We start from the raw sequence: 247975 nt of genomic DNA on the forward strand, positions 1-247975 counted from the left end.
CATACTGGGCTCTTCTGAAGCACCTTCCACTTACATTGAGAAAGAGGAAAGCCAGGATTGGCTCTTTGCTTTGGGGGAGAAACTAGTGGGTTCCAGGAAAGCAACCAATGGTGAGTGCCAAGATGCCCACAGGCACCATGTTGGGGATCACTGTTCCATAGCATATCCAGAATAATTTCTCCTTTTGTTCAGAAGTGCCGCACATCCTCCTCCACTCCCCGTGCCCCATCTAGCAAAAGTACATCACTTCAGCCACCCATGCCTTATACCATAGCAACCAAGAAGACAAATTGGGAGCAATCTTTGTGACTGAATTGCAAGCGCTCTCTTTAATCTGCTGTCTAATTAGCTTTATGATGAATGAAATATAATTATCCCTGGCTGAGTATGATAATGCTCCCCTTTTCTCTTAACAGCCAAGAGTTCGCAGAGCTTTAAACAGGCAGTTGGAATTATGTGTTTAACAGTTTGCACCAGCAGTATGTACTCAAGTTCCATCAAGCTTAGCGTGAGGACAACGTCTGCTCCCTAGTGGCCACTTCCCTGTTCCAATCCCAAACAAAGTAACTTTTTAGTATTTGTGAAGAACAGATATGGCTGTTCTTGTTTCTTTCTGACTTCAAATCCTGTCCCAATTTCTTTTGTCTTGTCTCATTTCCACAGATGTCGTTGATTATTCTTCCGGTGTAGTGTTTAAGGTTTTGCTGATAGCTTCCTTGAGTGTCTGATACCAAGAATTGTCTCCCCAGTGGAGCATCCTTAATAGTCCACATTAGCCCAATCTTTTCAGAGTTTGACTGCTAAGCAGGGTCAATACTAGAGATGGGCATGAACCGAAACATGAACCAAAATTAAGCACGAACCAGGCTGGTTCGTGGTTCGTGAACCACGGTTCATCAGGTCCCATTTCTGATGAACCATCACGAACTTTTAGGCTGGTTCATTTGGTTCATTTTTTGATTCGTCACTGCAGACAGCCTGGTGCCAATCAATCAGTTTCCTAGGCAACAGGGGATAGACTTCCTGCAGACCTTTTGCTGACCTGGAAGTGATCTTCTGCTGGCCCGGAAGTGACCTTCTGCTGCCCTGGAAGTGACAATTTTCTGACCTGGGTGTGACGTTTACATGAACCAAATGAACCGGTTTGTGAACCAGGGGCAGGTTCGTGAAAGTTCGTCGTTCATGGTTCATGAAATTTGACGAACCACGAACCACATGGTTCAGTTTTTTTCCAGTCCATGCCCATCTCTAGTCAATACTTGGATGGGAGACAACCAAGGAAGACTCTGCAGAGGAAGACAATAACATACCACAGCTGCTTATCTCTTGCTCGAAACTTCCTGGGGTTGCCGTGATTCGGTTGCGACTCGATGGAATACTGGTTTTTTGTCTCTTCAATGGAGATCTAGAGCAGCTTACAATATCATTATCTCATCTTCCATTTTAGCCATAGAACAACAACCCTGCCTTGAAAAGCTTATAGGGTCTCCATAAATCAGCTGTGACTTGAGGGAACTTTATAGAATTTACCCTGACCTGGAGGTTCCCAGCTAGCCCTTTCTTGTCCAATCTTGAAAACTAAGCAGGGTCAGCTCTGGTTAATACTTGGATGGGAGTCCACCAAGGAAGTCCAGAGTTGATATGTAGAGTCAGGCAATGGCAAACCACCTCTGTTCATCTCTCGCCTTTACAATCTTATGGAGTCGCCATTTATTTATTTATTTATTTATTTATTTATTTATTTATTTATTTATTTATTTATTTATTTGTTTATTTATTTATTTATTTATTTAATTCAACTTATACCCTGCCCTTCCTGCAAGTGGGCTCAGGGCGGCTTCCAACAGAATATATTGCTAAAATACAATAAAACATTATAATAGCATAAAATCCAATATTAATACACATAAATGCAAACAGCAATTAATTAATTAATTAATGCAATTAATAATAGATGCAATTAATTAATTAATGCAAACAGCAATTAATACAAACACTCTAGTCACAGTCACGAGTCATCTGTGACTAGAGGGCACTTTACACACACACGGCTTATTGGAAGTACGGGTAACCATAGTGCAATGGGTTTTCAATGCCCAGATAGAGTCCCTCAACCCAATCTTAATTTTCCCACTCCCCCTTGCCAAAACAGGTCATTTAAAAAAAAATATTGAAAACTAGAACATCAGACATAGAGTGATGCAAAATAATTTCTTTTATTTGCAGACTTTGGGAAACCTTGGCTAACGATTTTGGCAGTTGAGAGCTGGGAGTAGCAGCCACACTTCTTTCTAACCTTGCAGGATGCTTATATTCAATGCCCAGGCCCCGCATAGTTAACTTTAACCTCCCATGTGTGCTTAACGTTCCAGACATTCACTTGCTTGCCTTTTAAGAATGGCCCAGAGTTATCTTGTCATCTGAGATGGAACATTTGGCAGGAAGATAAAACCTCTGCTCTGCTCCAGGAATCCTGTGGCAGGTTGTTTAATGCAAGGAGGAAGAATTCCCTGATTAAGCGGAGCCCAGTTCCACAGGCATCTTTCTTCCTATAAAATGCAACCCGCCTGCAGCCTAGAGTTCTGCCATTAACTACAAGAAAGGACTTAAGGGCAAGACAAAAGAGAAAATGTTTTAATGGATGGTGTTGACGTCTGCTATTATGATCCATTTTGGCAGCATGATACATTGTTGGGGAGAAGTATTTTCCTCAGCAGAAGTGGAGAAGTCATTGCTATTGAAAAGCTGTGCGCTCCCAGTATGAGATTTATCCCAGCAATTGCTAAAAGACACGCCCACCTAGTTTGTATAGCGCTGCCTGGCTACTGAATGAATAAGTTCTTCAGGAGGTCCTAAGTGAATATAGCAATTACAGATGAGTCACTATAGAAATGACTTCTCAGAAATCTTAACTCTAATAGCAGAGCCTAGGGGAGGGGGTGCATTCTCGCAGCCAATTTCCCCCCTACCCTGTTGGATGGAAGGTAGACAGGTTCGTCTTGCTTTAAATGTACATTATACTCCCAAGTGTTTGGGAAATGAGCTTAACTCAGCTGTAGGGGGAAATTGCCCATAAGGGACCTTGCAGAAATATTTTTTTTTGCATTCTCCAAGTGGATTATGGACAGCGCTCCCTTTGGAAGACAGAATCCTGGAGACTCAAGGCTGCTTTGTAATCATCTCTTTATTTAAGTACTGCTCTTCCACATAGCAACACTTTCCTTTGGAAACCCCATCATAGCTGCAGTTGTCAAAGCAGTGTAGTGGTAACAGGGCTTCCAAGCAGTGTATTTCCCCATCCCCAATAACAATAACAACAACAACAACATTTGATTTATATACTGCCCTTCAGGACAACTCGATGCTCAGTCAGAGCGGTTTATAAAGTGTGTTGTTATTATTCTCACAACAATCACCCTGTGAGGTGGGTGGGGCTGAGAGAGCTCTGAGAGAACTGTGACTAACTCAAGGTCACCCAGCCGGCTTCAAGCAGAGAACTGGGAAATCAAACCCCACTCCAAATTATTGGAGATTTGAGGGCAATGCCTGCGGAGGGAGGAACTTGGAGATGGATTTCACCTAGAATCTATGGTATACTGTAGAATCTATTCTCTGAAGGTGCCATTTTCTCCAGGGGAATTCATCCCTGTAGTCTGGAGATCAGTAGTCATTCTGGGAGAACTCCAGAAGTTGGCAACTCTGTGCGAGAATTCTGAGATAGTAGAATGGGCTGAGCCACTTCAGAGTACAGAAGAAGGAGATAAAGAGTCTCTCTACACAAGACATCTTAACGGGGACGCTCAAGTGTAGAGATGCAATGTTAGCAGAGAAGTGTAGTTTAAAAAGACAGAGCTGGTGAGGGTTTGTTAATTTCATCTTCACCTCCCCGAAGGCTCTGTCAATTTCACCTCTCTACAGACAATAGTGTTTTTTTGTTTTTAATTTTTAAGATTTTTATTAAATTGAAATAAAATACACAATCAATAAACATTCAAGTTGAAGAAATAGCATAAACTATATACATAAACTCTGCTATCTCAATTTTTATAGCCATAGCAAATACATATGATTGATATAAGTTTTAAAAGACATAACCAGTGGCTGGGCAAAGGTTTTGTTATACACTGGAGCTGTGTGAAGGGGCTGCGAAATGCCAGAAGGGAAACTTCAGCCCATTATAACCTCTTCAGGTCCAAGCTCAACTCTGGAAGTTAACTCCAGCCCATTTCCGATCCTAGCTGCCTTCTGGTTGCGATCCCACCCAGTTTCAGACTGGAAGGTGAAACTGACAGAGCCTTCCAGGAGGTGAAGATGAAATTAACAAAGCTTCTGAGGAGCGTTTTTAAATTATGCTTCCTGGCTAACATTGCGTCTCCCTACACTTGAGCGTCCCTGTGTAAGATGTCTTGTGTAGAGAGACTCAAAGTTGACAGTTGAGAAGGGAAAATAATATCCTGTTTCTTATGTGAAAATGGGCAGTTAAAATATTCCATGGCATGGCGCTAAACAACATCACTTGATAATTACTGCAGGTCAGATTAAGGTTTGGCAACCCGAATGGGTCATATTCTTAATGTTCCTCCATGTAAAAACTCGGTACAAATAAAATAGCACATCAGAAAGGTTATAGCCTAGTCCTGCTCATACTGTGCTAATTTTCCAATTACAGGGAATTATTAATGAAAGGGATTTTTTTAAAAAAATCCTTCACATGCAGTCTGAAGGGCTACAGTCCATTCCATTACCTCAGCACTGTGTTACCTCATTTGGTCACTAAATGATTTCTGCTCAGAAAAAAAACAATAATAAAGAAGCTCTGAAATGGAGTTCTACGTATCTTAGCTCATGTCATGAATTTTGCATGGCAAATAATAAAGTGAAACAATAGGGGCCGGGGTCCCATTCCACTCCTGTTTCCCACTGCTACTCAGAATGGCAATAGGAGAAGTTAAAAAAAAAACCACAATGTTATATGCAGTTTCATGTCAGTTTCAGTTAAAAAAAAACCACAAGTGAGATAATGTAGCTCTAGGAATTGCCAGAAACCAGAGAGTTTTCAGCGATCCCCAGAGCTACCTGTATCATTTTGGATTTTTACTGGAAGTAATGTGCCACCGCAGCCAGGATTGTGCCCCTCTCCATATCCCTGCCCAAAGTCCTCCCACGGGTTGCCAGGTGCTGCCATACTCTGCCTAGTATGATGGAAGCCCAACTTGCTCCCCCACTGTGAGGCAGATTTTCCCTCCAAAATGGTCAAGATTACTTGCTGGGGCTGGGCAGCCTCTGGTAGCATGTCTTTGGGTATAATTTAATGGTCTTTTTGTCCCACACTTTAACACATATATTTTGGGCTTAAATTCCAACCCAAATATTTGTTAGGGGAGAAGCAAGAGCCCGTTTCTTCATTAAATGAAATGGCCCTAGAGGCTGCGTATAGTTCAAATGGAAACAGCAGGTTTATTAAACAGTCAGGGTTGGTATCTAGGTATGCTGGAAAAGAAAAGCTGAGGTAAACTTTGATTGTAGAACAGAATATTTCGCAAGCATTAGGCACAATAATCTTAAAGCTTAGTTTCAGTAGTTACAAATCTAAAAAGTGAGAGGTTGGTAGTTTCAGACTTAGGTTGAATTAATGAGGTTCCTTCATAGATTTTACTTTACAGCTTAGGTGTTCTGACTTCAATACAGCACTTTTTACCTTTACACAAGACCCAGGGTCCTCCTCAGCACCAAAATCTTCTTTTTAGACACTGGGCAGGAATTACTCTTCTCTAAAAGATAACCCTGATCACTTGGCTGAAGGGAAGTCTCCTTTCACTTCCCACTTCTTCTGCCAACAACATACCCCCCCCCCCGGTTCTATCTTGTCTGTGTAAATTAGTGCTGGTTTTCACACTTAAGTACTTTAATTAAAAGTCTTCTTTAAACCTAAAACTGTCCCAGTTAGGGCAAACCTTCCCTCTTTCCTCACACAGAGAATTACTAGACTGACCCTCCTTGTCAGACTCTAAAACTTCAACTCCTCCAACAATTCTGTCATCTCCAATTTGTTACCTTCTCACTGGCCAATCACAGAGAGGGGGAGCAGCCTGTCAATATCAACAACAACATTTGATTTATATACCATCCTTCAGAACAACTTAACTCACATTCAGAGTGGTGAACAAAGTGTGTTAGTATTATCCTCACAACAAACACCCTGTGAGGTAGGTGGGGCTGTGAGAGCTCTGAGAGACTGACCCAAGGTCATCCAGCTGGCTTCCCTTCAGGCAGTTTTTAACCCTTTCCCTTCCACTCTTTGGTGTGCACTTAGTAAACCTTTCATTTGAAAGCCCATTCCGTCACACCTAGCAACCCTAAACAGGGTTACCAACCTCAAGATGAGGTTTGTAGTTCTCTCAGATTTACAACTGATCTCCAGATCACAGAGGTCAGTTCCCCTGGAGGAAATATCAGTTCTGGGGTGGGGGGTGAACTCTATGAGAAGAAGCTCTGTGAGGACTCTATTGAAGAGAAGTAACAAAGGTCCAATAAAGGCTACAGAGGGTAGATGCTCTAAGACTTCCTTTCTTTGTTTGATGGATCCATTTCTGCCTGTAAAAAATCTGAAGGCTAGAGGCTGATTGTTGGCATCTTCCTCTGATCTTTCAGAGTTGATTTTGCTTTTAACACTGAGGAAAACACAAAGAGGACTTGGAAAGTTTTTTTAAAAATTGTGCAGAACATAATTGGATAACAGCCAGTTATACCAGTACAGATATTTAGGATCAATCCTATGAAATGATGTGAAACAGATCCATAGATTTGCATACTGAGAGTCGTCATTCTTCCACATGGCTTCAGGCAAGGACAAATAACAAGTTCAGGGGGCTGGCACTGCTTTATTCAACCTTTTGCTAGTTCCATCTTCAGGTAGCAGTCAAAAAAACAGTGATTCTGAGAAGAAGGGGTGGATTTTCTCAGAGTTATCTGTGGAGAAAGTTGGGAAATTAGTTATTTTCTGTATAATCTATGCCCTTTGGGTATAGTAGATCCAATTTCTCCCCGCCCTTTAGCCTTTCTTCAAAATTATTGCTATCTGTTCAGTACAGAGCATTTCATTTGCATTAATCCAATCTTTACTGTCTCTCTGGTGTTCATAGGAAGGTCCCTGTCACATCTATGGTAAATTAACATGTATCATTCAAAATTACATTTCAGCAAAGTAAAACGGCCTAACTTTGGGAGGAAGTGTCCTTAATTTTGATGTGGCTGTTCTTCAATTTAATTCACCTAATGGAGGGGAAACAAACAAACCACTTACACTTTTCATATTGCTAGCTGTCTACCCCTGCTTGCATTTATTAATGAAAAATGCCTGGGTTTAAAATTAGCTGTTGAGAAACAGCGACAAGGGCAGGTTTCATCTGTTTTGTACAGAAGACTTTCAGAATACAGTCAATGTCACAGCGTATTAAAGGTGCTGTGATGAACACATTCGCTAGGTGAACATATTGTGTTCCACAACCACACTCCCCTGTGAGGTGGATGTCTGATTTGTTTGCCTGCCCCACTATCCACCTTGAATGGTCGTTGAACAGGCTTGCCTCTGTGCAGTAACAGTGGTGGCAGAGCTTTGTTTCTTTGTGGAGCTGTTATGTCGTGGCAGTTGTGTTTCATTACCTTGCCTTGTGGTGGCTTTTGTAGGTGAGATGGTGATACTGAGGGTCATGGATGTTAATTAAATGACATGGGAGGAACCAGGGCTGGGTTGAGGGGGGACCAGGGGGGGTAGTCTGCCCCCGGCGCCACCAGGGAGGGGGCGCCGGGAGCAGCTGCCAGACTGCGCAGCCGGCAGCATGGGCAGCCTCGCAGCCCCCTGCGCTGCCTTTCGCCTGCCCTGCAGGACAGGGAGTGGCCGGCTTGCCGTGCACCCCCTGTCCTGCAGGGCAGGCAAAGGGCAGCGTTGCCGCCCATGCCATTCGCCTGCCCCGCAGGAGAGGGGGCAGCTGGCTGCCCCGTCCTGCAGGGCAGGCGCATGGTGCGACCCCGCACGCTGCCTCCGCCGTCCTGCATGATGACGTCACCAAAATGACATCATCATGCCACGCTGGGAGCGTGCGTGCCCACTGCGCACACACGCGAGGCTGGACTAGGGTTGCCCTGGGCGCTGGCAACCCTAGATCTGGCTCTGTGAGGAACTACAACTCCCATGAGGCAGTGGAAAAATGCACATAGGTAAAATACAGGGGCAGTCTTACCCCCCAGGACAGCTGGGGTAGCTGATCCAGGTGCAAGGATGGAGGAGCTCAACCACCGATGGCTCCATCCTTTGATGGAAGCGAAAAGAAGGGGAAGAACTGGAAATGGCTGCATGTTCAGAGCCCTGCTCTTTCAGGGCTCAGGCAACAGCTAGACAGGTTGGCAGTCACCGCTCATGCCTGCTTGCTCTAGTTCTCAAACCATCAAGGGACCGTCCTGGGAATGCCAACATGGTGGTGTGTTTTTGAATGAAGCAGTTGCTATATTGCTATATATAGCAGTCAAGTCACCTCTGACCTATGGCGACCCTATGAATGAAAGACCTCCAAAATGTGCTAGCATTAACAGACACGCTCAGATCTTGCAAACTGGAGGACGTGGCTTCTTTTATTGAGTCCAGCCATCTCACTTTAGGTCTTCCTCTTTTCCTGCTGCCTCCCTCTTTTCCTAGCATTATTGATTTTTCCAGAGAATCTTGTCTTCTCATGATGTGACCAAAGTACGCTAGCCTCAGCTTTGTCATTTTAGCTTCTAGGGAGAATTCAGGCTTGATTTACTCGACACAAATGGGGAGCCAAATCTTTGACAGTCCGTTTGAATGCTCGCCTACCCATTCACAGCTCTTTGGCGGGTTTCTTTACTGCATTTCTTCCTCACAATGCAGTACAGTGCAATTGGTTTCTCATGCCAGTTCTCACATAGTCATGTTGAATTATAATGCTGCTTGACTGCCCCGCTCAACAGGCAATTATTTACATGTCCTTCCATCCAGCCCCTCATGACCCCCCCTTTCCCCCCTACACCACCAGAACTCTTTTTGAGAGCTTTAAAAGAATCGCTAAACGCTATGGCAGATGGGCAGACATCTGATCGACACCTTTGAACACAGTATGTTCAACTGTCAAAAACGTTTGTGGCAAACTTCACAGCATGTCTAGCTCATGGCTGCCTCTTTTTTTGCACATCTCTACTGCTAAGAAATCTGAGAGTAATCGTATAGATGTTTCCTTCCAGACTGCTTTTGTCCGTGCAGCATTTTATCCATGCACGTGTATTCATTGGTATTATAAAGGAGAAAAAAGCTATCAGTGGATGTAAGGAAGTGGTAGATTCGGCCAAATGCTCAGGTTCGTAGTCAGTTACAAAGAAGAGGAGGGGCAGAGTGCAAACCTGTCTGGACCCTTTAGGGCGACAACCTCAAGGTGATGACTGGAGATCTCCCAGAATTACAAATGATCTGCAAGCCACGGAGGTCAGTTCATTTGGAGAAAATGGCTGCTTTGGAGGGTGGATTCTGTGGCATTATACCTTGCTGGGATCCCTCCCCACGACTCCACCCTCTCTAGGCTCCATCCTCTAAATTTCCTGGAGCTGGCAACCCTGCTATGGATGTTGCCGCATTACTTTGTTCTATAGATTTAAACAGAAAGCAAAACCAAACAGGACTGATTCAGACATGACTAAGACGTGGCCACCTGGATCCATGCTATGGTAACATCGCTTGACTATTGTAATGAACTATACATAAGCCTCCCATCCAAATTAACTAGGAGACTCCAATTTGTGCAAAACGCTGCAGCGCAACTACTATCAGGAGTGAACAGGAGCATGAACATCACCCCCCATTCTGCAGTTACTCCATTGGCTACCTATCAGCTACAATGCTCAGTTCAAGGTATTGGTTATCATACACAAAGCTCTTCATGGCCATGGCCTGGCATACTTACAGGACCGCCTCTCTCCCTGTGTTCCTCCACAGCAGCTTCATCTGAACAGGGTCTCCTGCAGCTGCCACCCTGCATATGGGCAAAATCAACAGCAGCCTGTACATGGGCTTTCTCTGTGGTGGCCCCTACCCTGTGGAACGGCCTGCCTGAGGAGGTCAGGAGAGCCCCGACTCTCCTAGCTTTCCACAAACAATGCAAAGCTGAATTATTCAAAAAGGCTTTTGTATTGTAGGGAGGGACTCTCAGATGCTTCGCTAATGAGTTAAGGACCATAGACTTCACCGCTATGTTGCTTTACATACTACCCGTAGTATTAAATATGTGCTCCTATGAGCTACTTGTGCTTCATGTTGTCTAATGTCAGCCCTAGAATTGCTTATGTTCTGTTTCTATGTCTTTGTAAAATTGTGTTTATTTAACCCTATGGCATGGCTTATGGAAATGTCCTTGAAATTGTCTGTACTAATCTCACACTGGCTGAATCCACACGTCCCGGCGCGTACTGGCATTGTGCTAAACTTCTGGAAGTTTGCACTAAACTTCCAGAAGTATAGCGTCTTTCTAGTGTGATTTCTGACTCATCGCGCCACACGTCAGAAATTGCGCTAGAAAGACGCAATACTTCTGGAAGTTTAGTGCAATGCTGGGACGTGTGGATTCTGCCATTGTGTGATCTGCCTTGAGTCTCAGGGAGAAAGGCAGACTATAAATGAAATAAATAAATAAATAAAATTAAGTAAGTCCTAGTGGCCAACATGAGGGCTTATATAAACTCTGAGAAGTCCATGGTTCCCTGGTACATGCAGGCTCAATTCGGATTGGGACCATGGCTGGCAGGGAGATGGAGATTAAGCCTCCCTTATGCCATCTTCCTAACCCCAAACGAGGAGCTGCTATCGGCCGTAGTGCAGAAACAGGTATGTAGCGATGTCTAAATTTTACAAAATAGCAGTTCTCACGAGCTGTTTAGCTCAGGATCCGGGTGTAAGGGAGGGGGGAGCCAGTTTGGTATAGTGGCTAAGAGTGACGGGACTCTAATCTGGAGAACTGGGTTTGATTCCCCACTCCTGCGCTTGAAACCAGCTGGGCGACCTTCCAAAGCTCTCTCAGCCCCACCCACCTCACAGGGTGATTGTTTTGTTTTGTTTTTTAAGAATTTTTATTGGATGGGTTTACAAACATAAACACAATAATCATTATCATTTTCCATCCCATTACATTTCCCCCCCTCCCTTTTCTAGTGACTCCCAACAGTTTTCCATACCCAACTTAACCTAAAGAATATATACTATAAATTCTTAAAGTCTATAATAGTATATATAATATATAACTATATAATATATACTAATCTAATCTATATAATTGTATTAACTATCTTAATATAATACACACCTCACAGGGTGATTGTTGTGGGGATAATAACATCATACTTTATAAACAACTCTGAGTGGGTGTTAAGTTGCCCGCAAGGGTGGTATATAAATTGAATGTTGGTTGTTATTGATGTATTGTCGAAGGCTTTCACGGCCAGAGAACGATGGTTGTTGTGGGTTTTCCGGGCTGTATTGCCATGGTCTTGGCATTGTAGTTCCTGACGTTTCACCAGCAGCTGTGGCTGGCATCTTCAGAGGTGTAGCACTCTGTCTTTTGGTGCTACACCTCTGAAGATGCCAGCCACAGCTGCTGGCGAAACGTCAGAAACTACAATGCCAAGACCACGGCAATACAGCCCGGAAAACCCACAACAACCATTGGTTGTTATTGTTGTTGTTACTCTATTTTAGATTTAAGCGATAATAATGTTATGCGTACAGCCACCCTGCAGAGCCTTATGATTCTGTTCTTTAAAAAGAACTGGTCAACTATTCTTTTCTGCTCCTTAGTACTAGCTTTTGTGTTAAATATCAGTAAATCGGCTTGGGCAGGAAGCTTAATTGGAAATCACACAGCAGAAAGGCCAAAAACGACAAGGTGTTCAGCTTCTCGGACTTATTTGTCATGAAGATCTAACCAAGCATTTTGTGGAGAGGGCAGCCTGACAGATACCTCTATCCTTTGGCTTCCCTCCCACGCCTGCCCTTGATAAGACAGAAGATTTTTCCACTAATGACCTTGAAGACTTGCTGTCCCTTGTTCCTTAGAGGTCTGACAAGTTCAGCCTTACGGTTGCTGAAGTTCAGCTTAATCACTGTCTCCCTGGAATGAGGAATCCATAAATAAAAGGGGCAACCCTTCAGGAAAGCTTCACAAACATTTCATCACAGAGACTGCAACAGTCTAGTGAACTCTTGTAGCCTTTGCTCTTGAAGGATCGTCAGTCACAGCTTGATAAAACTGATTTTTTGTCCTTTTAAAAGCAGGGCCAGGGTCTCTTTTCTAGCTGTTTTGTTCCTTGCAGTGCACTGGGAACATACAGAAGAAGGCATTGTGCATTTTTCAAACCCCAGAGCCAATTATCTTTTTTTTTGAAGCTAAGAGAATGGGGCTGTGATCTGAGAAGTCTCTGGTTCAGATCTTGCCTCTCTTGAAAATTCGTTCAGTGGTGTTAGGCCAGTTTTACATGACACTTCCAGCATGATAATGTGTTTGAACATGCTGAGTGTTGCATTAAATGGTGTGTCATTTTTATACTGATAATTTATTATTTTAATTGGGAGCTGCCTTGAACAGAATTCTGGAGAGATGGTAGAGGAATTTCCTTAATAAATGCATACGTTGATACATGCATGAATTATAAGTATTATCACATATATCCAGAGGAGTTAGCCGTGTTAGTCTGCAGTAGCAAGTATCAAAGCTAGCTGTTTCCCAAACTCAATTTATACCCACTTCCTAGTAATGCCTTCAAAGTGGCTTAAAATTTAAAACCAAGTTTTTAAAAAGGACAAAAAAGCCAGTAAGTTTGAAAATGGTTGCAGAATACAAAACTTCGAATACTAGTATACTACTCGTATTACCAGTATAATACTAGGGGTCTTTTTTATCCTACTCTTTCTCCAAGGAACCTAGAACAGCATACATGGCCCTCCCATCCTTCATTTTATAATCACAATAATACTATTTAATAGATTAGGCTAAGAAGATCCACATTAAATTGCTAATTTTCAGCCATTCCCTTTCCCCACTGCACACTTGCCAGTTGTCCCTCAGGGCCCCCTATCCTCTGAGAACAGCATTTTGTGGAGATCAGTGGGCTGCAACAGAAGATGGGGAGGCAGGAATGATCCGCTTTTCTGATGGAAAATTTAGTCTAGGAGTTTTTAGGGGTGGGACTAGACTCTGTGCAACAATGCGACATCACTTCCAGTCGTCTAACCAGAAGTGACATCATGTGTCTCCGTGACACTCTAGCAATCTCCCAAACTTCCATAGTAAAACCATAGAGATTTGGGGGATTGATAGTGTTCTGGCAATGAATGGTTAGAGATGGGCACGAATCGAATTACGACCCAAAAAACCCACATGAACCTGGCTGGTTCGTGGTTCGCAAACCAGTGGTTCATGGAAGCTCATTTCTACGAACTTCCATGAACTGGTCACCTGGTTCGTTTGGGTCGTATTAAAGGGGCAGTTTAAATGGCCATTTCCCTGGCCATTTTCCTGCCTCTTGCAAGTGGCAGGGCCCTTTAAACTATCCGCTGGCAGGCGGTGGGGGGGAATCCTCCCTGCCGCCTGACAGCTGATAGTTTAAAGGGACCTGCCACTTGCAAGCGGCAGGGCCCTTTAAACAGCCCAAACTCCACCCCCACCACCCCAGCCCCAGCTGCCCTGCAGGCCCACAGTGTCCTCCCCCTCCTGCTGTGAGCGGCGGGAAGGCTGAAAATGGCCTTCCTTCCCCTCAAATGGCCACCACTGGATCCAACCCAGTTAGTGGCCCAGTCACCCAGTAGCTGATTGGGGGTGGATGAATTGAATCGAGCGGGGATTTGCGAGCTTGTGTGGTGCAATGAATAGGATACTGGACTAGGGAGAAGCAGGTTTAAATCACTCTTCACATGAAAACCAACCAAGTAAGAATTAGCTAGTCTCTCTCTTGCTTTCTAGCTTACCTCACAGCAGTGATACTCACTCACTGGTCCAGAAGCCACATGTGGCCTTTTGACATGTTTTCTAAGGCTCTTCTGAGCACCGTTTCCCAATGTAGCACCCGTCCCCATCTCGTGTTTCCTGACACTACTCCTGTAAAAAAAAAATAGCTGTTACTTTCAGTGAAACCCAGAAGTGACCTCAGTCCTCTCTAGGAGTACTGGAAACTCCATGATTTTACCATAGAGCTTCTAGTGATTCCTAGAGAGGTGTGATATCAGTTCTGAGTTTTCCCTAGAAGTGATTTCACACCATCATTGACAGCACCTACCACTTCCCCTCCCTATACGTAGGGTTTCCAGGTGCCCACCTATGGTGGGCAAACCCCTAGCAATTTTCCCCCTTGCCCACCAACCTCTGGTGATTGGTGGGAGGTGGCAAGCGGTGCACCACTTGGCCACCACCAGCAGGCAACCCAGGAAAATGCACGGGCATGACAACATCACTTTTGGATGTGAAGTCATCACTCTGCCTGCAGGAGTGCTCTTAATGATGTCACTGCTGGAAGTGATGTCATCACGCTTGGCTCGGAATGAGCACTCAAAGTAGAAGAAGCTCAGTAAGTAGTGGGAGCCCACATACACACACTGGTTGCCAGGGAAACCCGGCAATCCTACCTATAGGGCTTGTGTTTGGCAGGTGGTTCCCGCCTTGAAAAGCTGCTACTGCAGAGCCTGGAGGAAGGGTAAGCTGTGAACCTCCCTGAGCTGCAGGCCTCATGCCAGGGACTGAAGGAAAGGGCCCATTTGCTTCAACAAGCCCCTCCCACCATTCTTCGTAGAGCCTGTACTCCCATCCTACCACTTGGTCGGCTGCTAGGAGCATAAAAAGTTGGCTGCAGAGAAGAGGGAGTTCTATCACCACCACAGTAGACACCCAGGGAAAGATCATGTAGGCCTGGAGTTGGCACACCACACAGTCTACATGCTGACTCTCTGCGTTCCTGCATTCTTGATTCCTGGTCGATTGGCACACCACCCAGGAACCGGGAAAGCAGTGTCAATATGTTTCATCTGAGCATAATAAGTCTCTCATCCTTCTCAGAGCACAATATTCCCATACACTCTAAGTAATATTCTTACATGTCTTAAGGTTCACTGTGTTCCTCTCGCTATGCTTCATAGATAAGACAAAAGCGTGATCCGGCGTGTCTGCTTAGCTAGCTGTGACTGGTTTAGAATGTGTTGCTGTAGCTGTAACTGTTGCTATAGACATATTTGGTCATTGCTCTTTTCCGGGACTTCCTGAAAGCTTCTGAATAAAACTCTGGCCTCCATGCTGGAGGGACAGACTTTGCATCTGGATCTCGGTCTCGTGTCGTTACTACAGATCAAACTGGCCGCAGTGTGTGTGTAAGGGGTGTGTGTGATTTTACTCAACTTCCTCCACGACAACTTTGCTCTCCTCTGGGAGCTTTGGCAATCTTACTTTCTTGCTTGTGCTGATGTTCCTTGAAGGCAGAGAGGAAAGCCATCACCCTCGCTCGAGACAGCGTACGCAATGGCTGGCTAAAGTTCAATAGTGATGAGGAGAGACCGTCTTGCCTGCTCATAAGTAATTTGGCGATTTAAATGGTTCTATATTTGATGTGGTAGAAAGTGCTGTCAAGTCATAGCTGATTTATGGTGACTCCTGCTGGGGTTTTCAAGGCAGGAGACTTACAGATGTGTTTTGCCGTTGCCTGGCTCTGCATAGCAACCTTGGTCTTCCTTGGAGGTCTCCCATCCACTTACTAACCAAGGCTGACCCTGCTTATCTTCCAAGATCTGATATCTGGCTCACCTGGGCTATCCAGGTGGAGGCTGTATATTTAATATTAGTAGTTAAATCTTATATTATTGTATGTGTGTGTTTGGTTGGGTGACATACAGTAGTCAGGCGGCTCTTTTTTTTAAAATGGTAATTGCAGGTAAAGCTAAAGGGAGTCCCCTGTGCAAACACTAAGTCTTTACTGACCCATGGGGGGCATCGCATCACGGCGTTTTCTTGGCAGACTTTTTACGGGGTGATTTGCCATTGCCTTCCCCAGTCATCTACACTTTACCCCCAGGAAACTGGGTACTCGTTTTACCGACCTCGGAAGGATGGAAGGCTGAGCCAACCTTGAGCCGGCTACCTGAACCCGGCTTCTGCCAGGATCGAACTCAGGTCGTGAGCAGAGCTTGAGCTGCAGTACTGCAGCTTACCACTCTGTGCCACGGGGTAATTGCGATTGTGGGTTAAATATACCAGGGTTGTTTAGAGAATAAAACGGGGTAGGAATGTGGTGTTGGAGGAGAGTTTTTGTGGATGCCATGGGACTGCCAAAAAGACTAATAAGCGGGTTCTAGATCAAATTAAGCCTGAATTCTCCCTAGAAGCTAAAACTACTAAACGGAGGCTCTCATACTTTGGTCACATCATGAGAAGACAGGACTCGCTGGAAAAGACAATAATGTTAGGAAAAGAGGACGGCAGTAGAGAAATGAGGGAAACTAACATGAGATGGATTGACTCAATAAAGGAAGCCAAGTTCTCCAGTTTGCAAGACCTGAGCAAAACTGTCAATGAGAGGATATTCTGGAGCTCATTAATTCATAGAGTCACCATAAGTAGCAAGCAACTTGATGGCATATAACACAGAATTTTGCCTGTTGCCTTAGGCTCTTTAGAACAAAGGTGGGATGAAATTTGGGTCAAATCCACATTACTCATTCTAAGTCGCATGTTCCCCGCATTCCCCACGCAATCCCAAGTGCCAGTCACATTTCCTCATTAAACAGATGCATTTCATTTGCATTTCTCCCGAATATGTGGTCACAGGTTTTCAATGGGAGTTTCGCGGTGGCTGTGAATGGGCCAATGCGCAATTTACGCGGTTTTTTAAAAAACCACCCCCCTTCCTGTCTCTCCAGCCGTTCCGAGAGTTCCTATTGGCTGATTCAACTTGCAAGTGCTCCGTAGTCTGCAAAAGACTTTTTTTGACTTCATAGCATTGGGTTTATTGATTATGCTGTTTCTGAATCAAATCTGGTAGTTTGAAAAATCATTTTGGGGTGAATCCATCCTCAGAACGGACTTGCGAAACTTCCTTTTTAACTATTTTTTATTTTTTTTATTTTATATTACTGTAATATCGAAATTACGAAATATCGAAATAATGACACTCCAAGGAAGTGAAACTTCAGTAAAATTCAGGCACTGAACTGTCCTGCATAGGAAATGCCCACGAAAGCTTCCCACATGCTTCCAAATTTCCAAAAAAGAAACAGGAGAGAGCCATCAGTGCTGTCAGTGGGGGAAAGAGAGGCATCATTATCTTCAATGATGTTTCTTTATAAGGCAAGATCGAAATAACGGAAAAGTGCGCTAAAAAATTTTTTAAAAAATGGGCGGGAAAAAAAGGTCCTGCCCAAAATAGAGGTTTTCGAGCGGCCGTGTGACCAGAGGGACGCGCGAGAAAGACGGATTGGAAGCAGGAATGTGAACAAAGAGGAAAAAATCGCGGATTGGAGGCAAACGGAAGATATCCGATAAACATGCGGGTAATGGGTGAATGTGGATTCCACCTTGATATACTGGTAGGTCAGTAAGTAATTGGAATGGTACACTTCACAATTATGTACCAGCCCCATAAATTATTTCCTATGTTGTAGATTGATTTTTTTGCCCTACAGAATTTTTTAAGGGGAGGGGAGAACGTGCTAATTATAGAAGAGAAACCAGGCTTTCATGTAATGCTGGTTTTTCATAGTATCTTGTGATTGTGTCAGAAACTACTCCCAACATCACATTTTGCATAATTCTTGTTGCTCCAAAGCACAAAATGTTCCAAGGCTTTCTGGGGTGGATTTTAATTAGTTTGTTTTTTTAAAAATTGCCTTGACTGAGCCTGCCTTTCTGTGCATGAAGCATTTCAAATTTATATCAAAAAGCTTGAGAGCTTGGAAGGGGGAACATAAGAAGGCGAGAGAACATTTGTGCTCCTGTACAGCAAAGTCAAAGGTAATTATGACAATTAAGAAAAATTAAATGCAATCCTGACTCTTTATTCCAGGAAGTGCTGCCATCAATAATAAAATAGAATTCCAGCGGAGAAAGCTGGCAAAACACACATATTTAATGCATGCATCTTAAGTCAACTGGGCATTCCCAAGAGATAGTAAATGAAGGAAATATAATCTTTCCTTGGAGCAAAAAGGTGAGTTTCCAAATTAAATGAATGCCGTCAGAAAGCTCAGAGTTAATCACCCTGTAGTCTCTATTCTCCAAACTGAATCTGTCAAAATTTAGTGATATTGCTAATGTTCAGATTTATAAGGCTTGGTTGATGAATAATAATAATAATAACATTGCATTTATACACCACTCTTCAGGACAACTTAATGCCCATTCAGAGTGGTTTACAAAGTGTGTTATTATCCTTACGACAATCACCCTGTGAGGTGCATGAGGTTGAGAGAGCTCTGAGAGAGCTGTGACTGACCCAAAATCACCCATCTGGCTTCAAGTGGAGGAGTGGGGAATCAACCCTGGCTCTCCAGATTAGAGCCTCGCTGCTCTTACCACTACATCAAATTAGCTCTCTCCTGGGTGTCTTGGAATGCTCATCTCATTTTATCTTCAATCCAAGACGAACATTTCCACTCTGTGAGTTCTCTCTTGGTTTGAACTGTAATCTAACCCGAAGAAGAATTTGAAAACAAAGCTGACTTATGCTGAGTCAGATCTTTGGACTGTCAAGGTTAATCAGGGCGGGCTGGCCATTGAATTTACAGGGAAATTTCCCAATGGGTCTCTGGCACCCAGGAGCAAGCAGGGCCAAGGCTCTCAATTCTGCCTGTCCTTTGGCGCAGATCCTTCACTGGCAGTGACAATCAATGTCAGCTTACCAATAGCCTCCTCCTGTGCTGCTAGGACTGCCAGGTCCCTTGACTCTCCCAGCGGGAGATTGGTAGCCTGGCACCTTCCCTGCTGTGCCATGCTACTTTGTGCTACATGCATGCGCAGCGAGTGCGAGCATGCTCCCGGCTTGCATGATGACGTCACTTCTAGGAAGTGATGTCATCATGTGAGTTTAAAGGGCGGCTGGTAGCTCTCCTGTGAGCTGGATTGACCTGCTGCGGGGCATGATTTGGCCTGAAACAGGCCTGCTGCGGGCCACATTTTGGCCCGAATCAGGCCGCTGTGGTTGCAGGAGAGTGCGGCACCACCTGCGGGCATGCCGCACCACCTTGGGGGAGGAGCGCCCCAGGGAGCGTGCCCCCCCAGCAGCCAAGTAAGTGGGTGAAGTGAAGAAGGGTGGGAGCAGAAAATGCCCCACCCTGGTGGGGGAATGGCACCCCTATGCCCTGCTGCCAGTTTGCAGGAACAGATAAGCCAATGCCCACTGCTGCCACTGCTGGGCTTGCCCTTATAGTGTTGGCTTGTAGCACTGTAGTGGCTCCCCTGCCTTTTGGAGAAATGAAAGGGACTGCCAAGCAGAGCCCTTGTCAGGCACGCCGGTGGTTTGTTGCACTAGCAGCAGACGGGGGTTTGAACGAGGAGGAAGTGGCAGATCATTCCCTCCCCAGAATTACAGATTGTCCTCAAGGAGTCTGGCCCATGTCCCTCTGCTTCCAGTTGGCAACACGCATAAGGGAGAATGTTCTCCTGAATTTCTTAATGTGCCAGGCACTTAATGTGCCAGGCACTCCGATTGAAAGGCAGGTCTAACAAGCTGTCCAGACAGGGAGAGCACTTTGAAGCTTTATAGCAAGCACAGACCTGTGTGATTGGCTTTAGGGGCGCCACGTTGCTCCCATGTTGTGTGTTCTTGCTGCCATGGAGCAGCAAGAGCAAAAAATGGTGGTGGTGGTGAGGACCAACATCACACAACACCACGATGTCACTTCTGTCATGCAGCCAGAAGTGCTGTCACAATCTCATACTGTGTAATCTGCCTTGAGTCTCAGTGAGAAAGGCGGACTATAAATGAGAAATAAATAAACAAGTATCAGCAGCGCTAGTTTGCAGAGTCTCTACCCCCTCAAAATCTCCTGGGGATTTCCTAGGGATCTCAGGTCCCTCAGTGGGGGTGAGGGATCCCTCACTCCCATCCTCCACCCACCCCCACCACTCATTTAGCTGGTGGGTGGAAGGGCAGGGGAACAGACTTCCCAAGCATGCTCCCGGGGCGGCACAACAATTTGGGCCCATGTGTGAAGACATCCAAAAGGTGAGTGCTGGATCCCCCCCTTCCTGCTAGAGGGTAAGGGGACCTGGCTTCTCTAGGGTTGGTAAGCAAGAGTTGGCAAACCTAATTGGCTTTCTGATGTCATCATTTTACCATAGAGTTTCTGATGTCATGGAGTTTTACCATAGAATTCTGACTATTCCTAGAGCTACCCGCTATCACTTCTGGGTTGTACCCAGAAGTGACATAGTGACATTGGTGACATCACATCTGCCCCATGTCCCTGCGGAGACAGAGCAGTTTGGCATGATTCCCATCAGTTATCCTTGAAAGTTTTATGCCGGGATGCTCAACTGCCTCTTTGCCCACCTCATTTCCGTATTTTTCCCTTTAAAAAATGTGGAATATGATTTCCTCTTCATAGCAGCTGGAGAAAGGAGCTCTTTCTTTTGTTGTTAGTCTTTAATTACTGTTGTTAGTCTTTTGTATTTTCACTTGCGCTGGGTGATAATAAAGATGCCATTGGATGTTTGTTTTATGAAATGAGTTTGTGGCCAGTAAAGGAATTAGAGCTACGTCTTCTTGCAGAGTTTATTTGTTTGCTAATCTCCAAAATAGCATTAATGCTCCACAGCCGCCACGAATGCCGTTGATTAATTAGCTTTGTTCCACCTGGCAATTTGTTGATTGTCTCATGTCAGAAGGCTGTTGCAAACAACTGGGGAAATTAGATGAGAGACTATTCAAATGAAAAGTTTCAAGTAAAGAGAGGCTTTCTGGCACTTTTCCAGGGCAAATCAGGGATGTGCTTGTTATTTTTTAAAAATGCTTATTCTTTAATATAATTACAATTTGCTTTTGTTATTTTTTTGCCATTTAATTTCGTGTAGGAAAGATTTGAGGACTTTGGGTTTGGATTTTGATTGTTTACTAGTTTCTACTTGCGAACTTTACCACTGATTCAGATCAAGCAGCTGAACTCTTGTGCGCTGTTCTGTTTTATTTTTCTCTTGCAGTGTTTCTGTTTACCTTGGGAAAGTCTCTTTCTTTTGTACATGATTAGATTGAATGAGAATTTACATCTCTTAGATATGGCCGCCAGGAATAATACAGAATGGTTAAGGGAACTGGATAAAACTTGTACAGAAAACAAATTTTGATGCACCCTCTCATCTAACCCACCCCTTTCAAAATAAACTATTGTATTGATGTTCGTATTTGAAATGAATTCATTTTCAAGGCAAGAGATGAACAGAGGTGGTTTGTTATTGCCTACTTCTGCAACCCTGGTCTTTGTTGGAAATCTCCCATTGTTAGGCTCTGCCAGTTAGATCCCCAGTTACCGGGGCCCGGGACAACCCAAGTCTGGCCGCCCTTGCACACGTGTGCTCCCGGTGCTGGGTGATAACATCATTTTGTGATGCCATCACGCAGGGCAGGCGTGCCGCCGGCGGAGCACCAGCAATGCTGGCAGCTGGGAAGCCGCCTGCACCACTCGCCTGCCCCGCTGAAGGGGCAGCCAGCTTGCTGCACGCTCCCTGTCCTGTGGGGCAGGTGAATGGCGCGGGTGGCCTCTCAGCCCTCCGTGCCACTCGCTTGCCCAGCAGGACACGGAGCACATGGCAAGCCAGCCACCCCCTCAGTGGGGCAGGCAAGTGGCATGGGCAGCCTCCCAGCTCTCCATGCTGTTCACCTGCCTGGCTGAGGGGGCAGCCAGCTTGCCGTGTGCTCCCTGTCCTGCTGGGCAGGTGAATGGCATGGGTGGCTGCTCAGCCACCTGCACTGCCGCCAGCACGCTCCCAGCGGCTGGCAGCTGCACCTGGCGCCCCCTCTTTGGCGGCGCCGGGGACAGACTACCCCCTGCCCCCCCTGATCCGGCCCTGCCAGTTACTTCACTGAAGACACTTCAAGAGTCCAGTTAAAGTATCTTTATTAGAGATCCATCAGTATCAGTGAACTCAGACAGCAACATTGGCAGAAGTGACGTAAAGGAGGAAAGCAATGTTAGTTATAGGCAGGGTTCCTGCCTTGGGAGAAAGACCGTTAGAATTCAGGTGTGCAGGGCCTAGAAGGTTGGAGGGGATAAGGGAGGAGAAGACAAGGATGAACCCATTTCATATCTCAGGGAGATACGGCTCCAACCGGCACTCAAGTACATGTTCCCATGCCAGTTGAGAAAGTGAAAGCAGCCACCTACAAGATAAGCAGCTCATGGCTACACAATTAAACAGCTACACAGATAGTTCTTTGCACATTCTCAGAGGACCCATCTCCAGTGCAGAGAATAATAGGCACACAAGGCAGATAAGCAGGGTGCATCTGACACCCATCCAACTACTAACCAAGGCTGACCCTGCTTAGCTTCTGCGATCTGATGAGATCAGGCTCTCTTGGGCTTGCCAGATCATAAGTATGTCATTGTTTTAATCATTAATAGAAAAAATTTATAATGGATGCTGCAATTCAGTAGGTAATGTATCAGCTTTGATTGGGAAATTCCCCAATTCAGTCCATGGAATCTCCAGTTAATAGCAAGATTTGAGTCCAGGGACACCTTAGAGATCAACAAGATTTTTAGTGTATAAGCTTTCAAGAGTCAAAGCTTATACACTTAGGGCCATGCTAGAAGTGACGAATTACACTTGAATGGCAAGTGAACAGATTCACATGTATTCCTCCCTGTTCACTTGTGCTCCACGCAATTGCATGGAGCCCAAGTGGAGCGCAAGTGGAGAGCAAGTGAACAGGGAGGAATACATGTGAGTCTGTTCACTTGCCATTCAAGTGTAATTCGTTACTTCTAGCTTGGCTCTTAAAAATCTTGCTGGTTTCTCAGGTGCCTCCAGACACAAATCTTGCTGTTCTACTGCAGACTAGACATGGGCACGAACCAGAAAAAAACCGAATCATGGGGTTCGTAGTTCGTGGGGTTTCCACGAACCATGAAGCATGAACTGGCACAGAACTGGCCCAGTTACGAACCACTTCATGGTTCGTGGGGTGTAAATACCCCTTTCCAGCAAAGGGGCATTTAATCGTTTAAAGGACCCTTTCCTGCTGCTTGCAAGGGGCAGGACCCTTTAAACTATCAGCTGGCAGCTGCAGGGACCTGCAGTCATCACCCAGCTGTCTTCAAGTGGAGGAGTGGGGAATCAAACCTGGCTCTCCAGCTTAGAATCCTGCCACTCTTAACCACTATTTCAGACTGGTATGGTGACTTCCAAGGGGCATGCTATCTCCTGCCAATCACTGGTGGATCACAGGCAAGGGACAAACCTCCAGCGTTTGCTCATCACCGACGGGCAGATTTAGTTAAAAGCTGAAGTAAGTAAGAATGTTTCAGCCTGGCACCTAAAGGAAAGGAAAGTAGGCGCCAGAAGAGCCTCAAGGTGGAGGGTGATTTCAAAGGCGAGGTGCCATCACTAAAAAAGCCCTGCCTCTTGTTGCCACCCACCTCAGCTCTGCAGATGGGGGCACAGAGACCAGGGCTTCAGAAGAGGCTCTTAACTCATGGGCTGGGCAATACAGGTGGAAGCGGTTGCCTGAGCCAGACACACACAACCTATATGGGCATATGGGAGCTGTTTGGTGCCAATTGGAGAGGAGGGTCTCCAGTCGCATTAAAGTCATAGTATGGGAAATGGCTGATACCTAGTGATTACTTTCTGGAGAGTTGTGTGCCATATACCACAAGGGTCTGGGACGTATGGATATTCTTTTAGCCCTTGAAAAACTGTGGAATTTATGAAACAGGTTGTGTGAACTGGCTTCCCTGATGGGCTTTTGGGGGGCTTCACCCTCGGGATGCGATATCTAATCTGTAAAACAACACAGAGAAAGAACATTAGTAATCTGCCTTTTCGTTGAAGCTTGTGTACTTAGCAGATGACTTCCATAGGATGGCGCTTGTCACCTTAAGACCTCACTCCAGCAGCTCTGCAAAAGAAAGAGAAAATCTTCTTAAGTCCTGTATTGTATTGTGGAAGACTGGCCATGTGTACAGATACATGAATATGAACTTATATTTGTAATAGAGCTATTTTTGATATTGATTGAAGGTGATCACAGTTGGAATTATGGGGACACCTTTTGCTCCATTTAGATGGGTAGATTGTCTTTTATACAGTGTTGTAAAAAGATTGTATGAGACAGTGTACAACTTATTTATTTATTCACATATTGCTCTAGTCTCTTTAAATATAATTATATAATGCTAACACTGTAATTTATTGCATTTTGCCTCCAGTTTAGGGAGGGTCTTGTTTGTTTGCTGCATTAAAGTCATAAGCAAGAAGCCCTCGCAGCATCATGGGGCCCTGAGGTATCTGGGGTCAGGTTAAGACCAGGGAGAGCAGGCTCTGAATCTTCACTCAGCCATGAAGCTTATTGGCTTGTCTTGGGCCAATCGCTCAGTCTAGCCTGCTTCACTGGGTTGTTGTGTGAGGCTGAAACAGAGGAGGGGAATACCTAAATAAGCTGACGGGAGAAAGAGTGGGATAAAAGTTGTCCCCTCCTTTATATGGAAAAAGGCACCCAAATTTAGGCATGTTTGACCTGTTAACTGGCGTCTCATCTGAAATGTAATTAGGATTGTCAGGTCCCCTTGTGGAGTCAAACCAGGAGGGCAGGGGGGACTCAGGGAGGGTGGGCATTTACCTGCCATGCTGGAAATTGACATCATTTCCAGTGTGACACAGAAGCGATTGGTTGCAACAGGGGGCGGTTCTTTAAAGATAGACCCCCAAGTTTAGTGTTTGGGGCCGATTTTTAGAGAATTGGCCCCCAGCATGACACATTGCTTCCAAGTCACACCAGAAATGACATCATTTCCCAGTGCCATGGGTGGGCACATGTGAGCTTTCCATATGTGCCCGAGGCCTTCCTCCTCAGTTTCCCAATGCCTTTCCTCCCACCGGCCAGGTGAACTGCCACAGGGGGCAGAGGCTGACGGAGGCTCGGGTTGGGGAGTCCCCTGCTATGAGAGAGACTTGGTAAGCTTGTCTGCTAAGGATGTAAGCTTCATGCATCTGATGAAGTAGACCAGGAAATTTCAGGTTCAAATCCCCACGAACCATGGAAGTGACAGGGTGAGCTTGAACCAGTTACTCTCTTCCAACTTAACCTACCTCACAGGGCTGTTATGAGGATAAAATGGATCATGTTTGCCATTCGAGGTCCTTGGAGGGAAGGGCAGGATAAAAATGTAACAAATCAGTTGCATTTTATAATGAATCAGGGAGCTCTAACTCACAAAATCTCATGCTGGAAAAAACTGAAGGTGTGGCTGGACTTCTGTGTAATTTGGCTGCAACGGAGTCACACAGCTTACCCATCTGGAATTGGCATCTGAGCTGTGTGACACTTTTCACTCACTGAAGCTGCAATCCTACGCTCGCTTTCCTGGGGGAAAGCTCCTAGAATAACATGGAGTTTACTTCCAAGTAGAGTTGCTTAGGATTGCATCCCAAGAGTTCCTAGGAGTTAGAGCTACAAATTCATGGAACATTTGCAAATGGTTCCCTTCTTGCCAAACTTAAAGCTATCTTCGGAGACCAATTCCTAAAAAAGAAAACTTCCTCTTTATCAAGTGAACTTTGTTACACAAACATCTCCCACAATTTGGCACTTGTCTTTGGAAACCCAGCTCCTAGCCAGCTGAGAAATTAGAGCTCTTGTCTCGTTTATTACTTTGCCATCCTCAAGAGTTGCATTAATGCTCAACGCAACCACCACAAAAGCGATTGAACGGTTAATGCTATCAGCTTTGTTCTGCCTGGTAATTTGTTTATTACCTCTTTTCTGAAGGGCGCAGCGCAGGACTGGAGAAAATGACAGGAGATTATTCAAAGCAAAGCTTTCAAGAAGAGACTGGTTTGCTTGCAATCTTTAAGTGGTGCCGTGAGTTCAGTCGCTGAAAGGGAGGGAGAGGTTGAAGACTTGCGGCATCTTTATTAGTTTGGGAAATTACAGGTTTTTAAAAGAACTTTATATTACACTGGATGGTAAAGAGGCCTTTATCAACTAGGGCAAAAGAACAAGCAAATCTGCTCTGTCCAAACCTTTCCCTGTAACCCGCTGTTAGAGATATTCTTATTTTGATTTTGGCTGAATAATCTAGCTGGGTAGGGCAGCTGGTGAACAAGACGCAAATTACATAGGCTTAAGGGACTGGCCAGAGTTGGAAGTTCTACAGGAGGTGGTGAGATACTGTTGGTCCCTTGTGTCACCTGACCTTAGTTGGTCCAGTAGTTGCAATACCACTCTCTGCCTGCCAGTTGGGGTGGTGCTGAAGTGCGACAGAGAGCAGGACAAGAAGCTACATTTTCTTAAGTCTTGGTTGGTTAGTTGGTTGGTTGGTTGGTTGGATGGATGGATACACAAACAGCATCTTGGCTGTCCCGCAAACCTGAAGGGCCAGTTAAGATCCAAGAACTGGCAAAGGAGAAAATGTTTCAAAGCACAGGCTGCACCACTTTACTCCCTCTATCTTATTTGCTTTTCAAATTCCTAGTCATCCTAGTCTAGGAGAAAATCTGAGAAATACATAGGTTCTAACTAAGAGCCTTGCTACAAGTGACATTTTACACGTGAAGGATAAAGGATCATTTTCGCAAGTCTTTCTGGGAACTGAAGTTCCTCTCCCCCACCCCTTTTCCTTCTGTTCCTTCCCCTCGCTGCCTGAAGAGACAGAGAGAGCCTACGGCAACATCAGCTTTTGCAAATCGTCTTGCTTTGGGGGGGGGGGAATGCTCCAGAGAAAGCTGAGAAAGTTGCAGCTGCCTGCCCCAAAGATCATTGAGAGCAGGCTTGTGACTGGAGAAACAATTTGCAAAAGTTGCTGTTGCCACAGGCTTTCTCTGTCTCTTCAGGCAGCGAGGGGAAGGAACAAAAGGAAAAGGGGTAGGGGAGAGGAACTTCAGTTCCCAGAAAGACTTGCGAAAATGATCCTTTATCCTTCACGTGTAAAATGTCACTTGTAGCAAGGCTCTAAGAAAATTTGGGTTCAAATCCCTGCACACGGGAAGGAATGACATTCAACAAGACATCCTACCATTAACAGCTTTGTTCAGATCTTGGAGACTGGAGGCTGTGGTTTCCCTTTATTCAGTCAACCTGTCTAATTTGGGGTTTTCCTCTTTTCCTACTGCCTTCCACTTTCGTTAGCATTATTTTCTTTTTCAGTGAGTATTTTCTCATGAGGAGATCGAAGTATGATAGCCTCAGCTATAACCATATTTATAAAGAATGTAAACCATAAAGAAGATAAACTATAGTTATAAAGAAATATTTACAGCCAAACCAGGCGAGGCCCTGGAAGAACAAAGAAAAAAGAAGGGAGAGGAGAAAACCCCAAACTCAACCTGAAATATCCTGAAGATGCTACAAGGGTCAAGATATATCAAATAAATTATAATCAAAATAATTATTTATTATGCAGTGTGCACAATAATGCAATTAAAAACAAGGAACCTAAATGTCCATGAATGGATCTTATGTATAACTGGGTTTTACTGCTAAATAGCAGCTGCAAAGCAAAAGGGCTATTCTTGTTGGAGGTGTGACCTACACGAGGGGAGTTATCTTTTGTGTAATCTTCCCGTCCTCAAATTACTCCCAGGAGCTGCTATTTTCCCTATTGAGGGTAACATATGGATTACCTGTACATTTGTTCAATGGGGGAAATTGCAGTTACAGGGAGCCATTTGAGGTAGAATGCTATTTAGCAATAAAAAATGTGCTTAGGTAGCAATCACAGATTTTCTTGCACTTTGTCTCTTTTGATCCTTAGGTATAACCAAATACCAGAGAAAAGAGCAGTTTCAATGTGGTGATTATAGATTAGGACAGAATGGGAATTCAACAAACAAGATACCAGCTCTGAGAATTTTCTAGTCAATGTTAGTCTAATCTAAATCTAAATCTAAATCTAAATCTAAATCTAAATCTAAATCTAAATCTAAATCTAAATCTAAATCTAATGTTAGTCCTAGAATTGATTATGTTCTGTTTCAGTATTTTTTCTACTCTGTATTGGATTCTTGCTAATGCTATGTCTTTGTAAACTTGTATCTATTTACCCTATGGCACTGTCTATGGAAATGTCCTTGATACTGTATGGAAATTTACTTAATACAGATTGTACTAATCTCATACTATGTAATCCGCCCTGAGTCTCAGTGAGAAAGGTGGACTATAAATGACATACATACATAAATACATAAACACTCAGTTTAATTTAGGAAACCTCAACCATTCATTATGGAAATTAAAATTTTGTTCCACACAGTGGTAATGCTTGACAATTGATTCCTTTCTTCTTTTATATTAATCTATGATATGGGAGTAAGTGGAACTCAGACCCAAGTACATTTAAGTAAATGACTTAAAGACTTCTATAGGACTTGTTCCGTATAACCATGCTTAGAATCCTAAGTATCACTGATCTAACACCCTGTCATCACAGTTCTAAGAACTGAGGGCCAAACTACAAGTGACGAATGACACTTGAACGGCAAGTGTATTCCTCCCTGTTCACTTGCCCTCCGCTTGCTCGCCACACGATCCACTTGCCGTTCAAGTGTCATTTGTCACTTGTAGCTTGGCCCTGAGTATCAAACTAAAAGGGACAAACTAGGTTTTGGTTTTTTTTTTGCCAATTTAGCAAATTCTAATAATTAGAATATAGTTTCTTTTCAGTTACCAGGGGCTATAGAAAGTTATTTAGGTATAATCCATCAGTAATCAATTATACCAAAAGGACCATCATCAAAAATTGTTGTGCATTCAGAGCTCAATAATGAGATCCCCTATGCTGGAAAGGGCAAGGTGTGATCCGTCAGCATTGTGCAGGAGGTCGGACTAGATGACTCTTGAGGTCCCTTCCAACCCTATGATTCTATGAGTTACTGTATTTATTTTCCTCAATTGTACCCTAGTAGGCACTCAAAATAGTTTCCAACATTCTTCCTTTCTCAGTTTTATCTTCAGAACAAGCCAGTGAGGCAGTTTTAAAGTTGTTTAAAGCCATTTCTAATTTAATTCTGATGGCCTCTGTCTTTGGACCCAGAAACATGACAGGAGGGGGGAGAGAGAGAAAGAGATATTAATTAATTGCCATTTTGAACTGTGGAAAGACAGGCTATACATTTTCAAATAAATGAATAAAATCTAGGAAAATTATTTGACTGCTCTACTTATGGAAATTCAGAATTGCTACTGGAGATATGCAAGGAATATATTTTTGACTTCTTTAAAATACGGGGCAGAGAAACACTTTGGGCCTACAATAGTGAGGAAAAGCTAAATACAATAGCCAAGGAAACCAGCAGGAAGTCCGAGAGTGCAGAGAAAGAGAATTCCTAAAGCCTCGTATGCAGAAAGGGGTAGAACGTATGCATTCATACAGACAATACGGTCATTCAGGTATTCAGTGCGTGTGCATTCATTCCATAATGTGGAGTTCAGATTTGTTAAAAGAGAAAAAGAACACCAAACACCGCTAATAAGGGAAATAGAAGAAGGCGGAGGGATTAGAACAAAAGTGTTTCAACAAAGGGAAATTCAAGCACTGCTGCCAATTATACCGAAAGGACCGTCATCAAAAATTGTTGTGCATTCAGAGCTCAATAATGAGTTCCCCTATGTTGGAAAGGTCAAGGGGGAAAAATTGACTCTCAGCAATTATTAGAAAAGACTTTAAAAAAAAAAAAAGTATCTGATAGAGAAATGCTTAGAAAGCAGGAACTGAAAGAGTTCTGCTGTTATTGTGAATAATTTCTGTAAGCAGCAGGCTCACACCCAAAGTAGATGGGGGTGTCTCTGATTGGGTCGTGCTGAAAAGATTTGAGGGAAGGGGTAGAGTTCAAAGCAGCCAGCGGGGGCCTTGACTCAGATGAAAGCCAATGTGGGGAAGATTAATCCTTTTCTCGTGCCGTTTTCTTCTTTTCAATTGCTCTCCGTAGATGCCTGGAGGGGGCATATAGGTGCTATATGGGCACTGGCCTGTTTTACCTTGCTAGAAGAATAACAGCAGAGTAATAATTTAAAAATATCACCAGGGAAATTGTTGAGCATACACCTGCAGCCCCCCTAGCTCCCATCTGATTCCTTTTTTAAATTTATTTTTATTTATTTATATTCCATTTTTCCCATCGCAGCTTTCACTGTTTTGCAAAAGGACAGGAAATTTGATTGTGGATTTCTTATTGTAGTGGCTAGTTTTCCTTCAAGAGTTAATTGCACAGAGATCTTTAGGGTCCAAAGTGGATCCTAAAGCATCCTTATTATTATGTTTATGTCTAGAAAGGAAGGAACCTTGACCTGGATAGTGCAGGTGAGCCTAATCTTGTCAGATCTCAGAAGCTAAGCAGGGTCGGCCTTGGTTATTAATTGGATGGGAGACCTCCAGTGAAGACGAAGGCTGCAGAGGCAGGCAATGGCAAACCACCTCTGTTAGTCTCTTGCCATGAAAACCTCACAAGGGATCGCCATAAGTCAACTCTGACTTGAGGGCACTCTACACACACAGAAAGAAAGGATAGGTGAGATAGATCCCCAAATTCCCAGACGTTTATTGACAACAGCGAAGATATGTATAACAGTGAACTGGAAAAATAGGGAACAAACACCAACCAGACACTGTTTCTCTGATCTGGATTCCCTGTGCTGCTACAAAACCCTGGCGATACTCTGAGACCCTGAGGGAGCACATGCATATGACCATTCACACATGCACCCCACAACCCCGGGCCTTTTAGGACCTGAGTCTTTGTATACACAGATGGCTACCATACTTCCACATAAAATAATGAGACCTTTGTTTTAAAAAAGGTTAGCTTTTGTTAACCCCCAAAAGGAGAGACTGAAGGCGAGACAGAACATTTAAAAGTCAGTTGGCAATCAAACTGTTGACAAATCAATATAGACTTGGGTAAGTCCTAATTAAATGATTATTAATGTCTCCGATGATTAAGGTATGCAGTTATGTCTCATTTGTGGCCAGTCCATGAGAGAGTTGGGTGGAAGTGTGCCTATCTCTGAAGAACATGAGAGAAGGAAGACTAGATGAGAGAGGGAGAAGAAAGGTAATGCAGCGAGGAGGCTTGGAGATCAGAGCGAGAGAAAGAGATAGAGTTATGCTGGAGAGCTGGACAATACGGGAGGTCATCAGGAGCTAGAGAACCAGGGGATCTGAAGAGGAACGTTGGGAGGATCCATGGCAGGTACCAGAAGCAGGAGTGTGGGAGCAATGGAGAGAAAACATGTGGGAATTAAGGGCCATAGTGAGTGAAAGAGGAAGAGATTAGATCATAGCTACCAATCCTGAAGAGCGCGTGCTCTTTCCTTATTGGTGGAGGTTAGATAGGAACACTTGACCTGGAATGTATGGCTGAACCCCAGATTGTATATCCTTAAGTTCCTCTCTTGGGGTGGGAGGAATATGTCCTGTGATAATGGAGTCCAATTAAATTGTCTTATGCACTAATTCCAGGAACCCCTCGCCAGTATTTGTTTGGGACAAAGCTAATCATGACCCGAGATGGTGTTGATATCCTGATTCAGTCAAGAACAATGACTGAATATTTGCTTGGGAGATGAGTTTATGCCCTTATAATTAACTCAGGAAGGAGACTCTCTTGGATGTGTTATACATTTAACACTTAGGAAAATCCCTTTATGTCTTCTGTAATGTGGGTCCTTTGTTGTCACAGACACCAGCTGTTTCTTGGGGCTGGAGTCTGAAATGATCTTAGCAAGTCAGGGTTGTTTGCTTTTAGGATGAGATTTCCTGAAAAGGGTAACTAGAAACTTAGTTTTGTATTTTAAATTTTTTTTTGGCAATTATCTCTACTGAGTCTGATTAAGCTGCTTCTTATCCTTAGCCTTTTGTCATCTGTTCTCTGGGTATAAATGACAGCAGTGGGGTTTTAGCAGTCCTTTTTCCTATGTTCTGGAGTGGCATGAGACACAAGATCAAAAGTGCTGGGATAGCCATGGGAGCAGGAGGAAAAAGACAGGCAGACCTGTCTTTTTCTTCCTACCAAATCTTAAAGCAGCCCAGAGGAGACATTTCCAGTTTAAGATCCAGTGTAGGGGCAAAGATCTAACTCTCCTTCCCAAACATCCTCTGGTTTATCCATCATGGCCTCCCACCACTAAAATATACATCTGGGGATCCAGCACAGATCCAGCATGTTGGTTGGGTTTTGGAGCAATTCACACTGGACAGTAGCGCACTTTCATTAAGCGTAAGGCTGTTGTAGTGCTCACAGCCATAAAGCGCATGCATGGAGGTGTAATTGATGGTTCTTCATGGGAGTTGTGCTTGTGACTGTTGTGAGATGCACAATTGTGATGGCCCTTTTCGAAACAGTGTCTCTTTGTCTTGCAGGCAGTGCGTTGTCAGATGTTGCTTGGGCATTGTCAGCTGGAAACGAACAAAAGGTGAAAGCTGAAAAAGAGAATGCCAGGATTTGACACCAAGAAGATGGTCCGCTACGTTGCTATTAACTGCAGAACTATGAATAAAATAAGGCAAATAATTGGTTGCTCTCCTTGGTTCTGAACAGTCAAGCAGGGAGTCTCTGGGCTTAATTCCTTTGAGAGAAAAAGAGAATGGGGACATAATAAGAAAACGAGAGGGGAGTTATCTTCTAGTGATATTGGTAATGTGAGTCCTTCAAGGGAGCAGTGAAACACTTTCCCACTCAGCCAGAGAGCAACGGGCTAATTTGAGCAGGTTACAAAAGAAAATCTACGACAATGGTAGTTTGGTGTAGTGGTTAAGAGCATGGCACTCTAATCTGGAGAGCCGGGTTTGATTCCCCACTCCTCCGCTTGAAGCCAGCTGGGTGACCTTGGAACAGTCACAGCTCTCTCAGAGCTCTCTCAGCCCTGCCCACCTCACAGGGTGATTGTTGTTGTGGGGATAAGAATAACATAGCTTGTAAACCACTCTGAGTAGGCATTAAGTTGTCCTGAAGGGTGATATATAAATCAAATATTATTATTATTATTGATTAGAGATTAGAGTCTGAAGGAATAGGGGAGATACAGCCTTTGCATGGAAAACTACCCGTGGGCTAGGGTAACAACAGTAGAGAACACCGGCCATCTGTCCAAGATACCCGGGATGCTCTTCCATATAGACTATTATTTGAGACTCACCAGCCAAGCTGCTTCTCAAATTAGGGCTGACCCAGATGGGAGCTGGAAAATATCTGATTAGGATTGCTCACAATTTTTTAAAAATACTAAAATCAGCTCTCTTTCACGGGTAGTAGCCCCTGGGAACTTTATTGGCTAGTTAAAGGGTTCACCTGACCCTGCCTTTAGGTAAACATGACAGTCAGTGTTGCATTGTGGTTAGAGTGTCATATTGAGAGATTCAGAGACCCAGATTCAAATCCCCGCTCTGCCGTGGGAGCTGTTTGGATGGTCTTGAACCAGTCACTGTCTCTTGACACAGAGATGTTGTGAGGTTGAAATGGAAGAGTGGGGCAGGATGTTCTATGCTGCTCAGGGTCCCTATTGAGGAGAAAGGAGGGGTATAAATAAATGAATAGGTAAGAAACAAGAGCCCCATGGCGCAGAGTGGTAAGCTGCAGTACTGCAGTCCAAGCTCTGCTCACGACATGAGTTCGATCCTGGCGGAAGCCGGGTTCAAGTAGCCGGCTCAAGGTTGACTCAGCCTTCCAATCTTCTGAGGTCAGTAAAATGAGTACTCAGTTTCCTGGGGATAACGTGTAGATGACTGGGGAAGGCAATGGCAAACCACCCCGTAAAAAGTCTGCCAAGAAAACGTCGTGGTGCGACATCCCCCCATGGGTCAGTAATGACTTAGTGTTTGCACAGGGGGACTACTTTTACCTTTTTAAAGGTAAGAAACACATCATATGGGTACTTGTATGTTTTCCCCCATGGGGTAAATGGATCCCAAGAGAGAGGTATCAGGGTTAGTAGAATGGCAGACCAGGGACTTGAGATATCTCCTGTCCTAGATGGCATTTCACACCCCCATTGAAAAGCTAGGATCACAGCTTGGGAGTGTTGTTTGACACAGCAGACACCTTTGAAAACCAGGCTGCTGCGCTGGTTCAGAGTGCTTTCGTCCAGCTTTGGCTGATGTGTCAGTGGCACCCGTTCCTGGCTCGGTCACAATGACCCATTCCTTAGTTATATCTGTACTAGACTACTGCAATATGCTCTGCTTGGGTCTACTCTTGAAGAGTGTTCAGGAGCTACAGTAGTGCGGAATGGTGTGGCTAGACTGCTTGTCGGGGCTGGCTATTGGGGACATGTGACCCCGCTATTACAGCAATTACACTGGCTATGAATCTGCTCCTGAGCACAATTCAAGGTGTTGGTTTTGGCCTTTAAAGTCCTACAGAGGTTGGGATCAGGGAATCTGAAGGACTGTCTTTTCCTATCTGTTCCTGCCCAGGAGTTATCACAGGCCCTCCAGGCTATCCCATAAACCAAGGAAGCTTGTTTGTTGGGTACATGAGAGAGGGAGTCCAACAATTATGTTGGTGGCAGGCCAGCAATTATGGAACAACCTCCCCTGGGAGGCGCATCTTGACCCTTTGCCATCGATCTTTAGGAGGCCGCTGAAATTGGTGTTATTTAGGACTGCTTTTAATTAACTTAGTTTCCTATGGTTACTGACAATCTTAAACTGTTTTTTTTAATTGTAGGTTATTTTAATGTATTTTTATTGTTATTTTATTTATTTTGTAAGCTGCCTTGAGAACAGCAACTAATAAATGTTTTAAATAAATAAATAAAATATATCTCCCTTCTGAGAGGGGATTTACCTCAGGAAAATAGTGGGAGAGCATACCCTTCTCTAGTACCTCACTCCCAATAAGAATTGTCTTATTGGTTTATCTTTGTTATTTTTATTTACTTCATTTCTACCTGCCTTTCTGTCCCGAGCAGGCCCAAAGTGGCTTACGTTGTTCTCCGTTTTATTTTCACAACCACCCTGTGAGGTAGGTTAGGCTGAGAGTGTGTGGCTGGCCCCAGATCACCCAGCAAGCTGCCATGGCAGAGTGGGGATTCGAACTCCCAGCTCGTGGTCTGATGCTGTAATCACTGCGCAACGCTGACCCTTAGCATTCCACTGAGCAACCTCGAATCTTCATGTATTTTCTTTTGATCTGTGTAGCAAAAGACTTTGATTCTGTGTGTGTGTGTGTGTGTGTGAGTGTGAGTGAGTGAGTGAGTGAGTGAGTGAGTGAGTGAGTGAGTGAGTGAGTGAGTGAGTGAGGGGGGAGGGAGAGAGAGAGAGACAGGGAATCCTCAAACAGCTTTACTGACTGCCTTCAACCTCCAGCTGCCTTTCCATCCACACTTGCCGACAATCACAGAACACTAAACTCAGGCCTTGCCTTCAGTGCCGGTGTGTCCATGGAGGTGGGTCCGGCAGCTGCCTCATGCACTGAGCTGCCGGAGGGGGTGCTGGGGGCATGGGTGCGTGCCACGGAGCTGGTGGCAGCAGTGCTGGCGGCTGAGCACAAGGGCTGGGAAGCCACCCGCGCGCCATCCCGGCCGCTTGCCATGCCTGGCCCGCAGCTGCTGCATCCCTCTTGGAGTGCGGCAGTGCAGGGCAGTCTGAGCAGGCAGCCTCCCAGCCCTTCTGCTCAGTTGCCCCGTGCCACACAGCTGCAGGCCAGGCACAGCAGGGGGCCGGGACGGTGCGGGGCAACTGAGTTGGGAGGGCTGGGAGGCCATCTGTGTGCCGTCCCAGCTGCCTGCTGCGCCAATGGGGCTGGCTCGTAGCGGCATGCTGCGTGATGATGACATCACACAGTGACATCATCACGCAGTCCGGGTGTAAGTGCCCTGAAGCTGCCCCCCCCCCGGCCTCAGGCGCCAGAAACTCTGGCCCTGGCCCCGCTTGCCTTGTTGATAGATTGCCCATTCAAACAACATCTCCATCTATTAAGAACAAAAAAAACTTGTGAAGGGACTCTCTCCACACTTGACCACCACACAGTAGCATCCTAATATTGTGTTGGCTGCTTCCAGTACTTCCGTCCTCACTGCCCCCCCGACCATGAGTCATGATGAAAAATATGAAGCAAAATTGGCCTTCCTACCATTTCGACTTCAGGCACGCGCTTTCTATCTGATAGCTGCCAGTGGAACGTGCCTGCCGTTGCTGATAAACAGCCTCAACACTTACAAATTGCTAATGCGCTTTTGCTAAAGTGTGCAAAATAGACACGGTGAATTAGCAAGTAATTACAGAGAATGTCACCTTTTCAAGATAATTCTCACCACTGGCAGAACAGCACCACAAGAATTTTTTTTAAAGGAAAATGTAAGAATCTCAGGATATGTTTGGCAATAGGAAACCAGCTTCCAGTGGCAAAAATTTATAAACTGGGATGTGGTAAAATGGCAGAAGGGCACTTTCTTTCAAGGTAATAAGGTTCTAATTTAATTTGCCTGTGAAAATTTTAGACAGTTTCCTTTTCCTTCTGCTTTATAATGCATTATTCATTGAATATGTTTTATTGTCTTTATTGTTCACAAATTGAGAAATCAAATTTATTAGATGTATTATGCTGTTTTTATATTCATGGCCAAGTGGCACTGATCTGTGAATGTTTAAATCCAGAGACTGGCGCCATGAATGGACAAAACAGATCTTCCTACACACCTGAAAAGTGTGAACCAGAGTCGACAGTAACCTTGATGGAGCAATGGTTTGACTAGGCAGAAGGCAACTTCATGTGTTCATTGTATGTATTAGATGTGGACTTAGAAACATAAAAGCTCCATGGTGCAGAGTGGTAAACTGCAGTACTGCAGCCCAAGCTCTGCTCACACAACCTGAGTTCGATCCTGGCGGAAGCCGGGTTTAGATAGCTGACTCAAGGTTGACTCAGCCTTCCATCCTTCTGAGGTCAGTACCCAGTTTTCTGGGGGTAAACTGTAGATGACTGGGGAAGGCAATGGCAAAACCACCCCATAACAAAAAGTCTGCCAAGAAAACATCGTGTTGCGACGTCCCCCTATGACTCAGTGCTTGCACAGCGAACTACCTTTACCTTTACCTTAGAAACACAGAAACATAGAGCTAGAAGATACCTTAAGGGCCATCTAGTCCACAGGAAATTCACAGCTACGTACCTACCTCACTTCTCCCAGTGACCCCTGCTCTATGCCCAGAGGAAGTCAAAAATCCTCCAGGATTCCCAGTGAACCTGGCCTGGAGGAAAACTCCTTCGTGACCTCAAAGTGGCAATCAGCATTCCATTGTATTTATAATTGTAACCTGCCTTGATACTCTGTGAGGGAGGCAGACAATAAATGAAGTAAGTAAGTAAAGGACCCAGTTGAACTGAAAGCAACAACAGCCAACTCTAGACCTGGAATATCTAAATGGTATCCTAGTGGCCCTGAGGCCATATCCAACCTGCATTGAAGAAGCATTGAAGAAGCTTTCGAGCCTCCCCGACACAGAGCTAACTAATAAGCTCCTGTTAGGTGCCGCTCCCCAGATCACGTTGGCTAGTGCCAGATTTTTAGCCGCGGCTTGTAGAATCCGCAGGGAATGTGCAAAGGAGTAACATCTGCTTTTTTTTCTAACCCTGAAAGCCCACACTTTTGTATTTATATTGCCACGTTTTTATATAATTATATATTTATATAATTATTTTTACAAAGTGGTGTATTTTGTGTATGATACTCACTTACGTTTCTACAAGTCTGTACTGGTTATTAACTGTAAATAAATCTGATTGATTGATTGGCCCTGAGGGCAGTTATCATCATCTTCATCATCATCAATTTATATTCCACCCTTCAGGATGATTTAACACCCACTCAGAGCAGTTTACAAAGTATGTTATTATTATCCCCACAACAACAAACATCCTGTGAGGTGGGTGGAGCTGAGAGAGCTCTGAAAGAGCTGTGACTAGCCCAAGGTCACCCAGCTGGCTTCAAGCGGAGGAGTGGGGAATCAAATCTGGTTCTCCGGATTAGAGTCCCGTGCTCTTAACCACTATACCAAACTGGCTCTCCAGTTACAGGAACTGGAGTTAATACTGGAGAGAGTAACTGGAGGAAGTCAAATTTTCTGACCAGGGCCGAGCAGAAGGCTACATTCCTAGAACCTCTAGAGACATCCTACTGCCTGCCAATCAAAGGCTCCAGTGTTTTCACTCTTCTGGATTTGCTGAGAAAGTTTAGAAAGATAGAAGAAGAAAAACTTGGCACATTTTGTGACAAATTTTGTTGTTGACACTGTGGAAATGTCAGGGTTCCATCGTTGACATTTCACTTTGGCTTGGTTGGCAGTGTCAGAAATGCGAAAATGGACGTCAGCCCTGTCAAAAAATGTTCTCGGTTGCTGAATGATGTCCATGACCTTTAAAGACTCTAGAAAGCATGTTTGGGTATCATTCTTGGGGTCCCTGCCTTCCCTCCAAGGAGCTTAGAAGGGCATGTACAGGGTTACCTTTATTCTGAGACCAGGATAAGTGAGGCTGACAGAGAGTGACTTGGCAAAGTTCACTACGTGGACCACAGAACACCATGTTAAAAATATAGATATTTTCATTATTGCAAATAACATGCTTGAAAATTGAGCTTATTTTGCTTGCAATCCTCATTCTCTCATTTCAAGCCCCTTCCCCTCCAGTCTGTTCATACTGAGGATTTTTACACAGTTTAGATATTTGTATCTTTCTTTCCTGTGCAATTGGGGCCAAGACAGCTCACAATGTTCTTACCTCCCCTCCTCCACTTTATCATCACAACAAAACCCCTGTGAGGTAGGTTAGTAGGATTTGCTAACTCTGGGTTGGGAGATTCCTGGAGTTTTGGGGAGGGGGAAGGACCTCAGTCTGGTATAATAGAGTCCACAGTCATTTTCTCCAAGGGAACAAATCTCTGAAGTTTAGAGATCAGTAGTAATTCTGAGAGATCTCCAGGTCCCACCTGGAGGCTGGCAACCATATACAGTTAGGATGAGAGCTTGTCAACAGGCCCAAATCTCATCCAACATATATCCATTCAGAGTGGAGATTCGAACCTGGGTCTCTTGGGTCCTAGTCCAACATTCTAGAGCTAGTCCAATATTCTATACCATGCTCATCAATTCTGAAAAGTTGTATTTATTTATTTGGTAAATTTATATGCCATCTCTCCAGAGAGCTGCTTGAGGCGACTTACAAATTTTGTGCCTATTTATTCATTTTTAATTATTTATTTTACTTCATTTATAGCCCGCTTTTGTCCCCAGTGGGAACCCAAAGCAGCTCACATCATTCTCCTCTCCTGCATTTTCCCCTTTCAACAAACTCTATGTGGTAGGTTAGGCCGAGAGTGTGTGGTTGGCCCCAGGTTGCCCAAGGAGCTTCTATGGAAGAGTGAGGAACTGAAACTGGGTTACTAAGGGCGAAGCTACAAGTGACGAATGACACTTGAACGGCAAGTGTATTTCTCCCTGTTCACTTGCGCTCCACTCAATCCACTTGCTGTTCAAGTGTCATTTGTCACTTGTAGCTTGGCCCTCAGAGCCAAGCTACAAGAGACGAATTACACGTGGAGGAGCACGTGAAAGGAGTCGCAATGTTAGCTGGGAAGCTGAGTTTTAAAAGAGATCGGAAAGCTTTGTCAGTTTCCCCTCTCTACAGAGCCAGGGATATGGCTGCTCAGAAGGTTTGTTAATTTCCTCTTTGCCTCCAGAGGGCTCTGTCAGTTTCACCTCCCCTTCTAAGAGAGGACGAGGAAATAAACCTTCTGAGGAGCTATCTTTGCTGGTTCTGTAGAGAGGAGAAATTGACAAAGCCGTCCGGTCTTTTTAAAAACTCGTCTTCCTGGCTAACAGTGCAACTCCCTTCACGTGTTCCTCCTCCTAGTCAGTCACTCAAGTCACTACACCACATTGGCTTTCACTAGCCTATGCTGGCTCGTGCTCACAGTGTACTGCCTCGTTGCTTGGACTAAGTATGGTCTAGGGTAATCCATGGCAAATCATGCATGATTTAAAACCAGCTACATTTCAAGCATATGTACCACTCATAGGCATGCTTAGTGGGTGACTTTCCCGCTGCTCTTAACCACTGCTGAAACTGGGTAAGATTGACAGCTGCCTCTACTCAAGCATTCTCTGTTGTTCTGATTCTCTCTTTGTGGAATGGCCTGTCTGAGGCTGGGAGAGCTTTCACTCTCCTGGCACGTCACAAAGGATGCAAGAGGGCAATAAGTTTGGTGCCAGTTTGGTGTAGTGGTTAAGCACACGGGACTCTAATCTGGAGAGCCAGGTTTGATTCCCCACTCCTCCGCTTGAAGCCAGCTGGCTGACCTTGGGTCAGTCACAGCTCTCTCAGACATCTCTCAGGCCCACCCACCTCACAGGATGTTTTGTTGTGGAGATAGTTGGCGTTTCCACACACACTGGATAATACACTCTCAATGCACTTTAGCAATCCTTTGGAAGTGGATTTTTTGTTTCACACACAAAAACCCAGTTCCAAATGATCGCTAAAGCGCATTGAAACTTCTTTATCCAATGTGTGTGGAAGTAGCCAAGGCTGATTCCGCACACGTTGGATAATGCACTTTCAATGCACTTTAGCTATCGTTTGGAAGTGGATTTTTTGTTTCACACTCGAAAAATTCAGTTCCAAATGATCTCTAAAGAGGATTGGAAGTGCATTATCCAACGTGTGCGGAATAATAACATACTTTGTAAACCGCTCTGAGTGGGCGTTAAGTCATCCTAAAGGTGATATATAAATCGAATGTTGTTATAAAATGGTCACAAAGCAGAATTGGTAAGAATAGCACTTTTATAAAGGGAAGAGGGTCAGAAAAAGAAACAACCCCCTGCATTTTTCTCCAAGAACTTTGAAAAAACAGACCGTATACTTTGTGAAGCTGTGTTTTAAAGGAACACTCTTCCAGCCAAGCCGTGCCATTACAAAGGTCTTTAAAGAGGCAAAAATAGCTGATGAGGCAGCAGTCGCCTGACCTCTCCATCTCTCTGTCCTCCTTCCTATTTGCATGATTGAAGCTTCCGACTCTAAAAGGGAAGGCAGGAGCACACTGCAAATATTCTAATCACTTAGTGTCTGCTGGTACAGACTATTCTGCATGTTGATGCCTTTTTACAGCTGAAGAAGCCGACAGTTTCATTAGGGGTGTTTGACTCAGACATGGTGCGCTCTCTCTCTTTAACACCCTCGCATAATAATTTCCTAACCATCTGCAATCTGGCACCACGCCACACAAGCTTCCTCTTAGCTCCTGTCCCTGCTTCACTGGCTGTGCTCTCAGCTTGCCAGATGGCTGCTTTGCATTGCCAGCAAGTTTAAGTATTGCCCATAAGGTGCCCGTGCGGGATCTTCACACAAGTGGATGCCAAGACTGGACTTACATGCGGAGCGTAAGACTAACTTTAGTTGGATTTTGAGCCTGCAAAATCTATTCATCCACCCTGTTCCCGGTTTGGTGGGATGTCACCATTACAGGCTCCTTTGCCCTTGAAGCAACCCACTGATTTATATTGCATGCAGCCATCTATACAGGTTGAGCAGGTGTTATTGGGTGGGGCAAAGAAGCAAGCACTCTGATGGTTGTGTAAGTTGCCAATTCCTAGAGCATATGGATAAAAATTTCTAACTCACATCAATGGCTAAATCCCAAAACTGTTTCTTCTGATTTCATTCACATACATCCACAGTCACGCAAAACTAGTTCTGGCCGTATTCTGACTCAGCCACCCATTTACTCACCCCAGGCAGGAAATTGCCCACTCCCAGCCTCAGTTTTCAGCCCCCAAGGATACATGAACAGATGAAGCTGCCTTACACCAAATTGCTTTGTTTCACTGTATACACTTTTTCAGGACCTATACCACTTACATATGAAATCTCTTTCTTACCAGAAGTACCTGGATGGTCCAGGTACTTCCGGTGAAAAAGAGAAACAAAGACTGCTAGTGATTCATTAGGCTATTTTTGAGAAGCCACACCCTAATTCCAGGCAGGCAGGGCTGGATCAAGGGGGGGCAGGGGGTGTAGCCTTCCCCCGGCGCCACGAAAGAGGGAGGTGCCAGGTGTGGCTGCCAGCCCCCGGGAGAGCACCACAGCTTCCCGCGTGGGGGGATGAGTGCAGGATTGGGAGGCCCTCGCCAGCCCCGCCAATGGGGCAGCTGGCTTGCCACACGTGCAGGACCTCCCAGCCCTGCACTCAGCCACCCGCGCGGGAAGCCAGCTGCCCCATCAGCAGCGCACGCTCTTGCTGCTGCTGCCGCCAGCTCCAAGGCACTCTGTGTGCTGGGGTGGTCAGCTTGCCGCGTTGGTGGCATGGGGCAGCAGGGCAGGCGAACCTCGTGGAGGGCCTCCTAGCCCTGCATTCAGCCGCCCGCACGGCAAGCCAGCCGCCCCAGCGCACAGAGCGCCATGGAGCTGGCGGCGGTGAGGGCGTGCGCTGGGGCAGCTGGCTTCCCACGCAGGCGGCTAAGCGCAGGGCTAGGAGGCCCTCCGCATGCAAGCCAGCTGGCTGCCCCAGCACACACCCGTGCCACCGCCGCCAGCTCCGCAGCGCACCAGGCGCTGGAGCGGCCAGCTTGCCACGCGGGCGGCATGCCTCCCGCCCTGTGTGATGATGTCACGAAAGCACCGGGAGCACGTGCGTTCACACACACACACACAAACCCTGGCAGGGTTGCACCGGGTGCCTGCGCCCGTAGATCCGGCCCTGCAGGCAGGACATACCTAGGAATTCTAGCTGTCTTCTTTTGTGCGCAGTAGAGAGCTTTTGAAGTGAACCAATACATCATAGATCCAACACTGGGCTATTTAGCTTATTGAACTTACCTGAGACCACTGACTACATATGGAACGTACTATGGAGTTATTGTATAATATGCCTTTTAGGAGATGGAATGTTTCCTAGATATATGAACTGGAATACGATTGTTGTAATTCTACGACTATTTTTGGATTGATTGTATTTATTTATAGTATCATACTTATTAGAAGCACTATGCACTCTTTTCACTGTTAGCACTTCAGAGTAAATGGTGCTGAATAGTCCATTGGTTATTTTCATCACCTTTCATCCCTGGAAAGCCTCTCTGGTGTTTCTGCTATTATACCAAATCATGCCGTAGGTCCCATCAAAGTCAGAATTGTCTTCTCGGATCGGCTGCGAGGGTTGCCAGTCCCAGCTCAGGGTAGGGAATCCCCCACCCTTACCTGCACCCCCCTGCTTCCACTCACCTGGCCAGTGGGCGTGGGGAGTATCAGAAGGCTGGCTGGAGCAAAATGGTGCGTATGCACTCCGGGCGGAGGTCTTCTGCTGATGAAATTGCAGAGTGTTTGAGGTGAATTCAGTCCCACTTCTGTTTTAAACTATAAGTGAACTCAGCAGAAGGCCACTAGAGCGTGTGAGTGTGAAGAAAGAGAATCAGCACACACACACCACCAAGACGACATCCAGCCCCTGGTTTGAAGGTAAGAGGGGGTGGCCTACCGGTAGCAGCTCTCCAGGGTCTCAGGCAGAGGTCTTCCACACAATGTATTACTAGGTCTTTTACACTGGAGATACTGGAGGTTGAACCTGGGACCTTCTGCATGCCAAGTAGAGGCTCTGCCGCTGAGCCATGGCCCTTCCCAATTGACTGAGGAGTCAACTGAGAAGTGGGAAGAAAAAATGGCCTTCATAGAGTGATGCTCTAGGAATTCCCCCAAATCTCCATGGTAAAGACCACAGAGACTAGAGGAGGCAACCGAGAGCATCACCTGGACATCACATCACATCCTCTCCAAACTCCAGGCACTACCCTCCAAATCTGTCATTTGCCAAGGCGGTGTCGGGAACCCTCATTTGGTAACTCACAAAATATACACCAAAGTGACTCTAGACTCACTTAATTTACTCTTCAGCTTTAAAGTATACAAAATGCCAAGCAGAAAGGCATTTTATTTACCTTTGCATGACAGAAGAGCACATCACGGCAAACTGGTGACCCAGCAAGGCCTAAAAACAGGCATCTACTGTCAACAGTCTTTCTTCCCAGTTGTGCTGTAATGCACACATGCTTTGAGAAAGACGAATGCGGGTCTGACCTCTGGGCTTCTGATAAAGGAGAGCAGGAATAAGCTCCCCCGTTTCTCTCGGATGCCTTCCTCAAAGTGCTTCTGAATCAAAGTGCCTCGTTCAACAACAGGGGAGGTTGGTGTTTATGGATGTTGTTAGCTTTCGTAGCAATTATGTGGGCGGATGATGGCAGGCTGCAGAAGAGGTCAATGACAGTGCAACAACATTAAACACACTCTGCTTTTACATAAGAGCAGCCACATAGGATCGGACCAGTGGTTCCTTTTTTAAAAAAATTGAGAGTTTTAGAGCGTTAAAGAACAAACCAAAGAAAACTACAATTACACGCGTACTAATCTAACAAACAGAAACAACTAATCAACAAATAATAGCAGAACATACATAATACAGAAAAAGAAAAAAACAATAAAAAGAAGAAAAAAACTATCTAAACTTTTGCCATTGTTATGGTCTCTGACCGCAAATAAATGTATTCATTCACTATCTAAACTTCAAGGTTTCTGATTTTCTCCAAAGCAAATATTCATATCATGTCGACTTTACACTTTCTCTAGCTAAAGCTCTCTTTTTTCTAACATCAAAATCCCTCGGTTCCTGTACTCTAATTTCCACTTTCACACAGTGGCCAACCAGATGACCCTGTGTGGCCTAAAAACACGAAGACTAACATCTCCTTCTCCAATTGACATTGCCTCTCCAGCACACTTATTGAAAGGATAAATGCTTCTGGACCATGGAGGTTCTATTTACTAGTTTAGCTAATTGGTAAGGGGGAACTAGGGTTGCTGTTCCCCTGGTAGGGGCAGGGGATCCCCTACTCCCACCATCCACCCCCTGCCACCACTCACTACTCAATAGCCCCCGTTTGGGGCCTACATTGCCAACAACCTGGGATACCTTATCTTCCATCTTGTCTCCCGTGGGGTTACCACCGTCGTCTCCAATCGACGGCTTTTGCCTACAGGAAGAAGAAACAACAGATTCAGTATTGGACTTTGCATCATACTAATTCAGTATTTACCGGAGCAGACCCTTGGTGCTTATTATATAGGAATTGCAACATTGGACTGTTGAGCCTTGGTTCTGAATTTCTGGTAATACGTATGGAGTAGAATATACTTGATAGCTTCTTTGGAAAATCTGCACATTGCACTTGCACTTTGATTATTAAATTTATATATTGTTAGTTTGGTCTTTTTGACATGGGGTGGGGGAATTACAGAGGAGGGAACGGTGAAGATGGGTCAGACAAAGGTGGGTGGAAAGGAGAGAAGAAAGCAGGAAAAGAGGAGAAGGTATGGGGGTGGCCAGAAAATGGTGGGGGAGGGGGGAAATGAGATGCCCCCACTCGTCGGGACCCCCACTTGTAAAATACTAATAACAAAACAGAGAATTCACTTCCGTAGTGGCACCATGTGGAGGCTAAAATGCTACACTCCTGACACTCCCTCTCTTGCATGACCCTGGGACATCAACCTGCAATGTGCATAGATGGACAGAGATATATAGTCTCATCTGTTGTTACTCTGTTCACAATTAGAAAAATGCACTTTTAGCTCATTGTGGGTGATCACAGCTTTCTGTTCCTAAAAGCTCCTTCTTTCATTGCAGTCAATACAAACTGTCCTTGAGTTAACCACTAGATGTCACTATGGTGCCCCAAAGCTAAAGGGATCACTGCAGAATAGCACTGTGTGTACCCCACTGGACACAAAGATACAGACTTCGAAATGCTTTCTCAGAATGTATTCCTAGACATATTGTTGAAAGCTTTCACGGCTGGAGACTTTTGGTGCTACACCTCTGAAGATGCCAGCCACAGCTGCTGGCGAAACGTCAGGAACTACAATGCCAAGACCATGGCAATACAGCCTGGAAAACCCACAACAACCATTATTCCTAGACACTTTCAGCTCCCCCCCCCCCAGTTCCCCATCTCCCACCTTAGTAAAAAAGCTTATGGAATGGCTAAGCAGCCCCTGCAACTCGTATGCAAAATGCTGTCAAGTCAGAACTGACATGGTGATCCTAAAAGGTTTTCTAGGCAAGAGGCAAACAGAGGCGGTTTGCCAATTGTCTGCCTCTGTGTAGCCACATTGGACTTACTTGTTGGTCTCCTGTCCAAGAACTAAGCTAGGCCAATGCTGCTTAGCTTCCAATATGTGACAAGATCTGGCTGGCCATAGACAAACTCAGCTTCTCAGAATTTAACCCCCTCCCCTTTGTTAAAGCGTATCTGTATATCTGAGGAATTCTACTAAACTGGGTTTACCCATGGCCAGTCTCATCTTGTCAGATACTGGAAGCTAAACAGGGCTGTCCCTGGTTAGCTTTTGGACAGGAGCAGGGCTTTTTTTCTGGGAAAAGAAGTGGTGGAACTCAGTGGGTTGCCCTCAGAGAAAATGGTCACATGGCCGGTGGCCCCGCCCCCTGATCTCCAGACAGAGGGGAGTTTAGATTGCCCTCCTCGGCGCGGAGGGCAATCTAAACTCCCCTCTGTCTGGAGATCAGGGGGTGGGGCCACCAGCCATGTGACCATTTTCAAGAGGTTCCAGAACTCCATTCCACCGCGTTCCCGCTGAAAAAAAGCCCTGGACAGGAGACCACCAAGGATGTCAAGAATGTCTATATTGTTGCAAGACTCACCTCTATGAAAAATTGTTTTACTGGGAAAAGACGTTGAAATAGTGACATAACTTTTGACCACGGTACTAGTGACCCGATCAAGTTCCACCAAAAGAAAATGGCAGGAAAATGTGCTTTGAGCATTTTGGCTTTGAAAATGTGGGATAAGCGAGTGCCTATTATTAGCCCTGGTTCCTCACACACCAGTATATCAAATTGAGATTTGGGTGAAGAGGGGTGCCTGGGGAGGGTTGAGTTTGGGGCAGGGAGGGAGCTCAGGAGGGATGTAATGCCATAGAGTCTACCTTCTGAAGTTGCCACTTCCTCCAGGGGAACTGATCTCTTCAGCCTGGAGAGCAGTTGTAAATCTGAGAGAACTTCAGGACTCACCTTGAAGTTGGTAACCCTCTGCACTGATTTCAAAAACTCATTTTACAGCTGAAAAATGTATAGGAAAAGGCAATCTTTCTTCCAAGAAGATATATAGGTCAATTCTAAATTTGTCTACTCAGAACTAATTCCTACTGAGTTCAAGGGGGCTTACTTATCGGCAGGGCTTTTTTTCAGCTGGAACGCGGTGGAACGGAGTTCCGGAACCTGTTGAAAATGGTCACATGGCTGGTGGCCCCGCCCCCTGATCTCCAGACAGAGAAGAGTTTCGAAACTTCCCTCTGCCTGGAGTTCAGGGGGGCGGGGCCAGCAGCCATGTGACCATTTTCTCTGAGGGCAACCCACTGAGTTCCACCACCTCTTTTCCCAGAAAAAAGCCCTGCTTATCGGCAAGTATGCTTAAGAGTGTAGCCTCTGAGATATTGTCAGATATTGCCTACCAGCTTCCACTACCCCTTGCATCTATAGATGCTTGTTTTTTTTCCAAAACAAATCAACCCCCTGATTTTTTCAAGACAGAGTATCTCTCCACGAGATGTCTCAGCGCATGTTTGTTAAGTATAGGGAGATGCAATTTTAGTTGGGAAGCGTAGTTTAAAAAACAGCCCACAGAAATCGCTCCTCAGAGGGTTTGTTAATTTCATCTTCGCCTCCCTGAAGGCTCTGTCAATTTCACCTCTCCAGTCTAAAACTGTGTGGGATCACAACCAGAGGGCAGCGAGGAATGGAAATGGGCTGGAGCTGCCTTCCAGAACCGGGCTTGGACCTGGAGAGGTTATAATGGGCTGAAATTTCTCTTCTGGCATTTCACAGCCCCTTCACTCAGCTCCAGTGTATAGCAAACCCTTTGCCCTGTCTCCAGCTCTGTCTTTTAAAACTACCTTTCCTGGCCAACATTGCATCTCCCAACACGTGTTCTTCATGTGTCAGATATCTCGTGTTGAGAGACTCACAGAATTCTGTGTCCCCGTACCACCTTGAATTCTAGGAAATGCAAGGTATACATTTTTAAATCAAATAAAACATTTAAAATCCTCATTCTTTCCAGTGCCTCAAAGTACAGCAGCACATATCCACCTTGAATACAATCGATGAAATAGAGTTCACCTAGAGTTCACTTGACTCTTAATGCCTCCTGAAGGATCAAGCAAAATGGTGCTTTCTGATTCCACAACCTTCTGGTGCTGATATGTATCATAGGCAAATGTCACAGAATTATTTAAAGGGACAGCTCCAAGACAGAGAGGCTGAATTGAAGGTGATGAGTGGCAGGATTCTGAAAAATAAAATTTAAAAAATGGCACAGTACTAGCATAAAAGGAAGTGGGTCTGGGCAGAGCTCAAAAAACCCTAAGGGAAACAGTAATGACCTGAAGTTTCAGAAGAGAGGGGAATTTTTCTTTATTGTTCACACCACTTCATTCTGGATTTTTAAACAAAAAGAGATATAAGCCCTCTCTGTAACAAATTGCTTGCTGTGTGTACAAATGTTTCTCCCCTCCTATTCTTAAGCTTCATTTCCCCAGCAAATAAGAACTGGCTGATTAAACCTGATTTTTTTTTCTCCAGCCCACACCCTTGAGTGATTATCTCAAGCAACTGACTGGGAAGTGGCCATGACATCACACATCCCTTCTTCCCAGAAGGATGTTTTTTGACATTTTTTAAAAAGCCAGTATTTTATACATGGGTGTCTCACCAGCAATTATGTTCAGGGAGAGCAAGACTTGATAGGGAGGACTTTTGCTAGACTGCCTGAGAATCAGAAATGGTTGTCAATCAAATATTCTCACTTGACACGTTGCATTCAGCCCAGATGGAAAGAAAAGGGCTGGCTATTTATAGTTCATTATTAAGTTGTATGACCTAGGAGCCAATATTCCATGAGTGCTACATCACTTTTCAAATATTCCCAACTCTATGTTCTTTATATTTTTGGAAGGACGTGCTTTTCCCTAGTAGAACATTAATCTCTTGACATGGAGAAAAAAGTTTTAAAGGAGTTCTCAGGCTTTTCCCCTTAACGAGATTTGCCTCCTTAAGAGGAAGACTTCACTTCTGCTCTTCATAACATTTTCTTATAGAGTTAGAGATCCAGAGGAGTTAACTATGTTAGTCTGTAGTTGCACAACAGTAAAGATTCCAGTAGCACCTTTAAGACTAACCAATTTTATTGTAGCATAAGCTTTCGAGAACCACAGCTCTCTTGTATCTGATGAAGAGAGCTGTGATTCTTGAAAGCTTATGCTTACAATAAAGTTGGTCAGTCCTATAGAGTTGTTGGCATGCAGCTTTTTTCCTATACCGGGCTGCCCTTGGAAACAATTCAACAGGTTCAGCTGATAGAGAAATGCAATCCATCACCTTGATTGGTACTCATTGCTTGTGCACACAGTTCAAGGACAAGTTCACTGGCTTCCACTGTGCTTTCAGGTTCAATTCAAGGTGCTGGTTCTTCCTATCTTAAAATGCTTTCACAATAGGAGATCCAGAAACCTGAAGGGCAGCCTCTCCCTATATGAGCCCATATGAATGCTGCTGGCGGTACTTTCTATTTGAAAAGTTTGCACTAATGAGAATGGTGGATGCATTCATTCTACTCATTGGAATGGTCTGACTGAGAAGGTACTCATTAGCATTCTACAGTAGGGATGCTGTGAATTTCACAGCAAACATGTTCAGCTGTCAAGCATACTATGTTTGAAGGTGTGAGCTGATCACCAAGTCATTTCACTGTATTCCAAGCAGCCATGCATGCCTGCCAAACCAGTTTGCATTGAGTTTTTCCCAAATTGTGCATACACAACACACTGCTGAAGCAAACTGCTTGGCAGCTGTTAGTATCATAAAGGGCAACTTGGGCTGATTCCACACACGTTGGATAATGCACTTCCAATCCTCTTTAGAGATCATTTGGAACTGAATTTTTCGAGTGTGAAACAAAAAATCCACTTCCAAACAATAGCTAAAGTGCATTGAAAGTGCATTATCCAATGTGTGCAGAATCAACTTTAGAGGAATATCAAATGTTGGGATTTTATTGGAACACTGCTTTAATTGATGACTGATTTATAGGATTTGTGAGGGCCGTGGCACATGGTGGGGGTACAAAGCTGCCAATCATTTCTGTAGAGTTTCTGGCCATTTCATGAGCTACCCTTCTGTCCCTTCTGGGTTGTTAGATTTGATTTAGGTAAAGCAGGAATGTCGTGTGTGCTCTTTTATTTTTAAAAGCTTTAATACATGCTATGGTGATTTGTGTTTCTTTGCTTCTTTCATACTTTAGTTTAACACAATCAATTTTAGAATACTTTTAAATGAAGTTTTTAAGTAGATCACTCTGTGATTGCTGGCTGGGAGAAAACAGTTTTTCACAAAGGACTGGGAATAAAAAACTAAACTTCTGATTTTTCCTTAAAGAGAGGAGTAGATCTTGGAGAGGGATGAAGGCTAGAGGCAGAGTTCACTCACTACTCCGCATTGTGGCTCACTGCTTAGTGTGTTGCCAAAATTCAGCCAAAGAACCACCTTTCGTTTTTGTGTAATTATTTTTTGTAATACCCTTTCCCCCTCACAAGTGGGTCACTGCACACCACTGCAGCCCCAAATGCTACACCTGGTGGAAAAGGAACCTCAGATATCACATTTTGGGGGGTGGGATGAGATGGCTGCTGTAGGAGAGAAGAATCACCAAAAAATTGCCTGCCCCCACCTCCTGGTTCACAGAAATCCTCTTATAGATTCAAGCTATTTTTTATTATCCTTATTTCAGAATATAAGCTTTCAATAGTCAAAGCTTCCTTCTTCAGCATAAAAAAAAGGTATAAGTAGTCCCTTGTGCAAGCAGTGAGTCATTACTGACCCATGGGGGGACGTTGCATCATGACATTTTCTTGGCAGACTTTTTACGGGGTGGTTTGCCATTGCCTTTCCCAGTCATCTACACGTTATCCCCAGGAAACTGAGTACTCATCTTACTGACCTCGGAAGGATGGATGGCTGAGTCAACCTTGAGCCGGCTACCTGAACCCAGGTTCCGCCGGGATCGAACTCAGGTCGTGAGCAGAGCTTGGGCTGCAGTACTGCAGCTCACCACTCTTAGGTTCCACTGGACTCAAGTTCTGCTGTTCTACTGTAGACCACCAACATCCCTGAAACAACCTGGAGATTGCCCACCATAAGCAGGCAAACGGTAAGCCTATTGCATGCACATGTCCCTGGTCGATGATGTCACTTCTGGTGCAACCTGAAAGGGCCTGGGTGAATGTCCAAAAATTGGTCCTGTCACAGCACCATCACTTTTAGGGCATGCCAGAAGTGACATCAGCTGGGGACGCTCCTACTCACCAGTAAGTTTCCACCACCCCCTTCCCCCCCACACACACCAGTTGCCAGGGGGAACTGGCAACACTAAACCTCCTACGGCACCTAAAATATGAAGTCTTGTAGCTGTATCAGCCTCATGGTTAATCCATTCCTGGAGAAAGGAACAACAGTACTTGTTAGGTTTTGGCTGCTGTGATGTGTGTTGATACTCACAATAGTTCCTGCAGTTTGTATCCTAAAACTTAATTTCCCTGAGGTTAATTGCTGGGGACTTGAGCCTAAAGGCCAGCAGCCATGAAGTACTGACCATGAAAGGGTAGAATGCTATGGCTTCTAGTATCTGTACCTGACCTGGCCAATCCATATCACCTGCCAATCACAGCTGTTAATATTGCACAATATTGCACAGATGTTAATACTGCACAAGCTATTCCCTTCTGTGTCAAAAGAGGATTTTGGTGCCTGAGCAATCTCACTTTCAGGTAACCCACTTGGTTGGGATTCCATTCCCCTGGTAGGGGCAGGGGATCCCCCACTTTCAGCCTCTGCCCCCCGCCTCCACTTACCCGGCTGGTGGGGAGATGAAGGCATGAGAATGGACCTCCTGGGAACATCACCCTGAGAATGCTTCTGTGTTTTGCAGTGGGCTGATTTTAGCCCCAAATGGGCCCCAAACTGGCCCTCTATGAAGCCCCCACGTGATGACATCACTTCCTGCATGTGGGGGCACACAAGGAGCATCATTGGCCCAGCAAGAAGTAAGTGCCAGGTGAGTCTAAAGGGACCAGGTAATCCTACCACTAGGTGAGATCCTGGCTGTAGGTCAACAGGAACCTGATTCAACTCCTGGTGTCCTTCATATTGCCCTTCAAGCCATAGTCTAGTTTGAGCGAACTTTGAAATAAGTATCTTAGATGCTATCATGACTCCAGCAATTTGAGAGAGAAAACATCCAAGCCAATGGAGATTCTTAAATGAACCTCACATCTAAAAATAAGTATTAATCGACAAAGGGACTGCATTACACCCACAGCTAGCCAACTTGCTGACAATTCCTATCTCTCTTCTCCCCATTTCTCTCCCCCCCAAGAGGTTACTGATCTGTTGCCTATCGGAAAAAAAACAATAATCCAAGCCACAAGGGTTGACTTTCCTCCTCGAGTGTCATGTCATATTACCTGCCTCATGAGTCCATTAATGTTTCATGGCAATCTTTTGGTGCTCTATGGAACACAATTTAATGACATAGTTTTTGACAACAGATGCAACCTACTTACTTTTGGAGAGGGTGGTTAGGGTTAGATCTGAAGCCAAAGTTAGGGTTTTGGGAAGGAAGGAGAACTTCAGAAAGGACTGGTGGTATGCTAGGGGAGGGTACTTGAGAACCGGGACCTTCCACAACCTGGAGTTGTGACCAGGAAAGAGTGATATAGCTCATCCCAATAATTAAATACTCTGGAAAATTGGGCGGATAGGTTATTGATGATCCCAGGAGTCAACAACTTTCAAGAAATAGGGAAGAAACAATTGAGAATCTTTTTGTGTAAGACCAGGGCTTTTTTTCAGCTGGAATGCGGTGGAACAGAGGTCTGGCACCTCTTGCCCCGGGTGCAAAAGTCTGCAAATGTCTGAGTGTCTGTTTGGCACTGTGTGGAGATCTGGTGTGAGTTGCTGCTCAGGGAGGAGAGGCTGGATTATTGTGAGGAACGGGTCTCCCCAGTAGATATGAGGGACTCGCCTCGGCTCCCCTGGGGAAGGTATAGAGGCGGGGCTGGAGAAATTGTGTGCCCCTCAGAATTTTGCGCTCAGGGCAAGAGTTCATGCGACTATTGTGATAAGTAAGTCCGGCAGGACTTACTATCTTTTCGCCGGGCCTGCAAGACAGAGTTGTTCCGCCAGGCATATGGCTGAGGCTGGGCCTTCACTGGCCTGGAAAAAAGGGGTGTATAAAACCCTCCCTGTGAAGGCTGTCCACCATCTTGTTTTAAATGTGTTGTTTTTAATGAACATGAATTTTTAATTGTATTTTAATTGTATTTTTCATATGATGTTACCCGCCCTGAGCCCGCTCGCGGGGAGGGCGGAATACACATTTGAAATAAATAAATAATAAATAAATATGATCCTGTTGGGTAGTTCCTATGTCATTTAATACCACCCCCCACAAGGTAGGGGGGGGTTCTCTCTCACAGTTGATGTAAGTCCATGGCACATGAAAATAATATTATTATTATGTGTTTCTCCCTCATTTTCCTCTTGAGAGTTCCACCACCTCTTTTCCAAGAAAAAAAGCCCTCTGTAAGACCAGCGTTTCATCACAGTCTTTGCACCTGTTCGGGATGGGTTCTGCACCAGTTACTCCACCACCAATTGGCCACATACTTGACACCCCTCAGAATACATGCTCATCAGCATTAGCGGCTCCAGTCTTGCACAACAGGCTGCCAGTGGGTGGGAGGAAGTAACACTGGCTTTTTATTACTAACAGAAGTATGCACACATGTCCGGGACGTACATGAGTTCACTATAATATGTGAACAGGGCTCCAACGTTCAAGGTAATTTGTAATAAGAACAAAGGCTAGCTCAGTCAAACAATATTCTAAAAAAATCCAAATGCCAAGAAAAAAGCAACTAGAAAATTTGACACACACTGTTGGTCAGAAAAAGCTCTTCTCGAATGATTTTGTGAAATGCCAGCAGTGAACCGGCAGGAGGTTGGGGGCAGGAACATGGGGGCAGGATGTCACATGCACCGTTACATAAAACCAGAGTGTTTCCAACAATTCCTAGAGCTACCCTCCGTCACTTCCGGGTTTTCGCAGGAAGTGAAGTAACAACACACACAACGCCACTTGTGTTTTTTAAAAGAAATTTCTCCTGTTGCCGCTGGGAGCACAGAAACCCGGCCTGTTTGTAAGAAAGTGCCTATCTACATTCACTTTACAAATGAAACCAGGGACCAGTAGCTACATAAATGTAGGGTTTCAATCACGCATGCAGCTAGGGTAGCTAGAGATCTCCTTGAATTAAAACTGGTCTCCAGGCAACAGAGATCAATTCCCCTGGAGAAAATGGCTGCCTTTGAAGGCAAGCTCTATAGCATTGTACCTTCTGAGGTCTCTTCCCTCCCCAAACTCTGCTCTCTCCAGGCTCCACTCATCAAATCTCAAGGAATTTTCAAACCCAGACCTGGCAACCCTAAATTGAGAGCCAGTTTGGTGTAGTGGTTAAGAGCGGCAGTAATCTGGAGAGCCAGGTTTGATTCCCCACTCCTCCACTTGAAGCCAGCTGGGTGACCTTGGGTCAGTCACAGCTTCTAGCTCTCTCAGCCCCACCCACCTCACAGGGAGTTTTGTTGTGGGGATAATAATGGCATACTTTGTAAACCGCTCTGAGTGGGCATTAAGTTGTCCTGAAGGGCAGTATATAAATCAAATGTTATTATTATTATTAAATTCAGCCGTGCATGTGTTGAATGTAACATGAGAACTGCTCAATGCAAGTAAAATAAGGTATACACTGTACACAGACTATATGTGTGTTCACAGTAACTTGTGAGCAGAGCATGGATAAGTCAGGGCACACCATTTTAAATAAAATTCCATGATCAAAGATCGCCAGAACTCAAAAATAATACTTTCACTTCTGAAAATTGAGTTTTTATTTGTCTGGATAATGAACACCAGATTATAAATAACACAACCTTTCCCTTTCAAACATTTCTGAAAAATTAAATGATGCAATGAACATGTCACATCAGGCTGATTCAATATTCAGAAAACAAAATGACACAGGGATCTATAAAATATACATCCATTACGGTCTGCTTCCATGAACATTGTAAATAACCGAAGGCTCCTTGAGGCCAGAAGTGCCAGACATTTGTTTAAAAGAGAACTACACTCTATAAAGGAAGAAGTAAAAAAAACACAGACTTTTTTTATTGCCAAACAAACTAAGGTAAACAGTCTCATCCTAAGCAAGTCTACTCGGAATCCTACACAATGAGGTTACTCCTAGGAAAATTGCTTTAAAGTTCTTATAACAGTTGATACCATCAACCAATGGACACGATCCAGCCACTTCTACTGAATGGGAGAATGTCAGCGTGATCCTAATCAAGTCAACTCCTTCTTGAATGACTTCAACCGGGCTTACTCCCAGAAAAGGGTTCATAGAATTGCACTGTTAAGAACTTACACATATTGAAACTTGGATAAATTTATGACCAGGGCGGCTCTCTATTCACTGAGCAAACAGTCCAAATTCTGAAACTTGAATAAATTATGCAAATTAGGCCATTATTTTTCATAATTTTGTCTGGAATTCCCCTAAATTCATTCTTGACTTTGCTAGCAGAGTGGAGCAGGACACAAAAGCAATGGGAGTCTTATTCGGCGCATGTACTTTTGAGCAACTTTTTCCAATAGGCTTGCCACATGTCACTTGACAGAAGGCAAACCCCTGCCTCTACCCTCAATCCCCCGTAGAGTTTCCAGGTCCCCTGGAGACCAAAAGAGGGACAGGGGGTGGGGAGGCACATGCACCAGGACTCACCTTCACTCGCGTGCACTCCAGAGGCCTTCCTTGTTATGTCGAGAATGACATCATTCCTGGCACAACAAGGAGATCCTCCAGAGTGTGTGGGAGCACACTGTGGGGCTCCTGGGGCCATTCCCCACATCTTTACCCTTGCTGGCCAGGTGAGACATGGTAGGGGTTGGTAACCCTAATCCCCCACCCTCAAGGACTTGAGGAGCAGGAGAAAAATGAAGGGGAATTGCATTGATGGTGCCACTCTAGGAATTTCCCTGATCTTTATGATAAGTACCATAGAGATTGGGTAAATTCCTAGAATGTAACAAAGGTTGTAACAGCACATCTCCTGAAATGCCACGCTCTCCAGCTAGTGCTCCACAAATTTCCTGGCATTTGTCAGTGCGAGCCTGGTAACTCTACTGTGCACATACAAGAGCTAGAAATTTGTGAACCTTATTTTTTTTAAAAAAGCCAAGATCCTCAGGAAGTGGAATTCTGCCCCCAGCCTCCCAATAATCTGTGTTTTTTAAGCATCTCCAGTGGAAGCAAGGCATCCAACACAGCTCTCAAAGTGCCCAACATATTCACAAAGAGTTGATTTCAGCCTTCATTGTAAAACTTTCACAATACATTTTGTAGTGTTCACAAAATAAGCCATAGAGGCATTGCTGCGTGTCAAAGGACCTCTGAATCACAGACACTTCCACTCAAGAATTCACATCCGTTTGACACCACAGACAGTTTGCAAAGCTTCCATATATTATGAATGACACAGTAAGTACTCAACTGGAGAGGAACTGAATGCTCGGAACATTGCAGTGTCTCAAAACTTGCTTGCCTATTTGTGTGACATACAATCTGTACAGTACAAAATCCAGGGCTTACCTGATGTATCAAATTGTTCCAAGCAGCGTCTCCAATGTTCAGATAAGGAGGCATTCGAATACATAGAAATGAAGCCTAAGTCGGGTGGGAAGTGCGTATCATTTGGACGACACTGGTATGATAGCCGAGGCTAGGACATGGGGCTTTTCTGCAATATCTGGCTGTTTCATCTTTAAATATACATAGAAGTCAAGGTGTGAAGGAGTTCAGATTTATAAATGCATACACTTTAAGGCATAGGGTCGAAAGAGATGCTAAACCAAAGGGGTAGAAAGGCTAAAATAAAACATCCCTTGGATCCAAGCAGTGTGGCTTCTCTTTTTCTAATGCAGAGAATGTAGGAGCGACCATGCTGGATTAGACCCTCCAATCCACATGAAAGATAGAAACAGAGTTGGTAGAGAACCCAAGGGTCATCTAGTCCAGCCCCCTGCACATCATCTAGTCTCACCCCTTGCGCATGAGCTCATGAAGCGACATGATATTCAAACAGACCACTGGTCTATTACGGTCAGCATCGTCTACTCAGACTCGCAGTGGCCTTCCAGTCTTTCATGTCACCTCCAGGGACTTTCACGTCACTTCCTACCTGACCCTTTGAACTGGAGAAGCTGTTGACTGAAACTGGGGCCTTCTGCATGCCAAGAAGATGCACCTTTACTGAGCCACAGCTTCACCCCCAGCATCCTGTCGCAAGTCACGACACTTCCAGTAGGCTTATAAGAAGGGTGCAGAGGCCTTCCTTTGTGTTGTCCCAGAGCACCTGGTACCCAGAGATATACTGCCTCTGCACATAGAGGTTCCATTAAACCATCATGGCCAATAGCTATGAATGGACCTACCCTCCATGAATGGGTAGCACAGCATGCTATGACAAACTGAATTTCTGAAGCCTCCTAATACACCCATTGACAGTGAGTGCTATGCCCATCATGTTTTGCTCCAGCTTAGCTGCCTTCTAATCAGCCCCTGTTGACTGGGGATGATGGATATAACTGAGTGATGAGATCCCCTTTGAGGCAGGGGCACAGCGGCATCGACAACTCTCACAGAGGCTGCCTGTTGCATCTCTGTATGAGTCACTACTCCATGTGAGGCTCCTTCCGATTAGGGGACATAGAACGCAGACTCACAAAGAAACATGGTAAAGAGCATTCCCTTGGGGAGAAGCTGTTGCGCTTCATGCCCACGTGGACATTGTGGCGCTGAGCACAGGGGGGCGGGGTTCAGCTCCATTTATAAGCTTCAGAAAGAAATTCTTAGTAAAAAAAAATACCAACTAATTATTTTTAGTATGATTCAATTAGAATAGTCCAGCCTACCACAATCTCATCATCAAAAATATAGAACACTAATATTCTATTTACAATAGAAAAAAGCAAGAGTCCAGTAGCACCGATAAGCAGGGGTCATTTCATAGAAAAAGAGCTGGAGGAACTCATTAGCATACCTCATTAGCATATGCCATGCCCCTTGCCATGACCAGAAGTGTGTCATTAGCATAACTGATTTGCATATACCACACCCCCCTGACATCACCTATCCTGGCTGTTTTGGACACAATCCTGGCCATTCAGGGCCGAAATCGGGCCCAAAATGGCAAAAAGGGGCTGAAAATAGCCAAAAAGGGGCCCAAAATGGTCAGGATCAGGCTGCTGCTGAGTGGGAGAGTGACCCACCACCCCTCAGAGGCCTGATCCAGGCCGTTTCAGCCCCAATCCAGGCTGAAACGGGACCAAAATGGCTGAGAGTCAGTTGGTGGGGGCCACCTGACATGTGACCTCTTTGGGGAACTGCCGGAACTGTGTTCCTGTGTGTTACCCCTCGAAATGAGCCCTGCCTATAAGACTAACAAAATTTGTGGTACGGTATGAGCTTTCATGAGTCACAGCTCACTTCTTCAGATAACAGAAGTGAGCTGTGACTCACAAAAGCTCATACCCTACCACAAATTTTGTTAGTCTTACAGGTGCTACTGGACTCTTGCTCTTTTCTACAGCTACAGACAGACTAACATGGCTATTCTTTATCTATTCTATTTACAAGACTGTCTTTAGCAAGTGCATACCCTCACTTTGATTTGTTGTACATCATGTGCTATCATGTGCATCCTTTACATTAATGTGCTGGGGAAATGTAATATGTTAATATTTTATTTAATCAACTAACAGTGGCTGCTTCCACACACGTTGGATAATCCACTTTCAATACTCTTTAGTGAACATTTGAAACTGATTTTCCACGTGTGGAACAAAAAATCCACTTCAAAAGGATTTCGAAAGTGCATTGAAAGTGCATTATTCAACGTGTGTGGAAATGGCCAGTGTAATCCTATGCAAAGTTTCTCCATTCTAAGGCCAATTATTTGAATGGGCTTAGAATGGGCTTACATAGGATTGCACTGTAATTCATTTTATTTAACTACTAGTAAAAACTGGGGTCTTTCATCACAGCACATGAAAAGCTTCACATAAGACAACATTAGGTTCAGATCTTGACCAAAATCACCTATAATCTGATGAGCTATCCACGGATGCTCTCTGACAGGCAGATTCCAGTTGCCCATCAGAGGTTCTGATTGGCTCAGAGAACCTGAATGAATATAAGAAGAAACCATTTAGACCAAAATAAAAATCCATCTAGTCTTGCATTCTGTTCCCCACAGTGGTCAACCTGATGCCTCCAGGAAGCTCAGAAGTGGGGCATGAAGGCAACGGATCTCTCCCTCTGTCTGCCCCCACCAATTCTTATTTGGAGGTACACTGTTCCTGAAGAAGGACGTTCCATCTCCTACCTAGAAATCTGCTTCTGCGAAGGCATCACCACAACTGTGTCCATTTTGGCTCCCTGGTTTGTTTATGCTGCCCGCGTAAGCAAGCACGTCTTCTGATCAGGCCTTGTAAATTTTCTGACTGACTGCCATCTCCTCATAGGTGGCTTTCCCAGTGTCTATATCCAGCTTCAAAAGACGTGGCACAGTTTTCTTAATGTCCCATCTGGATTTGAGGTTTCTCAGAATTATGAATGTGTAGCAACACGGCCACATTTATGGCAACAGCAGCCATAGGGCCATAGTCAGTCTAGGCTGGCGTGCTGGAGAACTCCATGGAAAGGCATGTGCAGAGCTTCCCTTCCAGTAAAGAGCTGATCTCACAGACCTGGTTTTGAGGGAGGGGCTGTGGCTCAGTGGAAGAGCCTCTACTTTGCATGTAGAAGGTCTCAGGTTCGATTCCCAGTGTCTCCAGTTTAAAAGTACCAGGAAGTAGGTGATGTGAAAGACCTCAGCCTGAGACTCTGGAATCATATGTGCCAGTCTGAGTAGACAATACTGACTTTGGTTGTTGTGGATTTTCCGGGCTGTATCGCCATGGTCTTGGCATTGTAGTTCCTGATGTTTCGCCAGCAGCTGTGGCTGGCATCTTCAGAGGCGCTACACCTGCGAAACAACTGCTGGTGAAACATCAGGAACTACAATGCCAAGACCACGGCGATACAGCCCGGAAAATCCACAACAACCATCGTTCTCCAGCTGTGAAAGCCTTCAACAAAATACTGACTTTGATGGACCAGTGGTCTGAGGCAGGATAAGGTTCATGTGGGCAATTGCCAAAAAGAAATCAAGGGGCAAGGCTGGTAGCCTTCTCTGTATGCTCTGGGTGCAAAATAGATGCACCTAAGAGGTAAACTTCAGGAGGGCCAAAGGCTTAGTTCCTGTGGCTCCTTCTTACATGCCCAGGGTAATGCCAATTGCCACCTTGGGGTCAGGTAGCAATTTTCCCCAGGCCAGTTCAGCTAGGGATCCTGACAGTGTTTTGTCATCTTCTGGCAAGGGTCACTGGGTGTGTGGGGCAGAGGGGAAGGGGAGGTAGTTGTGAATTTCCTGCATTGTGCAGGGGATTGGGCTAGATGACCTTGGAGGTCCCTTCCAACCCTATGATTCTATGATTCATAGATTTTGCATTGGTCTCCACCACCAGACCTATCAAGTATCACTGGCTGCCACTTCCCAGACCTGTCAAAAAGTAGGTCAGTCCCAGACCTGCAAATGGAACTCTAGCTGTCCACCCCAAGCCCCACCCAAGTACCAGAATTTTTGATTTCAAGAGTTGGCAACCTTAGAGATGCACAGTGGAAATGAAGACATCTATATCATCTGACACTTTTGCATCTTAATGAGAAAATATGAGATGAGCAGAAGGAATACAAGTTTGAGAGGGCCCATTGGCCACTCTGAAATGAGTTCATAGCAATGTTAGGTTGAAGGGTATACATGTGTACAAGACCAACAGAAGCAGGCCAACATCAAGTGAGATGGTGGGCATAGAAATCTTATCAGTAGTTTATGAAAATAAGCAGGGTACAGGTGCACCTTTCTTTCCCATTCCAACCTTTGACAGGAGAAGAGGTCATGGCAGAGATAGTGGAGATGAACATGCAGTCTATTAATCCAACTATTATCTCTTGGGCACATCTTTTTTTCCCCTCTTTAACCAAGATCTATGAAAAATGCCACCAGACTGCCCACCTTTTCTGCCTTGTACTCTTCTTCCTCTCTGCATTGCTTCCATGTCATGTCAGCCATGTGAACAGTCTTGAGTGATGCAGAACACGAGCTAATATTGCTAAAATATTTGTCTGCATTGACAACTTGGGGTAGAGTGACATGGGCCCAAATGGATAATCAAGTAGTTCTTTTTAAGGTTGAATTGCAATTCCAGAAAACTTAAAAATCCAACCAGTTTTCCAATTGGGAAAGCTGGATTCTGATGTCTAATGCTGACCTCAGAGTTTTGTTATGATGTTGAGAAGGTTGGTAGTTCTAGCATGGTGGAAGATCTCTGCAGAGCCTCCAAGCAAAAGGGATCTCAGAAGACAGATGGTAGTGTTTGCATGAGAAAGCCTTATGCTGAGCCAAGTATATCAGGGTCAGACAGAGGTCTTTCCCATCTCCTACTATCCTGTCCTTTTACCAGGAGATGCTGGGGACTGAACCTGGGGCCTTCTGCATGCAAAGCAATTGACCCATGATCCTACCCTGTTTTAATGTGTTCAAGATTTTTTAAAAAAATTGAGACAAGCATTGCATTCCAAAACCCTTGTTTACAAAGGCTAGCTGAGCCACCAATCAGAGGTCTGAGAGCGGAACTACAAGTGACAAAAGGCATAGATTGGACACTTGTCAGCTTTCCTCAAGTTTTGATGGGAAATGTAGGCAGCTTGGCGGAATGTTGGACAAGTGACAGTTGAATAGTCCATTGGACAGCAGTCGAAGAGCCAAGCTGCAAGACCAGGATGCCTACATTTCCCATCAAAACTTGAGGGAAGCTGACAAGTATCCAACCTGTGCCTTTTGTCACTTGTAATTCCACTCTGGGTTAGTGCTTTAAATGAGGAAGTTGCAGAGAAGAAACAGCGTCTTCTGCCAAATCTGCTTCTGGCTCATTCCATCACTCTCTTCCTTAGTCTGCAGTATGTTGTTTTCTGCTTCCCCAAGGAATTGAAAGCGTACGACTTGGCAATCTTATTCCTACGTGGCCTCCAGGGTCACAATATGGTAGAACTTGACTTGCTGTCAAGTTCTGTTCCACAGAGGGAGGAGGGAGCTAGGACTTCTCCCCTTTGGTCTCTTTCTGAAGCACTTGGTCTTCAGCCCATTTTGGAATGCCTATTTTTGTCATAACGTTATGGCCGCTTAGTATACAGGAATCTTAGAGATCACTCGCCCATTTAAGACGGGAAATACATGTATTTACTTTCTGGAAGCATCCCCTGCTATTCTGGGTACACAACAAACATTGACATATACTGGTAATCTTTGACCTTTTTCAAGGAGATGCTTCAGATCTGCCAGTAAATGTTCACATTTCCCACTGGCCTTCTAAAATCTAAAGAATTATTGGGGAATGTGTACATTTAACAGGATTGTGACATGCATGGTAACTTATTTGTTCCCACAAGCACAGACCTGAGAAAAACATCCACAGCTTGTATATTTTGGTCATTTCTTTTCCAAATCGCAAAAAAAAAAAAAAAGGAGGGCAGGGTGGAGAGAGATGAAACATTCCCTCCTTTCATCTCTCCTCTCATTTCTTTGATTGATCCAACTAAATGATGGACAAAAGAATCCTTCCAGTCGGTAGCACTTGGACTTTAACTGGATGCACGCCCAAATATGAATCTGAATGCAAATGCAGTTTATCCACACCTATTTGCCTTGGATTGAATGCCATGCAAAGAGATCTTGGGGTAGACCTGAACTCTATCCTACCACTCAGTTGAGCGAAGTCTTCCTCCAGTCTAAGAAGCCTTCCTCCAATTTAAGTGTCTCTTCCTCCAAAGGAAGAGCCATTTAATTTGGAGGAGGGATTCCTCTGAGGATGGATGAAGGCTCCTTGGAGGAAAGATGAATCCACCCCAATATCTGTACTGTACTGTAGCCCAGGTGAGCCTGACCTCGTTAGATCTCAGAAGCTGTGCAGGGTCGGCCTTGGTTAGTAATCGGATGGGACAACTCCACCGAAGACCAGGGTCGCAGAGGCAGGCAATGGCAGACCACCTCTATTAGTCTCTGGCCATGGAAACCTCAACAGGGTCGCCATAAGTCAGCTATGGCTTGAGGGCACTCTCTACCACCACATTCTATTTATCCCATAAAATGCTCAGAGCACATTCTTGGAGGCCAATTCCTCTCTTTTATCATCAAGGGGTGCCGAGACCTCGCTCCCCACCCCCGGCTACAGAATGCAATGAGAGGATTTGAATTTGGAAAAAGCAGAGTCATGTGTTCTGAAACTAATCCCCCTCCCCAATGGTACCCCTCAATTTCCCCCTTCCTCAGCAATCCTTGGCTCTACAAACGAGCAACTGTGAAAGACTACTTGGACTCATATTTGCTCATAAAAGCCCCTTTATGCCTCTGCTTGAAGGGAAGCATGACGTTGGCCACTTCCTTTCCTTCAGCTCTGGTGAGGACTTGTACTGCCATGATATGTCTTTTGTCACCAATGTTGGCTGACAGCAAGACACCAGCTTTCATGCCCATAACTCAGTCTCTGCTAAGCTGAGGGCAGGGCCAAGGTGCATTCTTTAAATACAGGATTTTTCTCTATCGCTTGGGGTCATGTCTCATCTTTAGGTGCTAAAACTGCGCAGGACACCCCACTTACTAAAAACATACCAAGAGACAGACAAATAGGGAGCGTCACTACAAAGTTGAGTGTGAAACGAAATTCCAAACGAAGTTGGTGGTTCCTTCTCAAGCGAGAATCTGAAGAATTTTGAGAGAAAGCCAAAAGATTTAACAAAAAAGAGTTAAATTTCTCATTGGGGTTCCGTACAGTTGTCGCCGCCACAGTTGGTGTAAAGTTTTATTTAAAACAAATTCATTTGTTCCTCTGTAACAATTGATGAATTTCATGGGAAGCTTCGAGAGGAAGCAAAACACATGTGGAAGGAACAGTTCTTGTCTGTGTACTGGGAATTTGCTTTTAAAGAGGAGGGGGAGAAGTGAACAAGGAAAACAAAACACCGAGAGAAAGAGGGGATCATGTTGTCTGTACTGCCCTATGTAATGATCAGCCATAGCTCCTCAGGTCTAAACTCAGTGGCATTAAAACTGCATGCAATTGTATATATTCAGCATCCACATGCTATAATAAACACATCACCAGTTGCCCCTTGTCCCTCTGGCTTTTTGAAAAATAAGTATTTTATAACTAGGCACCTTTTCAAAATTTTGCCTGTTTGCTTTTCAGGACTCACTCTGATGAAATCACTTCCATGCTTGGGATAGCGCCCAGAATTTTGACAACTATGCATCATCACAGACTTCCAGAAGAATGGAAATAGGTTTGCCAGCTCCGAGTTGAGAAAATCCTGGAGATTTGGGTGTGGAGTCTGAGGAGGGCAGGCTTTGGTGAGGGTAGGGGCCTCATCAGGGTATAACACTAATTCCACCCTCCAAAGCAGCCATTTTCTCCAGGGGAACTGATCTCTGTTGCCAGGAGAATAGTTGTAATTCCTGGAAATCATCAGTCTCCAGGATATGTTAGACAAAGGATAGGCTGACTTTGGGCAGCAGAATGGACTACAGACCACGAAGTCTAATAAACGACATGTGAAGTTTTAATAAAGATCCTTTGGGGTGTTTTCCATTCCTTGATTTGGTGCCACCGGCCAAGAATTAGGGCTGGCCACCTCTAACTAACTACAACTGATTGGAGAGTGGGGCTCTATGGTATCACACCCCTGCTGAGCTCCCCTCTTCCCAAATCCACCCTCCCGGGTTGAATCCACATTCACCCATTACCCGCATGTTTATCGGATATCTTCCGTTTGCCTCCAATCCGTGATTTTTTCCTCTTCGTTCACATCCCTGCTTCCAATCCGCCTTTCTCGCGCGTCCCTCCAGTCACACGGCCGCTCGAAAACTGCTTTTTTGGGCGGGACCTTTTTTCCCCGCCCATTTTTTAAAAAAATTTTTGAGCTCACTTTTCCGTTATTTCGATCTTGTGTTATAAAGAAACATCATTGAAGATAATGATGCCTCTCTTTCCCCCACTGACAGCACTGATGGCTCTTCCGTTTCTTTTTTGGAAATTTTGAAGCATGCGGGAAGCTTTCGTGGGCATTTCCTATGCAGGACAGTTCAGTGCTCGAATTTTACTGAAGTTTCACAAAGCCAAGCTTTGGGAGGGTTCAGGCCGGTCAGTCACTTTGGATGAAGAGGCTGGTTTGAAAGGTGGTTTGAAAGGTGCAGTTTGAAAGGCTGGTATGAAAGGTGCGGGTTGCATGTCTGTGCGAGTGGAGCGTGCCAAGACGCCACCCAGCCGTCCGCTCCCCCTTCCCCCCTCTCCAAGACTGGAGCGGCAGCGCCTGCGGGGTCAAGCCGGCTTGGTGGCCAGAGGGCCGTTTACCCCAAGGGGGGAAGGCTGCGCCCCCTCCCCTCCCGCGGACCGCCGCGCTGATGGGCGACCTCGCAGGGGCAGGCACCCCACGAGCTGGGCCTCTGCGTGGCGAGCGCCTGAGCCGGAGCGCCCACAGTGGAGAGGGCGCCTCACAGCGCAGCGCATCCTCGCCCCCCGGCAGCGCAGCACTGGCTCACTGCAGAGAGAGGCTTGGAGGGACGCGGCTGTCTCCTCGGCCGGCATCCCCGGCCCGCCGCCGCCCGCTTCTCTCGGCAGCAGTTTTTAAAATCCCTGTTCGTCTTCAGCCCCCCTCCGCAGATGTGCCAGCCCACGGGCCAAGCCACCTTTGCTGTCCCGGCAGCCCCCGCAAGCCCTGCCATTCGGCTCAGCTGGGGATGCCTCAGCCAGTCCCTTCTCCGCTCTGAGCCGGGAGCCTCCAGCTGCGCCCGGGCTTCGACTCGGTCTGCCGGGCACCTTCTTGACCCCGGCGGGAGAGGAGGCGAGCGATGAGCCCGCCGGCTTCCCAGCGCCTCCAGCCCCGCCGCTGGGGCGGCCCTCGGCAGCGACTGTTTTCCTTATTTTGAATGATTGATTCACTGTAATTTCGATATTACAGTAATATAAAATAAAAAAATAAAAAACAGTTAAAAAGGAAGTTTTGCGAGTCCGTTCTGAGGATGGATTCACCCCAAAATGATTTTTCAAACTACCAGATTTGATTCAGAAACAGCATAATCAATAAATCCAATGCTATGAAGTCAAAAACAGTCTTTTGCAGACTACGGAGCACTTGCAAGTTGAATCAGCCAATAGGAACTCTCGGAACGGCCGGAGAGACAGGAAGGGGGGGTGGTTTTTAAAAAAACCGCGTAAATTGCGCATTGGACCGTTCACGGCCACCGTGAAACTCCCGTTGAAAAACTGTGACCACATATTCGGGAGAAATGCGAATGAAATGCGTCTGTTTAATGAGGTGATGTGACCGGCACTCGGGATTGCGGGGAGAATGCGGGGAAAACGCGGAAAAAAAGAAGTAATGTGGATTTGGCCCTGGTCTCTATCCCCAAATCTTAAGGCATTTCCCAACCTGGAGTTAGCAACCCTACCTAGTATTGGCCCAACTTGACATGTTATCTCCTACGAACTTCCAATCTTTTGTGAAGTCCCCTCTCTCTGAAAGGGCTTCTTCGTGGATTTAAGTTGAGGAAAGTTTCAGGTGGGTAGCTATGTTGGTCTGGAGTAGAAAAGCAAGATTCAGCACTACCAGACCTGGATCTTGCTCTTAAGATGAGGAAGTCAGTCTATGGGCACCTTCCTTTGACTGTCCATACTTTTTCTCTACTGAAATGGAATGTCTGCAAGTTATAGAAGCGCATATGAATCGCAGCAGGTATGGAACTCTGGATAAGAGCTCAATGGTGTGGAACCAGTAAAGATAGGAGAGAAATGGCATGCCAGAGCAGTCATTTCATTTGGTCCTGATTGTTCTAGAGTACACAAGACCTTTTGCCCATTCACCACCTCTTTGTAGATCAAGGAATCGGCCACTGTGAGCGCCACATTGGACTGATTCTATGCCAAGTTTGCCAAATGTAACAATAAGTTCATAGAACGAGGAGACAAAAAAAAAAAGAACTAGTGGATACAAGAGCCATGATCCAGAGACCCATGTGTATGCAAGTACATTGGTTCACCTGCACACATGGTGTACCTTGCCTTCTAGCAGCAAGGTACACCATGTGTACCTTGTGTCGTACTCAGTATCCAGCTTGAGAGGCTTCCAGCCTCCAAGACTGCCTTACAAGCCTCACTGTGTGTACATCCCACACCACACCGGGGGCCTCTGGATGCCGGCCAAGAACCACAACTGAAGTTAATTGTCCATTCAAGTCTCCCCATCCCATAACTTATTTATTTCTTAAAAGAAAAAAAAAGTGAAACATTTCCTTTATGAAGAGTCTAGGATCCTGTAATTCCTGAGTAATAGCCAAAAATAAAAAAAAGACTTTAGGGGGTGGGAAACCCAGAGCAGACATAAAAATGAGATCCTTATATAATTGGATGGTTGCAATGAAAATAACAGCATGATCTAAGCCTCCAACATTTCATTTTTATGTTTCATTTGCCCTGTAATTTCTTAAAAGCAACCCTCAGGGGCTGTTTTATGTTCCTAACAATTCCTTGGCCCAGAGATGATGAAAAAATTAAGTTGTGGATGACAATCCAGAAGGAAAACATATTAACTACTCTAATAAAAATATAGCCTCTCAAGTAGAAGGAGATTGGAAGATTTTTTCATGGTCATTTTGAAACATTTGGCCATTGTCCAAAACATCTACATTCAAAAACTTAACTTTTCTGTTCCACAAAGGGTGAAACCAATTTCACTCTCATTTTTTTGACATGGTGACATCAACTTGGATTACAGTTGCCATGGAGATTATGATATCAATGGGATCATATAATTCCGCCCCCCACCCCCACAAGTTCTCACTACTCTGGATTTTGGTTCAACAAGGGCTTTGAAGACACTGCAATACATGATCCAGAAATGGTGCTCCAAGAAAAACCACATGATGCGTTCTCCTTTTTGTTTTCTTTTTTGTCAACGTGGTTTCACTTCGGCACATCAGAACTGAACCATGAGTACATAACAACAGCCAGGCTGAATCAGACCAAGGGTCTATCAAATCTAGCATTCTATTTCCAAACGTGGCCAGTCAGATATCTAACAAGGAGGACCTGCTGGCAACAGCCCTCCCCAACTAAGTACTCTTGGATATGGAGGAAACCGGTCTAAAGTCTTCACTTAAAAAAAAGTAAAGGTAAGAGTAGTCCCCTGTGCAAGCACCGAGTCATTACTGACCCATGGGGGAACATCGCATCATGACGTATTCTTGGCAGACTTTTGTTATGGGGTGGTTTGCCATTGCCTTCTCCAGTCATCTACACTTTACCTCCAGAAAACTGGGTACTCATTTTACCAACCTTGGAAGGATGGAAGCCTGAGTCAACCTTGAGCCGGCTACCTGAACCCGGCTTCCGCCAGGATTGAACTCAGGTTGTGAGCAGAGCTTGGGCTGCAGTACTGCAGTTTACCACTCTGCCACTTAGTCTCCGCTTAGAATCATAGAATTGGAAGGGGTCTTACAGACCATGTAGTCCAACCCTCTGCCCAATGCAGGAACAGTCTAAAGCATCCCCAACAAAGATTTGTCCAGCTGCTCCTTGAAGACTGGCGATGAGGAGGAACCCACCACATCTCTAGGCAGCTGATTCCACTGCTGAATTACTCTTAACATGAAGACGTTTGGCCTAACATCCAGCCGGAACCTTCCCTCCTGTAGCTTAAACCCATTGCTTCAAATCCTGCTTGAGGAACACTGTTCCGCTTGAAGAAACAGTGTGCCCATGCAAAATAATTACATTCAATTTCATCTCAAGTCCTTTCACTGTATATTTAGCTATCTTGTGGGTTTCATTCATTGCTAACTGAGGACCAATTTTCGTATTTTTTTGTGCTCAAATATGAAACACACACCCCACTTCACATCGAAAGGCACAGGCATGGGCAATTATATGTGTAAATCTTTAAAAAAAAATTGTAAGAGATGGCAATGAAAAAATCAGGCCAGACTTAATTTTATACAAGTATTTTCCAATTAATGTGGTGTTCGTATATTTTGGAGGCATATCCAAGTACATAAAAGTGAAAATTGGTTCTCTGGCATTACACAAAACAAAGGGCAGGATTGCGACTGACGGCCAACCTGCACATTCAGAAAAAGGAGGCGGTACCGTCTTTCTTGGGGATGTACCACTTCACCATGTGGACAGGAGACTATAAGTGAAATCCTAAGCAGAGTTACTCGAGTCTAAGCCCACTGAAGTAAATGGGCTTATACTGGAGTAACTCTGCTTAGGATTTCACTGTATGCAGGGCTCATTTCGTAGAAAAAGAACTGGAGGAACTTATTAGCATAACTCATTAGCATAACTCATTAGCATATGCCACGCCCCTTGCCATCACCAGAAGTGTGTCATTAATATAACTGATTTGCTTATGCCACACCCCCTGACATCACCTATTCTGGCTGTTTTGGACCCAATCCTGGCCATTCAGGGCCGAAATTGGGCCCAAAATGGCAAAAGGGGCTGAAAATGGCTGAAAAGGGGCCCAAAATGGTCAGGATTGGGCCACTGATGAGCGGGAGAGTGATCTACCTCCCGTCAGAGGCCCGATCTGGGCCGTTTTGGCCCCAATCCAGGCAGAAACGGGCCCAAAATGGCCAAGAGTCAGGTGGGTGGGGCCACCTGACATGTGACCTCTTTGGGGAAGTGCCGGAACTGCGTTCCTGTGCATTCCCCCTTGAAATGAGCCCTGACTGTATGTGAATGAATGCTCCTCTATATTAAAAGAAACTGCTCTGCCCCTAGAAAGGAGCACGTCACGAGGAAACATTTTATCTTAGCAACGCTTTCCTGTATTCTGAAGTGATAAAAATATGCATGGATTTTTAGGGCCACTTCGGCTATGTTGGCTGCTGATAGTAAACTCACCAGTACTGTAACCACCCTTGGCTTTTTCAAACACCTGTTAGTTACATCCTCATGTGGCCTTTTTTTCTTTTTGTTGCCAGTTAAAAACCTTACGAGTATGCTAAAAACACAGTTTATGTGTCTGGTACTCAGATCTATATGCTTCTCCACAGTAATAACCTCCAAGGGACCCCTGAAGGCATCCTACACCCAAATTTCACTATTTCTAATATTTCAGGACATCAGCAATAAAAGTAATACATTCTGGCATACAGCAGAATATTTTCCAGTGACTTTTCCAGCATTAAAGAAGAGGATAAAAAGGGGTGAATTGTTTTTGTGCTGGCACTCACAGCCCCCAACAGCTAGGCAAGTACCAGTTTTCCCCATAACAGCCTCTTCTTGTTTCTGGACTACTGCCATAGGGACAGTCAGATCAGGCTATGTGGTCACGTTAGGAAGCCAATTCAGGGTGAGGACAGGTGGCGCTGCCCTCCCTCTGAATGGTTGCCCCATTGCAAGCACTTTCACCCCCTGTTCCCAGCCCCTGAAATCTGCTAAAAATGTCATGGGGGCAAAAATGTTTGCAGGCCACACACACAAAAAACACAGATGTGACCCTTTGGTTTAAAACTATCCTGGTGTTCTTACCTGGAGTTTTTTCTTACCAAGTTTGGCTCAGTTTGAAGTTTCTTGTCATTTTATTCCAAGCCTAACTGTAGTTTTAACTGGATAACTCGTATGCATAATACTGCCAGCATATAGTTATTGCATTTCAACATTCTATCTGTCAGAAAATAATACTACAGTGAGACTCCAACTTTGGAGGATCTCAGCCCATTTCACATTGGTCCCTGTAATTGAGTGTATTCAGAGCTCCAAACTAGAACAGCGGTGCACATTTGCAAAGATTTGAGATTCAGAATTTCCAGTTTTCCCATTCTGAATGCAATGCAGAGTTTCCAAACTGAATTTACATTCTGAATGTGAAAGTTGTCCCCTGACACTTAAAATGTGAATGCTTTAGGCATCATGTATCATCAGATGTCAAAGACAGAGATTAAATTTAACAAAACTTCAGCAAACACTGTGAATAATCAGATAATCTCTCTCTATATATATATACACAGGGCTTTTTTCAGCTGGAACGTGGTGGAACAGAGTTCTGGCACCTCTTGAAAATGGTCACATGGCCTGTGGCCCCGCCCCCTGATCTCCAGACAGAGGGGAGTTTAGATTGCCCTCCACGCCGCTGGCAACCTCAACTCCCCTCTGTCTGGAGATCAGGGGGCGGGGCCACCAGCCATGTGACCATTTTCACCGAGGGCAATTTAAACTTTAAAAAACTCCCCCCTTGTTCCAGCTGACCCAAAGTGATGTCATTGTGTGGTCCTGAGTTCCACCACTGAGTTCCACCAGCTCTTTTCCCAGAAAAAAAGCCCTGTATATATATAGGAGAGGAGAACTTTGAGAATAATTTCGAGGAAGGCAATTTCCCCCCACCTTCTACTCTTGTCTTCAGCACGTTTCAGTGAAATAAGCCCTTAGCACTCTCTTTGTGCTAGGGGGTCAAAAGAGAGGCGTTAGCATGACCCATTTAAGAAATTCTCCTGTGCAAGCTCCACTGAAATGAATGGTAGTTGTGCAAGAGCCTTTGCCACCCATTTTGACTAGAATTGTTGAGGGGATCAGGAAGACAGTCATCTTGGGCTCAGTACACGCACCACACTGTCCATTGTAGCTGGTTTAAAAAACTGATCTGTTGCTGGTTGCTAAAGAACTGAGATCAGTAAGAGTAGAATTAACTACAAAATATGTTCAAGATCAGGCAGCATTGACCTGGGTTAGAAAAAAGTTAATTCTAAAGAGACATTAACCACAAATGAAGTTGTCTCTGTTACTACAGCTCTCCAGGGTCTCAAGCAGAGGTTGCTTTTCTAACCCTGCTAATTTACTAGAGGCTCACTGAACTGCCTGAAGTAGGCTGAGCCTGGCAACTGGCAGGAGGTTTGGAGGTGGGGACATGGTGGAGGCATCATCGTGAGCGTGATGATGTCACTTCATGGGGAAACCTGTAAGTGATGATGGATAGCTCTAGGAATCACCGGAAACTCTATGATTTACCATAGAGTTTCTGGAGATTCCTAAAGCCACCCACCGTCACTTGAAGTGACATCGTCATGCTTGTGATGATACTCTTTTTAAAATTCCCTCCTCCTGCCACTGCTCCAAGCAATGACAGCTCAGGGCAGGGGATCCCCACCCCCATCGTTGGCTGACATATTGAACATATGAAGCTGTCGTATTGAATCAGATGATTGGTCCGTCTATTGTCTACTCTTGCTGGAAGTAGCTCCCCAAGGTTTCAGGCAGAAGTCTTTCTCAGTGCTTCTACCTGGGATCCTTCCTCTATGAGAACCAGCTGGTAAACTTAGGGCCTTTTCAATATAAAACACAAGGCCCCTTCCCAAAGGCTGAACATCAGTTCTTATTTCAAGTGCACAGCTGGCCCTTCTTGACGAGCCATGGAATGAGAAGGAATGTAGATGTGATCTGTACTGCAAACACTGCAGGCATGTTCTGACACAACAAAGCTCGTTCATGTTAGTTAGGACAAAAATCGAGGCCACTGCCCAGGGCCTACCACATAGGCAGATTCTGATTTAGTGACATATTATCATCACAAAACCAGCTTAGACCTCCACCCAAATCTGCATCGCAGGAGCAAACAGGGTTGATTTTCTGATCAAGAACAAACTCAACTACCAAACAGCAACTGCATTCGACAGCATGTGGAAAAATCGGGCTATACTTCTTAAAAAATAAAATATTTTTTTGCTAAAAAACATTCACATTTCTTAAAAAAAAACATTTTCCTGTTTTAAGTGCTACGAGGGTCCTGCTGTGAAATACCGCTATTGAAAGCGGTTCTCTGTTCTCTAAAAAAAGAGAGACAATTGGCACCATTTGACCACTTGTAACACTCGTTGAGGGAAAGCAAAAAGGGTGACACCAGGCACCTTCCAGAATCCAGCTTTAGAAACAAACAAACAAAAGAAACGTATACCCAACTGGACAGGTATCAAGTCCTAAATCTGAGCAAAATGAAGTATTCAGCATTGTCATTAAAAGCCCTTTTCATATTTCACTCCTTCTTCGACTCCTTTAATGCCCTTGGGATTCCAACCTTGGCAATGCCTCCTCAAATCCCACCGTTTTGCTGAACACCAAGAAGCTCACAGAATATGCTTGGAACAACGCTGCTTCCTTGATTCATGTTCAAGTTGTCAATGGCGCAATTATCAGAATGGTCCATGCAATCCATTCAAGGTTTCCCCCCCCCCACTCTTGTTCAGGCAATAATTTTTTCCCCTAGAATGTGAAGCAAGCATTTTCTTCAGACCTTCCCCAAGATTTTCAAGCAGCAGAATGAGATAAAGGGTCATCCTCGCAACGTTCCAGCTGCATTCGCAACACTCCATTTTTGTGAAGAAACCAAAGCTGTAAGAACTCCTCCGGCATAGCGTGGAATCCCGAATCCGGCAAGACGTTGTCATAGTAATGATGGCTGATAAATTTCCCATGCAGGTCCATTGAAAAAGGCCAAAACCCATAAATCGTTACTTCTTCACACAAGCCCAGGGCTGCACTGACTAAGAAGAGGCCAGTTGACAGTCGCTTAGCATGGATTCCTTTGCTTTTCCAAAACTTTCCAGTATCACGCAGAAAGTTGGGGTTAGCGAAGATCACGGTCTGCTTGGCACCAATATCTGCTAGGGTGTAATAAACCCGGAGTGATGGCTCAGTCCCCCCTTTCATGGAGAAGGCTGGCATATAGATGTAGCTCTGGTTGTAGACTTTAACGCTGTCCACAAAGGCCTTTCGAGACCACAGAAGGTTCTGAAACCTGATTAAAAAAAAGGAAAAAAAGATCAGAAAATATGTTGCCTAACTTGACATCTACTGTCACAACCCCCTTTCTGTCCTTAGATTTTGCCTGTAACCTTCTTCTTCTTACACCCTCTAGGTAGATTGCTACCACCAGGAATTATATTCCAAAATAGTTAATTTAAATTTCCCCTTTAATAACATGCCCAAGCATCAGGCTCCTTTGTGGGACTATGTGGGCCTGAGGACAGGAATTGGATATATAGGAAAAACATATACTCTGGGATGAACAAAACAACAAAATAATCTTTTATTTTTACAAGAAGCGTATCGGTTTCACACTATTACTTAAGCTTGATGGTTTCAAAGATAGTTATTGGTTCTTAAAGTTTCCTTACATAGACACAGATATATATATATATATATATATATATATATATATATATATATATAACGTTCTCAGGCGCGCACACAGTTTGCCTGATTCAGATAGATCAATCTCTCACTCAAATATACATAACGCAAGATCTTTTAAACAAAAGATGAAAATATGACAAATGCGAGCAGGAAACATTACCTCTACTATTCCCTAGCATAATTATGATACCGGTTGGCACATTAATATGATCATCACTAAGCAGTAACCAAACCTGGAAAAATTTTGTTTAACAGAGCTTTTCCTATATATCTTTGTCACACAACAGCCACTCAACTGAATAATGAATACTGAACCATGTAACAGGAGGTGTACTTTTCTGATTGTTGTATGTAATATTCTATGTTGTTAATGTTGTTTTCAGGGGTGATTTTGTAGAAAAAGAGCTGGAGGAACTTATTAGCATAACTCATCAGCATGTGCTACGCCCCTTGACATCGCTGGAAGTGTGTCATTAGCATAACTGATTTGCATATGCCGCACCCCCTGACATCACCCATCCTGGCTGTTTTGGACCCAATCCTGGCCATTCAGGGCCAAAATTGGGCCCAAAATGGCAAAAAGGGCTGAAAATAGCCCAAAAGGGGCTCAAAATGGTCAGGATCGGGCCGTGGGAAAGTGATCCACCACCCATCAGATGCCCGATCTGGGCCATTTCGGCCCCAATCCAGGCTGAAACAGGCCCAAAATGGCCGAGAGTCAGGTGGGCGGGGCCACCTGACGTGACCTCTTTGGGGAACTGCCAGAACTGTGTTCCTGTGCATTCCCCCTCGAAATGAGCCCTGGTTGTTTAAAAAAAATACTGAAAACGTTGAATAAAATGTAATTTAAAAAAAATATACATAGACTTTCTTTCTCAGGCAGACACACTTTGCCTGCTTTAGGTAGAATGAATGTTTTCTCTCAGACACACAGAGTTCAGGTTTCCACACAGGTTGCCTTTCTCTCAGAAATACATCAGCCTCTCAGGCTGCACACAGCTTGCCTGTCTAAACTGGAATGCCTCTTTTCCCCTCTGCTCAGTAACTAAGAACTGCAGTTTACTCCGCCCCTAGAGCACTGCTACTGTCCAATCGGATTTTATTCCAGTCACACCTCAACTCCACCCACACTTTCAGTCATCAACCAATCATCTCACTCACTCACCCCAATCTTTCACCCCTACTCTTCACCTGTATCACACCAATCATTTAAAGAAACACACACACACACTTAAAATCATTACACCTACTTGAGACATTTTTCCGGGGTTTGGGTTTCTGTGCTGGTAGTACACCTAGATAACTTTAGGCTCTGGACTCTCTGACCTTTAGAGGGCAATGTATTTTTCAAATGCAAAGCACAGAATGAGCATGCAGCAAACCTGTTGCATTCCACCACCTCGTCTCCACAGATAAACACACATGGTATAAGCTGATCCTACATATACTTGCTCAGAAGTAAGTCCAACAATGCACAGTAGGGATGTGCTAAGCTACAGCCTGTATTTAGCCTGGCTCTGTTGAACCAGCGACTCAGGGTCCCATCCTTCCACCTCAAAGCCAAGCTGTACAACATCATATTCCTCCATGACACTTTCCACTGCCTTCCCCTTTCACAGCTACAGTTACCAACCTCCAGGTGGGGACTGCAGATCTCCCAGAACTACAGCCGATCTCTCGACTACAGAGATCAGTTTCCCTGGAGAAAATGGCTGCTTTGGAGGGTGGACTTTGGGACCCACTCAGCTTGCCCAGATCCCAGGCATGTCAAGGCAGTGTCCCGGACCTGCTTAAAGAAGCAAAATACTTTGAGCTGCCACATTCCTGCTCTACGGCAGGAATAGCACTGCTGCCTCCCTTACAACAGAGATAACTGTTTTAAAGTGTTAACAGTTTTATACAGTTTTAATGGTTCTTTATCTAGGATGTCGGAGGCCATTTTATATATTTACTGCCCACACTGTTTCTCTTGTTGGCTCTCAATAAAGAAAGAACTCGGCGCTGTAGTCCAGCCTCCCTTCTCCATTAAGTAAGTTAATCTTACATGTAATTAATCGGCAAGGGGATTGAATACCAAACAATGAACTTTATGTTCAGCCAAGATGTCTCAATATCTCATTGATTCATTTATTTAAAAGCTTTATATCCTGCCTTTCAGCCGACTGTCAGCCTCCGATGTGGATTTGTCTTATCGCACGCTGATCGCTGGGTATCCAAACCGTGACTGTATGTTTGCAACGACAACCCCTTTGAGAAACAGCCAGAATACAGAATGTCCTACCAGGTACTACCAGTGTCAAACCTTTTAGGAGCTCATTTCCCCACCCACAGTAATTCACAGGTATTTTAAATAGGGCTGCCAGGTGTCCACTGATGGCGATGCTTCCCACCACTGCTCAGCTGGGCAGAGGGAGAAAAACGACTGAGAAATGGGAGCATGATTATCAGTGTCTTGATGTGCTGACATCATTCACCATGCACCTGGAAGTGATGTCAGTGTGTTACTGGAGTTGCTCTAGTATTCGGTCAAAAATAGAGTTTTGTCCAAATGCTAGAGCCTCCCCAGTGATGCAGTGACATCACTTCCAGGAGCATGGGAAGTGATGTCAGCTTGTTGCTGGTGATGTCATTATGTCACCAAGCAAAGTCATTATGTCATCAGCAAGCCTCCCACACATCTGGGTTAGTCTCCTGCTGGTTGCCAGCCTTGGGTTGGCAATGCTAATTTTAAAAAGAGAAACAAACATGGTCGGTCATAAGGGGAAGCAGGGAGGGCTGGGGATCCCTGCCTTTAAAGAGAGACCCTGTCTTAATATCAAGCTGGATGGATTTCATGGACTTCTGAAGGCCAAAGGAACTTGGGTACAAAAAGACACAGACCCTCGGGAGGGAGGAGGTCCACACAACAAATAAAGCTATTTCATACTGCAAGTTTAAAGAAGCGAGTATACTTACCCCCCACTCTAAGGCACAGTTTCACAGTAGCTAGCTGGAACGTCCACATTCTATAAGTCAAGCCTGCATTCATAACCACCTGTCTAATATGGGGAATCCAGGTTTCCATATGCTGCCGATGAGGACAATTCCTACATTTGGAGAGGTTGCCGACATCTGGTCCCCTCTTTAGTTATAGAGAAGCAGGGCTTTTTTTCAGCAGGATCTCCTAGGATCTGAAATCCGGCACCTCTGAAAAAAGATCATGTGACTGGTGGCCCCGCCTCCGGCGCCCAAATACCCCTGGGCCATTTAACTGGGTGGAGCTTCTCCCAGGCCGCCTGCTTCCCCAGCCTCTTCCCCGGACTTCACCTCCCTCCCTTTCTTTCTTTCCTTCTTTCTTTGCTCCCTTCTTTCTTTCCCTCCTTCCCTTTCTCTTTCCGTGTCTTTTCTTCTTCCCTTTCTTTATTTCCTTCCTGAGGCACTGCCACCACCTGGCTGGCTGAGAGGCAGACCGGGACAGAGAAGAAAGGAAGAGAAAACTGCCCTCCTGTGATGTCATTGTGTGTTTCCAGTGGCGTGCACATGTGACAATAGACAGGGCCGGCCCGCCCATTGAGGCCGGCCTGGCAGCCGCCTCAGGGTGCTAGGCGCCAGAGGGGCCCTGGCCCGGGGGCAGAAGCACGCCACAGAGCTGCCGGCAGCGGCGGCAAGGAGCATGTGCTAGCAGCGTGGGGCAGCTGAGCGGGCAGCATCCCGTTCAGTCGCTCTGCGGGCCAGGTGCAGCCGGCTGTGCCTGGCCCACGGAGCAACTGAAAAGGAGGGCTGGAAGGCTTCCCGCGTGCGCACCAGCCCTGCATGATGATGTCACATGCAGTGACATCATCACGCAGCCATTAAGCTGCCTCAGGTGCCGTCAACGCTGGAGCCGGCCCTGATAATAGAGAGATCCACCATCTCTTTTCCCAGAGAAAAAGCCCTGTAGACAAGTGCTGCAGTGGACTGCTGCATCTCAAACCCCTCATACTGGCAGCACCAAGAAATGCCCATCAAAGGGGATGCCTGAGCAGCCTACTTTCCCCTCCGTCCCCCTAAACAGGTATCAGTGGCATGAATGTGTGTTATATGCCATGAAATCGCCTCCAATCTATGACAACCCTATGAAGAAAAGACCTTCTAAATGTCTTTGCTCAGATCCTGCAAACTGGATGATTCAGCTTCTTTCATTTAGTCAAGCCATCTCGTTTTTGGTCTTCCTCTTTTCCTGCTGCCTTCCACTTTTCCTAGCATTATTGACTTTTCCGGAGAATCTTGTCTTCTCATGATGTGATCAAAGTATGATAGCCTGAATCTTGTCATTTTTGCTCCTAGGGAGAATTCAGGCTTAATTTGATCTAGAACCTGCTTACTTGTCTTTTTGGCCATTCATTGTATCTGCAAAACTCTGCCCCAGCACCACATTTCAAATGAACCCGTTTTCCAGCTATAACCATACTGTGGTTTCATGCCCACAGTCCCAGCTCCCTGATGGGACTTTTGAATATCAGGAGGTCAGGTAAAGAACCTATTTCTAAGTGTCCTCTCACTGACGCAGCTAGAGATGCCCAATCTTATTTCTGTCCACGTTGTCTCCTTAACTGGATTGCGAGGTTTACAAGGGAAACCTAGAAAGACGTGGCGTGGTTATATTTAGTTCAAATTTCACATGGTACCCAGTGATTGGCGTTACCCCCTCTAATTTAAAGCAGCCTGCCTGGCTGCGTCTGAGTGAACAAAGGTGGTTAGAGGAGAGGCTACTGAACTCTTTTCCCTCCAGTCATTTTTCAGCTAAGACTGGGTGGTGTTAACAGAGAGAGGGACCAGAGCGAAGAATAATGAAACTCCACCTTGTGTCCGGTGTGAGCCCCAGGAACAGTACATCTTCTTGCGACCCACAAGGGAAGTTTCTTAATCCAGTTCAGAGGGCAGGCAGGAAGGTTCTGTTTACATACAAAATCGGTTGATTTAGCAATAGTATTAATCTTGATCTCCTTGTAAACAGTTCTTGTTCTCCGCAAGCTTTGCAGAAATTGGAAACACGGACTACCCACAGTTCTTTTTCCCCTCCTAGCTTTGCACTTTATATTAGCTCCTCGTGTGACGGGCTTTGGCTTCGGAGAATGCCCACAGGATTTGCATGGAATCCACTCCCTGTGTCTTCAAATAATTTGCCAGTCTGGCACAGGAACCGAAACAGATGCAACCAAAGTAGTTTGTGGCGCCAAAAGGTCAATAACGCCGCACAGAAAGGAACGGTCTACAGAAACGGTGCCATTTGCAAGCCTCCTAGAAAAAAAAATCTGCAACTTTTCAGTGGGCACCAGGCCCAAGTCAAGAGATGAGCATAAGCATAGACAGCCAAGAGATCATGGATAAAGCCATTCATTTGGAATTCAAGTGAGAATATGGTCCATATGATGGTAAAATAAAACCCTAGTCCTGGCCCCACACTGTTGTAGACAATAAGTGAGTAAAATGGTGAATTTTCCACCTCTGTTTATCAATCTTGGATGAAAATAAACATACTTACTTGCAAATCGTGAGCCAATTCAGAACCTATCTACCCATTTGAAATAGGCAATAGACTAAAATGTCTCCTCATCCATGGCTAAAAGAATATCAAGACAATTTGTATAGGGTTTGTATGTGTTTCGGCAACAAATCATTAAGCAGCACAGGTAGTTTGCATTTATTTTCAGGATTTGCACTGCAGCCAATGAACACACGATGGCACTTCTCCTGAATATTTGAGGCTTGTGTGATTTGAATGCTATTTAATGTTTGGCTCTGAATAATAGTGATCAGCTTGATTAGAACAGCAGCTACAGGGTGAAGGCAAGGAGATCATGGAGGGATGGAACTTGTGGTTACCTGGGCCATAGTTCTGCCCTTCCGTAAGCCAGATGCAGTTAAATTGGTGATGCTCCAGCTACAGGAACTTGGAGGAGGGGAGGCTAGCAGTTCTCAAAGTCTACTACTAAGACCCAGTGCTTTAAATCCAGAAGCCACTGCCAAGAAGATCACCAAAGAGCAATCTCTAAGTATCTGGTTGCACTTGGACCATATGCTGTAGAAGGGGTACTGACAAAGAACTTAAGGGAAAGATGTAGGGATCCCCTTCCTCTGGTTGAGGAATTCTCATAGCAGTGGCAGGAAAATAATTTTTAAAAACCCTTCGGCCTCATGTGCAAGCATCTCAACACTTGCAATAAAAACCGGAAGTAACATAGAGTGGCTCTAGGAATCACCACAAACTCTATGGTAAAAGCACAGAGTTTCTAGTGATTCCTAGAACTACCTCTGTCACTTCCCTTTTTTTTTTTTACTGGGCCTGATATGATGCTGCAAATGGCATTGCACACAGTCCTCCCACTGGTTGCCAAGCAACACTAAGACAATGGTGAAGTTCTTTTCATGTTCTCCTTTTAATAGTGGAAGGTACTTGGATAGGCAAAAATCTGTTTTGGAAATCTTGATATCTGAAACAATCAGGAATGGTATTCCACATTGTGCTTGAATAAGTATCTACATTAATGGATTAATATGTTAAAAACTGAAATTTAAATATAGGCTGATCAAGTAAAGAAATGAACAAGTTGTTGAAGCTGAAGTTGACAAAATAGTTAACAAATGAATTATTAAACTGATCAATGAAATGGATTAACTGATTACGTTGCTTCCATCAAGCTGAAGAATGTCAAATTATTTTAAAAATGGAGGTCTTGCATTAGTTGATTAATTAGTTTAATAAGCCAATAAACCAAATGCAAAATTGGCATATTGATGAATTAAGAGATTGGACTGATAATTTGATTACTGAATGAATTCATAGTTTGCCTATTGTATTAAGGAAATATTTATGGGAAACTGATTTTGATGAAATAGTTATAAGGTATAGGGTTGTTTCCTGTCAATGAGAATTATTAATTGGATGTGAATTGACTGCACATATGGAGCCTTGTAATTATCTTAAATAAGAGCTTATGCAGATGGGCAGGTCACTATTTAGTCACTGTTACAGAAATCCTAAGCAATTAATTCTACTTGTAAGTCAGTCCCATTCAATGGGGTTTATTCCTAGGAAAAGATTACAGTTTATATGACCTAAAAAGATGAAAAGAAGGCTGATAAGAAGCAACTGAAATGGCACAATCCTAGACAGTTTTAAGTGCAGAAGAAATTAGTTTAATTATTACAGAGGAATAAAAAATACTAGAATAAATGAGAAAGCAGAAAGCAAAAGAACAAGAAGAAAAGATAGAAGAAAAGTCTTGCAATTAGATTTCCAGTTGCAACCTAGGGCTTTAGAAGATAAGCAGTCTACTTTGATTTTAAAAAAAAATCACTACAGCAACAGATAAAATAGATGAGATATAAAATAAACAGTTCTGAGATTTCACCTTCAAATCTTTTTATAACAAATGGCTTGATGTAAGGGATGTTTGATCTAATAATTCATTGGGAAACAAATTGGTTTTCACTAGAATAATGGATATTCTCAGTAGGGGTTGATTGACAGACCATGAAAGGAGATGTAGCTTGATGAGATAACACTGATTTGCCAGGTAAAAAGCTCCCAGCTTCAGTCCGTGGCATCTTCAGTTAAAGGAAATAGATAACAAAAACATCTCAGGTGTTGGAAAAGACCTTTCCCTATCAGAAAACGCAGAGGGCTACTACCAGTTACAGAAGACAATACTAAGTAGGGTGGACCGAAGAACATCATATGAAACCGTGATTTGCTTGAATTAACTATTGGTTAGTGTGACCATCTGAGTAACAGGCCATTCCATTAACCATGGTTAGGGTTCAGAACTCAGTGTCCGAAGCATGAATTTACCCGGGAGGGTCTACACGGCCAAAAAGATAACTACATGTTGGGTCGCCATGGGTCCACTCCAGTGTAGAGGCCTAGTGCTTTGTGCTGGCTGGTTACAGATACAACACCCATTTGTGAATGCTTGTCAGCAGGAAGTATGGCTGCAGCTGCTCCTGGGACCATCAAGGGTTTCTGCCTCCCCAATAGAGCCAGAGAAGCATAGAAACATAGAGCTGGAAGTGACCCTAAGGATCATCTAGTCCAACCCCTTGTACAATGGAGGAAATTCAAAGCTACCTCCTCCTCCCCCTACCCTAATGACCCCTGCTGAATGCCCAGAGGATGGCAAAAAACCCCTCAAGGATCCCCGGGCAATCTGGCCTGGAGGAAAAATTCCTTCCTGATACCAAAGTGGCAATTGGAGTTACCCCGGGCATATCAGAAAGGGCCACAAGAGCCTAGCACCAGTGCATCCCTTCATGCTCTCCCTCTCCCAATCGGCATACTTTCATATAGAGTCAGAGAATCATCCTTGCTTTCACTGTCCATCTAGCCTCTTTTTAAATATTTCCAAGGAAGGAGAGCCCACCACCTCCCAAGGAAGCCCATTCCACTGAGGAACCAGTTAAAAGGACCAGGCAGGAGGTGATGTGAAAGACCTCTGCCTGAGACCCTGGAGAGCTGCTGCCAGTCTGAGTAGACAATGGTCCTTGACAGACCAAGGGTCTGATTCACTATAAGGCAGCTTCATGTGTTCCACCCCTTGCCAGACTGCAGGCCAGGGTACCAGCTGGATCTCTGCAAAGGAGGAAGGAGAAAGAGCAAAGGTAATGAAACCTTCATTTGAGATGCCTGCAAGCCAAAGGCCAGTTTCACAAACTAACTGCAATCCTAAAGCCAGTTACCTCCTTCTAATATTCTGTCTACATGAGACATCTTACACAGGGATGTGCAAGCACGGGGAGATGCAATGTTAGCCAGGAAGCATAGTTTAAAAAGACAGAGCCAAAGGTTCTGTCAATTTCTCCTCTCTACACAGAGCTGGCAGAGATCCTTCCTCAAGAGGGTTTGTTCATTTTATCTTTGCCTCCCCGAAGAGGGGGTGAAATTGACAGAGCCTTCAGGGAGGCGAAGATGAAATTAACAAACCTTCTGAGGAGCAATCTCTGCAGGCTCTGTCTTTTAAAACTACCCTGATGCAGAGAGGTGAAATTGACAGAGCCTTTGGCTCTGTATTTTTAACCTATGCATCCCAGGTAACATTGTGTCTCCCTACACTTGAGTCTCCCGTGTAAGAGTGTTTTGTGTAGAGAGACTCCCAGTCCGCTGAAGTGAATGGGCTTGGACATGTATAACTCTCATTAGGGCTGCCCTGCAACTCTTGTTAGAATAAACCATGGTTTCTCATTAAGTTTGAATGATGGCTGATTCTGCACACATTGGATAATGCACTTCCAATCCTCTTTATAGATCACTTGGAACGGATTTTTTCGTTCGCAGAACAAAAAATCCACCTCAAACGATTGATAAAGTGCATTGAAAGTGCATTATCCAATGTGTGCGGAATCAGCCGATGTCTTCGTAGATTAGAAAGATACAGGTTTTTGTCAACATTTCCAAATAAATCACTTTCACTTAAATATTTCTTTGGAGTAAATAAGTGTTACACTAATTAGAAAAACTTCTGATAGCCCAAAACTATAGCCAAGAGCAAAGATTTATATGTTGAGGATGAAGCAATTAAGGGAAAGAGATTTGATCACTGTAATAACAGAAGGAATGTGGGAAGATATATTTACTAAAGGAATCTCTATCTCTATTCATCCACTGTAGCCATTTCTATAGTTCTATATCATTCAGCTTTGATGCCTGGGGAATTAGGCAAAACGAACATGATTAAATGTAGTTCCAGCTGGAAATATAGATGGCAGAATAGTGAATACAGTTCATTATCCCACATGGTAGGGATGTGAACAAATGAAAGATTATCGGAGGAAAGTTGCATCCTCTCAGGAATAATTTTGCCTCTTATTTCACTGATTTTCTTGTTCTGTTATATAAAAGATCACACAGATAAAGATGATCAAGAATTCAATTAGTACCTTAATGGTTACAGGGACAATAGAGCTTGAACTCAGATAGGAAATCACCAGAGGATCCAGCAATCCAAGATCGGATGAAAGAGATACAGCCCACATTGTACGTGTTTAATTTGATTAACTTGATTCAATTCAGGGAGGGTAGAGAAAAGAGAAATGTTAAGGGGTTTCGTGGATAATTGCGGCTGGCTTTCATTACACTGAAATATATGTTCAACATGGTCCTCAGGACTTACTGCTATTATTCAGCCGAGATTATCTTGTTTTACTATTCTGGAAAGTGTGGTATTATTTATTGTCTTAATTCAATGTGAAGTATAATAAAAAAAATTGCAAAACAAAATCCACCTGTTGCAGTAAACAATGATAAACATATATGGGAGGTGGCGTCTGTTAGTTAAAATTATGGAAGCTGTTTTGTACATTGTATGTGTACACTATATTCAATAGCATTAATAAGTATGACAGCCAATGCTTTGGCAGAGACCAGAGGAACTATGGCATGGTTGGTGGCCAGTAGCAGCCATGGGTATATAGGAATGACCATTTTTACCTAGAGGCAGGGCTTTTTTTCAGCGGGAATGCAGTGGAACGGAATTCCGGCACCTCTTAAAAATGGTCACATGGCCGGTGGCCCCACCCCCTGATCTCCAGACAGAGGGGAGTTTAGATTGCCCTCCGCACCGCTGAGCGCCGTGGAAGGGCGGGGCCATCGGCCATGTGACCATTTTCACCAAGAGCAATTTAAACTTTAACCCCCCCCTTGTTCCAGCTGACCCAAAGTGACATCATTGTGCGGTCTTGAGTTCCACCACTGAGTTCCACCACCTCTTTTCCTACAAAAAAAGCCCTGCCTAGAGGTAACCTATCAGAAAGCACGTGAAATTATTGGTTAAGCCAAGGATTTTACCACTTTTTCCAGCTTTCTGATGAGGGTCCAAAAGTGAGCACGAGATCTCCACATCACCTCTTCAGAATATAGATGAATAATTTATTAAATGCAGAACTAGACAGGAACCACATGGACCTGCCTTATAACATATTGAGTCAGTTTAGAATCAGTGATGCCCGGGTTCAAATCCCCTGTCAGCCATGAAATCCACTGGGTGACTTTAAACCAATCATTCTCTCTCAGTCTGTGTTACTGAGCCAGTCTGGAGCCAGTTTGGCGTAGTGGTTAAAAGCAGCAGGACTCTTAATCTGGAGAACCAGGTTTGATTCCCCGTTCCTCCGCTTGAAGCCAGCTGGGTGACCTTGGGCTAGTCACAGCTCTCTCTGAACTCTCTCAGCCCACCCACTTCACAGGGTGATTGTTGCAGGGATAATAATAACACACTTTGTAAACTACTCTGAGTGGGTGTTAAGTTGTCCTGAAGGGCGGTATAGAAATCAAATGTTATGATTATGATTATGATTAAAGGTAAAGGTAGTCCCCTGTGCAAGCACCGAGTCATTACTGACCCATGGAGGGACGTCGCGCTACGTTTTCTTGGCAGACTTTTTACGGGGTGGTTTGCCATTGCCTTCCCCAGTCATCTACACTTTACCCCCAGGAAACTGGGTACTCATTTTACCGACCTCGGAAGGATGGAAGGCTGAGTCAACCTTAGCCGGCTACCTGAACCCAACTTTCACCAGGATCAAACTCAGGTCGTGAGCAGAGCTTAGGCTGCAGTAGTGGCACTTACTACTCTGCGCCATGGGGCTCCTATATGATTATGATTATTTATTACCTCAGAAGGTTATTGTACATGCGACTCTGAGCTCCTTGAAGGAAAGATGGGATAAATAAATGTGATAGAGAAGAGATGATGAATGGATCCAGGGATAAACCGAGTATGACCTACTCTGAAATGAAATTATCTCACTTCCTTTTTCTTCCACACTGAACGTGGGGTGAAGTCTATGGGCCAGAGGTAACCCATCTTTGCTTTCACTAAAAATCTGGATGGCTTTCCACTATTCATTTTTAATTCAGTGAAGGAACTATAGTTTGCTTTGAGTCTGTTTCCAGCTGTTCTTGTTCTCCTGCAATACCTCAAGCTGCCCTGAACAATTTAGAGTGCTGAAATAGTAACTTTGAGGGCTGCACGAACAGAAAGAGCTTGGGCTGCTATCATTCGCACAGGAGAAGAATTTTCGAGGAAGTAGCTGAGATGAGCTACAATATTGGGGCAAATATTGCTGCAAATTGCCCCCCCCCCAATGAATCAGATTTAGAAACACAGCTGGCTTGGAGGGTATGACTAAGAATAAATCTCTATAAATATGGGAAATGGAGTACTAAAAGGCTAACAGAAGTGAATTAACAAAGACATTCAGAATGAATGATACGTATTTCTCTAGCACATTTACGTGGACACACACACATACATTTAAAATTAGTACTTGTATTTATTTAGCTATTGTTACATCCCTCAGTTCTCTCCAATGGGGATCCAAAGTGGCTTACAACTAAGGTTGCCAACCTCCAGGTGGTGGCTGGAGCTCTACCAGAATAACAACTGATCTCCAGGTGACCGAGATCAGTTCCCCTGGAGATAATGGCTGCTTTGGACAGTGGACTTGATGGGATTATAACCTGCTGAGCTCCAGCCCCTCCCCAAACCCTGCTCTCTCCAAGCTCTACCCACCCCTCCAAAATCTCCAGGTATTTTCCTACCTGGAGCTGGCAACCCTACTTACAACATTCTCCCCTCCTCCATTTTATCATCACAACGACCCTGTGAGGTAGGTTAGGTTGAAAAAGAGTGACTAACCCAAGTCACTCATCAAACTTCTACGACAGTGAGGGGATTCAAACCTTGGTCTCTCAGATCCTAGTCCAACCCTCTAACCACTACATCCTGCAGGATCTTTAAGTGAAGATATTGTATCTCGAAACCCAAAACTCAGTCTTGGGTTGTATCAAAAGGGCCATTGCATCAAAATCGCAGGAGGTCATAGCCCCTCTCTATGCTGCCTTGGTCAGGCCGCACCTGGAGTATTGTGTGCAGTTCTGGAGGCCTCACTTCAAAAAGGATGTGGACAAAATTGAGAGGGTGCAGAGGAGAGCAACGAGGATGATCAGGGGTCTGGAGACTGAGCCCTACGAGGAAAGGCTGAGGGCCTTGGGAATGTTTAGTTTGGAGAAAAGGAGATTGAGGGGGGACATGATTGCTCTCTTTAAGTATTTGAAAGGCTGTCATTTGGAGGAGGGTGGGGAGCTGTTCCAGTTGGCAGCAGAGGGTAGGACCCAAAACAATGGGCTTAAATTACATGCACAAAGGTATCGGCTGGATATTAGGAAGAACTTTTTCATGGTCAGAGTAGTTTAAAGGTGGAATCAGCTGCCTGGGGAGGTGGCGAGCTCCCCCTCACTGGCAGTTTTCAAGAAGAGGCTGGATGAATATATGTCAGCGATGCTTTAGGCTGATCCTGCACTGGGCAGGGGGTTGGACTAGATGGTTGGTATGGCCCCTTCCAACTCTGTGATTCTGTGAAATCATTTAGACCCTTCAAACATAACGATACAGGATTAGTCTAAGGCTCCGTCCAATCCAGCAGAGACTGATGGAGGATGCTGAGGTCTGTTGATGGCTCTTACCAATGATAGTTCAATGGAACCTCTGAATACCGGTTTTTGAAGGCCACTAAATGATATATGTGACCCCAGTTGGATTGGAGGTTATCTGATCTGACTTACAGACAAAAGTATGATCTGGGAACTCACCTTCCGAAGTGTTATATTGATGCATCTCAGGATAACTGTACAGAGAGACAAGGGGCATCTGGGAGAAGAAGGGCAAGGAGAGGACCCCTTGGTTGCCATTTTGACTTGTGAAAATGGTGCAGAAGGGAAATCTGATGCTCCACCTTCCCCTGCACAGCACCTCTGAGCCCTCGTCAAGCAATGCACTGTTTTGAAAGGGGACTTCCTTCGTCATACGTGTGACTGCAAGTCGAGTCTGGGAAGTCCTGACCTGACTCTCCTCGCATGTATTGTGTACTTTGGCCACGAGGGACAAAAGTGGGAGGGCGTTCGTCTCAATGGTTTATTTTCTGGGGCACCTGGTTGACCCCTTTGGAAAACAGGATCCTAAACTAGATAGGCCTTTGGTCTGATCCTCCTGATGTCCTTGCGTGTATCAGGATCTTGCTCACAACTGCTTTCCGCAGAGGCCCTTCTCATGTTCCAGCCACAAGATTCACTTTTTTGCCCGATACTAAATTGCGTACACGTATGCATCGGTCAAGAGTCTTGACTTCAGGGTATGTGACCTCATTCAGCAGTACAGCTTGGCATTCATCATACAACTCGCTCCCCCCTGATGCCAGCCCTGGTGTCCTTCTCAGGAGATATGATGCCACCGTCTGTTCAGGCAGGGCCAGGAGGATCGCAGCTGGAGGCACGTCATGATTACAGCAACTTGCAATCAATTAATTTTGCAACCTGGTTTGTAGCAAAGAAAACAACATTTCTTTTTATATCCCTTTCCTATGACATTGTGTCTAGTCTCATTTCTATAACAATCCCCCAGCTCTGACCTGGTTAGTTTAGGCTAAGCAGGATCTGCCCTGGTTAATACTTGGATGGGAGACCACCAAAGAAGTCCAGGGTTGCTACACAGAGGCAGGCAATGGCAAACCACTTCTGAATATCTCTTGCCTTGAAAAACCTATGAAGTTACCATTCGCTAGCTGCAATTTGACAGCAAAATAACAACAACTACACCCACAACAAAAATGGCCTGCATACATGCAAGCAACTTTCAGAGTCTGTCCAATGGCCAGTGGCCCCCTTTGCCATTCAGCTGGTCAAGAAACAAGGCATCTTATTGGCTAGAAGCATCCCCTTTTCCAGGTGATATTGTGACATCACCAGCAATGTGATGATATCACTTCCTTTATACCCAGAAGTGACATCATCACATTGCCATGTGCAGTGCTGATTTTTTGCCCAAATACCAGAGTGGTTCTAGCGTTATGACATCATCACCAGAGGCCAGCATGTCGCCAGAGCAGATACAGGCTGTGAGCTACCTCTAGCTCCCTTGGTATTGAATTGTGAGTCATCCAAGCTCTTTTCTTACCAATCCCTAAGAGAGGAGGCAGATGATGAGTGCCTGAACCACTTCCTGTTTCCTCCTTCCCCTTCTGACTTCAGCCCAATCTTGTGCATATTCATTTAGAAACCAGATAAGCTTGCATCCTCTGGACTAGTTTCTCATAGACAGGGGTCATTTCCTAGAAAAAGAGCTGGAGGAACTCATTAGGATAACTCATTAGCATAACCCATTAACATGTGTCACGCCCCTTGCCATCACCGGAAGTGTGTCATTAGCATAACGGATTTGCATATGCCACACACCCCTGACATCAGCTATCATGGCTGTTTTGGACCCAATCCTGGCCACTGAGGGCCGAAATTGGTCCCAAAATGGTAAAAAGGGGCTGAAAATGGCTGAAAAGGGGCCCAAAACAGTCAGGATTGGACCGCTGCTGAGTGGGAGAGTGACCCACCACCCGTCAGAGGCCCGATCCGGGCCGTTTTGGCCCCAATCCAGGCTGAAACGGGCCCAAAATGGCCAAGTCAGGTGGGCAGGGTCATTGATATGTGACCTCTTTGGGGAACTGCCGGAACTGCGTCCCCCCTTGAAATGAGCCCTGCTCATACAGAACCCCTCTGGCTAGGCGTGTCAGGTTGCTGTCAGCATCTCTAGCACAAGCACATCAGTTCAGTAAACATGGCAGAGCTCAGTTCTGCACTACAGATTAGTAAGATTTGGCAGCATCGATGTTCAGAAAGCCAAGAGTGGGGGGGAAGATTACGCATTGCAATTGGGAAGCCGCCCTTTTACTTTGGAAAGGGCTCACCTCCAGCAATGCCTCCTCCTCTTAGGAAAGGCGTTACGGGAAAGGCACTGTCAATATGGTTGTAGCTGAACTTCTGTTGCCCTTCATGTTTCTTGTATTTCTGCTTCTGGGTACGGCCAGAAACTTTCTAGCAGGGGAGGGAATCTTGGGAAGGTTTTGGGAATGGCATTCATCCACTCAACTTTAGCCATCTGGTTCCTCTTCCATCCCCACGGTTGGATGGCCATCTCTTCAGTGATGTCATACTGACATCTGGATTCACTAGCACATACTGGCAATAGCATCGTACTGTCCCAGACAATTCCAAATTCAAGTCAATCAGGAATGTATTAAAGCACTAAACTGGTGCCAAATTTTCTTATGCTTTGTTCTTGTCACTTTTTAAAAAAAATCTTCCCAGTGTTTCTGGCCTTAAGAGACCCTTCTCTGCAGTCTAATCTTTGCATATATTAAGGATAGGCAATGCAGGTGTCCAGTGTGCCTGAGCTAAAATGCAATTTGTTCTTGAGCTCTCAGCAGTTCTTTTCTTTAAAAAGTTGACCCACAAAAAAACCTCTCTACTTAACTGCGGCAATAAATGTTCAGTGGCCAAAGTTTAGCAGGGAAAGAAAGGCTTTTAATAATAACAACAACAACATTCGATTTATATACCGCCCTTCAGGACAATTTAACGCCCACTCAGAGCCGTTTACAAAGTATGTCATTATTATCCCCACAACAAAACACCCTGTGAGGTGGGTGGGGTTGAGAGAGCTCCAGAGAGCCGTGACTAGTCCAAGGTCACCCAGCTGGCTTCAAGTGGAGGAGTGGGGAATCAAACCCAGCTCTCCAGATTAGAGTCCCGTGCTCTTAACCACTACACCAAACTGGCTTTTGATGCATTGCTGGTTTCAGTCTGTTTTCTTTCTAAATTCCATTATTTCCAGTCACTCCATTCCTTCGCTTCCAAGCTGAAGCACGATTTCCTGGACATGTGTCCAGAAAAGGGAATTTCAAACATTCTTGTATGCCGATACTTAGAGATCAGGGGGCTGGTCATGTTAGTCTTTTGTAGCAAAATCTAACAGAGCATCTTAAAAACTAATGACATTTATTCCATCATGAGCTTTTTTGAGTCAGAGCTCACTTCCTCAGATACTTGTTGGAAAGAAATCATTTTGGAGAATTGTATAAGAGATTTTATAAAAGATTTTATAAGAAAATTTCATAGACAGTCACAGCATAGTGGTTAAGTGGTTGGGTTGCAAATCAGCACTCTGCTGGTTGGAATCCCACTACTGCCATGAGCTCAGCAGGGGCCTTGGGTAAGCCCTTCCTCTCAGCCCCAGATCCCCAGCTGTATTGTGGGGATAATAATAATACTGCATTCACCGCTCAGAGTGGAACACTGATCTGTCTAGAAGAGCGGTATAATCACACTGTTATTATTATTGTTGTTGTTATGAAAATCACAGAAGTGGGGGATGAAGTCCGCTCAGTTTGGAACAAACTTGAACGTTCATGTTTTGGTATATCATAAGATTATGATACTGGTTTATCATTTGGAAGGAAGGATTTCCAACCTAGCACATCAGCATGGCTGTGTAAACCACCTAGAAACTTCACAATAAACTTCCAGTTTACATTGTTGTGGACAGGAAGTGGCTCTCATGCCACCTAGGAACATAAGAAGCAGGTCAAGAAAAGAGGTGCTACTGCTTTTCCGCATGCTCAACTTGTTCCTGATTTTCTTAGTAGTCAATCCAAAAGCATTGAAATCAGTTTGGATACAGTACTTCTGCACATCTGCCCTCCTTTTGCAGTTTTACAGTTGTGAAGTCAGTTTATTTTTTTCCTCATATGCCTTATATAATCAGGATTTTCAAGCAAGGGTGCTGACCTCATCAGCAGAACCATTGGTGATGTCACACCTTTTTACTTTTTCCAATGCTTCTATTGCTATATCAATATAAGGGCTGATTTTTTAAAAAAAGATAGAAAATGAACACACTGCCAGTCTTTGCTTGGGGAAGCCTAAAAGGGGAGCTGCTCTGCCACCCATAATTGAGCCCCTTCCCCTCCCGTGGTCCAAACCAGAGATCTCCACCCAGGCTGACACAGGGAGGCACCAGCGGGGCAAACCAATCTCTGGGGGGGGGGAGGTGAAGCCCAGAGCAGCTACATCTATGTGCTTTTCAAACTGCACTGTTTTTTCTGGCCATCAGGACTTTTGCAATTTTTTTTGTTTAAAAACCCATCAATTCCATATAACTATATTGTCCTACCATTGTAATAATAGCTGTGGGACCGCCTGTCCCACTGCCACCCACTTTAAACCTCCCTCCTCAGGTTCTGGGTTATGTAGGTAGTTCAGGGCACAATTTAGTCACAGTTCACCACCTGTCTAGTCCCAAATCATTAGGCAGACAGCCCTGACCCAAACCCACACTGGGTTCCCTCTCTCCTCTTCTCATGGAGTACATCAGATAGGCAGCCAGATTCCTAAATGCACTAGTCCTCTTCCAGCTGAATATCCAGGTTGTTGGAGTAAGGGAACTCAATATGCATTTCCCTTATACTCTGCCACCATTTAGTTCGTCAGACATCTTGACAGTGACCAGATTGAATTAGAGTTATTCGTGTGTCATTTCCCTAAGCCAACAACTTCCAGCCAGCCTAGATCAAAACAGGGGAGGAAAAAACTTTTAGGAATGAGTGATTCAAACACTTGGATAGATTGTTCTTAAGCTGTGAATTCATCACCCCACAGTCTCTTAACAGTGGATGGTTACAATACAACAGGTGTCAGAAGGCCCCAAATTCTTCTTCCTCTCTCTAACTGTTCTAATGGGTCTCAACTGCCACCAGCCCCAGCATTCTGTTAGCTCTCATTGGCTGTTTATTGCTGAGAAACACAGTATTCAGCCTGTCCATCTCAAAGTGCAACAGTTTCTCTGAATTCCTATCTTTCATTTGGAAAAAAAAACACCTAAGTATCTAGCCCTTTCCCTTGCAGAGATATAAGGAAAAAGGCTTATCTTCTCAATGGATGGAGCTAGAGACTGAGAACAGACAACTTTCTGCACCTGTTATTACAATGGTAGGTTGATATATTGATATAAAATTGATGATTTTTTAAAAAGATCAACAACAAAACCAGGAGGGGGGAAGGAAGGCAAGGTGGGGAGAGGAGTGGTTCAATGATGATGAACGTCCAGTCACCAAAATGTTGGTTAGAGGTGGGTGGGAATGAGCAGAACAAACAAAAACAAAAGAAACATTATATACAAGGAAAAAATTGACTCAAAATCAACTACCAGAAAGATGGGGGTAAAAGTGGCCTCAAAAGAACTAGAAAAGAATAGGTGAAAAAAAAATGAAGTGAAAACAAAAGCCCCCCCCCCCCAAATGTATGCAGAAATCAGTGGCTAATCTGAAGCCATATGTGGGCAGAATCAATGAAAAACCCTATGCAGAAAACCCACTAAATTTCAGAAGAATCCAGTATCTTTCCGGTTACTGCCTGTGGGCTAACAAAGGAAGTCACTGTAGATTAGGCTCAAAGGGTATGTTTTGGTGATCGTGGTTACTTGAATAATCTCACGTCTCCTCCGGTGCCTCCCTAATAAACAGGACATGGGACGTGAGTTCATGGCACACAGTGGGTTGGATCCAGACTAAACTAACCATTTCCACCGACTCCTCCTTCCCAATGTAATGCCATTGCCCACGGGGCTTCTGGATGGCAGGTGATTTCCATCTTGAAGACACATGAAGAAATATTGTACTACCCTCTCTATCCTATATCTCCCATGTATTCCATCAAGAAAAATGGTTTCTTTCTCTCATTGTAACCCAATTTGATTACTCCAGTAAACCAAAACAGTACTTAATATGTTTACCCACCCACCTCTCCACTTCTGGTGCTCTTCCTTGCTCCATCTAAGGCTATTATCATGGCATTATTTACTACAGAAAATGAGAGCAACTCAGTATGTGGGCTTGGTTGCCACTTATTTTGTCTAACAGGAGGCACCCTTTTCTAAGAACCACCTCTTCATTTTTCTAACTCGTTTCTATTTCTTGGCTTTGTTAGGCACAGAAACACACTCTAGGGTATTCAACCCACTCACTGCTCTTTGCAGTAGAAAAACCCAGATCAGCTTTGCAGAATCTCAGAGCAACATTATTGTTTGGTAGGAAATACATTTATTTTTCCAAGTACACCAATAGGACAAAACACAGCACTGCAAAAGCCCATTATTTAGAAAAACAGTGTCTGAAGTAATATATATCTAATTCCAGATTGGGCTATAAGAGTATAGATCGATAGATCCATAAAAAGTAGCTAGGGACAGATAGGAGAAATTTCTCTACAAAACTGAAGGAAGTCTCAAGTTTGTAGAAATCTTTTTTTAAAATTGGGGGATTAAAACTCCCAAAAATAACAGAAATAATGCCTATAGCTTTAAGAAAAGAATACCCACTGAGCTTTCTACAGCCATTTTGAAGGTTGCTAAGCAACTACAACAATATTGCTTTCCAAGCTTCCAAGCCTTGGGTTTTATGAAGCAAACTACCTGAATGCCAAAACATCCCTGAAAAGGGTCCTGTCCCCCTCCCCTGTTATGTACTCTGATGGTGAAGAACTTGTTGGAGACAAACCTCAAGGACCACTGGAGACTCAGTCTGGCCCAGCAGCAGATACCATGCAACTGGGCCTGGCTCTGGTGATGGCCAGATTTTCCTGGGGAGAGGCTGCCAAGGGGGAGAAAAGGGGGGAAAGCAGAAGATAGGAGTGCAGATAAAGGTAGGCTGGCAGGTGGGTGGAAGGAAGAGAAGGGAGCAGGAAAAGGGGAGATGATATGGAGACTGCCATGGAACAGAAAGTAGAAATAGTGGAGGAGTGGGTATAATGGAAAATGAGATGCCCCTGGAAGGTCTTTGTGGGTGCATATATAAAAGTATATATCATTTTAAAAGAAGAGAGTCATAGCTCAGTAGCAGAGCTATGCAGACAGTTCCCGATCCGACCACTGCAGCTCCAGTTAAAGAGATCTCAAGTAATAAGGCTGGGAAAGATCTCTGCTTGAAACCCGAAAAAGCCACTCAAAGCTAGTGCTAAGCAAGACTGATCAATGCTCTAAGACAGAGGATTAACTCAAATATTGGTTAAAGATGCTTAATTGCAGGATTGGAGTCCAGTGGCACCTTAGAGACCAACAAGATTTTCAGGGTATAAGCTTTTGCAAGTCAAAGCTCAAAGTATCTGAAGAAGAAAGCTTTGAGTCTCAAAAGCTTATACCCCAAAAATCTTGTTGGTTTCTAAGGTGCCACTGGACTCAAATCCTGCTGTTCTACTGCAGCTATCTGCCTGAAAAGACGTTGCATTGTGATTTGATATCTGAATCATGAAATTCTAGTTTGCCCTTAGACATCAATTAGAAATTATGCTGTGAGCTGGGTTTGCAAACCATGAGGTAAGTATAGTTTGGCATGATGTACAGTTTGTTAAACTATAATTTAGGCCAATGGTCCACCTGCAAAGGCTGCTATACCACACAGAGGTTTTTTTTACTTCATTTATCTCCTCCCTTTCTCTGCAGAGAGGACCTCTCCTCACTTTATCTGCTCCTCATTTTATCCTCACAACAACCCTGTGAGGTAGGTTAGGCTGAGACTGCGTGGCCAGCCTAAGGTCATCCAACAAACTTGCACAGCAGAGTTAAGGGTTCAAACTTGCATCTCCCAGATCCTAACTCAACATCAACCACTACAGCACACTGGATCTGGGCGTGAACTGAGTTTAAATAATATTCGGCTTAGTATATGCCGAGTTAATATATTTCCCAGGCAGCCAGCAAATCAAACAGATTTAAAGAAATAAAACCAACTGGTAGCAATAACAGATGTAGACCGTATTTTAACAGCTGCAAAAACAAACCCGAAGTTACAAGCTTGAGAAACTACAACGACTTTAAACTGGTGCCTAAAAGACAATCAAGGTGGAGCCATATACGTGTCCCACAACTGCAGCACGGCCTCAGAAGCGGGCCTTGGGGGTCACCACCCATCTAACCTCTGACGGCAGAGGCATTTGGAGTCAGGCTGTTAGGTGGAAGTGAGCAGTTTCTAATCCCACAGGTAACAGATGGGACATATTGGCCGTTTTCACACTGCTCGCCTTCCCTCGCAACGACCCGGAACATCGCGCAAAAAACACAGAAGATCGCGTTTTCTCGTGTGATATTTGCACGACATCGTGCAAATCTCGCGCGAGAAAACACGATCTTCCGCGTTTTTTGCGCAATGTTCCGGGTCGTTGCGAGGGAAGGCGAGCAGTGTGAAAACGGCCATTCTTCTTTGTCCCGTTTTGTTTCCTTTGAAAATTTATCATGCATCTGGGCTTTTTAGACATTTTCTGCCTTACTTTTTATGGGGGCTGCACTTTGATTTCCTTCCACAATCTGCATCCTGTCAGTACTTCTGTTCTTTATGAGGTCTATTGTTCTCACTGCTATTTCCTCTTGCTCATCATGCCGCAGACAGCTGTGTCTTCCTTGCATCCCGGCACTTTGGGGAACTGCTACTCCAGCAGGGCTGCTTTCTCGTTTTAATTACCCTTTGTGAAATGCTGGATGCACAAAAAGATACCCACGTTCCACACAGGTGGGTCTCTCTCACGAGAGAGAAGGCACGCATCGCGTCTCTTTGATCGGCGAGCTACCAGGATTAGAACCTTGGATACATAAGCCCTTTCCAGACATTACCACTACACATACCCAGAGCCTACCAACCACGCATAGATCCGCCCTATGGATGCATATTTACTATGTGCATAATAACATTAAAACATTCGCTTTATATACTGCCCTTCAGGTTTTATTTCTGCAGATACTACTAAATATATTGCCGCTCCTGCAGCCTATTTTTACTTTCTTGAATCCAGTAACTCCAGAAGGGCATTTACTGTAGCTAGAAGTTCGACTCTACCCTCTGCCATTCTGGAAGGAAAGTTTAAAGCAGTCCCTTACTCTCTTAGGCTTTGCTCTTGTCCCCTAAGAGAAATTGACTCAATGGAGCACATCTTCTTTAACTGCCCAAGTCACAGTAAAATTAGAGTGGAAACCATCAGTCCATTAGTAGAAAGATTCCTTGGAAGTTCAAATAAAATCAAACTTGATTATCTTTTGTATGATCGGAATCACCAGACAACACGTCAAGTAGCAGGATTCTGTGCCCAGGTCTACAAGCAACGTAAATCACGTAAGGCAGACTGAATTTATTTTAACCTTTTAAACAACTAATTTATGATGGTCTTATTTTTCTACTCTTATATTTATTCATCGTCCTTCTCCTGTATCCAGTCTCAACTGTTTTTAAACTGATTTGCAAATGGTTTTATATGTGCTGGTCGCAGACTGTAATAATAAACGTGACTTGACTACTGCCCTTCAAGACAACTGCATACAGTCATCTGGTGCACAAAAAAACGGACTACTGAATTATTCGGGATTTGCCTTTATGTGCACTGAAGTTGTACAGGCATGGTAAATACTTGTATTATCCCTGTTCACACATGATAACTGAATGGTTCAGGAGGAACATGAATAGCTCGTGCAATAGTCACATCTGAAAAGGGTTATAGTCACCAATACATGAGAACAATGAATGAACACACTGAAATTCTATGGCAAGTAATGGTCGAATGACAACTTTGTTATCATGGGGAGGCATTCTTTCTCCTTTTTTTTTTTTTTTTACAGATTTAAGTTTTAGGTATATAAAAATGTATATATGCAGAGTGGGGTGTGTGTGTCACACTTGCTCATGTCAAACAACTATGCTTAATTTTTCCAAGCTTGTGTGCATGGGTGATTTTTAAGGGTATCCTTCGTCCTTTCAGGTAGAGAAACAAAACCCTATTTGAAAAGAATCAGACACAATTGTTGAACATTCTTAACTATTAATCTACTTTAGTGATGTACCAGGAATCAGTTCTGTGCCATCCTACTATATAAAAGGCGAACCGTGTTCTAGACAACTTACTTCCTACTCTGGTGCACCACCCAAGGGCAGTGCGGTAGAGGGAAGCCTGGAAGAGAGCATGTCATGGTGGGAAGCCCAGGCTGGGATCAGGCGTGGAGCAGGTGGCAATGCCCACCCCCCACCTTCATCCAGCTGGCATCAGGAGCGGAGCAGGTGGCCATGCCCACGCCTCCAATTTCACCCAGCTGGGATCAGGTGTGGAGCAGGGGGCAATGCCCGTCCCCCTTCACCCAGCCTGGATCATGAGCAGAGCAGGTGGCATTGCCTGCTCCTCCTTCAACCCACTGGACTCAGGTGCAGAGCAGATGGCAATGCCTGCCCCTTTCACCTGAACAGAATCAGGCACAGAGCAGGAGATAGTGCCCAACCCCCTTCACCCGACCGGGATCAGGCATGGAGCAGGTGGCAATGTCCACCCCCTCTTCATGCAGCCGGGAGCAGGCATGGAGCAGGCAGCAATGCCCATCCCTCTCCACCCAGCCAGGGTTAGGCGTGGAGCAGGAGGCAATGCCTGCCCTTCCTTCACCCACCCAAGATCAGGAGCGGAGCAGGTGGCAATGCCCACCCCTTCACCCAGTTGGAATCAGTTGTGGAGCAGGAGCTCCCCCCCTTCACCTGTCTAAGATCAGTAGCAGAGCAGGTGGCAATTCCTGCCCCTCTTTCACCCAGCTGGGATCAGGAGTGGAGCAGGTGGCAATATCTGCTGCCTTCACCTATCCGGGATCAGTCACAGAGGAGGAGGCAATGCCCGCCTGCCCACCCTTCCCTTTCTAGAGCCCATTGTATTTTTTCTCACAATGGGCTTTGTTACTAGTATGGAGTAAGTATAAACCAAGATTATCCTTGAAGACGCCATTGTGGATTTCACAAGAAGCCTTCCATAGGAAGGAAATGATAACTAAACAGGACTGGTTGACTTATGGAGACTTAGTAGCGTTTCTGGAAGAGGAGTGTAAATTGAAGATAAGGGAAGAATTATTAGCGAAAGGTTACAAATGTCAATGGTTCTTTTATGTGCAATTGTTAGAAAGGTTTAAACTGGACAAAAAAGAATGGGGATTTCAGCAAGAGAGGTCAGATTCTGAAAAAGAAATACATACAAGTGATGATCATATAATTAAGAAAATGTATAAACTGTTGCTGATATTTGATATGGAGGAAGAATCTGTCAAAGACTGTATGACAAAATGAGCAAAGAATTTTGGGTGTAATATACAAATGGATCGATGAGAAAATATGTGGGTTAAGGGCCTCAAATTTACTTGTTTCGACTCTCAAGGAGAATATTCTATCAGTTTTTCAATAAAGATTTTGATTTTATTCTGTCTTCTGCCTGCTTGTTTCTGGGTATCTCTGATATGAGGGCTAGGTCTGAGACCCTGGAATACATAGGCAGTATCCCATATTTCCCTCAGTTACATGTGCCTGTACTTGACAGGCTGAAAAGGGGAGGGATGCTCCAGTAGTCAAGGATCAGACTCTTTGAGTAACAATATGAGCAAAGAACTGGAAGCTTCATGCCTGCTGGAGCACTCAAGCATACAGCAATAAACTGTACCAAGAGTACAGAGTAAAAGCAGTGATGGAAAAAAGAACAGCTTGCAGGAGAAAAGAGAGGTAAGAGAACCTTCTCCTGGGACTCATCCATCCTTTTACGCCTTACAATGAATACTGAACACTGTCCCCTTAATTGGAACATACAGTTATGAGGATAGACAGTTACTGAGATAAACAGTCACAAGAGGCAACTTCCAAATTCCCTCCTGAAGCCTTCCTCCAAGCTGGACCTTGGGCTGTGCTTATGCCACAAAATGTCTCACATTAACTTGACTCATCAGCCAGGTCAACCTCACGTCTGGTCTCATTTCATGAGGTCAACACAGGTATAAAAACAACGTAGAAGTATGACCAGCAATCTCCCTTCTTACCGAGTCCGTAAGTTACAATTGTTTTGTTAGAAGACAGTTCAATTCCCTGCTTGGCAAATACCTCATTTTGTTATACAACCCAAACTTGGTCTCCATCCATCAATGTCCCTCTCAAGGATTTTTTTTTTGGCCTCTACTTGCTTATCATTCCAACCCAAACAAGGCATTATGGTGGCCATGAACCCATAGGCATCGCTTGTACAGATGTTCCGACAGAGGAACTTGTCGGAAGCCGCCGTTCTGTCTTTGCTCATTAATCTTTCATGTTTGACTTATTGAGAGGATTGCACTTGGTGTTTCATTGGTGAGATGTGTTCCCGCCCCTGAGGAGGTATTTTGAGGAAACAACAGGCAGTACTGCTGGCCCTGGTTGTTGGGCAGCCAGGCTCGTCCTCTGGACGTTTGCTTCTGCAACACTCCTCACATCTGCTCAAGATCAAATGGAAAGACAATTACTGGCTTGACTATACAGAATAACTTTTCACTTACGAGTTTACTCTTCTTTGTTTGACCTTCGTTGGAACCTATGTATTTGGTGGACTTTACTTGCTTCTGTAGAACAGCTTAATTTGGGTGATTGTATATTTTGATTCATGCTTTGACTATGCCTGGTGAATGTATGTTTTGATTTATGCTTTGATTATGCTTGTCTGAGTTCCACTTTTCATGGTGTTTAAAATATTATAGTTTAGTGATTTAATACATTTGACTGGCAACTTCATTATTTGTTTTCCCCTACATACAGTTTGTTCTGTTCTTTGTTTCTTGATAGGAAGAGGAGCCTCTATATATCTTGCTATCATTCCAAGCCAAACAAGGCATTATGGTGGCCACAAACCCGTACGCATCGCTTGTACAGATGTTCCGACAGAGGAGCTTGGGGGCCAAGAACAGTACACCCAGCCGCAATGCCCCCCCTCTCTCCATGCATTCATTCTGTGTCATCTGGACAGACCGGTTAGCCGCACATAGCAAGCAGTAGCAGCCTTGCGCCCATTGCAAGATTCCTCTTCCTGGTTTAGTAGGCTTCAGATGAACCTTGCAAATAGGGTCGCCAGTCGGCTTGAGACATTTCTGGAGATGGGGGGGGGGGGGTAGCTGGGCATGGTGGAGGTTGGGGAGGGAGATCAGCAGTGATGTGATGCTGTACAGCCCACGCTCCAAAGCTGCCATTTCCTTCATACTGTGTAGTACAGGGATCAGCTATAATTCTGGGACAACTCCAGGCTCCATTTTAAGACTGGTCACTCCAGTTGCAAAAGTCAAGAGTGTATCTACAGTGACATCAGCTACAGGCATGGAAGTTGCTTCCATGTGGAGTACTTCCTTGCTGGATCAGGACAGCTTTGTTGTCCAATAAAATTATAGCAAGAAGTAATTTTCTCTTACTTCCCCTTCATTCCCCACCACTTATAACTCATCAAGCTAGCATCAAGATAGAACATGGAGTTCTTCTGGAATATCTATTCAAAGAAATAAAGAGTCCAGTAGTACCTTTAAGACTAACCAACTTTATTGTAGCATAAGCCTTTGAGAACCACAACTCTCTTCATCAGATGCAACAAGAGAGCTGTGGTTTTCGAAAGCTCATACTACAATAAAGTTGGTTAGTCTTAAAGGTGCTACCGGACTCTTTACTATTTTGCAACTACAGACTAACATGGCTAACTCTACATTTTGCATCCACATCCAAAGAAGGGAGTTGTCACTCTTGAAAGCTTAAACACTGAAAATTCTGTTGGTCTCTAAGAGCTAAGCTACAAGAGATGAATTATACAAGGAGGAGCACGTGAAGGGAGTCTCAATGTTAGCTGGGAAGCTGAGTGTTAAAAGACATCAGAAAGCTTTGTCAATTTCCCTTCTTTACAGACCCAGGGAGATCACTACGCAGAAGGTTTATTTCCTCTTCACCTCTTAGAGGGGGAGGTGAAACTGACAGAGCCTTCTGGAGGCAAAGAGGAAACTAACAAACCCTCTGAGCAGTTCTCCCTGGCTCTGTAGAGAATGGGAAATTGATAAAACCGTCTGACCTCTTTTAAAACAGCTTCCCGGCTAACATTGCAACTCCTTTCACGTGCTCCTGCTCATGTAATTCGTCTCTTGTAGCTTGGCTCTAAGGTGCCACATGACTCAAATCCAACTGCTCTCCAGTCTACAAAGATCAGTCCCCCTGGAGGAAAGGGCAGCTTGGGCTCCGTAGTATCACATTCCCTCTCAGCTCCTTCCTCAAATCTGCAGCAACCTCCCGAGCCAAATTTGGAAACCCTATATCCCTGTGTCGGGCCAAAATCAAAAGCCATCCCAAACACAAAAACAAAGCGAAAGGGGGAAGAAAGGAAAGGGCAGAAAGAAGGAAATGCCATTGCCACCTTTCTCCAAATAATAAAGGAGATGAGACATGGTTGTATCTCTCTCTTTAGCCACAGCTGCAGAGGCACAGGGAACTAGAATGCGATATTCAGGGTCCCTGGTTGGAGGACTATGATGATCAATGCTTATTTTAACTGCATTAACTGTACACATTCGTGGTGTTTGGGGCAACTGAGGCCGGCAGCAAACTGAGGGCTGGGCTCCATTCAGACAGAGGCACCCTTTGCAGAATTGTTGTATGCGTAAAGTGCCATGAAGTTGCAGCCAGCTTATGGTGACCCCTGCTGGAGTCTCCAAAGCAAAAGTCTAGCAGAGGTGGGTTTGCCGTTGCTCCAGGGGTCAAAGCAGAGGGCTGGAGGAAGCAGGATATCTAATTCTCGTGTGCACGCTTTGCACGATGTGCATACACTCCTGAGCTCTCCCATCCCCCATCCCGAGCTGGTTTCAGTGTGCTCAGCATTTCCTCTGTTCTGCTAGAAAACAATGGCATTTCCAGCGCAATGGAGGAAACGCCAGGAGCACCGAAGCCAGTTCAGTGGGATGGGGAAGCGCGCGCACAGACTTCTCCCCCTGTGCCCTTCCCTCCGCTGGCCAGGTAAGCAGGTCTGGGGGGCAGCAGGTGGAGGCCCCCCACCCTGCGCTGGGGTATGGCAAGCCTAGCACGGCCTACCTCAGTGTACTGACTTCGGGCCAAGCTACAAGTGACGAATGACACTTGAATGGCAAGTGGATTGTGTGGAGGGCAAGTGAACAGGGAGGAATACACCTGCCGTTCAAGTGTCATTCGTCACTTGTAGCTTGGCCCTTCCTTGGAAGTCTCCCATCCAATTACGAAACCAAAGCCGAACCTGCTTAGCTTCTTAGATCTGATGAGACTGGGCTTTGTTGGCCTATCTAGGTCAGGTCCCATCTATACTATGGGGATAAAAATACTGGCTTATCTTAAAGGTCTGTATAAAGACTACAGCAAGATAACGTATACAAGAGCTTTCCTGGATCAAACCAATGGGGCTCTCTGATAAAGGATCCAGTTTCCCAACGTGGCCCACCAGATGTCCCTTAAGGCCCACAAATAGGGGCAACCGAGGCCAAAGACTTTCGCTGTTGTTCTCTAGCATCCCGCGTTCATCCTGTCCCCGAACACTGAGGTTCGGTTGGCTAATAGTCAATAGACCTCTTCTCCCTGAAGATGTCTGTTTCCCTTTTGTAGGGGTTGTGCAATCTCTCCTAATGAATCTGCTCCTTATCAACTTCATTGGATGCCTCGAGTTCCAGTTTTTGGAAGAAGGAGAAAAGTTTTCTGTTTGCTTTCTCAACCCCATGCATTGTTTTATAAATGTCTACCACAATCTCCCGTGAAACATTTTTTTCCTAATCCCCAAAGCCTCCACTTTCTTAATTATTTCTTATAGGGAACCCAAAGCGGTTTACATCACCCTCCCCTTCTCCACGGTATCCTCATAACAATAACCCTGTGAGGTAGGTCAGGCTGTGAAAAGAGTATCCAGCCCAAGGTCACCCAGCAAGCTTCTGTGTCAGGATGGGGATTTGAGAGCCAAGAGACAAGAGACAAGTTACACGAGGAGAAGCACGTGAAGGAAGTCGCAATGTTAGCCGGGAAGCTGAGTTTTAAAAGAGATGGGAAGGCTTTGTCAATGTCCCCTCTCCACAGAAGCAGGGAAGATTGGTTCTTAGAGGGTTTGTTAATTTCCTCTTTGCCTCCTGAAGGCTCTGTCAGTTTCACCTCCCCTTCTAAGAGGCAAAGAGGAAATTAACAAACCCTCTGAGCAGCACCTCCCTGCCTCTGTAGAGAGGGGAAATTGACAAAGCCTTCCAACCTCTTTTAAAACTCAGCTTCCCGGCTAACATTGCGACTCCCTTCACGTGCTCCTCCTCATGTAATTCATCTCTTGTAGCTTAGCTCTGAGTCTGGTCTCCGAGATTCTAGTCCGACACTCAAACCACTGCATCACACTGGTTTTCATGGAGGAGGAGGTATACAACTCCTGTTTATCTATTAATTTCAATATTATCATGCAATGTCATTTTTTCCCCCTCCTTTGAAAGGTTCTTTGTTAATTTAACACTCCAGGGAGCCTTTCTTTTTGAATGGAAAGCCTTCCCTGCAGACTTAGTTAAAGGGAATCCTTGGATGGGTCAGCCGAGGACACAATCGTTACTGAAAGTATATATCATTGCCAAGAGATGAGTGGATTTTTCATGATGAGCTAAGCTCTCTTTGATTACTGTCATTAGATGAGAGGGAAGAAAAAGAGCAGATCTTTAAAGTTTATAGGCTCTGCGTAAAGAGGTCCTTTGTTCTTCTTGCTTTCAAAGCCATGCAAGATATTTATTTATTTAATTGAATTTATATTCTGCTCTCCCCACAAGCAGGCTCAGAGCGAATCGCAACAATATAATGAATTCAATAATAAAACAACAACATTTTATTTATATACCACCCTTCAGGACAACTTAACACCCACTCAGAGCGGTTTACAAAGTGTGCTATTATTATCCTCACAACAATCACCCTGTAAGGTGGGTGGTACTGAGAGAGCTCTGAAAGAGCTGTGACTGACCCAAGGTCATCCAGCTTCAAGCAGAAGAGTGGGGAATCAAACCTGGTTTTCCAAATTAGAGTCCTGCTGCTCTTAACCACTATACCAAACTGGCTCTTCAAATATTACTATCACACATACTGGGAGCCTATCAGCTATGCTTATTAACTACTGTCAGCGCACTATCTGAGATGAATGGGAGAGCCCACTGCCCCATTTCAGAATGCAGGGGCAGGATAATAAACATAAACATTCGATTTATACACCGCCCTTCAGGACAACTTAACGGCCACTCAGAGCGGTTTACAAAGTGTGCTATTATTATCCTCACAACAATCACCCTGTGACGTGGGTGGGGCTGAGAGAGCTCTGAAAGAGATGTGACTGACCCAAGATCACCCAGATGGCTTCAAGTGAAGGAGTGGGGAATAAAACCCAGCTCTCCAGATTAGAGTCCTGCTGCTCTTAACCACCACACCAAACGGGCTCTTCAAAAATGTTTAGGAGGGAAAGGAAAATATATGAAAGATTTATGCAAGAATATGCTTTCCTTCAATTCTAGAATAGGATAACACCAAGTGAATGGAAAGCAAGATGTATCTGCTTAGATTTGATTCATTAAGGCTGACCAAGGCCTATATTGATGGTTGGCGCCTTGCTTTCTTCATATTTTAATTTATGTATTGTATTGAATTTATATCCCACTTTTCTTCCCAACAGGGATGCAAAGCAGCTTACAACTCCCCTTCTCCATTTTATCTTTACAACAACCTGGTGAGGTATGTTAGCCTGAAAATGTATGACCGGTCCAAGGTCACCCAGCAACCTTCCATGACAGAGTAGGTAGTATTCACACCAGGGTCTCCCGGATCCTAATCTGACTCTTCAACCGCTACAGAATGAGTTTGATTTTATTGTAAGGATATGATTGTTTGCATGTGCCTAATTTTAAAACAAAATCAGAAAGCCACCAAGGAAAGGGGAGTTAACAACAGAGAAGAGAGCTCTGGGGGTGCCATAGCTACACTGTGGAAAGTGAACCAAGCACCGACGACTGAGAATTGGTTTGATAAACTTTGGAACAACTTTATTCTTGAAAAGATAAATGATGATTTATATAGAGCTGAACATTTCCCTAAGGAAACAAACTTCACTGGCAAATGGTTTCCCTTTTTTACCTATATAGAAGAAAACAAGCTGCAACCAAAATCAAAGATTTTGCAAACAGTAACTAACTCTGGTTACTTCACAATATAGACACCTATATATCAGGTCTAACTATTAAAAGATTGTGGTGTATTGTTGTGTTCTCGCCACTATAACGGATAGTTTCAACTATGTTTGAAGAAGCACATATTTGTAGAATGGTTATTCGGTATAAATTGAATAGGTGGTTCCTCAAACAAACCAAATTTAAAGGCAATACATATTTTACTTCTCGTTGTAAGGTTAAACAATGACAGTATTTTGGAGTTAAAACATTTGTAAACAACTTTCTTGTTTCTATACAACATTACCTTCTGTATTCACTGTATACCTTTTAATGTCTAGTACTGTTTATTATTGTTTAAAATAAAAAATAATAATTAAAAAGAGAGAGAGAGAGAGCTCTGGGGTGGGAGGAGAACCAGTCCCATGGTTGCTTATCAATTTGCAATGCACAGTTAACGGGGATCCAGCAACACTCTCAAACTGCTTAGGTTGAACATCGGTAAAAACAGTACACAGGGAAAGAGCCCTTTTCCCCTTTCATAGGGAAACGTACCATCTAAGAGGGGCAGTATTCAAGTTCCCGTATTGCAATTCTCTAAACACAGTCAGAGGTCTGTTCATGGGACAAGCACTGAATACAAGGCATCTTTCATGCTTTTCTAAAATAAAGCCAAGACCGTTTAGTCCTTGATCTTTTCACTTCTTGCGTGGCTTTCCAGGGGAGGGAGGCGGGGATTTAGTGTGAATGAAATCTTTTACAGCATTTTGGAGATGCTTAGTTAAATAAATATAAAATGAGAAACACAAGACTGTTATTATGAATACAGCATGCCCAATGCCCACGATTAGAGGGAAATATAAAAGGGCACAACTGGGTATTTCCTAGGGAAGAAAAAAATGAATGGCTTATGAAACGTCACAGGGTTCTCCTAAGTTTATTTATTTATTCTATTTTTAGCCCACCTTCCCCTCGAATGGGCTTGGGATGGGGTACAATAAAATGCTCAGTACGCATTAAAACATGTAAATACATTTAAAATCCAAAAACCACAACATACATATGGAACAATATCTCAGATGGCGGCCCCCTCCAATTTCCCAGTCATAATGTAAACAAAAGAGGGGATGGGGGTCCATAGTTAATAATATTCCAGTGACTGTGCTTGTGGGGGGGGGGGCAGATGATTTCATCGCCCCCTCTGGCGGGAGACTGGTAGGACAGCTCCTAAAACAATCAAAGACTCACCTCAACCATACGTGTCAAATATGCCTCCTGCATATCTGCCATGAATGTATATGGGTGTTGCCTCTGGTCTCTGAGAGTATGGGAAGTCCTTTATTGCTGCAATGCCAGTAGGTTATCTCACAACCGTTTGCTTTCTCTTTCTCGCTCTGCTGAGCCAGTGTCCTTGACTGCCAGCTGAAAATGGCTCGAAGTGTATCCTTCTTGAGAACCAAGGATAAGTTCATCTTTCTCACTGTCTATTCTAAAACAATGTCTCACTCCAACCCCCCCCCCCCCAATAACGGTCCTCTTTCACAAGGCGGGAATATTCCCTATAACAAACCTTGCTAGCCCTACATACGTCACTTCTGCCAGTTCCACTGTCTAAGCACCTTGTACTGAATGGATCTCTAATAAAGTTAGTTCAACTGGAACACCTGTGTGTTAACTGTGGAGAACTTGGGGATTTAACTGCCAGGGACTGACAGTATGCCTGGTGGAACATCTCTGCCTTACAGGCCCGTCGAAAAAATATGAGGACTTGGCAGGCCCAGGTGTCCTCCAACAGAGAGTTCCACCAGGTTGGGACCAGGACTGAAAAATCCCTGGCCCTGGTCGAGGCCAGCTGGGCCTCCCTGGGGCCTGGGACCACCAGTAGGTTCTCACCAGTACTCTCCGGGGTACATACGGGGAGAGGCAGTCCTGCAGGCATGCTGGTCCCAGTCCACTTAGGGCTTTAAAGGTTAAAACCCAAACCTTGAACTTGATCCAGAACTCCACTGGGAGCCAGCGCAGCTGCTGCAGAATTGGAGTAATATGTGCCCTGCATGGTATGCCCATCAGGACATGTGCAGCAGCGTTCAAGTCAAGTCCAAGGGAAGCCCTGCATAGAGCAAGTTACAGTAGTCTATTCTGGAGGTGACTGTTGCATGGATCGCTGTAGTTAGGTCGTGGGTCAACAGATAGGGCGCAAGCTGCCTGGCCTGTCGAAGATGGAAGAACGCAGACTGGGCGACTGCCGTGACCTGGCCCTCCATTGATAGGAAGGAATCCAGTATCACTCTGAGACTCCAGACCAATGAGACAGGTGCTACCGACGCCCCATCAAAGGTTTGAGTTGTTTGCTATGAATATGATCACATATTTATTTTGTATTAGGCATTGTGACAATCAAGTGATAGTCCTAAGCCACCGATCCTGAACACAGAGTCTGTAGGTGCCATGGTCTTTCCTGGCACCTACATACGATTCTGTGGGTGCCATTTGGGGGTGGGTGCCTGTGGGTGGGTGCCTGTGGAAGGTGGGGTTTGGGGAGGGAGCTCAGGAGAGATATGATGTCAAAAAATCTGCCACCTGAAGCTGGTGTTTCTTCCAAAGGAACTGATCCCTGCGGCCTGGAGATGAGTTGTAATTTTGGGGGATCCCCAGTCCCCACCTGGAGATTGGCAACCCTAGGTGGGATCAAAAGTTCTAGATAAGTAGATTTCTATGTTATTTCTCAGGGGGGGAATACATTGATTTTGGTATTAACATTTCTGATTTTGGTATTAACATTTCTACCCTATTTTGCAACCATGACTGGGGGAAAAGGACAACTGCAGCATCATTCCAAGTGAGAAGAACCCATGTCAATAACTGGAAATTTCAAATCAGACACAGTTTCATTATCTCCCTAGATGAAAGTTGTGCATAAGTAAAGTTGTGTATAAAAGTTGTGTATAAGTGAAACCAGAACACAAGAGAGGTATCAAATCCTTGTTCTTCTGGGGAACTGAGATCTTTTTGGTCTAACCAAGCACATTTCAATTATATATTGAAGTCAGATGCAATGTTTTAAAACACGCAAATGTGACACAGTGCAATTTACATTCCTCCGAAGCTTCAACGTTGGATTTCTGGAAAAGCGAACAGCATTGTAACCTGTTCACTAAAAGCACTTTCTCGCTCAACGAGACACAAAGAAAATCTGCTATAATAAACTCTCCCTGGAATTTATCTGAACAAAACGGAAATCAGAGATCATGGAAAATGGACTGGAAGGGAAACTGACACACAGACGTAGCCTGAACAAGCACAGACGGTTAACTAAAAGCTTCTCTCAAATTACTAAATTATAGCTCTTCACTACAATCTGGTGTAGAAAATATAGAGAACTTCGTAAGAAAAAGAACGTTAGATATAGACAAAAAAATTATTAAAAGAGATGCTATTGCTGCTTAGAATGCCCTTATTAACTCCCCCAAGGCAAAATAAAAGAAATCCTAAACTCAGATTATGATAATTAATCATAGTTCTAGAAATTTACTACAAGAATGACGTCACAGGGCTTAAAGGAAATAGCCATAAATGATCATGATGCTCTGCTGGAGAGTGACCGATGAAGTTAAAAGAAGTTTAAAAACACACCTTGGTCAATGCATGTAATTCTAGGAGTTCCAGGCAAAATTTACATGTGACGGAATGGGAAAACTCTCCCTAAGGCCTGGCTCTTAGAGCTAAACTACACAAGATGCCTAACACGCGTCGGGTTCCCATAAGTTTACTTGCGAAGTGTAGTTGGGCTCTGCCCATGAGCTCCCAGAGGAAAACCCAAGTGGAACGGATTTTTGCAAATATAAACGAGAAGCACATCTCCAGGACCTTGGGAACGGGGGTGGGGTGGGGGGATGTCAGAGCTGCAGCAGCAGGGTCAGAAGGATGGGAGAGTCAGTGAGGGAAGCCCAAAGCTGATAAGTGGCTAGCAGCGGCAGAAGAAGTGGCTGAGGCTGCTGCTGCTGTTGCTGCCACAGCTGCTAAACTCAACCATCCCCTCTCACAGAGTTCCGAGATCAAGGGGCTCAAGTCTCCTTCCCCTCTCTGTGAGAAAGGATGGTTGAGTCTAGCAATGGCAGTAGTGGAGCAGCTTCTTCTGCCGCTGCTAGCTGCTTGTTAATTTCGGGCTCAGCTCTCTTTGGGCTCTCTTTGCTGACTCTTTCCCTCCTGTCCTTCTGGCCCTACTGCTGCTGATGCTCTGACATCCCCCCACCCAAGCTACTGGAGGAAAACCCAAACGGAGCAGATTTTTGCAAGAGACACTCTTACTTGCAAAAAATCTGCTCTGCTCAGATTTCCCTCAGGGAGCTCACAGGCGAGACCCAACTACACTTCCCACGTAAACTTGCGGGAACACGACACGTGTTGGACGTCTCATGTAGTTTAGCTCTCACACGGGATTTTAGGTAGGAGTTAGGTGGTAGATTAGAGGGGCCATTGCCCACTCCTGGTGATTTACTCAGTTTCCACCACTGCTTCATTGGCCAGCAAAGGGGAAATGAGGGGAAATTGGGGTCGTGGCACTTCTGAGGTCATCATGTCAGGGTGACGCTCCAGGACTTGCCCAGTTTTGGGCAAATTCTTGAGCTTTGCCCCAACATAATGACTTTACTTCTGGTTTTGCACTGGAAGAGATGTTACATGCTGGCATGATGCCAGAGCAGCTGCCCCGCCCCCCAATTCTTCCCTGTGGGTTGCCAGTTGTAGCTGGCAACCTTCCAGCAGAACGTTGAGGGGCTAGGTTGGATTGCACCAGTTCCAGCTTTTGGGGGGCTTTTTTAAAACATCAGTAATTTGTACAGTGCTAGAATAATTACCATTTTTTTTAAAAAGGTCCTACAGTGGCGAGGAGGGAAAAAAGAACAGGAAAATGGTGGCTGATGGAGGAAAGTGCACAAAAAATTCCCACGCTTAGATCCATTGAAAATGTTTTTGCATCGAGGTATATAAAATCCAGAATTTTTGCCATGCGGATGCAGTGGTGTCTTGCCACCATGCTCTAGCATCACAAGATGGAGTTCTAGTTCACTCATAATAGCCGCCGATGGGGACATGTTTCAGGATTGCCTGGGGTTTTAGTTACTCACCTGAGCTGCTTTCTTAAGCTGCTGTTATCATTCAAAATTATCACAGTCGCACAAACAGCCCCCATGAACATGTTACTGCGAGACTGCAAGCCTATGCCTAAGCCTACACATTCTCAAAATACTCACACGACGTCCACTGTTATATACAGGGCTTTTTTTCAGCTGGAACGCGGTGGAACGGAGTTCCGGAACCTCTTGAAAATGGTCACATGGCTGGTGGCCCCGCCCCCTGATCTCCAGACAGAGGGGAGTTTAGATTGCCCTCCACACCGGCATGGAGGGCAATCTAAACTCCCCTCTGTCTGGAGATCAGGGGGCAGGGCCACCGGCCATGTGACCATTTTCTCCAACTGAGTTCCACCACCTCTTTTCCCAGAAAAAAAGCCCTGGTTATATACAATCCAGAGCTACAAAACAGAACCCAGAGTGGACTCTGATGACCGATGTGGGCACCTGCTCTGAAATGTCCACTTCACAATTGCAAGCAGGATTTATTATTTTATTTATTTTATTCTATTTATGTCATTTATAGTCCACCTTTCTCACTGAGAATCAAGGCAGATTACACAGTGTGAGATTAGTACAATCAATTTCAAGGACATTTCCATAAACAATGCCATAGGGTAAATAAACACAATTTTACAAAGACATAGCATTAGCAAGAATCCAATACAGAGTTGAAGAAACGCTGAAACAGAACATAAGCAATTCTAGGGCTGACATTAGACAACATGAAGCACAAGTACTACCTGTTAATACAACAGGTAGTACATAAGGCAACATAGTGGTGAAGTCTATGGTCCTTAACTCATTAGCGAAGCATCTGAGAGCCCCTCCCTACAATACAAAAGCCTTTTTGAATAATTTGGCTTTGCATCATTTGCAGAAAGCTAGGAGACTGGGGGCGCGTCTGATCTCTTCAGGCTGACCGTTCCACAGGGTAGGGGCCACCACAGAGAAAGCCCCTGTATGGGCTGCTGTTGATCCTCAAATTATGAAAAGCAGTTTGAAATCAGATTGAAAATATTCTGCATTTTCTCCCTCATTCCTTATCCATCATCTTTGTTATGTGCTAAAAATCTGGAAAAGGGTGTTTCAGTCCTGCTGGGGAGGAGCGCAGCATTCTGGCCTTGGCCATCTGCCTCTCTGCCTGACTCTCAAAGGTGAACGTGTGTTTGTATTAATTAGATTTACACGTCCTTGCATTGCCATTTGGGAGTCAGTCAGTTCTGAGCATGTGCCGCACAATGTAAGCTGTTGGTTGAGGAATGCCACTGATCTCACAGGTACAAAAGCAGCACATAGACCAAGAGAGGACTGATTTTAAAAGGTGCATGACTGGCCCATGCTGACTTAGATGGCCCAGGCTAGTCTGATCTCACCAGATTCTGGAAGCTAAGCAGGGGCGGCCTTGATTAGGACCTGGATGGGAGACCATCAAAGAACTTCACGGTTGTTGAACAGAGACAGGCAATGGCAAATCACCTCTGTGTCTTGCCTTGAAAACCCAATGGCGTCACCCTAAGTCACCTGAGGCTTGATGGTATTTTCCACCACCACAACTGGCCCACTTTAAGAAACTGCCTTCCCCTTGCAATATTTCCCCCCTACAGAGGAAATGTGCTATTCTCAGACCATCAAGCCTACTCAAAGCAGAAAGTAAGCCAAACCTGAAAACTATTTAGAGGAAGTTTTGAAATGTCAGCAGACTCATGTTGACCTATTGGAGTGAAGAGACTTCCTTGTAGGCTTGCCAACCCCCAGGTAGTGGCTAGATATCTCCTAGAATTACAACGGATCTCCAGACAACAGAGATCAGTTCCCCTGGAGAAACTGTCTGCTTTGGAGGGTGGACTCTATGGCATTATACCATGCTGAAATCCCTCCCCTCCCCAAACCCCACCCTCTCCAGGTCCCCTCCCCAAAGCTCTGGGAATTCCTCAATCTGGAGATGGCAACACATATTCCTTGGAGGGTATTGTTTGGTCACCCTGAAGTTCTTCTTGTCCAGCCTACTGGATGGTGATATATAGATTGAATCTCCTCTACATGTCAACAGTTCAAGAGCTGTACTGACGGTAGCTATCAGTTACTCCACTATGCATGGACACAATCCCACGGCCTCCCTGAACACTGAATAGGACTTGATTTTCCTTTGCTGTGGCTCTGAATGAAACTGTCTGACTTTTAAAAATCTTATCTAGATGGTTGTAGAGCAGGGCTTTTTTTCAGTGGGAACACGGTGGAACGGAGTTCCTGAACTTCTTTAAAATGGTCACATGGCTGGTGGCCCCGCCCCCTGATCTCCAGACAGAGGAGAGTTTCGATTGCCCTCCACACCACCGAGCGGCGCAGAGGGCAATCTTAACTCCCCTCTGTCTGGAGATCAGGGTGTGGTGCCACCAGCCATGTGACCATTTTCTCCGAGGACAACCCACTGAGTTCCACCACCTCTTTTCCCAGAAAAAAGCCCTGTTGCAGAGTTACCAGTAACTTTTGAACAGCCCTGTAGTAATGCAAACCATCTATAATCTTTGGTCTGATGTAGACTCCAATCAAACACAGACCGCAAATTAAGCCACTCCAGTACCAAAGTAGATGATGGCTTTAGGATTTACAGTACAGCCTATATTTACCTTGCTAGCTGGTGCTTATAAAAGAATTGCAAGTTTCTGTTGTTGAAAGTGTATCCCAACATTTTGGAATGTAGTTCTTGCCCAAATAAAAGAGATTACAGGTTATGACCTTCAATTTGATCCCCAAATTATCTTCCTTGATTTCTGGCAAAATATAAATGTTCCAACAATCAGGAGTGAATTAATTGATAGCTTCCTGAGGGTGGCTAAAACACTAATAGCAGCAAGATGGAATCAGAGAAGTATCCCTAATGTAGATCAATGGTATGTTAAGGTCTGGGTTCAGTTCATATTAGAAAAATTAACATATGTTGTACGCAAAAACGAGAATCTCTCTCTCAATTCGTCTTTCTTTGAAAAGCGGTGGCCGTTCTTTGAATTTATTGCTAGTAAAGATATGTCTCCTCCAAATGACTTATACCAGACAATTCTTGATAGTTAATCACTCCATCTGTTAGTATATATGGGCTGATTCTGCACACATTGGATAATGCACTTTCAATGCACTTTATCAATCATTTGAGGTGGATTTTTTGTTCCGCACATGAAAAAATCTGTTCCAAATGATCTATAAAGAGGATTGGAAATGCATTATCCAACATGTGCGGAATCACTCCAAGTTAAGACTGTTCTAAGCGTATCTTATCTTTGCTGTTGTTACTCCATGATTTTACTCTTATTGTTCAACTTGTTATTGTTTCTTCTGTAGTTGTAGTTGTTTCTTAATAATAAAAAAAAATTAAAAAAGAAAAAAGTAAGTGTATCCCAAGATTTAAGTAATTAATTATTGTGTAATAAAAGTAGAAAACCGGGATATTTCAGGGATGAGTTTGTTTCTAGCTTTGTCCCATTCTTTCAGTATTGAAACCAAGAATATATTGTTATTGAGTTTTGACGGGCGGTTAATGGGTTTATCCCAAATTATTTCTGATATTGTTTTTTGGTTTAATAAGGGTGTGTACATTGACACCCAGATTATATTGTCCTACTGTGTAAGTAGTTGCCAAATGTTCATTAGTCTTGTTGCAGATTGGGTAATTAAACCTTCCATGTTCAACTGATGTTTTGTAAGCAATTTACCTGACATTTTCTGTATTATGCAAATTTTTAATCAATTTATTTATAAAAATATTTTTTAAAGTATTTAATTATTTATTGAAATATTGCTATACCGCTCTTCCAATGGTACTAAAACTTCCCCTTCAACTAAATTTCATTTGTGGGTATATTACTAATGGAAATCTCTGCTGGACTGGCTCCTTAGAATCATAGAGTACGACAATCCAAACTTTCAAACCAACTTCTTAGAAAAACGGTTTCCTTATTTTGACTACATCTCAAACGACACACCATCAGAGATCTCCATACCGGAAAAGTATTCTATTAACATCTGTAATACATCTATCCCTGGAAACAGGAGTATTTTTCACAATTAGTAAATAATGTCTTCGTTAAAATGTTGAAAGTTTAATTATGTTCTGTTGTATAAAATGTTTTTTTAAAATTTTTAAAATATTTTTTTTAAAAAAAGAATCATAGAATAGGAAGGTCCAAGCTGTTTCTCAGTGTAGGCAATCTAAAGCTACAACACCTCTAACAGATGGCAGCCCAGTCTCTGCTTAAATAGATTTAGTGCATTTTTATCCCCCCTCACCCCCCCCCCGGTCCTCCAAGGAACACAGGGGTAATCACATACCTCCCTCTTCCCCATTTTATCCTCCCAACATCCCCATGTGATAGGTGGGTCTGAAAGAGACTAGCTAGCCCAGGATCTCCCAGCAAGCACTCCTTGTATCTGATGAAGGGAGCTTTGACTCTCAAAAGCTCATACTTTGGAAATCTAGTAGGTCTTTAAGGTGCTACTGGACCCAAATCTTGCTCAGCAAGAGTTGTGGCAGAGTTGAGTGTTTTGACCCTGGTGCGCCCAGATTCTTGTCATATGCACAAAGCGTTACACCACACTGGCTCTCTATTTTTTTTATGTTCCATTCAATACCCTTTGGATTTTAACTCAAGAAGCAAGTGGGTGCCGGGAAACACAGTGGCGGGCATCTTTGGACACAATGACGGGTACCAACAGTAAATTCTCACTGGCTCTCCTCCCAGTTTGTGCCTGTAAGCCTGTATTTTTTTTGTAATTTACTGTTAAATATTTATATATACATTTTAAATGCCATTTTAATGTTTTAAACATTCTAGTGTCTTTTGTTCATTGCCTCGGGGAGCCAATTTGGACGTAAAGGCAGCATAAAAATGTTTTAAATAAATACAGAAGTAAGTAAGTACGTAAAAAATATCTCATCCTATTGTAGCCTAGGGGTACAGCCTGGTGTGTACCATGTTGTGCAATGCCACAACATCATTTTGGACTGGAAACCCAGAAATGAGATCACCAGAAACAGCATTGCTGCGTTGCTAGAAGCCATTTCCCCCTCTCTCTTTTCAGTTCTGCTGCTCATTTGTGCATTGGCAGGGAGGCAAAGGGTGTGAAGTAGGAGGCAGTCTTATCCCGTTGTCTCCACACATGGTGTAGCCTTCATCTATGCAGGTTTTTAAAAAGGTAAAGGTAGTCCCCTGTGCAAGCACCGAGTCATTACTGACCCATGGGGAGACATAGCATCATGACGTTTTCTTGGCAGACTTTTTACGGGGTGGTTTGCCATTGCCTTCCCCAGTCACCTACACTTTACCCCCAGGAAACTGGGTACTCATTTTACCGAACTTGGAAGGATGGAAGGCTGAGTCGACCTTGAGCCGGCTACCTGAACCCAGCTTTCGCCAGGATCGAACTCAGGTCGTGAGCAGAGCTTGGGCTGCAGTACTGCAGCTTACCACTCTGCACCACGGGGCTTATACCTATGCAGGGCCGTTTCCGCACGTCTTACCTCAACCTGGAAAGCTGCGCAACATGCCGAAAAAAACGCGGAAGATCGCGTTTTCTCACGCAAGTTTTGCGCGATGTTGCGCAACATCGCACAAAACTCGCGCGAGAAAATGAGATCTTCTGTGGGTTTTTTGGCACGTTGCACAGCGTTCCAGGTTGAGGTAAGCCGTGTGGAAACGGCCCAGGTTTACTCAGATTTAAATCCCACTATGCTGAAAGGTGCAGCTACTGAGATGGGGGAGCCTAGTATCCCAACCTGAGTGCCTATGGCTGATTAGTTTCCCTAAGTGGCACATCCATCCATCCATCCATCCATCCATCCATCCATCCATCCATCCATCCATCCATCCATCCATCCATCCATCCATCCATCCATCTATCTATCTATCTATCTATCTATCTATCTATCTATCTATCTATCTATCTATCTATCTATCTATCTATCTATCTATCTATCTATCTATCTATCTATCTATCTATCTATCTTGCCTGCCTGCCTGCCTGCCTGCCTGCCTGCCTGCCTGCCTGCCTGCCTGCCTGCCTGCCTGCTACTGCTACTGCTCATACAGCCTATGCCTTTAAGCAGAAATCAAAATGGGGAAAACCTTATTTAATATCATTTCTCTGATTTTTAATATTGCCCCCATATATTTTGACGTGGAAAGAGTAACGGAATCATTTATACCTGATAATAACCATGTCACCAGGGCTCTCATATTAGGTAGTTCCATATTTTTAAGCAAAGGGGTAATTAAGTTAGCTATGGGACACTCTGTAGCTGAAAGCCACTCTATAACTGAGATCCAGTTTAGTGTAATGGCTAAAATTGCGGGACTCTAATCTGGAGAACTGGGTTTGATTCCCCACTCCTCCACTTGAAGCCAGCTGGGTGACCTTGAGTAAGTCACAGTTCCTCCGAAGGACTCTCAGCCCCACCCACCTCACAGGGTTATTGTTGTGGGGATAATAATAACATACTTTGTAAACTGCTCTGAGTGGGCATTAAGTTGTCCTGAAGGGCAGTATATAAATCGAATGTTGTTGTTATTGTTGTTGTTATCATGTGTTCAATGGTTTCAACTTTATTATACGATCTAAGTATATGGTACTTTCTTGTATCTAACCTCCAAAACTGCCGAAGAAAGAGCATTCATTCTTGCCAGAGTCAAAACTCTTCTAAGCTTTGGTACTGTCAAATAATAAAAATACTTTGGCAGTTGCATCGGAAGGGCAATACCTAAATAAAAAGTCAAACATACTTTCCCTAAGTGGCATATGAGGACAATACCAGAAAATTAGTTTTAAACTGCTGTTGAATAGGTCATGCAAGGTTTAATGATCTAATTTTAATTTCCTGGTGATTCAGCATCAAAGTAGCCATATATAGGAGTGAGACATATTTTCTAAAGACAGTTTAAATTATGAGCATAAGCCAAGAATTTTCAGGTCATCTTTTGCAGAATGCCACAGCAAAGACAGACAGCGATGACACACTGTGACAAATTGCGCTTTGGGACTGATCAGATAATTTTCAAAGTGCAGAAAATGTAACAAAAGATTTTTTTTTAAGGCACTGACAAACGAGACAGAAGCCCCCTACGGGAGCCCAATCTTTTCCTTTATTTATTAGCTCATTTAACCAGAGATCTTAAGCTTATAGGTTTGTAAACACAACATGTCAACAATTTAAAACAACATGTGGCAATACATAGCAGCAGGTAAAACAAGGTTTAGACAATAGCGGTGTAATCCTAAGCAGTTACTCCATTCTAAGCCTACTGATTTCAATGGGCTTCGACTGGAGTAACTCCGCTTAGGATTGCACTGTTTATTACAAAATCATTACGAATCATCACCTGCGGGAAGTCTGAGACTGAGAATAATATATAATTAAAAATATATATATTCCCTATAAGCATTAGATACACATAAAATATATAAGATTCATAAATATAGAATATATAAGATATGTAAAACAGGACAAGGGAATAATAAGATACAGACTTCTACCATTCCAGAATCTCCATTTAAATTTAATTTTAATATGAATCTGAGAAACCTGTAATAGATCTTGTAAATAACCCATCATTTCTTATGCGGTTAATACAAAGGACATTTCAACATCATTTAATGGAAATTATTATTGTTAGATACTTTGCCACGAGACGTATTATTTCTGGATCTGAGTCTGCCAGCAATTGGGCTATTACCCAGGGTTCCAAGGGGAGTTGATACTTATGCAAAGGGGAATAATCCAAAGGGGGGGGGGGTGCCCACTGATGACAGAATAATAAAAGATGATCCCGCATCTCTACTGCACCGGATGTACACGCACGTAGGTGGTCCGAATATGGCATTTTGGCAAAACGTCCCTTTAATTCTGCAGTCAGAAAAGTATTTAACCTGGCAAGCATGAAGGATAGTTTATGATGAGGAGTTGTAAGGAAGCACACGTACGGAAGAAGGGTCATGGGAGGGGGGAATCCGAAGTGAAAGGGTGGAGCATATGCGTCTTGCATGAGAGCCAAGCTACAAGTGACGCCTGACACAGGTTGGACACTTGTCAGCTTCCCTCAAGTTTCGATGGGAAATGTAGGCATCCTGGTCTTGCAGCTGTAATGGAGAGCCAAGCTGTAAAACCAGTACACCTACATTTCCCATCAAACCTTGAGATAAGCTGACAAGTGTCCAACCTGTGTAAGGCGTCACTTGTAGCTTGGCTCCGAGTTAATGTGCTAGCCTGGTCAAGATTGGTCACTATGGTAGCCCAGTGTAGGCATGTACGAGAGCTTGTTTGGTGTAGTGGTTAAGAGTGGTGGGACTTTGATTTGGAGAACCGAGTTTGATTCCCCACTCCTCCACTTGAAGCCAGCTGGGTGACCTTGGGTCAGTCACAGCTTCTCAGAGCTCTCTCAGCCCCACCCACCTCACAGGGTGATTGTTGTGGGGATAATAATGACACAATTTGCAAATCTCTCTGCGTGGGCATTAAGTTGTCCTGAAGGGCGGTATATAAATCAAATGTTATTGTTATGATTATTCATCAAGAAGTGGGATTACTCAGAAAAAGGGGGTCAAATATTGATCAGATTAAATACAGATGTGCTATTTCAGTGTCCTGCTAAAAATAAAATGAGAAGGTAGAAAATGGATGGGGTTGCTGGGGTAACCCCCCATCTTGCTTGGGGTTCAGTCCCAACTGTGTGCCCACCCTCCAGTTGCAAGCAATGAGTCCATCAGAGGGTGGGTAGCGGTGGCCTGCCATTGTGAATGGCTCCAGATATAGTTAAGACTCACCCAACAGTCATTGTGGAGGCCAGAGGGAGGATTCACAGGGCTATCAGACAGAGACCAGGAACAGCCAGTGGAGACTTTCATCTCCCAGGGATGTTTTGTGGACTTATCATTTGCGTTTGTTGACTGCTGTCCTTTAGGAGCTGGTCATTGGTTGGGAAGTGAAATTCCCACTGCTGGCAGCTGGGCTCCCAATCTTCCACCCTGAAATCCAAGCCTAAAGCAGATTGTTGATTTCTGTGGAAAGCTGACATTCCGCAGAAACGGTATCATTTCAGATGAAATAAATATTGATTTGTGTGTGTAAAGTGCCCTCAAGTCACAAATGACTTATGGAGACCCCAGCAAGAGGCTTTCAAGGCAAGTAAGAAGCAGAAGTGGTTTGCCATTGCCTTCCTCTGCAGAGTCTTCCTTGGTGGTCTCCCATCCAAGTACCGACCCTGCTTAGCTTCTGAGATCTGACGAGATCAGGCCATACCATGCCGCCTTCCTTCCCACTCATTGATATATGCATAATTAAAAAAAAAATCAATTGTTGAATAGTTAAGTTTCATGGTGTCCACAATCGATGCTTTGTAAAATAATAGCATCCAGCAGAGTTTACATAGCGAAACAGGCTATCTTGAACAAAATATTCCACTATGCTAGGGCTGTATCCATAACCACCACTGTCTTCCTCAAGACCCCATTATTTTTCTATGAAACTTTTACTCTGAGGCAAAGATTTTCTGCTCATAGCTCAGGGCCCTCACAGTTGGTCCAAGAATACCCACTGGGTTACAAACCCAGATAAAGCTGCTAATTTTTAAATTGCTTTTTTGGAAGGCCCTATTGACAGTGCATATGGCTTCACGCCTTCTGCCTCTCTGCAGGGAAACTGAGAAGGCCAGCAGGAACTGGAGGTGAGGTCAATCCACGGTTTGTTTCCTCTCCACAGTACTCCTGGTGCTCAGCTCAGGTTTCTTGTTCTCAACTCCCAGCCTCTTCCTGTTCCATGCTATCCTGCCCCAGATTTGCAGTTCAGGGGGACCCTTGCTTCCTACCTGGTGTCTGAATGTGGGTTCTGTCTCTGGCGAGGTTGAAGACCACTGGTCTAGGAGTCTCTCAACACAAGACATCTGACACATGAAGGACACATGTCGGGAGATGCAATGGTAGCCGGCAGCAGGGCAAAGGCTTTGCTATACACTGGAGCTGTGCGAAGGGGCTGTGAAGTGCCAGAAGGGAAACTTCAGCCCATTATAACCTCTCCAGGTTCGAGCCCTGCTCTGGAAGGCAGTTCCAGCCCCTTTTCATTCTTCTCTGCCCTCTGGTTGTGATCCCACACAGTTTTACAGATGAAATTGACAGAGCGTCCAGGAGGTGAAGAGGAAATTAACAAACCCTCTAAGGTGTGATCTCCCCCAGCTCTGTCTTTTTAAACTACGCTTCCCAGCTAACATTGCATCTCCCTCCACTTGACAAACATGTGCTGAGGTGTCTCATGTAGATTGACTCTAAGATATGGGCCCAAGTGACAATTTAGCATCCAGTCTGTGCTATCCTTACAATACCCCTCTATTCAGCAGACTGTTAAATGGTAAATCTATGAGAGAGGGCTGGCATGTTTTCAGATGGAAGAAACTGTAACACATTTCATCCCTTTATTGATTTGAAATGCGGCTCCTACAGAGAGGCATAATTTCATTCATAGGAAAAGCTTGCCAGCGCCATCAGAAACAATAATTATTGCTCACAGAAAATAACAATCTATCACAGTGCTACAATGGAGACACTGAATTGTAAAATGGGTACATTTTCCTGAATAACTCGGCTGTGAGAGAAAATGTTTAAAAATATGGTAATACCTCTGAGTTAGATCTTCAATAGAAGCCCCGAGGCTACTTCAGCTTGTTTTAAAAATGAATTTCAGGTAGCAGGTGTTGGGAAAGAGATTTCATTGAAACCTAGAATGATGCTGCCACAGTTGGAGCAGAGCAATATCTATCTGTCTGTCTGAAACTCAATGCAGCATAAATAGTCTCTCTTCCCCATTTCCCTTCTTAACAATTCTGTGAGGTAGTTAGGCTAAGAATGGATGACTAGTCTAAGGTCACAAAACAAGCATTGTGGCAGAGTGACGTTTTTAACCCAGATCTTCCTAGATTCTAGCTTAACCACTATACCACACTGACTCTCTACTGCCATATTCTCCCATTGGAAAGGTAATGTGTGAACTAGCCTTATTTATTTATTTATGTCATTTATAGTCTGGCTTTCTCACTGACACTCAAGGCAGATTACACAGAATGAGATTAGTACAGTTTATATCAAGGACATTTCCATAAACAATGCCATAGGATAAATAACAACAACAACAACAACTGTGCTTATATACCGCTCTTCTAGACAGATTAGTGCCCTACCCAGAGCGGTGAACAAGTTAGTGTTATTATTATCCCCACAATACAGCTGGGGAGCTGGGGCTGAGAAGAGAGGCTTACCCAAGGCCACCTACTGAGCACAGGGCAGTACTGGTATTCAAACTAGCAGAGTGCTGATTCACAGCCAAACCACATAACCACTGTGCTAAGTTTACAAACACAAAGCATTAGCAAGAATCCAATATAGAGTTGAAAAATGCTGAAATAGAACACAAGCAATTCTAGGGCTGACATTAGCCAACATGAAGCACAGGTAGCTCATAGGAGCACATATTTAAGACAAAAGACATAAGGCAACATAGTGGTGAAGTCTATGGTCCTTAACTCATTAGCAAAGCATCTGAGACCCCCTCTCTACTACACAAGCCTTTCTGAATCATTTGGTTTTGCATCATTTGGGGAAAGCTAGGAGAGTGGGGGCTCTCCTGACCTCCTCAGGCAGGCCGTTCCACAGGGTAGGGGCCACCACAGACAAAGCCTGTGTATGGGCTACTATGGATTTCGCCCATGTGCACCTATACAGTTACATGAAATCAAATCCTCAGATTCTTCTCTAATCAGCATCCTTCACAAGCTCTCAGTTTCATCTGTCAATCTGAGAATGGATCGTGTCTCTTACTATTCAAACAGTCACATACAACCATGCGGTTAAGCTAATTAAGTCTGATAATAGAGGAAGAGAATATATTGCTTTGTTATTTGCTGGCAAATACTGGGAAGTAATTACCCATATTCCCCAGACCTTGTTGCCCTCAGAGAAAAAAGAGATTGCAAAAAAAAAATGAACTTTCAGAATGGAGCGTGGGAAGCGGAGGACACACTCTTACTATTTCTGAAAAGGAAACTAGGAATGCAATTCTCTCTTGAAAATAAGCCTCAACAGAGAGTCAGCGTAAGGCAGTGGTTAGAATGTTAGGCTAGGATCTGGGAGACCCCAAGTTCGAATCCCCACTCTGCCATGAAAATTCACACACAGCTTAACCTACCTCACAAGGCTGTCATAAGGATAAAATGGAGGTGGGGAGGATATTGTGAGCCACACCAGGTTCCCTATAGAGGAGAAAAGTGATGGAAACAAACGTTGCTGATCCATATGGTCATATCTCAGTTCATGAAGTACCAGTGAAAATGAAGGGGGGTGCTTTGTAGGCTGTACTTTGGACCGCTGATGTGCCAACACTGCACATTTTCAGGGAAATAAACTTTTCTGTTTTATAGCTCTGAATTGGGCCCAAAATGGCAGAAAGGGGCCCAAAACGGCCAGGATCAGGCAGCTGCTGGGTGGGGGAGTGTTCCCCCACTCAGCAGAAGCCCAATCCAGGCTATTTCGTCCCCAATCTGGGCTGTTTCTGCCCCAATTTGGGCTGTTTTGGGCCCTAAATGGGTCCAAAATGGCACTGAAATGGCCCGAATGGGGGCTGAACTGGCCTGGAACAGGCCACTGCTGGGTGGGGGAACCCTCCCCCACCCAGCACCGGCCTGATCCGGACTGTTTTGGCCCTGCTCCGGGCCATTTTGGGGGACCCTCCCCTGCCTGGCACTGGCCCAATCCTGGCTGGTTTGGCCCCAATCCGGGCCCTAAAAGGGCCCAAAATGTCCAAAACATCCAGGATCAGGGCCCAAATGACCTGGATCAGGACTGAAATGGGGGAACCCTCTCCATCCCAGCAGCAGCCCGATTCTGGCCATTTTGGCTCCAATTTGGGCCATTTCCGTGCCATTTGGGGCCTGTTTAGGGCCCCAAACGGCCCAGATCGGGGCTGAAACAGCCAGAATCATAGAATCATAGAGTTGATTGGGCTGGTGCTGGATGGGGGTACCCTCCCCAGCCCAGCAGTGGCCTGATCCAGGCTGTTTTGAGCCAATCCAGGCCCCAAATGTCCAAAACAGGCCATTTAAAAAATACCCACATGACACCAGTCACGTGGGTATTTTAAAGAGCTACTGGAATGCCAATCTGGGGCGTTCCAGCTCAAAAAAAGCCCTGGTGGCATTGCATCATTTCTGGGGAAAACTCAAATGATATATGGGGGAGTTGTTTTGCTCAGAACGCAACTATTTATTGAAATGTATTATGTACTGCCTATCTTGTTCAAGCCTTTAAGAAAATGTTAGGATTTATGTAATTTTTGTGAATCTCAATTGATTATGTTAATCCTAGCAGCTTTTGAGCAGCTAGGGGCCAAAACAGCCTCACAGGGTGTTTTGTTGTGAGGATAATAATGACATACTTTGTAAACCACTCTGAGTAGGTGTTATGTCATTCTGAAGGGCGGTATATAAATCGAATGTTATTATTATTACTATATTAGGAGAAGGCAATTTTGTATATTCACATAAAGAAGTATATAGACACAGTTGAATGTCACAAGAGAACTTTAATGAAATTGTAGTAGTAGTTAGATTATTGTGATGGTTGTCCCTTATTCTTCTTATCCTATCTAGAGGTTGGCAACCCAAATAAGACATTTTGGACCTGTTCTACAATTGGTCTACAGTCCACTACTATATCAACTTCAATCCCTAGTTGAAGAACCCGAGGTAGGAGGTGTGGGCAGGGGAAGACATTTCCCAGCAGAAACTCAGCAGAGTTTCTGCTAGTCAGAATAGACAGTACTGAACTTTAGTAGCAATATAAGGCAGTTCCATACACTTAAGACAGACAGACAGACAGACAGATATATTTTCAGTTGAGAGACAACTTTTTTTCTTACTCAATGGAACTAGAGGCCAATCAGACATCGAAGGCACCAATGTACATCTACTTGCCCGCCGGCATTCAGTAAAATTGCAATCTGAAACATCTCTTTTTCTCCCCCCCCCCGCCTCCACTTTTTAATTGAATATCCACCTTGAGGTGAATTCAAAAGCTTGCACACTGTTTCGTGTCATTGTAGCCTGGTTCTAATAAAATGTATTATGTGGATTGTGGTTTGTTTTTAAACTTTGTTTCTGGATCAGTACTGCTGCACGCTACTTTTGCCTTATACCGACTCAAGAATATTTCCCTCTGAAAATAGCAAGCTATCACTGAGTTCCTTTATCCTTGATGTAAGCTTTCCCCAGCAGGAGTAAATGCATTTTGAAATGTTTTTTCTGGAGAGAAAATGGCAAGGGAAGAAAGGGTTAAACTTTCCCTTGCTTTCACTTGACAAAGAAATCCCAGACAGCTGAATTTGGAAAAGAAAAGCAGTTGAGCAGACTGACAGTTGATCTCTAGGGTCCCAGCCAGAGAAAGATATTTCTCATCACCTCTTAGCAGAAATCCTTTATCTGGAGATTTCAGAGATTGATTCTGAAACTTGACGGTACGTAAAGCAGAGTCTTTACCACTGTGGCCCCCTCTCCAGTATTTGAGCCTCTTAGTTTTCAGGGCGAGCAGTAGTTTTTCTCTTACTCGAACTGCTTCTGTCAGAGCAACCTGTCAATCTAGAGCTATGGATTTCTGGAGAACCTTTCCGGTACCCCTTCAACTCTAAAAAAATCTGAAATTGTTGGTGTTTTGTTACCCTCTGTTATTCTGTCATCATTAGGAAGGGGTGCCATTCCCACTGCCCCCGCACTGACTTAACTGGCCAGCTGGGGGCGCCCTCCTACACCCACTGTGGCCCAAATCGTGCCCCGTAGCACCCTGTAGTGGGCCCGTTTTGGGCTGAATCATGCCCCTTGGTGAGTGCAGGAGCATCCTTTGACATGTGGGGCCACCCTTTGACCTGCATGATGACATCACTTCCCAGAAGTGATGTCATCACACAAGCTGGGAGTGTGCACGCACACAAAGAATCCAGAGATGCAGCAGGGTGCCAGGCTCCCAGGCTCCTGCTGAGGGAGTAAAGGGGCTTGTCGACCCCACTGTTAGCCTGATAAATTATTCTGTGGGTTCTAATCCGATTTGCCTCTTCATGAAACATAAAAGACCATTTTTTACTGATAAGCCAACCCACCAGCGCTCAGATTTGAGTGGGGGAACAATCCTACCTCCTTAGAAGAATCAAAGCCAAGGCCTCTGCTTGGTTCCTCTTTTCCCTCAAAAATAAATGGCTTATCCAGTGTTTCTGGAGGGCACCTTGCCTCACAAATAGTTGCAACCTCTCTGTGAGAAAATAGGTTCATAATAGTGGAAACTCTCTCATGGTAAAGCAAATGTGGCCTGATTTTCTCCATCTCCATCTGTGATAGTTTAGAATTGATTTTGGGGGGGGGGGGGTGTCCTCCGGTGGTAATTTCAAAAGCCAAAGAAAGTTGTTAAAAGGAAGAGCAATACCTTTGGCCTAATTGCAAATGGACTTTAATGGGAATAACTTCTTGGTTGGTTATTATAATGACTGGGGAGAAATTGCCTCGCACCTTTGAAATGGCCTGATTATACACAGAACTAAGATTGCCAGGTTCCAGTTGGTGGCTGGAGATCTCCTGGAATTACAGATGATTTCCAGGCCATAGAGATCAGTTCCCCTGGAGAAAATGGCTGCTTTGCAGGGTAGACTCTATGAATTTGCATAGAATTTGCATAGAACTATGAATTTGCATCTGCAGAGATCGCATGCCTCTTCTTCACAGCAAAAATGTGATAAAAATAAACGTACAGACTTGAGAAAAAGACCTTAATCCCATTGTTCTTTTGCAAATCTATGTATGCAGAATCAACCTCTTACCTCTGAAGTGCTAAATTGCCAGGTCCTCTTATCCTCCTGACGGGAGGGGAGGGACTTGGCAGTCACCTTTTTATGATGTATTTGTGTGCGTGCTTTGTGACCTCCCGGAGCGGTGTGATGACATCACTTCCAGGAAGTGAGATGGTCACACAGAGCTTTGGAGCACTCCTGTGCTTCATAGCGGTCTGATTTGGGCCCCAAACAGGAGTTCTCTGGGGCAGTGCGACGATGTCACTTCCGGGAGTGATGTCATAGTGCCACCTTGGGAGCATGCCCAAGAGGTCTGTTCCCCTGCCAGCCAGGTGAGTGGTGGTGGGGGAGGGTCAAGGGTGTGAATGGGGGATCTCCTACCAATACTGGGGTACTTGGAACCCCTAACTCTATAACATTACATCCAGCTGAGGTCCCTCCCCTCCCCAAACTTTGCTCTCTCCAGGCTCCACGCCTCCAAATCTCGAGGTATTTCTCAACTTGGAGCTGGCAACCCTTCTATGCACATACAGACTTCACATCTACCTTTACCTACATCTATGCAGACAAGGATGGCCTCTGCATTTTCAGGGTTTTCGATGACATCAGAGTATTGCCAGTTGATCACTCCGCTAAACGTCTACCATCTGGCTGTGCTGAAATATTTTCAAATACTCCCCCGAAGGTATTGTGTAGGCGACAGCTTTCCTTTTTATAGCACGGCAGGGCCATTTGTTAACAAAGCTGAATGAGAGCGGCTTGCCCTCTTGTTCCAGCGTTGCCTGCTACATCTGTAGACATCCCCCAGCAGGAAGAATGGGCCCGCTGCCTAATCAGCATACATGGCCTTTCAAAATGACTTCTGCGGGTTTCTTAATAGTTGGTTTATGTTTTTAATTTAATTCTTTTAAAAAGGAAACTGTTGATGGACCCTGTAGATTGAGTGGAGGCATCCTTGGGTAGGTCCATCAGCTTTCCTGACTTCCCCTCCCATTGCAGTCATTGATGTACAGGTTAAATAGTAGAGGGGCCAGCACACGACCCTGTTTCACGCCTCTACTAATAGGGATTCTGTGAGTTAATGATCCAGAGGTTCCCATCCTGATTTGAGCAAAAGTATCTTTGTGCAGCTCACGGAGCAGAAACAACAGTCGCTTATCGATGTTAAGTTTGGCAAGCTTGGACCATAAGCCGGACCTATTGACTGAATCGAATGCGGAAGCCAAGTCAACAAATACTACACAAAGTGCCTTTGTTGGCCCATTTATTCCAGAGTAAGCCAGTTGGTATAGCGTTTGACAGTGGTCTATAGTTCCAAGACCTTTCCAAAATCCCACTTATGTGGGATGAATTATTTTTTTGGTGGTCACCCGATCTTCCAATTTTGCCAGCAGATATTTGCTATACAGTTTTACTGCTGTGTCAAGTAGACTTATTGGTCTATACTGTGATCAGAGGACCAAAGGACCTTTGTAGGGGGCAAAGTGGGACTCTGCCCCAGGAGGAGGGGAAATCAGCCAGGGTGGATAAAAATCGTTTAAAAAAAATCGAATTTTTAAAATTTAAATATGATTTTTTAAAATTTAAATTGTGTTTTTTAATAAAATGTTTGTGAGGAGAAATCTATCTAAAGATCGTATTGTCAAAGGCTTTCACAGCCGGAGAACGATGGTTGTTGTGGATTTTCCGGGCTGTATAGCCGTGGTCTTGGCATTGTAGTTCCTGACGTTTTGCCAGCAGCTGGGGCTGGCATCTTCAGAGGTGTAGCACCAAAAGTCTTTTTGGTGCTACACCTCTGAAGATGCCAGTCACAGCTGCTGGCAAAACGTCAGGAACTACAATGCCAAGAACACGGCTATACAGCCCGGAAAATCCACAACAACTATCTAAAGATCATTTTCTATTTATGATACATTACAGTCCAAAGGTTATTCATCATGAAATAAGGATTAGTTTTTAATTATGTAGCATGAGGCTGTATATTCATGCAACGTTTAAATGTTTGAATGTAATGAATTCCATTAATCCATTCTCAATGTCATGCTCTTCCAGAGGTTTCTGTAAGATTTGGGGCAATTTTTCTGTCTAGAAAATATTATCACAGATGCTTGTTTTACAGTTCTCAAAACTGTGAATTTGCATCTGCAGAAATCACATGCCTCTTCTTCACAGCAAAGAAGTGATAAAATAATAGTACAGAGTTGAGAAAAAGACCTTAATCCCATTGTTCTTCTGCAAATCTATGTACACAGAATCAACCTCTTACCTCTGAAGTGCTAAGTTTCAAAAAAAACCAATGAATAGAAGATTGTTAGGAGTGGAATTGATCTCCCCATGTTCTTTCCCAATCCCCACCAATTTAACTAGAATCCGCTGCAGTTCAACCTGAGACCTTCCGTCCGCAAAGCTCACGCTTTACTATTTGAGCCACAGCAGTTGCAGTGAAATTTGCAACATCTAAATCCACCCAGACAAGATATTCTGCTTCAAACGCTACTGAGATCTTTACCGATGTCTAGTGTTGCCAACTCCAGGTTGGGAAACTGAGGGTAGATCCTGGGGAGGGTGTTTGAGACATCAGTGAGGAATGACGTTGTAGATTGTACCCTTCAAAGGCACTACTTTCTCCAGAGAAACCGATCTCTGCATTCTGGGGGCCAGCTGTGATTCCAGGAGGTTTCCAACCACCACCTGGCAGCTGGCAACTCTACCGATGTCCCATTACAGTCAGGTTGGCTCTCAGGAAATTAGGAGACTCGTCCTTGACTTCTTCTACTTGCCACTTCCTTGTGTTGGTTCCTTAAATTTTGGGACATGTTAAGGGCACATGTCCATTGGCCCTCTTCCCCAATGCTTGCGCTCACGACCAAACTCTCTCTCTCTCTGATCTTCCACTTACTTTTGGCACTAAGGCTGATCACGCTGGGCTGTCTCCCCCGGATGCCCCCTCCCCGTAAGTCCCCCTCTCCTGGAAAAGACATGATGCCTTTACAGTCCCTTTCCGCAAGCTGTTTTTGAAACTCTCCTCCGTTTCAAACAAAGGCTTCCCATGCGTCATAGACTGCTGTCTGAGAAGCACAAGTCCAAAAGCATTTCAGATGTTCCAAAATCATTATGCAGTTGTTTGGGTTCTGGTCCATCTTTCGTGATGCTGCACTGGCCAAGGAGCAAGTACCTGTCCCCTAACCAACCCCTAACCAACCCCACTCCTGTGATAAAACTGAATAAAACCTCCATGTTCCATAGCAGTGTACCTTTAATGAACAGATGTTTTGGGCACACAATTGAGGATGGACGCATCTTGCCCGAGAGCCTCACCGTGATATCTGGCTGGAAACTGGATGCCAATTTGTTCATATTTATTACTATTAATTTATAAAATGTTTACTCCACCTTTCTACTCCGTTGGGGTGACCAAGGCAGTGGATTAGCTGAACCCTGGTCTAATCCAGCACGGGCAGTTCTTGTTATTATTTTCTGGTGAAGGAAAGCTGCAAGATGAACCCCTAGGCACCTCTTTATTTTTGAAAAGGTTTCCTTTCCATGTGAGGTGCAGCACAGTTTGGTGTACTACAATCAGTACAGCCGATTTGGTTAGTGGTTAAGAGTGCGGGACTCTAATCTGGAGAGCTGGGTTTGATTCCCCACTCCTCCGCTTGAAGCCAGCTGGGTGACCTTGGGCTAGTCACAGCTCTCTGGAGCTCTCTCAGCCCCACCCACCTCATAGGGTGTTTTGTTGTGGGGATAATAACATCCTTTGTAAACCGCTCTGAGTGGGTGTTAAGTCATTCTGAAGGGCAGTATATAAATCAAATGTTGTTATTAGTATTGTTACAACTTTAGAACCATCTGCAGCAGGCCAGGCAATTTGTCCCTTACCTGTCAACCTGTGACTTAACTACAGTGATCCAAGCAGCAGTCATCTCTAGGCTAGACTACTGTAACTCGCTCTACGCGGGGCTGCCCTTGAGCCTGACCCAGAGATTACAGTTGGTACAAAATGCAGTGGCGCGTGTTATTACGAGAGTGCCAAAGAAGGTGCATATAACACCATTCTTACACGAGCTGCATTGGTTGCCAGAGGAGTACCAGATCAGATTCAAGGTTCTGGTATTGACCTATAAGGCCCTGTGCGATCTGGGACCAGCGTATCTATGGGACCATCTCTCCCCATATATTTCCCAGAGGACACTCTGATCAGGGGACAAACAGCTGTTGGTGGTCCCTGGCCCCAAGGAGGCCCACCTAGCCTCGACTAGAGCCAGGGCCTTTTCAGTCCTGGCTCCCACCTGGTGGAACGCTCTGTCTGCTGAAATCAAGGCCCGGCAGGACCTACAATCTTTTCGCTGGGCTTGCAATACAGAGTTGTTCCGCCAGGCATATGGCTGAGGCTGGGCCTCTGCCGGCCTGGAAAAAAGGGGTGTATAAATCTTAACCCTCCCTGTGAAGGCTGTCCACCATCCTGTTTTAAATGTGTTGTTTTTAATGAACATGAATTTTTAATTGTATTTTTAATATGTTGTTATCTGCCCTGAGCCAGCTCGCGGGGAGGGCAGAATACAAATTTGAAATAAATAAATAATAAATAAATAAAATAAATAAATAATAAATAAATAAAAGGCACCATATTAAAACTCCCCATTTTAAAACTCCCCATTCTTATACCATCTCACTGTGAAACGAACATAACACAACTCAGTTTAAAAATCTGTTCAAATCCACATTAGTATCAAAATCACATTATGAGCATTTTCAGTAAGAACATGTTTACGCCTGAAATGAGTGCAACTAGCTATAAATAGCAGTTTGGCACCTACAGTTCAGGAAACAAAGAGATAGGAAGGTGGTTTTTCAGATAAAGAGATGTATCGTGATATGATGGGAGGGACGTACTTGGGGTTGCAGAAGTGATAGACTTTTTATTAAAAAATTCAGATTTATTTGCAGCTAAATATAATAAGAAGCCAAAGCAAAATATACAAACTAATCTCTACTTTATCAGCAGCTGTTATTATTTTCAGCTCTGTCAGTCTGCAAGCCAAAATTTAAAAAAAGAAAGCAAGGAAAAGGAGAGAGACGGAGGAAGAAGCATTTTCCTAGCTCCGGTACCAAAGAAATGAAATGTGTGAGATGAGGGGGAATGCATAGGCTATGGATGACAGGATATGGTAGACGGGTCCCTGATACCATTGCAACAAGAAGTCCAAGCTCTTGGTTAAATGGTTTTATTCAGAAATCAAATCTTTCCGTATATATGTCCATAGAATTACTCAGAGGCAAGGAAGCATCTAAGCAGTACACGCTTCGATGGTTGTTGTGGGTTTTCCGGGCTGTATTGCTGTGGTCTTGGCATTGTAGTTCCTGACGTTTTGCCAGCAGCTGTGGCTGGCATCTTCAGAGGTGTAGCACCAAAAGACAGAGAGGTGTAGCACCAAAAGACACTGAGAGATCTCTGTCTTTTGGTGAGAGATCTCTGTCTTTTGGTGCTACACCTCTGAAGATGCCAGCCACAGCTGCTGGCGAAACGTCAGGAACTACAATGCCAAGACCACGGCAATACAGCCCGGAAAACCCACAACAACCATCGTTCTCCGGCCGTGAAAGCCTTCGACAATACATAGTACACGCTTCCTTGATAGGAACAGAAACTTGAAGAAAGTACATCTCTAAATGCTCAATCATTTCCCCCCTCCCACCTAGACCACAGGTTTGCGCGGGAAAGGGTCTGGGAACTTCTTCTGGAGTTTATACATCAGCCCAGACAGGACAAAGAAGCATAAGATTCAATGGCAACATTTTAGACAGCACACAGTCACTTTTGTGAGCTTCAAAGAAAGAAAAGATAAGACAGCTGCATTCTCAGGCTGCTAGAGGGAGAAACGTAAGTAACTATCATGGTTAGAGCATTTGCAAAATAAAATCAAGGAACAGTATTAGCAATGGTTCAACACCTAGAACAATGGCATGGATATAGGGGTACAGACATGATAGTGCAAATCAGGACTTACGGATCAAGGTAACGTCCCCCTCAAGGCAAATGTTTTAAATTTGTCAGAATCTGCAGGGAGCCTCCCAGTCTACATGATGCTGTATTTTGTGGTGAGCCTCTAGAGGCTGTGCCGTGGAGGAAGGATAGAACAGAAACGTGTAAATAGTTTTTAGGGAACTCATTGCCACAAGATGTAGCAAACAGCCCAAGCTTAGAGTCTTCCTAAACAGAGTTACTGCCTTCTACGTTCATTGACTTGAATAGACTTAGAAAGCAATAGACTGCTTAGGAGGGCACTGCTAGATGGTTTTAAAAGTTGATTAGGAACATTTATGAAGTACAGGCCCATCAAAGGATATTAGTCATTGGTACCTCCGTGTTTAGAGTCAATCGCTCTAGACTAGAGGTGGGCATGAACTGAAATACAAACTGAAGTTCATCACAAACTTCCTGGTTTGCGAACCAGCGGTTTGTTGCAGCTCATTTCTCATGAACCGTGATGAATTTTAGCCCAGTTTGTTTGGTTTTATATTTCAGTTCGTCACTGCAGACAGCCTGATGCCCATCAGTTTCCTAGGCAAGGGGGCGGGCGGGCGGATAGGCTCTCTGCAGACCTTCTGCTGACCTGGAAGTGACATTTACATGAACCGAACAAATTGGTTCGTGAACCAGGGCAAGTTCGTGAAAGTTCATAGTTCGTGAAATGCGAAGAACCACAAACTGCACAGTTTGGAATTTTCCCAATTCGTGCCAATCTCTGCTCTAGACACATGACCCCCTCCCCATGCATTCAATCAATGCACAAAGAAGGGAAGTGGTGACATTTCCCATCAAAACTTGGAAGCTGACAAGCGTCCAACCTGTGTCATTCGTCACTTGTAGTTTGGCCCTCAGTGTAAAGCAGCTTCATGTGTTCCTTTGTAAATAGGAGCTATAGGGAGCATCGGCTCAAACTGGGATGACGAGGGACAGGGGCTTTGGTCTCCACCAATGGTGACTAAAAGGAATCTCCACCTTCAGAGGCAGGACTGATGTAGTTACATCCTAATGAGTCCTGATTTTGACCTGTGCAAGGTGGCATGAGAAGAAATACAAGACAGTCCATACCATGACTGGTGCAACAGAATACCTTGTTTAAATCCAAACATCAAAACAAGGGCTACAGTATTTGATTTCTCATTGAGGGTTCTCACTGATAGCTTAGTAAACATCCATCTTGAGTAAACAATGTGCTTTTTTAAAAGATTGTAAGCTCTTTGGAGAAGGGACCTGTTTTGTATTCTACAAAGCACTGTGCAGCATGATACCTCTATACAGGGCTTTTTTTCTGGGAAAAGAGGTGGTGGAACTCAGTGGTAGAACTCAAGACTGCACAATGACATCATTTTGGGTCAGCTGGAGCAAGGGGGGAGTTTTTAAAAGTTTAAATCACCCTTGGTGAAAATGGTCACATGGCCGGTGGCCCTGCCCCCTGATCTCCAGATAGAGGGGCGTTTAGATTGCCCTCCGTGCCACTGGAGCCGTGCAGAGGGCAATCTAAACGCCCCTCTGTCTGGAGATCAGGGGGCGGGGTCACCGGCCATGTGACCATTTTCAAGAGGTGCCGGAACTCTGTTCCACCGTGTTCCCGCTGAAAAAAAGCCCTGCCTCTATACTTAATAATTGAAATAACATATTTTGAAAGCTAATATTAGACTTAATACTTAATGACAATGAGTCATCTTTGGCTAAACTAAGTAATTAATTTGTGGGGGGGGGGATTCACTCGGCAAATATGTTCCAAAGTTATCCTTGGAATAGGATTCAGCAAAAAAAATGATTAACTGGTGCTAAAAGAGAGGCCTAAACTGAAAAGAAAATCCAATCACACACACAGGAATCTGAAAGCTTCAAGCAAGTCAATTTTCATAGCTTTCTGAACCGTGCTCTATGTTGTCAGGGAAGAACAAATATTAAATAAAGATACACAATATATTCATAATAGTGGGGGAACTACAAGGAGTTCTAGGGAGCATCGCCTTTTCCCCTCCATAAGTCGTGTTCTAGTAAGCTGCCCAGTGGTTGCTGCCAAGTCTGGACCTAAAGTGTCCTCCCTCAAAGAACAAAATAGCCCTAGAAAGGGCCCACCCTTCCCTCTGCCTTTCACTGACAGAAATCAAGGCTTCAAATAGTGACACTGTTGTGGTTGCCTAGCAACAGCCACTGAGAGTATTCATTTCTTAAAGCTACAGGTACTGCATCTATTACTTGGAGGGGGGGGGGCTTAAATTTTTAATATTTTTAAAAAAGATTTCAGATTTTTCTACAAACTTGGAGATTTTCTCAAGTTTGTAAAAAGATCTACCTTGTCTGTCTATGGCTCCAGTCTCTGGTTTAAGTATCCATGGATGGGGGCCACACTGAGAATTAGATATATTGACTTCCTTTTGGGAAAAAGCAGAGACTTTTAAAAAATATTAATTTATTTACCATATAGATTATTTATTTATTTATTTGATTTATACCCCGCCCTCTCCACAAATGGGCTCAGGGCAGCTAACAACATTCAAAAAATACATTAAAAGTCAAAACCCATAAAATCAATATTAATTTTTAAAAAGTAATTAAAATAGTCCAGGAGCAGGCTATTTAAACAAATATTAGGCGTCCGTATATGGGCATAGCAGATGTAAGTAATTAAACATTAACTAAACAGGGATATAAGCTCTTTATTAATTACTACACCAAAGTAATTACTTTATTAATAAATATACCAAAGTAAAAAAAAAATTCAAACCATCAATACATGATTGCTTCACCATAATCTGTGAGAAAAGTAATAAAGAGAGCAAGTACCTCAGAATCAAATGGACCATAAACGAGTATCTCAAAAATCAGTGACTCAAACAGATCATAATGAACAAGTACCTCAACGATCAATAATCAAATGGACTATAAAACATATATAATGTTTCTTGTCTCCAAGAAACCAAAATAAAGTCTAGACTTCTACCCCCTCCCCCCCAAAATTCAAGGCATATTTATCTAAATCTACCCCAACTATATGATTTCATACCATTTAAAGAGAGTATATATAGTCCAAAAGAGAATTTTAGGGGGAGGAGGAAATAGGAAGAGGCGGTATGATGTAAGCTGCTTTGGGGCAAAAGGTGGGATATAAATGACACAAGTAAAATAAATAAATATAGAATTCAATGAACTTAGAAGACCGTAACTCTGTTTAGGAGAGCTCTGTCCGCTAGGGTCTTTGCTACATCTTGTGGCAGTGAGTTCCATAAACCACTTATACATTTCTGTCCCATTCTTCCTTCGCTCTGCAACTTCTAGAGGCTCCTTGCAAAAGGCACAATCACATATATGACGAGAGGTGAACAATATAAGCTGCTTTGGGTCCCCAACTGGGAACAAAGGTGGGGTATAAATGAAGCAAATAAAATTAAAATTAAGAATAAAAATAAACAACATTTAAGAGCACAGATCTGTGGTCGAGGAGCAACCGTCTGGGATCTTCCTTACTTTGCCACCTCTTGTCTGAAATTTCATACGCTTTCAAGTATGGATTTGGTCCCATGAAAGCCCTGGTCAGCAGGCCTCAGTCTCATACATTCCCCTCCTTCCCTCAAAGCCATCCACAGCCTTCTGCTACTTCCAAGCCCAGGGTTGTGCTAATTTTCAAGCTTTCCAGCAAGCACAGACCATCGGTTTCTTGATCCACGTGTAGTGTTAAATTACAGTTTGCCTCGAAACAGTGAATTACGGGGCAGAAGGGGTGCACATAGGGTTACCAGCCTCCAGGTGGTGGCTGGAGATCTCCCGGAATTTCAACTAATCTCCAGGCCACAAAGATCATTTCCCCTGGAGAAAATGGCTACTTTGGAGGGTGAATTCTACGGCAATATTTCCTGCTGAGCTCTGTTTCCTCCCCAAACTCCACCCTCTCCAGGCTCCACTCCCCCCGCCCCAAATCTCCAGGAATTTCTCAATGTGGAGCTGGCAACCCTAGGTGCACACAAGCCTCATGCACAAGTCCCACACGTAGTCAGACCCAAACCGTTCAAACTGATAGCTTCCCCAGATAGATTCTAATAGCCAATCAGTAGGGCAATCAAAAGGGGGGGAAGAAAGCAGACAAGCCCCTTCCATCAGGCCTAGATACTGCTCTACCGAAAATCTCTTTCCCAAAGAATAATGACTTCAGATTTTAATTGCTATTTGTACAGTGTGTGTTTATTTTTTAAATTCCCCCGAGCTGCCATGAAACACAAGATTAAAATATAATAAACAAGCACAAATGGAACGCCAAACCACAGCTTCGTTACAGCGGAACCAGCCCCATTATCTTTGTAGATGAAGGAGCTAAAAATAAAATTGCTGTCTTTTAAAAAAAGGGAAAGCCGAGACTCACAGGAAGGAGGATTTGGTGTTTCCCCTGGGACCCTGCAGAATGCAGAAATTACCCCACCTCGATCGCTGTATTCTTCTTCCATAAATGTATTACTCTCCCACACCAACACTCTACTGCAGACCAACACACATCTGCTGATATGTGGTTCAGCTTCACTAAGATTTATATGCTGTCGTTGACTTCACCCTGCTTCGCTGTTCCAGGTCTGCCTGCTAAGACTATAATTCTGCCATCCCAACACCGTGCCCATAAACAATGGCACCGTTTTCCAGTGCTTGGTGAGCCAGCCCATTTCCAAAGAAATATTTTCGGCTCCTTACCTTTTCTGAATGATGCTGGGATTGGCTGTTACCAACTGAGTCTTGGACCCAACATCTCTGCTGTATTGTCTGGACAGAGGAGGAAGGTTGCATCTGAAAGACAACGGACCGTGTGAGCTGTTTTAATGCCTGTTCTTCTTCTTCAGATCTAGCACAGTATTTTTTTAAAGAGCATTTACTGTCCATGTATGAGCACTCGCAAATGTGCAACAGCTCCTTTTCCTACCCACACACTCAGATTTCCCAGTAGAAGTTTGATATATGGGTATGTTGCTATAGCATTAGTGGTTAAGTAGTTAGGCTGTGAATCAGCATGCTGCTGGTTCAAATCCCACTACTGCCATGAGCTCAGCAGCAGACCTTGGCTAAGTGTTTTGGCTGAGAATCAGCACTCTGCTGGTTCGATTCCCACTGCTGCCATGAGCTCAGCAGGTGGCCTTGGGTAAGTGGTTGGGTTACAAATCAGCACTCTGCTGGTTCGACTCCCAGTACTGCCATGAGCTCAGCAGGTGGCCTTGGGTAAGTGGTTGGGTTACAAATCAGCACTCTGCTGGTTCGACTTCCACTCTGTCATGAGCTCAGCAAGTGGCCTTGGGTAACCACTCTCAGGCCCAGCTCCTCAGCTGTATTGTGAGATAATGATAACACTGATTTTATTCACTACTCTGAGTGGAGCACTAATCTGTCAAGAAGAGCGCTATATAAGCAAATTCTTTCTTTCTTACTCTACTCTTCTGACTTATAAGTCTTAAGTAGTAACTGGAAATATGAAGAAGAAAAGAAGAATTCAGGCCAGAGAAAGTTAGTCCATAAACTACAAAAAGGCTGATTTCTTATAAGTTGCCCGAATTACGCATATTGTTATTGTTATTATTGCCCGAATTAAGCATATTATCATTGTTATTATGGGACAGCGCCTTCTTGGTGGTGACTCTGGGACTGCAGAATCTCCTCCTCCATGAGAGGAATCTGACACCATCTATCTGGGTTTTCCTTTGTGTAAATGCATGTGAAGTTTGAACATCAAACAGGACCTGGGAGACTCAAGTTCAATTCTGCCAAGAAACTCATGTGAACTAGGAGGACCAGTAGTTTTCTTTCAAATAATGTACCTCACAGTGGTTTAGTGGCACCTTATTAACAGAATTTTATTTATTTACTTCATTTATACCAAGTTTTCATCTTCTCCATTTTATTCTCTCAACCATCATGTGAGGCAGGTTACGCTGAGAAGGTGTGATTGTCTCAATGTCTTCCAGCAAGTTATCAGAGCAGAGTGGAAGTTAAAACCTAGGTCCTCCCAGATCCTAGTTTGACACTCTAACCCCTGCACTACACTGCCTCTCTTCCAGCCTAATGTACCTCCCAGGAGTCTTCAGGCAGCTTAAAGGCTAACAATTTCATTCCAGTTTATGCTTTCATGATCTAGTCACCACGTCTCCAGATATCATGTGCGGCTCCTAGAGTAGTTTTAGGGGCAAAACGGAGGAGAGTTAATGGGACTGTGGGTTTCACAGAGGCCCAAATTAGAGCAGAAGGCTGGAAAAACTAATTCTCATTAGCTCCAGAAATCCAGCACGTTCTGAGCATGTGCCAACAGCAGTTATGAGCCCATGTAATAACCAGTGCTGCCACCTGCACAGTTGTCAATACACTCGAAAAATTGCTCATTTTCAATGGCAAACAAACCTTCAATGCAAGCTTAATTTTGCACTTAAATCAAAGCTCATTTAATAGCACAGCTCAGGATTTTTGCTTATTTAGGGCATTTTTGCGCTCCATCTGAGCAACTCGGAGTTCCTTATATCTGGCTCCCTAGTGCTCTCCCCCATCCAAGCTAGCTTACACAACCAGACCTGTGTCATCTGTCTTATGTCCAGTTTCTGGGCCAGAAGACGAACAACTGTTCTTCTCCTCTTCTATTTTATTTATTTGATTTGATTTCTACTCCGCTCTGCCTGCAAATGGGCTCAGAGCAGATCACAACATTTTAAAATATACAATAAACAGAATAAAATTTAGCATTATTGTTCCATTGAACGAACAAACAAGCAGAATTTAAAACTGGGCCTCAAGCGCTGCTATTAAAAGTATGCACATTTTTTCCCTTCCCCAGTAGGGAATTTCTACAGGCAGCACTGTGGAGAATGGAGAAACCAGTTGATCATCCAGATGGTAACTCAGCAAGAACTCAGAAGCGCAGCTGAAGCCCTTTTGCTTTCAGGCTTCCTGCTGACTGGTTGCCTGTATTTTAATGGCACCAAGCAAATTTTGCCCTTTCACAACTCTTCTGGCACTGGATTTGGGACTGGATGGCTCCTGACCTACACAGGACTCCATGTAAATACTGGAGTGGTGCTCATAAAATGGCGGGAGGGATGCCTGTTAAAATGAAGCCATAAAGCAGGGCTGCAGCTGGATAGGTGGGTGTCCATCATCCCTTCCCTGTTCTTGGCTAGCAGAGCATCTGTCTTCCTTAAGCACCTTTTGTTTTTGCTCCCTTCGGGGCTCTTGTGCTTTTAAAAACAATACCACACTCTAAACACTGTACAGTTACCAACAAAAAAAAAGTAATAGCGCAACTTATGCCATCTCTGCAATCTCTGTAACATCACCACAATAGCATGGTGTAGTGGTTATAGGGTTGCATCAGGAAGGCTAGGGTTCATCGTTGGTCAGCCACAACCAAAAAACGGGGCTTTTTTTCTGGGAAAAGAGGTGGTGGAACTCAGTGGTTTGCCCTCGGAGAAAATGGTCACATGGTTGGTGGCCCCGCCCCCTGATCTCCAGACAGAGGGGAGTTGAGATTGCCCTCCAGGGCAATCTCAACTCCCCTCTGTCTGGAGATCAGGGGGCGGGGCCACCAACCATGTGACCATTTTCAAGAGGTTCCGGAACTCCGTTCCACTGCATTCCTGCTGAAAAAAAGCCCTGGTCAGCCATAATTGGCCACAAGCCAGTCCCTCTCTCAGCTTAACCAGCTTCACAGAGTTATTGTGAGTGTAAAATGGAAGCGAGGAAAACAAGATAAGCCAGCCAGAGCTCCTTGGGAGAAAAGCAGGATAAAAATGTGATAGGGTTTGGCCTGTAAGTATTCCGTGACGATTGCCACAGTGGCCTCAGAGTAGGCTGTCAGGTCTGATTGTGCCCATTCATCCCTGCCACTATTAAGTTTGTGATCCCAAGTCATTTCAGTCTTAGAACTGATCTCATGTTTATTCCTTTGCTTTCAATAACTACTTTCGTTTTCTCCCAGCAGGTGGTCAGGCGGACATTCCTTTCCTTTGATATTGGTTAATCTGACCTTGAGTGTCTGGAGTGTTGTGTTGCTCAGTGTCTTGTCTGACTAGTGTGTGAATTTTGGAAATGTTTCCCAGGCTGCTTCGATACTTGTGGTTTGGGACGGGAGGAGACTGGATGAGTATATTGCACTGTAACAGCCTGAAGCTTTATTCCTTTCAATGGGAAGTTAACAGGCTCACCTGCTTTTTACTTCATGTACTCCTATGGACCTGTGTATATGTACAAGATTGAATTCCTGAATAAAGATCATTTAGCCAAGGACATGTGTTGTGCTGGAGTGGTCCAGGGATCTATCTGCCATAACCTGACATCTGTAGTCTGACATAGGTGAGGCTCCTTTAACAGTGAACTGCAGCCTCCCAGCTCATCTCCAGCCTAACTAGGGCGAATCCTGACTTCTAGTGTTTCCCATGCTCCCATCACCTGTGCTCCTCCTGAGCTCAGCACTGGATTGCTTATCCCACAGGAAGGCTGTAGTATCATTCAGGACAGGGAGTTCTGGGTTGTCTGACTGGGCTCCACACTGAGCAGCTCAGCTTCTGCTTCACAGGCTCACCGAGACCGGACCTCTGCCCCGGCTGTCCCATTTCAAGGCGCCGCTGGTCGCAGCTGCTTCGGCTTGGCGCCTTAGCCTCCTCGCTCCTTCCTGTCTCTCTCTCTCCACCTCCACCACTCCGCTCTCCAACACCCATCTCACCCCAGGCTGCGCATCCTTCTTTTGAAGCTCCTGCCCCACTGCCTTCGCCCCGCCCCTTCAACGTGGTGTCCAGTGCCAGTACATCACACATTCAAAGGTCTTTTTCTTACTGGGATTCCTAAGGATTTGGGCCATTGGTAAATGCTCTCTTCTAGGTTTCCCAGACATGGTCTGTTTCCTTTCTTTTCTGATAGTATGCACATGCTTGGAGGTATTGGAAATAGCATTTTCAAGCCGGGGGGGGATGCAAAACTTGCAGGGGGTGGAAATTTTATCCCTCTACGCTGCCCCCTACTCTTTCTTTTCAAGCCCCCTCCTCCCCATTTTCCTCTCTTTTCCCCTAGGCTCCCCATCCCATTTTCTACACTGTCTTCCTATCATTTCTGTCCTTTGGCCTACTCACCACCATCTCATCTTCCTGTCTGAGCTCTTACTCCCCTGAGTGCCTACACTGAGGCTTGAGTGCCTTGCAGTGCAATCCTAAACAGCATTACTCCGGTTACTGCAGTGGTAACTGTGGCCTTACAAGATTTCATGAGATCTCAGTTGTCATTCTCCATTTTGGGGAAATTACACACATCCATTTTTGTTTACTCTCTATATTTTTCTGCATAACTCTGTCTGTAGAAACATGTCCCTTCTCTGTCCATGGCCTCATTATATACATTTATTCATTCACATTTTGCAGCCATATTCAGAATTAGATATTAGATATGTTTTATTTAGTCATTGTGGCTAACAGTTCCAGATGGACCTATCCTCTATGAATTTGTCAATTCCTTTTTAAGACCACTGAAGCAAGTAGCCATCACTATATCAAGTGGCAGTGAGTTCTAGGACTGAATTATGCAAGTACCTTTTCGCCAGTCCTAAATCTACTGCCTCTCTCAAGTCAAGTCAAGTCAAGTTAGCCTTTATTGGCATATAGACTGCCTCTCTCTTAGTGCTCTGGAATCACGAGAAAGGGAATAATAACGTTATCAGTCCAATTTCTCCACTCCATGCATAATTTTATAAACCTCTATCACTCCCCCTTTTGGTAAACTTTAAAAGCCCCAAGGCACAAAGCATTCAACACATTTTGCACTGAGCTAAATCCCTTCTAGGAAGGAAGGGTTTGCCAAACACCACTTACAAAACCTTCATAATTTAGCGGGGATCTGATCTGCAATAACAACAACACCACAGCGACAATGATGGCAACAACAACAACAATAATACAAGCCTGCCCCTCCTCTATCTCCCCAGTCTCAATGTTGGCACCCATCTCTGAAGCAGAAAAGACGGGACTCCACAAAACAAAAAAAGTTACAGGCTTCCAAGCTGTGCTTTTGTTTCGAAAAGAAAAAAAAATCAATGAAGCACTCTGAGCAATTAGACGGCATCTAGTCTAAAACCAGTCTCCACTAATTAAATACAATTGGGGACCTGTTAACTGAAAACCGCCGTTCAGAAAATGACTCATACTTTGGTCTCTTCACCCAGCTGGGCATTTGGCCTGCGCATTAGGCATCCGGACAACATATGGACACACTGCAAATGTGAATACGTTCAGAGTGATTTACAACATGGAGAATGAGGTAATCCAATTCACACAGATGGAATGAAATTTACATGATTCGCTCTGCTTGGCAGCTAGTCCCAGTTGACCCAGGGTACCGGGAAGGTTTTAAATTGATTAGGGAAAGTGTGGGGGGATTGTGATTATGAAAAGTACCGAATGTCCAAAAGCCAAATTACACAAGATTTACATGATCAGGACCTTCCTAAGGTGTTTCATGGGGGTGGTATAAAACGGTTCTCCATGCCACACCATAATTTGTGGGCCTAGTGGTCTCTGTGATTTCTGCTAGTGGCCCTAGAGTTTGTTATTTCCTGATGCAGTCAGATATATAGCCAAGTGTGTGCATCATTATCCTGAACATGATTTGAACATCTCTCTTGTAGGCCAGTCTGTGTCACGCATCTGACGAAGAGAACTTTCGTGATTCTCGAAAACTTATGCTACAGTAAAGTTGGTTAGTCTTAAAGGTGCTACTGGACTCTTTTCGATTTAGTCTCTGAACTGATCCCTCTCTATCCACTTTCTCCACACCCTGCATAATTTTAAATCACAATCGTGTGTCTAGCCTGCCTCCCATTTTTCTAAACTGAAAATTTCCCAAACTCTTTAATCTTTCTGTGTAGAGAAGGTGTTCCATCTTCGTGATCGTGTCTGACGCTAGGATGCAGGATTGCGGCCTCTGGCACAAGTCTAAAAGTTGATTTAAACAGTCTCTGCTTGGATCTTAGGAACCATCATGGCCTATTTCCTTTATTTATTCCCACCTCCTTTCCCATCGACTCAAGACAGCTCAACAGATAAGACAGCAGCTACCGAACTTTCCACTGCTGTCAGCAGAACTGTCCATGGTATTTCTTGCAGCACGCCAGCCCTTTAAAGCTACTGATTGTTACAGATCAAGAGTTTATTCAAGATTGCGCACTTCATCTGAACTGCCCAAAGGCACTCGGCTGTTTTTGTTTTTTTTTAAATTGAGGAAGTATGCAAGTGTAGTCGTTCCTGGCTCGTCCATGCAGCTCACAGGATAGCTGTCGCTACGTCTCAACATCGCCTAACGTGCAAGGCTGCAGGAAGGACAAGCACGTTAAATCGCTGTGAATCATTTTGCCCTTTGAGCAACAAAGCAAGTTCCTTTAGCTGCGTTCGACAGTATTAAGGTCTACCATCCAGTTTCATGGCAATTTTCAACTGACATGTGGCCCAGGCTCTGCTCTAGCAAACTAATCCACAGCTAGAAGGCATTTGATCCTTTAACTAGGGGGGTCTGACGAAATGCCTCACTTTTTGAGCCACTGTGTTGGCTTACCAGAAGATGGAACTATCTAGCAAACACACTGTAACCTACCCTTTCTCCAAGGAGCCCAGGGTAGCATATGAGAGGCTGGTTAGGCTCAGAGAGTGTGAATGGCCCTATAATGCCGAGCAAGCTTCATGGCAGAGCAGCAACCTGAACCGAGGTCTCCCAAACTATAGCTTGACATTTTTACAAACCATACTGGCTGCTGTGCTCAAGCACCACCAATACAACAAGCCAGGGGTGGGACTGCAACTGCTGGTTCAGCAGTTGTCAGGTGATGGTGGTCCTCAAGAACTTGTCACTTGAGAGCCTGTGTGTAATACAGGAAAGGTGGAGAAGGAGAGAAAGCCCATTCTGATCTATGAAGTGCCACTGCATCTTTTGTCCTTGCTAGCCAGGAGGCTGTCGTGGTCCTTAGCCCTTACAGCAGCAAGTAGGCTGGAGCTTAAGTAACATGCTGTACTTATTTAGGGAGTTTCTATGCCACCTCTCCAGGGGACCTGCTTGAGGCAACTTATGGAGAAAAACATAATACAAACAAAATTGTCACTGTTTAGAAACCCAGCGTTAAAAATCCAACCAGTGTATTTATTTATATTATTATATAAAAGGCAAGCTATGTTCCTGACAACTCACCTCTTATCCTGGTGCACCTCCAGAGGGCGCTGCTGTGAAGGGAAGTTCAGGCCAGGATCAAGAAGGGAGTAGGTGGCAATGCCTGTCTCCCGCCTTCATCCAGCTGGGATCAGGACGGGAGCAGGTAGGAATGCCCGCCCCCCACCTTCACCCAGCCAGGATCAGAAGCAAAGGAGGTGGCAATGCCTACCCCCCCACACACACACCTTTACCTGCCCGGGATCAGCACATAGCAGAAGGCAATGCCCGCCCCTCCCTTCAACTGGCCAGGATCAGATGTGGAGCAGGTGGCAATGTCTATTCCCCTTCATCCAGCAGGGATCAGGCGTGGAGCAGGAGGCAATGCCTGCCCCCCTTCATCCAGCCGAGATCAGAAGCAAAGCAGGTGGTAATGCCCATCCCCCCTTTACCCGACCGGGATCAGGCACAGAGAGGGGAAAACAACGTCGTATCATCATAAGCATTATTGCATTGGCTCACAGCCTTAGCAATTAACACCAAAATTCCAACAACATCAAAATTATAATACAACAATCGCAATAACAACAAAACTCTAATATACATTACAATTTATAAACCATCACTAAAATCACACAAAAATTGAGTTAAAACCAACATCAGTTCAAGCAATTCAGCCAGATAGTCAACAAAATACATAGATTTCTGCATGCATCTGATGAAGAGAGCTGTGGTTCTCGAAAATTTATGCTACAATAAAGTTGGTTAGTCTTAAAGGTGCTACTGGACTCTTTACTATTATGCACATCAGCTCACTCATCGTGTTCTCTGTCATGCCTGCCAACTGGCAGGGTGTAGGAGGAGCCAGTGGGTAAAGCCGACACCTCTCATTGTTGCTGTTGAGAGGTATGAGCCAAGCGACCCCTGCAGAAATGGCAGAAATGTTGCAGCTCAGCTTTGCTGGTTCATGACCACCAGCAGGTGGCCCAAGGCCCCAGCCAAATGGCTGGACTAGCCCTACTTTTCCTCTTTAGCTTACCCAGCAATGGGAAAGAAAAGAGAGCCACAGAAAGGCAGCAGGACAGCAAGAATAAGTTGCTACTCCATGTAGGAAAGAAGAGGAGCGAAATGTCCAGTAAAGAGGAAATGAGGGCAGGGGAATGAGATACAGGATAGAAATAAATGGATGTGGTGGCAGAGGAACCCAGGAAGCAAATCGAATCACCCCAGCTTACTGAAAAAAAAGCCTAGAGTCGAATCTGGGACGTGCTGAAAGCAAAGCACAAGCTCTAATGTTTAAGTTGTACATGATGCAATGAATGAAACTTGTTGTGGAAAGTGCCATCTAGTCGCAGTTAACTTATGGTGGACCCCCATATGGTTTCAAGGCAAGAGATGAGCAGAGGTGGTTTGCCATTGCCTGCCTCTGTGTAGCAACCCCCAGACTTTCTTGGTGGTCTCTCATCCAAGTCCTAACCGTGGCTGACCCTGCTTAGCTTGGCAGCTCTGATGAGGTCAAGCTAATTTGGGATATTAGAGCTGCTAAATGAAGCTATACCTTTGGCATCTACCCAGACAAGGAATTCTGCTTCAAAGGCTACTTCGTTATCTTCACATTCTGACAATAATAATGAGGTTACTATCTCCCTTACGATACAGTTTAGTCAGTGCAAATACCAAGGGGGAACCTGATCAAGATGGATGATGATTTGATTTAACATTCTGTAACCTGTATATTTTCTTGGACAGCATTTACCCATTATTAGATATTGCACATCATCGGATATCTGCTATAGTGATCGTTCGCAATTGAATTTTCCTCTGAAGACAAGAGCAGCGAAGAGGTGAATTAATGCTATAGTTCAGAGGTGCTCATGCCTCTTTTGTAACTACCATCAACCGATAGAGACACATTTACTTCCATCTCTGGCATGAGACCCGCACCTCAGGGAGGCTTGCAGCTCTGTGGCAGCGGCTGTTTCAAGGTAGGAACCACCTACAAACCACAAGCCCTACACAGCCCACTCTCCTGAAATGTGGTACAGGTGTTACATTGTGAGACAGTGCTCAGAAGAGCCACAGGTGGCATGTCAAGGAGCGTGAATAAGTATCACTGCCAGGGCTTTTTTTCAGCAGGAACATGGTGGAATGGAGTTCTGGCACCTCTTGAAAATGGTCACATGGCCGGTGGCCACGCCCCCTGATCTCCAGACAGAGGGGAGTTTTGATTGCCCTCTGTCTGGAGATCAGGGGGCGGGGCCACCAGCCACGTGACCATTTTTGCCAAGGGCAATTTAAACTTTTAAAAACTCACCGCTTGTTCCAGGTGACCCAAAGTGACGTCATTGTGTGGTCCTGAGTTCCACCACTGAGTTCCACCACCTCTTTTCCCAGAAGAAAAGCCCTGATCACTGCTATAGCTGGATGATAACACAATATCTAACGTGGCATGGATACAGCCCCAAAGCCAACTGTCTTCTCTTTGTGCAATTGTCTCTGGAATGTCAGCCATGGTCTGCAGTGAAGGCTTCCATCTCAAGAACTGGCCCATTTTGCTGCCAGAAAACGGTGCACTGCTGTGAGCAGCAAGGACTAATTACACAGCCACATCCAGACATCTTTCAGAAGGAGGAAAGGAAGTCTTGGGAACACTGGTCCCAGCTGAGCTTCTGCCTCCTTCTTTGCTAGAGGTATTTAAGCTTGGCTGTGGCCAGAAGTGTGAGTAGCGTTGCCTGGCCTGGCAACCAGTGGGAGGTTTGGGGGTGGGGACATGGGGGTCATGTGACATCGTCAACATCACCAACATTGCTCCATCACTTCTGGAAAAAAACTGGAAGTGACAAAGGGTAGCTCTAGGAATTGCCAGAAACTCTATGGTGAAACCACAGAGTCTCCCGCAATCCCTAGAGCCATCCTATGTCTGTGTAAAATCCAGTTTTGATGTAGCAATGTCAGTGACATTGGCGTGTGTTTTTTGCTCTTGCTGCTGCTCAAAGCAGTCGTAGGTACTGGAGCTTGGTGGCGAGAGGCCTCCTGCCATAGTGGGAGATCTAGCAAGCCTGGGTTTGAGCCCGAGTGGCCCTGAGTGAGCTGGACCACTGGATCCAGGGCTAGTCGAAGGACATTGGTGCCAAGCATAAACAAACGGGAATCTTGGGTTTCCTTCAAGACTAACAAAACTATATTCTAACATAAGCTTTCATGGACCAGCAGCCCAAGTCTTTAGTGATTTTGCCCTGTGGTGTAGAGGTTAAAAAATATAAGACTAAGAGCTGGGAGATCCCCCATCCCAACTCTGCCATTCACTGGGTGACCATGGATCTGCCACACTCAGTGGTCATTTTGAGGATAAAGTGGAGGAGGGAGAATGATGTCATAAGGTGCTTTGGATCTCCACTGGGGAGAAAAGCAGAGTATAAATAAAAACATTTTGTGAGACTTCAAGATGACGCAAACCTCCTTCCTGATTATTTTCATAAAACAGACTAACATGCTTACCCCACTGCAACTATTATCTCAAGACCAAAGATGGCCTCTTGGATCACAAACTGCTTAAATGACAGACCCAAAACTACTGGCTCCACAGGTTGCTTGTATGTTCAGACTGACTCTGCCTCCTCTTCCTTGAAAAAAGATTGTGAGTTTCATAGAGATCAAGTGATAAACAAAGCTTGATAAAACAGGCTCATAACAGACTGTACAGATTCATCCATATCCTTCAGATATGCCCTCTAAGATACACTAAGAAATTTTACCTTCCGTTTCAGCATGATGTGGGAATCCACACTGTCCCTTTACGTGTACTCTTTTTTCTATACATGTCATACTGATATCCTTTCCAACATGGGAAACTGACAGAGAAGTAAATGCAAGTCCTTGCTCCAGGGCCTTTGAAATCAATGCAGAACCTCAAACTGACATTCATAGAGTAGGAACTGAGCTAAGAACACTTCTATCTCTTTCTATCGGTAGTTTTAGGGTGGGGGGCCTCTTTCATTTATGCTTGCTGCAGTGCTTAGTAGATCCTGGTGGATCCAAAAATCATTGCAACTAGAATTCATTGCAATGAATTATAGGGCAGTTCATTCTAGTTCTGGGCGTACGGAGAGAAAACTGAAGCTTGGTTACTAGAAGTAACAGCCATGATAATACACCTGATGGGAAGCTGGTGTGGCAAAACAACTAATAGAAGGAACCAGTATCTGGGAGGTTCACATCTCCCCTCTGCAAGGTAGGGTAGCCTGAGCCAAAGCTGTACTCTCCCCCAGCCTCAACCTCTCAACTGCAATATGATAACACTGGCCTATCTTAACGGCTGTCAGAATAGCAACACAATAATGTGCAAGAAGAACTTTGCACACTGAAAGCATGATACAAATGCTAAGTATTACTGGGGAGCAGTGTTCTTGGACAACTATTCCGAGATCTTAGTGCCGAGTAGTTCTGGGACACTGAAATGAATAGAATTTCTGCATGTCACACCAGGACAATGATTTGGGAAGCCGCAGGACGGTCTTTCACACGGACTTGTAACTTTACACGTTACAGCCGAATGTCTTTTGTGTTGTTTTTCTTTCTTTCCAGATGTGGTTTGTGGTGATGTTTTTAGTATATATCTGCAAAATTATTTTACTCTTTATTTACTTTTATTTTACTTCATTTATACCCTGCCTTTCGTCCCAACTGGAGGCTTTTTCTCCTCACCAAAACCCTGTGTGGTAGGAAAGGCTGGAAGTATGTGACTGTCTCAAAGTCACCCAGCAAGCTTCCATGGCAGAGCAGGAAACTGAACCTGTGTCTCCTAGATCCTAAGCCCCCTACTCTAACCACTACACCACACTGGCTCTCCATGTGTGGACTGATAAAAGGCTACTAAGGCTTTCCAGCCTTTACCTACCTTTTAAAACTTTTTTAGACTAATTGCTTCTTGTCATATTGCCCATTGGCCAAACCATGATACTCAAGGTCAATTTCATGATACTCAGTTTATCAATTTCTGTTTCCTAAGCTGGGGAGAAGAAAATTAAATACTGCATTTCATTTGGCAGTTAAAAAAACACTGTCATCCTTTAAAATTCTTTTATGGTTAAAAGTTTCGTAACACTACAATAATGATACCAGAGAATGTTAAAACAGAATGTAGCTTTGCCTACAAAGAAATATTTATTTTCCTCCCACAAACACAAAGGACAGATAATCAACAACCGATTCAGGAATGCTACCGCTCAATTACCTAGTGAAAAGAAGTACTTTAAAATTCACACACACACTTAAACAAAAACAAGGACACGTAATCAATAACTGATTCAGGAGTGCTCATGGTGGCCACAAAACAAAACAAAAAAGGAAAAGCCAAAATAGACACTTTGCAAATATTTGTGCTTCCAACTGTCGCCAAATTTCAGGCTTTGACAAATTCCGTTGCCTGCTGCGGTCAGCCCTCTCCATTCTGCACCCCCCGCACCTTTGCACAAGAAACTGCTGAGAGCTGGGAGAAGAGAAGAGTATTAGCCCAAGATCACCCAGTGAATTTCATGGCTGGAAGGATTTAAAAACTGCACTCTCTCAAAGCTACCAACTGTAGCTACTACCCCCAAAGGAGCAAGAGTGTAGAGATTCCGTAGCAAAAGTTGTAGGAGGTTGTAGAAAGGTTGCCGAATCTCCATCTTTGGAAACATTCAGAATAAAAGCATTTGTCGCCCAAACCTCCTTGAGAGAGGTACAAATGCAGTATTAGATGGAACATTTGGTCCTTTTATTATCCTGGCCTGAGAAAATACTCGGCAAAGTGTCTGCCACATAATAAAATTAGAAGCGGGCTGCCTCTGTCTCTCCTTAATCTTCGGTCTGATTAACTTCTAAAGTAATGTCACTCAGCCATCTCAGGCTCCCCTGGAAAGGCTAAATTTTGGCACCGTAAGAAAGCATCTACCCCAGCTCTCCCCGAGTCCTACAAATCATTCCAGGAAAGAAAAAAGGCCAGTGGCAAACAAAAACCCTGAGGAAGACCAGAGAGATGGAGGGGGAGGTAATGCCACTGCAGGGCAGCCGTCTTACCGCATGACAAAGTCCGCTTGATCTATCTGTCTGCCACAGCCACTCCTCTTCAGAATCCCACCGTTTCCCACCACGGAGCACTTCTTCAATGGCAGCTGGAATGGGGTTGCCTGGCAACAGAAAATAAAGCCCATTTTTTGTGGGTGAGCACACACACACAGGAGCTTTGTTTGGAGACCCAGAAACACTGTTCAGGAACCAGGAATTTAGGGAGAGTGCTTTTGGATAGCAGAGGGGAATGAGAAAGAGGGCCTTGTGTGGGTGAACAGCTTTTATTTTCCCACAGAAAACCATAAATCAATTCCCATTTCCTTAGGTCCCTTTATATAGGCTTTTACACCTGCTTTCGCTTCTGAAGGCAAATGGGTCTTTTGAAAGGTTTCATACATCTTAAGGATAACACTCTATCCTATCCTCAGTCACTTCCTGGATGAAAATATTTACCCATAATGACTCCACGATGTTGGTTAGAAATGTTGTAAGATGGAACTCGGTGAATAAAGGTCCGCCATCTTTGATTCAGGCTAGAACTTTATCCTCGTGCAGTTAAAGAAGCTTTAATCCAAAACCTGTTTTGCATTAATGTCTTTTTCGTTGAGTTTTATTCTTAAGGTTTGTGAAGCCTTTAAAAATTGTCCATTTGTCTTCAGAAGCCAACACAAGTTCTAGACAGTGTATGAATGGGACTGCAGGCTGTCCGGACTATACTCCCCTCCTTAAGATGAACCTGTAACAGCTTCTTCACCTTTCTACTGCCTCAGGATTTATGGTTCCCACAAAGTGAGCTCTTAACTCATGCAAGTTTATACTAGAATAAACTTTCTCCGTCTTTAAGGGCTGTATTGTAGGGATGGGGTCTCAGATGCTTCGCTAATGAGTAGAGATGGGCATGAACCAGAAAAAAACCGAACCACACGGTTTGTGGTTCATCAAATTTCATGAACCACAAAACTTTCATAAACCTGCCCCTGGTTTACGAACCAGTTCGTTTGGTTCATGAAAATGGCACATCCAAGTCAGAAAACCATCACTTCCGGGTCAGCAGAAGGTCACTTCCGGGGCATTAGAAAGTCACTTCTGGGTCAGCAGAAGGTCTGCAGGAAGTCCATCCCCTGTTGACTAGGAAACTAATTGATTACCACCAGGCTGTACACAGTCACAAACCAAAAAATGAACCAAACGAACCAGCCTAAACCACGGTTCATGAACCACGAACCGGCCTGGTTCATGCTTAATTTTGGTTCGTATCTCGGTTCATGCCCATCTCTACTAATGAATTAGGAACCGTTAACTTCACTACTATATTGCCTTAGATATTACCTGTTGCTTTAAATATGTATTCCTATGTACTACCTGTGCTTTATGTTTGCTTTATGTTGACTAATGTTAATCCTAGAAGTGATTAAGTTCTTTTTCAGTATTTCTTCTACTTTGTATTGGATTCTTGTTAATGCGATGTCTTTTAAAACTTGTATCTATTTATCCTATGGCATTGTTTATGGAAATGTCCTTGATACTGTATGGAAAAGTACTTGATACGGATTGTACTAATCTCACACTGTGTAATCTGCCTTGAGTCTCAGTGAGAAAGACGGACTATAAATGACATAAACAAACAAACAAATAAATAAATAGATTCTGCTTTAATTTTGCTGTAACAAACTATCATAGCTCCCCCTTTGGTATTTGTTTCTACTGCCTTGTCACTCTTTAGAAGCCAGTATTCCTCAAATCTTGCAATCAAATCATTAGAACTTTCAGTCATCGTTGCTGAGGCCAGCGACAGCAAGGCCACCAGGCACCCCATACCCAGCCTGGATCCAGTGCCAACAGAAAAGCCTCTTCCCTCTTGCCAGCTTTCAGCATCCAGAAGAAACCACTTGAGGCAGGGTTACCTACCAATCTCAAGGCAGGGCCTGTAGGTCTCCCAGAATTACAACTGATCTCCAGACTGTGGCAATCAATCCCCATGAAGAAAATGGCACACTCTATGGAATCACATCTCCTCTAAGTCCCCCCCCAAATGCCACCTTCCCGAGGTGCCACCCCCAAATCTCCAAGAATTTTCCAAACTGGAACTGACAACCCTAACTGGAGAGAAATCTCAAAGCAGTCAGTTACCCCTCCATCAAGCTCAGAAAGGACTGCAAACCCCATTGCTGGGGTGAGGATCTCCTGCCCCTACTTCCTGTTGCCTGCTAACACTCTAGCAGTGAAATTCTAAGTAGCAGCGAAATCCTGAGTAGAGTTACTCCAGTCTAAGCCCAATGGGTTTAGACTGGAGTAACTCTGCTTAGGATTTCACTGTAAGTGGCAGCAAGGGGGTATAAAAAACCTAGCGGCAATATGGGTGTGGAGGTGACTGTGGGTCCAGCTATAGATCCGCCCTTCCCTCCAGTGTCCAACTTCCACTGCTCAGAGGGAGGGAGGACAGAAATCAACCAGGAATACTCTAGCATGTCTGGATCCAACTGAGTTTATGCAGAACTTTTATTTTTTGCAGTGTTTTAATTGCATTACCTTTTAAAACAAACTGTGGAGTCACCAAATCTATGTTAAGAAATTCATGGAGATTTTGAATGTGAAGGGTGGCATTTGAGGAGGGAAGGGAACTCAGTAGGATATAGTGCCATAGAGCCCATCCTCTGAAGCTTCCATTTTTTTGAGGGAGACTGATCTCTACAACTGAGATCTCTACAACTGAGATCAGTTGTAATTGTGGGAGATATCCAGGCCACACCTGGAGGCTGTATGATTCACGACCAAACACTAGCAAAAGAAACCAAAACCATGAACACAAAGTTATTAAATGTCAATAACGTTATTAAATGTACAATATATTTAATAACTTTACAACGTGCAATACATTTAATAACTTTATTTATGTTTGCATTTACAGCCTATTGCATATATCTCTTTATTGGAGGTTCTTAGTATTCACGATTTTGGTTTCTTTTGCTCACCTGGAGGATGGCAACCCAAACTGCTCATGTTTGCAATTTATTCATCTTTTAATACATTTTCATCCTGCTTTGCCTTCAGGTAGCTCAGGGTGTCCCACATGGTTCTCCTTTCTCTATTTTATCTTCGTAAATACCCTGTGAGGTAGATTAGGCTGAGTGTGACTGGCCCAAGGTTAGCCAGCAAACTTCCATGGCAGAGCAAGATTCAAACCTGCTTTCCCAGATTCTAGCCCAACATGCTAACCTCCAACTCTAACCACTACACCATCACTGCTAGTGAACAATCAGTATCGAAATGTCTTAAATTGATGACTATGGGAGGTTTATGGCAGTCACTGTCTTGGCAGGCCACCATTCATAGACATGGATGTAAACCACTGCAAGCAGGTTTTGCAGTTGTGTATGTCTGTCTGACTGCTGGCAGCATGAATCGACCGGACAGCTTGCAAAATAACAGCTTTTGACTGTGACAAATGAGTCAGCCATCCAGAGATAGGTGAAGCGTGCTTAATTTTGACATTGATAACCCTTTGGAATGCATTTGCATGCTTAAAGCAATTGTACTGAAGTGCGCTCAGCGATCTGCAGATTGCTCCCCGTGACCATACAGATGAAGTACATGCCTGAATCTTGCAGCTCTCAAAGGCACACGCAGCCAGCTCCGTACTGAGTGGCCAGCATACATTAAGACTCCTAAGCTTGAGCAGGTGCGGAGTGTCCCGCTCCCAGGGACATTCTCCAAAGCCTGAGAAAGAGGAGTTGTGGCTCAGTGGTAGAGAATCTGCCTTGCATGCAAAAGGTCTCAGGTTCAATCCCCACATCTCCAGGAAAAAGGGTCAGGAAACAGGTGATGCAAAAGACCTCCACCCAAGACCCTGGACAGCTGCTGCCAGTTTGAGTAGACGATATTGCCTTTGCGGACTAAAGGTCTGATTTAGTATAGTCAGCTTCATGTGTACCAGGGAAATTTTTGGTTGACTGGACCTATACTGGAACTCCGCATGTGCAGTGGCGCACCTGGATTGGAGTGGAACAAACATGCATAGGCAGGGGTCATTTCGTAGAAAAAGAGCTGTAGGAGCTCATTAGCATAACTCATTAGCATAATTCATTAGCATATGCCATGCCCCTTGACAGCGCCCGAAGTGCGTCATTAGTATAACTGATTTGCATATGCCACACCCCCTGACATCACCTATTCTGGCTGTTTTGGACCCCATCCTGCCCATTCAGGGCCAAAATTGGGCCCAAAATGGCAAAAGGGGGCTGAAAATGGCTGAAAAGGGGCCCAAAATGGTCAGGATTGGGCCACTGATGAGCAGGAGAGCGATCCGCCACCCATCAGAGGTCCTATCTGGGTCATTTCAGCCCCAATCCAGGCAGAAACGGGCCCAAGGCCAAGAGTCAGGTGGGCGGGGCCACCTGTCATGTGACCTCTTTGGGGAACTACCAGAATTGTGTTCCTGTGCGTTCCCCCTCAAAATGGGCCCTGTGCATAGGCTTTATTGTCACTTACTATTATTCATTTCAGAGTTCAGGACAAGGAAGGAAGGAAGGATTACACTTAAAACATGACCCCAATCCAAATTGCTGTCCATGGCTGCTATTTACAGTACGGGTGCTCAAGAACCCATTGGTTCCATTCTCAAACTCTCACTGGCTGTGATCAGACACTAATTTTCGTTGAGCAGTTTGACTGTTCATGAGCAGGTTACTATCCACATATTCATACAGTACAGGGCATTACAACTGCCAGTGTTTGATGCATGCACATTTTCACAAAGCTTAATCATTATCCTAGCCGCCCCCACCCTACCCCAAGACGTTCGGTCAGTGAATGCTATTCTGCAGGCAATTGCCGAAATAAAAAGTGGGCCAACCAAACCACTGGTTATTTTAAAAAGATCTTGTGGTTTGCTGTTTTTTTTTAAGCCAAAGTTATCAACATTATTTTGTGCATGTGCATTTTTGCATAACCTTGTGAGAGTTGTCATTTCACCCCCATGAATCGTTGCATTGCATGACCTAACCCTGAAGATGATCAACTTCATCTACCGTGCAGACACAAACAGGGCAAGAAAGCAAAAGGAAACCACTCCAGCGCCACAACTGCTGTGCAGCCGCAAAGCTGGGACGCTGCTCGATTCACTTGGTGATGAGGCAAATAGCTTTGAGGCTTGGCTCGCCAGTGATTGCAGCTGTTGAGAACATTATGTCTTCCTGCCGAACATGCTTGCTGCAAAGTTCTCAGTGCCCCTAATTTGTAGTTCTTTAAAAATGTATCCCATTTATCCTATTTCTACCTTAGTGGCTTTTAACTGCCATTGGCAGGAATTGAACCTTGAATATTCAGCTTGCAAACCTGCTTCTCTTCTGAATGCTAGGGAGACATTGCACTAAAAGTAAAAAATCTTAGAAAGAAGCAACCTTCTTTTCAGTCCTTCCCCATCCAGCTTAAAAAATACGGAACCAAGTAATACGCAGAGAAGACACTTCCCTATTATTTCCTTTGGGGAATTTCTGTAGGGGGACTTAATATTTCCTTGTTTGACTTTCTCTGTTATCATAAAACCGCACCTTTCCTGCCGTGCTTTTAGCCGTCCTGCAGGCAACTTATGAAAGAGACCCACATGGCTTCCCTTTTTCCATTGCTGCAGATACAATTGAAAGTTAAGTCACAGTCAGAAACAAAGGTTTGTATTATCCTTTACCATCTGGAGCTGTCACAGTTCACCACCTCTGGGGTTCCACAAAGCCTGCCGAGTTTACTGCCAAGTCTGTCCACCAGCCTTACCATAAGTGGGCAGACATTCAAGATGTTTTGGATTTCATTCCCAAAACAAAAGAAGAAAGTGGGCTCCTGGAAACCGTTTAGCAAGTGTCATGGCACCTCTGGGTACCATGTTGGGAATTCCTCATTTGGGAGGCTCAGGTTACCCACTGCCTTCACTATGGGACGGCAGCCAAAAGAAATTGCAGCGGCATGTATAATTCCCCCTTTTCCTATCATACAGCCTAATAAATTTATCCATGTCCTGACATCATGGACAAGCAGTAGCATTCTCTCACTTCCTCTTTCAGACCTGTCTTCCTCTTTCAGACCTGTCCAGTGTGGCCTTGTCAATTTGCTTCTTCACTGGATTGGTAAGAATGCCTGGTATAAGCTCTCTAGTTGTGCGTCCCCGTTTAAGAAACTTAAGCTACTGTGGCTGTATCATATGGCTTGACGGCTTGCTACTGGTGTGGGGGGGGGCAGGTGTCCTGTTATAGCAGGAAACCTCTCATCAGGACTTTTTTCTGGGAAAAGTGGTGGTGGAACTCAGTGGGTTGCCCTCGGAGAAAATGGTCACATGGCCGGTGGCCCCGCCCCCTGATCTCCAGACAGAGGGGAGTTTAGATGGCCCTCCGTGCTGCTTTGCGGCGTGGAGGGCAATCTAAGCTCCCCTCTGTCTGGAGATCAGGGGGCGGGGCCACCGGCCATGTGACCATTTTCAAGAGGTTCCGGAACTCCGTTCCACCGTGTTCCTGCTGAAAAGAAGCCCTGCCTCTCATCCTCAGCCCCACATTCCCTGTTGAAGCTTGAAAGGCCAGTAGGAAGAAAACGTGACGATGTGGTTATGTGGGCACATATGGATCAGCTGGAAGCTTTGGGAGACCTGATGAAGTCTCTCAAGAGCTTCCTCCCCAAAGTCTTGATAATATTTTTTTTATTATTAAAATATTGCTATCTTGCCATTTACTTGTGGCTCAATTCCAAACTTAAAAACATACAAAATACACAATAGAAGTCCAACTAACCCGCTACCCAAGAAAATCACCTTGCAGTGCCCCCTAAAAAAATAAGTTGGTGTTCCATAAGATGGGAACTTCTATAGAAGAATTGCAGGCTCTAGTTTAGTGGTATTCTTTCCATGGCTTGCAGAGAAACACATTCACAATTACCTCGACCAAAAGAGCCACATTTACTTTCCTTCCACCTGGCATCAGCCTGCCATTCAGGAAAGCTCGCAGCTTCCCGATTCCTCCAGCAGCAGCTGTTACACTGTGGGAACCGTCTGCCAACAACAGTCCCCATCAAGCTTGGGCTTTGCCCTGCTTTCTGAGACATGGGGCAGGTGCCCCATTGGGCAACAGTGCTCAGAAGAGCCACAGAAGCCATGTCAAAGAGCCACGCATGGCTCCTGGGCCACGGAGGGAGTGACATTTTTATTTATTTATACATTTGTTTGTTTCAATTTATATTCCACCCTCCCCGCACCAGCAGGCTCAGGGCGGATTACACTTCATAAACGTTTCAATAAAAGTTACATTTCAAAAAGATTAAAACCACGAATGGATACAATATAAATATTTAAAATGACAGAATTACAAAATTACAACAGCAGCACGAAGGTCCATCCGTCTCTCACCCAACCGTCACCAAAGTACTTGAACAAATAAACAGATAGGCATATAAAAACACCATCTGGTGGTGGATACTGCCGATAGGAAGGGCCATGTTCTTCTCCAAATCGGCCGGTGGGGCCCAGCTCAGCCCCGAACGTATGCCTGATGGAATAGCTCCATCTTACAGGGCCAGCAGAAAGATAACAGATCCTGCCGGGCCCAGGTCTCATTAGATAGAGCATTCTTCCAGGTTGGAGCCAGGACCGAAAAGGCCCTGGCTCTGATCAAGGCCTCCCTGGGGCCACAGATCATCAATAGATGTTTATCACCAGACCGGAGCATCCTCTGGGGCACATATAGGGAAAGGTGGTCCCGAAGATACGTCAGTCCCAGTCCACATAGGGCTTTATAAGTCACTACCAAAACCTTGAATCTGATTCGGTACTCTACTGGCAGCTAATGCAGCTGGCTCAATACCGGTGTTACATACGCAGGGCTCAGCACCCCAGTGATAACACGTGCCACTGCACTAGCTGCCAGCAGAGTACCAAATCAGGGAACAACCTGACAACCACAGTTGGCTCAAGAGGACATATGGGGAAAGACAGTCCTTTAGATATGTGGGTCATAACCACCAGCACCTTGAACTGAACTTGGAAACAAACTAGTATCGAATGTACCTGTTTTAAAAAAGGCAAGATATGTTCCTCTTGGAAATGATGACAATAATCGGGAGGGTGTATTCTGAAATCGCTGCCGTTTCTGGGTTATCTTCAAGGGTAGCCCAACACAGAGCACATTCCACTAATCTAACATCATGGATATATCTCAGGTAAGGGTGGTGATAGAAACTAAAGAGATATTGTCAGCCATAAATATGTTAACATATCGTGCAGCCATGCAGACAGACAGTGTTTGGTTAAGGCAGTTTAACCATAAAGGTTATTTATTGGTAATCTACTTAACCTAACAATAATAAAATTAACCTTTTGGCTATTTCATGTAGTAATGTTTCTTTCTTCTTAAAATTCTTATTCTGTCATATTATTAAGATTGTTTTACCAAGATGATGAACGGGCAGATTTTACGTGCAACTGAATCATTTTGTGCTTCGAGTTTTCACAACCTGATCATTTAGAAGCAATAAAGCATTGGAAGATTTCTGCTCGGTTTGATCTTGTGGCTCAGAAGATCCTTAATGCAATTTAGGAGAAGAAAGTTTGAAGTGTCAGACTAGTATAACCTAGGTGTTGGAATCCAGTGTGAGCTCACACACCTTGGTATAAGCAAAACGGTATGTATTGTAAAAGATAAACAGAACCTGTGATGCTGGATATAGAACTCACCCCTGCCAAGAGCCCAGAGTCCCAGGATGATAGATGGCCTATCAGGCCAGGGCTTTATGCAGTCCCCTAATAGGGTTGCCAGCCTCCAGGTAGTGGCTGGAGATCTCCCGGAATTGCAACTGGTCTCCAGGCCACAGAGATCAGCTCACCTGGAGAAAATAGCTACTTTGGGGGGTAGATTCTATGGAATTATGCCATGCCAAGGTCCTTTCCCTCCCCAAACCCAAATTTCTCCAGGTTTCACCCCCCAGATCTCCAGGAATTTCCCAACTTGCAGCTGGCAACCCTATCCCCCAACAATGCAGATCTCAGATAATGTCTGCAGTTGTCCTGTAGCCAACGTCCTGGAGGCACTGTCTTCTGGTAGAATCTGAAGTGACTGCAGTTCTTGCTGCTTCTTCAGTCGAGGCCTTTCCTCATTTTGGTGTAGTGGGTAGGAATGTTGGGGGAGGGGATCCCTCACTTTCACCCTCCACCCCCTGCCTCCACTTACCTGGCCAGTGGGGGAGGAAGGCATGGGAACGGGCCTCCCAGGTGTGCTCTGGGATAGTCACTGACATCATTACACCAGCCCAAAAGCACTCCTGCGCTTTGCCGCAGGCCGCTTTGAACACCAAACAGGCTAAACTGGGCCTGTTTGAGGCCCAAATCAGCCCGCTGTGAAGTGTGTGTGTACTCCTGCGCCTGTGCGGTGACGTTGCTAAAAATGACATCACTGGAAATGACATCATTGTGGAGCTGTGAGCCCACACGCGCCATCTGAACGCATGAGTAAACCACAAAGAGGGGAAGAAGGATGTAAGAGCCAGGTCTCCAGCCCTCCCACCAGGAGCATAAGGGGACCTGGCAATCCTAGGCACAACTCTAATCTGGAGAGCCGGGTTTGATTCTCCACTCCTCCACTTGAAGCCAGCTGGGTAACCTTGGGTCAGTCACAGCTCTTTCAGAGCTCTCTCAGCCCCACCTACCTCACAGGATGATTGTCGTGAGGATAATAATAACACACTTTGTAAACTATTCTGAGTGGGCATTAAGTTGTCCTGAAGGGCAGTACACAAATCAAATATTATTATTATTATTCCAGGACTCTAACAGTTGCTGGGGCAAGCACAAGAGCTCCCCAAAGACTCTCCTCCTCCTTTCTTGCTTCAAAACAAACAGCCCTCGTACTCCACAGCCCACCAAGGTTGCAGTGAACAAAGGAGCTCCATACATACACTCCTCCCAGCATGCATATTAAGTAGTTGCTTTGCTTCACCCGATAGCCTACATTCTCAAAACTCTACACGCAGATGCAGGAGAAGCCATGTTAGTTCAAGGGGTGACCTTGGGCTGGTCATCCTCTCAGCCTAACCCACTTCGCAGGGTTGTTGTGAGAATAAAATAGAGGACGGGAGAACAATGTTGTAATTTGCCTTGGGTTCCCGTTGGGGAGAAAAATGGGGTATAATAAAAAAAAAAATTAAACCTAGAGAAGAAGTCCGTGAGGATGACTCAAGCTTCCCTTCCAACAAGAAATTCATTGCATTTCCCCTGCTCTAGACCCCCAGGAATAGGCACATTTTCTGCTCATACATGACCCATCATCACAAAAAAAAGGTGAGTTCTAATTAAGTTTCCAGTCTGAAGAGGGCAATACGATGGTGTTGCTCTGCTTAGCTTACAAAAGATTTGTAAAAAAAAACCTCTTGTCACGTGTCAATTATAACATGAGTGTCAAACCTTGAATGAGACACCGGCATGGGGAAAAAAACCTAACAAAAGGGAGTCATCACAAACATTTCAATGCAGATTTGTACTTGCAACCATCACCCTATTTTTTTTATTATTTCTCACGATTCCAGGCACGCTTTTGAAATGTATGGCCCAACGGTTCTCGCAAAATGTAACCTTGAACGCAAAGGATGGTTTTTAAAAGCTATTTTGTATTAGAAAAGTGTGTGGCTTGGGTTATGAGACCTTGCAGATTACGATCAACTGAAATGATATTGAAGTGATATTTATGATGGTGAAAGGTAGAATTTATTCCATTATAAGTGCATGTAGGGGGCTGGAAAAGGTAGCATCTGAATGCCCCCAAAGGGCATTGCTTGAATTCTCTGATTATTTTCCTGAAACCACTCAAGTAAATGGGATTTTTGCACTGACAACAGATTTGTTGAAGTGGTGGCTAAGCAGAGGGCTTATTTACGATGGCGGTGAGCTGGAGGCTGCTAAAAACCACTTTGGTTTGGTGGCCGTTCAAGGCATCTTCCTTGATACGCAGAGAAGAATTTCCATTTTGTTATCACGGCCAATGGCTATACACTGTCACACTTTATTTGTTTATTAAAATGATTTATTTCTTTATTCCAAGCAAGCATAAACTGCCTCTCCATGGTGGCGGCTTCTGTACAGTATGCAAACGATATTAGTAAAATCTAAAACTATATCCGTAAATCCAATAATGACAACCTAGGTCTTCCCCTTAGCAGAGCTTTTAAGACAGTGTTCAGGAGATGCAGCCTTCACCTTACCTCACAGTCGATCCTACAAAAATGGAGCCACCACCAAAAATGCTCTATCATTGGCCATTTCCACACGCTGTTAAAGAGACAGCCCACTCACTGAACTCTGGTGGGGGTTTTTCACTCGCTCCATACGTCTCCGATTTCAAAGCGGAAGCAGACAGTTTGGCTTCCGTTTGTTCAGCGTCTTTTCTGAGAACCGGATTTCCCACTCTTTCCTGTGCCAGCCAAAAGATGCCGAAAAAACAAAAGCCAAACTGCCTGCTTCCGCTTTGAAATTGTAGCTGTATGGAGTGAGTGAAAAAAAACCCACCAGAGTTCAGTGAGTGGGTCGTTTCTTTAACAGCGTGTGGAAACGGCCATTGGCTGTACTTGATTTAATACCCTACCGGAGGGAATAAAGAGAAGACATTGCAAAGAACAGAACTGGAGGACATAAACATAACCTCCATTAGGAAGGACTTCCTGTTAGAGCGATCCCTCAGTGGAACAGGCTTCCTTGGGAGGTGGTGGGCTCTCCTTCTTTGGAAGTTTTTAAGCAGAGACTAGATGGCCATCTGACAGCAATGCTGATTCTGTGAACCTGGGCAGATCATGCGAGGGAGGGCAGGAAGGGTTACATCAGTGCTTCGTTCTCGTGGCCCCTTCTTACACGCCCAGGGTAATGCCAATCGCCATTTTGGGGTGAGGAAGCAATTTTCCCCAGGCCAGTTTGACAAGGGATCCTGGAGGTGTTTTGCTTTCTTCTGGGCATGGAGTAGGGGTCACTGGGAGTGTGTGTGTGCCGGGGGGAGGCAGTTGTAAATTTCCTGCATTGTGCAGGGGGCTGGACTAGATGACCATGGAGATCTCTTTCAACCCTATGACTCTATGATCCACAGCTCATAAAGTTGTGGCAGATTCTTGCCAGCACTACAGGAGTACTGTAGTGTGGGGTTGAGAAAGCGTGCCCTGTCTGGACAATGGCATGTTTTTCCCATGGTGACGATTCATTTACTGGACAGCAAAGCTGGCGCACTGTTCTGCAAACTAACAGTAGTGCTTTTTTTAAAAAAAGGGGGAAAAAACCCTCAAGTCAATTCCATCCACTCAAAGGGACAGGCAGGTTCTCATTGGGACTATAGAAAGGGCGGGGGTCCTGAGCATAGAGCAACACTGGTTACTACAGTCAGCTTGTGATGGGACTCAGAAGTAAGAGCTTCAGGATATGGATGCTGGCCTCTTATTATGAGCAATGACCATTTTCGGTACGAGCCTACAAGGATGGGAGCGCTATGGGGGAGCAGCGCAGTACGAGGGTGGGAGCGCTGTAAGGCGTGAGCAAAAGGTGCTCAGAGCGGTGGATCTTGATTGCTTTTTTCCTTTGCCCAACAACCCATATAGACGAAAAGCGATGTGACCTGGAAGGGGCTGCAGCAAGGAAGGGAACTCAATGAAACCAATCCCACCTTGCTCTTGCATCGATAGAGGCAGGTGTGGTGATTTTGCCTGGTTCCCTCTCCAGGTACTGCAGACCCCCAAGCTACAAAGCTTTTCGTCCATGCAAGTCCCACAGTTTCTCACATCACCCTTTGCAGGTGGCTCAGGGAGATGCTAGGAGAGGGTAAGGGGTAGAAGAGAAGCGTGTCCACAAGTACCATTGCATTATCTGCAAACCTCATCAACACCAGTAATCCATATAGTGGCATGTAGGGTTGCCAGGTCCAGGCTGAGAAATTCCTGGAGACTTTGAGGGTGGAGTCTGGAGAGGGCAGGGCTTGGGGAAGGGAGGGGCCTCAGAATGGTATAATTCCATAGAGTCCACCCTCCAAAGCAGCCATTTTCTCCAGGAGAACTGATCTCTGTCACCTGGAGATCAGTTGTGAGTCCTGGAGATCTCCAGCCACCACCTGGAGACTGGCAACCCTAGTGTCATGTTTAGATTCAGCAACCTGTCAATATCATTTGGCTCTGTTCCCTGGAACAGCTGATGGAGGAATCTACTTAAGTCTAAACCACTCCCTACATGAAGTGCGCAGGCTTTTACGTGCCTTCTTTCCGTTTTGACTGGTGCTAGTTACAAATATAACCGAACCCTTTTTTAAAAATTTGACTTTAAAATTGAATTCCTGTTACTGAAGTGCAACAGGCACAGCAGCTGTCAGCTATCTTCCTTCCTTATCAAATCTAACAAAGCTTTTTTGTATTCCCAGGAGGAAAGGTACATAAAAAGGTACATAAAAAACTGATATTGGTTCAAAGAGTGTTTGAAGATATGACAATCAGAAATCGGCTTCAAAGGGTGCAAAGCTCCATTTTGAAATCCTATTCTTCTGACAAAGAAAGACCATTGTAATAAAGCGCCCATCAGCACAATGTAAAGCGCGTTGAACACAGAACTGCTGGAATGAGTTTAAAACATACCTCAACCTGACTTTGCCTTGAAATGTTTCTTCAAAAAATCATTGGAGAGCCAGTTTGGTGTAGTGGTTAAGAGCGCGGGACTCTAATCTGGAGAGCTGGGTTTGATTCCTCACCCCTCCACTTGAAGCCAGCTGGGTGACCTTGGGCTAGTCACAGTTCTCAGGAGCTCTCTCAGCCCCACCCACCTCACAGGGTGTTTTGTTGTGGGGATAATAATGACATACTTTGTAAACTGCTCTGAGTGGGCATTAAGTTGTCCTGAAGGGTGGTATATAAATTGAATGTTGTTGTTGTTATCCTGTACTTGGTATCTAAAAAGGTAAAGATAGTCCCCCTGTGCAAGCACCGAGCCATTACTGACCCATGGGGGGATGTCACATCACAATGTTTTCTTGGCAGACTTTTTGTTATGGGGTGGTTTGCCATTGCCTTCCCCAGTCATCTACACTTTACCCTCAGGAAACTGGGTACTCGTTTTAGTGACCTCGGAAGGATGGAAGGCTGAGAGTCAAGCTACAAGTGATGCCTGACACAGGTTGGACACTTGTCAGCTTCCCTCAAGTTTTGATGGGAAATGTAGGCAGCTTGGCGTAATGTTGGGCATGTGACAGTCAAAAAGTCCATTGGACAGCAGTCAGAGAGCCAAGCTGCAAGACCAGGATGACTGCATTTCCCATCAAAACTTGAGGGAAGCTGACAAGTGTCCAACCTGTGTCATTTGTCACTTGTAGTTTGGCCCTCAATCAACCTTGAGCTGGTTACCTGAACCCAGCTTTTTGGTATCTGGTATCTGATTGACAATTATTCACACACTTCCTTCCAAGACTGATCACTGCCTCACACTCCTTGATATCTCCTTCAGCCTTTCCAATCTTTCAGTTCTCCTTGGATTTCTCTCCTCTTGGTTTACATAGCTATTTATATCCTGCTTTTCCTTCCAATGGAGACCCAAAGCATCTTACAAAATCATTTCCCCTTCCTCCATTTTATTGTCACAAAAACCACCCTCTGTGTGAGACTGACTGGCCCAAGCTTCCATGGCAGAGTGGTGATTCGAACCTGGGTCTCCTAGATCCTGGTATGACATTCAAGGCCACTGGGTCTTTGTTAAGACTATTCTTGAACTGGAGTAGCTAGAACTGACCAGAAAACTAACCCATTACTCCTGTTTGGTTTCACTAATCAAAACCAGATTTCCCTGTACAGTTGTGATTGTTTTAAAGAGAAAAAAAAGACTTGCCATTTAAAACTAGAGGTGGGAGAATATTTTAAAATGCCAGCAGATGGGTGAAAAGCTGCTTTTGATTAACAAAACTGTGCAGGGGTTGAAGCATTCAATCACCTCTCGCCTTCCTGTGCGGCAAATTGTACAATTCTTTCTGTTTCTAGTCAGACAGAGCACAACTCATGACCTTTGTCAATTCTATTTTGGCTTTTATCCACACAGGCTTCTTTATTGTCTAAACTCCCAAAGCAGTTATATTCTCAATATTGAAAATCTAAGACAAAATAAAACACTAAAATGATCAAATAATAAAACTACTATGTCTGTGGTATAGGAACCTTCGAATGACCCTTACAATTGCTGCAGCTACGACCAAACATCCCCTTCTCACACACTGCAACAATAGAAGAGCCTTATCTCAACACAAGAAACAATATGAGATCTAACACACATCTTATAGTAACCATGTTTGACCAAACAGAAATGTGAAAGACAAAAAAACATGCAAAGAATGAAAAAATGGTGTTTGAGAAACATTGTTTTTGAGAATATTTCAGTCACAGGCAGGGCTCATTTTGAGGGGGAACGCACAGGAACGCAGTTCCAGCAGTTCCCCAAAGAGGTCACATGTCAGGTGGCCCCACCCATCTGACTCTTGGCCATTTTGGGCCCGTTTCTGCCTGGATTGGGGCTGAAACGGCCCGAATCGGGCCTCTGACAGGTAGTGGATCACTCTCCGGCTCAGCAGCGACTCAATCCTGACCATTTTGGGCCCCTTTTCAGCCATTTTCAGCCCCTTTTTGCCATTTTGGGCCCAATTTCGTCCCTCAATGGCCAGGATTGGGTCCAAAACAGCCAGGAGAGGTGAGGTCAAGGGGTGTGGCATGTACAAATCAATTATGCCAATGACACACTTCTGGTGATGGCAAGGGGTGTGGCATAAGCTAATGAGTTGTGCTAATGAGTTATGCTAATGAGTTTCTCCAGCTCTTATCTACGAAATGACCCCTATTTAAGAGCTACAATATTGGATAATTTCCATGTATACTGTGAACACATACAATATATTTTTAAAAACATGTCCAGTGTTAGTATGTAACTATTTTTGTCCACAATTAACATACTATAATGTATATGATGAAAATACATTATTAAAGAATTCATTGTTTTCAATGTTACAAAGTTTGACGGTGTCCTAATATGATACTATTCCTATTGTGAGCCTATTTCTGTTGAAACAGTACTTTTGCTTTCGTTTATTAATGATTGCTTTTTATTTTCAGCTATAGATTTCCTACTTCCCAGAGGGAAAAAACGAATATACAAATGTTAAAGCATCACTAGGTGCAGCGGTTTGCAGGTCTCTCTAATTATTGGGTATTTTCACCATTTTGGTTGTAGATAACTAAGAGAGCAATCCTATTCAGGTCTACTCAGAATCCTATTCAAGCCCATTTAATGGGGCTTACTCACCGGAAACCGTCCTCAGGATGGCAGTGTAAGGCATTTTCCAGTGTAATGGGCACCATTACATTGTGTTACAGATGCTTGCCAAAACTACTGAACTGTAGACAAGGGGGGAATTACCGGTAGGATGTCACTTCCTGGTCAAAGGTCAGCTCTACAAACTCCTCCACTTCCTGTCAGATCGCTTCCTAAGGTTGTCAGGTCCCCTAACCCTCCTGGTGGGAGGGGGAACCAACACTCACCTTTCTTGTCATCTTTGTAGTTTCAATTCAGCCCGTTTTGGGCCCAAAGCAGCCCACTGCAAAGCACGAAGTGACATCATCACACCATCTGGTAGTACGCATGAGAAGTCTGTTCCCCCGCCTTTCCCTCTCACCAGCCAGGTGAGTGGTGGGGGGCCGGAGGGTGGGATCAAGGGATCCCTCACCCCCACTGGGGGACCTGGGATCACTATCACTTCCTCCCACCCAAATTCAAATTTTGACTTTACATTTCCTGTCCAACACCACCTTCTCCTTCCCCACATCACTTCTTTTCCTCCTCCCTCTCATAGGGGGATTAGCGCACCCCTGCCACCATTATCTCTTACCAAGAATTCTTCCAATCGCCTTCTGTGCATCTGTAAAAATAAGTGATCGGTCTCCAGGACATCTCATGAAATATATTATTTCTCCCCCCACCTTTCAGTCTGAATATGTGTAAGGGTTTTCCCTGTCTTTGAATTTCACTTCAGGTGGGTAATTGTGTTGTAAAGGTAATTGTCAAACGAGAGGCTGGATTATGCTGTAGGGTTCTGGTGGTGGTTGTTTTGCCAGTCCTGCCAGGTATTGAGCTGAGGTTTGTATTTGAAACCCAGAATGTTTTGTTGAATGTACACACCAACTTCCCCTCCCCAACATCTGAGAGCCAAGCTACAAGTGACACCTGACACAGTTTGGACACCTGTCAGCTTCCTTCAAGTTTTGATGGGAAATGTAGGCATCCTGCTCTTGCAGCTTGGCTCTCCAACTGCTGAAAAGTCCATTGGACAGCAGTCGGAGAGCCAAGCTGCAAGACCAGGATGCCTATATTTCCCATCAAAACTTGAAGGAAGCTGACAGGTGTCCAACCTGTCACTAACCAAGAAAAAAGGAAGTATGCCAAAACCAACCACAATATACAATTGTATTGTGGAACATCAAAGATAACTGTTTTCAACAATAATTCACAATTTCCAATTTCATTTACAGTAATTAATACATATAGGGAGAGATATAATGTCCCGTATTTATGTCTATAGTATTATTTGAATCTGCTGGTAAATCTGCTAGGGAGCCGTTGCTTCTTGGCCTTTTTTGACCTTGAAATTGTTACAAAGTTTGAGATTGAATGTTTTGCGTCCCCTGCTATTAGCGAGAATTTTGATTAATTGGTGGCCTGATGAAGGAACTCTTTGAAACAAGCGAAGTGTGAGAAGGCCGGCATTGCTCGTTGCCACTCTACTTATTTACTGGCTTGTGTCAATTTCATCTTTGGCTTCATCCTCTGTATTCGCACGGCTTCGGGGTCAAGAAGCAACGGCTCCCTAGCAGATTTACCAGCAGCTTCAAATAATACTATAGACATAAATACGGGACATTATATCTCTCCCTATATGTATTAATTACTGTAAATCAAATTGGAAAGTGTGAATTATTGTTGAAAACAGTTATCTTTGATGTTCCACAATACAATTGTATATTGTGGTTGGTTTTGGCATACTTCCTTTTTTCTTGGTTAGTGAGAATCCTTGAGGAAGCCTCCCCCCCCCCTTCTTGCTCTTATAAAGTGTCCAACCTGTGTCAGGAGTCACTTGTAGCTTGGCTCAGAGAGTGATGAATTACACTTGCCTGGCAAGTGAACAGACTCACGTGTATTCCTCCCTGTCCTTGATCAAGTGGAGCGCAAGTGAACGGTAAGTGAACAGGGAGGAATACAGGTACTTGCCAGACAAGTTGTTCACTTGCCAGACAAGTGTAATTCATCACTTGTAGCTTGGCTCTCAATCTTAAAGGGAACAATGAGTCCGCTTTCCTTGTTTCTTTGAAAACTAGGTTGAGCTTGTCTAGGTAACAGCAATGCAAAGTATTTTCCTGAACATGTCCATTAACTGTAATTAGCCTTCAATGTGCAACAACATGCTTTGTCTTGAACCTAGACTTTTGGGACTAAAGTCAAGGTACATATTCAGGAAAATATTCTGCACTGGCCTTTTATTTCCCTCAGTTCGCAGAAATATATACATCAAATCAAGTAGGAATAGGTAGAAATGGCTAAGAACAAAGTAAATAAAAAATGAAGGAAGAAAGCCTAGCACTCAACGAGAACAGTGTGTTGTATATTGTGCAGAAAACATATTTTAAAAACCCACACAAACTTGTTTACTTTTCTTTGGATCTAGTTCTCTTTTGTTCTCTACATAGTACATTCCTGCATCTTGGATCGCTGGTTCTTCTGCATTATTTTGTAATAACTCCTCTCTCCTTCTATGGTATTTTAACAATTGACAGAAACAATTCATGCCTGTGAAAATGTGGGCTCTCGGAAACATGCCCAGTCATAAATTTGTCAATCGTTAAAGTGCTACAAGCTAAAATGACAAAATGTTCACTTTGAATTTGTCCACATGCAATGAAACTGTTGAATTCGTTTATTTACTTCATTCAAATCCTGTCTTTATTCCCAATGGGGAGTGGGGTGGCCAGCTCTGGTTTAGGAAATTCCAGGAGATTTCTGGGGTGGAGACTTGAGAGTGCACAGTTTGAGGAGGGGAGAGACCCCTGCCTAGGGTTGCCAGCCTCCAGATAGTGGCTGGAGATCTCCCAGAATTAAAACTGGTCTCCAGGCCACAGAGATCAGTTCACCTGGAGAAAATGGCTTCTTTTGGGGGTGGACTCTATGGAATTATGCCATGCCAAGGTTCTTTCCATCCCCAAACCCCACTTTCTCCAGGTTTCTCCAGGATTCACCCCCCAGATCTCCAGGAATTTCCTAACTTGGAGCTGGCAACCCTACCCCTGCCATAGAATCCACCTTCCAAGGCAACCATTTTCTCCAGGGGAGCTAATCTCTGTTGATTGGAGATCAATTGTAATTCTGGATCTCCAGCCACCACCTGGTGGTTGGCAGCCCTAATTGGGGAAACAAAGCAGCTTTCCTCGTTCTTCTCTCCTCCATTTTATCTTCACAACCACCTTGTGAGGTAGGTTAGGCTGAGAGGGTGTGACTGCCCCAGGGTCACCCAGTGAGCTCCCATGGCAGAATGAGGATTCGAACCTGGGTTTCCTAGATCCTAGTCTAACACTGTGACCACTACACCACATTGGCTTGGTAGTGCCATTGTATTTTTCTCCCTTTTAAAAACACTCTTCAAAGTTAAAATGTTGAATTGTCTCCTGAATGTTGCATCCAATTTCACAGTAATATTTCTATATTTAATAAAATTATTGCCTTAGAAACTATCCTGACCACCAACACCCCTTGAGGGTTTTACCATAGAGTTTTGAAAATTCCTAGAGTGCCATGACATCACTTCCTATTTTGAGACAATGCTGTTTCTCCACCCCATTTCCCCTCCACTAGTCCATTGAGCACCCTGACCTGGATAGCCCAGGTGAGCGTGATCTCATCAGATCTCGGAAGCTAAGCAGGATTGGCCTTGGTTAGTAATTGGATGGGAGACCACCAACGAAGACCAGGATTGCAGAGGCAGGCAAGGGCAAACCACCTCCATTAGTCTCTTGCCATGAAAACCCCACCAGGGGGGTCACTACATGTCAGCTATGACTTGAGGGCACCATATACACACTCTACTGAGCAAGGGTGGGAAAGGGAGCATCGCTAGGAGGTCATCTGTCAGAACCGGGTAAGTGGCAACCCTACAAACCTCCCCCCTCAAAAAAGCTTCCACACAGAATGCTCAATGGCTAGAAGTTGAAGAAAGCCTTGACTTCACTCAGACTACTAACTCTACACACAAACAATCCATAAATCAACACATTATATTTAACCTTGATGAAATTAGGTTAAACCGCGTGGGTGAGTATCTTTGTAAAAATATGTATTTTTTCATTAGTTAATTTAAATCCATGACTGGATCCCCCCGAGGACTTTAATCCTGTTCACAGCTGTAGTGTTGCCCATTCCATGTTGGAAAATTCCTGGAGATTTAGGGGTGGAACCTGGGGAGAACATTGTTTGGGGAGGAGAAGGACTACCATGGGGTATATGGCCAGAGAGTCCACCCTCCAAAGCAGCCCAGGGAACTGATAGAGATCTGGAGATCAGTGGTAATTCTGGGAGATCTCCAGACCCCACTGAAGGTTGGCAACTCTAATCAGTCAGTAGCAACCATGGTTCTCTCTACATGCCCAGAGGGGAAGCCCCACCATCTAAACTTTGGAACGAGCCTTGTCTCTGGAATGCCGTTCTCCCCGAGGCTCTCCTGACACCTACTTTACCTTCTTTTCAGTGCCAGGCTAAAACATTTCTTTTCACCCAGGCTTTTAGCTGGAGGAAGGGTTCATCTTTTAAATGTTTTGTAGTCTGTTTTTGGCCTGAGATTCATTTTAGCAACAACCTCTTAGGCTGCTCAGAGTGCATTTTATGCTACTGCTATGCCCCAGCGTGTTGTAATGGCATTGACCTGTTTCTTTTAATGGTTATATTGTAATGGGCTTGTATTATCTGAGCTATAAGCCATCTCAATTGGGTCACAAGAAGCCCGTTTGGTGTAGTGGTTAAGAGTGGCAGGACTCTAATCTGGAAAACGGGGTTTGATTCCCCCATTCCTTCACTTGAAGCCAGCTGGGTGACCTTGGGTCAGTCACAGCTTCTAGGAGCTCTCTCAGCCCCACCCACCTCACAGGGTGATTGTTGTGGGGATAATAATGACCGCTCTGAGTGGACATTAAGTTGTCCTGGTGGTATATAAATCGAATGTTATTGTTATCATCATCTCTGGGAAGGGAGCATATAAAATGTATAAATAAATATATAATTAATAAATAAACTTGATCCAAGGGCATAAGAAAGCAATGGGAGAAAGCATTCCTTCCTGCTTTTGTGGAAATCCTTCCCTAAGGAGGGTGATAAGTGGTTAAAGTGGAATACCGGATCAGATTCAAAGTTTTGGTACTGACCTATAAGACCCTATGCGGACTGGGACCAGCATATCTGCAGGACCATCTTTCCCCATATATTCCCCGGAGGACACTGTTGGTGGTCTCTGGCCCCAAGGAGGCCTGCTTAGCCTCAACCAGAGCCAGGGCCTTCTTGGTCATGGCTCCCACATGGTGGAACGCTCTGTCTACTGAGACCAGGGCCAGGCAAGATCTACTATCTTTTCTCCGGGCCTGTAAGACAGAGCTGTTCTGCTAGGCCCATGGCTGAGGTCTGGGCCTCTGCCGGCCTGAAACAACAAGGGGTGTATAAAATCTAACCCTCCCTGTGAAGGCTGTCCACCGTCCTGTTTTAGTTTATAAGGCTGACTGCATAATTAGAAATATGTTTTTATTTTAATGATGTTTTTAAATGTTTTATGGAAATGGAATTTTATTGTATTTTAATGGGTTGTGATCTGTCCTGAGCCCACTCACGGGGAAGGCAGAATAGAAATGTGAAATTAATAAATAAATAAAATTAAAGAGTGTTTGGTCTTTCTCTGGGCATGTTTTGGAGGATTGTGGTGCCTTAGTTGCCAACAGGATGGCATTCTTCACTGACATCACTGACCCACTTCCAAAGTTAAATGCCAGCTAAGTCTGAAGCACGATGTAAGTGCAACATACTATTGTTGTTGTTGCTGCCGCTAGCTAAACAACAGGAAACACTGAATTTGGGTTGCTTTGGTGTTTCCTGTACGAGAATTCTGATTCACAGAAGGGGGAAAAAAAACGTGACATGACCTAGAGATAAGAACACAGATAAGCAAGAAGAACAAAATGAGCACAAAGCACAAATAATCTTTTTTTCCAGGAAGAGAGAGTAGAGGAAAGCTTATTAATGGTTGCTGGGCAACACCAGAAGCAAGGAAGCACTTGGAGAATGGCTCAGCGATTGGGGCTGTTTTCACACGCACCCGTAAGATCGCGCGAAAGTCACAGAACGAAACGTCTTCCTAGACCAATTTCCCGGCACGATCCCCTTTAATGGCACGATGACGTCAAAAATTACGCCATTAAACGGGATTGTGCAGGGAAATAGCGCTAGGAAGATGCTTCATTCCGTGAGTTTCGCGCAATCTTCCAGAGACTTTGGCCGTGTGAAAACGGCCTAGGGTTCCTGAGGTAGGAAGATAAAGAGTAGCTGAGCTGCAGCACACCAAGGGCCCATCCTTTGCAACATCCCATTTCCAGAGGTCCCAGCTCTTTCTTACTGACTGCTCCCCAGCATCTGTACCTCTGAATATGGAGGTCCCACTCAGCTCCGGTGGCTAATACACAACAGTAGACCTATTCCCCCATATGTGTGTCCAATAGTCTTTAAAATCCATGTAAAGCAATGGCTGTTACTACACCTTGTGGCACCAAGTTTCCCAAGCCAACTACTTGTTGAGTGAAATAGGACTAACACATTCATCTTTTACTATGGTTGCCGGAAATTCCCTGCTCCCAGCCACTACCGCTCACCTTGCTGGCAGGGAGGAAATAGTGGGAACGGGCCTCCCGCAATAATGTCACATCCAGGAGTGACATCACCATGCAGGGCGCGGGGATGCTCCTGCACTTTGTGCTAGGCCAATTTGGGCCCCAAATGGGCCAATTCTTTAAGAATCAGCCCAGCTCAAATTTTATTGTTATCATCTTCCTCAGTGGGTTGTGCAAACCAGTATTCTGAATAATGCTTTTTATAGGGTGCAGTATGGGGCACTGGGGATGAGTTTATGGAACCAAGGAGGTGGCGGCCCAAAAAAGTTTGGGAACCACTGAGCTAGATGACCACTGGGCTAAATGATCTATGATTCCAACACACTATGATTCTATGAAAAAAATTATTTACATGGCCCCCACATTTTCTAGCAGATTCTTCCCTATTCTGAATGAACTTCCCTATTCCGAAATAGCTAATTTTATGTACACAGAGATCTCTCCCTCCCTCAACGTGGAAGTATTTAGTTCTCAAATTCTCCCACCTGCCTAAAATGGTACAGCCCAGGACTGGTTTAGCCACCTCATCTGCGATGTTTATGGACAAGGTTTGTCATGGATTTCAGTTGTGGGAAAACAACGTGATTTTGCAAGATCAGACTGGCTTGCCATATCGAAGTGATGGTGGCAGATGACAAGTTATCCACCTGGCAACGTTACTCTGATTTGATCAGTGTAACCGTTGTCCTTCTGCAGTCTTGCTCCATCCTCTGAGCAATTCAAAGTACAACTTACTTTTAGGCAAGGTTACAAAGCTTGCAAATGCTGTATTGTCGAAGGCTTTCACGGCCGGAGAACGATGGTTGTTGGGGGTTTTCCGGGCTGTATTGCCGTGGTCTTGGCATTGTAGTTCCTGACGTTTCGCCAGCAGCTGTGGCTGGCATCTTCAGAGGTGTAGCACCAAAAGACAGAGATCTCTCAGTGTCACAGTGTGGAAAAGATGTAGGTCATTTGTATCTATTAGCTAACCAGGCTAACAAAACATTCTATCCCTGACAATAGCCCTGCAGAGAAGATTAGCACATCAAGTACCAATCCATATGCAAAAGAACCTCCTCAGGATACAGTGAAGCCTCCCGCCATTAGCATTCCACACCCTGGGAAACTCTTACAGGATGACTCAGCTCAACCCCACCCCTCCTGAGTAGATACAAATGACCTGCCAACACCTTTTCCACACTGTGACACTGAGAGATCTCTGTCTTTTGGTGCTACACCTCTGAAGATGCCAGCCACAGCTGCTGGCGAAACGTCAGGAACTACAATGCCAAGACCACGGCAATACAGCCCGGAAAACCCACAACAACCACCCTTGCAAATGCTATTTGAATGGAATATTTATCCTCTCCAGTTGCTCACTTGTGCAGTACCAGGAATAAATGTCGTTCTTCAGGGTAGATCTTTGAAGTACCTAACCAACTTCTTAATTCTGAAATATAGAAGAAGAGCTACAAATAATATTTAGCTAGGAATTCATTCTGATTGAATGTTATTTTTATATCGAAGTGCATGGAAAGGCCTTATAAAGTATTATGACATTACTCCATGGTACGATACACAACAGATTTTTTTTTTAAAATCACATCCCTTTTTGTGGTGTGAGAGCCAGTTTGGTGTAGTGGTTAAGAGCGGCAGGAGTCTAATCTGGAGAGCTGGGTTTGATTCCCCACTCCTCCACTTGAAGCGACAGTCACAGCTTCTTGGCAGTCTCTCAGCCCCACCCACCTCACAGGGTGATTGTTGTGGGGATAATAACAACACACTTTGTAAACCACTCTGAGTGAGTGTTAAGTTGTCCTGAAGGGCAGTATATAAATCAAATGTTGTTGCTGTTGTTTTCTCCATTTGAATTTGCTACTTCTGTTCTCTTGGGGTCAGATCAGAAGAGATGCCAGAAAATTCACAAATGAATCTCTAGCACATTTTTCTAGAAACACAGCAACTGCATGGACAGGGGTATCATTCAGAATTCAGTTCAGGATTGGGTCAAAAGGAAAAGGGAGTTCATGTTTCCATATGTATCAAGCTCAGACACTACTCATTATCTAGTTGCCCAGAATCCTACAGGCAATCCTGGGTTTGGATCCTACAGATCCATTTTGTTTGCAAAGGAGCTCTCCACAGGTAGAAAGAGACTTCCTCTTTCATCGGGGAAGGCACCTTCCACCACAGAAAAGTACCTCTTCTAGCACAATGGCCACACAGGATCTCCACATCTTCCAGTATGCACATCAGTTATAGTCCTCAGACGGCCATCTTCTTGGGTGTTCTCTTAGGATTCGAGTCCAGTAGCATCTCCCAGAGTTTTAACTCTCAAAAGCTCATACTCTGGAAATCTAGTTGGTCTCCAAGGTGCTGCTGGAATTGAATCTTGCTCCTCTACTGCAGACCAACATGGCTACCCACCTGAATCTATCTCTTAGGACTGTCCATCAGAAAATGGGCTTTTCTGTGGTAGGTCCAAGTCCTCAAGATGGCTTACCAGAATAGGGTCAGAGAGCACGTTCACTCACTGCATTTCTAAGACGGTTTTATTTCAGAGGACACCTGGTGATAGGTAAGCTGTCTTGGCCAATCTGACTGTGCTTTTTATGGTTATTAGATTGTGTGCTGTTTTTTATCTAGCGAATGGACTGTTGTTTCTGTGTCCTTGTAATTTCTTGCTACACTTAGACATCTTGAGATAAGAAAGAGATAAGATGAATATTTTAACTAAATAAATCCTATACATTTCTTCTAACACAGCAAAGAGCTATGGGTGGTGTCTGTGTCAAAGATCTTCCAGCATCTCAACTGATCTGAAACACAACGAGCTCCTCTGCCACTGAAAGCAGCTACACTTTGCAGAGTATCTGAATTTAAACAACATCCTAAGGAGATCTGCTCAGAAGCAAATCCCATATTATTCAGTGGGGCTTATTCTCTAGGATAGCAGTCATGTTGCCATTTCCCAGGTACAGATGAAGGAACTTCCACCCTGGACCCACCTTCCCCACCACTGCTCAACTGGGCAGAGGGGGGGGAAATAGGGGGAGGGGGTTTGGCATCACTTCTGGCATGAACCAGAAGTGGCATCATCATGTTGCTGCAACATTGTTGGTTCACCCAAATTTCTATAGTTATACCATAGAGTTTGGGATGAATCCTAGAGTGTCATGCCGAAATGACATCACTTTGGGTTCACACCAGAAGTGACTTCTTGGCATCAGCATGAAGCTGATCAGGTGGATCCCTGCCCGCCCTCATCTCCCTCCAAAATCTCCTGCAAGATGCTGGTGCCTTTGTGCAAATTATTCAAACCAGAGTTCCGCAAGAACCTCTGCTGTATTCCATGCCAGGAATTTGGTTTAGGAAAGAGAATGAAAACAAGACAATCAATTTGCTCAGCTTGCAAGAGTTCCATATTTTGAAGTCACCTGTCTTGTCCCTAAATGCCTTGTTTTTAATATTGTGACATGGTTTTAATTATAAGCTGCCTCAAGTAGGTCTCTGAAGAGGCAGTAGAGATATATCCTAAATAAATAAATAGTCATCTCATCGAAATTTTAAAATAGGATTTTTTAGCTCATGTGCCAATTAGCATCTATATAGCCTGCCTTCCCCCCAAAATGCAAATGTCCCATATTTCATGTCTTTCTCAGTGATTTTTGGTTCTCCTTTTCTGTTATCAGCTTCTTTTTGTTTGTATCATTATGTTGATGTTTATTAGATTTATATCCTGCCCTCCCCACACGCAGGCTCAGGGTGGCTCACAAGTATTTAAATACAGATTTAAAATACATATTAAAACAGATAAGACCAACCAATAAATACAAAAATTACATAAACAGGCATCATTATATCTCTCAGAGGCTATATTAAAACCATAAAGTGCAAACAGCAGAAGATGAAAACGATCAATCTTGGACAGCACTAGGGTTGCCAGCCTCCAGGTAGTGGCTGGAGATCTCCTGGAATTACAACCAGTCTCCAGGCCACAGAGATCAGTTTACCTGGAGAAAATGGCTACTTTGGGGGGTGGACTTTATGGAATTATGCCATGCCAAGATCCTTTCCCTCTCCAAACCCCACTTTCTCCAGGTTTCTCCAGGTTTCACCCCCCAGATCTCCAGGAATTTCCCAACTTGGAACTGGCAACCCTAGACAGCACGGTGGGGGCACTGGCAGCCAGAGGGAGACACCGTCAGGCCTCAGCCATAGGCCCAGCGGAACATCCCCGTCTTGCAGGCTCTGCAGAACTGCAGGGCCCGAATCTCCAAAGGGAGAGAGTTCCACCAGGCTGGAGCCAGGGCTGAGAAAGCCTTAGCCTTGGTTAAGGCCAGACAAATGTCCCTCGGACCCTGGACCGCCAGTAGTTACTTATTATTTAATTAATTAATTAATTTAATTGGTAGTTCGCTCTCCCCGCACGCAGGCTCAGAGCGGATTCACAACACATGGATATAAATACAATAAAACAGTAAACAATAAAACAATAAAATTTAAAACAATCATGCAAATATTACTAAAACATAGGAAGGCAGTTGCTGATCAGCTAGTCATAAAGCCTCTCTGGGGGACGTATTGGGCATATATATTTATTGTAAACACATAATGTAGAATAACAATTTTTTGAGTAGCAAGTAACATACAGTGAAAGAAAACAGAGAGCATCTGGTGTACGTTTTTGAAAATTCTGCCCACATCAGCACCATTTCCCTTCTATCAGTCCCATGCGGCACCATTTTTCCTACCACACCACTGGTGGGTGTTTAATAAAATTGGTAATTACTGTAGCAAATGCTGGGGGAACAGCAGCTGCCAGAAAAAAGTACCGAGAAAGTTCCCATAAGGACACTCGATTGCAGAGCTGTGATGAAAGCACTAAAGAGAATCCTCACTGTACGGAAACCACTTTAATAAAAATAATCAGCTGTGCTGCTACTTATAACCAAATTATCAGAATAACTTTCCAAAAGGGAGTTTAGAATTGAGAGCCAGACACTACCATACGCTTACATAATGTTTTAAAAATAATATTTTAACAACTTCAAACACTTTATAAAAGAAGAATTATAAAGTCTCATTAGTAAGGACTAAGCTTGGGGATCCATGAATGGATTCCAGCCTTTTTAAAGGAAAACTGCAAATACATGAGGTTTTAAGCCAGCGGTATTCACTCTATAGCTTGTGGACAACCACATTTGCAATTACTTTTTTAAACAATATATTTTATTTTGAAAAATGAAATAATACTAACAGGGGATACAGAAAGAAAAAAAGGGACCATAAACCATAGTTCTACAAATCGGAGACAGCCATACAGTACAGAATATATAAACCACAAAGTATTTCTCCCCACCATCCCCTTACTTACTTATATTAAAACATATATTCAACTTTTTATATTCAACATTTTAAATTACTAATTACCAGTCCATTTTACTGATAATTGTTCTCAGTTTTTCTTAATTTTCAGCTACATAATTTAAAAAATGCTTTCAATTTCCCCTGAAATTCTAGGATTGGCCTATTATGCATATAAGATGTTAACTTTGCCGTTAACACAAATTCATATAGTTTATTTAGGTTAGACTACTGTAATACGCTCTTCACTGGGCTTCCCTTGAACCTGATCCGGCGATTACAGCTGGTGTAGAATGCAGCGGTGCGGGTCATCACTGGAATGCTAAGGTGTGCGTACGTATTGCGCCAGCTGCACTGGTTACCAGTGGAGTACCGAATCAGGTTCAAGGTTTTGGTATTAACCTATAAAGCCCTGTGCGGACTGGGACCAACGTATCTGCAGGACCGCCTCTCCCCATATGAACCCCAGAGGACTTTTCGCTCCAATGGTAAACATCTGTTGAAGGTCCCTGGCCCTAGGGAGGCCCGCCTGGCATCAACCAGGGCCAGGGCTTTTTCGGTTCTGGCCCCAGCCTGGTGGAATGTTCTATCTAATGAGACCAGGGCCAGCCTGGATCGGCCCCTGATGCCCTGGAGCGTGCTTTTGAGGCTGTGGCTGGTTGGTTGAGACAAAGTCGGCTGAAATTGAATCCCACGAAGACGGAGGTCCTGTATGTGGGTCGGGGGGAGATGGCTTTGGGACCTCGGCTTCCTACACTTGATGGGGCAGCACTTACACTGGCCCTGAGGGTTAGGAGCCTGGGGGTGATTCTGGATTCCTCCTTGAAGATGGAGGACCAGATCACTGCAGTTGCCAGGTCTTCCTTTTATTATCTTCGGCAGGCCAGGCAGCTTGCCCCTTATTTGTCTCCCCGTGACATGACTACAGTGGTCCAAGCAATGGTCACCTCTAGGTTGGATTACTGTAACGCGCTCTACGCTGGGCTTCCCATGGGCCTGATCCGGCGGTTACAGCTGGTACAGAATGCAGCAGCGCGGGTCATTGCTGGAGCACCGGTGTGGAAGCATATTACACCGGTGCTACGCCAGCTGCATTGGCTGCCAGTGGAGTACCGAATCAGGTTCAAGGTTTTGGTGTTAACCTACAAAGCCCTACGCGGACTGGGACCGACGTATCTGAGGGACCGTCTCTCACCATATGAGCCCCGGAGGACTCTCCGCTCTGGCGGAAAACATCTTTTAAGTGTCCCTGGCCCTAGGGAGGCCTGCCTGGCGTCGACCAGGGCCAGGGCCTTTTCAGTCCTGGCCCCGACCTGGTGGAATGCTCTGTCTTGCGAGACAAGGGCCCGGCAAGATTTGCTTGCATTTCGCCGGGCCTGTAAGACAGAGCTATTCCGCCAGGCATATGGCTAACACCGGGCAGTGCCCACCCCCCCCCCCCCGTGAAGGGGGGGTTAAACCATCACCCCTATGCAAACACAGAGGCATGTATGAACCACTATGCAGCATGAATTGTTATATTTAATGTTTTTAAATGTTTTCAAATGTATTATTTAATGTTTTTAAATGTTTTTAAACATGTTTGAATTTGTTATCCGCCCTGAGCCTGCGAAAGCGGGGAGGGCGGAATATAAATATAATAAATTAAATTAAATTAAAATTAAATTATCTTTCTGCTGGGCCTGTAAGACGGAGCTGTTCCACCAGGCGTACGGTTGATGCTAGGCGGAGCCCCTCATCTGGTTGAGTATGGATTGTGCCATCCCTACTGGTGACATCTCCATCTGTTGAATACTTCCAAATGCTCTGGTGCTGATTAAAGGGTTATGCCCTGGGCCTATGTAGTATATTTTACCGTGCTGCTGTGTGATTTTTTAATGTATGGTTTTAAATGGTATCTGATGTAATTTTAACTTTGCATGCAAATTGTGATCCACCCTGAGCCTGCTAGCGTGGGGAGGGCAGAATACAAACCTAATAAATTAAATTAAATTAAATTAAATTAAATTAAATAATTATTTGTCCATTCTGTCATATCTGGACAGGAGTTGCATGCATATACTACTGCTGCTGTCACATATTTAAATAGTTTGCGATGTATTTATTTTTAATATCACTTGGTAAGATATTTAAGAACATATTTTTAGAATTCAACACAAAGCAAAATGCCACATTTGCAATTACCATCAACCAAAAAAACCATGTTTATTTCCATCCCTGGCATGAGATCTACACCTCAGAGAGGTTCAGTGGTTACCCATTCCTCTTGCAGTGGCTGTTTTCAGGTGAGAACTACCTGCTAACTACAAGTGCCATAGGGCATGAGCCGTGTGCATTTTCCTGAAACATGGGGCAGGTGCCACATTGGGGAACAGCAGTCAGACCATGGATGACTCCTCCTGAGCCGATGAATATCATTGTGTTAAGCTTTTCACACACACATACCCCTCACATACTAGCCCCGTGGCACAGAGTGGTAAGCTGCAGTACTGCAGCCCAAGCTCTGCTCACGACCTGAGTTCGATCCTGGCGGAAGCCGGTTTCAAATATCCGGCTCAAAGTTGACCCAGCCTTTCATCCTTCCGAGGTCAGTAAAATGACTACCCAGTTTCCCAGGGGGTAAAGCATAGATAACTGGGGAAGGCAATGGCAAACCACCCTGTAAAAAGTCTGTCAAGAAAACTTCGTGATGCGACATCCCCCAGTAATGACTCGGTGCTTGCACAGGGGACTACCTTTACCGTTTACCCCTCACACACATGTTTATACCAATCAAAACCATTGAGGATGTTTGTTCTCTTTTCTAGCACTCCGTGAAGGTAGTTTCAGGTGGGTAGCCATGCTGGTCTGCAGTAGAACAGCAAGATTCGAGTCCAGTGGCACCTTAAAGACCAACAACATTTCCAGGGTATTAAGATTTCAGGAGCCAACGCTCCCTTTGTTGGATACAAGTAGGAATGGAGATCCCTGCGCCTATATATCCAAGTAAGAAGGTACGAGGGATGTTGTAAAGAAGGGTGTCAGGGTGCAAAGGTACAAGGCAGCCTGATTAGAGCAGAAATGAGCATCTGTTGGGAGATATAGATCTAGAGGAGTTAGCCGTGTTAGTCTGTAGTAGCAAAAATAGAGAAGAGTCCAGTAGCACCTTTAAGACTAACCAACTTTACTGTAGCATAAGCTTTCGAGAATCACAGCTCTCTTCTTCAAATGCATGCATCTGAAGAAGAGAACTGTGATTCTCGAAAGTTTATGCTACAGTAAAGTTGGTTAGTCTTAAAGGTGCTACTGGGCTCTTTTCTATTTTTGTTGGGAGATAAGAATCCTATTTCCCTATTCAGAACTGGGGGTTCCGTTGTTCCGAATTTGTGAATGAACTCCATTTCAGCAATCTCACCTTGTATCTCCCATTGAAGTTTCTCTCTTACAGCACTGCCACTTTTGGGTCAGCAATGGAATGTCCTGGAAGATTAAAATGTTCTCCCACTGGTGATGTGGCCAGCTTTATAACAATGCATTTTATTTACTATTTCCCTTTCTTTGTGTCATATTCTTTGCCCTGTTAAAATGTGCCTTGCTAACATCATTCCTGTTAAGGTTTGGTCACAACTTAATATGAAAAAGCTTGCAAACCATCTTCTGTTCTGATAAGGGTGTCTTACGAATATAGAACGCAGGGATTTTAAGAAACTGAAGCTTAAGTTTGTGATAATCAAACTGACAGTTTGGTGAGATAAACAGGAACTAAGAACTGTGACATCATGATGATAAGAGATGGTGAGCTGAGAAAGTTATCTCTGATATGCACAAGTTGTTTTTCAACTGATCTTTGGGCTGCTAAAAGTAAATGATGTATGCTCAAATTGCTTATAAGTACCTTAGAATCCGGCTTAAGGTGAAAGGTCTACAGCTGTGTATCCTTTTGCTTTGTTACTTTCCATATATTTTTGTTCTTCTGAAATAAAGGACTGAATTCTTTGTCCAATGTAGAGAGTGGAAGGACATTGCATTGCTGACCCTTGATATTATGAAGAGTAACTTGCCAAAAAATCCTGAAATGTTCTTGTTAGGACTTAATATGGAAAATGTAAATGTAGTGGATAGAACATTATTATGGTATATGATTGTAGCAGCTAGACTACTATACGCGCAATATTGGAAGCAAGAGGAGATACCAAAAGTTGAAGAATGGATACAAAAACTGTTATATAGGGTGGAAATGGACAAGCTGACCAGAAAACTGAGGGAACAAAGTTCGAATGAATTTTTAAGGGATTGGGAAAAACTTAAAGAATATATGGAAAATAAATGGGATGTAAAAGGTCAGTTGTGGTCTTTAGATAACTATTGATGTGTGTAGGATAAGGGGGCAAGTATATTATTGGAAGATGAAAACTGAATGAATATAGCTGGTGTGGTCAGATCCAGTGATTGTGCTGTTGCAGTTCATATTTTATTTATTTATTATATTTATTATATAAATATTATTTATTTATTTATTTATTTATTTATTTATTTATTTATTTATTTATTTATTTATTTATTTATTTATTTATTACATACCTCCCTTCCCAAAAGCAGGCTCAGGGCAGCTTCCAACAAAATATACTGTTAAAATACAAAAAAACATTATTAACAAATTAATCCAAGACGCATACAATTCAGGCGCCATCGGACAGATCAGGCTACTGCAAGATTACCATAAATGACGGGCATCACCATGATGTCACTCCAGGGTGTCTGCAAAAGGAGGTTGTGGCGGTCAGAAGAAGGGACAAAAGCTGGCCCCTAGTCAAAGGCCCAGCAGAACATCTCCATCTTGTAAAAGGTCCCACAGGGCCCGGAACTCTATTGGGAGAGCGTTCCACCAGGCTGGGGCCAGGGCAGAAAAGGCCCTGTCCCTAGTTGAAGCCAGCCAAATGCCCCTCGGGCCAGGGACCGCCACAAGCTGCTTGTCCACAGAGCGCACAACCCTGCGGGGGACATAATGGGAGAGGCGGTCCCATAGGTATGCATGTCCCAGCGCATGGGACAGAGTTAGTGTCTTACGTTTATTGCAGGGCCTACCCCCAGTGGCCGTGTTAGGAAGTGCATTACTGTGAATGAGAAGTTGTTTGTTTAGGGTTTCTTTCCCCTGTTCCCATATGCTAGAATTCAAGGTGACAATGAAGTTGCTGGGAAACATGTTCTGAACATATAAAAAGAAATACTTCTTTTCTCACACTGTGGAATTCACTGCCAGAGGAGGTAGTGATGGTTACAAATAAGGATAGCTTTGAAAGTGTTTTAGACTGATTAATGGAGGAGAGGCCATCACTGGTTACCAGCCATGATAACTAAAAGGAAACTTCGCTTCCAGAGGCAGGAAATCTCTGAGCAACAGTGCAGGTAGGAAACATCAGGAAAAGGCCTTCACTTCTTACACTTTTTATTACCCCTCCAGGGAAACTAACTGGTTATTGGATGAAACAGGAAGCTGAAGTGTGCCTTTGGATATTCCCAAGCCAGAACACCACCAGAAATGTTCTATTACATTTTGTTTAAAGCAGTTTTTAGTTTCTTTCCCTTTCCATATCCCTTTTTTTTAAAAAAAATTTTACTGGAATGGAAACTGATTTAATTTTCAGTTTTTAAATATTGTGCTAGAGGGAAAACAGGGAAACTGCATTGGTATGCTCCTAGTGCAGTTGGGTGTAGTGATTAAGAGCGGCAGGACTCTAATCTGGAGAGTCAGGTTTGGTTCCCCACTCTTCTGCTTGAAACCAGCTGGGTGACCTTGGGTCAGTCACAGCTCTCTCAGAGCTCTCTCAAACCCACTCTCCTCACAAGGTGATGGTCATAAGGATGTTAACAATACACTTTGTAAACTGCTCTGAGTGGGCAGTAAATTGTCCTGAAGGGCAGTATATAAATCGAATGTTGTTGTTGTTGTTATGATGATGATGATGATGATGATGTTGATGTCCGAAACAACTCCAAATAGCCCTAAAATATGGGCAGGAGAGTGGAAATCTATCTTCCCAAATTTCAGGACAGTTTTAGGTCCAGGGAGGAAGCAGGAGAAGCAAGGGGAGAGAGAGGAGAGGGTGAGTGCGCCCAGCTGGGCCACAGTGCCAAAGCTGCCATAACCATTTAAAAATCATTTAAATTTTAAAAGGCAGCTGGGTGGTAGACCTGGCCAAGTCAGGATACCAAGGCTACCTTCTACTGAAAACAGTGATCCTTGAAAAGTTTAAAGGGGGCAGAGGCGACAGGGACAATGAAGGAGGAGGAAGAATGAGAGCAAGTGTGCCAGAGCCGATGCAGCCGTGGCTCTTTAAATGTCCCTTTAAACTTTAAATTCCCACTGTTGTCATTGGATAGCAAAGCTAGCCTCCACCTCACCAAGTGGGCTGTGATTCAAGACAGCTTATGCCACAATAAATTCATTTGCCTCTAAAGCATCACAAGACACAGCCAGTCTTTCTGTATATATTGTACTGCTCGAATGGAATGTGCCGTATTTCCATCCCGATTGTTCTTCTAATGTGAAATGTTGGGGCGGAATTTGATCGGTATGTATGTACTGATGGCTCTCTTTTTCCAATATAAAATGTTAACTGTGGATTTTAATTGCCTGGAAACCTTTTATGATACTTCGACAGAAAGGCAGCATAAAACTTTACGAGTAAATAAATAAGCCATGGCAATGAAGCCAATTTCTAAAAGTGCTTTTTAAATGAGAAGCAGGGTGTTAGAAGGTTTATAAATGGCATTCGTCTAGTCCAAGAGTTGGCTGATTTTCAGGGTGCTCTAAGCTTTGCGTTTCCTGCATTGATCAGGGAGTTTGTTGGGAGTACATTTCTTCCAGGATTGTCTAGTAGCCATCCCCAGGTAGAGTTTGAACCAGGAAAAACTTAAAACAAAGTCCTTGACCTTTTCATGCTATTCGTTTTTTTAAAAAATTAAAATTTTCTTTATTTAAACTATAAACTAAACACCACAACACAATAAACAACAAACACAGAGAACAAGAAAAAAAACACAATTCTAAACATAACACACTAATAATACATATATCTATAAAATTAAGAGGAAAAGAAAAAAGAAAAGAAAAAAACCCTAAATTACACTACAAGTTGAGTTCCGAATTTCTCCGCAACAAGTATATGTCATTTCTAGAGTCCCCCTTATTCTAAGTTAGTCACAAAACCCCTCTTTTTTCTATTGTTCCTGTTTCTTAATCCATAAATCATCAAATTCTTAATCCATAAATCATCAAATTCTTGTCATCAAATCCTTGTTATCCATTTCATGCAAAAAGTCCATTAACGGTTTCCATTCATTCAAGAAGTTAACTAATGTCCTTTCTCTAACTAATGCAGTAGGTTTTGCCATTAACGCAAACACCAAAACTTTTGTCAACCGTTCCTCCACTGTAGACAATGTTGTAGTTTTCCACTTTTGTGCATAAAGTACTCTTGCTGCTGTAATAAAGTATAAGAAAATGCTATCCATTTTGAGTGCGCAAAACCTTCTCTTTAAAAGCATTGCAGTCATGCCGAAAGAAAAACGTATGTTTCATAAGAATACAAGCCTAACTCTTGTATCTGGTGGTAGAAAACCAAAACCAAAAGCCAGTAATTGCCAAGCACTGGAGTAATGGAGTATGGTTAGATCAACTTTGGTTCACTTTACTTGCAGGGGATGAATAAATAAGGAAGGATTCAGATTTAAGAATGCTTTTCACATGAGATGCTGCCCATCAGACCCTGATCTATGGAATAATTTGCACAGCAACCATAAACAGGAGGTAGATGACACAAGACAGGAAAATATTACAGATCTCAAGACTTTATATCCTTCTGGTTAACAAAAGGTTATATCTCTCTGGTATCAAGAGCCATTTTCCATCTAGCATGCAGTATTTTTACCTCTCCCCCCAGTCGCACAAAAATGCCATCAATCCTGTACAATTGTCAACAAATTGTAAGATACAGAACAGTGATCTATCCACACTTCAGCCTGTACGAACTGTGAAATGTGTGGCAATGAGAACCAGCTATCTTCAGGGAAACTTCAGAGAGAACCAACTTCTAGATAGCGAACTATACCTGAGCAGAGCACAGGTGGAAGTCCAGAGCGGGCCTCCTGACACGCAAATCTGTCATCCAACCTGGGCATAGGGGTGAAAGACTATTTGAACCATCCAGAAGACGGTAGTAGACGCTAATAGCTTGTATGTGATTGTACTATTTCTCACAACTCTAGAAAAGCCATTTTTCTGCAACACTTGGCTATTGGCACAGGTGTATACATCATGTGGATAGTGTACCTTGCCTTCACTGGTACTTTTGTGTAATTTTACTCTTGTGTAATTTACCTTTGTTATTCCATGGTGTTGTGTTATCTGGCCTTACATAGTCCAGATGTTTTCCCGTGTTGCTCTTAAGTGGAACAGCAAAATTCGAGTCCAGCGGTGTCTTAAAGATGACAGATATCTGATTATCTGATTCTCAAAATCTTATACCCTGGAAATCTTGTTGATCTTTTAAGGTGCCACTAGACTCAAATCCTGATATTTGTTATCTGTCTTTCATAATTACTAGGTCTTGGCTTTAATTCGGTATGAGGCAGCTTCATTAGATCATTGTATGAGCTACCTCAGAGCTCTGGAGAGACGAATTACAAATTTTCTAAATAAATACAAAATCAACTACATGCCATTCTGCATTCAGCATTGCGTTTTTTTAAATACAGTCTGAAGAACACTAAGATATCAAGAACACTCACAAATGTTCATTAGAAACTGGGTATCGTCTGTATCATGTGCCAACATGATCAGCCACTAAGAACTTGCTGATGGTCCCTGGCCCCAGGGAGGTCCGCCTGGCCTCTACCAGAGCCAGGGCCTTCTCAGTGCTGGCTCTGACCTGGTGGAACTCTCTGAGCGGAACTACAAGTGACAAAAGGCACAGATTGGACACTTGTCAGCTTCCCTCAAGTTTTGATGGGAAATGTAGGCAGCTTGGCGGAATGTTGGACAAGTGACAGTTGAAAAGTCCATTGGACAGCAGTCGAAGAGCCAAGCTGCAAGACCAGGATGCCTACATTTCCCATCAAAACTTGAGGGAAGCTGACAAGTGTCCAATCTGTGCCTTTTGTCACTTGTAGTTCCGCTCTCTGTCTCAGGAAACTAGGGCCCGGCAGGATTTGTTATCTTTCTGCCGGGCCTGCAAGATGGAGATGTTCCACCAGGCATTTGGTGGGGGCTAGGCTGTCCTCTCACCAGCTATACCACTGAAGACCTTCCACCAGCCATGCAGAACAATGCTGTATTTTAATATTTTATACCCGCCAATTTTAATTGTTTTGATATGATGTTTTAATGTTTTTATAATGTTTTTACTGTTTTAAGCTGTTGTTAAACCGCCCTGAGCCCATCTGAAGGGGAGGGCGGTCTAGAAATGTGATTAAATAAATAAATAATAATAATAAATAAACATGGTTTTGGAAGACAATATAACAATAACTGTTCAATCCGTTCAAATTTCCTTAGCTCAGCCTCATTTAGATTATCCATCGACTAAGTGGACAAGGGGATCCACCAAACAGGCCTCCCAAAAGGAAGATTTACACATCGCAACGCAAGATTGTGACTCACCTTGGGGAAAAGGGAGAATGTTTCGTTGTCGATGGTGAAGGAGTATAGAAATTCCCCGTCAAACCAGAGATTCTTTCCCACAGGAGAATTCTGTTTTGTCATAGCAAAGAACTGAGCGGGGTCACAACAATCTTCAAGTAGTTTCCTAATACAGAAGACGAAGAAAGAAAATTGAGTTGGACACATCAATAAGAAGCATTCGTGAGTTTTACGTAACAAATATGCATCAACCTTTGTCGTATACTCTTGGGGACAAACTGAATGGAACATTAGAAGAATACCTGCACACTTCTAGAACTGTAAACAGAAATAGGTTCAGGGAGAGGGCACAGCATGGGGAAGAAGATTTTTATTGTTTTTCCCGTGCCATTTATGTGACCTCCATCTACCTCAACCTTCTCCACTACCATCATCACATCTGCCTTGTAGAATGTAAAGCTATGTGTATGTTATGTATTTTAGCTGAGGCCTGGATAGCCCAGGTGAGCCTGATCTCATCAGACCTCTGAAACTAAGCAGGATCGGGCTTGGATGGGAGACCTCCAACGAAAACCAGGGTTGCAGAAGCAGGCAATGGCAAACCAGCTCAGTTAGTCTCTTGCCATGAAAACCCAACAGAGGTTGCCATCAGTCAACTATGACTTGAGGACACGCTTTTATTTCATGATATCTATTTAGCTAAGTACATTTATCCTGGCCTTCCTTCAAGAAAGTCACACGTGCATACATGGTTTTCCCTTCCTGGAAGCCATCCAGTGAGCTTTCTTGACCAGCAGAATAGCAGATTGGAGTCCCGTGGCACCTTAGGGACCAACAAGAGTTCCAGAGCGTGAGCTTTCAAGAGTCAGAGCTTCCTTTTTCAGACCCCTTGACAAGCAGGGGTCTGAAGAGGTGTTTCTTCCCTAGCTCTACTTCAAATTCTACACCACATCAGCCTAATTTTACCATGACATCTTGTAATTGCCAACTGATTTTGAAATCAATACGGCAATTGTTTACTTTCTGCATTTTTACGCAGCCCTTCTGAACTAGGGCTTTATTTTCAGAACAACCCTTTGAAGTAAGTTAGCATCGGTCATCTTAAGTCTATTGAGTTGACCTCATTCCTCGGTCCAAATTCAGGTTCCAGGGAAACATCTTCCTCGGGATCTGCCCTTGGATGGACCTCAGGCAGCAAAAGAGGAGAGATGTACCCTCTTTGCTGCCACCCAGGCGGAGTCCAGGGTGAAGTGTCAAGGAAGCTTACCTGTTGCTCACCTTGGAACCCTAGCGGTAGCAATACTGGTACATGATGTGACAGAAGTCATGCTACCACTATTGCCTCATCCCACATCAGTGTCCCAAATAGTCTGGAGCCCTGTGATGTTGTCTGGATTATATGATAACAAATGGAGGACCTACAAGGACTTGTGTGTGGGGGGGGGGGTCTCATTTTCCCCTCCTTCACTATTTCCTCTTTCCCTTTCATGACAGCCCCCACAGCCTAACCATAGGCTCTATAGGTACACTCAGGGCTTTTTTTCAGCAGGAACATGGTGGAACGGAGTTCCGGCACCTCTTGAAAATGGTCACATGGCTGGTGGCCCCACCCCCTGATCTCCAGACAGAGGGGAGTTTAGATTGCCCTCTGCGCCACTGGCGGCACGGAGAGCGATCCAAACTCCCCTCGGTCTGGAGATTGGGGGCGGGGCCACCAGCCATGTGACCATTTTCAACGAGGGCGATTTAAACTTTTAAAAACTCCCCCCTTGTTCCAGCTGACCCAAAGTGACATCATTGGCCCTGGGAGCATGCGTGCACTTTGTGCGCGCACATGTGGTACCAAGGCACCACCTCCTACCAAGAGTTGCTCCCTGTGCTGGCAACCCACTGAGTTCCACCACCTCTTTCCCAGAAAAAAGTCCTGGTTACACTACAGAATTTCCACCAAATGCATCCCCCGGAGACGCACTGATGTCACTTCCAGGAGCATGGGGAGTAACATCAGCGCATTGGGATGCTGATGACATCTCCCCAATCTTGCCATGCCCCCTCATCAGCAGTTGCAGTGGGAAGCCCCTGATTGGGGTGGAGTATTCCTCACCTCAACCAAGGAAACGGTAACCACTCTTCCTCCCCAAATCTCCAAGAATTTCCCAACCCAGAATTGGCAACCCTGGATATGATTAGTAGATCTGTGATCATTGTGACAAAACAGGCCTGGTTAGGCCTACAATTATATTTAACCACCAGTACAGTCCAGGAAGTTTTGAAGCTTTCTTCCCCAGCTTCTGGCTAGGACTTAGTAGGGGAACTGGTGGCAGCTACCAAATTTGAGGGTAGGTGCCGGTGGTCCTTTGCAAAGCCCTGTGAACTCTTTAACTTCATAACAATTATGATCTCCTGGAGTTTTGGGATTTTTTTTAAGGCTAAAGCAGCCAGGAAGACTTATTCTGACCAGAGACATAGAGCTGGAGAGAAAGGTTCATGGTTTCTTCTTAAATTATTTCCCTGATCGCAACCTTTCCCCAACATTATTTGCTTTGCAAGGGAAGTCGTAGAGGATACCATATAGGTCCCTGCATGTTTTCCCCCTAGGAGGCAAGCTAAAGGGAAGGGGGTCAATTTTCTAGTAGGAAAATACTTTAGAAGAATTTAGAACCACCCATGCAATGTTATGACCCAAATTACACACCTGCAGAATCTCAGGGCATGGCTGCTCTCCCAGGGCATATTGTGTTTGCCCCTAAAACAGTTGAACAGCTCCCGGGGAGTTAAAATTCATATCCATAGAATAGTTATGGTTGCACTAAAAGGTGATGTCTGAAAGCCCTCACAATTGCATCCTGTAATCACCCACACTCTATTCTCTCAAAGACCTGCTCCTAAAAATAGATGCAACAAGCCACCAATATTTATTTTATGCCCGCCAATTCAACCCCTTGGAGGAATGCCACCTTTATAAAAAAAAGTCCCACTCTTGGGTTGCTAACAGCAGGCTATCATACAAGAATGTAGCAAGTCATCTCCTGGCAGACAAAGAAGCAGTGGTGGGGGAAAGTCCGCTTGCTATTATGTGTGTGTTCCTCCGCTTTTAAAAGCAGGGAGGGGGGCAGCCCTAACCAGTAATAATCTACTGAAGGAATAACTTGTTTCCAAAATTGCAACCAAGATGATTAAGGTGGTTGGAGCACCTTTCCTATGAAGAGTGGCTGGAAAGTCTGAAAAAACACAGGGGGGGGGGCATGATAGCAATTTATAAAATGATTAAAACGGCGATAAAAGTAGATAGAGGGTGCTTTTTCTCCCTCTCCCATGAAACTAGAACTCAAGGGCATCCAACTTGATGCACAGCAGATTCAGGATGGACAAAAGGAAATACTTCCTTTACGAGTGATTAAATTGGGGAAGCCACTGCCAGCAGATGAAGCGATGACCATGAGCATAGCAGTTCAACAGGTTTGAGCTGCTTGCAAACAGCTCAACTGTTCAACCAAAAATCAGTTCCTTGCTTGAAACTGGTAAGCACTAACCAAAGAAGCTCCCTTGGAATCAAAGCTAAACCTAAGGTGGAAATCCATAGCCAAGGGATCAAGAAAAAACTATCAATGAGAGTATTAAAGTGATAAATATAAATATATATTTTTTAAAAATTTTAAGTGTTTTGATTTTAAAGTGACCCAGTGCAAATATAAATAACTCTACAGCTAATACTGTCTACTACACAATAAATACAATCTTATGCCTTCTTATCCAAAGTTCTATCCAATTGCCACATATAATCCAATAAATAGATACAAAAGGTTACAAAAGGTTACATGATAAATGAGTTAATAAACAGTCAAAAAACCTCCTGTGTAATTATTAAAATTCCAAATACACATCAGAGAATCCTTTGTAAGTTCTTTCTTTCTATTTTCTTCATTCAGGTGTGTTGAAGGAGGAGTACTCCTGGTGGAGCCCCCAAAAACAATTAGGTAAGTGTCCACAAGTTGGTATGAAGATAATGTTATTTAACTGTATTGTTCTTCTTTTTTAGGTGGAATCGACTTAAATGAAGTAATCAAAGACCCATAGACCCAATGAGGGGCCAGCTATTTGCACACTTTTTTCTTAATATATAACTTCATCAGGGTCAATAGACCAACCCAAGGCTTTTTTTCTGGGAAAAGAAGTGGTGGAACTCAGTGAGTTGCCCTTGGAGAAAATGCTCACATGGCTGGTGGCCCCGCCCCCTGATCTCCAGACAGAGGGGAGTTTAGATTGCCCTCCGCGCAGTGGCGTGGAGGGAAATCTAAACTCTTCTCTGTCTGGAGATCAGGGGGCGGGGCCACCAGCCATGTGACCATTTTCAAGAGGTTCCAGAACTCCGTTCCACTGCGTTCCAGCTGAAAAAAAGCCCTGGACCAATCCACCATATATCAAATCTGGCGCTTGAGTTCTCGCTTGCGTCAGTCAGGTGCACCTCATTAACTGGCTGTGCGCCAGTAAGCAGCATGTGAGCTAAACCAGCGAGTGTTGGAGCATCCCTACTTCTAATTGGTATCCAAAGTATTTCTGAAATGGACTTAAGATCTGTTATGATGAAAACCAAGGAGACAGATGTACAAGGCTATAACAAAGAAGGAAGTCTACACTCCATAAAAACTTTATGGGCTTGATGTGAGCAATTTCAGAAATGTTGAGTATTGGATCAAGGTCTGAGAGAGCCAGGTTCAAAACCCCACGGCCATGGAAGCTCACTAGGTGACCTCAGACTGGTCTCTCTCTCTCTCTCTTAGCCTAACCTACCTCCCAAGCTTGTTGTGAGAATAAAATCAAGAAAGAAAAAGGATTATGCCTGTTGCCCCAAGTTCTTTGCCTCAGTGGAAGGATGGAACAAAAATGTGAGGGCCAAGTGTCATTCGTCACTTGTAGCTTGGCCCCGAGACAGGATAGACAGTACCTAGGCTGTCCAATGTTCTGACACTCTTAGGATTCCCAGAGGTCTTCCCTCAACATCAAATGCATAGTTCGGTCAATGGTGTGCATGATCTTGTTCCGTGAAAGCTGCCCCTATCTAGCAAGAGCACGATTCTTTTCCAGCCTGAAACTGCCCTCACAGCAACACACAAGGAATTCTAACACAAAACTGTGCTGGTAGGCATTAGAGGTTCCCTGGATCCCGCCATCTGCTTCCAGTTTTTCTATATAATCTCATTTCCCCTCCCCCCCCAACCTCCTGCGGCTGTTGCCATACATATCTGACATCATCCGTGCCCTTTGAAACAAGCTTTCCTGTGGCTAATGGAATTACCTCCTCAAGGAGCAAAACAATATTGTGAGGGGAGGGAGAGGAGAAGAGACCCCCCCCCCTTTCCCTTCTGTTCCTCCATCCAGGTTTCTTAATGGTGATAATTTCTAAACATTTACTAAAAATATATTCATTTTGAAGTCCCTGGAGTAGGTATGATCCCTTGTCACAGCACAGAGAATGGTTTATTGCCTAGTATTATGTAATGCCGATTAAAGCCCCTCAGAGACAAAGGACACACAATGTAGGAGTTTCAGTGACTGGAACTCTCGATGTGTATTTTGGCACTAATGTGCAACCAAGGGCAGAGAGCAATAACGGGGTTTGGGAAGGGGTAGCTTAACTGTTCTCTGTCATACTTCGTGTGATGAAGTGGTTAGAGGGTCAGACTATTATCCAAATTCGATTTCCCGTATTGTTATGAAGCTCACTGGGTGACCTTGGGATAGTCACACATATATACTGGAGAGCCAGTTTGGTGTAGTGGTTAAAAGCGGCAGGACTCTAATCTGGAGAACCGGGTTTGATTCCCCACTCCTCCGCTTGAAGCCAGCTGGGTGACCTTGGGTCAGTCACAGCTCTCTCAGAGCTCTTTCAGCCCCACCCACCACACAGGGGGATTGTTGTGGGGATAATAATAACATACTTTGTAAACCACTGAGTGGGTGTTAAGTCATCCTGAAGGGTGGTATATCAGTCAATCAAAGGGTTTATTACGGTCACAAGACCAGCCAAGTAAAATACAGATTAAAAGAACAGTTTTTAAATACTTAAAATGGGTAAATACATAAATGATAAAATCATATATATATCTAACAGTAAAAACTCACTCACTTTGTTAATTCACTTCCAGAAATTGACGTTTCCTTCGTCAAATCATGATACCGCTTTCTGAGTGCTATCATACAGAATTTTGCAACTGCATAAGATAGAGTTCTCTGGCTATCCTCTAAAAGATATACCCAAAGGGTTTCGGGACTAAAATCCATGTAATACTCTAAGGGCGGTATATAAATCAAATGTTGTTGTTGTTGTTGTTATACATACACTTTCTCAATCTAACCCACCCCACTTAGTTGTTGTGAGGATAAAATGGAGGAGGGGAAAATGAAGGAAGTCCCTTAGGGGAAAGGCGGCATAAAAATATACTAAATATAAATACTAAATATAAATATAATCCCCCCCAATTGAAAATAGCCTCTCACCCATTAGAAAAAAAGGCTAGTACATTATGGATTTTTTTTTCTTTGTCAAGGACTTTAAATAATCCAAGGACGGCATTTTTGAACAGGAAAAGAACATTGGGGGGGGGAGAGTGACTCCCCCCTTCTCCGGCCCTGTGGCTTTTATCAGTGTTGTCCTCCAAGCTATTTGTTGCAGCTGAATTGCACCTTGGGAGATCAGATCACGGATCTCCAGCCTCCAATGTCGGCCTTCAGCCTGAGTAATTGTGACACATGGACAGCACAAGCAGTTTCCTCCCCCTCCTAGCCAAGGATCCCAGAGGCAGACTGTCCGTCTAAGTAACCGGGAACATTACAGGTTACAGGGTAACTGGCAGCCAGGCAGAGTCAAGCCCTGGCACATTTGCAGTGCCTCCTGGGACAACAATGATCTGTAAACGTTCACTAGTTACTTCTTCTTGTACCACCACCAGGTGGCAGCAATGAGGGAAGAGGCAATTGGAGACCCTCACTGGGCGGGTCTAAGCTGAGCATCTCCGTTGATGCTGGCTCACGGGGCTACCATTGCCCTTCCGTCTGGTTCACTCCTGAGCCATTTTAATATAATAACAAATAATAATATTAATAACATTCGATTTATATACCGCCCTTCAGGACGACTTAACACCCACTCAGAGTGGTTTACAAAGTATGTCATTATTATCCCCACAACAAAACACCCTGTGAGGTGGGTGGGGCTGAGAGAGCTAGAACCTGTGACTTGCCCAAGGTCACCCAGCTGGCTTCAAGTGGAGGAGTGGGGTATCAAACCCGGCTCTCCAGATTAGAGTCCCGCACTCTTAACCACTACACCACAATGGGTCTCACATTATACCACACTGGCTCTCCCAGTGGTTAAAGAGTTCACTCTGAACCCTCAATTTGAATTCGTTCCTGCACTCCTTCACCAAAACCATGAGCCTAATTAATACTTGTCAAAAGCTACAGCTGGCATTTCAAAAAAGAAACTGATTATTCAAACTGCTATAAGATCACAAAGGGAAAGAAAGCTTCCGAGACTGTGATTTATCAAGAAACAGCCTTGAATCAGAAATCCAGGGGAAACCCATTTTCTAGAATGTTAAAAAAATCCTTTCGGGACATGGGAAAGTGTCTCTTTGCTTTCTTCACACTGCTTTCCTGTGATGAAACATTTACATTTTGTGTCAAGAACTGGTGCCCATTCTACCTGGGACTATATTTTATTCAATATACTCGTTTAAAAATTATACATCTTTGTTATCCATTGAACGGATGCCCAAAGCAGCTTATGAAACTGCCTTCCACTTTATCAGGGTCATTCTCTGGTTATTCTAGCCACAGTATCCTCTACTCCGACAGCCAAGGCCGTGAATTCTTTTATGCAGAACCTTGTGTATGCAAACACCGAGAACTATCCCTGACCTGTTGGCCTTTACAAGACCCTGGCTAAGAAAAAACAGATATAAAAAATTCCTCCTTCTCTGAAAACAAAGTTAGTAAACAACAAAAAGCGTTGGCTATTTATTTATCTCTTTTATACCCTGCCTTTCTTCTCAGTAGGGATCCAAAGCTGCTTTCATTGTTCTCTCCTCCGTTTTAACTTCACAACAACCTTATGAGGTAGGCTCAGTTGAAAGTGTGTGACTGGCCCAAGGTTAACCAAGCATCTCATTTCCCCGCCTTGTGTTGGGTTGTGGCGCTTTCCTCCAATGCAAGGAGCCTTTTGAGGAAACTGCCACTATTATGTAGAACGGATCTGTGGAATCCAACCTGTATCTTGCATGTCTTCTCTGTGCTGGCCAGAATATAGAGAATTATATGAACGTCTAAAGCTGCCTTCTTCCCCACTGGTCCAGCTATCTCTGTATCCTGCCCTGTGACTGACAGACGCTCTCAAGTCCTTTGGTGTAGGAAGGTCTCTCCCCAACACCTTTTGCAACTGGAGATATCAAGGATGGCACCTTCTACATGCTAAGCGTGTCCTTCACCTCTGTTTCAAGCCTGGCCCAAAGTTACAAACCATTACTGACTGCAGTTCACCACCTCCACCCCCATTCATCCATGCATTAATTCTACTGTTCCCTCCTCCGCTGCTCAAAATGACTACTGTTATTAAGCTCACGAGAATACTCTGCTGGATCATACCAAAGGTCCAGTTGTCTCACCATCCTACCCCAGCTTCCAACAGCAGCCACTGAGATGTCTCCAGGAAGTCTACAGATAAAGAAAGAAGTCCCAAGCCCTTTCCCAGTGCCGCTGCCCAACTAAGGTTGTCAGCATGGGGCTGGCAACCAGAAGGAGACTCATCACTGGGAGGAGCTCACTGGTGACATGCTGATGGCCATTACGTCACCAGAAGTGTGCTGATGTCACTTCCAGGTGCACAGGAAGTGACATCACATCAGGCTGCAGGAAATTGCTGCCCCCATTTTTCTCCCGTGGCCCAGCTGAGCAGCTGTAGGAAGGGCCTACAGGGGGTGGGAGGTCTCCTACACCCAGCTAGAACACGGCAACCCTATACCCAACACTCAGTATTTAGAGGTATCCTGCCTGTGGATATGGAGGTTTTCTCATGCTTTACAGTCACGGACAGACTTACAAATTTTTCTAACCTTATCTAAAGCAGTGGCAGCAGATTCCATCTGCTAATGATATACTGTGGGAACAAATACTTCCATTCGAAGTCTATTGTCCATCAACTTAATCGAGCAACTCGATATTAACAGAATTCAGGAACGGACAAACACACATTTGCTTTCTTCGTACCATTTGTGATTCCATAAACCCTTTATCAAGTCCCTACATCATCATCCTTCTAAATTAAAAGTCCAGATGTTTTAGCCTGTCTTTGGTTACCATTTCCTGCTATTACTTTTCTTATTAAATGATGGGGCAACCAGAAGTGTTCATAATACTCTAAAAACAATACACACGATAGAATCCAAAAATCCTGTGGTTTGGCAGGGGTTACCAACAGGGCGCCCAGCAAGTGTTTTTAGAAAGTGGTCAGGGCCAGATGGGGCTGTTGCTTGGCAGGACTTCTGATGAGCCACTGGAGATCTGAATGACTGTCCAGATTTTTTAAAATGTTGCTTTGGCAGCAGCTGCCACCATAACACAAGGATCTGCACTGTGAGTCTGATAGTAAGCTGTGTAGTATGCTAGAAAACATTTAAAACAGAGCTTATGCCTGAAATGTTGAAGAGTTACTATTAGTGTTAAGCATAACACCATTTCCTTACAGTTTGCAGTTAGCCCCCCCGTAGGGTTGCCAAATCGCTTCCCCAAAAAAACTGAATGGGGGGCCAGCCAAGTACCTTTTCTTTACGCTTTTGCAGTCGCACCGTTCTTGGTCCTAGTGTGATCATGTCACTCCAACGCACAAGAGGCTGGGAGGGCTGGCTGCTCCCTGGGTGCAGAGGACACCGGGCAATCGGGTTGGCCTCTCCCTAGGTGCACAGGACGCTGAGCAGGCCAGCCGTTACCCGGGCATGCAGACGGTGGGCGGGCAAGCAGATCAGCTGCTCCTGCAATGCGCAGGACACGGGGAGGGTGGGCCAGCCTCTCCCCAGGCATGCAGCAGGCCAGGCAGGCTGGTCCAGAATACAGGTTTCCAGTTCTTTTTACTCTGTTTCCACCAGACAGTCCAAAAAAAACCCAGACTGATGTTGGAAAACTGGACACCTGACAACTCTAACTCTGCCTCCAGTGATAGACTTTTTGTCCCACCTCCCTGGGCCAGCGTTTCAAGGGCACCTGCAGACTTTAAAAAATTGAGTACCCCAGCTTTCAGAGAAGGCTTTAACACTATATGGCACATTAATTATCAATCTATCCCGACCTGGATAGCCCAGGCAAGCTCGATCTTGTCAGGGTTGGACTTGGTTAGTAATTGGATGGGAGACCTCTAAAGAAAAGCAAGGCAGAGGCAGGCAGTGACAAGCCACCTCTGTGGTCTCTTGCCTTGAAAACCCCAGCCGGGGGGGGGCCTCCATAAGTCAGCTATGACTTTATGGCATTTTCCACCAGCAATTATTGATCTATCCAGGGGTCATTTCGTAGAAAAAGAGCTGGAGGAATTCATTAGCATAACTCATTAGCATATGCCACGCCCCTCAACAGCATCAGAAGTTTGTCATTAAGCATAACTGATTTGCGTACGCCACACCCCCTGACATCACCTATCATGGCTGTTTTGGGCCCAGTTCTGGCCATTCAGGGCTGAAATTGGGCCCAAAATGGCAAAAAGGGGCTGAAATGGCCAGAAAGGGGCCCAAAATTGTCAGGATCGGGCCGCTGCTGAGCAGGAGAGTGATCCACTACCCGTCAGAGGCCCGATCTGGGCCGTTTCAGCCCCAATCCAGGCTGAAACGGGCCCAAAATGGCTGAGTCAGGGGGGCAGGGCCACCTTTCATGTGACCTCTTTGGGGAACTGCTGGAACCACATTCCTGCGCATTCCCCCTCAAAATGAGCCCTGGATCTATCCCCTATTTCTGCAATCTCTCTTTCACAATATACATAATCCTGGGAACCGCTGAGAATCTGAGCAAAGTAATTTCCATAGGTGATCAATAATTAGATTACTTCACTGATCCGCTGCCAATGAATGTATTTGATCCTTTAATAACAAAACCAATCACCTATCTGTAGAACTTATTTGCACCTTCCGACATCTTGGCCAAAAGAACATGGCTCCTTAATTGCTCATAGTATTGATTATCGCATAGTTTGGTTTGTCTTACAATAGGTAAGAGTCCCTGACAGACTGTTTTGTCACCTGAGTGGAACATTTGAATGGTGAAGACTAGACATGGGCACGAACCCAAAAAATTTATCAAACCAGTGGATCGTGGTTCGGAGCGGACCACGATTGTGAATTCCTGAACAACAATGACCATCTCCCATCCCCGAATCGAACCCGGATCATGGATGGTGGAAAATGCAGCGGGGCATGCCGCTGTTCTCAGCCCATGGCTATTTATAAGCATGGGTCCCATTCAGCAACACAGGAGCTCTGTGTTTGGCCGTCAGAGCTGCCTATCAGGGTTTGCAGGGATGAGATTGGAGTGCCCATGGCGACAGAACACCCCCTTCCTCCTCCCTCCCCTGGGTGTCTTCTCCCAACTTGTAACTGCTTTGCAGCTCCGTGGTTGGAAGGAAGCCCTGCTGATCAAGGAAAGCTGGGCTTCTATTTGGGTTTCCAGAGCGACAGAAGGAGCGCAGACAGAGTTCAGGCATTCCCCCAGCTTTGTTGCCAGGGAATAGATTGCTGGCGCCTGAGTGTCTGGATTCCCAAACCGAGCCCAAACACCATGATCCAGGCCTCTCCCGACTGCTGGATCGTTGGCCATGGATGATCACGATCCGCTGGGTCATGATCGCGCGATTGCCATTTTCGTGGGTTTTTGATGCTCGTAATGTGGTTCGTGCCCATCTCCAGTGAAGACACATTAGGGGCCTTTTGACTATTCAAGGTTACTGTTGTTTGCACTGGTCCAGAATTAGAATTAACTAGGGTTGCCAGGTCCAGGTTGGGAAATTCCTGGAGATTTGGGGGGTGGAGCCTAGAGAGGGTGGGCTTTGGGGAGGGGAGGAGCTTCAGTTGTGTATAACGTCATAGAGTTCACCCTTCAGAGCAGCCATTTTCTCCAGGTGAACTGATCTCTGTTGCCTGGAGATCGGTTGTAATTCTGGGAGATCTGCAGCTACCACCTGGAGGCTGGCAACTCTGGAATTAACTCTTTTTAACCTTCTCTTGCATTATGTACTTTGGTGTATCTCTCAATTATAAATGTCTTGCAAACAGTTTGGAGCTTCAACTGTCTGTGCGTGTTTGGGTGTGAGTGCGGAAAAGTAAATTATCTGCCTTGTCTGAAGATACGCATGTTTATTGAGAACAATCTATTTTTGTTGACTTAGATATAAGCCAACAAGAGGAAACCAGTGAGAAATCTCAAGAGATAAATAAACCAACAAACCAGGGGCTTCCCAGTCTTAGTCTGATGCTCTAACCACTGTACCACACTGGCATTTTGCTCTGTAGCCCTGAATCAAGATATCTACATATTCACAGCCTGCATTGAAAAGCAAGCACCTCCTACCCTATAATTGCATTAAAAGTATGCCTGTTGTATTTGTTTAATTTCATTTTAAGCAAACATTACAACCATTTGTAGAATTCCTGGGAGAACTGTTCATACTCTAAGTTTGTTTTTTGCCTGCTGTTACCGTAATTTCCATAAAAACGGTTGGTAATTGATTTTAAAAGCAATTATACTTGTCTAGAATTTCATTTCAGCAGAACAGTTGGGTTATTTGTATAACTAGGCTGTCTTTTTCCTCCTGCACTTCCAATAAATGAATGCTTGAGCATTGCCGGCCAATTTTGGAGCAATCAAATCACCAGGTATTTCTGCACTGATCCAAAGGCCACCCCCATTTTGATGCTTCACTCACAATCATTATGGGGGGGCACAGTGATGGAAGAGATGTGAGGCAGCAGTGCATACCACCACAACTCCAAAAATTCTGTCACAATACATCACTGCCTTACCTTGCCTTAACATATAGCAGGCTCTTAAACAAACTATGTATTCTACACACTGAGCTACAGTTCTGTTGAGTTCATCCATGGGCCACAGCTTAGAATAAGATCCAAAGAACACTTCCCCAGGAGTATGCCCCACTCAATAGATTTGAATAAGGTTCAACAACTCCACTTAGGATTGTGTTAATGATCTCTATATCCAGAACAATACACCATGGCACTTTCCACCATGAACGAAGGCCTGAAGGAGCCCTCTGTCTGTGAAATTTGATAATGTGATCATTTTTCAACTTCCCTTCCCACCTCGTTCTCAAGTTGCTACATGAAAAATGAGGGAATGGTTAGTTTCTTGAATAAAACTTGTTGTCTTGTACAATTCAAGTCAAGAAACACTTGGCTTTATTTTATGTCTAACTAGCTTGATGCCCGTGCTTCGCTACGGTATTTAACTACATTAAATCCAGTTATAATACTTACGGGTATGTAACATGTTTTGGTTTGTGGGGGGTTTGAGTTGGTTTTGTAGTATAATAGCATAGTACCCGAGCCTCACAAAGGTGTTTGAATAAAGCGAAGCGTGTTGATACCTAAAACGGATGAAGTGAATTTTGAAATGTAACATTTATTGAAGAGATTTTAAAAGGAAAAGATTGTAGTGCAATAAATAAAGTGAAAAATATGTATACAACTGGGTTTTTTTTCTACTGAAGGACCTCTTTGTAGACCACATTGGTGGTTTTCCCCTCAGGTGCTAGGATCACCAGGCTGCTGGGTGAGCTCACTCTGGAGCAGGCCACGTAGAACTGCCCATGTGAGAAGCAGTCCTCCCTCAAGTCAATTCCTGTCACCTTCAGCATCTGACCCTGGGACTTGATGATCGTCATAGCAAAGCAGACCTCGAGGGGGGACTGCAGTCTCTTGAACTCAAAGAGGTTATCTGATGGTATGAATGGTATGCGTGGTATGAACACCGACTCCCCCCACCCCAAGCACTGGCAGTGAACAATGTGGCCATGATGGTGTTCCTGTGGAGGGCTTTCACTTGCAGTCTGGTGCCACTGCAGAGTTTGGGTGGGTTGAGGTTCCGGAGCAGCATCACTGGAGCCCTCACTTTGAGGAGAAGCTTGTGGGCTGGGAAGCCAGGAGGGTTGAGTGTGTTGAGGAACTCCACAGGGTAGTGGACCGCATCATCCATTTGCACCACTGAGTCCACAGATCTGTACTCTATTTTGAGTGAGTTACGTTGTGTTTCATTAATGATGGCAGCCTTGTTGTTCTTAGGGTCAGAATGGCATGCTTGCATAGCCAGTCCATGGACTTCTCCATGATAGTGGCGATATCAGGGTATATTGTGGCTGTTAGGTCTGCTGGGGTCATCACTACAGTGCCCAGGCTTGCAGGGATGATACCCTCTGTCCCCTCTTTTTAGTAGGAATTCAGAGAATTCCCCAGCAGACCCCTCACCTCTCAAATGGACCCTCATGTCCTTTCTTAGTGAGAGTTACCTGATGAGGGGCCACAGATATGATGCCATGACACACATGGTAACCTCGTCAGCTCAAGTCCCCCTTGGGACTACTGGCAGAGTCTGTTGGAAGTCTCCAGCCAAGAGCACAGTGACTCCCCCCATCACACTCTCGTTGCCCCTGACATCTCTGAGGGTTATGCTCAGTGCCTCAAAACACCCCTTAAGCGCCATGGTGCTCTCATCCCAAACAATGAGCTTACAGTTCCACAGCACTTGGGCCATGTTGCTTTGTTTTGAGATGCTGAACAGGGGTGTTTCTGCATGGATGAGGTTAAGAGGCAGCTTGAAAATAGCAAAGGATCATAGGCCATACCTGAGTGAACCTTGACCTTCTGTGGAAGTGAGCACCTCTCTATTCTGCCACTCTGTGCACCTCGGGGTGATCTTGCTGGCACTTGGCCACTGCTGCTCGGTGTACCACAGGAGTATGTTGTGCATATTTCTTTGCCACATCTCTAAGTTGCTTCCTCCTTTTGGTGTATCTGGCACGATGTCTGGCAGGAGGCTTCTTGGGAGCAGTAAGAAATGATGGCTGTGAGAGGTGTGAGTTGGACTGAGGGAGGGGTGGTGTGGTGCGCACTTCGGCAGGTTCAAGTGAGAGGATTGCATCGAAATGGTCCCTAGAAAGGTTCAGAGGAGTTAGCCGTGTTAGTCTGTAGTAGCAAAATCAAAAAGAGTCCAGTAGCACCTTTAAGACTAACCAATTTTATTGTAGCATAAGCTTTCGAGAATCAAGTTCTCTTCATCAGATAAAATGCATCTGACGAAGAGAACTTGATTCTCGAAAGCTTATGCTACAATAAAATTGGTTAGTCTTAAAGGTGCTACTGGACTCTTTTTGATTTTCCTAGAAAGGTTGTGCACCATCTCCCCATGAACATTTAAAAACTGACTTTTATATAAACTGACTTTTATATAAAATCCCTATTCAGGAGTCTTGTACTGTCTTTCTTCAACTGTCTGCAGTTTTCTTGACCTGATTTTTACCTCAGAACACAGAGTTCCACAGCTGACCCTTTAAAGCGAGGGGGTGCAAGCAGGCAGGCATCACAGTAGGGTTGACTGGTCAAAGTTGGGAAATTCCTAGAGATTTTGGGGGTGGAGCCTGGATAGAGTGGGGTTTGGGGAGGGGAGGGGTCTCAAAATAGTATAATACTATAGAGTCTACTCTCCAAAGCAGCCATTTTCTTCAGGGGAACTGATCTCTGTCACTTAGAGATCATTTGTAATTCCAGGAGATTTCCAGTCACCACCTGGAGGCTGGCAACCCTACACCACAGGGAGATTGACAACCCTAGTGAACCTTTAGGGGAAGACTGAGGTACATTTTACCTCAGGACACATTCAATGACTCTCTTAGCAACTGCATACTCTTTAGAATGTTGGGCTGAGCCCCAAACAGGCCACATATGCAAATGACTTTGAAAGCTAGCTCAATCAGGGAAGAGTAGCCAAGATGGCAGTTGGTAGGGGTGGGGAGTAGGCAACCGCCTGCAAGCCACAAGGGAAGCTGTATCTCTATGGGAAAACACATTTTACCCCTTTTTACCTCCTTAGGGAGCGGATTTCTTAAAATCCCTTCTTAGTGAGCCTCTACATCACAAAAGGAACATTCTCCCAAAGTTTCACGTTTCTAGGTCCAAGGGTCTGGGCTGGGCATTGATGAGTCAGTTAGGACACTTGTCTTTATATAGAGAGACTAGCTTGATACCCATGCTTCACTACAGTATTTAACTACTTTAAATCCAGTTATAATATTTTTGGCTATATAACATTTTTGGGGGGTTGGGGGAGATTGAGTTGGCAACCCTAGTGAACTTTTAGGGGAAGACTGGGAGGTGCATTTTACCTCAGGACACATTCAATGACTCCCAATTGCAACTGCAAACTGTTTAGAATGTGGGGGCTGAAGACCACTCAGCAAATGACCTCTGTGTTCCAACTGTCTCTGGGGGGGAGGGGGATGAGGTGTGGAATGTTGTGAGCCCCAATCAACCCACATATACAAATGAACTTGAACAGCTGGCCCAATCAGCGAAGAGTGGCCAAGCTGGCAGTGGGTGGGACGCAAGCAGGCAGCAGCCTGCCAGACACACAGAGAAGCTTTATCCTTTTGGGAAAACACATTTTACATTTTAGTGGGTGTTTACATCATGAAAGGAATGTTCTCCCTAAATTTCATGATTCTAGGTCCAGGGGTTTGGGCTGGGCGCTGATGTGTCAGTCAGGACACTTGTCTTTATATATATAGAATACAGCCCAGAATGAGGAAACTCTTAAAATTACTAAAGATAGACAAGAAGCAAAAGCAAAATCAAAAAGTGACAGAAACAGTCCGAATTCTAGATGCAGTTTTTCAGTGACTTGCACACAGAGACAAAGAAATCTATTATAATAACCAGTGCAAGGAAATAGAAGAGAACAACAAAAAAAGGAAGAACAAGAGATCTGTTCCACAAGATCCAGGAAATCAAAGGGAAATTCAAGCCATGGCTCAGGATGTTGAAAGATCAACATGGAAATATAGTCTCTGATCAGGACAAAATAAATGGAAGATGGAAACAATAAACTGAAGAACTATACAGAAGAGATGGAAGGATGATAGATACCTTCAAAAAAGAATCTTTTGACAAGGAACCAGAAATATTAGAAAGTGAAGTGAAAGTTGCCCTCAAAGCACACAGACTGGAAACTTTCAGTCTACATTCCAATTCCAAAAAAGGGGATGCCAAAGAGTGCAGCAACTGTTGGACTATCATGTTAATTTCCCATGCACGTAAAGTGATGCTCAAAATTCTACAGCAAAGACTCATCGCACTGGCTGACATCATCACACTGGCTGCAAGAGTGTTCCCTTTGGCTCTGAGCAAAACATGGGAGCATCCCCATGGCCAGTGTGATGCTACAGCTTCCAGAAGTGACATCACGGAGTGCTATCTGGGAGCACACACTCCATCCACTTTCCCGGTTGCCTGCTGGTGGCTGACAATCAGTGGGCAGCTTGCCTCCTCTCACCAACTGCCAGAGATCGGTGGACAGAGCAGCAAACTGCTGGGGGCTTGCCTGTCACTGACAGGTACCTAGTGAACTGGCCTGTGGCCCCTCTATAGGGTTGCCAGCCTCCAAGTGGTAGCTAGAGATCTCTCGGAATTACAACTGATCTCCAGGCCACAGAGACCAGTTCCCCTGGAGAAAATGGCAGCTAAGAAGGGTGAACTCTATGGCATTAAACCCCATTGAGGCCCCTCCCCTCCCCAAACCCCGCCCTTTCCAGGATCCACCCCCCCCCCAATCTCCAGGAATTTCCCAACCTGGACCTGGCAACCCTTAAGGGTCACTGCGTGATGGATCGTTGGTATGCTCGAGCACAGTTGTCCTTACGTCTTCTGCCTTTTTCTGTTAGTTTTCTTGATTCATTTGGATTGCATAACCCGTTGTACACTTTTTATGTGCAATTAATGCACATAATTTATGCATATAATATATATATATACAGCTCTATTAATGTGCAATGAACACATCCCATTTTATGAGAAAAAATGAGATCCAAGGAAACAGAACAGATTGCGAACTTAGTATTTTTAAAAACATTTTCTCGAAAAGAGACTCAAAAGAGCTCACGCTGTTTACTAAAAATAAATTTCACACATATATCACAATCAAAAAAAGCAATAGATCAACAGAGAAACGGATATACATCAAAAGTGCTAATTTTCAATTTTGCCAGCCATCTCCAGATAAAATAAAAAAACAGAGTGCAGACTGCACAAAGAAAAATTGAAATGAAAACAGGGGTTTTCTAGTGGAATACCGCAGGGATGAGAAATTTGAAACCATCCTGCTGATTCTGACAGCTGCAAACAGAAATATGCCTGGTCAAGAGCTTTTTTGTAATCACTTCAGCCTTCTGGAATTCTTTACCAGAGTGGGGGGCAGTTCTCTCCTGAATTTTTGCCTGGAAGCTTTTTGGAATTTTTACCTTTAACTGATCTACTTTTTATGCCTCCTGAAGACCCTCAGGATACAAATCCTGATGTTGCATTTCTTCCAGCACGCCAGGAATAGTATATATTAAGATTTTATAGTCAGGGTTTTAAAGAGGCTTTTTAAAATGTGTGTAAATGGCAGTATACATTTAAAAAATGCTGTCTTTTACAGGCAGGAGAAGGAACAGCCAAAAAGATTGCCCTTGAAAGCCAGTCTGCAGCTGTGAGCACCACAAGTAACACACAACTTGACCTCATATTTACCTTGGAACGCATTGACAGTTCAGATCCGGTTATGTAACTGTCAGCGAACGCATCAGAGCCGAGAGGGACTGAGAGTTGGAAGCTGCAAAAATTTGCCACGATGGCATGGGCTAATAAAAGGGGAGGGCTTCGGGAAACAGTATCTTTAGTAAATCCATAAGGAGGGGTGGCGGAAGTTGCTTGCATAACAGGGAGTTTAATTATCTGTTAAAAAGCAGATTTTGCTTTATGGCAGTGTCAGTTCTAGGAACGGCAGTCCATGACAGAGAGATCCCCAAACCCTTCACAGCAAGTACTCCAGGGTCTTGGTTGAAAAGGTTTTATTATAGAGATCCATTAAGTTCACAGGTCCTTCAAAGATGAATAGGAATTGGCAGGAATGAGAATACAAGCTAAGGTACTTTGATATAAAGAGCAGGATTCCCCCCCCCCCCCGCCTCCCCTGGGGCAGTTAGCAAAAAGGCACGAAAGTCCCAATTCTCATGAGTAACAAAATAGCTTTGTCTGACCAGAGAAAGCCAGAAGATTACAAGCGATTCGACTCCCTCTGTCTCTTGCGAAGAGTTACACTTTAGTACAAGGTCAGGAAGCAGGCTTCAGAGATAACAGTCTCAACATTGGTACTTTCGTTTTTAGGCAAGCTCAAGATGGCATGAATATAATGGTCCCAGTACATGAGCATAATAAGAGAGCATATAGTCACACAGTATGATCAAAGCAATACAGGGAGCAGAGAACATATGAATGGCATGGATGAATGGGATGCGAACATGACAGTCAGGAAAAACAGAAGCCTTAGGGACTTCCAAAGCCTGGCATATTTTGCTTCCTCGGGAAGGATTATTTATTTGTTTATTTATTTATTTCACATATACCCTGCCTTTTTCCTCAGTAAGGACCCACAGTGCCTTGCATGGTTGTTCTAATATCCTCACAACAATCCTGTGAAGTAGGTGGCACTGAAAGTGAATGACTGGCCCAAGGTCACCCAGTAAGCTTCAATGGCACACTGGGGATTTGAACCTGGGTCTCCCAGATCCCAGTCCATGATTCTTTGCTCTAACTCATGTGTGCATGTTTGGAAGTGCAACAGTAAGAACATCTGTACAGAGTGGCAGTCGTTGTTGTTGTTAATGGTAATAATGCAGCACTGTCAGGCCCCCGCCTGGCGCCCTGCTGCCTATCGGGGGGTTCAGGTAAGCAGATTCACCCTGCCACAGCTGGGTTGTAGCTGCACTTGGCCCCGTGGTGTCTTGCTGGGGCTTTAGGTAAGCAGCCTTGTCCCGCTTCAGCTGGGGCACCGCCACTCGGGGCACTCTCGTGCCTGGCGGGTCCTTTGGGTAGGCTGCCTTGAGGCTCGTCACCAGCGGTGAGTTTGTGGCCAGAGGGGGGGTATACTTCACCCGTGCACTCTCTCGTCCACTCGATCGCCTTGACTGCCTGCTGCCTCCTTTCTCACCCCCTTCCATACGCAGCCCGGCTCCTGTTTCTGCTCTCAACACCACATGCTCGCTTCTCTCTCCACTCCTCAACTCTCCCCCCTTGGCTCCCTACTGAGCCTGCTTCTACAAGGATTCCTGCTCTCCTCTCCTCCCTTCTTCTCCTGGGCTGACTGCTTCCGATCTGGGCCCGCTGGGGAGGCCTCCAGGTGTCCCTCCTTGCTCTGCTCTCCACCCTTCTCCTGGGCTGACTGCTTCCGATCTGGGCCTGCTGGGGAGGCCTCCAGGTGTCCCTCCTTGCTCTGCTCTCCACCCTTCTCCTGGGCTGACTGCTTCCGATCTGGGCCCGCTGGGGAGGCCTCCAGGTGTCCCTCCTTGCTCTGATCTCCACCCTTCTTCTCCTGGGCTGACTGCTTCTGATCTGGGCCCGCTGGGGAGGCCTCCAGGTGTCCCTCCTTGCTCTGATCTCCACCCTTCTTCTCCTGGGCTGACTGCTTCCGATCTGGGCCCGCTGGGGAGGCCTCCAGGTGTCCCTCCTTGCTCTGATCTCCACCCTTCTTCTCCTGAGCTGACTGCTTCTGATCTGGGCCCGCTGGGGAGGCCTCCAGGTGTCCCTCCTTGCCCTGATCTCCACCCTTCTTCTCCTGGGCTGACTGCTTCTGATCTGGGCCCGCTGGGGAGGCCTCCAGGTGTCCCTCCTTGCTCTGATCTCCACCCTTCTTCTCCTGGGCTGACTGCTTCCGATCTGGGCCCGCTGGGGAGGCCTCCAGGTGTCCCTCCTTGCCCTGATCTCCACCCTTCTTCTCCTGGGCTGACTGCTTCTGATCTGGGCCCGCTGGGGAGGCCTCCAGGTGTCCCTCCTTGCTCTGATCTCCACCCTTCTTCTCCTGAGCTGACTGCTTCTGATCTGGGCCCGCTGGGGAGGCCTCCAGGTGTCCCTCCTTGCCCTGATCTCCACCCTTCTTCTCCTGAGCTGACTGCTTCTGATCTGGGCACGCTGGGGAGGCCTCTAGGTGTCCCTCCTTGCCCTGATCTCCACCCTTCTTCTCCTGGGCTGACTGCTTCTAATCTGGGCACGCTGGGGAGGCTTCCAGGCGTCTCTCCCCAGCTCTGGCCTCTCCCTTTCTTCTTATTCCCTGCTTGGAGGCTGGGGTTTGCAGGGCCTTTCCAGACAAGGTGGCTTGGTAGCCACCTCTCCAGGGGCATCTGAACAGCAAGACAGGTCCCCTGGGCAGGGGGCATTTCTGTGTGCCTGACACTCTGCTTGCTGGCTCCACCCAATGTGTGCCTGGGTGGGGGGATTTCCTGCCTGCCTACTTGGTTGTTTGGGCATGTGTTCTGCCCTTCGGTGCCTTGCGTCTGGGGAGAGGTCTGGGGGTTTTCTGTGGCTGCTCCTGGGTCTCCTGGCAACTGTGGGCTGCCTTCTTGCCCGTCTGTGGTTCCCCCTGCTCTCTGCCTGCTGTGGCACAACTTTCACAGGCGCCAGGCGCCATGGCTGTGGGAAGTCCGCGGGGTGTAGACAACTTATCCCCGGACAAAGTGCCTGCAAAGCTGCAAAAGACACCAACGGGCTTTGCTGGCATAAATTCATTCACTCCCATTTCGTATAGCACTTCTTCATAGGCTTCTATTTTTAATATAAACTCCATCATTTGAAACCAACATGGTGAGATATCGAAGTATTTGGAGTTTATGAGCTTGCAGGTTCAGCCTCATTTTCTATCTCTTGCCAAGTCACATGATGGTGTCTCAAACTGTCCAGCCCTACAACAGCTGCATTGTGGTGAAGATGTTTGCGCAACCAGACACAGACTATACAAGCCGTTTCCCCGGTTTGGTGACCCATCCAAGACTGAAAGGAGCCACTTAGTGAAGATTTTGTGTCTGTTTCTACTAGTTGGGTCAAAAATTCAAGTCAGGAAGTAAGCTCAATAATTATTTATTGCATGAGAAATCCACTCTCAGCTGAAATAAAAAGAGCGACCACAGCACTGCACAAACATGAAAGAAAGCAAGTTTCTGAACTGTGCTGCAATGCAACAAGAGTTGCCAACCTCCAGTTGGGGCCTGGAGATCTCCCAGAATTACAACTGATCTCCAGCCAACAGTCCTCAGTTCCCCTGCCGAAAATGGCTGTTTTGGAGGGTGGACTATATGGTACTATACCTTGCTGAGGTCCCACCCTGCTCCAAACCCCACCCTGCCTGGGCTCCACTCCCAAATCTCCAGGAATTTCTCAAATCAGAGTTGGCAAATGCAATAAAGGCAGATGTTTCTCCTGTGCATGCCTTTCCTCCAGCAGTCCTTGAAAGATGGTGCTTGGACTCATTGGTCCACCTGGATAAAAACCCACACAGGTTCAGAATAGGCAAACAATGGGAGACTCATCTAATGCAGGGGGCTTGCCAGCAACACTGTGATACAGTGATGTTATTTTGATACCAATACATCGCCACTGCTCCTTGAAGCATTTGCCCCAAACTCTATTGCTTAACCATAGAGTTCGGAGCAAATGCTAGAGCATTGCCCAACACAAAGATGTCACTTACAGGTCATACCAGAAGTAATGAAACCAGGGCTTTTTTTCTTGGAAAAGAGGTGGTGGAACTCAGTGGGTTGCCCTCAGAGAAAATGGTCACATGGCTGGTGGCCCCGCCCCCTGATCTCCAGACAGAGGGGAGTTTAGATCGCCCTCCACAGTGCGGAGGGCAATCTAAACTCCCCTCTGTCTGGAGATCAGGGGGCGGAGCCACCAGCCATGTGACCATTTTCAAGAGGTTCCGGAACTCCATTCCACCGCATTCCAGCTGAAAAAAAGCCCTGAATGTAATGCTCCCCATTCTTCCGCCACCCAGCTGAGCAGCAGCTGAGAAGAGCCAGTAGGGAGCATGAGGTCTCCTATCAAGCAGGAAAGCCATCAACATTAGTTCAGGAGCTGCAGCAAGAAGAGGGAAATTGGGTAGGGGATTTCACCCAATTCCCCCTCCTTACTGCAGTCCCATTAAATAAGATTACCAACATCAAGGCAGGGCCTGCAGTTTGTCTGGAATTACAAATGATCTCCCAGTTACAAAGGTCAGTTCCTCCGGAGGAAAGAGCAGCTTCAGAAGGCAGATATTTCAGCATCACATTCCTCCTGAGCCCCCCCTCCCTTCTTTGGCACCATCTTTCTGGGGCCAAAAGGGAGTTCTAGGGGGAAAGAAATATAGGGTGAGAAGAATCGACATCTGTCAAGCTGTAGAAGACCTGCTGTTTGCAGAAGATGCTTTCTGGACAGTCAGCAGCTAACATATATGTTTCTCACCAGCTCATTTTCCTCCGTTCACATCAATCACGTTATCCAACTCCAGGACGCCGTGCTCTCTTCTCTCCTCCCAGCACGGGTGAGGGGGGAGATAGCTTTTGCATAACCCTGAAGCGCCTTAGGACTGTGGCTATTGCTCCAGAGCAAAATTGTAAATAACCAGATGACTGATCACCTCTGGCAAATAGGAATAGCAGCCAGGGGAGCCTGCAAGTTCACTCAGGTCTTTGGGGCTACAAATGACTGACAACGGGGCATACTAGTTAGCGTGTTACAAAAAGACTGCGGAGATCTGGGTTCAAATTTCTACCCAGCCTAGAAGTTCACTGAGTAACTTTAAATATTTCCCCCTGTAAAATACTTCCTAATCCGTATGGCTTGCACAGCAAAATTTGCCACTTTTAATGCAATTTCATGGTCCTTATCGGCTAAAAGCATATCTAGATAGAATCTGTCATTTCTACCTGGGAACTGATTACAAATTGGAGTTATGAAGATTGCCCTAATATTTTGTCGTCCTCTCTCAGCCTAATCCACCTCGTAGGGTCATTGTGAGGACAAAACAGAGTGAGAGAGATTTGAACTTCTTGGAAGAACAGTGGGATAAAAAAATGAGAGCAGCAGGAAGGCTACCTTTTTCATGAACAAGTAGCTTTTGTAGACGTATTCGCAAGGCAAAACGAGAGAGAGAGAGAAAGAGAGAGAGAGAGAGAGAGAGAGAGAGAGAGAGAGAGAGAGAGAGAATAATAAGTTAGTGGATGGCAATAACTAGTTGTTATACGTGGCATTAATCCCACTGCACAAGCACACAGAAACCAGATTTAACACAGGAAGACTTGGTTTCAAACCTAACCTCAGCAACAGATACTCACACCAGGACCAGCCACTGTTCCAGGCAGCTCAGTATAGTCTAGGTGGCTAGTAGGAGTTCTCCAGGGTCTCAGACAGAAAAAGATCTTTGCAAACATTTGGCACCCCAAATTCTCTAAGTTGAGATGGTTAGGATCGAACTGGGGCCTTCTACATGTTCTTGGCCACTAAGAGAAAGCTCCTTTCCGTTGTGCAAGATGCGCTCTCTCAGCCTCCATTCCCCTTCTCAAGGAAATAAGAACATAGCAAAAGGATAATCACTAGAGGTGAGCATGAACTGAAATACGAACCAAAGTTCATCACAAACCGGGCCGTTTTTTGGTTCGCAAACAGGCAGTTCGATGTAGGGCATTTCTGACGAACTGCGAAGAACCATGACGATTTTGGGGCTGGTTTGTTTGGTTCATTTTTTTGTCCATCACTCCAGACAGCCTGGCACCAAGAATTCAGTTTCCTAGGCAATGGGGGAGCGGGTGGAGAATGGACGTTCTGCAGAACTTCTGCTGCCCCGGAAGTGACATATTCACAAACCAAACAAACCAGTTCGCAAACTGAGCAATCTCATGCCGGTTCATGGTTCGTGAAATGCGATGAAACACGAACCGCAACAAACCACCGTTTTCCTGGTTCGTGTCCATCTCTAATAACCACACTTGACGAGACCAAGGGTCCATCAAGAACCTGTTTCCAATAGTGGACATAAGAATCTGCCTTATACTAAATCAGACCCTTGGTCCATCAAGGACAGTATTGTCTATTCAGACCAACAGCAGCTCTCCAGGGTCTCAGGTAGAGAGGTCTTTCTCATTGCCTACCGCTTGGTCCTTTTAACTGGAGATACCGGGGACTGAACCTGGGGCCTTCTGCATGCAAAGCAGATGCTTTACCACTGGCCTATGGCCCTCTCCAGTGGCCAGTCAGGAGCAGGGCCCACGAACAGCCCTCACCATTGACTGTTCCTCGGGATCTGACAATCAGAGGCATTCTGCCTCAGAAACCCAGAGGTCCTCTTTGGCTATCATGACTAACAGCCAACAACAGGCCTGCCATCCACAAATCTACTCAACCCCCTTTTAAACCCATCGCCACATCTTGTGGCAGTGAGTTCCACAAGCTTTGCCTGTTGTGTGAAGTTGTACCTTCTGTCTGTCTTGAATTTACTGCTGATCAGCTCCACAGGGTGACCCCAAGTTCTAGTACTGAGTCTTTCTACACGAGACATCTGACACGTGAAGAACACGTGTTGGGTGATGCAGTGTTAGCTGGGAGGACAGAGCCAGCAGCAGAGCAAAGGCTTTGCTATGCACTGGAGCTGTGTGATGGGACTGTGAAATGCCAGAAAGGAAACTTCAGCCATTATAACCTCTTCAGGTCCAAGCCCGGCTCTGGAAGGCAGCTCCAGTCCATTTCTATTCCTTGCTGCCCTCTGCTTGCCATCCCACACAGTTTTAGACTGGAGAGGTGAAATTGACAGAGCCTTCCAGGAGGCGAAGATGAAATTAACAAACCCTCTTAGAAGTGATCTCTGCTAGCTCTGTCTTTTTAAACTACCCTTCCCAGCTAACGTAGCATCTCCCTACATTTGATGAACACGCACTGAGGCTTCTTGTGTAGAGAGACTCGAAGAGGAAGGAAAGCTTTTGGGAATGAGAGAGAATGCCACAAAGATAGCAAACTGGTAGCATCTTTCACCAAATAAACTAGCAAGGAGATAGAACAAAATCAATGGAAGATGTTGGTATCGTAAGGAAGAAAATGCAACATTCTTTCACATTTGGTAAACAGAGTCTGCACACAGAAATACTAGGAAACGGTGCCAAGTGTAGTCACTTTAGGGATAGGCTGCGAATATTCATGTACCCCAGAAATACGATTCCTTAACTTTGCAGCAACTGAATCAAACGGGTTACTGCAAGCTTGTTTTAAATGCTGTTAACAGTGTTTACGTAGTATTGGAAAAAACAATCAGTACCACAAAAGAAGAAATGGTTAGAAAGACTGGCCAATCTATATCCATTGATGAAAAGACTAGATGAGGCACATGGAAACCTAGGATTCAAAGTACGGAGTATAGTTATATTATCATTCGTTTTTTATTATATCCAAGTGAAGCAACTGTTATTTAAGGAAATTTGAATGTGTGTCATTTTGAGATTTCCTATCCTTTTTATTATGTAAAGCATGTTACAGATTTTTAACAGCAAAAGAAAAAAAATATCTTTATCAAGTTTGTCTATGCATGCCATACTTAATTTTGCAGGCCTCTCTCATGTCACCACTCAGTCTCCCTTTTTTCACAAAATCAAAAAGAGTCCAGTAGCACCTTTAAGACTAACCAACTTTATTGTACCATAAGCTTTCGAGAATCACAGTTCTCTTTGTCAGATGCATCTGACGAAGAGAACTCTTTTTGATTTTGCTACTACAGACTAACACAGCTAACTCCTCTGGATCTATGACCACGGAAAGCACCTTTTTTCACATGCTTTCTCCTCCAAGCCTATGATCATTCTGGTTGCCTTTTGTAGCACTTTCCCTAGATCTTGCTCAGCATGCAAAGCCTGAATTGCTTGCCTAGGAGTGAAACTAAAGTGCCAGGGAAAGCTCAGATCTGGTCTTAATCCACATATTGACAAGTGAAATCGCTGGAAGCTTCAAGATAATTCACCCTCATCCAGGCTCTCTGTTTCAGAGCAAGAATAAAGGTGAGCTGACATGAGGCTTTCCTACTTCGCTTTCACATAGAAGGACAGTGGCGAGAGCTACCTTGAGAAAATGCCCACTGATGCCCGCCCTTCCCCAAGGGCTTCAGTTTAGAAACATTCTCAGTTTCGCCTCCTGTGAACAGCTGGTACGGAGGGTACAAATTATTTAAAAGGCTGTCACTTAGGGAAGGGGACAGAGGTTAGGACTTGAAGCAATGGGTTTAAACTACAGAAGGGAATGTACTGGCTAGACATTAGGAAAAACTTCTTCACAATCAAAAAGAGTCCAGTAGCTCCTTTAAGACTAACCAACTTTACTGTAGCATAAGCTTTCGAGAACCAAGCTTTCAAGAACATCTGACGAAGAGAACTGTGATTCTCGAAAGATTATGCTACAGTAAAGTTGGTTAGTCTTAAAGGTGCTACTGGACTCTTTTCGATTTTGCTACTACAGACTAACACGGCTAACTCCTCTGGATCTATGACCATGGAAAAGTTCTTCACATTAAGAATAATCCAGTAGTGGAATTGGCTGCCTAGGGATGCGGTAGGTTCAGGGCCAATGCGCCCATTGAGGCAGGTCTGGCCCCCTCCTCGAGCGCTGGAGCACTGAAGGGGGTGCCGAGGGCGGGGGCGCATGCCACGGAGCTGGCTTGCCAGCCCCACACCACCGCCACCAACACACGCCCGCGGCTGGGCACAGCAAGCGTCTGGGGTGGCATGCGGAACCTCCCCAGCCACCCACCGTGCCTGACTGGGAACAGGGGCAGCCTCCGTGTGCCGTCCCAGCCACCCGCCAGCCAATGGGGTGCTTGCCGCGTGATGACATCATCAAGCAGTACGGGGGGTGCGCGTGCATGCAGGGGCAGCCACGAGCACCAGAAATCCTGGTGCCGCCCCTGGGTGGGTTCCCCCTAATTGGCAGTCTTCAAGGAGTGGCTGGACAAATCCTTGTCGGGTATGCATTAGGCTGTCCCTGCATTGGACTGGAGGTTGGACCAGATGGTCTGTAAGACCCCTTCCAACTCTATGATTCTATGGATATTTTGCAATGTGGCTGCAGAAAATAGTACATGGTTGTTCTGACTGCATGGAAAGTGGGTCATCTCTTCACAGAACGGCCCCGATCCTGACACTGGCCCTGTGCCAGCAGTGCTCCATGCAGTCGAAGAGCTGCTGGAACACTCTGCACCCGAAACAGTGGATAATGTTTGTGCCCCATACAAAGACCATGAGTCGTAGCTGTTTCACTGGATTCCCGTACACCATTTAGGAGACAGAAAAATTGCAAAAATGAGATGTAAGTAGAGACAACTGTGGGACACATTGTCGAGATGTGGCAGAAAAACATCCGCACCACTTCTCCATTAATGTGGCCTGGCTAAACCAGACTCACAAAGTCTGTGTTCCCAGATTACGGATGCATTGCAAGGAGCAAATTCTTGAATGTCCACCGGGCGACTAATGTTGGATCCTCCCTAAATTGTCCCAGGGGTGCAAGCAAGGAAGCAAGGAGAGACGACGACTTTCTTCTCGTATTCTGGAAAGCTGCTGCTCCGCTGTCCCTTTCATTTGTTGGGGGACATATACAAAGACTTCTTTATTCGGGCCTCTTCTACCCTGCTATTACTATTAAGGACTTGGCTTTCATTCTACATGCCATTTGCGGACAAGTGAATATGAGGCGGGCGGTTGTATAACATCGTATGGCAGCAGTTTGCTTCACAGCCTTCCTTTGAGTACTCTCCAAAGTTTTTTTTAAGAGCTCAGATCCTTGAATGACAAGTTGTCATTCAAATGTTAACAAAAAGCTTCTTCTGCAAACCAAAGAAATACCGGACTAAAACAGAACCTGGAAATTTTCAGAGAAGGTAGAGAAGGATGTCTGATCTGACCACCTACCCATTTTTTTCTCTTCAAGGGATAACAGCGATGGGGTAAGGGGACGATTTCACCGAGCAAAACCATAGCCTTATACTAAGGACCCATCCACGTGTTAACTGACTATATTGGTAGGGAAAATGGACAATAAGCGCACTGGCTCCTCCTCTCACATCCAAGCGATCGGCAAGTTGTCCGCACAGTGCAAAAGTGAGGACAAAGCAACTGTTTAGATGCTCTCTCTCCATGATTAGCAACATTCAGAAAGCAGCGTCACTGATCACAGGGAGGGAGCATATTAGAGTTGCCTTAGCAGAGTATAATGCCATGGAATCCACCCTCCAAAGCAGCCATTCTCTCCAGGAGAACTGGTCTCTGTCATCTGGAGATCAGTTGTGATTCCAGATCTCCAGCCACCACCTGGAGATTGGCAAGCCTACCTGGACAGCTGCTGTCAGTCCGAGGAGACGATGCTGACCTCAATAGGCCAGACTCGGTAGAAAGCAGCTTCAAGTTGGCAAATGTGTTTTCGTTTCCAGAAAGTCGTTTGTTTTCGTTTCATATTAAACCCTACCGTTTAATACGAGCTTGATCTGCAGAACTCCGTAAGCAATACTTTTCACAGCATGGAAATAAGCATATATCACCTGCTCATTTCTGCAGCTCAAACTGCCGCCAGCAGCAACCGGGGTAGGGTTGCCATCCTCCAAGTAGTGGCTGGAGATCTCCCGGAATTGCAACGGGTCTCCAGGCCACAGGGATCAGTTCACCTGGAGAAAATGGCTACTTTGGGGGGGGGGTGGACTGTATGGAATTATGCCCTGCCAAGGTCCTTTCCCTCCCCAAACCCCACTTTCTCCAGGTTTCACCCCTTAGATCCCCAGGAATTTCCCAATTTGGAGCTGGCCAACCCTAAACGGGGGTACTTTTCAGAGACTGCAGGCTCTAAAAGAGTGCTAGGTGCTTCACGGAGCACAGCCCCTGCTTGCATTCTCAATGGGCTTATGCAGTAGGACTTTTGGGTGTGCAAGAACCACATGGGCAGGCAGTTCCGCTTTCACAGCTCCAACATACTATAGCAGTGGTTAGTGTGCAGGATTAGGATACGGACTCCGCCTCTACTGGGCACCTAACTTTGAATCCAGTTCTGTTAACAAAAATGCCATCATAGTAGCGGCAGGTTTGTTTTTCTTCTAAGTTGCGGTATGCTGTTGCGAACCTCATTTTATACTGTGACCTCTCTCCTTTCAGACAGTGCTTGCAGCATGCAACAAAATGTTCATCTACACGTGTGTTTGCACGATTGTTTAAAAATAAATAATGCAATCAAAGGGCACGTTTTCCAAGAAGAACCTGGCAAGCACTGCGCCACGTCTCGCATTACCATTTGCACAACAGCCCTGGTGTCCTAGGCTGGAAAGTGATAACTACTCCCTCCCATACACACTCCAGGACAAGAAGCCACAGCCTGCTTGCCCCCCACACCACAGTTGCCCAGTGCAGCTGGGGTGCACTCCTGGGACTGCCGCTTCCTGCAGCAGACCGAGATACCAACGGCAAGTGGGGAGGGGAAAGGGCTGGTTGGTGCCCCCAAGGAGATCGCCTTACTGTGCCTTCTGAACAGGCCGTCCCTGCTTGCGTCAACAGAATGGTGCTTTGTCAGACTGCACAGGGAAGCCATTGAAATTCACAAGCATAAGCAAAACTTCAACAGGAAAGAAGAAACCTTAAGAATGAACAGAGCATGGTTTCCAGTTCTGAAAAACACCAGGCTAACAAAACACTCCATACCCGACAATAGCCCTGCAGAGAAGATTAGCACATCAAGCACCAATCCATATGCAAAAGAACCTCCTCAGGATACAGTGAAGCCTCCCGCCATTAGCATTCCACACCCTGGGAAACTCTTACAGGATGACTCTGCTCAACCCCACCCCTCCTGAGTGGATACAAATGACCTGCCAACTTCTTTTCCACACTGTGACACTGAGAGATCTCTGTCTTTTGGTGCTACACCTCTGAAGATGCCAGCCACAGCTGCTGGCGAAACGTCAGGAACTACAATGCCAAGACCACGGCAATACAGCCCGGAAAAGCCACAACAACCACAGAATGCTGCTTATTTGCATTTGAACTCGGCTGACATTACTTTAGATACGTACCTCTGCAACAAAGTTTATAGGGCGGCCTTGGGCCAGTCACTCATACTCAACCTTACAAGCTTAAGGGATCCTATTGCAAGGATAAAATGGGGGGATGGAGAACAGAAACCGATGCTGTGAGCTCCAAGAAGGAAGGACGGGATAAAAATGTAAGAAATATGGCTGATTCCGCACACGTTGGATAATGCACTTTCAATGCATTTTATCAATCGTTTGAGTTGGATTTTTTGTTTTCCGCGCACAAAAAAATCTGTTCCAAATGATCTATAAAGAGGATTGGAAGTGTATTATCCAACGTGTGCGGAATCACTCTATGAGCTCTGACTTACCAAGAGCATCCATGAGCTATTATTTGCAGCATGTAATTGCCTTGATGAAGAAGTATTGAAACGGGAAGATTTTGCTAGTGCTCCCGTAGCAGTTACTTATGGACAAGCAGCGTTACTGTGAAGAACTTCCCTAATGAATGATTTTGCTTTTCCCACAATTGTATGATTGTATCATATGTGGTTATCTGCAAAAAATGATGAATATATATTTTGTAAATGTTGTTGATTATACCTATGTGTGTTACTTACCACTGGTCTCTTGGATTTTACTGATGAATGTGTTGTATAATCCTTGTATTTATTGAATATTGAGAGACACAGGCACTTTATATATTATCTATAGGCATAGGTACTTAGCATATTGTTATAGGAATGATGATAGGCACCTTGCACTTTAAAACAAACTTTGGAATAGACTGTGGACTATATATGATATACTACCATCTGTCTGTCTCTTTGATAGTACCTGTTGCCCTCTATACTAAACTATACTGTATTCCCTTTGGATCCTCGTTTCATTCCTTTTTTCACTTTGCATATCTTCATTGTGTTATACTTTGTTCTTGACTTCTTCTTAGTTAGTCACTGCATGACTCTTCTACTTCCGGTTGCCAGACCTGGCAACGCTCGTCGGGGACCGCTGCTCTAACCACTATACCATATTTGCTCTTAAAAATCAGTGATTGGACCTTCTTAGTATTTGTAAATTGTAGTCACATCCCTTCCCCCCAAGATTTGGATCAGGGCCATGGTACAGGGAAGGGTGGGCTTAATCCCCTGTACAGTGAGGTTTTCACCAATCATAACTGCCCCTTCCCATTCCACCATAAGCCCCGGAAGATCAACAGAGGGGGAAATAGCACAGGGGAGGGATTGCTGTAGATCAGCAAAGTCCTGCTTGGAAGACGTAGTTAACCTCTTTCCCCCCACCACACACACATATATACACTGTGAACCCTATCCCAACCAGGGCACTGCAGAATTGCTATTTACCTTCAACAAACACTTGGGAAGATTGCAATATGGACTTCCCACTAGCCCCTAAGATGTGTAATTGAACAGGCTTCTAACTTAGATAAGGCCCCTAAAGCAATTTACAATTCACGGAGCATGAATCATTAATATACAACAAAACCACTGAGTGAAAGGTAAAATCAGAACATCAAAATGAAACACAAACGCTAGCTCTAGGACTGCTGTTAAAGAAGCATCTATCAGGAGTTTCTTAAGTAGACCGCAAGCATCATGTTTTGAAACAGAAAGAAAGAAGACAGACACACTTCGGACTTATGTCTTACTTGCTGACAACGGTCCCACTTCTTCCTTGTCAATTTCTGGGGTGCACAGCCAACCCATCGCTTTTAAAAAACGTTTCTTCAAACTCACGAGTGCTAGGAACTTGTTTTCTTCTGCAAAGTATCAGTTGCCAACATGGCAAAGCTGAATTTCGTGCTAGTTAAGACACCAAGTTACCATGTGGGCAGATTTGCAATTGCAAATGCCCCACACCCTGCTGTGGCATTTTAAAAAGAATTTGAACCCAGGTCTCTGCACTTGGCTCAAGCAGACAAGACAAAGATCATGTGTCTCTGACCATATATAAAATGTGAATTATTACAGACTCGTTCCGCATCCATTCGCATGCCTTGGGCCTGCAAGGAAATGGGAAACGTAACCTTTCCGACTGGCACTAATCAGAACCAGACTCTCCTCTTTGCTATTGGTATTACAAAGGGGGAAAGGACGTCCTTTAAAAATGTGAGTGTTCCCCTCATCCATATTTCAAAGGACACCTTTTCCCTTTTGAAAAGCAGCAAAGGAGAGGGTAATTTCCGTTAGGAAAACCAAGTGGAGGTTGAAGGGTTAAACACTCCCTTCCCAACACACCTCCAAGGCAAATTGAGGCTGCGGGACTGTTATGAGCCTGGGCCTAGTGAGGCCTAGTGGCTCTGGGGAAGCCTGCACTAAAGTGACTGTAGGGTCTACATTTCCCAGGTTCCCTTTGGCCCCTGTGATTGGGTAAGAGAGGATTGGGTAAGAGAGTTTTGAACACCAGTTATTAATAAACCTTTTAGATAAAGTTATTTATTATTCTACCTGCGTCCTCATGCCTCATTCAGTCACTTAATAAATCAAACCTACTGGGAAAGAGTAAACAGAAGGGGTCGGTTGGGTGCTGTGGGCCTTGCTGAGGAAACTGTACCAGATTGGTGGCAGCTGCTAGAGAGCTTCCCTGAGCCCCAGCCTGCTGTGACAGGGAGACTGCTCAATAACTGAGGAATAGAGATGTATAATCACCCTGACCTGGATAGCCGAGGCAAGTCTGATCTTTTCAGATCTCAGAAGTCTGATCTTTTCAGATCTTTTCAGATCTCAGAAGCAGCACTGGCCTTGGTTAGTAATTGGATGGCAGACTTCCAATGAAGACCAGGGTTGCAGAGGCAGGCAAGGGCAAACCACCTCTACTAGTAGTCTCTTGCCATGAAAATCGCTCCAAGGGTCGCCATAAGTCAGCTATGACCTGATGGCAGTCTCTACCACCAGAGATGTATAATCATCCAATCCGCATGTAGTGGCTTCCAGTTCCCGATCTTCCTTCACTTCTAGAAGAAGTAGAGCAACAGCTGCTCCCACACTATCAAAGTAACATGATAAAGAGACCCAAGGCTCTGGCTGTATCGTCCATGCACAACTTTTCACATAGTTCTACATATGTAACAGGAAAAGCAGCCAATGTGCAAGTTTTCCCACTACACCATCCCCTAAACCTACATATACCTTTTCCAGGGAGCCCCACTGAAAGACACTGTGAATCAAAACAATTCATAGCCAGGGAAGAGGGAGGGGGAGAATAGAAAGTTCTCAGCAAGGAAATTAGCTGCTGCTGCTTCTAACCATCTGTTTGCTACTACCAGGGCTCATTTCAAGGGGTAACGCGCAGGAATGCAGTTCCGGCAGTTCTCCAAAGAGGTCACATGACAGGTGGCCCTGCCCACCTGACTCTCAGCCATTTGGGGCCTGTTTCGGCCTGGATTGGGGCCAAAACGGCCCAGATTGGGCCTCTGACAGATGGTGGATCACTCTCCCGCTCATCAGCGGCCCGATCCTGACCATTTTGGGTCCCTTTTCAGCCATTTTCAGCCCCTTTTTGCCATTTTGTGCCCAATTTTGGCCCTGAATGGCCAGGATTGGGTCCAAAACAGCCATGATAGGTGATGACAGAGGGTGTGGCACATGCAAATCAGTTATGCTAATGACACACTTCTGGTGCTGACAGGGGGTGTGGCACATGCTAATGAGTCATGCTAATAAGTTATGCTAATGAGTTCCTCCAGCTCTTTTTCTACGAAATGACACCTAGCTACTACTTTAAAAAGGAAGGCAACATAGGGTCAAACACAAGAGATAAATTACACATATCCTTGCAAATGAATATAATCATGTCTGTTCCTACCCACCCGTGTCCATCTTCCCCAAGGTGAGCACGTGTCCTGTAGCCCTAGTACATGCACTTAGGGGCTATACGTGTAATCACAGTGGCAAATGTCTGCAGGCAGCATCGGCGATTTGCCGCTGTAGAGCAGCCACTTTTGTCTGCTTCCACTTCCTGACCAGGAGAAAGGGTGGGGGAAGAGGGGGAAGAAAGAGGGGAAAGGGATGGTTGGCAAAGGGGAGGTGCATGATGGGATAGTATCCTGCATCGTGGAGGAGCGCTGAAGAAACCCGTGCAGCCCGAGCCAGAACAAATGCGGGGAGGCATGCAGTGTGGCCGCACTGTGTGAGTGGATAGGAGAGCAACGGGGAAACACATGTAAATGCATTCCCATGCCATTCATGTGCCATTTGTCTCGTGTAGTTCTGTTCATAGATGGATGGGATATTGTGCGTTTGCAGATGAAACACTCCACCAAAATCAAAAAGAGTCCAGTAGCACCTTTAAGACTAACCAATTTTATTGCAGCATAAGCTTTCGAGAATCAAGTTCTCTTTGTCAGATGCATGATACAAACTGGTCAAATACAGAAGAGGAGGGGGGAGAGGGGAGAGAAGGAGAGGAGGGACAAGATGCAATTAGGGGGGAGGCAACCAAAACATTCCTTTGCTAGTAAATGTAAACATCTCCTATTGGTGTGTAGTCAGTTTGCCGTGTTAGTTTGCAGCAGTAAAAGCATCCAATTTCTATGTAGTATAAGCCCTCGATAACCACAGCTCTCCCTGCCAGATGCATCTGACAAAGAGAACTGTGGTCCCCGAAAGCCCACACCAGGCGTCACTGGGTTCCCCCAGACCATGCCACTGTAAAGGAAATCTGTTACCTGTGATAATGTGATAACCATTCATAGTCTCTATTCAGTCCCAGCTTGACAGCGTCAAATTTGCATATGAATTCCAATTCAGCAGCCTCCCGTTGGATTTTGTTTTTGAAAGGTTTCTGTTGAACCACAGCGACCTTTAAGTCTTTGGTGGAATGTCCTGGTAGAAAAGCCTGGGACAACTGGCGCAGATCCAAGTAGTCTCCCTCCATCTTGTGGCTTTTCCTCCAACAGAAAAGTTGGAGGAAGGCTTCATGCTTTGCTCCGTGAAAAGCAAAACCCCCATTGTTTAGGTTACGGGTAAGCAACCTTTTGGGACCCAGATCCCCAAAACCTCCGTGTTTACCAGCAAGGATTTTGGCGGTCCAAGCAATGGGGCAGGTGGAGAGAGAGATAAGACATCCAGTTCCTCAGGCCTGGGGGTCTCAGGAGGGAGTGATGGTCATAAAACATCTTCTCCCATGCCAACTGCCCCAGGGGCACATCAGCAGCGGCTCACCATTGCTTCCCCAAACAGAGAACCAGTCCTGCATTCTGAACAATGGTTGGGCGGACCGCATGCTGCACCGTTTCCGAAGCCACAGGGCTGCTTTGAGATATTCTGCTGCCCGAAGCAAGGGAACACCATTGCCTTGGACTGCGCTGCTACCAGTCAGGTCCAAGCTAAGCCCTTGTTGCAATGTTGCAGTGGCTCCATGTGGACCCCAATGGTATCAGCCTATGCCCTGGTGGTGACACCACCTGGCAGCTGGAAACCAGCAGAGCCCAATTGGAACACCTTCCTTGTTCTGCCCAAGCCAGAACTTGACAGGCATGGCCACAGGGCTCATTTTGTCTGAATGGAAACGTTGTAATATATTTCAGGACGTGCCGTGCAGAACACCCTCCTTCTTCTACCCAAGCCACCACTTGACAAGCCTAGCTGAAAAACTGGTTTGGATGGGAACAGCGTAATTTATTTCAAGACTTGCCATACTGATGTGCAAAGAATCAATCATGAGGGAGGCGGTTCCTGGCTGGTTTTGACTTGGCTTTAGTGATATTAACAAACACACCCTTCTGGTTTCCCAAGAAAAAGTCCAAACACAGGGAGAGGGGGAGGTCCAAGAGGCGTTTTGAGCCTAACAATGCCATATGCTGGCAAGAAAAGATCCGCTAGCGTAAGAACCAAAGAGATGGTGATCAGGCCATCCAGTCCAGCATCCCATCTCACACAATGTCCAGCTAGTTGCCCTGGATGGCCATTGGCCAAGACCCTCCCTTGAGTTGCCTCCTGGCTCTGGCCTTCAAAGGTTGACTGTCTCCAAATGGGGAAGTCACCATTAGTCTTCCCCTTTAGTCACCATGCCCATTGAGAGACATCTTTTCCATGAGTCTGTCTAATCCAGTTTTGTGGTTGGGTTGCCAATCAGCACTCTGCTGGTTCGAAACCCACTGCTGCCATGAGCTCAGCAGGTGGTCTTGGGTAAGTGGTTGGGCTGCGAATCAGCCCTCTGCTGATCCGACTGCCATTACTGCCATGAACTCTGCAGGTGGCCTTGGGTTAGCCTCTCCTCTCAGCCCCAGCTCCGCAGCTGTATTGTGGGGATAATAACAACTCTGACCTTGTTCACCGCTCTGAGTGGGGCACTAATCTATCTAGAGGAACAGTATGTAAGTGCAGTTATTATATTATTATAACCGTCATTATGTCCACTGGCAACAAATTTCGCAATCTAATTATTCATTCTTCCTTTGATCTCTCCTGAATCTATTACCCGTTAACTTCACTGGGTGAACGATGTCCCTAAACTATCCTGAACAATTCACACTATTTTTCTCTGTCTCCTCTTACTTGGGAGATCTCAAAGAGTGCTATGCCACATCCAGTGCCCAGCCTCGTATGGAAATGATCTTTGCCACTCGACCAAGATATTCTTTCTCCCCACCCCTATCTTGGGGTATCTTGAGAGATGCATCTGCTTTGTTCCTTGACTCAGACATTTGACCGAACAAGCGCTCTCTGCCTAGACAATAGACAAGCTGTGCTTGGGCTAATCCCACGACTCTTTACAAGTTGCTGGGAAATAAGTCAGCAGTGGACTTGGCTGCCTAGAGATGTGGTAGATTCCTCCTTAGTGGCTGTCTTCAAGGAGCAGCTGGACGAATATGTGTCGGGGATGCTTTAGGTTGTTCCTGCATTGGGCAGGGGTTAGATAGTCTGTAAAGACCCTTCCAACTTCATGATTGGGAGAACTAAGCTACATGAAACACCTGACATGTGTCGTGTTCTTGCAAGTTTATCTGGGAAGTGTACTTGGGCCCTAGAAGAAAACCCAAGCAGAGTGGATTTTTGCAAAAGCTCACAGGCAGGGCCTGACTACTCTTCCCAGGTAAACTTGTGGGAACCCGACACATGTCGGGCGTCTCATGTGCTCTGAGTCTCTTTCAAATCACTCTTCTCATTTCCGTACCTAAAGCTGCCAATAACAGGTACCAATTTCATGCTGGTATTGTGACGAATAATGAGGTACGAGGCTGTAAAGAGTTTACTCATCTAAAGAGACACGTGCAATTATAGATAATCATAGTAAAAAAAAAACACATAACCAAATGCTACCATCTATCTACAGGCTTTTCCATCAGAAGTCATCCGGGGAGCCAATAACAACAACATAACAGTGATGAGTAACAGATGTCGGGTATACCGATTTCCACTTCCTGCAAAGAATGACAGCTATTGCCTCCCTGGCTGGCAACTTGGCAAGGGAGGGCGGAAGACAGACACTGCTTTTTAATTAATCGTTGTTTGGCCTCCTTCTGTAGAACTCAGATGAATAGTTGTCTTCTCTCTTCCCTTCAAATTCTTCCGCCTGAAGCCCCCCCTCCCACAACTGAATCTCATATTGCTATGGCTGTTGGATCAGTAGCACACTGCACCCTGCCTATTTTGGAATATATTACTTCTCTGAATGAGCAAATATGTTCTATTGAACATTAACAGGAGAGAGACCGAAATCCAAATTTCCGGCATGTTGCACCACCGTATTGGTACCCTGCAATCACAGATACGCAGACAGCTCTTTCTTTTCCTTAAAATTTCTGGACAGCTGTTTTGTTTTCCTCTCTATACTAAATCCATGACCGTCTAGTTTTTCATTTCTAAAGCAAGCAATGCCGCCCAGCCTTTCTTAAAAGTCACAGCCTCTAGACAGATTATTTCATTTCACAATTTCTAGATGATGGGGGAGGGGGTGACTATGGTTGCTTGGTTAGAATTCTGCATACCCTCAACATATACAAACACACTAGTGTCAAACACACACAATTACATGCAGCAAACAAGTGTACATTCCCCATGTGACCACATACATGCAGTGCATCGGCAGTTTCCTACACAAAAGCATATAATAGCAATAAAAATAATAGCACTTATATACCACTTTTCTAGACATATCAGTGCCCTACTTGAAGTGGTGAAGAAGGTCAGTGTTGTTATTATCCCCACAATACAGCCAGGGAGCTGGGGCTCCGAGGAGTGGCTTACCCAAGTCATTTTTGTAAAGTGCAAGAAGAAAATGCACATTTTAAAAAATTTACTTTATCATTTCTTCTGATTTCTCTTAGGGACAGACAGAGGTCACGGGCCGGTTTCTAACATGAGAAATCAACAAGAGGGTGTTTTTAAATTTAAAATCCTGAACCTCAGAAAAAACATATACAGCTGCTTTATACCGTTGGTCCATCTAGCTCAATACTGGCTACCGTGACTGGTTGTGTATCTCAGGCAGACAAAGATCTGTCCCAAGATGTACCACCAGAGATACTTTAAATGAAAACTGGCCAGGACTGAACCTGGGACTTTCTTTCAGTGGTGTTCTACCACTGAACCATGTTTCCCCAAAGCACAGTTCTGTCCCCCTCTTCATCTGCACACACACCGTGCAGCCGTGGCTTCCAACAATCTGCCCCGAAATCTGTCGACTGCTTTTGAATGGTTGGCACACTCGGAAAGCAATACTTTGCACATGGCACAATTTCCTTGCAGCCTAAGGAATTGCATGTGCACCACATATCTGTCTGCACTAGCATCAAAAGTAGTAAACGTGATGAGCGTCCATCACACAGCTATACAATATATATAAAATCCACCTTGTGCAAAATCACCAGATTCCGAATGGGGTTTGAGTTTTATAAACAAGTAACCGCTTTGTCCCACATTCATCCCTTCCCGCTATGGCTTCTCCAGTTCTTCTCTCCACTGTTTTCCCCATAGACCTTGTTAGACTGTAAATTCCTTCAGAGCGGAGATGTGTCTGTTTTGCCTATATAATTCTATAAGGAACCCCATGAGCTGATAGGATCGTACAAGCCTACATATAACTACAGTCTTTGGGGTTCTTTCCTTTCAGTATACAAGACAAATATTCTTTGTCTGTTTTCTAGTTTACAACAGCTACTGTTGCTACTTTTTAAAATGCTGTCATGAGTTAATGGGGTTTTATCGATTGCACTGTTTTTATTGCAACCTGCCTTGAATGCCCGGTTCAGGACAGGAAGGCAGTAGACTGTTTTTTAAAAACCAAATAAATATCCTGCACTGGGCAGGGGGTTGGACTAGATGGTCTGTATGGCCCCTTCCAACTCTATGATTCTAAGAAATACAATTTCAGTTACACTCATCACAAATGCTGCATGATCCCAAACACAACGCAAGCGACCAGAACTCTCGCAGAGAGGCTGGGGGTTCCATAGACACAGACATGATAGATGTACCCCAAAAAAGTTATGAAAAGTGCAGAGGGAGTGTAGAGAGGATTTCTCCTGCTCCTTCTCCCAAACTCAGGTCAACTGATGAAGTTGGGTTGCATTAAGTTTAGGACAGGTCCTCACTTCCCCTTCAAAAAAAAAAGTACTAGTTTAAAATTAGAAGCGATCATAAATACAAGATGCTGGTTTAGATGGTTTGAAAGGAATAATGGCACCAGTTCACCCACGGTAAGTGTAGCAGTGGCCGAATGCAACTCCACACCCACAGGCAGTCTACCTCTGAGTCCTAGACCTTGGGGCAGACAGCTGGGGGCAGCCATAGCATTTGTGCCTACCAGCCCAATCAGAGGCAGAATCCTGTGTTAGATGGACAGCCACCAAAGCAATGTAGATGAACCAGTTTTCAGTGGGTAGCCCTGTTGGTCTACAGCAGAACAGGAGGATTGGCGTCCAGTGGCATCTTAGAGATGAACAAGAGTTTCAGAGTGTAAGCTTTCAAGTCAAAGCTCTGAAGAAGGGAGCTGTGACTCTTGAAAGCTTGCACCCTGAAAAGAGGGAGCTGTGACTCTCAAAAGCTTGCTCCTTGAAAATCGGGGAGCGGCAACTCTCAAAAGCTTGCACCCTGAAAATCACAGAGCTGTGACTCTTGAAAGCTTGCACCCTGAAAATCACAGAGCTGTGCCTCTTGAAAGCTTACTCTCTGAAAATCTTGTTGGTCTCTAAGGCTCCACTGGATTCCAATCCTGGATGAGGCAGGCATCTTTTTCTTTGGCCCCTCTATTCTCCAAATGTGGCACAACAATTGCACCTATGCTTAAAGTACCTCAAGAGAGGCACAGAGCTGATGAGGTTTGCCATTGCCAACCCCGGACTTCCTTGCAGGTCTCCCATCCAAGGGATGACCAGGGCCGACCCTGCTTAGCTTCCCACAGCAGGCTAGCCTGGGCCATCCAGATCAAAGCGCACCGATGCAGCCAACTTGCTCATCTCTCTCCCTTAATATTTGGGGTTTCTAATTCGGATTTTTTTGCGGGGGGAGGACGGGGCATACCAAACAAACTTTGATCCTAGGCATCTCCAGGCACGAAGCGCCGCCGATGGTGATAATTGGGGGCCGAGCCGCAGCCGCCTCGGAAGAAGACGACCGCGCGTGGCCAGGATCCTGCCCGGGCGCCCTTGGGTTGCCCGCCGGCCAGCGGGCGTCTGAAGGCGGGGAAGGGAGGCTTACCTGAAGCCGGCGGCGGCGGTGAGGTTCCTCCTCCAGGCTCTGCCCTGCTGCAGCAAGACCCCCTGCACGATCGCCTTCTGGTCGGGCAGCCGGTAGACCGGGAAGATGTAGAGCCAGCCGAGGACAAAGAAGCCCAGGGCGCTGGCGCCCACCGGCAGGCGGGTGCGGGGCCCTTTGCACAAGGCCATCATCCTCCGCCGCCTGGCGTAGTCGCCCCTGGGGAGCCGGGCGGGGGACGCCGACGCCGCTCTCATCCCGTCCCGGGGCGGCTGGGGGGCAGCCGGCGCGCCCCCATGCAAGCGGGGCTAAGGGCGAGGGAGAGGCAGGCTGCCCGGCCGGCGCCCCATCGGTTCGGTCCCCCCTCCCCGCCCGGCTGCCCCTTCGCGATCGCGGGCTGGAGGTGGGCAGGATCCGAGCGGCGCTGCAGCAGCAAAGCAGCCCGGCCCCGACCCCGCGAGTGGCGCGTCCTCCTTTGCGCGCCCTGCCGCCGCCTAAACAAAAGCCGGCCGGCCGCGCGTGGCGGGGGCTCTGCGTCTGGCTCGCTGGGCAGTTGCAAGCGGCGCCTGGTCCATTTCAAGCCTGGGGGGCCGTTCGGGGGAGCCGCCGCCTCCGCCTCCGCCCCGCGCTGGAGATGCGAAGCTGCCCAAATGCCGCCTCTCCGCTCGGCCTCCCCCCCTCCCCAACTTCCTGCCGCAGCAGAAAGGAAATCAGAGACGGCGGCCAATCCATCGCCTCTCCTCCAAGGAGAAAAGGGGGGGGGGGGTTGCAAAAGAAATCTAAAAGCACCGCTGGGGAAGGCCTTTCCTGCAGGGGGGATGCAGATCGAGGCAACGGGGAAAGGGCGAGGGTCCCAGTCCTTTTGCTGTGATTGAACTGGGAGGGGGGGGGGTCCTAGTCTTTTTGTTGTGATTAAACTGGGAGATCCCAGTCCTTTTGCTGTGATTGAACTGGGAGGGGGGGTCCTAGTCTTTTTGTTGTGATTAAACTGGGAGATCCCAGTCCTTTTGCTGTGATTGAACTGGGAGGGGGGGGGTCCCCAGTTTTTTTGCTGTGATTGAACTGGGAGGGGGGGTCCTAGTCTTTTTGTTGTGATAAAACTGGGAGATCCCAGTCTTTTTTCTGTGATTAGACTGGAGGGGTCCCAGTCCTTTTGCTGTGATTGAACTGGGAGGGGGGGTCCTAGTCTTTTTGTTGTGATTAAACTGGGGAGGTCCCAGTTCTTATGCTGTGATTGAAGTGGGAAGGGGGGGGGTCCCCAGTCCTTTTGTTGTGATTAAACTGGGAGATCCCAGTCTTTTTTTGCTGTGATTAGACTGGAGGGTCCCAGTCCTTTTGCTGTGATGAAACGGCTCGCTTGCATTTGGGTTTAACGCCAGATGTACAGTGGCTTGTACGTCTGAATGGGCGGATTTAGCCCCGGAAAGGGGATCCCTGTCTGTACAATCCATCCCGCACGCAAGGGCACCGCTCGCGGTTGCGGTTACCAGATGCTGAATGTGCTTGTATGAACTAGCCCTTGCGTAGCGAAGGAAACGCGGAAAGTCCTCAAATGACTGAGCGGGTGTTATTGATGAATATATCCTGGAGAAACTCTGGTTTGGGCTGGCGCTGAACCGACGCGGGGAGCTTTGGCTCTCGGAAGCGCCTACCCTGGAAACCGTTGTGCGTGTGATGTGCCAAGTCGCCCCTGACCTATGGCGATCCCCTGAATGCAAGACCTCCAGGACAGCCTGGAAATCTAGTTGGGTCTCTAAGGTCCTACTGGACCCGAATCTCGTCCCTCGGAAATGACCACAGGCGTTCTTCACCCAAAATATGGGTGAATAATCTCGACATGATTTGATTGAGGTGCAGTCCGTGCATCGATCCCGCCGTGGGCGCTGGACTCCTCGCGAGAAAGAAGGCACTCAAGACCTCGGATCCTTCAGCAGACAAAGGATTCCCCCACACCCAATAAAGAACCCGGAAAGGGCATTTCTTCTCGAGGCAACGCTTCCTGTTCTTCCCACCCCAAACAAGTCCTGACCTCACACCAGGTAGTTTAAGGCTGTTGCCAACTGTTTAATTGCTGTGCCTTTATCAGCGGATCGATCGGCACCAATTAGAGACAGAAGCTTCTTTGAAGCATGGGATTTAAAAAAAAAATCTTTACCAACTGCTAATAGCTGTTCTACACGTGGCCGGTAAAGGCAGAACAACCGAGCTAGCTGAAAAAGCTGGCCGTCTTCTCCTTGGGAGAAACCCAAGAGCTCTACACGCTTGTCGGGTTGCCAACAGTCCTGGAGGAAAATGCCCTGTTCTTTTAATACAGAGAGATGAACAAATGAAACTCTTCGGGCTATCCAGGTCCATAACTTTACCCGCTAAGTAAAGACCCAATGAAGTCTCGACGAATTAATTAAATTTATTCACGTTATTAGTAGTCCGCCTTTCTCACTGAGGCTCAAGGAGGATTACACTGGGTGAGTCAGCTCAGTCGATTTCAAAGACGTTTCAATAAACAATGTTGTCGGGTATTAAAGGCAAATTTGTAGATTTAAATCCAGCAGAAATTCACACGGAGTTGAAATTAAAGGGACAGGACTTTTTTTTTTCTCCAGGCGGTTGGTACCCAAGAAACCTGAGCGCCAAATAACTTTTGTTTGCCCACTTCCCTTCCATTTCCCCCCATTCCCCAGAAACCCCTTGCAGTTGGGGAGGGGGCACCAAAAGGATGTTCTCGATTGCGACTGGACTGCACAGTCTTATTGTGTCCACCGCTGGTAGAGAAAGCCCACCGCTGGCTGCGCCCAGATGTGTCTAGACAGACACACGCGTCATGACTCAACGCTCGTCTATTGAACCGGTCCCCTATTGTGCACCTTCCAGAGCGGGACAGTTGCTCTGATCCGAGCCAGAAGAGGCGATCTCGGGAAGCCACTGTCCTCCCCCCCCCACCTTGCCCACAAATAAATGCTTTCTACGGGGGGCGCGCAGAGGGCAGTTGAAGAGAGAGATTCACATCTCAACACAACCCAGCTAGGCACACAAAGAAAACCTTATGGTGCTTTGCCTTGCTCTCTGGCGCCGCCTCGTGGCCAGTTTCCAGGAAGAAAATGCAACTTGTACGGTTGCCAGCTTCAAGTAGGGGAATTCCCGGAGATTTGGGTGGGTAGACCATAGAAAGGACCGGGCTTGAAGAGGAGAAGGATCTAAGCAAGGGACAATGCCATAGAGTCCACCCTCCAAAGCATCCACTTTCTCCAGGAGAACCAATCTTTTTGAACTGGGAATCAGCTGTAATTATGGGAGATTTCCCAGCCACCACCTGGAGGTTGGCAACCTTAGCACACGTGACGGGTGAAGCAGACACAAAACACAGTTGTTTTCCAAGCAGAAGGGGATGGGGACTTCCAAGAAGGCAGCAGCTGCTGGTGCCAAAAATCTCTGGGAAAGACTGTTTCTCATGCCACAATCTGCGCCTACAGGTTTGGCAAGCAAAAAGTTTTGGAGCCCATTCACAGAACAAATGAAAGGGGAAGGGGTTGAATCAGATCAGGGTGACATTTTTTGGGTGCCACAGTTCAAATGCAGAGGTACTGGTGAAGTGAGTACTGTTGTTAGGTAACTGCTCCCACCTCCAATTAGTGGCAATGCAGATGTCTTGCAAATATATTCACATGGTTTTAGGTGGGTGGCTGTGTTGGGTCTGCAGTAGAACAGGAGGATTGGAGTCCAGTGGCACCTTAGAGACCAACGAGATTTTGTGGGTATAACTTTTAGAGAGTCAGAGCTCCTTTCTTCAGATATCTGAAGAAGATATTTGGTATCTGAAGAAGTAAGCTCTGACTCTTGAAAGCTTACACCCTGAAAATCTTGTTGTTCTCTAATGCACTACTGGACTCAGATATATTCACTTGATCAGTCTTTGCTTGTTCTTGTACTAATGTTTCTTGGTGTGCTGCCTAGTGTGTTATTTGCTACAGTCAGTCTTCACTTAAGCTCCCTTTTTCCTCTTCCCACATTCCTTGCTAATCTTCATTTCCCCAGGTTTAATTTGCCTATCCCGCTCATTGCTAATCTCCTTCTGTCCCTGAGGCCTGGGTAAATTTTTTCTACTAGCCGGTGAAAGCTTTTTCACTTCCGTTGTTGAAGTTCCATCAACATTCTGTTGATGACACCTTCACCCTGAACAGCTGGAATGTTTATGAACATTCCTCAACCTCACAGGAGAACTGCCAATAGCGGAAAGAGTAGGGCATGCAAGAGGCAAGAAACTAGTTGCCTGTGTCTGTAATTATATATGGCAAAGACTTTCAAATTAAGGGTTTTGAGCTGTGCTTTGAAGCTGTTGCAGGCTTTTGATCTTTCCCTTTGGCATTCCCTTTATCTAGAAGAAGCCTTGCTAGGATTAAAGAATGCCAACCATTGCCTTCCACTCTGCCCACAGGGTAGCCTTGTGGCTTAGTTCCTCCTAAAAGGGGACTCCTATCTATGGGGGTGCTGAGTTGAAGCTCTAATTGGCTAAGGCTGCTCCACTGGCCATGTGAGACCAACTAAGCGAAAGAGTAACTGTCCCAGTTACCAACAAAGGTAACTGGGACAGACAGACATCTTTCAAATTGTAGCACCAGTAATAAACAGTCACGCCTTTAGGCATTTATGTAACACTCTTCAGCATTCAAATACACTTCACAAAAATCGTTCTGTAATAATAAGAAAAGAGCAGCAGCCTGGATCACACCAATGTTGCATCTAGTCCAGCATGTATCCTGATTTGCAAAGTAGCTCCGGAAAGCCTACACACAGGATGCAGAGGCCCAGTTCTCCCCTGATCTCCTAGGGGTTACTGCCTCTGAATGCGAAGGCTCCCTTATCCGCCATGGCTAACAGCCATTGATGTTATCTGTCCTCTGAGAATTTCTCGTGTCCCCTTTTAAAGCCGACTAGATTGGTACCCAGCACCACATCCTGTGGCAGTGAGTTCCACAAGCGACTTAATTTAGAGGAAAGGCCATGGCTTAGTAGCAGAGCATCTGCTTGGCTTGCAGAAGGTGACAGGTTCAATCCCCGGCACCTCCAGTTAAATGAACCTGGTAGTAGGTGATGTGAAAGTCTCTCAAAGGGAGAGACCTGGCAATCTGAGTCGCAACAGTTCTGTCCCTGATGGACTCCTGGTTGGATTCCGTATAACAAATACTACACTAATGTGCCCCGTTTCCTACAATCTTTGTCAAGGAGTACACAATAGTTAAAAATATATCAGTATCATTCATAGGTAACCATTCATAAAACTACTGGGGGCACATTGGGATCTGGATAACCTGTCGGAGGACTACCTTTGGATTTTTTACAGCCAATATGAAATAATAACAAGAAACAATATACAACAAGAGATTGATTTTATTTTACTGGAACTCTCCACTCGTTGTTGGACTGTTGCACACAAGGACCTGTGAAAAAAGAATATGCTGAGTTGTTACAACGCACTTGCACTTTAATAATATATATGTGCAATGAATTTTTGTAGCAGTTTGTTGCACCAGCACTTTATCAATTTATAGTACCTGTAGTTTAGCAACTTTATTAATGGTATTGTATATGTGGAGTGTAGTATTTGTTTTATGAATTGCTATTTTAGAATTATGTGTTTTACTGTGTAATGTGTTTTATGTATTAAATACACTACTAGTTCCATTGTTGTCAGACACGTCACGTGGTTTTTTGCTGTTATACCTTTGTGACACCACTTGATACTCTCTCTTTGCTGGATTCTGTATAAGGCAGCTTCACATGTGTTTGTGTGTGTGTGTGTGCTCAGTGGGAGACGAAGTGCTTCCTTCTTTCCCCCTCTGTCCTGAATCAACTTTATTGGGTGCTCCCGACCTCGAGTATTATGGGAGAGGAAGAACAACTCCTCTCTATCCAGTTTCTCCACCCCCTGTACAATTTTTTAAAAGCTGCATATCTCATCTTGCAAGAGTAAGGCCGGGTCTGAGAGAGGGGGGCTTTGCCTAAAGTCTCCAGTTGCAGTCATGGAGAAATAATAATAGTATAATAACAGTGTGCTTATATACCGTCCTTCTGGACATATTAGTGCTCACTCAGTGCAGTGAACAAAGTTGTTATTATCCAAACCAGAGAAACACCCACATCCAACCCACATCCAAATCAGAGATACTCCAAAAGTCCATTTTTTTGTACATATTCAGTGTAAACACACACTCCCAATTCATTTTTAACCTACACTATTTATCTGGGGTGAGGGCTAATTTTAAATTTGACTCTCGTTTTTTTTTTTTTATTTGGGTTGGAAGAAGACTACCACAGTTTGGTCCCTGAAACAAAAATGTTTCCTTTAGATTTTGTAATTTTCTTCATGTATGCCCTGCTGTTCTCGACAGCGGACACCCAAAGATGCCTACATCGTTCTCCATAAATGAAATCCCAACTTTCAAATTGAACCAGGGTAGTTGCAAAAAGGAGTACTATCTCGAATTCCAACAGGAGACTTCGTATTCCAGCTCCCGGTCTTAGAGACGGGGTCGCATTAGCATGTGGCCAACCACATAAGTACAAAAGTTGGGAAAACATGGAACAGGCCCAAACAGATGAATGGAAACCAAAGACAGGGCCTTTTCAGTGAGAAGGCTTGTAGATTGTCCTCTCTGCCACTGTAGTGTGCTTGGCACCTTCTTTATACAGCTTCCATCGCAGAGTTAAATCGTTTTTAGTCTCCCCAGCTTTTGGGAATTGTTAAGTGTGTACATGCCGTGACCTGGACGGCCCAGGCTAGCCCGGTCTTGTGACAAGCTAAGCTGAATCAGCCCTATTTAGTACTTTGCATGAGAGATCAGCAAGAAGTCCAGGGTTGCTATGCAGAGGCAGGCAATGGCAAACCACCTTTGTTCATCTCTTGCCTTCAAAACCCTGTGGGGTGTCATACCTTTTGTGCAATCTGATGGCGCTTTCCACCACGTATGTGCGCATGTAGCTCCTTCCTTATTGTTGTTGTTCCGTTTTCTTGCTGCTAAACAAGGCTTTTTACGTAGATGTTGAAATCTATGCGGCCCATCTTTGTGTGAACTGGACTGGTTTTGTGTTTTGTTTATTGGTACTGAGCTTCTTGGCTTTCGTTGGCTGTAATAAAACTGGTGACTGCTTTAACTTTTTGCACGCTGCCTCAAGAGCTTTGGGAGTAAACCCCACTGGATACAGCATGGACAGGGCTGGTTCAAGGTTTTGGGGGGCTTTGGGCAGACAGAGTCCAGCCCCTCCCATAACCCCTACTCGGTTCCCCTTCTTGCCCCCCCATTCATGTGACCCCATCTGCCACTACAACCTTCCTTTGCCCCTTGCAAACTCTCCTACCACCTGCAGTCACAGCTGTCCTCACTCCCTGTACACCCTTTCCCTGAAGATGGTGGGTACGGCTACAAGTGCCGCAGCCATGGCCACCAGGAGTACTGATGTTCTGTGCACCATGCTCTTTTCAATTTTCTCCAAGCAATTTTCTCCATGCCAGTTTGGCTAGGGATCCTGGAGGTGCTTTATCATCTTCTAGGCATGGAGCAAGGATCACTGAGGGTATGGAGGGGGGCGGGAGGTAGTTGTGAATTTCCTGCATTGTGCAGGGGGTTGGACTAGATGACCCCCGGAGATCCCTTCCAACTCTATGATTCTATGCTTCTTCTGTAGCAGTGCTAAGCAGCGTATTGCAGCTGGGGGCAAATGTGCCAATCGCTTACAAGCAGGTAGTAGAAGGTAGTGAGTTGAGGCATCAGAGGAGATACAGAGTTGGCAGCAGTGGGTCCCACTAGGAGCCATGTACTCTGGCAGCTACCCCACCTTGCCATGTGCTCACGCCAACCATGACTAAGACTTACATCTAAGTAAATATGCATCGGATTGTGCCGGTAGTTATTTATATACTATCTCACACCTGTAATTTGCAGTGTAAGTTATGTCTGTCTAAGCTCATTGGTGTTAAGGGTTTTAGACTAGAGTCATTCTACTTGAAATTCCTCTGCTAGAGTGGTCCAGGACTCAGTGAGGATTTGAACTATGGTCTGACACTCAAACCCCTACGTAACAACAGAGTCCATCTAGTCCAGCTTTCTGTCTTACACAGTGGCCAAGTTATTCTGGGGGCTTCCCCTGATCAACTTCAGGGGATGCCTTCAAGTTCTAGTATTTTGGGTGAAGGAGAAAAAAGATCTGTCCACTCTTTTAGCACAGTGGTTAAGTGGTTGGGATGTGAGTCAGCACTCTGCTGGTTCATCTCCCATTCCTGCCATGAGCTCTGCAGGTGGCCTTGGGTAAGCCACTCCTTTCAGCCCCAGCTCCCCAGCTGTGTTGTGGGGATAATAAGAAAACTGACTTTGTTCACTGTTCTGGGTGGGACACTAATCTGTCTAGAAGAACAGTCTGTAAGTGCATTGTTATTTATTGTTATCATCATCATCATTATTAATTTATCTCTATTTAAAAACCTCTATCATATCCTTGTCCTTAGTTGTCTCTTTTAATAGTCTTGTGCTTACATACTGCTCTTCAGGACAGATTAGTGCCACACTCAGAGTGGTTAACAAGTCAGTGTCATTATTATCCCCACAACAACAATCACCCTGTGAGGTGGGTGGGGCTGAGAGCGCTCTGAGAGAGCTGTGACTGACCCAAGGCCACCCAGCTGGCTTCAAGTGAAAGAGCGGGGAATCGAACCCTGTTCTCCAGATTAGAGTCCTACCGCTCTTAACCACTACACCAAATTGGCTCAGTTTTCTAAATTGAAAAGTTGCAGACTCATAGGAAAGGCTCGCCGTCTCCTCAGTTGTCTTGGTTTCCCACTTCTGTATTTTTTCCAGCTCTGCAATGTCCTTTTTGGGATCTGGAAGCCAACACAGTATGCTACACGAGCTCTTAGTATGAAGGTGGAGCTATAGAACCCTTCTTTCAGACATCTGCTGGGCAAGGAATTGTTTCCCAGAGAGACACAATCAGTCCCTTTCCATCCAGACAGCACAGACACAGTGCACTACACCTCCATGAGTTTGAGGCTAGGGTCATGTAGCTCATTCACAACATGGCTTGTCGTTTGTGCAATCAATGATTTCTAGTGGTTGTCAGAAGGAGAGTGCTCATGAAGGGAGGGAGAGACAGAGAGGAGTTTCAGACCATGATGGAAAGGGCTCTGATCAGCACTTTATAGACACTTAGAGTGGAATACCGTCATGAAAGCCTGCAGTGTTTTTTTAGATGCAGAGGAGTTAGCCGTGTTAGTCTGTGGTAGCAAAATCAAAAAGAGTCCAGTAGCACCTTTAAGACTAACCAATTTTATTGTAGCATAAGCTTTCGGGAATCACAGTTCTCTTCGTCAGATGCATGGTACAGAAACTGGTCAAATATAGAAGAGGAGGGGGGAGGAGGGGAGGAGAGAGAAGATGCAATTAGGGGGGGAGGGGGAGGATGCAACCAAAACATTCCTTTGCTAGTAAATGTAAACATCTCCTTTTGGTGTGGGGATCAGTTGGCTTGTGTGAAGCTTCAAAGGAGTTTGCCGTGTTAGTTTGTAGCAGCAAAACAGCTAAACCATCCAGTTCCAATGCAGTATAAGCCTTCGATAACCACAGCTCTCCCCGTCAGATGCATCTGACAAAGAGAACTGTGGTCCCCGAAAGCCCATGCACCTGGGGACCACAGTTCTCTTTGTCAGATGCATCTGACGGGGAGAGCTGTGGTTATCGAAGGCTTATACTGCATTGGAATTGGATGGTTTAGCTGTTTTACTGCTACAGACTAACACAGCAAACTCCTTTGAAGCCTCAAAAAAGCCAACTGATCCCCACACCAAAAAGAGATGTTTACATTTACTAGCAAAGGAATGTTTTGGTTGCACCCTCCCCCTCCCCCCCCCAATTGCATCTTCTCTCTCCTCCCCCCTCCTCTTCTATATTTGACCAGTTTGGATCATGCATCTGACGAAGAGAACTTGATTCTCAAAAGCTTATGCTACAATAAAATTGGTTAGTCTTAAAGGTGCTACTGGAGTGTTTTTTTAATGAGTTATGTAGAACGTCCTGAGCAATCAACTCCCTCCCTCCCTTGGGGTGTGTCTCTCTCCCAGCAGACCTCTCCCCTCTCCCATGCTCTGAGGATGAACACTGTGGCATCTCGCCAGAAATCTGTTATCAGGCTGAGCTTTTAGATCAGCAGAAGACGAAGAATCTCACTAAAAGCGCATTGACAATGTTTGCCGCACGGCAGCACTCATGTTTAGAAGAGGCAACTCTCACAAGTCGTTAACAAGACCAGATGGCAATGTAAAAAGATTAACAGACAACATACGTCTATCGGGACAATGAGCGCCAACAAATCCCTCTGTGAGACAGAACATACATTTTGATAGGCATACACGTTGGTTGTGGCTGTTCATTTTTAATATAAGAGTGATGCTGAGGCAGCAACAATGATGAAGAATGGGGGACAGAAGAGAGATAAATGAGGGAGATTTCTGAGGTGACTGGCCTCGGGACTTGATGGCTGCCCAAATCCCTCTCTCTCTCTGGTCTCTCCTTTTATTACTGTAAACTCCCTCAGCCACCCACAAACAGCAAAAGGGAAGACACAAGCTTTATTTATCTGGTTGGTAGCGTGTAAGTGTTGTGTTCCTCATGGGGGTTCTTATCTGTGATCCTGAAAGAATAATATGGTACTTAAAGTGTAACCTCTTTCACACGGCCATTTTGACTTGACTGATAAGACACTACAATAAATGTTTCTTTACAGAAAATAAAATGTAACACAGTAAAGGCTTAGGGTGTAATAAAGAGCATGGAATGATTATTTATTGTTGCTGTCATTTGTTTATAGTCTGCCTTTCTCACTGAGATCCAAGGCAGATTACATACATCCTAGAGGATGGAGTGAGCTGCAGTTTTTGGACAAGTGTTGAGGGAAAGAATTAACTCTGGCTAAATCAGGCAAACTGTATGAAGCCTGAGAGAGTCTGTGTGGATGAGAGGAGTGTTTAGTCTGTTTGTGAAGATAACAACTGTGCTTATATATCACTCTTCTAGACAATTAGTGCCCCACTCAGAGCAGTGAACAAAGTCAGTGTTATTATTATCCCCCACAATACAGCAGGAGAACTGGGGCCGAGAGGAGTGGCTTACCCGAGGCCACCTGCAGAGCTAATGGCAATAGAGGGATTTAAACCAGCAGAGTGCTGATTTGTAGCCCAACCACTTAACCACTGTGCTACAGCAGATCTAGGTGGAAAATTAGCTTTTGTGATTGGATCTGTGAATATACTTTAAGAATATATAGCTATTTTGAAACCACCACTTTTATCAACCTATTCTGAAACCAATACGCTTGTTAATACTCTGCTGCAACCATCATGCATATGTGCTTATAAATAAATTTTACTTCTGGTTAAGCAAAATGCATTTCATCTGGAATACAGAATCACTTTTTTCCCTCATAGCCACCCCCACATGCTAACTGTTGTGTCATACTACTATCTATAAACAAGCCTTTCTATAATAACAGTTAAATGGAAGAGATCTAAGGAAAAAGGCTTTGGTGACAGTGAAAAAGTTTTGGGAGACAGCAATATATATGACACACAACAGGGCAAAATGCCACTGGAGGTGTTAGGAATAGGATTCAAACCTGTTATCACAGAAAAACTGGGTAAAGTAGAAAACATCTGAAGCTCTCTGTGTGTGGAATGTTGGTTGTGACTAGGACACTCTTGAGTAGAGATGGGCACGAACCAGAAAAAAAAGAACCGTGCACTTCATGGTTTGTTGCATTTCACGAACCACAAACTTTCACGAACCTGCCCCGGTTCACAAACTGGTTCGTTTGGTTCATGAAAACGTCACATCCAGGTCAGCAAATTTTCACTTCCGGGCCAGCAGAAGGCCACTTCTGGGTCAGCAGAAGGTCTGCAGGAAGTCCACCCTGTTGCCTAGGAAACGGATTGATCAGCACCAGGCTGTCTGCAGTGATGAACCAAAAAACGAACCAGCCTAAAGTTTGTGGCAGTTAGTCAGAAATGGGTTCTGATGAACCGCCAGTTTGCGAACCACGAACCGACCCAGTTCATCATGAACTTTGGTTTGTATTTCGGTTCGTGCCCATCTCTACTCTTGAGGTAAAAGTTCAAGGTAACATAAAAATGAGTTGTAATAAAGATCCAAGGCAAAGTTAAAATTGAAAATCATTACATATACAATGAAGTTTTCAGTCCAGAGTTGCACATTCAAAGGATTTAAATTTTTTTTTCAAAAAAAGCAAAATACGTTTCTGCCTTTAGGCCTGAAAGATACTTGACTAGCTTGAAATTCACATTTCCAGTTATGCTCTTCTAAGACACAATGACTGACAGTAGAAATATTTTACATAAGAGGATCAGGCCAAATACACCCCACAACTGCAGAAGAATTGATTCAATTGCACTGACTTGTGGCACCTCTTTTCTTAAAATAAACACAGTTGTGTCCTGAAGTTTATTTTATTTGGTCTAAAACATTACACCGTCTGCATCTCCCACCATTATTATTTTTTAAAGGGAAAAAAATGACATGAATCAGCACTAGAAAGCTCAGAAGGAAAAAAAGGGATGTTGTTTAGGAAAATCATATTTTGGGGAATTTGATGCTATCTGTATGCTGACCTCAATACGTCTCTATCAAAATCTCTGGGGATATGGTAGAGGTTTTCAGCCACGGCTGAAACAAACTGAAAGTGATCCCTGGCAAGACAGAAGTAATTAATGCTTGTTGGGAAGACCTGAGGTCTTGTAGGACATCATGTTTTCCACTTTTGATGGAGTTCAGCTGACCCATACTGACTCAGTCAAGGGCCTAGGGGTTATACTGTACTTGGCATTATAGCTAAAGCAGTAAGTTAATGCAGCGGCAAAAATGCTTTCTTCCCATTTTAATTTAACTAGGAAGATGGCCCTCTAACATTGCGTAACATTGCGACTAGACTACTGTAATGCACTCTGTATAGGACATCCTTCATAATCAGCTCAGAAACTCTAATTGGTGCAGAGTGCTGCAAAGAGGTTATCTTCAGGAACTAGGTGGTGCATTGAACAATTATTAAACCCATTCTGCAGTCACTCCATTGGCTGCTATTAGTTACCGAGATGCCACCTATCTAGAACATTTTTGTCTTCCTCTTCCTCCCAAGGCGCAGAAGGTGGTACACATTTTATCCTACCAATCACTTAAACTTTGGGTGACCAGTCACCACGTAACTCTTCATGATGGAGTAAGGATTCAAACCTGGGTCTCTCATATCCTAGTCTGATACTCTAATCACTACACTACACTGGCACTCAAAAAAAATTTACACACCCTTAATATATGATGTTTGAACAACACTGCTGAAGATGAGAGGAACTTGTTTTGAAAGTCCACAGCCTCATTCCTACCATAATCAAACCAAAAAGTGTAAGTAGTAGGCCTGGCCTCTGCCATATTTGATACACGCCTATGATATAAAATCATAGGGCCCCTGGATTAAATGTAGCTTGATCTGCATCAGGAGGAATTCCAGTCAGCTAGGCAAGAGTGTTGCTAAGACCCTCCTGGGAGGCCAAGGCATGAGTGAGATATTCATGCTAATGCAGCGTGACTGCTGGTGATTGAATTTACTGCCTCTCCTACTGCGGGCGTGAGCTGTGGTAAGAAAGGGTCTCGCTGAGTCACCCCACATAGCACATTCTGATGCCCTCCTTCCATGATGAAATCCCCACACTAAGATTGAAGATCAATCAATCAGCACTGAAAAGTTTAATTTGTCTCTGGGAACATGCATTTTTATATCTAAATTCATCAACCCAGCTCCGGGGAGATTCATTAGCAAACTGCCTCTTTGTGAGACAGGAGAGACTTTGCATTTCTTTTTACACACCCCATCAGCAAGTAATCAAACTTTTGTCATTCCTCAGAGATGACCTTTACAGTCTTTATCCCAATAGCTGAGGGGGCTCCCCAGCCTCAGGACACATTTTGCCCTATATGAACCAGGGCTCTCGCCTTCAAACTGTGCACACCTTCTGGATCCAAGCGCTGCTCCCTTAGGGTCACTTTCCTGAAGACTCTCTCTTGGGGCGAGAATGCTAGATGTTTGAAGCTCTTCCTCTGCGGACTACTCTGCTGTTTGGATAGGTAATGATTGCCCTGAGATTCCTCATATCTATTCCACTTTCACCACTGCTTTTCTTAGGCATCTTGTGTGTTTGCGAACAATCTCGTATGTGTGGTTGAGCTTTTCCCCTTCAATAAAGATACTCTTTTATTCAAGAGTATTAAACAAGAGCCCTGTTTGCTTCCTTGGGGAGAGGACCCCATAAATATTGGTGGAATTATCCCAGTTACCCTTTCTGCATAGCTGTCTTCCTTGCTGCTAATTGCCCCTACTCGCAAGGAGGCACAATCCAGGTAACAGAACTGCCTTGCTGGATTGGACCAAAAGATCCATCTGGGAATGATTTCATTATTCAAAAGCAGCTCTGGGGATGTAGGCAGGCTGAAGATAGCCTTTCGTTGCATTTTTGTGCCACTATTAAAACCCAGCTGGGAAAAAGGAGGCATCTTGTATAATGGATGTTAAACAAACAACATTGCATTAACTAATGGAACGGGTGGCTTTCCACAGCTTTCTTCAAGTGAAAAATAGCTTTCAGCTGTCAGGCTATTTTCTTTGTGTCCTAGCAGAACTTTGCTACAAATATCAATTAGGTGAACAGTAAGACCAACTCCACAGGGCTATTTCTTTGTTTGGTTTCCAGAAGCAAGAGATGATTTTTCTGTTCCAGCAAGACTTAGCATTGTTAATTGTGTACTCTTTTTCTCATACTGTGTTCTATTGATCTGATCTGCTTTGAGATGTTTTCATGTTGCCTGTTCATCGGAACTGTTTTTCAGATTATTGTTAAATTGCTTTATAGGTCTTCTAAGGAAAAAAGGAGTGTGGTAGTGGGGAACGGGGGGGGGGGGGGGGAGATTGAGAACATGAATAAATAGTGCATTATTCCCCTTTCTTCTGCATTCAGATCTTCCAAAAACTTCTGGTGCATTCCTGTACAATGAAATCCTCAAGCTGGCCAAAAAGAATCAAAATCTACCTAAGTACCATTCATCAATAATGTTTACAGCATAAGCTGTTTGGAGTCCACCTGGTCAGATGCATGGACTGCTTTCCTTGCTTGGCTGATAATGCACATCCACTAGGGGCACACAAAAAAATCATTGGTGGGGGAATGATTGGAAAATCCCATCCACAATCTCATTCTCTAGGAATATTACCACAAGGTGGACAAGGAGGCAAAAATGGTCCTGGAAAAGGCCTGCTCCTGGTCTACCCCAGCCCCCTGCAATGGAAGAAGAGAGCCTAGCCCCCCAACAGAGGTGAGTGGGAAAAAATAGGCTCATTGCAGTATCTGCTCAGCTCATGTGTTCCCACCTGCATTTTGCAGGGTGGGAGCCACCTGCTCATGCTGATGTGAGGCAGAGGCCACCAGCCTGCAGCAGGGGCTGTCAGCTTGCACCAGAGGTGCCCCCCTAGCCATTGGTTCATTAGGGCTGTGCAATTCGGGTTTCGCTTCGGGTAAAGATACCCGAAGCAGACCCAATTCGGCAAGCTTCAGTATTCCTGAAGTGGGGCCACGGCACCGCAGCCATTTGAGAGGCAGGAAGGGCCAGGGGAGGCGGAGAAAGCTCTTTCTGCCCCTCAAACGGCTGGCGTGGTGCCGGCGCGCTGCGGCCATTTGAGGGGCAGGAAGGGCCAGAAGAGGCGGCTCCGGCCTTCTACACCACCCCTCAGGCTCGGGCGGCAGCATGGCGGCAGCAGAGGAGCCAGCTGTCTCCAGGCTGCCTTGCCTTATGCTGCTGCTGCCAGCAGTCCACCACCCAGCTGATGACCCTCCCACTGCCAGGTAAGTGGGTGGGAGTGGAGGGGTCTCCCCAGAGTTGGTGGGGGTGGAGGGGTCTCCCCAGGGGGGTGGGGGGTAGAGGGGCTGCCCCAGGGAGAGTGGGTGGTGGTGGTGGGGAGTTCCCCCCCTTGCTTCAGTATGCTCCGAACCTTCACGGAGCATACCAAAGCGATTCCCAAATCCGAAGCAGCTTGCCGCTTCATATTTGGGGGTATTCCGAATCGGTTTCCCGCTTCGGGTTTGGAATACCAAATCTCCCCACCTATGGTTCATTCAACTTTCCCTCAAGGCCTTACTGGCCAATCTGCCCCTGAATATTACAAATTTTTAGAGACAAGCTAGCCAATTCCTCTTCTTCCTGTTTTCCCTCTCCCAACTAACACTCAAATATCCTCAATATTTCATGGTTTCTTGAGGGCAGTGTACATGCTCTTCAA

The 247975-nt window shown here is 44.9% G+C and overlaps 1 protein-coding gene across 1 annotated transcript; it reads right to left on the bottom strand.

Annotated features, from left to right (window-relative positions):
• Positions 1-73927: 73927 nt before the first annotated feature.
• On the bottom strand, positions 73928-231793 carry ST8SIA1 (ST8 alpha-N-acetyl-neuraminide alpha-2,8-sialyltransferase 1). The gene is made up of 5 exons (XM_054989028.1): positions 231605-231793; positions 189822-189966; positions 151874-151983; positions 138362-138454; positions 73928-74417 (listed from the first exon to the last, which is right to left on the bottom strand). The coding sequence occupies exons 1-5, from the start codon at positions 231790-231792 to the stop codon at positions 73928-73930; spliced, it is 1026 nt and encodes a 341-aa protein (XP_054845003.1). The 5' UTR covers position 231793.
• Between the last annotated feature and the right edge of the window lie 16182 nt (positions 231794-247975).

The sequence above is a fragment of the Eublepharis macularius genome, chromosome 9, assembly GCF_028583425.1.
Source record: "Eublepharis macularius isolate TG4126 chromosome 9, MPM_Emac_v1.0, whole genome shotgun sequence".
Lineage (NCBI taxonomy): Eukaryota > Metazoa > Chordata > Lepidosauria > Squamata > Eublepharidae > Eublepharis > Eublepharis macularius.

Coding starts and splice junctions, on each gene's coding strand:
- ST8SIA1 (XM_054989028.1), bottom strand. CDS start 231,792: ATGGCCTTGTGCAAAGGGCCCCGCACCCGCCTGCCGGTGGGCGCCAGC. Junction 151,984..189,821: donor CATTCTCCCTTTTCCCCAAG/GTGAGTCACAAT, acceptor TTCTGTTGCCAG/GCAACCCCATTCCAGCTGCC. Junction 74,418..138,361: donor CCCAGCATCATTCAGAAAAG/GTAAGGAGCCGA, acceptor TTTTTTAATCAG/GTTTCAGAACCTTCTGTGGT.